General features: G+C 37.4%; 1 protein-coding gene across 2 annotated transcripts; it reads right to left on the minus strand.

Annotated features, from left to right (window-relative positions):
• Positions 1-73,013: 73,013 nt before the first annotated feature.
• Positions 73,014-215,537, minus strand: PRR16 (proline rich 16). Of its 2 annotated transcripts, none has more exons than XR_011147672.1 (3): positions 215,302-215,537; positions 120,411-121,305; positions 73,014-75,979 (listed from the first exon to the last, which is right to left on the minus strand). XR_011147672.1 is itself a non-coding variant. In XM_069001251.1 (3 exons), the coding sequence occupies exons 1-2, from the start codon at positions 215,461-215,463 to the stop codon at positions 120,547-120,549; spliced, it is 921 nt and encodes a 306-aa protein (XP_068857352.1). In that variant the 5' UTR covers positions 215,464-215,537; the 3' UTR covers positions 73,014-75,979; position 120,546. The 2 variants fall into 2 exon arrangements, 1 of the variants encoding a protein (XP_068857352.1); XM_069001251.1 differs by having other exon boundaries at positions 120,546-121,305.
• Between the last annotated feature and the right edge of the window lie 72,821 nt (positions 215,538-288,358).

Consider the following 288,358-nt stretch of genomic DNA (forward strand, 5'->3'; position numbering starts at 1 on the left):
TAAGAAAATTTAACTGCAGGTTATTTATCACACTGTAAGAGCTGTAGGTCCTTTTATCAGTCCAAAGATTTCTCTCATATCAGTTGTATGAAAAAGAGGGTTACTCAAAGAAACCCCCAAAAGTTGGCTATTAGAGTTTTTCTTTAGGAGAAAGTGATCTGTAATGAAATCAGTTTTGTTAGCTTACTGATGAATTAGTATTTCTTGTAAAAGATTTAATTTTTTACCTATTATTAAAATTCAAGAAATAGAATTCTCTGCTGCCGTGTTCCAACTGCATGATCGGTTAGCAAAGCATGGTTTTACCATCTACCTTCTTTGCTGACTAAGGTCAGCACTATAGGTTAGAATCTGAAGTTTATTTCCTAAGCTGCAGAGAAAAGTGGCAGACAAGGCCATTTTAAGCATATACTCCACTGCTCACATTGTAGTCTGGGCTAAGAAAGCACTTCTCAAAACAGCTTATATCTTAATAATAGCATATCATCTGAAGCATTGGAGGTGAAAATAAATACCAGAGACATTAACTATTAATTCACAGAAAATTCCATTTGTTGTATTTTCTGACCATACTAGTTTAGCTTTGTTATTTTCTTCCCCCCATTATCCCAGTAAGAGAACAGCATATCTTCAGGGTGGAACAGACTTTTCTTGGTGAGGCAAACCAAACAACACCTTCCCTTAACACTTCCCAGACTTTCCCCATTTCCATACCACGGTCCCTTTGTTCATTACCTTTTTTTTCCCTCTCCACTACAGGACAAGGAATAAGTTCCAGGTCCTTCAAGAGTGTAATTATTTGAAACCTTAATGACAGAGGAAAAAAATTTCTACCTCCACCACAGTACTTTACAACTCTTACCTATGTCTAGAGTTTCATTGTTATGAGAAGTTATGCACAGAAATCACTCACATTGCAGAGTGATTGTAGTTATGTGTTAGAAACTTAAAAATGCTTAAGAAGGAATGAAGAATGCAGATTCACAAATTAAAACAATGATTTAATATATGTTGTTGTGCACAATATAATAATGATGGTATAGTAATATATATGATAATAGTATATAATATAATAAAAAGAGCAGAACAGTTGAAGGAAGATACTTAATATTTCACACAAATGTCACAGTTTGGGAGGGGTCGGGGTTGGTTTTCTGGCTTTTGGGGTCTGTGTGTGTGTGTGTGTTTGGTATGGGCTGATTGGTTGGTTGGGTTTTTTTGTCCAGAATCTAATCAAAACAAAGCAATCTCTATTCTAGGAGATCGATGATTTTTCATGCTGTTCTCTGTAATTTTTCTGGGGCAGAAATTATTAATGACAAAAAAAGCTCTAGGAACATCTCAACAAGGGTGGGAATGAAAAAGTGTGGCGTCATTCTGCTCTCAATAACTAAAAACCTATGATGTTTTCAAAGCCATCTTTGATAACAGAAGTACAAAAGAAAAAAAAAAAGGACTGTCTAATACACAGAAACCCTGAGTAATTCATTTTACTAAAAATATGGAACACACAAGGTTATTGTCTCATGCAATTTTACATAAGAAAATTTAACTGCAGGTTATTTATCACACTGTAAGAGCTGTAGGTCCTTTTATCAGTCCAAAGATTTCTCTCATATCAGTTGTATGATAAAGAAGGTTACTCAATAGCTTCTCTTTTCAATAGCTTGAGATAACTAGTAAGACCCTGTACAGGAAAAAAATTGCACAACTTGCAAGTTTACACTGGGATTTTAGTTTAACATTACATTATCTTAAGAACAGCAAAATCTTCACTTTTTATCTCTACAGTTATTGATTTGTGTTTAGTCAAGAGTCTCAGCAGCAAGCAAAGAGAACCAAAATAAATAAGAGAATGTTTTTTACAGTATTAATACAATATAGAATTTTTGTAAGCAATGAAGATGTCTAGCAAAGGTTTCTCTCTGAGGGAGCTAGGGGTGTTTAGCCTGGTTGAAAAAGCACTCAGGGGGGACCTTTCTTCTCCCTACAACTACCTGAAAGGGGGTTGTAGCCCGCAGGTGCGTGTCAGTCTCTCCTTCTAGGGAGCAGAGGAAGTGACTTCAAGTTTTACCAGGGCAGGTTTAGTTTAGACAACAGGAAAAAATTCTGCACCCCAAAGGTAGTCAAGCACTGGAGCAAGATGCTCCCACTTGCTTCACCACAGGGAAGTGGTGGTGTCACCATCCCTGGAAATAGTCAAAAACCTGTGGATGTGGCTTATGGGGATACGTTTTAGCAGTGAACATGGCAATGGTAGGTTACTGGTTGAAGTCAATGAATTTAGAGCTCTTTTCCAACATTAGTGATTCTATAATTTTATGAAATATCTCTATATCAAGACTGCATTTTAAAATACAAATGTGATGAGGACATACTTTTTCTCTACATTTTTTTTCTCCCAAATTAATGGAAAGGAAATTTTCCTTCCGATATTTCAGAAATGTTAATTTGACAAGCTTTTTAGTGTCAGACCCTAAAACATGGATTATTAGCAAAAATCGGTAAATATCTCAGTACAGATATAACAATTTACATTGTCTGGTTAACTAAATAAAACTGATTGTTATCTAACGATATCTAAATTTACCTTGCTTTACATACCTTTGAGATGTGGCCACCACGTTTTTTTCATTTTGTACAAGAGCAAACTCCTTAAGAAAACCACTGTTTTGTAATGAAACAGAATTAAAGACTAGAATCAGAACCTTAATAATCACAAAACATATCTTGAGAAAAGCCATAAGAGTTAAGAGTAGAATTTGATTTCAATTAATAGCTGTCTTTGAAGTTCTGTTGCCAAAAGAGAAAAGCTATGTAATAACTAACTGGAATTATTCTAGTTAAAAGCCACATGTAAGAAACTGAAAATATGAGAGAGGAAGGTCTGCCACTATTGAAAGCCTATTTTTTAAGCATTAGTCCTAGTGCTCATTCACATTTCTGAAAGGAAACACCCATTTAAATGTTTTGGGTTTTTTCTTCTTAAATTCAGCATATTGTTGGGGTAGGGGGAGTTTAAAAGTTCCAAAAGTTCATTTGTAAACAACTTGAACAAGAACTTACCAAACTCTGCTGTGAACTGCTGGTATTGAAATTATCATAGGTAAATACCACTAATGCACACCCCAGTTGAGGAAATTTCTTCCTCATTACACATGCTGCAGCTCAGTTGGGGAAAATACTTGTCCCCTCTCTCCAACTTTAGCTTAATCACCATTTCAGGTGATGTTTTTGGTGCCAACACTACCCTTGCAATTTCTGACCGCTTCATCAGAAGATTCAGAACTGTATCCCTAAACACAAAAGTAAATAATTAATCAATTTCCAATTAATTAATGAGGAAAATCTCATTGTTATGGCATTAGTTGCAATAAAATTTTAGTATAGAAAACTAAACTTCAAACTGTTAAACATCAGAAAATGTCCTTCCTTTCAGTTCTCCAGCTTTCTTTTTATTTTTTATTATGTAATTATTTCTGCATTTATATAAAAATTTTCAAGATGTTGCCTAACTTAGGATTAGAGCACACACACTATGCAACTTCTTTGCAATGTATTGTAAGGTAGCTCCTCAATGAGTTAAATTTTATTATCTTATTCAAACCTATTTTAAATTTTTTTTTCTAAAACAGTTATTTTTTAATTCTGCTTCATTCAATTGAGATAAAAAATGCAGCTTGCATTTAAGGAGTTCAAGTAATGTCATTTTTACTAGCTTAGACATTTTTGAAGTCATTAAAGTTATTTAAAGTAAGGAACTGGATTCATAATACACATCAGCCTTTTCTCCAGTACTGTCACACATAAGCCAAGACCATTTAAAGACACAACTTTGGATTAAATCTCCTTTGGCTTCAGATCCAGGTGAGAATATTTTACTGGACACATAGCACCTTACTGTGATTTAAATGCAGGAATACCTGGAAATGGAATAAAGCTCTCAAGAAATAGCCTCAAAGAAAATTAATTCTCCCGAAAATCATTTTAAAGCGTCTTTAGAATGTCTGGACAGGTGCAGCTGAAGATGCAAAAGCTATCAAAGGAAACAGGTTATTCCTGTGCCCTCGGCTGGAACCATCAAATTTCACAAAAAGTAATTTTATAAAGAGTAATAATAATGTGAGTTTTAAGTTAAAATAGATTTAACTGATCTCTTCCTTAAGCAGACAGAAATGAAGTGCAAAAGCTAAGGCTAGAACATATAAAACCACAGAAACTGTATATAAATTATGAAGGAGGTTGCCTACTTGTAAGTATTTGCTTCAGTCCCTGCCTATTCAGTTTTTCAGAATTCGTGTGAGGGTAAATGACTCTCTTACATTTTCCTTTGTGTTTCTTTCAATTCACAAGAAGCCAAGATGTCCTCACATACAAAAAATACACTGCCTCAGAGGTTTTCAAAAAAGTATTGCCACTCAGTGTTTAGAATTTTAGAAGAAAAAATTCTTTAGAGAGAAGAATATTGTCTCTGCCATATTCTGTACTATCACTGTATTCACATATTTTACATAGGAAAATAAACAAGGAAAGAAAAGGTCTCATGATTTCTCATAACTTAAAGATCTCTAGTCCAATGTGTTTCTTTCTTGAGTACAGATTAGATACAGTACTCTTACTTGACCTTTTTTGTTTGTTCACTTGTTAATATAATTTAAATAATAAATGGGTTGATCAATTCCTAATATTTTATACTTGTTGATTATTATTGTGATAAAAGTCAATATTAGTCCATAATCAGAGTCAAAAGGGAAGGAATGGTGAGAAGGAAAGTTCTTACCTGCACAGATAAATTCATGAAAAGGCAGCAAATTCAGGACAAATGTACGAGTGGCAATATATATGGAATATATACAGAAAAAATTCAAAGATCTTCAAATGAATTCAATAAGGAATTCAAAGTAGTTGCACATTTTCAGGTAAAAACTCTGTAGGTTTCACAGAGAAAAAAAAAAAAACAAATTTCACATCAAATCTTCCTAAACAACTGTATACTTTGGTGTAATGAAAGCAGAATAAGAGTAGCAAGGGAATAGATTATACCTTTTCATATCCAGAATGTTGATTCACAAATAGTTAATTATTCTTTGAAAATTATTTTTTAAAAATCTATTTTCTTTCTGCTCAGTTTTAGAAAATTTGACAAATACTTCAGTGATCTGCTACTTACATACTTCACTCAGAAAAAAGAATGGAATACATGTAGGTTTTTGAAGATAAGATTGGCTGCTGACATGTAGCTTTAACCACAAGCACAATATTGATGACTTCACAATTTCTTCCATCCTCAGGAAAAGAAAGAGGTTAGAGCTCAGAAGCCTCCTATCTGCAGTCTAGCACAACACCTGGACAGCTTTTGTGGCAGAATTAAGGTTGTAGATAGCCCCACGCTGAAAAAAATCCAATGACAGGCACTCCATTCCATCCCCACCTTGGGGTGATCCAAATCTCAGTCTCTGACCCTTTGAATAAACTTTCTCCACCCTCTTTCTGCCATTGCCACGCTCATCCGAACCTGCATGGAAGTTAGTTAAGGAGCTAAACTAGAAGAAAATTAACCCTATCTAAACCACTGACTCATTCAATACTGGTTTAGCTGCTTATAACATCCTGGTTGAGCACCAGTGGCTGCATAAAGAAAGCACTGGGAATGTGCAGCTCTCTCCAGGGGCAGACAACCCTCCCTTTTGAAGGAACATGAACTTGTACCCTGAGCAAGACAGTTGTTCAGGAGACTGCAACACACGTGGGATCAAAAAAGGAGTTGTACAGTCAAGCCAAAGCCCACACCTCACTGAAATAAGAGAAGATCATGAAAATGGTCAGACACCTTAAATTAGGAGGAAGCAAGTTCTATAACAATTAATCCTTTTTTAATAGGAAGGACTAATCTTTTGAAGTGTGTTTTTAAGTCAGGAAGTTAAAATACACGGCTTAAAAATACACTCTTATTCAAATTTTTTAGGTCTGTATGTAAGCAAATCTTTAACTTTTAAAGACAGTACTACATAACCTTATTTCTTGTGTTTAATGCATGCATCCTTCATAAAGAAGGTGCTATTTCAGAGTATGAATACACCAAAAAAAAGGAGAAAAATGTATAAACCACTGCTGCTCTTCCCCCTTTCCCCATTGCTGTAGTAATACTAAAGTTTTACTTCTCCACTGAACTATTTGAGCTGCCCTACTGCATTTAGAGACTATAATGATTCTACTTCTGAAAATAGTCGTGTCTTAATGAAAGTAAAACTATGACATCTGCCACATGATCTTGCTTATAAGTTCAATTTCAATTTTAAACCTCCCTCACCTTAAGCCAGAACATCTCGAACAAATAAGGTAAAAAATATTAAAAGTGAGGTAACTGCAGTTCCCTCATTTTTTGCTTTTATTGAAAATGAACATATTCAAAATATATGTAAAATATATTAAAAAATACTGTTAAGTCAAACAATAAGAATTTGGTTTTAAGACTGCCCAAGCAAATCTGTTTGATGTACTAATAGGATTAAAGACAGGATATTCATGGTGCTCTGATCTTAACATCCAATAATTTGTTAAACACCTATATCACACAGATTCTAAAAAGTTTAAAATAATTTGTGATAATTTTTACCCAGATGACCGAGGATTTCGTATCAGAATGAGTTTGAGTAATGTTCATTAAGAATAAGGTTGTGAATAAAGTTCAAAATAATGTTTGGCTCTGTTTTCTGCATATAAAAATTTCTGTCAAGGGAGAAAAATTACAAAACACAGATGCATGCTCACACAAACAAAAGCAAAGGAGAAATCTATACCATTGCCAGTTATGTTTCACCTCAATTTCAAGTCACTGCTGATCATGAAAACGACAGCAAGTGTGACAGTGAATGGCAGTACTGTGGAAATGATGAGATGTAAAACAGTCTGTTAAGGGAAGCTTTCTCCCAAAAGTGCTAATTTTACATATTGGGCTTTATTTGTGAAATGACATCCAAATATACACACACACTTCCCTTCCTGTGTCATTTGCATTGCATAAAAGAAGAAGAAAAAGCCACAAGAGAAGTACAGGAGTGAAGGACAAGTGCAGCCTTCCACCATGAAATTTGAAGTTCAACGCAGCACAGAGCAAGGCAGAAAAGATTTTATATGGAGATTTGATGTTCCTCTGGAGTCTGTTCCATTTTACCTCCCTTAAACCCTCTCAACAATATGCTAATGAAGCCAGGGTCCCTGGTTTTGCAAAATATTATTTAAACTGTTTTAAGGAACTCAACATAAAAATCTAAAATGTTTTTCTATCCCACCTGTATCTTTACAGTGTTATATTTCTTATCAATGTTCTAAATGAATTATATATATCTGTGAAGATAAAGAGAGCATATGATTTGAATTATGTCAAATACACTTTGACAGAATAACATAAATCATACATAGAAATAGGTAAAAACTAATAAAAATGATAAAGATATATCTGTCACCAGAAAAAATTAATTCCATCTCAATTCCTCCTCATCATGACAGGGGGCAGAAGGGGAAGGGGAAAAAGCTATTATACAATAAATTACTCAAGATACTTTGGATACAGCAAGAACATATGGAAGAAGCAGATGAGTAGTTGCGACACTTAATTGGTAGCAAGGGAGTTCTGAATTATCTGGTCCCCAAACTATTTCTAAGCTTGTTTGCTCCTGAAATTAGTATAATGAGAGATTAAATTAGGACATAAAGAACCCTGAGAGCAGTTGGTAGAGTGAATAAACTCTATGTCCTTCCCAAATGTTGCTATTACCAGAGTGGCAACTCAAGAGAAACCACGCATCTTAAATCACTGGCAATTTCTATTTTATGGCACAATACAGAGCCCTGAAGTTTCTCTTCATTCAACCTGAAGCTACAGTGTAATTATTAGGACACTTTAAGAAGAATGATAAGCCCATAACCTTTAACCAGGAGCTATCCAAGCTGATCTCTTATATCTACCACTATGTCCTTCCACACCCATACTTAAAATGAGAGACCGAGGCCCTGCTTGGTTCCTTGTTAACAACAGGAGTTACAGACTTGGAGAGGAGATCCATGCTTAGAACAGCAGAGGTGGAAACATCTTCCAGATATTCTTAATCAGTGAGATGGCCAAAAATGAGTAGATTTACAGTGAAATTCTGCTCATCAGCTTAGAGGTCAAAATTCATGCATCTGCCATTCAGCTTGTTCCAAGCTTGGGAAGGTAAAGGTATTATGACTTTGGAACAAAATATGTAAACCCTAGAATCAGTACTGCTGAGTCTGAAAGTTTTCAATTTCAAAGTCTAGGTCATGTTGATAGGATCTTTTTTTCATTCTGAGAAAAATTCTGTATAGAAATAATTCTTATATATAAAAATTACTTTTCCTTGTGGACATATATTACATACTCAGTAGAGTGAGCGTGACCACTGCTTTTTACATGAGACGTGTTTACTTTTTTACAGTTCAATATAAACCCATTTCTTGTACAGCTGTTGCTAATTGCTGTCCTTCTCTTTCACTGAGAGTGGGTTTTCAAGTGTTCTCCAAAGCTCCTTAGAGCTAGAGACCTCCAAAACCAAAAAATTGCATTTGTATTACAGACAAGACTTACACTGCTGGTATGCTAATAGCTTCTCTTATTGTATTTCAGAGTATACCAGCAAGCTCCCAACTAGGTAACATCAAAGCATGATGTTAACATCTACAGAATTCCTCAAGGGAGCTTGACATGGAAGATCTCTTCTGGTTCCTGGGAGATTTTAAGTTATCAAAAAAAAGGAGCACTGCAGCCCAGCTGCTTTCACACTCAGTGCTTGCCCTCATTTAAAATAGTTTATTTATCTATTTAATTCCAACAGAGGAAGAAAACAAACCAAGCCTCTCATCTTCCCTGCTCCTCAATCCCTTAAAATTTCCTGCCATTTCTTACCTTTGTGGCTTGTATTTTGCCTCGATCTTCTTCTCCCTGCTGCGCTCCTCACATCAGACTGCCCCTCTGCAGCACCACCAGCTGCTGCCCCTAAGGCACCAAGCCACAGGCAGCTCACGGTTCCTACCTGTCTGCTGAGGGAGACAGATGGAAAAGGAGGACTCAGGGTGCCTGCTACCTGTTATAGATCACTGACATGGCAGTGGTTTCTGCCTTATTGTGGTGTCCACCCTTTTTTATCGTTTTCTCAACACTTACAATAAAGCAGACATAAATGCAGTGCAAGTCCTCAATTGTATGTGAGTCTTAACTTGTACCTACAAAATTATTACTGGGCTTGAAATCTTCTCCTCTATGTCAGTGTAGCAACGTAGTCTCCAGGTGTTAACACTGGCATGATAGAAAGCTGGCCTAACATTAATGGCTTTATAATATTTTTAGGGCATAACCCCCAGCACAACAAAGGAGACAAAGGAAAAGAAGGGAGGTCAGACAAAACTTTTCAATAACAAGAGGAGGAGAATACCAATGGTAACAGTAGCAAGACTTTACTAGAAATTTGAAAAGAGTGAAGGAAACCATGGGAAACATAAAACGTCTTTAAATTAACTTTGTATTTCAAAATGTTTTGTCGTCTGAATAGTTTGATTACCATTGATTTGTTATCATGAAGTTTAGTCTGAGTACATAGTTGATACATGCTGTTATTGAATCCTGTATCTCTTGTTCATTAATTATTCATTATTATTCTTTAGACCAGTATTGTTTCCCTAGAGGTGCAATAAATAGTCTAAAGCATGCTGTACATATTTCTTCCTCTACTTCATAAACAGTAGCAGTGACCCAAATGAACTGTATTAAGACAGAATTCTCAAAATATCTTCATAATGTAAATAATATTTTCTAAATTGTATCAGCTATAATTATGAAATTGCATCTTTAATTCCAACAATTTTTTTACATGCTGTGTGTAATGTTAACATGTACACCACTAATATTTTTTTCCAGCTTCTTCCAATTCTCTGTCACGCTAGTCTGAAGTATACTCTACTAAATTATAAACCAGCTGATTTTATTCAGACTCACTGTGGTCTTTTGGTATCTTTTATGAGAATAACAGGTATAATAATACCTGAATTCCTAAATATAACAGCAGAACAAGCCAAAACAATATATATTTTACATTTTAAAAATAATTATTTATTTTATAGGTCTCCCTTTTCAGTTTTGGACTAGTTTTTAGTGATCATCCATCATTTTAGTTATCAGCCAAATATTTATTGACTCTGTTCACTTTATAGTACAAAAGCTGGTGGTAGAACCTTCTATTAGGGGCTTGCAAAGTTCCTTTCATCCTCTTTCAAAGTTACTTTCATCAATTTCAGGACACCCACAGGGTGAAAGAAGATTTAGGCTGAGCCTGACACATAGAAAATTAGAGAAAAAGAGCACTTCATAGAATCATAGAATCATGGAGATTGGAAAAGATGTCTAAGATCACCAAATTTTAACCCAGCCACTGCTATGTCCACCACTAAACCATGTTCCTAAGTGCCACATCTACACACTTTTTGCACACACAACACTTCTACAGACGGTGAGTCCACAGTTCCCTGAGTAGCCTGTTTCAATGCTGGACAACCCTTTCAGTGAAGAAATTTTTATTTCATATCCTGTCTAATCCTTCCCTGGTACAACTTGAGGCTGTTTCCCCTCACCCTGTCACTTGTGACCTGGCAGAAAAGTCCTACTCCCACTCAGCTACACCCTCCTTTCCGGTAGTTGTAGAAAGTAACAAGCTCTCCCCTGGGGCTCCTTTTTTCCAGGCTAAACATCCCCAGTTCCCTCAGACACTGAGTTCACTCTTCCTGTGAACAGGACAAAACTGAACACGGTATTTGACGCACAGCCACACTGGTGCCATTGCAGGGGGATTGTCACTGGTGTGGTCCTATGGCCACACTATTGCTGATACAAACCAGTATGCCCTTGGTGTTCTTGGCCACCTGGGCACATGGTGGTCTGTATTTCATCTATATTTTACAGGAAGGACAATAGCATTTCTGTAAAAGTTCTAAAAAAGTTCTTATTATCTGAATACTAAATAAATAAATTCAACAGATTCAAATTTGAGAAAAATATGCTGCTATTTTTAATAGATAAGTTTGAAATTCAGTCAGGTAGGTGAAGAAATCTTTTACCTTTCATCTTCTCCCACCTCTAATTATAAAATTAATAGATAGTGTTTCAAATGACACACGTTTCATGATGAATTCATGCTTCATGTGAAAGAAAAAGATAAAAAGAGCGAAGATGTAACAACTAGACTTTTCTCTCATTGAGAATTCACATGATGATGATTTTGTCCTTTGTCAGTTTTTACATGCTCCCATCACTAAAGGGACAGTAAACACTAAACTTAGCATGAGGAATCTAATGATGCTCCAAGCTCACATACTAACACTTTTGGGGAAAAGAACAACCACATAACATTCCTCTCACTGTCTCTCTTGTCAGCAAACTGCAGTTTGCCCTTTATTTTTACTTCCAGTCTTAGAATTCAAACCTTAAATGTATCTTCAAGTTTACACTTCAGATTTTTTTTTATCTATTCACTCTTTCTTTTATCTAATAAATGCCAAATCCTCTGCTTTGTCTCAGAAAGAGAAACATAAAAGATAAATATCACCTATATTTTTTTTAAGTCTTTATGCCTGAGAAAGCAGATAATAATAGCTTACAGTAAAATGTTTTGGAGAAACAAGGATGAAAAATGAAACAATATCATCTATCAAATGAGGTAACAGAACTCCTTTGTTCCCACATGAGGATTAAATTTTCAAATAGTGCATTTGATGACACAGAAGTTCAAGAAACCATTTTATCTGTAGTCCAACTGGAACTCAATCATCTTAACAGGCCTCAATTAAGATATAAAGCTAGAGTGTTTTATAGATATATATAGATATAGATAGATATGGATATAGATATAGATATAGATATAGATTAGATATAGATTAGATATAGATATAGATGATATAGATATAGATATAGATATAGATATAGATATAGATTAGATATAGATATAGATATAGATATAGATATAGATATAGATATAGATATAGATAGTCAGGAAATGGATGGAAAACTTAATTTTCAAGGTTCTTAAATTAATAAAGGTTTTCATATTTTTCTTAATAGTAGCTTTTGGAGCTATGTTGCCAAGACTGGATAATGATACAATAAGGTGTATAATCAATCAGTCTTAACTAGGGAGAGATTCACAAACTTTTCCCTTGGGAATAGCAATGAATGGAAGGAAATTTCTGCTGATTTGGAAAATTCATCTGGATACAGTTTGTATTGGTTCATATGACAGTTTCACAGATTTTCAGATTTGTAAGCTTTTAGCAATTCTTGGAGTTTGTGATTCAGCTGAAATTTTGCTGGGGAAGATGCCCTAATTACTGGTTTCTGTTTGGGCACTACTTGCTAGCTTCCTGGCTACTTCCACTGTAATAAATCCACCAGCCTTGAAGATTATGATGTTGTTAATTTGTATTTTCTGGAAACTACTCAAAGACCTGGAGAGTTATGAACAGCAGAAGCCATACAATAAGAAATGTTGGTCTGAAGGCTGGAAGTTTTGCACAGTTTGTCCAGTGCAAATGAGGAATTGATTCTACATCACTTGACAATGTTTTTGGGGCAGTCATAATGAGTAATTTGATTCCAGTATCATCACTGGCAGTATCAGATTGAGACAATAGACAGACAAATATACAAAGCTGGACTGGATGTTCTTACTGCATATCAGGAAAGAAAACTAATGTTAAGAAGAAACAATGTTAAAGTTCCTTAGATATTTGCTCTTGGCCAGTATCTGAAATGGAATACTGACAAATTGTATCATGCCCACCCTCTTTCAACTGATAGTTTGGTTGGCTGAGGTATGCTTTTCTCTCTACTGCATGAACCAGAACATGTTTAGAAACTGAGAGACAGCATAATCATATTTTACAGAAATGGCAGAATGTAAACCAGCAGTAATGGTGAGAAGTTCTTTGAGTCAATTTAGTTATAATTTCAATGGGATTTGTTTCCATTCCTTTATGATAGTACCTGACATACCAGTACTTTCGTTTGAGACTCATTCATATCTTATTTCTTTTCTTCAGTGTTGCCCTTCTCATTTTCTGTACTGAATATCTTAATGTGTTTTTCCTTTCCCTCCTGCGGGAAGCACTCTTCAAAGCTTCAACCACCAAATTGAACATTGGACTCACAAGAGAGCTGGGCAGAGCCTGGAGCAACTGAACATGGTCACTCAAGTAGAAGGGAATATACTACAGCGATAGGAATGCCATGCCAGGATTTAGGGTCTACTGATATGGCTAGTGCATTTCTTCTGACAGCCAGTGCCAGTTGCCTGACTTCCTAATTATATAATTAGGGAAATTTTGTTTTGAAATATTTTAGACCTGAGACAAAATATAGAAAGTAAATCATGTCAAACCTATGTACCTCACTTAGTTCTCATATTTTTTGATGCAGCTCAGGCTGTTAGCATGTTAATCTGCCACGGAGGAAGGTATTACCACTACACTTAGGAAATTCAGCAACTGACAAGATTGTGCTCACAAAAAGGAAGCTGAAATAGCAAATGAAGTAATAAAACGTGCAGGAGAGCAGAGCTGATCATGGTCAATGACAGCGATGATTGTTTATCAGAAAATCAAGTCTGGTATTGGTCAGTGCGATTTAGAAGGTAAGATTCAGAGGTGTGTGCACGTGCATGTGTCTGGGCTGCAAATGTCCTAACTAGTGGCAGGCCTCTATCAGCCAACTAGCCAAAATTTTCTTTAAATGGAGACCAAACTGAAGTCTGAAGTAAAACTGATGTGCAGTACTAAAAATAATGGATGAATTTTGAAGAAAGCAGGCAGACCTCCTTCTTGACATGGATGCAGCTTTCAAGCTGGCCTTTAGTGATACTTAACCCTGTGTGCAGAAACTGGAGAAAGGGATCAATTTCACAGTGGTAGGATCCTTTGCTCCTAGAAATAAAATGAAAAGGCATATACCAATACAGCTGAAATTAAAAACAGTAGCTTGTCATCCTATTGCATAGCAGTGCCCTTCTCATTCATCTACTGTGTTCGTAGTCAAGACCTTAGAGATACAATACGTATGAACACATTCACTAGGCAGTTTTCATTCTCACAGGAAATAAACATCTAGCAGTAAAATTCTTGAAAAAAAATTATATTTTTGAAGAAAGTAGTATTGCTGTCTTTCTTAAGGTTTCCATACTAAGAGTGTTTGTCTTTTTATCAGTCTTTCACCCTTACACCATTTCTCCTATAATAGAAGCTATCTTTCTATAGTGTTGGTTTAGTTTGGGTGCTTTTTTTGGGTAGTTACGTTTATCTACTCTTTCTCTTCTCTCTGGAAAATTCACCCAGAAATCAGCCACTCTAATCTCCTCATTCCTCTGGGTTCTGATATGGTAGTCCTGCCTGGGTGTTTAACAGTTCAGAGATGGTGTAGGTGTTCAGCTGTCAGTATGTTACCCTATTTTATTCACAACTAATTATGAAGAGCGTCTTTCTTGCAAATATTGAAGTTATATGTGCATATTATTTTGGATCTAATCTTAAAATCATGACAGTTATTAGACATTAATGGACATTTGATGATATTAGGAAACACTGAGTCAGCTTTCAGTCCTCTCTTCAGGCAACAAAATATGTATTGAAAAAAATCCCTTTGGGAAAAATGAGTTTTCGCATCACTTATTTTATTCAAGTAACTACAAGATAATTTTATAGTCATCTGTACATCAGAACTTTTTCTGGTTGACTAAAGTTATTTTTCTTTAATTTTCCAAAGAAATTATTATTTTGACTTCAGTCAAATAAAAGCTCAAAAACTTATAAAATGAAATGTCTTGAAAGATTAAGTTAAAGAAGTTGAATTCCTTCTGTTCTTTGCCAAAATAGACAATTGTTATTACTTTACTTACTAAATATTGTCATCTTTTGACCTGAGAGATGCTTTCTGGTGTCACACACCAGGAAGTACTAGAGGAGTCTCCTCAATAAAAACACATATGGCAAAAAAAAATTAATAAAAAAAAAAATCAAACCTGAGTTAAGAACAAAACAGGATTAAGAACTTCAAAAACTTGACTGAGGTACATAAGTGGAATATATATAGGAATTATTGAAGTAAGTGATGCAATGAGTTTGCATCCACTCGTGATTTTATATACTTGTAAAGTTTTGGAAAGGAGTAACAGTACAAAAACAGCAGAAGAGTGCTCTGTTGTGGAATATTATAGTAAAACTAATGCATGAAATCGCCTTCGAAGAAGGATAAAGGACTGTGATATTCATACTGTGATGACAAGGATTATCTCCTGAGTAATAGTGCAATCTTGGTAGCTAAGAAAAAGGGAAAACCTTCCCATCTGCACAAAAAGCAGGTGATCTCTTTTGAGGTATATAATTTTAAGAAGCATTACAGTAATATTAGTTTTACGGTCTGAAGATTATATGTGAAAACTACAATATTTATTATGTACAATTAGAATGTCAAACTGTGAAAAATGGGGGTTTTTCCTATATGAATCCTAATTTTGCTTTATAACTATGGTTTACTTATTGCCCTTAAGAAACAAAATTGAAAAAGACTTAAAATACTATTTTTGGAGAATTTAAAACCGATGATTGGATTAAAGAAACCATTTATCTCTTTGTACCAATGTACTTTAAACACTTTGTTTCTGAGGTCTTCAAATAATGGAAATGTCACAAATCCAGATTTGAAGTGAGGACAAAGGAGTAAAGCAAGATAAATGTGCCTGTAAATTTCCCTTTGGCAGACTTGGTTACACTGTTTATTGGGAAAGCGTTTGGGAAGTTGTCGCTTACTCCATTTAGCTTGCTCAATTTTGATGGTACAGGTGGCTGCTCGGTTGTGCTGCAGCCAGATGAAAATGGAGGAATCATTGCATAAGCTTCATGAAGCACAGAAACTAGATGTAATTTTCACTTATGTTACAGAATTTTTTAGCATATTAACTTCACTGATCCTGTTTCTAATGGATTAAAATGTATCAATGCAACATTTAAGTGAAGTTTCTGGATAACAGGGTATGACTTTTATTTTGAAAGGTGTTTTGTAAATAAATCCAACCAACCTTTTAAATCCATTTTTTCACAAAGTATATCAAACTGTACATAAACCTCTCAGGAAATCTAATGTAGTAGATCCTTTTTAATGCTTCACTGCATCATGAAACAGTCATGTAAGAATTTCTCTTGTGCATTACATAACTTATTATAGAGATAAGTTACACAAACCCTCAATGTTCATAACTATGAGAAAGAAGAACCACTCTTCTTGTAAATAATTTAGATTTTTTTTCTATGTTGTAGTTTTTTAATAATTAGAAGCCCCAGAAAACTCAGTATTGGATTTACATATGACTGAAGTTGGCAGCTGTGTGTAACTTTATTCCTCACACAATCCTGAGCATTTTAATAGAATGAGTAAAACTTAGCTTCCTGAGTGAATTCTACATCAGAAATACATAATAACTAGTTCTATCATAGAAGTTGTTTAAGATGATTTTATTTTAAAGCTACTAATTTTACAAAGGAGTTTTATTTATTCCCCAGTCTTGAACAGTGCCTTTTATATATGCTTCCATATTTCTTAAGTATTCAGAGTAAACACTTTCGATATTAGAGTCAAGAAGTATCTCAGCACTCTTCCTAGTCCACATATTGGAAAAAAATTGCAGGAATTATCTGGATTATATTCCTCTTCCTTTCCAGAATCAGATCTCCTTGGTTCATATAGCCTTTGCTTTTCACACAATTATGACTGTTTCCAATGTGGTATATATATTGTGAAAGTAAAATCCTATTAAGCTGATCCCATCAGTCCATTTTATAGGTTTGGGGTTTTTTAGAAGATTTTATAGTTTTGAAAAAGAAAAGTATTTTTTAATTCATAACATTTTTCTCTCAAAATCTGTCTCTCAGGTCTTTAAACTGCTAGAAAGAAAGCAGCAAGTGCCAGTCTTCAAAGCATCTTGGATAGATCTTAATTCTTTGGAGCTAAGGATTTTACTTGCAGTACATTTATTCACCAAGTTATCTTACATGCTGCAGATAAAGCTGAGAAACAACCCAGATGTACTGGCCTCCCAGCAAATAAAATAACTATGGTGATAGACCTTTTTAATAATTAGTAGTGTTTATCTGGATCAAGAAAAAGATATGTTCTAATTCCCTTAATGAGAAAAGCCTTGAAATGTCATCATAGACAGATCAAAGGATAATCTTTGCAGCAGTGATGAGGTGAATCTGTTATACAGATGCTCACCTGTAGCTGCAGGCAAACTGCCCCTTGGCTCTCCAAGATGCTTACAGTAGGAATGGTGGGACAGCAGCACTTGAACCAAGTATCTGAAAACAGCAGGCCAGGCCAAAGATAATTTTGATATTATGTCAAATATTTTGGAAGGTGAGATGAAATACGTGATTTGAGCACAGTCTCCAACTTTTGTTGTTGTTGTTGTTGTTGTTGTTGTTGTTGTTGTTGTTGTTTTGCTTTGCTTTTATTTTTTTGGCTTTGTTTTTGTTTTTCTTTGGACAAGTAGCTTCAGCAATTGTGCAGTCCAAGTTAACCAGAGCTATTTATATAGATGAGGATGGTAGTACTGCACATTTAGTAGAGTGACTTCAACGTCACTCTTCAAAATTTTTACATAACCTGATATGATTTTTAAGTTGCCCAAGTTGTCCTCCTTTCCTCCCAAAGAGCCACAATGTAAAATTTGAGTACTGGTAAATACTTCCTAGGAGCTTCTTCCAAAAAAAAATTAGGTTAATTATTTGAGATTTTTGAATTTTGGGGAAGAATTTCTTTTCTTAGAGCGTGTTTCTTTAGTGAATATTTTGGCAAATATCTAAGGTAATTTTGAAATGACAAGTCACAAAGGGAGCCATGAAACATATGATTCTTATGCCTTTGTACCACATGCATTTCTAGTACTTCCACACTTGAAAGATTATTTTAGGTCATACTGTATAAAAGGGAATTTGTACATGCAGCTTCACAGAGAGGAGGTGTAATAATTTCTCCAAACTACTTCCAAGAGTTTTCCCCCTGGCTTGTATGCATATTTTCAAATTATTTTGTCACAAAAAGTATCAACATGATTCAGCAGTACCGTGTTAAGTTAATATTACTGCTTTCCTTATTTAGTCAGTGGATAAATATCTTCACAAAAAATTTTATTTTTATCCTCCAGGGGCCTGATCTGTTTATTTATATTTTATTACTACTTCTTGTATGTTGAAGTCTTGTAGTGGAGAGAGAATTTATGGAAGTTTCCCTAATTGATGCCTAAAGTACTTCCAAAGGGATCTAAAAAGGTCTGAGGAGCCTTTACTAAAAGACAGAAATTAAATTATAATTTCTGAAATGTAGTATCTTAACAATTTTCAATCATTATTTTTGGGGAAGAACAAAGTTCATGATAGTATGCTTGTGAGGGTAAACACAAAAAAGTCTGGCAATAGGCCACAATAGCAAAGATTTAATTCTACTTTTTTTTTATGTTTAAGCTTCTATGCTCCCTCTCTGAGAATCTTCAAGAAAATAAACCATAGTCTCACACCATGGGCAAAAAATGGAATTTCCCTTTGGGCAGAAAATATGATTAAGAACTCTTTGAGGAAAATGTGATGAATCTCATATCTTGTATTTACTGGCAATATACATATTTTCTTGACAGATGAAATATTTTCCTTTATATCATTGTGTGAACCTGGCATATAAATTGGTTAAATGTTTGTTCAATTTTTTTCTAAGCCATTTGTAGTACCTGCTCAAATACAGTGGTTTTAATAGTATTATATGTGTCATAGAGAAACAGATAGAGATGAATTATTTGCCAGAAATTAATTTTACAATTAAATTCAGTAAATAAATCGATTCTCAAAACTATTTCTTGTATTGAATTTCTTTGCAAGTGCTTCAGAAAACAATATTTGATTAAAAAACTTGACTTATATTCTTCTGTTACTTGCTTGGGTAACATTTCTGTAGCACATATTTTGGAATTTTATATTCAGTTCAGTAGTCTTACTTATAACTCCATTTCAAAGTTTTTGCGAGAAATAGGGGCTTATGTACACAGCATATACCTGCAGGTGTCTAAATTAATCCTTTTTAATTCCTACAAATTATTTGATTCCTGTAATGACCATTAAAATCAAAGACATTGTGCTCCAGCAACCTCCAGGAAAACTAACAACAGTGTAGAAGAAAACATTAGGAATTCAAGCCTTTTATTAAATATCAAAAAGTGTAGGGAACTGTTAAAAATAAGTTTAAGTTGTCTTGACCAGAACTTGGTATAATTTATAAAAAATTAAAATAATGACCTTAAAATAATTTTGTAGTTACTTGAATTTTGTAACATCTTGAACTTCTGTTACAGAAACTGTCTACCATTGTTTCTTACTCACTCAGATGACTCTCTGGCATACAGGCTTTCCAGAATGAAAATTTCAGATACATAATTTCTATTAGTAGTTAGCAAGTGAACTGTCCAATGAGAAAATAAAAATTACCTCACCTAGGAACAGTGTGCAACCTTTAATTACATAATTCTATCCCTTTAAGAGAGGAACATCATTTGCAATAATTTACTACAAGTGACACAGTTTGATACCACAAGTTACATTTTACAGTAATTTACTAAGTTAAAATTGACATGTTGTGAAATGTTACATCATCATGCACAAGACACAAAGAGGGACCATGCACTCCATAACTTCAATCATAAAATAAAGGAAAAGTAGATTGCGCAGATTGGAGAAATCAATGAAAGTTTGTAAAGCTTTGCACATGAGGATGCATTTATTTCAAATATTAAAGTAGCAGATGGGAAAATTATTTTTCTTTATGTATCAGATATGTGTTGGGATATAATTACAAAGTGACAAAAAGTAGTGTGAGCTTCATAGAGTTAATAGAGGAAGAAGATGAGTATACAAAGTTAAAGAATAATATTGTGGTGGTTTCAGTAGTCAATTTTATTCTAAGGTGCAAATCTGGTTAAGGAGCTTAAACACAAAAAATAGACTTTATATATTATCAGGATGTCTTATTATTTAAAAAAAAATAAAAAAGAAGCCAGAAAAATTAAATCCTTTAAATAATACTCACTAGACAGAAGGAAATATATCTAATAAAAGGTAATAGAGAGTAAATGATCATCATTTTTATGAGCAAAAATAAAACAAAATAAAAGCAAACCTGAAAATGCCATTAAAAACCTAGAATCTGTAGCCCCATCTATTGGCGGATCTGAGAACGTTTCTTATAAAAATGCAATACCCACATACAGCTAAGATAAAAGAAAATAAGAAAGAAAACGGATATTTGGATGTTGGTGGATGATGAACCACACTAGTACTATTCACCCCTCACTGCCTCGTTGGAGGCTTCATTGGGAGTTGAAGAGAACTGCTTAATCTCTGCACTTGAAGAGAAGAAATAAATGATGTTGGTGTTGAATTCAGACTAAATAGTCCTGCATGGAGTAGGAGAAAGTTAAGTCCACATTCGTAATAGCTGACCTCCTAATAGGAACAATAGAAGAAAAGACCAGGATCAGGAACGAGTAGGGAAGTTCTAAAGATTTGGAAAGGAATTGAACTTAATATGCAGTGTAGGGTCTAGTGACAGTAATCATATATGTGCACTCTTCTTGGTTTCACCTAGACAGATGTTTGTCCTGGCAAGATAGAGCAAGTTACTAATTTAAAATAAATCAGAACATAAACTGGTCACTAGAGGTAATAAAACACTGCAGGAGGGGGAAATAAAAGGTGGAATACACTAACATTTTGCTTGTATAGCATTCAGTCTTCATTCTGTGTGCTGGTTTTGACAGTATGCATGATCCTGTGTTTCCTGTTAAGCATCTCTCAAATCATGTTACCTTTTGAGGTTTGTTCAGTACCTTCTAGAATCAAATCAACTGCATTAAGCCAAAGTCTGTTTGGAGGTGTTGGCATTCTGACAGGTTGTTCACTGAGATTCACATGCTTCAGTGACACTGAGAAAGTAGCTTGACCTGCCATTCTTTCTACTTCTTTTTTAAGACCTTTTTCCGGTTTGGCCAAATTTAGAAATACATCCTCTGAGAGAAGGCAGGTCACCACCCCTCCCCCACCAGGTTTGGGAAAAAAAAAAATCTTCCTCGAAGGAAAGTGAAGGAGATAGAACTATTTATTTAACAAACACACGGGAAAGGAAAATAATGCTAAATAATAAAATCTTCTGCTGTAGAGGAAAAACCTGGGAAAGAATTAAAGTCCTCCCTTTGGTCTCCTCAGAGCTGGGGCTTGGCCCAGGGCCAGGCCCTCTGTGCTTGGTGGAAAGTCCTCCTGATGTGTTCAGATATTGAAGCAGTCCAGCGGAAAAGGGAAAAATCTGAAATTCCAGGGAAGGAAAACAAAAGTCCAACTCTCAGTCTCCCTTTGGAGAAAAAGTAACTGAAAACCTGGCTGAAAGCTGGCTGGAAAGCAGCAAGCCAGGTGCTTCCTCACTCTCCTACCGCAGTTGAAAAAAAATCTCTATCTCTGTGTGACCTTGAACAAACTGCAAACTGCTTTGAAGAAGTTTTGCTCAAGTTTTCCTCCCCTCTCTCAGACTCAGTTTAAAGGCACAGAAAGGCAGTGATATGAGATACACATCATAAAGTCACCCCAAGACGGACATTGAATTTCATTTCAAAATATATGATGGAATACAAAACAAACCACAAAACTTCAAACCAGGAAGTCTCTCTTTTTTTACAGGAATATCAGCTGAGATACCCGCGTGCAAGTCTCTGGTCCAATTAATATTAAATTATTACATAAAAAATGGAAGAGTATCCAGAACAGAACAGCATTAATAAAATAGACTGAGTAATTCAGCCCAAAATACCATCTAATCTGATGATTACAGTCCTCTTCCTGTGTGTGTGGACAGAGATGAGGGATAAATACAAGTCTCCTGTACCTTAGGCAGATGTCTAAACCCATAGGCAACTCCTTCTCTTTGAACATTGTTCTGATGAATAGCAAAACTTGGCTGGCCATTTCCCTTTCCTGTTTACTTCTTTTCTTCCTAGGTTTGCGTTTGTTAAAATTTTTTCACTAGAAATAATGTGTTTTATTCAGAATAATTAAAAATTTCACTTTCATAAAGAAGGAATTCTTAAAATTATTCTTTTTTCCTTAAGAGAAATAGAGATGGATTCATGAGAGCTTGGACAGAAAAAGTCTTTCCTCCACTCCAAATTTTTCAGTTCAGCCCTGAATTTTTTCACTGGTCATTCAAAGAAGCTCTCTCAAAATCATCTGAGTCACTAAACATTGCCTACATAGGATGGTAGGAAAGAACTATGCAGCAAGCAAGTCCACAAAACTGATGAGTCCTCTAGTCAGAACAGCCCTTTCTAGAATGTATTGTGAACAGTAGTTGCTTTTAATTCTCTTACCAGTCTCTGATATTACCACCACAAGTGTCACCCTAAATCCTTTCACCTTGCTGCTGCAAAAATGTAAAAACCATTTGTTTTGGCCTTTGTTCTTCTTCTCCTTACTTGAAGCAGTACTGCATAAAAATGAAAATAAAAACGCTTAATTAGGGTCCAAACGTTCATATTTTGTTATGACATTTAAAATTACTATTAATATACTTTCCTCCTTCAAGAAAAACTAACATTTTTAAATATGAATATCTAACTGACCAGAACAATGAAGAACAATAAATAGAAAGAAAATGTCACATGTGAAAAATGTCACACCTGCTGGCAAAATTTATTCAGAATCACATTTTTTTTAGAAAAAATGAGAATGAGTAAGTCTAATGGCAGTAATGATAGCCTGATTATATGAACTTCCACAAGTGAAATCAAAAAAATAGAGGTAAAAACTTACAGAGTAGTAACCAAACACCTATATACAGAATGATTTCTATTTTCAAGATTTATCCTATGGAATTTCATTATTATGTAAGTTCTCAAGACAATAACAAACAAAAATATGTATAAGGAATAATCATGTGCACACAGGGATTACAGTGTACATTCTGAGTAGAAGTACTGGAATTAAAGAAAAATACCTTGAATACAGTACAAATGCTATGACATTTTATACACTGATAAAAATTGACAGAATAAGACATTACTTAATATATTTAAAGAAATCCTATTTAAAATATGATTTGTAAGGATAAATTTTAAAACACAACCAATTTTCTTCCCCCCCCCCCCCCCCCCCCCCCCCCCCCCATTTTATCAACGCAACCCCCAGATCTTTAATACTTTTCTGGAGATAAAGTAAGGATCAAGAATAAAATGATAAATGGGTAAGTGGCAAGTCAGATATCACTAACTGCAATTACTGTCACAATACTATGACTTTTTGCACTTAAGTCTTCTTGTCCCTAATTAACCTGTATCCAAAAATTGAATGACATTGTTCCAGTGTACAAAAGGAGTTAGTTTGCTTCAAACAAACAAGACACTTTAAAAGCATACCTCAAAGTAAAAAAAAAAAAAAAGAAAAAAAAATCATGAGAAACCTCTGTATAGTTAGTTCTGCTAGCCAAAAAAACCTCTTTATCTCAGAGAAATAGTGAACTTGAAAATTTAGAAAATATTCTTGAATAATATAATGAAACCTAAACAGAGTTATTTACAGCCAAAACATTCTTCTACTACATGATAGCAAAACTTTTTTGCAAAAATCCTAAAGGAAAAAGATTTGGGTTTTTTTTCTATCTGACAGAACAGAGTTCTCTTCAAAAACTGATTAACCTGAGCTGGTACATAAGTAAGCGTACGTACAGGCTGGAAGGAAAAAAACGAAGTTATAGGGTGATCATTTCCAAAGTGCAGCAACTTGCGATCCGAAAGATTCCTATTCCTCCCAGTTTACAAAATACCACCTTTTTTTCAGCACAAATATTTCCATGCTCTTTTAGGGTTCTCCAGCACAAATAGGGAAAGAAAAGAGATGTGGAAGATCTCTAGGATGCTCTTTCAGGTAAACCTTAGAAATATTTATTTGCTATGTGAAATACAAAAGAATTTATTTTGTGACAGATACCAGATCATGTCTTAGGTGTTTATAAAGAATAATTCTAGAATATAGAATTTGACAGAACATAGAATTTGTCATTAGACAGAACATAGAATTTGGAGTCTTTTTTCAAGAGAAAAATCATAAAAACCAGCTTGCCTTATTATTTTCTTACTTTTCTTCTCCTACTGAAAGAATGTCCAATTCCAGAGCCACAGACATCGGCCTTGTGATCTGTCATCCCAGAATTCTCAAAATCTTCCTTTTTAGGCTCCGAGATGCGACTCTGATGCCACATTAGAGATTCACAAGGACTGCACAACTGCATTTCTGACTCCTTCAGTTTATTCTTTATATGTTTATATGAAGTTTATATGTTTATATGTTTTTATAAAACGAAAGTTTTATGTGTGGGTTGTTGATTTTTTTTAATGTTTAAATGGACATCTCCCAAAAGCCATAATGTTCTTGTACAGGGATAGAAAATCTTTTCTCCCATATTATAAAACTTTGCAAATTTCTTCATTTTGTCTGCTATGTGACTTGCACACCTTCAGCCATCTAGAAGACATGAACAGTATCTTCAGATACTGACCTAGAAGTCTTCAGGACAGTGTATTCTTTCAGGGTGTAGGAGAAAGCCTGAAGAAGATGCATCTTTTGTCTAGGAAGACAGATCAGCTCGGAGCTTCCAATTTCTTTTTATTTTAAAGATATCTGACTGCTCAAGATAGAATAAACATGTATGTGTAGTCTAATGTAATGTGCAATGTAAATGGTAATCCTTAAATGTTAAGCACTCTTTCAGTAATTCTGAATCCCTGCATCTCTAGATGTCTCCCATGCCTTTCAAGAGGCTTTCTTTTTCATTTTCCACTTAGATCGTCCTTCCTTATTAATATCAGTAAATGTTTCAACTTTGGGATTTTTAGCTATTTAACTTATTTTCCACTCATAATTTTAGACATAGAACTGTTTACAAATTAGCCCTTAATAAGATTTCAAGCACTACAGAGCAATATAAGTCTTCTCTAAAAAAGCTACCCATTGTACAAAAATTTTGGTTTTAGACAGGTAAAGCGCTGTTTATCATGCCCTATGCTTAAGTTTGAAAAACAGCTTTAGGTACTAGTAAGTTAATAATTCTGACACTTGTAACTCTTTTCAGAAACAGTAAAAGAAATCCACTTTGAATATTATCTATTGTACATAATATTCCAGTTAATTTATTTGCTCTGAAGAAAAGAAGCCACTGTAACTGTTCCACTGAGCACCCATTAAAAATGTGAGAGCAAACACAAATATCCAAAAGTTTCAGATTTTATAATGTCTTAATTGGCTGGGAAATCTTGTAGAATAACTAATATAGGTATGATCAACCAAATGAAAATATATAACCTCAGTAAATAACATTATACGATTAAACCTTCTCAGTAAGTGAAACTTCTGTTCAAGAATTTTTCTTGAAAATTTAAATTAAGAAATAATTTTTTCCAGGCATATATATTTTATTTTGGATTTTTTTTTCACTTAAGATGTGAATTTTTCAATTGAAATTGTGGAAGATGGAGGAAATTTTCATTTTCTTTCCTCTCTCATTGACCATTCTTTCTTCTGCTTGATCTCCCACTGATTTAAATAGAATAGCACTTGGTTAAAAAAAGTGATTTGTTTACTTTTATGTACCCCTTAAAAAGTTACAGCCAATAAATAATGGTTATATTGACACAAAAAAGGGAATGCTTACAGAGGACAAATCTTAAATATGTGAGTTGATCTCCTGCAACAATGGAAACAATGCATATATGAGACCAAAAAATTTCAAATAAACACGCTATTTTGTGATTCAGCTCATAAGAAGATCTGTATGACTTGCTTCCTCAAAACCATTTAAATATAGCAAAATATAAGCTTAAAGAATGACTCTAATATGAACTGAAGTTCTTTTTTAGCACTTAGAATTATTTCTTACTACTTTTTCACTTTGTATGTTTTTTGTTTAATAGAGAATGCATTAAATAACCACTCCCTGGAAATTTGGATAAAGGCTTTTATCATGAATTGTGCTTGGCAATGACCAGGGATAATGTGTTTATGTGTGTCTGGAGAGATCATCCAGTACTTCATGGTATAGTGTCTACTTATTTCATTCTATAAATTATTTAAACCATTTTATCCAGTAATTTCTGTATGCACTGATTCATTACACTCTTAAATTGCATTATTTCATGGCTGATAATTGTTTTTATTAGGTGTTGCTTGCATATTTTGAAATTACATGCTTTTTCCCTCTCAGAGACATAGCAGTTTGTAGTAATAGAATGCTTAAGTGAAAAAACTCCCAAAGGAAAAACATCGACATTGAACTAAATCTGTTCACAGAAGGAACAGTTTCAAGCTCTTGTTTTAAGAAGCCTAGATTGAGATTATTGATAGTATATCTCTAGGTCATAATCTCAAAATATGGAGTTGCAATGCAAAGAGTTAGAATCCCAGGAACAAATTATATTCAGGGAAGATTTCTTTCCTTCTTTCAAAGTTTACGAACGTGATATAAACTATCTATACTATAATAATATTTTTTAAAAAGCCTATCATGCAAATGTTGCATTACAATGGTGGCAATTTGTGAATGGAAGTCTGGTTACAACTTTAGACTGTGTCCCGAGCCTGTTCTTTGTTCCATCAAGTCATCCAAGATACTCATCCTCTCCAAGAAAACCCTCTAAATTTAAATCAGAGCCTCACCAAACCCTCCCTAACATGCTGGTTTCCTAGCTCTCAGGCTCGGTAATGAGTGAATTGCTTTTCCAGGACGCAGTTACATGGAAAAATCCTCCACATCCAATGTGCCAAAGTTGTTAGGACTGTAAAGAAATCCACTTGCAAATACACAAACCAGAAATTCCTAAATACATGCTTATCAAAGAACTCCTAAAATGTTACCTCAAGAGAAATAATGGATATATCAAAATTTAATACTTCCCAAAGTTATAATATGCCAAACATTCATATTTTAGTCATAAAATACTGAGACACTCTGACTAATATTTACATTTTAAAAGCATATTAATTGATTCTAAATTTGGACTGAATGTCAAAATAAATAAATACTAAAATGTTGAATAAATAATCCAAGGCAGAATCTCTTCCACTTCAGTTTAGTATCACTTCTACAATCATGACACATTAATAGTCATGACCCAGACACACTAATAGTCAGGGTTTTTTGTGGATTTTCTGAATAAAAAAAAAGTGCTTGACTAGGTGACTGACACCAAGAAAACAGATTTTTGGTTTTAATTGATTCTTAGTATACATTAGTCTTCTATAATTTTGTGCTGGTTTGAATTTGCCTGGATGCCTGGTGCCTACCAAAGGTGAACAAACCCTCCCCTTGCCGGTGGACAGGTGAGAGAAAGTATAACATAATGCTCATGGGCTGAGATAAAGACAGGGAGAAATCACTCACCAGTTAATGTCATGGGCAAAACAGACCCAACTTGTGGAAATTAATTGAATTTCAATCAAATCAGAACAGGATAATGAGAAAACAAATCTTAAAAGCACTTCCTCTCAACCCCTCCCTCCTTCCTGGGCTCAACTTTATAACAATTAATATTACTGAGTTTAAATGAAGAAACAGACATAACTCAGACCCACACTACTGGATTATCCCTTATGGCCATATCTTCTTTTTGAAGAAGTGCTGTGAAAAAACAATTGTGCTATCTCAGGCTAAGAGAAAACAGCATAACAACCTTGCTCAGATCTCTGTGCCTGCTTCTCCCCTGACACTGAACTTTTCTGTAGGTACATCTGTCATGGTTTAAACCAGGCCAGCAACCAAGCCCCACACAGCTGCTCACTCACGTACTCCCAGTGGGATGGGAAAAGAACAAAAAGAGTAAAGAGTAAAAGTGAGAAAAGTTGCGTGTCATCATATACACAACGCTCAGCAGTAATGAAAACATCCCTGGGTTATCAACACTGTTTCCAGTACAAATCCAGAACACAGCCCCATAAAGACTGCTGTGATGAAAGTCAACTCTAACCCAACTAAGACCACCACAACATGCTAATATCCTTTTTGGATAAATGGATAGTAACTTCTAAGATCCTGCCAAAAGCCTGAATTCTATGACATTTTTGAAGCCAGATCATAAAGAAGAAAGAGCAGATTTATAAACTGATTAACACAGATGGGTTTTGTTGGATGTTTTGATTTTGCTAGCTGTTTTGACTTTTCTATTGCAGTGCAGGTTGAATTGCTCCATGACAAGTGGTGGGATGGTGCTTCCACCCCTTGGACAGCAAGTTCAAGGTGTATCAGAAACCACTCCATGTAAAAGCAAAGAATGGCTTGCACTCAGCTGTCAAAGGAATTTGGAAAAATACGTAGACAGCATCAATTGCAGCATAGGAATTGGCAGACTTCCTGTTAGAGCTCTGGCATATGTGGTACAACAGCACTTAGCCATGGCATGACTTCAGTGAGGCCACAATAGTCCACCGTTAACCTCAGCCTCCACCAGAATTTTTCACTGGCCATATGGGACTACTAAAGGGTGAGCAAGTCCTGCTGATCATTTTGGCACTCCAGCTAGTGAATGAAGTCATGACAGGAATGAGGAAGTCCTGGACAGTGTGACATTGCCACTGGTGCATGATTGTGGTGGCAATTGACACCTGCTGTTCTTTAATTCACAGCATGGCTGCCACAGAGGGATTTTCCAAGAAGTAAGGGAAGATAGACAGCTATTCAATCTTCTCTGTACTGTCGGTGGCTATACCAAACACTCATTGACAACTTGGATCTTTGAAGTACTCTTTCCTGCAGTAGTCTATGCCAGGGATACATGGAATCCGGATTGTATCTGTGTATACTGTTCATCTGTGCCTAACAAAACCTTTTGTTTCTGTGCATGTCATATGCACAGAGCCCACACAGTTTCATATTTCCACTCATGCCTTTCCTCCTCCTGCTCAAAGACAGAAACCCTGTATTCCCATTCATAGCCACTGTCCAACCCTTGCACTGCCAGACCAGAGGTCTCTTCACCAGAATCTTCAGTAATTTTTTTCTGCATCTGGGACGTCAGTGATTGCTTTTCTATGTCTCAACAGCAAAATTAAACTGATGGGTTTCTTGAGTGGCCCCTTCTTAGCAGATGTCTACCCCCTGAATTTTTGTACACAGGCTTCCAGGTTAAAGGTGTGTATGTCATCCTACTTCCTCAAGTTCTCCAGCTGGTCCTACAGGAAGAACAAGAGAGTGCCATGCAGCATGTGTCTGGGACTCACTTTCTCTCTCACCAGGGCTCCATAGGGAAGCCCTGACAGCCAAGATTCTATCCCAGGGCAAAAGAAAGGAGAGAGCTTTTTTTCAAGGTTTCAGAACCAAGAAGATGCCCTTTCCATAGGCAGTGTATCCAAATATGGGCAATACTGTTTTTAAATGGTTTGGTAGCTGGTACACTTTGGACTATCTTCCTCCACATGACATGTGCACACACTGTCAGATGGATCTTTGGAGACCTTGTTTTCATCTACGTCATTGTAGGAGACTTTCAGCACCACTAATTTTCTCACATACTGGATGTTTCTTCCAGTTATAGTCCACTTCTCTTGGTAATTCACAAGGTTTTCATTGAATGTGTATCTTGCCTTAATGCTTTACAAGAGCAGCCTCCATAGACTGCAAATGGTTGCCTCTTTTTTATTGTCTCTGTCAATACCACAGTCCCCAGGAAAGGACATAAATTACATGGATCCATCAATCTCCATGTCTGCTGCTTCTTTTTCACTATTTGCATGACTACTGTAGTTCAGGTTTGGATCCCTGTATCAGCTGGTGTGTTCTTAGTTGTAGTTTGGATCATTGTCTCAGTCAAGGCACCCTCAGAGGTAGTTTGGGTCTCTATCTTAACCACCCACTGCAATAATACTAAACAAAGCTCGACAGACATGGACAAAACCTTAAAGCGATGCTTGAAGCTGCTGAGTTTTTTTGGGGTAGGCAAGATACCCTTCTACCATGCAGGGCATAAATTCACAGAGATTATTTGCTTGTTTAGATAACATATCCCAGTCTTTGTGAGGTGATAACTGCCTGAAACATCCACCCAAATACTTCCACACACCCTGCTGCACAGCAACCAACTTCATAATAGCATGTTTTGCTTTCATCTCTCCCCAAAACTGTGCCCTCTTACACCAGGATGACACTAGATTCGGGAACCTCACAATAAGCTGACACTGTTAATAATATTAAACAGCTCATCTGAAAGTGATCAAGGGCCTCAGGAGCCTGAACATCAAAAACCCACATCAATCCTGAATAAGGAGAAGGAGATGTGCTCTCATCATGCTCACAACAAAGCTATCCCAGCACAGTCAGGCATAACTGCCAGGGCAAAGCACATAGACATGATTTCTACTAGCATGTCTCCAAGCTCATCAAAATAAAGAGCTGAGCAGTGCAGCAATTAAACCGTGACCCTCACGCAAACCTGCCAATTAATAACTATCATATTTACAAATTCACAACTGCCTCACATTGAGTGCCAGGAAAGGACTGTGGTTGACCTTGGCAGGCCACCAGGTGTCCACCAAGAAAATCCCTAACTCCCCTTCATAAGCAGGACATGGGGGAGAAAATAAGATGAAAAAACACATGGATTGCAATGAGGTCAGTTTATGAGAAAAAGCAAAGGATGTGCATGGAAAGAAAGCAAATTAGCAAGGTTTACTCTCTATTTCCATAGCTGGTGATGTCCAGCCTGGGAAGCAGGGCTCCAACACATGTAGCAATTGCTTCTGAAGACAATCACCTTAATTAGAAATTACTCCCTCTCCCCTTGTCTCTTGTCCCTTCTTTCCAACCTCAACACCATACGGTGTGGAATATTCTTTTGGTGCCCTCCAAGCCTCTTTCCCACATCTAGCCTTTGTGCAATTGCAACAGACAGAATGGATGCTGTGCAAGCACAGCTCAGTAGTTGCCAAAACACCAGTGTGTCATTCACAGTATTCTTGCTGCAAATACAGATGATAGTACTATAAAGTCTGCTAAGGGTAAAGTTAACTCCATCCCAGAGAGATTCAATAAACTTTTTAAACTTGGGGCTCCTATGAGTTGACAGTTTTTCAGATAAACTTCACATCGATCTGCTTTTAGAAAAATACTTTCTTTTTGTTTTTCAATTAAGTCTTCTTTACCATAAACGTGCGTATGCCAGTAGTGTGATTAATGTTTTTACCTCAATATAATTAAAGTAGCCTTAATAGCAACATAGCAGCAACTACAGCCAGCTGTTACCTGATATCTTTATAATAGCTAATGAAATTTCTCACCAACATGAATTTTACAGCAGCATTACATATTTCACCTGCTTTTCCAATGAGTTTCATTTACTTACTCTCACATCAGGGAAATTACTAGCTAACTAGACTGAGATTTTAGACATTTTTCTTTCTTTTTTTTGTCGAATCATAGCTATCTGTCCATGCAAAAATGAAGATTTCCAAGCTTTCATCTGTAATTTTCTGCTTTTCTTTCCACATTGACATAGCAGCCACGTTTTAATGCAATTTTATTATTTTTAAATGTAATTAATTGTTGTGTAACATCAAATATGCATTTTCTATTCTGTATATATATATATGTATATCACTCATTCTTTGCCCATCCTCATTTTAAGCAACATTCCACTCCCAGATGGGTGAACCAGTAATCTTTCTGTGTTGCTATAACTGTCAGTATACAATTGCATATAGTAAGTCCTTGTTAGGTAGAATACAGAAACTCTTAGCATTTTAATAATTATTTCCTATTGCTGTAGGAAATATACAATATGGGGTTTTTTAGATGAACTTTCTTGTAACAGTAAGGCTCTCTTAAATTGGTAAAGAAATAATAATTAATTAATTTTCCATTCAATCAATTTTCCAATTAGCAGGATGTTTTAAATAAAGCACTTGACATTGCTGCCACTCACTTGAATGCACACATATTTGATGTCCTTCGCTGTTAAAATTATCAACACAGTTATATGTAACTTCCTAACATATCAGCTGGATTGGTACTGTCTTCAGTCATTCTTTCCAAACAGAGACATGAAAAGATATCTGATACACAAGATAAGAAATCAGCTTTTAAAATTGTTGATTATACCACATTTATTCTCAATTATAAGAACCCCTGATGCCTCTTGTTATCTTACTGAAACTCCAGGCATTAGACAGAAACAAGAAAATAAGATGTTCTCGTAAAATCCCTTACCACTTTAGCTTGGTAGGTTTGCAGCAACCTAAGCAGATACACCACTGGAGGTTTGCACTTTTGTGTATGCATATGTACACTTCACTGTACACATACACACACACATCTGCACGAAACATTGATTTAACTCCTGCTTTATTACTAGTCGGAATTCTCTTCCTCCCTTCATCTCTGAGGATGCCGATTCTCATATAGTAATGAATTCCAGTGTTCTACAAAACCAAATCCTTATTATGACTTAAGTTGTGCCATAAACTTTGTCCATATTTGATGCTTTATTCTTTTTGCTGACAAAAATAGCTGTGATAAAATCAGGTGTATTTTTTACTTCCACTATGCCCTTAAATAAAATTTTTTTAAGTGTCTCATAATGTGTGTCTTTAATGGTGTTTGCTCTAACCAATGAAGACTTCTTGGATACCTCAAGAGAGTTTAATGTCCTTACTGTGCAGAGAAAAACACACCAGTGTTTTGGGGAGTATACTTTGCCAAGACCTTTTTTCTGATCACATAGTGACCACTGACACTTAGTGATCTTACTAGTATGATTGAAATAAGGGAACAGACAAGAAAAAGTTTTCAATTACTGTAACCCATAATTACTTGTTGGCATTGATACTGACACTTAATTAAAAGGAACAAAAGCACTGAAAAGAATATGCTTTGAATATATTTTAATAATGGAAGGAAAACAAAGGCTTTAGGTAGGTTTGGGTCTGTCAACTCAGAGATTTGTCATTTCAAAATGCTATCTGAAAGAGATAGGAAAGGTTCCATTCTTAATGACTTCCAATACAGCAAGTCAGTAGCAGCAGTACTAACAACTGTATTCATAATGCGAGTCTCAATTCAGAAGAACCTTGTAACACTGACTGAAAGAGGATGCCAATTTCAGTCTTACCATAGCCCATTATGACATGGGGTAGCACTGAGCCAGATCTGCTCTTTTGTGCCTTCTGAAAAAAACCAAAAAAGAATGAAAGAAACCACACAAAGCACCCCTAACACCCAAAGACAAAAAAGCAAAACAAGCCCCTGACCCCCAAATTAACCTTACATGCCTCCCAAAAAAGAAAAAATAAACAAACAAAACCCCCCCCAAAAAAACCTCCATTTTGTTTTATTTCAAAGTATGAAATAATCAAAAACTATGAATTTTCTCTGTAAGTCCAACAAGTATTGAAGCAGTCTGGAGCTGTGATTTTCACAGGAAGTAGTATATCAGAGAGCAGCTGAGGGAGGTTTAGGTTAAGAGCTAGCAGTACTATAACGATTTTAAAAACAGGCTTCTGAATATCAGTAGGGTTGCACAGCTGAAACTAACACTCCAGCTCTGTCACTTTCTTGTAATAACTTCTTGTAATTGCTTCTTGCAAGTAATAACTTGCTGGTTTTAAATCTAAAGCCTGACAAAATCAATGGTTAATCAAATGGTTAAGATAAATGTTACTTCCATTTACTCCTGTTCTACACTTAATAGATCCTTCATTTTAATATATTGCTTCAAAATTTCAATTACTACAATATGTTTCAATTACTACAATATGTTTCAGTTACTACAGTATCAATCTTATAACAAAGTTCATGGACTCTAAAATCCTGATTTCCAGTATGATTTGTCTTTCAATACAATCCAATCACTGCCCAGCTTAAATAAATAACCAATAAATTAAATAAATAAATAATAATGGAACCAAGAGGTACAAAAAGGAGGAGGTTTATGGACAAGATATATGTGGCACAGATATAGATAACTTCCCTCCATTTCAACTGTTGAAATGCAACCTAATGCTCAGTTAATGTATTCTAGACAGCACACAGACCCTGTTAAGGTAAAATGATTTCTCTTAACATAGAGGCAGTAAGACAAGCAGAAAATAATAGAAAACTATAAAATACATTGGTGACTTTATTCTGTCAAAAAATAATTAAAAATAAATGAATAGTATAAAATATTACATTTCCTTCCAAATGTAATTTTGGAGTTATTGTGAAGTTCATGGTGCCTATGTCAATACCTGCAACTGCTTGTTCTGATAAACACAAATTAGCTATAAAATCTTCTCCTTAATAAGAAGAATGACATACTTTTATAAAAGCATTGTCATCTTTTTTCATTTGTTTCTTCTTTTGTAAGTACATGGGAGATGAACAATATTTAGATTAACCACTGCTGGAGCAGGCAGTATTTCCATGATGACAGAGAATGTCCTATGTTTAATGTATATTAATTTCCTTCCTGCAATATTCCGTACTGGTAATTTGGACAGCAAATTTCAGTTTAATCTTCTAGCTGAAGGTTTTCTTTTTACACTTTCCTTTGCACTTCCTCATAAATGCAAATGACTAAGGGACAATGCAAAACACCATTTTATAGCTGGAGTGAAGGATAGATCCTTCTGCTATTTATTTAATAGCAGAGCCAAACTGAAAAAATAAGGGACAGTGGTTTTGAGCTTAATAGTGAGTATTGTTTTACTTGAAATAATACCGAGTTTACCAATCCATACACTTGATGTTTTCATTGATTGAGAGTTTCAGCTAGTCCTACTCTTGAAACTTTCTGAAAAAACACCCTTTGTCATTATTTTCAGTTAAGTAAAAGACATAAAATCATCACAAAGTTTAAGAGAGAGGCTCAGTGAAAAATTAATGTTTATATCTGTACAATGGATTCTAGGGGGCATAGTCTGTTGATTCTTATAAACAATGCCCTTTCTAAAAAAACCCCAACCAGACAAACCAAAACCAACAACAACAACAACAACAAAAAAAAAACACACACAAAAAAAAAAAAAAAAAAAAAAAAACAACAAAAAAAAAAACTAAAACCCTCACAAGACCAATGGAAACTCTCTACAAACTCCAGATAAGATCTTTCCATTACTACCCATGATAAGAAGTGTGTAATTTTTTAAGGGTTCACATTTGAACTTCATCTGTGATATAAGTTAGTACACTAACTGACTCTCTAGTGATTCAGCCTATGTTACGCCTTCATCACATTCTGCTCCTTACCAGACAGTCTGTTGCTATTTATACTGAATAAGGGGAGGTGCATTTGTGGCAGGTGTTCTTCAGCTAACAGCTAAAGTGGCTGAAAAGAAACCTTGTAATAAAGCAAATCAAGTAAAACTTATAATAAAATAAAATTTTACTTTAAATCCATTTTACTTTAAATTGGTAGAGCTAGAGTTTTAGGATGAAAGGAGTTGATTCATGGAATAGTTGATTTATTTTTCAAGAAGAAGAAATGACAGTTGTTTTTCAATATTTCTCAAGCAGCACACCACTCTTTGAAGTTTGTGATTTTGAGATTGTACTTTATATTGATTATAATAAAGGAATAATAGAGAAAGATCATCTGGCTCATAAAACTGAAATCTTCACCATGTAGCACCCACAGATAATAGAATTATAAAATCATAAGAATGCTCCTTGATTCTTTTGGATGTCACCTAGCCCAAAGTCCCACCTGAAGACTAACAGCCAATGGCAGATCAAATAAGACATGGTTTTGTCAAGATGAGTATTTATAACTTTCAATAATGGTCCTGCACTGCCCTATCCCTGTTAGGACGTTGTCCATAAATTTCCATTTGCATTTGGATTTGTCTTGGGGTGACTTTATGATGTGTATCTCATATCGCTGCCCTATGCCCAGAAATTAATTTTTGTGCCTTTCTATGCCTTTAAACTGAGCCTGAGAGGGGGGAAGAAAAACTGTGTTAGAAGCTTAACAGAACAAGGAGCCTGGGCCCCCGGCGGGGGAGAGAGAAACAGTCCAAACCAATATGGTTGATAAAGCAAACTCCACAAACTCCGTTTATTAGCAGTCCAAAGGCACTTATATAGTATACCAGCTTGTTAGCTCCTAAGTGGCTCAAAGCTTATCAAAACACATTTCTATTTCTATGTAATTGGACTTACATTGGCAAGCTTCCATAGTCTTGTTATGATCAAAAGAATTCAGTGCTCATCTCCCTCGTTCACTCCTGGATAGTACAGCTGCAAGTTTTCACTCCCTCTCTGTTTCTCAGGCCTGCTTGTTATCTTTCACACAGGGACTTTCCCATGGAAAATTTTCTCACACACGAGCCTAAAACTTTCAGGCCTATTGCTTGCACAGTTCTTTTATTGATCCCAATAATTCTATTTCCCAACAAAACTGAGCAAAACTTTTTCAAAGCAGTTTGCAGCTTGTTCAAGGTCACACAGAGATAGAGACTACTTTCAACTGAGGGAGGAGAGTGAGAGGGAAGGGAAGCACCCGGCTTGGTTTTCTTTCCAGCCAGCTTTCGGCAGTTTTTTTTCCTCAGCTCCTTTTCCTCCTGAGACTTGAACTTTTGTTTTGCTGGGACTTCATTTTTTCCCTTTTCTCTTTGCTGAACAGTTTCAGCATCAGGATACATTGGGAGGAATTTCCACCGAGGCCTTGGCCCTGGAGGTGGGCCCACCACCTTGTCCCAGCTCCAAGGAGGGAGAGAGATCTACAGAAGGACTCTGAATTTTCCCCCAGGTTTCTCTCAGCAGAGCGGGAGGTTTTATCATTTAGTATTATTATCCTTTTCCTGTGTGTTTGTTAAATAAATAGTTTTTATCTCTTTCACTTTCCTTAGAGGAAAATTTATTTTTTCCGGAACCTGGTGAGGGAGGCGTGGTTATAGCCTGCCTTCTCTCAGAGGATGTATTTCTAAATTTAGCCAAACCTGAACAGGATTCTAACCAGTCAAGTAATAACTGAGTTAATAATGACCCTTTGACCCTAGTGGCCAGTTACATTCCAACCTAACAACAGCCTATTCTTCCAGCTTCTGTTTTCTCAGTTTTCCAATGAGAAGGCCATGAAAGATGTTGTCAAAAGCTTGACTAAGATTATGGTACCTACTGTCCTCCTGCCTATGTAAGCAGTCAGAGAACAGAACCAGGCTGGTCAAACATGGTTCTTTGTAAAGCCTTGGTGACTGTTCAGGATTACATTCTTGTCTTTTGTGTGACTGAAAAAAAATTGCAAGGCAGTGTACACTGTAATCTCCCTGTGGTCTGAGAAGCTCACGGCTTCCAGGTGGTTGATTCCTGCTTTGGTTGCTTGTCATTGCCTTAAGTAAGTGTATTCAAGTTATTTTTTCAAAGAGAAGGCTCAGGACAATGCCATTTTTCAAGCTGATTACAGAGGATATTTAATCAGACATTGTATAAGGGAAAGGAAGATTATTTGCAGACAGGAAAAAAATCAGAATTTCTAGTACACAGAGACTGCTCACTCATAAAATATCTTTAAGGACTTTTTTCTATTTAAATTAAAAACATTGAAATTATGCCAGCTGAGAAAAAATGCTTGTGAGTGCCAATACTGACTCCTATGTTAATCTTAATTACTCACCAGGTAATGAGATTTTAAAAATAAATCTCTCACCACCTTACAGAAATTTATGCTGAAGCTCTGTGTACAGAGTGGGTGAGGCATTGGTTTTCAGCATGTCACTCCACAAAGTAAGAAAAGTATTGGGACATTCACAGGTAAGCCAGAGGTTATTTATCCCTTCTGATAAGGCACAGCTGGCTCAACTATGCAGGCATGAGAAACAGTGGTTACTTCTTAGAAAGGGTGATAAACCAACCCATGAATTGCCGCCAGACTCATTTCTGGGGCCCTCTGCCAGAGGACTGTGCATGCTCCATTGTGTTGCAACAGACAGCATTAAGCTCTTCCCACAGCTTCAAAGAGGAGGGAGGATCCCTCTTCACAAGGTGCCACATGGAGAGGACAAGGGGAAATGGGTATAAGGTGAAGTGGGAGAGGTTTCATACTGACAGAAAAAAAGTGGGGATTTTTTTAGTGTGAGAGCATTTATTCACTGCAACAACCTCCTCTGGGACATGGTCAAGTCCCTGTTCCTGAAGATTTTCAAGATGCAATAAAAGAGGGTGGTAGATATTTTCGTATAGGTTCCCTTTCCCAAAAAGGCCTGGGCTGGAAGATCTTTTGAGGTCCCTTCCCACCTGGGATGTTCTGTGATTCTATGAACAAATATCAGAAAGTACTTAGACTTCCAGACATGAATTAAGTGCCACAATCCCTTTTTTTTTTTTTTTTTTAAGTTCAAAAACAGTTAAAACCACATGCTCCACAAGCAGAACTATTAGGTTCTGTGCTTATCAAGCAATTAGCATAGTGAGAATTAATCCTGCAATGTGTCAAGCAACCCAAGTAACAAGACTGTTGAAAGAAAAAATGTGATTTCTAACCTTGTAAATATTCTTTTTTATATAAATGTTTTTATATTCTGCAAGTCATATCATATAAATCCTTTACTATCTGATGATGCATGCAAGTGAAGGCAAACAAGTCTATCAAAAAATTCCACAGTTGCCTTTTTAAATGTATTAATTAAAAGAGAATTATAAGCAGTCTAAGTGAAAATGCCTGCATGGTTTCAAGGAACTAAAAAATTAGTTCCAAATTTGAATGAGCTCCAACTTCCTAATCAGCAGGCCTGCTTCAGTGTTGTGTTTAATTTTAAACATAACAGTGAACAGCTCAAGCTTGACATGGATATAGCAAGTTTCCCTGGCTTCTGTGAACAGAGGATAAAGTTAGACACAAGGTCAATGCAAACAGTTCCATTCTGAGGTGAGAGGAAAGTTGCAAGGAAGACATAACCATCCATATTATTTTTCTTTTATGTGCGTGTCTGTTTGTGTGTGTTTGTAGTTCTGGTCTTCAAATTTTTATTACATGTAGGAAATATTTGGTAAGGATAGGGTCCATTAAAAAATAACTAGTTGAGTCTCCTTGAACTCAAGAATAGTATCTGAAATCTTGATGTGATTCCCCCTTTATCTGTCACCTACTAAAACTAATTAAAAATTGTTGAGTGCTCATGTCTAAAAAAAAAATATTATTTATCTTCATTATCTCTGTCACCTGTTAAGGAGAAATAATTGAATGCATGTAAAAAGATAGTGAATTGCTCCACAAACTATTCATTACAGGCTTATGTAGTATACCTTGACATGTGACCTATTTTGTGAACCATGCCTTGCCCCTTAACAGCTAGAGCTGTTGTTGGAAAAAGAAGGAACTCACAAATTGATTAGAGACTTACCACTTGCTTTAATAAAAATGTAATAACATTTACATGGGGTTTCAGTATTCATATTGAAACATAGCCAGTGTTTAACTCTGACATAATTTCTTCTGCTTCACTGCTGACCTTCTTCTTACTTCCCCATCATGGTGGTCTAAACCTACCAGGGATAATTTTCTGTGAATTCAACATTGTTTTATTTTTGTTCCTTTATCATTTTCCTAGTTTTTCCTCTCATTTTATCTATACATTCATAGGCTTCCATTTTCTATCTCAAGTTTCTATGACTATTTTTATTCATGTAATACTAACACTCTTTCTATGTTTCTGTTTGATGGTTTCAGGAACCAGGAAAGGATTTCCCTTCACTCAGAAAAATCTTATCCACTTCATAAACGGGTAAAAGGATTTTCCTCTATAGTCACAATAGTAGAAATAGATAATTTTGCTTCCTTGTCTTTTACTGACAGGATATATGTAAATGTATAATATGAAGAACTCATTCCTGGTGTTAAAAATACTGTTTCTCAGAGTGGTAATGATGTGGGTGTTTATAAGGATAATGTTTAATGGGAAGCACACAACTTCTAAAACAGAATGGGACAAAATTCTCAAATATCTTCTACATGAAACTACTCCACAGCTATTATAAAGAAATTCAGTTTCAAAAAGATTGCAGAGCAAAATTGGTAAACCGTACTACTCTAGTTAGAAATACATTTTTGAGGAGTGTAATAATGGGTAGTTTCACTGAATAATAACAGTTCTTGCTTTCCACAGATTTTTTTTATGAGAAGAAGAAAGACAAAATAGCTATCTCAAGCTAAATCTGGTTTAAATTTTATGACTTTATTAACATCACTGCTATAAAATGTTATTTTATGTACCATTATATATATATATATTATATATAACCACATTTGGAACCCAAATAAAATTCTTTTAGTTGCTTAAATGAATAGGTTATTCACACTTATTAATTTCAGAATTATTTTCATATATTTGTGAAGAAATATATTATATACTGACCTAGAAAAATACATGTTATTCATTCCAGAGAAATTTTAAACCACTTTCACTACTTCTTATTCAGTGATTGCGGAATCCAGAATAACCATACCTCATTTTTCACTGTGCTTGTGCTTTTGCAGGATTCACATTCAGACAAAGGCAGCTCAGTAACTCTTCTTTATCATTATTTTTTATTGATAAACATTAAAGATAAAGGTTATTCAGCAGGTGTAACGCATCAGATAAAATTCAGTGTGTTCTATAAGAGTGATTCAGTCAACTTAAATGGGTTTTGGATTAAGTTTTATTTACTTGTCATCATGATACAGACACCACATCTGCCTAATATCAAAAGAACCCTTATTATTAATGCTGTCCACTACCGACTAATCATTGATTGGTGTGGCACAGGACACAGCTAGAGAGTGAAAGTGGTATCTGTTTCACATAAAACTAGTGAGCTACAACTCCCCCCTGCCATATTTAAGCAAAAAAGCCACCCTATTTCTACAGTAAAATTGCTAACTTTGCAAAGCATGATGCTACTGGAAAACACACAAGAAAGCAAATAAATAAATAAATGGAGAAAATTAAATATGGGCTTTTAAAAATTGTTTAAAGGTCCAAAATTGTGGTTTTGGGGGAAAACTAATGGAATAAAAATTGGCACACAGTATTGTCCCTTACTGCTCTGTGTCAGCCATAGCAACTATTGTCCCTTCCATCAGCCATTTCTCTATTTGCCAATGCAGATTTATTTTTTGACTTTTTCTTAACAGGAAAAGGTGCTTGCAATTGATGCAAGCTGACCAAAGATGTCAGACAGCATAGAGTATCCACATTTTCATAAAAATTCATGACCTTTTAAACTGCAAAATTACTCTTCACAATTCCTTTTTACATAATATAATCTCAAAGCAGAATAAGGTGAAGGAAATAATATCTCCAGGCAGACAAGTCTTTATACTGTTTGTTAGCTCAAATCTCATGAGAGAACATATTATATTCTAATGGTCATGCAAATTAAGTTAGTGTCATCATCATTTTTACAGAGAGATAAGTTAACAGCTACATCCATGTTCTAACTGCTCTCCTGCCTTCTTTTCATTGTCTTTGAATCCCAAATATACATTGATGCATGCGTGTTTCATACTTAGATACATCTCTTACAAAATAAAATCTTAGCTTCTCTCTACAGAAAAGTGTTCTGAAAAGGAAGATCCATGTCAGTGCAAATTTCCAGTCACAGATTTAACATTTCAGTGTGGTCTCATGTATGCCTGAAGCACAATAAAATCAAATTGTGTCACTTCTGCTTTTTAGATATCTCCTCTCAAAAAGCTGCAGGCATGAGGTTTCTATAGCATAATCAGTTCTTAACACCCTTGAAAGTTCTTTGTTTAGCTACCATCAAGGCAATTGCACAGCCAACAGCCAGGTCCTTACTAAGCATCTTGAACACTCAGTACAGTTGATAACAGAAGGCCTGCTAGCTAACCCAGAGTTTGTACTCCTTTCCTCTCTGTGAACTCCCCAGCGATGTTAAGAGTCTGAACCATTGATCAGTACACAAAAGGAAGAAAATGCAAATAAAACTAAATCAAATCAAATCTTGATACGTTGCATTAATTTGTTGTTGATAATTATGCAGATTCACACTTGCTCTTTATCTTGGACAGAAGAAATAGAAAGTTGTTGCTTTTACAGGCTTTTTGTTCAACCTTGTTAATGAAACTTAGGAACAGCCTGCTTGAGTTTTTTTTTAGCATACATTTCATCAGTATTTTTTTTTTTTATTAGCTCCAGCTGCACATTTCTTACCAAGACAAGAAGGGAAGAAAGCATCTGATATAACTGGTTGTAGGAAGAAGTTTTGGATGATTAGACACAGGTGATATTCAACATACAGTATGCTTTAAAATAATAAATATTAAGTCCTCTTACTCTGTGCTCTTCTTGTGCAATGATTTTTAGAGCAGAACTTGCACTTTAAATAATAAGGTTTGTGTGCATAAATCCTGAATTTCTTTGAAATGTGCCTCTAAGGAACCACTGGCCTTTCCGACATTGCTCTGCAAGTGTAAAAGACTAAAGTCAGCCTGAGGGCCTCTCTGCATAAACAGTTTTTATTCAGCCTCTGGGATAGTGGAATGGAATAGATGTTTTACTAAAATGCAAAGAGCATTGGCCCAGTTCACTCTACTTCAGTTTGTAGACACTAATTTAGCTGAACCAATTGACGTTGTGAGTCTTGATCTCCCCTATTTATTTCACTTAGTGTGTTTTCCCCTGAAGTGTCTTAAAATGGGCACACTGGAGCTGTTTCCTACGAGAGGATAAACATGGCCAGACTAATCACAACACAGACATCACCAAAGCTCTGCCCTCACCCAGCAGCTGAGACGTCTGCACTGTGCTGTGACCAGCTGTAAGAATCATGCCTTTTCACCTTCTCTGCTCAAGCCTGTCCACACCCTATGTCCACTGAAATGCATTACAACTGCACCTTATTCAGTCAGGTACCTAAGCCCCAGCAAAATCACATAGTGATAAGAGGAAAATTAATGGTTTTTTTCTATTGTACTTATTTGCCTATGTTTTCTCTTTAGTCTCATTACTATGGCCACTGGTAATAAGCAACACAAATTGCACATAATGAGGTTCTTTTCACTTTTTAATTTTTACTTTTACTTACATTAACATTAGAGTTTTCCTGTCTCCTTTAAAGCTAACAAAACTCTGTTCTGAATTCTACTGTCTCTGGCCTGGTGAGTGAACTGTGATGTGCCAATTGTTATTTTGCTAGATAAATAGCACTGTGGAGAGCTGAACATTTTACAACCTTAGTTTACAAACTTTATCTCATTATTACTATAATGCAATCTCACACTGAAGCGAGGGGGATTTCTTCTGTCTGTTCCACAGTCTTCCACAGTCTGAGAAATGAGCCCTTTTTCCTTATCAAAAAAGATGAACATCCAGAAAACTGTGGGCTACCTTTCAGGAGATTAAGCAAAGATTCTGAACAAATGTGTTAAATCTACTGAAACTATGTTCTCTTCCCTTACATAAAAAGCTAAATCACAATAAATGGACTGGAATACACTAGATTTTCTCTTAGGAAGTTCTTCTTCTTTACTGACCCTGAAAATACAAGCAGCTACTTTCCTTCCTATCTCCATAAAACAGAATGTGTAAAAATACACACAGCTGTTATATTTTGAGTCAAGTCTTTGCCAATTTATTTATGTGAGTTTCTGGCTTGTGTGAGAGGGCAAGAAGACTAAAGGGCAGAAAGCAGATTGCTTACTAAACTCAATATATGTCTCATACTGATGACCAGCATATAAAATTCTCCAATTGCTTGAGTTATTTTTGGATGAGAGAATTTGACACCCAAAATACTTTTGACAGTTCACAGTCAGGGATAGCTACGAGTATTAAATATTTTTGTGCAACTTCTATGGTTTCATCAGACCTTGCCTTATAGTGTAATACTTTTGTAGATATGTTTAGATTTTATTGAGTCACACAATTCACTTTCATTATTTCAGTGAAAATTAGGCATAACTGAAGATTTGAGCCTCTGGGCCTTAATATTTCCTCCCCCTTCTTTTAATATTTCTTTCTTTTTGGGGGCATACACCTAAAATTATATGCCTTTTTGTCATACAAGGTCATGAAGAGTCCATCAGACTGTGAATTTAATATATTTCAGCTATTCACAGATAATCAGATAATGGAGAAGGAAAAATCAAGATATGCCCTTGTAAGGAAAGCAGATCAAATGTGTGCAGGAGTCTTCATATGCCATACACAAGACAAGTATGTGTGTGTGTGAGAAAGAGAAGGGAAATAGGCCAAAAGAGCAGGGTTGGGCTACTTGTTCTCAACCAAAATTGTTATGACCATGTAATATGACTCATCTTTTGCTCTATATTTGGTCGAAGAGCACTTCATGTTTAAATTTTTTCTCCTTAATTTACCTGTTTTACATGCCAATTTCCTTGGGATAAATGCTTGGGAGATCATTTTCATGCAGATATCAAGGCTGGTTTCTCAGCTTGTTTTAATTTTACTCCAGGATTTGAATTTATCTTTATCTTGCTGATGCTACTATTAGAGTTAGCTGAGTTCATTGTGCTGCTGTGTGTGTATGGCTTTAAAAGACATTTTAAACCAAAATTTATTTACCTTTGCATTTTGTTCAGACAGACTTTAGAGAGAAGAGAATGTTACTCTTGACCAACTCAGAAAACACTCCTAATGGTCTGACTTCTTTCAGATTTATGTTGTTTAAAGCCAATGACATGTTCCTAAATCTGAATTAATTTACAAACATACACAATTTAATCCATTGCTTTTGGAATGTTTTAGTATATCTAAAGAAGATGAGATATCACACAAGTCACTTATACACTTGAGCTCTTCTGTGTAAAGTCCAAAATCAGCACTATTATTTATTTAAGTGTCATCACTGAAAGCTTCTTGTAACTTTTTCACTTTCCTTGCACAAAGAGAATTCAATGTTAGCAAAGATGAAATTACTACACACATCATAATTTTTGTTTACTTGGATAAGACTGTCCCATGTGGGTACATTAACGGGTTGTGAAAATGAATGTGTTTTCCTCAGATACAGCTTATGAAATTTTACTAACCTTAGTAACATCATTTTGGGAGTTAGGAGGCCACACCATATTCTCAATCACCATTTCACCTCATGATATCTAGATAAACAGTTTAAGAGGGTTTGTTGATTTGGGGAGTGTCTTTTTGGATATATTGGCTGAGATCACTGTTATGTAACAATAGATTTTGTAAATGACTCCATTAAAAAATGTTTTAGACCCAAATTTAGCAGACACATCATGAATAATGTGCTTCACAGTGCTTGTAGTTCTACAGACAGACATGACAGTGCTGGGATTAAAGACAACTTTGCTTAGATATCATGAGGTTCTACAGTAATATTTACCCCAAGATGACAAAAAAACCAGGAGTTTCAGAGGTTGCAATGTTTCCATGTGACAGGGAAGAGACATTTTTCTAGAACTAACTCTGCTATTCAGGATTGCTTGTTTGTTTGTTTTCCCCATGGTGTGTTTTTGGCCTGTTCTTTTGTGGGAGCTGCTCCTCCTTACTTGTTAGAAAGTAATTTTAGTTATTATTTTTTATTTTAGTTTTCATATAATTTACTCAGTCATGAGGGAAATAGGCTTTGCTTTTTAATCTATTATTCTGACTGCACAAAGTATTTGATCCCCTATAAAATTTGTTATGGCCAGAAAACATGATAAGTGAGGATAAAGACTAAAGCCAGAATGCTGAGTGTCACAGATTTGATTGAAACAGCTTAATCCCCTTGCAGAGCATTAACAGAGATGTTAAAGAAACCTGGATGCAGAAAGCTGTTTCAATGAAATCTGTAGACATTTCTGTGCTGAGCAGACTTTTAAATAAAAAGGAAAACAACAAAAAGAAAACAAAACCAAATAACCACCCTCAAAGAAATAGCAGAAAGGAGAATCAGAGGAAGAAGTTCAGAAAAGTTTTAGTATACAAAAGGGAACACAGCTTTCTGGGCCAGTAGAATCAGTCTCCTGATACGGAGTTCATATATATAGTGTACTTAATAAATGTTATCCATTATCTTGCTATACTAGAACACAGTCTCAGGCTGTTCAGGCTTTTTTATATATTGATCCCTTAGGTTTTAACATTTTTATTTTTCAAACCCTGTACTGCTTAGTATGTAACTCTGAAACTTCATATAGCCTGTTAGCTACTGTTCTCTCTTGATGATTAGACATAATAAACCTTCTCTAGGTCTGCACTTCAAGGACACCTTGTTGTCCCAGGCCCCAAAATGTATAAACTAAAGCCTTTGACAGGGAAAGCAAACTTGGGGTAATTACATCACTACCTGAGATTGTAATTGGAAAATTAACCCTGATATGCAAATGGACCAAACTTATAAAAGTGTGAAAAACCAGTGACCCAGCGTGCATCTTGGGTGGAGCCCCTCGGAGGCTTTTGACTGTCCAAGATGCACTTTTGAAGGCCCATCAAATAAATACCTGCTTTTATTCTCTTATTCTTGTCTGGCCTCTGTCTTCAGGTAGCCATTTCAAGGCATCACATAATTTTCTTTTAATCTGAATTCTTATAGTATGTAGTCAATAAGAGGGAAATGGATTCTCTGAAGGTAGTCTGAAGACAAAATTCGATAAAATTTTTGAGAAACATGAAGCCAAAGGACCTCAATGTAAGTTAAATGCTAGATTAAAATTCATCATTACAGTTCTATATTTCTTAATAAGAAATTGCCACTGTTTAACCTGCTTTAATGTGAAAATGGGAATGACTTCATGCATAGAAATTTACCGCCAAATTGAAAGAAGTGAAGAGAAGATTTCTAGGCATGAGAAAAGTTCACTTAAAGAATATTTAAGATACTTATCTCTCATCATGAAAGCAAGAGATTGTCAACACACTTAGAACCAAATACCTCAGGAATGACATGTAATATAGTTCAGAAATGAACAGTCAGAGCTACAAGAAACTTGTACACAAAAACCAATTCTGAAAGATAAGACTACTAAGATAATACTCCAAAGTTAAAATATGCAAAAAATTCAAGGGCAAGTTGAATTTTATCTCAGCTTCTAGAGTATATATACATATATAACATACACTGCAACAATCTTTGCAATTGAACCTTTTTTTTTTAATTCTGATTATCTGTGTTTTTCTTGATCTCAAATATTGAACAAATTAAGTCAATCAGTAATACATTTTAGAATAATTGTTTGGCTTGGCTTGGCTAATGAGCTGCAAGCTTAGTTATTCACAAAGCTCAAAGAAACACACTTGGTCAATGACTCGGCTCCAAGAATTGTTTTTAGTTTGGCAGAATGCAGTTTTCTACAGTGGAGTAGCTCTCCATTCCCCGTGTGGGATGACAAGTTATTTTTGTTTCTAGGAAAACTGAATACACAGTTGACTTCAGGATTACTAACCCTAGGAAAAAATTTCTTATACCTCTGCTTTTTCACCCACAAGCAAAACACACCTGTGCAACTCTGTTAAAAAGTCTTGCATATTTAAGCAGGTAAGGCAAAATCAGGTATATTCCCCAAAGTCTTAAAATTGGAGGTATGTCTTCAACACCAACTTCAGCTTGTGGTCCACATATTGTTTTTTCAGGTTGCAAAACCCACCAAATTTGCTATTCCTTCAATTTCTTGAATGTTGCTCCTAAAAAAAGTATGCGAGGCTCTCTTTCACATGTGGGATTTTCCACAAACGAAGCCGCCTAAAATTCACGGCTTTGGTTGCTCTGTAGTATCACATACCAATTAATAAGGGCAAACAATTTATGTGGGCATGTGGTTTCCTGTTTTTTATCTGCCTGGAGTTTTTTCAGTCACTTATAGTACTGGACTGTGCTTCCCCTCTCACCACAAAAAATGAAGACGGAGGCAAGCTTATGAAAAAGATTACATGCACAATATCCCAGAACTTTAGAGACCTGCTGATATCATCCCCTTGAAGTCACCTTTCCAAAACACCATGGCAGTGTTTTACAAGTCCCTGCCCGTGGTAACAAGTCATGAAGAAAGGCAAATCTGGTGGTGCCTACAATCCAGATAACACCAGGAGAGTCCAACAGCTGTTGGGCAACTGCTTGTACATTACAAGTCTCACTTTCAGCTGAGGGAAGTTTTATTCTCCTGTGGTAAGTCCTGGCTGTGTGCCACCCTCCTAGGGTAGGCAGGGTCCCATGGGGATGGGATGGTGGACTGCAGGTGGTGGCACCAAGTGTGACCTGTGTCCTGGCAAACAACAAACTGGGAATGTGCTGGGACCCAGCTGGGATTATCCCACTGCTGCTCGCCAGCCTGCACTGCCCACAGCATCGCTCACCGTGCACTTGGCAATTCCTGTTCACCTCTGTCAGGCACAAACAACCAATGCCTGTCTTTCAAAAGTAAAGTACTCCTGAATCATAAGTGAAAAAACATATTCAGAGCTTTAGAATAAATTCTATGTTATTTTCTAGACACTACTAGGTGAATATGGGTTAGTTCAATGAGGAAACCTAAGCTGGGGTCTTAGGAAATCTTAGTAACCCATTGCTCAGCTGTTGCTGTGGTTTTTTTTGCAAGTCTACTTGGTGTTATAACAGCAAGTTTTATCGTATTTTACTCTTTTTTTTTTCCCCCCAAAGCTTTGCAAAACTTCTAACACAAGCTCTTCTGTCAGTTCAGCAGTTATCTTCTTAAAAAATGAATCAGTCTTTGATTTATTTAATATTAATCTAAACCTGTGTTGTAGTCAGAAGTTGTGTAAACCTTCAACGGATTTATTCATAATATATGCTCAGACACATTTTACCATCACTTCAGACTAAATATTAATGTTTTAAATAATATCAAGGTATAAAATGGTTGAAAAGCTAACATAAGGAAAGCACTGACAAGGATTTGCTAGGACAGCAGTATGTTAAATAAATAAAGAACAAAGTGTGTGAGAGAAGAATTATGTGCCACAATATCAGCAGGGAAAGAAGAGAAAACTAATTCAGTGCTGACATAAGTGGAGGACAAAAACTGATGATAAATGCCACCAAAAATATGAGAACACAGCTAGTTTTCACCAGAAGAAAGCTGGCAGGCTCTCCAGTGATTTGGGGCTGTCATGGGAGGCGACAGCCTCTGTTACTCTTGTGATCACACAGTGAGCTAAAAATCCCAGCCCAACAGTGAATATTCCATTTTCTTTCTTGCTTTCCAAGTCAGTTTTCTGTTCTTTTGACCTGAATCAAATTACTATGTGATCAGATAAGTACCATGGAGAGGGTGAGGTAAGGTTGTCATGTAGGAGAGAAGGAAACAGGATTGCATCCCTCAGTGGAGAAGAGCTGTTAATTTAGCCCAGTCATTTTATGGAAATATAGCCTTGGGATTTGTTCCCCAAACATCTTCAGAGAAGAGCCAAGCTTCTTCTGCCATGCCTAGAACAAGAAAGGGCAGAATTTGCACAAATATTTGTGGGTTTGAATTGTAGAGGTTGCAGAATTTTATATCCTGCAGTTCTCTTCTCTTGATAGTGGCAAAACAGATTTCTGACTACAACCAGTGACAGAAAAATGGAGAACTAGCTACAGTACAGTTTTCTATTAGCATTTTTGCCCTTTAAGTGTAACATAGCCATCTGTTTTGTGTTTGTATTTGCTGCCAAAGACTGCCACAATAAAAATTACCTCTGTCAATTTTAAAGATTGCATAAATATTATCAATTCTTTTGTTCATTACCATAGTACTCACTAGGACCTGGGCAAAACGATTCTGAATATTTTAACAATAGATTGGCACCTGAAACCAGAAACTTGTATGTTAGTTGGATATAGGCACTGATCTCTAAAGAGGCATCTTCTAGTTTCAGTCTTTACAAACTCCAGGGCTCTTCCTGGCCCAGTTTTCTTAAGGCGTTCCCAGAATACCCTTAGCTAGTAAGTCACACAGTTTGTGTTTAACACAAAAAAAATCCCTCAAATCCAACAATGTCTTTGACTGGAGCACAGATCTGGGTCAGAGATGTAAGAGGGCTTCTGCTGACTGCTGTGAGCAGGGGCCAAGCTGCTAGAGGGACAAAGAGAAAACCCTCACAAAACCTGGAAAAGTGGAAAGCTTGTGAAGCAAGGAAAACTTGAGAGCTGAACAGGAAATTATTTTTGTTTAACTTTCCAAGATTTATTTAAAATATTTTGTAGAACAATAATAAACTATTTGGTTTTTTTCCAATTGTAGACCATTATTTTTCAATGTTATATTGCAGTATTGGTTGTTACATGATAATAGTTACTTCATTTGAACGAGACAACCCTTCCCGTACATCTTAGTTTCCTTCTTGTAAATTTTTAAGTATTGAAATAGAATTTAAAGGGGGTCTATTCCCAATTTGATTAGTTAAAAGCATGAAGCAGCCTCTACTGAAATCATTACTATTTTCACAAACATTTTTGGTAAGTAGCCATTTTTAAACAATTTATAAGTGTAAAAGCTGGCAAATTCTGAACTTGAACTTCTTTTTCCTAAGCTTTCTAAGAAGACAAATATTGTCTTTCATTAATTTCTGTCACAATTTGTAAACTTGGTAATTTCTTAAGAATGGCACATTGCATTAATACCTTCAAATACTGCACAAAATGAGAATCCTACTCAGAACTAAGAAATGCATGTCTTCATGGTAAAAAATTTACATGAGAATTTCGTATGCAGCTATTGAAAATGTTTGGTTTTATGTTTTGGAACATTGCTCTTCTCCCCTAGTTCATTCTTTTCCCCCAAGTACCTTAATCTGCTTGAAATGGTGTCAGTAAAAAAGTCTGCCATGTGTTACCAAATTTCATTCCTAATAACCCAACAGAACTGTTGATCCTGGGTGTGTCTCCACCTAAAATGAAGGATGATCTTTCCGAGACTGTCCATCCAGATTTCAGAGTACACTTCTTTGTGTGTGATTGATCTGTTTTTCCATTTCTTCTTGAGAAGACAATCTATAAGCCTTCTCCAGAAGTATCCTCACTGGGGTCTCTGGATTGTTTTAACCTGAATTTTAGCTGTAATACATTGCAGTCCCCAGGAAAGCTCTCTGATTTTTCTAAAAGTTTTCCCTGAAAATGCTGCTGATGACAGTTGGACTGTGGAGACAGAGTGATAATTTTTTGCAAAATAAAAAGTGTATCAGCCAAAAGGTGCACACTCCTCTGAGAAGAGATTTTAAACAAGTGAGTTTTACATGTAAACCGTCTTACCTATGCTTGCTGCTTTATCCAATATTTTTTAGGCAAACATGCATTGGTATTTATGCCCTTGACTATTTTGCAAGCCAAGTGAAGAACCGTTTGCTGTATGTTCAGTGCTTGATCTTGCAGAACCTCAAACCAGCAAGTCCACACTGATAAAAGCAATGCCATGACAGGTCAGATCTAGAGTCAGGAAATGCACATTAACTCAAGAATTACAACTAATAATCTCCAGTTCTCAACAGTGCTCCAGAACTATAACATCTCTGCACCATATCTGGACCTAACCTAGATTACACCTGAAAGCCCAGTGCTTCTGCTTTATTTTGCCATAGACTTTCCAGTGATGCCTTTTCCTGGTCTTAAAATCAAAAGTCATACACGGTTAGAAGGGGAAAAGGGATTTTACCTTGGTATTTATTTTAAGGATCCTTAGGTGCACACGTCCAGGTCATATGCATCGAGATGCACCCCACCGAGTGCGTGTGTGTGTGTGCCCCCCCAACATCGAGTATAACATTATAGGTTTTACTAATTAGCAAATCTATCAAAAATTCCCCAATGAGAGGCTCAGTTGAGCCCCCCTCCCCAAGGAACCTTCCCCTGGATGGTTCTATCTTGGTTTACAGAATGAGTTCTGGAGAGGACCTTGGGGTCTGGGGCACACTGATCTCTAGCTACGAAGCTTCTAAAATGTTTAGTCTCTTAGCTTGACAAACAAGCCCAAGAATGTAGGCAAAAAGCACTAGGAATACAGAAGTTGTAAAAAGGTATAACAGGGGTATAAAAGAAAAGGCAAAAAATCTTCATGGCATCACCAGACTAGGGTTAGGATGGATGAAGTCCACACCCCAGACATGTCTATGCTGCCATAATGCCATCAGTTTCTCTAGGTTTCACAAATCTTCCTCTATCTTAGGTTAGAGGACCGTTTCTGTTCAGTTAAGTGTCATCTCTTCATTTTTCCCATCCAGTGCCTGTGTATGTCCTTTAATGACCAACTGAATAGAAAATAACCCACCAAAATAAATATGCACATAGAAGCACGCATCATGTTCATTAAACTAAAACTGATAGTCTCCTCACTGTCATCACACAAAGTCACGATTTTCATCCTGATGCCTTCCCGTTGATTAAATTCATTCATATTTGTGGTAAAGAGCCAACAACTTTTAAGGACTCAGAGGCAATATTTTTTTCCCATTTTTTCCACCTCTCTCACTGAGGGAAGCTGATGCAGATGACAGAAATTGCCACAGAGTACCATATAACAGAATGTGTTTCTCATTTGAAATACAGCATCATGATGGCCTCCTAAGGCAGCAGCATTCTTTGTGGGTACTGGTACATACAGATTTGCTGGTTGTGGCTGTACAGGACAGGCAGTCCTTAGCAAGCCGAAGCTCAGCTGCATTTGGTGAGCTCAAACTCTGTTTAAAACTGTGAAGAAATGCACCTCTGAGCTTATATTGTACTACTTGTACTGCTGGGAGTGACACTTTACAATGTATGGTTTTCTTCTGGCACTTCTATTTCACGCAGCAAAATTTTATTTTCTCTCAGACCACCGCAAGATACAAAGAATTAATTTCAGATGCTGAGTTAGTTCAATAACTTTGATCAAAGGTTTTCCAGTTAAACTTTGGCAGCAAATTCACTCAGGCACAAGTTTCCTTTAGAAAGAGCACTATTGCCATTGAATTTTATACTAAGCAGTGTGACTCTGAATTTGACATGTGGGAGACATTTCTGATATCTGACACAGTTTGCTAGAGCTGCAAAGACTTTGAGGTGGCAAAGGGTTCCTCAATACACGAGTATTACAACATTGTGATTACATGCCTTCAAATACTTAATGCAACATAAAGATGTGACATGACAGCATTCATCATCCTACTTTTTCTCTCCCCACTTGGAGCTAATCTGACACTGGTTGCAACTGGAGATCTAGGGGCTGTATGACCCTGTTTGTTTGGTCAGAATGGTTTTTTATGCCTAACACATTTCTATCACTTATGTGAAAAGCTGTTGCAGAATGTGATGTATCTCATTTTGCTGCACTGCTGTAGTTCAGCTGTGATCCACAGAGTATTGCCCATTTTCTTAGGGATTATGTGTCTATCTATCAATCAGATAAATGTAGCCTGAAAGTCCAAATTGTGTTCATAATGAATAGTCCTGCTAGAGAAAAATAGATTAAATTGTGCCCTAAGTTACACAAAAACCTACCAGTTTATCTCTGTGGTCCTCAGTGCTACTCCAATATAATTTAGGATAATTTGGGGCATGCTACTTCATACATTTCAATATCTCTGTATGGTTCTCAAGTCACTGTTTACAAATGTTCATTACATTAAAATATACTTCAGATAAAGGAAAATTACCATATAAATAACTTCCAGTCCTCATCCATGTTCATGTTTCCTACCCATCTAGGCTTTTTCTTATGACATTTTTATACAAGAAATAATAGAAAACTTAAATATATTTATTGTTATTTTTATGTGAACTGATTTTATGAAACTTGGCTAAAGTAATAGAAATAGGTAATGAAATGGGCTAGTAAGGACATCCTAACTGAAGTGAATTCATTTCCATCTTGTAGGAACCCAGAGTGCAGAGAATAAGTCTCTGCCTGTTTTGAAGGGTTTTTACCCCCCTGAACAACACAGCTTTTGGCCTTTGTCCACGAGAAAATTTGCCTAGCCTATGGGAAGAATTTGAATCTACAATGGTGTGAATTAGGTGATAGAATACTATGTGAGATTATCACAGGGTGAAAAATTTAGAGTTTTTAGGTCTATTTGCATAGTAAATAGATAAAAGCAAAAACCACCAAAATGGAGGATTGTTGTTCTCCAAACCTTCTTCTTCTTCTTCTTCTTCTTCTACTACTCCATATTCTGCAGTAGAAGTAGTTTGGGATGAGTGGATAAAGAATTCCGCAGTTCCTGTCTACGTGATTTAGGAACTTGTTGGACATTGGTAAAAAAGTGAAAATATTTTGCGTTTTAAGCTTTCATTGGGTAATTTACCTTTAAAAAGGCTGTGAAATCTTGGTAAGTTGTCTTCTTGCTGCATTCTCTGCTCTGTGCTATGTCTCTTAGATAAGAATTAATAAACACCTCTCTGGAGACTGAGAAGCATGAAGTCCCATTCGCTTCCTTTTTTCTCCTGGCAAAAATCTGAACATCCACCCCATCAGGAAAGACAACAATTGATAAAGAGGGCAGTGTTGCATCTGAGAACTGCAGTGTTTTGAGATGGCAGTTTAAGAAGTGTACAATAGTATCACATAATTTTAACAATTGTTCCCTTAAGAGACAAAAGAATTTGACTTGCATGCCATTATTTTCTCTGCTTGCTCTTAATGTGGAAACTGTAGTGACATCAATGAATTAAAAGAGGTGAGATAAGGTAATTAACTAAAAATGTGGCATAGGTTAATTTGAATTGACAAAAACATACCGGTATTCTTCCAGTTTAATTTCCTCTGGTATGGTGCATTTGAACCACAGTCAAACTGCAAACTTCAAAATTTGGCATGCCAAGAAACAGGTTGACTCCTAGACAGAGAAACCAGCAAAGAGTAGTTTCCAAAGGATGCCTGCCTTTTAATCCTTACCCCCACCTCCTTCCCCACCTGCCTATCAAGGTGGCTGCAGCACTTACTGTCTATCTCTATGGACCTTGGAAACTTCAGTCATTGGGCCCTTTGTCTTAAGTCAGATATGGCTGGTTATGGCCAAGATTTCCAAAAATGAGACACAGAAGCAGATAACACAATTCCATAGGCCTTGTTTCCTCAGGGAGCTAGGCAGGAAACCAAGTGAAGAACATGAAGTTAAATGAAAATAAAACAACCTGTGGAATCTTAAAATCCATATGAGCGAGCTGATGCAGTAAAGACAGGCTTTGAACAATAGGTGAAGAATTTGAACACCATATGTGTTTTTCTCTCCAGATTTCAATAAAAACCTGAAACCTATACTCATCTAAACCTACACAGATTAGCATGTCAGGGCCAGACCTGTGTTTTTCTAAATTACTGCTAGCTGCTTTTTAATCTGTTGTGATTTAGACAGAGATTTAACAGATGGGTTGGATTTTTTCTGAGCTGTCATGGCTGGCTGCTACACTGAAAACAACCCAAAACCTGAAATAAACACACCTGGATTAAAAAGGTCAACCACAAATTAAAATAATCTGAACTAATGCCTGTTCTGCTTGGTTTGCTGAAAAGCATAAAAATTCTGGGAATGAAGTACCTTTATTAGGTTACAAAGTCAGGACCAGCTACCAGATTCACTATGAGAGTATCCTGATGTCCAGTTTTTCTTTCTGTGCCCTCTCCCTTACTGTGCCACATCCCATTCCCTCCTGGCATCTATCATATCATCTAGTATAAAAAGAGAGTTATTCTGAGCTCTCAATAGGATGACTAACTTCATTTAATGGATTTACAGGCAATGTGCTTGGTGCAAAATCACAGCAGATACGACTACATCACTTTTACTTCAACCCTGGTAAACATTTAATTCCATAGTTTTAAGTTGTATTAACACACAGAATAGTCTCAAAAGCAATATTCCTCACTGAAATATACTTAGTCATAAATAAGGAAGAAAACCCCCTCTTTCTAGCACTTAACATTATTTTAAAACCTATGGTATCATTATAAGGTTCACTCTCCATTTTAATAGAAAGAACCAAAACAGCTAAATTTGAATATTTTGGTTCAATTTCCTTATAAATGGATGAAGTTGTAATTCATCCCTGACTGGAAGCACAAAGACATTGGGGAAAACTGAATTTACATGCTGCATTCCAACTCCTTGCCATAAGGAACAACTTCAGATACTTGAATTTTGGGATAACACTGCTCCAGGAGACAGTGACCACACAGAATCCAAAGAAGAAAAAACTATTACACTGAAAATGTGCTGTGACAGTGCTCAGTGTCTGAAAGGCTGCAGTCATATGGAATATTGCCAGCTAAGCTCTTGCATGTTGACTTAAAAATAAAAAGCATAACAACTTGCAGAACTAAAATTGGGGTACAAAAGTTCCTTGCTCTCAAGAATAATAGTTGATGCTATATCTGGCTAAACCTTTACTTTAACTACAGGATTAGAAGTCAATGAGAACTCTTTCCAAAGCATACTCATAACTTGACCAAAATGGTGTGTATTGGGATGAAACATTCATCCTTTTCAGCCAGTCTCATGGCTATTCCACAGTCAATCAGGTGATTTATTTCTTTAAGTATTTCATCAGCAACCTCTTTTGAACCTTCTGTACTCAGTGAGAAGAGAAGCATTTTAAACATTTTAATCTTGGTAAAATAGACCATTTCATAAAGAACACAACAAAATGGATGTGTCTAACCTAAGAATTTAAGAGAGTAAAAAATTCTTCTGGTGTAAAAATGGAAGTGATGAACTGCAAAGTGTTTTTTTTGACAATTCACACCCCAAAAGGGAGCCTGCTCGATGGACCATCTATTCACGCCTTCAAAATGACTAAGTAATTTTTAGCAGGAGAAAGGAATATTAAGCAAGTTTGCTATGTTGTTTAAGCTATCTTAAGAGGTGGTGGAGTAGCTGAAGACCAGGAATAATGCCAGCATCTTTTAATGAGATAAAATTGCACAGACCACCAGAAAATACGGATCACAAGTTTGAGATGATACTTGAGAAACAGCAAACTGTTTGAAACAAGACTGAAACACACAACTTCCATGTTCTCCCACCACAGCAACCATCTCTGCCTGTTTTCTCTCTTTTCTTCTTACACTGGTATAACAAATTGTCTTGGCTGCACACTGAGTTGATAGATTTTATTATGGCTCTATTGTATACTCACTGCAAAGTCACCAATACATTTTGCTTTCAGTTTGATTCTCTGTAGAGGGAAATAATATTACAGACCTATTAATAACATGTTAGGGAAATTAAGGGTTCAAAGTCAAAGAAACGGTAACCACTGTTATTACACCAAAAGATTTATGTAAGAACACAATGGGGTTTTAGAATGAAATAAACACTTTTTTATAAAAGGATAATGATGTCCTAGGTTTGTGGAGTAGTGCATTTTAAAAATAACTGGTAACTGCATGTAAAATAAGTTCAGTATTAATGTCAATGTCAGATTGTTTAAAAACACTCTTAAAAAAAAAAAAAAGAAAGGAAAAGAAAAGAAAAGAAAAGAAAAACACCTTTTAAACAGTCTGTAAGGCATATATTCGACTAGACAAGAGGTGCATGAGCCTTTCAGAGATCTCTGGATATAGCTATTTATGACATACAGGGAGCCAGTACAGATCCTTGTATGAATAGGTCTTTTCTTACCTACTTTATTCAGCATAGGAGCAAGATGTTTTGGTATCCACTGTCTTCAAAATATCACTGACATTCAAGTCAATGAAGAAATTTTGATTAAAGGTTTTTTGCATTCTGTAGCCTAAAAGAAAATGCCTGAGATGTATCCTGTTGAGAATTGTTGAAGCCCCTTGTAATAACTTGGCAAAATAGAATATCCATGCCTTTAACATGAAATTGGTGCATTATTTGGGGCTCTAGGGGACTCCTGCTTCAAAATCTAATGACCGTGGAAATGTCACTGATCCAAAAAAATAAAAGTTCTTTTCTCTCACATTCAATCTATACATGGTTTTCTATCTGTTCCTTACTGCCAGAATTTATCAGTTTTAAAAAAAAGGTAAAACTGGAGTGATTTTGAAAATCTTCCAGAGACAAAACAGAGTCAGAAGACAGCCAAACTTCATTCAAGGCCAGACAGACAAGAACCCCTTTCTACACAGGCTCATTAAATTCCCATCCTGACTCAAGTGCCCAGATATGTAGCAGGTATACTACATGCTGTTACTTTGCACTTAGTATGTAGCTGCTCTCTCGATGAATATAGGCAAAATGCACTCTTGATTAAACTTCAGCAATAACCCAGGACTCAAATTTTATTGCTTTGAAAGCTTTTTTTACCCAACAGGACCTGGAAAAATAAAAGACCCTTTTTTTACAAAGAAGTGTTTACATAGACTCAAAAGGAGTGGAGGAAAATAATTATTTTCTTGGTGGGTAATTTGTAAATAGGTAAATTTGTAAATATGTAAAAGGTCTGAAATCTCATAAGAGAGTAGATTCATAAAATAACTGATATAAACTGTTATGTACTTTACGTTTGTCAAAACATACACCAGAAAAGTGTCTCGGTATTTTAGTCCAATTCCAATATGACTTAATAAAATTAATCTTGATAAAATTAGTCACCCAATATTTTCATGTGCTGAGAATTTATTTTTATGGTAGACCCACAAGCTCTAGATCTGTAATAATTTCTGACTTACAAAGAGGATCTGATGCTCAAGACTACAGCCTTTCATAAATTTTAAACTGCTACCAGTAAACCCAAATGTATATCCTTTCTTGGAGTGATGAACTACTTGGTGCTGCTATACTGCTGAAAAGCTTTTGTGTGCATTTGGGCCAGCTGGAGTTAAATTACTTTTACAGTTGTGATAAAATATTGAGCACTTTTTAAAGAATAAAGTAAAGTAAGATTAAATGGTATAAATACAACTGAGATAAAGTCAGAGGATTTTTCTTTGACCCACTATTTCCTTATTCTCCTTTTATAACCTGGTACCCAAGATGCATAGTTTATCTTATTTAAGCTTCTATAATTAAGACAGATGGAGTCAGTTCTTCCTGAATGCCATCTCCTGTGTTGCAGGATGGTTTAAAATGCTCTTGTGTTTTTTTTCTTTTAGCTGGTAGTTTGGGTTTTAGTTTGGGGTTTGTTTGTTTTGGGGGGTTTGTGTGGGGTTTTTTTCTTTGTTTGGTGGGTTTTTTTTTTTTGTTTTTTTGCAGGTTGAGAAAATAGTAGTGATCAGTCCTACACTTGCAAAAACAGTGATGTTGATTGTTATTCCTCCAATAATCCACTCTCATCTCACATGTAAAAATACAGCTTTAGACTTACATTACAAGAATAGAAAATCACAATAATAATAATAATATCTAACACCTAGCTGTCACTGTAGGAAAGCTGGACATGAGAAAGTAAATAGTAATTATTTATTCCCAAAAAATAATAGCACAACTGTACCACAGACTCACAGAATCACAGAATCACCAGGTTGGAAGAGACCTCTAAGATCATCAAGTCCAACCCATGCCCTAACACCTCAACTAAACCATGGCAATGAGTGCCACATCCAATCTTTTTTAAACACATCCAGAGATGGTGACTCCACCACCTCCCTGGGTAGACCATTCCAGTACTTTATCATTCTTTCCATGAAAAACTTTTTCCTAATATCCAACCTATACCTTCCTTGATGCAGCTTGAGACAGTGTCCTCTCGTTCTGTCAGTTGCTGCCTGGTGGAAGAGACCAACCCCCACCTGTCTACAGCCTCCTTTCAGGAACTTGTAGAGAGTGATTAGGTCACCTCTGAGTCTCCTTTTCTCCAGGCGAAACAATCCCAGCTCCCTCAGTCGTTCCTCATAGGGCTTGTGTTCCAAGCCCCTCACCAGCCTTGTTGCCCTTCTCTGGACACATTCAAGTGTCTCAACGTCCTTTCTAAACGGAGGGGCCCAGAACTGGACACAGCACTCGAGGTGTGGCCTCACCAGTGCCGAGTATGGGGGAAGAATGACCTCCCTGCTCCTGCTGGCCACACTATTCTTAATACAGGCCAGGATGCCATTGGCCTTCATGGCCACCAGGGCACACTGCTGGCTCATGTTCAGGCTGCTGTTGACCAGTACCCCCAGGTCCCTTTCCTCCTGGGCACTGTCCAGCCACACCACCCCCAGCCTATAACGTTGCAGGGGATTATTGTGGCCAAAAGGCAGGACTCGGCACTTGGACTTATTAAACTTCATCCTATTGGACTCTGCCCGTCCATCCAACCATTCCAGGTCTCTCTGCAGAGCTCTCCTACTTTCCAACAGATCGACACATGCTCCCAGCTTAGTGTCATCTGCAGATTTGCTAATGAAAGACGCAATACCCTCATCCATGTCATCAATAAATATTGAACAGAACTGGGCCCAGCACAGATCCCTGAGGGACACCACCAGTGACTGGCTGCCAACTGGATGCAGCACTGTTCACCAGCACTCTCTGGGCCCGGCCATCCAGCCAGTTCTTAACCCAGCAAAGAGTGCTCCTGTCCAAGCCATGTGCTGCCAGCTTTTCCAGGAATATGCTGTGGGAGACAGTGTCAAAGGCCTTGCTGAAGTCCAAATAGACAACATCCACAGCCTTTCCTGCATCCACCAGGCAGGTCACCTGGTCAGAGAAGGAGATCAGATTGGTCAAACATGACCTATTCCTCCTAAACCCATGCTGGCTGGGTCTGATCCCCCAGCCGTCCTGTAAGTGCTGCGTCACGGCACTCAATATAAACTGCTCCATTACCTTGCCAGATACCGAGGTCAGACTGACTGGCCTGTAATTAGGAGGATCTTCCTTCCTACCTTTCTTGTGAATGGGTGTCACACTGGCCAGCTTCCAGACATCTGGAACCTCACCAGTGAGTCAAGACTGTTGGTAAATGATGGAGAGTGGCTTCACAAGCTCATCTGCCAGCTCCCTCATCACCCTGGGATGGATCCCCTCTGGTCCCAAATATTCAATATTCATATTCAAATAAGAAATTTAATACATTTTGCTTTCAATATGATTGTAGCCCTACTGGGTTGAAATGAGCAATGTGGTTCCTATATGGTACATGCAGTGTGAAAACAGGTATGAATACTTAGGCCCAATACCAAAATAGATTGAGCAAAAACCACCAATATAGGAAAAGAACTCAAGCTTGTAAATAAATACTGGGGTCTTAAAGAGCTCTTCATTTAGAAATAAATGTGATGGTGTTATCAGGTATTTTTTTCTGGTGGAACTGAGATTCAAGAAAAATTCTGTTTGTTCAAACAGGCTTGCCTTCTCCCTCTGCCTTTTAATTAGCATCCTAATTGAAATTTATTACTTTAATTACTTTTCCCACTTGTCCATACACCAGTGCTGGCAAAGACAGTCTTCGTATTCTGTTTCTGCGTGCTGTTACTGCTCTTCCATTTAGGTTCTTTTATATACACTCCTGTGTGCATTAAGTTAAAGCCTTTATATCCAGACTATTTGAAGCCATGAACTTTTTAATTTTTTACTTCATTTTATCCTGCATTCCCCCATTAAGATATATATTATTTCTCAGACTCAACCAGAGAGTTTTCTCTCTATGACTGTGGAAGATCCTAGTTACTATATATGTCATTTTCAATAATGTCCTTATATTTATCTTTCTGAAATACTGTTAAATAATTTGCCTTTGCCTAGAGCTTAGTTTCTCCCAAATGATTTATGGGTTTCTCTGAGGTTCCTAGATTCCAGTATATAAGACATAAGAAAATATGCTCTGGACAAAGTGGATGTAGACTTAGAGGCTCAAGACGTCTTCTTATATGGAATACAAAAAGAGGAAGCCTATTTGTGTATTTGAACTTTTTTACCTTTTTATTAGCCTCTGATAAGTTACTAAAGGTGCTACTAAAGGTATGTCCTTTCTGTCGGCATAATTGCTAGCTGTCAGACAATTAAACTTTCTGAAATTATTTTTTTGCCTCTAAGTGCATGCAACTATGATCTTTAGCAAGACATTGTTTTCATTGCAGTAATTATGACAGCTAACTTCAATTGTCAAGGGCAAATTATTTTTTCCTTCCCTTCCCTTCCCTTCCCTTCCCTTCCCTTCCCTTCCCTTCCCTTCCCTTCCCTTCCCTTCCCTTCCCTTCCCTTCCCTTCCCTTCCCTTCCCTTCCCTTCCCTTCCCTTCCCTTCCCTTCCCTTCCCTTCCCTTCCCTTCCCTTCCCTTCCCTTCCCTTCCCTTCCCTTCCCTTCCCTTCCCTTCCCTTCCCTTCCCTTCCCTTCCCTTCCCTTCCCTTCCCTTCCCTTCCCTTCCCTTCCCTTCCCTTCCCTTCCCTTCCCTTCCCTTCCCTTCCCTTCCCTTCCCTTCCCTTCCCTTCCCTTCCCTTCCCTTCCCTTCCCTTCCCTTCCCTTCCCTTCCCTTCCCTTCCCTTCCCTTCCCTTCCCTCCCTTGTTCTCAGTCTCTGTGCTTGCTTGGGTTGTCAGACACTGTACTTCACATGAGATAAGCATATTGCCATTTATGGTGAAAGTAAAATTTTCTTTATGTGTTCAAAAAATAAATTTTCATTCATTCATAAATAAATTTGTCTCATTTTTCACCTACAGCATTTCAGCAGTGCTTTAGCAGTGCTAAAAAAAAAAAAAATCTTCTTTCTGAGTGGTTAGCTTTTTGTATTTGCTCACTAATCACATTTATCCAAAAGCCACCCTAATCAAAGAAATAACTATTATGGATTCCAAAGAGTAAATAGCCAGGGATCCAGTGCTTCACAGTTAGACTGAAACTCTCAATTCTAACTGTCAGTAAACATATTCTGTCTTCAGATGATCATGATTTATATAAGCACTCTCTGAGAAGTGTTTATTTCTGGAAATGCAGTTTCATGAACCCTCAGAAAAACCCTCAGCATCATTTCTATATTGGATATTGGAAATAGACAAAAAATTGTTATATGTATTCTAACGGAAATTAATCCTACTTTTTGTACTCTACAATATTATTGATTCATTAATGTTGCCTCAGGAATACTCTTTACCACAGTATGTATCATGTCTAATATTTGACTCCAATACTTGTTGTCATTCCATTCTTCAGCAAGATATTAAATAAAATGAATTGCCCTTGGCACAATGACAATGAAGATAAATGTCAAAACTGCTTCATCCAAAACTAAATGAAAAGCATCTAAGCTTGCAAGCTCAGTGTGTGCAATCTTTGTGGCAGTAAATAATTTATTACCTAAAAATTTCAAAAATCAGAATTTTAATTTTGTGCAACTTCTCTCCAACACAATATATGTTCCTATAAATATTGATCTATATAAAAAAATAAAAAGTACCAGTGTAACAAAAACTTGCAGTATGCTACCTTGGTTGAGCAAAAAAATCTTATTTTGGTTTGAAAAGGCAAATTATACTAAAAAATAGACAAACGCAAAAAAGACACAAGGTTTGATTAATACCAAAACAAAAAAAAAAACAGGCGAGTATTTAAGTGGATGAATCTAAATGTCACACACATTAGCTGCTGCAAGTGTTCTTGGTATCCAAAAACTTCATGTTTCAGCAAAAATAAAATATTTTCAAAATATTCATTCATTCATTTCAAAATTAGAAGAGCTGACACCAGAATAAATAGTAGTGTAAAAAAAATATATATATATATAATATTTAGATCCCTAATATGTAACATTTAAAACCTGATAATAATAACAAAAAAACCCACAACACCTCCCTGTGGTAAACTTATTGTTTCTATGAAGATGAAGCACTACATGAAAACCCAGCAGGAAGAAGAGAAGGTGATGACTGCAATCTTTATCCTTCTGTATCTCTGTAGTAAGTACACGTTTATCAGATACGTGAGTCCAGCAGGTAGAAGAACAGAATGTATTACCTCGGCAGTTCAAGCATTTGAAAATCCCTATGTTCTTCCTTTTTGTTTTGCCTGGAGTCCTAATCCTTCTGTCCACAGAGACATCAATAAATTGCAATTCCTGTTTCAATCAAAACTAAAATATCATCCCTCAAGGATTATACTGATGCCCATTTCCTATTAATGGGAGCCTGAAAAAATTTTGAAGATATCTTTTAGCTTAGAAATGTTCATGTTTAAATTACATATTCCGAGTAAATGCATCTGCCCATGTGTCTGCTTTGTCAGTATGATCCCCCCAAAAGAAAAATATACTGGTTGCTAGGGTAGGTTCTAAAAAGAAGACCTAGTAAATATTAATGCAGGCAAGTAGATATGATAACCCAGTAATACTTGTTCAAATTTTAAAAATATGAAAAGCTAGGAAGCTGTTATCTTCTATTTACTTAGGTAAACTTTTCTTTCTAGTATCAGTGTGGTTCCTGATTACAGCAAATGCAACAAGACCAAAAAATTGGTTTTTCCTCGATGTGTTACAAAACTGCTGGTAAAAAGCAGTGTTTCTGTTACCTTTAAAGTTTATGCACCATAAATATAGCCCTAAATTACTGAATTTTTGTAAGTATGACCATGTTTGGTCAAAACTTATCTCAATGATCTGGAATAAAGAAGGATTCATCTTAAGTAGCTTTAGTTAAAGTTAAGTGTCTCATCTAAATCAGCTTCCCATCTGCTCATGCTTCATGCCAGTGGAAGGATGTATATCCAGAAGATAACCATTTCTTACATAATAGATCTCAAACAATGTGAAAGAAATATTATTTGTTCTCAGCTCTTTTCCCACCCACACTTAACTGAGATCCTCACAGGAAAAAGCAATCCTAACTCTTTTTTAATTCAGGAGCTATTCTGCAAGTAGCCAAACACATATTAATGACTCAATCTGCCATTGACTAGGAAAAAACAATAGTGGCAAGGAATTTTAATTTAAGTAAATCTTTTAGCATTATACTATCAACAGAAAGCAGAAATAAAGTGAGAATAAATAATCTTTATACCAGTGGCAGGACATACATATTTTCACCATGCTAAGTATCCAGATTAATGGAAGTCAAGTCCCATGCAATTTAACTTTTTTCTGCCCTTCATACTGATTTTGTCCACACAGAAAATAATCTACTTTCATATGCATATGGGTTAAGCACAAATTAATTAAAAGCAAATTCAGATAACATATTAAAAGAATTTCTATGCTTGCTTGCATCACAGACTATCTTGGTCTCAAAGCTTCATTCAGCGTAACAGGAAATATTCAATGTTTGCAAATTTCAAATTTTTTTGAGCCTTTTTGCAGTAACTGGATCAACACTTTTATACACTTAAAAACTCCGACAACCAATTATTTCCTGCTGAGTCATCCAGCTGTTTCAGGTAGCCTCTTCGACACTATTCATAGGTATCATAATCAGCAGGACACAGGTCTCTGAAGATCTGACTAGTACATCACAAGTGTAACTTTCACATTTATTCTTGGGATCTCACTCAGCTTCTTTTGCTGTGTTCCTTGCTCCCAGTTGATTACTAAGCTAGTAATACTCAAATTCCCAGTTTCATGTCCCATTGGACAACTTCTCTCCCATTTATAGAAAGGTTACCTAAGTCATGCTCCTGCCTCTGTGCTTGAAAACAAATAATAAATCTTTCTGGTTACTTGTATGCATCAAGACCTCTAAAGATGAAGACTGTGAGACATACGGCATTTACTCCTTGTCCTCTTCAGTTCCACAGCACTGCTGCTTCCAGTAGAACTGATTGTCATCACAAGACTGCTCCACAACCCTGCTGAGGGAAGATAGGTGGCACAGAAGAAGCAGAGATGTGTGTTATGTGAAGGAAATTCCTGACTGAGGAGAAATCTAGTGTGAAACCAATGAGGTGTCTGTAGAGACCCTCCAGGTCTAGGTTCAAGAGGATGCAACATGGATGATGTGATGGAGATCTGTTACAGCTTGCCTAAGATGACATCTCTGAAGTAGACAATAAGAGGACTCCCTTGATCAAAGCCCTTAGTACATATGAGGGATTTTGATCACATGGACATCTACTGAACAGGTAATACAAACCTTAGGCATAGTGGAAGGGTCTTCAGAGCCCTGCTTATGAATTTCTAATGTGAACTTAGGGGCCACACAGGGAAATACTCTGTTTGACCAGCTGCTCAACAAGGAAAAAACCCTTGTGATCAGGAGAAGATGAGACCATGATTTGGAGAAAGGCAAAGAAGGTATGAAATGAACTTGTACTCTCGACTTCAGGACAGCAGATTTTAACTTATTTAGAATATTGCTGGATTAATGCCCTTGGATCCTCCTACAAGGAGCATCCAGAATAGCTACCTGACTTTTAAAGAAAAATTATTTGGAGCTCAGGAGAAAAGCACCCCTTCGTGCAGGTAGACCAGGAATTTCAATCAAAGGCCGGAACCACTACGCAGAGAATTTAAATGCTAGAATTCATACACAAAGTGAAAACAAGGACAGAACTCAAAGGAAAACGATAAAAGTATTGCTCATGCTGTTAAGAATAAAAAGACCAAAACCTGACGACAGCTAAAATTAGTTAGGGACATAAATGTATCAAGAAGAGTTCTTAAAAGTATGCTAATATCAGAAGGAAATTCACAGAAAACAGATACTGCTGAATGGGAGAGCCAGTTGACTGATAGATTATACAGAAAGGGCTGAATTATTTAATTCAATTCATTTATGACATTTTCACCTCAGTCTTGGCAGTTAAAGCCTACTTTTTAAATTCTGCACATATCAGTCTTGTTTTGGAAGCAGGCGTACAAGAGACCAAGAAGGCTGGGACAACTTAAAAATGTTGAACTTAAGTACAGGATGCCAGATCAAACTGGCTTCAAGGTGTTGAAGGTGCTGACTGAAGTGAATGCAAGGCTACTATCATCTATTAAAAACCAGTAATCAAGAAAGGTCCCAAACAAAGGGAAAAAGGCAAATATTATGTTTGTATTAAAAAGGAAAGGAGATCAAGAGAACTATAAAAAAAGCAGCCTCGCCTTTTACACTGGAAAGTTCATAAACAGCATTCATTTGGAATTAATTTCCGAACACACATGGAAAATCAGGCAATTAGGAGCAATACACACAGACTTACCAGAAGTAAATCATGCTCTACCAGTCTCAGTGACTTCCATGATGAAACATGGGATCAGTACTGGCGTCCCTTCATCAGGGACCTGGATTATGACGTGGAATGCAAACCTGACAAATTTCTGGATGATGTTAAGAGGAGTGGCTGACATAATGAATGACAAAAATTCAGTTTGGTAGGATCTGGCCAAGTTTATGGATTTTCCCTAGAGAAGCCTCATTATGCTTAAGAGGCAGAAGGGCAGAAGAAGCTCTGCACCTAGGGTAGAGTAGGTGTGGATGACGGAGAGTCACTGGATGAGCTGCAAGGACCCAGGTTGAAAGGACTCGAGGGTGATGGCTGACCACAAGGCCAACAATGTGCTCTTGTCCTGAGCTGGATGAACTGTGCAGAACCTGCAGCAGAGGCCATAAGGGCCCTAAAGAACATGACTGACATGGGGAGGTTGAGTGAGATGAGATGTTTTTAGCCCTGCAAAGTTAAAGCTAAGGACCATATTGGAAGAAGCCAAGATAAACTCCTTGCAGCAGAAGCAAACAATATGAAAGGGATTACAGAAGGGACAGTGGCCTTGAACAGCAAGCTGGATAGATCAGGTTGTATGTATGGAAAAATGTTTTCATGATAGAATACCAGGATATCCATAGAAACTGTGGATGCACCATCAGAGAAGGTTACGAAGTCAAAGCTTTGGTTGATCACCTCTAAAGTGAAACCAGAACAGATTTTAACCAGAAAGACGTCCTAACCAGCAATTTTAAGCATTGCTTAGATTAATCTACCCTAACTGCAAAAGTTTGAAGGCAAAATTATGGTATATATTTTACCATTTATGAATGCATATTCTGCAGGCATCAGTTCCAGGAACCTAATGCTCAGTGTGACCTCTCCTTTTTCATGTCACAATTTAGATCTTTTAGCTATGTCTTATAATGCATTTTCAGTTCATTTGTGACTGCATCTTTCCAAAACAAAACTGAATTTGCTTACTTTTTTGGTTTTATTTTTATAAAGATCTCCCTTTTGCTACTCTACCTTTTCTCATTGTTTGCTCTCTTCTTTGCATACAATAAAAAAAGGAAGAAATTTTAAATCCTAATTAAAGACTTGTTTATGTGTGAGGTAGGGTCCTCTACAATGTCAGAAAAGTGAAAATTTTGCAAAGTAGAAAAAGACTAGGGATTTCATTTAGTTCAATTCATTCCACTCAAAACATCACATTGTTAGTTCAAATAGAACAAAGCCATAACTAGGCAGATGGAAATATTTCTCATCCATTTTCAAGATATTCTAAATTAACTTTTTAGAAAACTGTTTAAACAGCCAATAGCAAAGATGGTGTCTTTAGTTAGCTTTTGCACACAAATACCAAGCATTTACTTTTACATAAGATAAAATCAGTACAAGTTACTGAATTCAAATAAGTCTGTTAACACAAGACCATCCTGCAATATCTCCTTCTCAGTAAAGAGGGCATATGATCAACAGAAACAAATTCCCAGCAGATTAATTAAGTTAGTTTTATAATATCACAGTGACAACTGCAGTTTGAAAACAGAGGAATAGCTAAGCAGAGGTCTCTTTTAGCAATATGAAAGCAGAGAGCATTATAGAGAAACTGGTGAAAAAGCAAGCATTTGTTCTAAAAGTAGGTAGATGAAAAACAATTTTAAAACCAAATGTATTGTCCTATTTCATCAATGCTACCACAACTGTAACAGTGATACTCAGATATAATAAGTAATAAATATTTTGCTCACTGATTTATTATAAATAGAAATTTACTCACTTTTGCAGCTACAACAACTTAAAAACATTTTTCTCTAGGAAAAAGATCTTATTATACAATTATTTTCCCACAATCTATTTATTGCTATTGCAAAATCTGTTTAAATGGAAACAAATAATAGGCTCAATCAAATAAATTCCGTTGCCTTCCACATTACATATAGATTTTGGTTCATTTATAACCTTAGATGGTCTAGCAATTTAGTTTTCAAAAGTTTTAAATTCTATTGACTAGGTCTTCTAGTAATACATTCTAGGTATCAATCTTTCTAACAAAATAAAGTGTCAAAGTCTCCAATATAAATAATGTGTTTGTCATATGCCCAATTGCTGTCAGTTTGGTGGAAGTGTGTAAAAACTCTCCAGTAATTCAAATGTAGGTAATTCAAAGGGAGCTTTGCCAATCAACATGGGGCTCAGATTCTCAAATTCTAAGCTTCTCATACTGATTATGCAGATGGTTTCCACTCCCAACTTGCAATGCAACCATATTTATTGGTAAAGGATATTTACTCCAGTGATAAAGTTAAGGAAACAAATAAACAGACACATAAGCTTATTTTAAAGAAATACGTAATCAGTGTTAGTCAAAAAATTGCAGGTTTTTTTAATTGGGGATGTTTTACTTGCTGAAACATTAATCTCTCACTTGACATTAGTCTTCTTAATTACTACACAGGCCTATTTAAATCTCAGTAGCTAAACCTCAATGTAACAAGTTACTGAACTAATACATTGGTGAATTTTTAATAATGACATAACTTCCAGAACATCATCCCTTACCTGTCATGGATTTTTTTTTTTCTGCTTTCCATATGAAAATTCTTGGCTGATTTTGCTAATTTGCTTGTGCCTCTATAAAGTACACAGTACACATTGCAAAAGCAGAATTTTCTGCCCACTGGTTTCAGTTTATGTAAGTGGAATACCTGGGCTACAAAAGCAGCTGACAGTGATCCAGAACACATATGTAAAAATTCATCTTCATGACACTCACCCTGACACCAATGGATCTTCACTGAGGCAAAATCAGGATCACTTAATTTCACAACTCTCAATTACTATTTTTGCTTTTCTTCTCACAGCCTCTAAGTCCCATTCAGTGGGACTTTCAGCATATGCAATGTGTTGAGTGAAAAGAGTTCCATAGCTTCCCTCTATACTGCTTAAATAAACACTTTTGTGTTATTTTTGAGCTTCCCAGTAGCTAGCTTGGTTTGACATTCCCTACCTCTGCACACTTGATGCCATTCATGATCTTGTCACCTACTTCTCTTTCACACCTGTGTTGAGCAGAAGAATCATTGCCTGCTGTCACTTCACTGACAAATCTAATTGTACCATTTAATTTTTCTACGTTTTCATTCATTTCATTCATTCTCTGACGCTTTTTCAGGTTTTTTTTTGTTTGTTTGTTTTCCAGTCATGGAACTGGATATAGTATTTAAAAAGTTAAATATAATGGCTTACTGCATATCTATTGATTGGCACAATGATGGATTTAATGTTCTCTTATTTTCTCTGCTGCTTTCCTAATAATTGTTAGCTGCGTACTTGCATTTTTTCTGACCTCCTAAGCACAAGACCAAAATTTTCATAGAAAGATTTAACTGCTAAATATAATGCTAAGTGGAATATGTAAAAAATAAAAGTGCTTTCATATCAGTTTACATTTCTCTTCACTAAATTTAATTTTAAATTTTAATAACCAGTCATTCAGGCCACTCCTATTTAACACCTTTAATAACTTAGTATGATCATCAAATTTACCAAATAATGATACACTACGTTTCCAGCATATTCACATGTTCAAATATATTTTGAGACACATGGACCCCAGTATATGTCCCATAGAACTTCACTCTTGGGCTCTGTAACCCTGTGAAAACTGACCAAAAAATTAGTATCTTCTCCAATATTTTACAATCTTTTATGAATGCAGGAACTTTCCTCTTAGCCAGATGCAGTTTCCTCTGTTTTCTCTTAGCCATCTGTGCACTTTCCTGCAGTGTTTGGTAATATTGACACTGTTAGATGCATTCTAGTTCTTTCTAAAAAGGTATTTATTATGGTTTGAACCGTTTTACCCAGTACCGATTTAATGGCCTAACTCTTGCAATCTAAAACTGGCAACATAGTTGCCATAATCTCACATCTCAAAAGCTATCAAAATAGCTTTAAAGAACACATCACAGGTACTATTGGGCTATTCCATCCTGAGTATCTTTAAAAAACTTAGGTGTACATCCCTTCATTTTGTTTTGTACCACCTCAAACTGAAAAAGCATGACTTCATATGAGCTCCCCCACAAAAATTAATGTGTGAGAATCTACAAAAGTCCTTCTACAGCACAAGCAGAATTAAAGCGTTACAATTTTGTTCCTATAGCTTCTTCTAAGTGCTTCTATTTTCCTTGATTATCTTCCAGCAGTACAGTCTCCCACACTTGCCTCTGCTCTTTTGTAGAAACAGAATTTGTTAATTCTTGTTTCTTTCAACTATTTCAGTTGAGAAATCTCTTAAGTATCTTGGAATTATTTTGATTAACCTTGATGTGGGTTTGCTGTTTGTTTTAATTTACATTTAGTCTTAAGAAGCTTACAGTCCTCACATTTTCTTTAAAAATCTCCATCAATCTGAAGGATGTCTTGCCCTCAGTAGCCTGAAACCCTGCTGATTAGCCATGTGGTTTCCCTTTTACCCTTTCTCAAGCCTTTCTAGCTAAGCAGAATATATTTGTTCTCTGCCTTCAATAATACCTTAAATAGTCTCTGTGCCATCTGCCATGACTTGACCCTCTTAGTGACCCTCTTAGTATTCCTTCCAGATTCTCCTGAAGCTCTTGTTTATAATTGTCCTTTCTGAAGTTCACCCCAGCTGTGGGGAGATTTCATGGCTTCTTGGCAGCCCCACAAGGATATTGAATCTAGAGAGAGAAGTAATTTGAACAACATCCACCTGGCTTTTGCTTCCTCTCTCATGGCATCTTTTAACTGTCCAGTCCACGAAAATTACTAATTTAGTCTCAGCAGTCCTCTAAGGAATCTGACTGCAAAGTATGTGTCGCTCTGTTCAATCTAATTTTCTCTGTAAGATCCAGTCTCAGTAACAGCTTCCTGCCTTCAGGGGAGCTCCAGGGCAGAGGGATGGCTGTCCTTCATCCACCCCTCCTTAGACAATATCCGACCACTATCTTGCGGTCAGGTTTTATTAACAGCATCATTGCCTTGCTATGTACCCAGCACATCACTGATCAGAGAAAAAAAAATCTGTCCCTTGGGGATATTCACGACATGTGACACTTGGGGCAACCATATCAGGAGAGGGACATTTTAATAAGATCCTGGTAATCACCAGGTTTTTGTAATCCTTTTCTTCCACTCCACAAAAGAGCTATTTTAAAATACCCCTATTTTCCTCATGAATGATGGTAATCCTTGTCTTTTAAAAATTCAAGTGCTGAAATCACATCTTGTAGACACGTCCAGAACTGTCAGCATTTTGTTTCACACAACCTCACCATTTCAAGCCTATTGGCCGCTTCAGGTGGCTTTTCAGATGCCAGCTAATGAAACAATGCAGTATTACTCTAAAACTATTTCTGCAGGCACTTCTTAAATGCATGACACATAAACCTACAAAAGGAGGCATCCATTGCTGTAAGTTGAAAAAATTCTGCTGGTCCTGTCAGTATGCTTGGATGAACATAATGGAAATAACACAGTTTTTTTGCTGTTTAATGAGATAATCTAATTGTCTCCTCTGGTTTTAAACTACAAAAAAGCATTTCAGGGCTAATTATTTGCCAACAATTTCTGAAATTGTGTGTTGAAATGCTGTGTCATGGGAGTTTCTGCACAATACACAGATATCATCTCAATTTATATCCAATATTGAACACTTATCTAAAGATTTAATTTAAATCTACAAAAATCAAGCAACGTGGATTTCTCCCAGTGACACTGGTAGTAAAATAAGGCATGGTACATGACACTGAATGAGTGTGAACACACACTGAAATTTACTTTCCAGCATGAAGTCCCAGTAAAGCAAAGGTGCAAATAACAGCATGTGATTGATGAGAACTAGGGTTTGCAGTGTTATCTTCCAATTACATTTGTCACTTAAATTAGACCAACATGTTGGTATATGTTCATCATTTTTGCATTGCACACACTATATAAAACCACTCCTGGGACCAAGTAATTATTTTTCATATGTCATATATTTTTCTGAAGAAAACTGTGCATTGTTTCAGGTGGGTATTGTGCAACAAAATTTTTACACACAAGCTGATTTAGAACTCAGCATAGCAGAAAAGTATTTGCAAGTAGTAACAATTAATTCCACTGGATTTTTATTGGGCTATTTTCAGATACAGATGAATGCATTTTGTTCACAAAAATAAGAGCTTTTCCAAGTATTATTATTAGACAATAATTAAAGTGTTCAAATTATCATTCTGAAATTTTCTTATTGTTTCAATAATGTTGTTCCTTCCTTAAACAACTGAACGCTTCTCTCAAAGAACAAGCTCTCCAATTTTAAAATACAGATTATCCAAAAAGGGAGGAAAACCAAGCCAGTGCCTGTTGTGTGTCCAAACAAGTTATTCTAATGACACAGAAATGACATCACAGCAAGAACACTATAAGCCAAAAGCTAAATTGTGTGTGAACAAAACACAGCCATCATTCTTTAACAAATACAAAGTTTTCATTTATCCATTGCACCAAAGGAAATTGACCACTAACTTTCATGAAAAGAGTCAAATCATAAGATCATCGCTATTTTTACCAAATGAGGGAATCTAACATAAACTTATTTAATTTTCTGATTTCCTGACAAACTTCAAAAGCTGTTTATGGCTTCAGAGTCACAAGCAAAGAATGAGCTCAGGTCTTTCACCAAAAAATACAGTAACATGAGCATCTTTTGCAGTAACAGGACTTGTGGCACTTACTTCAGCAGAGCTGGCATTTCATTCATGAGCAGGTAAGGGTGCCATGCGTGCACACACACACGAACATACACGCATAACACTTGTTAGCACATTAGAGCAGAACAACAAATTTTTAGGATATCTGCCCTTCACAAAGTTAACCCACAGAATTTTTTTATTAATTTTTGTTGTTGAAATGTATTTTTTCTGTTAGTGAGCACTTAAACGGTTCCATAAAGCAATAATCTGAAAGAAAAGCCTACTCAACTTTATAAATCAGATACATATAACTGGATTTAAGATGAATGATTTAAGTGAAGTGGGAACCAAATGCATTAGTTTTCTCTTAAAATTACACATAGGCTAATGGACTAAGAGAAAAAAGGAAAAAAATATTTTTATTTAAAACAGCTCTAGCATTGAAATGTTCAATAACTCTACAACAAAACACTGCATTAGATGGATAACAATGACTGTTCTTAACTGTAAACTGTAGATTGTTCCAAGAAACAACCTATTATTCTGTAGCTTTTCAAATTAGAGAAACAGTATCAAATTCAAGACCTTGTCAGTATGCCAAAACAAACAAAACACCAAACATAAACCTTAGCACACACGCACCCCAGAAAAACCCAACCCCCCAAATGACTAAACCAGTTTTTGAGCAAAATGAGACAGCTGGCAAAAGGTCTCTGTATAATTTGGGAAACCACCATTATTTGACTACATTCATTTCATTCTTAAACATCCAAATTTTCACTTACTAAAACTTACTGATAATAAAAACCCTATCCCATTATATATTTAAATTCATCCTGTGGATATTAAAATAAACTATGTTCTGAAATTAAGAGTTAAAATACCTCCTTTTGTTTTCCATACATATTTGCCTATATAAATATACTTCATCATTTTACAAATTACAGTATTTATATTAAAGCTTTCATTCAGCAAATCATTACAGCTTAACAAAGAACAAACAATTCCTGTGTTTTGGTTCTGTCTTTAAATCACTTTTGGAGATAATGAAAACCAGCCAAAATGAGTGACTGCAAATAATACAAACAACACATTTATTTAGAAAAATAAACTGAAAATGTTGCTTGTCTGTTAGATTTCTCCATGAAGTATAGACAAATGGCTAGAAAAATTTTATGTCAAGTACATATTACAAATGACTTCTTTAGCAGTAACTGGGACTAAATGTCAATGTTCAATAGGAACATTTTTTGATGTATAATTCAATAGACTAAATTTCTCAGTTGCTAATATGATAAAAAAAATGGATGCTATTAAAAAAGATTGTATCCCCTTTTTAAATACACCTTATCATGTTTCTGCTTTTTCATATATATACATATGTATATATGTATGTATATGCATGTATTTATTTCATCCTAAGAAAGGACCACAGTCCTTTCTGTGAAGAGATCCCCATAGTGAAAGAGAGCATAACTGTCTTTCTTCAGTTCTAACTTTTTAATTCCTTTTGGAGCCCTGGCAAAGTATAGCTTGTTATGGTCAAAAATCTCCTGGGGCCATCTGTGCAAATGGTGGCACACATCATTACCCTGAATGGAAGTGACAGTGCAAATACTAGAAGTGCATCGAGATGCAATCTCTAAGAGCGGAACTTCCTCAAAGTTGGGTGGAGGACAGGAGACAGCATCCTTTTAAGTGAGTGAACTTCACTTATGCCCTGTTCCTGTATGGCTTTGAATATATACAAGGGATGACAGAGGTGTTCTTCCCCACAGACAGTAACATTCCTCTGTTACAACAAATGTATTCATTTTCTGAAATTACGTGAGTGCTTTGTTTCTCCTTTTGGCTACATTTTGAAGTATTTGTTGATGCTGGCTGTACCCATAAAAAACTCATTTGGTACTCTGGTTGGTCAGCACAGAACTCAGGTGTCAGGCTTGGAGACAGCAGTTTCTGCAACGGGGCAAGACAGTTAGTTCTCTTATCCTTCTTTCCCACTGAGTGGAATTTAAGGCTGTGGCTTTTGCCAGGACCCAGCTTGTAGCTGCCAGATCTGAGAAAGATGATTCAATGCAGATTACACTAGTGATCAGTTGTGCTCTGACTTGAAGGGTTTTTCCATTCTTCACTAAGGGTCAGGTTCCTGGTTACTTCTCAGATCTGGTCTGCAAGAAGTCGCAATGATGGATCTGATATGCGAATTAATTGACGTGCCTCCAAATACAGACATTCCTTCAAGCCTGAAGGTGCTGTTAAAAAGAAAAGAAAGGTAAAGTTATAAAAGTGTTACTTTAAATAGACAAGTTAATAAACAAAACATAACTTTGAATTATCATCCCATTTTCCATGTAAGCAGGAGTTCAAAAAACAATGTTATTTTGAAACTTGATCTTTTATAGTTGCGCTTTATTATGTATACAAGCCTTGGTTCTATGCCTGGGTAAATGGGTTAGCTTCAATGGTGTCTTTGAAATCACATTATTTACACCCCCTGTGAAATCTGGACTCTAATACTTGTTCATAAATTAAATAGAATCTGAAGTCAGCAGAAGTTCCCCACCTGACAAGTTTTCTAGTCACTAAAATACTATATAAAATTCTGATTTGGATCTTTCACGTGCCTTTTTGTGAAACTGTTTCAATTTGTATGAAACACTAATAATGCTGCAATCTAATGCTGAGGCTCACTGACTTACTGAGTTTTCCTAACTTTATTTATAAGGCAAGATAAAGCAGCAGCATCAAAAAAAGAGATCTTAGAATACTTACCTGGTAGCTGGGACAATAATTTGGGTTAAAGGATTAAATTCACACCTCCTGAGGAAAAGAATAACAACTTCCTCATCCAGTTTTGGTGGTTTACACCCAGAGGTACATACTTCAAGGAAGAGGAAGATCACTTCTTTGCCATTAGTTTTGTGAATCTAGACCCTCATTCACATTTCCTCTTATTTCTTATGGACTTGAACGATTTAAGCTGATAAAGACTGCCAAGGGGTAGGACGGAATTTCACTGTCAGACAAAAAAAAAGGAATCTGAATTTGATGTAATGTAAGCCTTTTAGTTTCTTTCCCCCACTACTCAATGAGAAAAGATAAAATATTAAGGGAAACTTATTTAACACTCAGAATTGTTACAGTGACCCAGTGTAACCCAATTGTCTCACAAACATGGTATAACAAATCTGTGATACCACTGGCTTAGCAGGCAGTTTTTTTCCTAGTCAGTTATTCAGGGTTTGACTCACATTGTTAATGAAAAAGAAGAGTGTTCTAAACATCTGTTAGCAGCTTATTTTTAAACTGAAGACAATCTTCATATCACTAAAAACACACAACACTTTCTCAACTGTCACGGTTTCAAGCCTCAATTACATTTGGGCTAATGATTCCTGTATGTTATTACCTCATAAAAACCACCAAAAAAAGACAGTATTACTCTTGAATGCAGCTTAATTCTCAGGAACAGGATGAACGTGGTACAACCAACATAACCTTTAAAAGTAATAATGATAATAATACGAAAGAGATAACACAAATAGTATTTGTTGTCAGAAAACAGTTGTTCCTCAAATTTAGATTCTGAATACAGTAAAACACAATGCTGAGCACTGTAGACATGAAGAGGAGTATGCTTTTTTTCTTTTCCTCTAGGTTGCAATTCATAAACATAGACAATATCATGCTGTTGTGGTTTAATCCCAGTCAGCAACTACATAACATGCAGTTGCTCCATCACCCCCCCACACACAGCAGGTGGGGGAGGAGAACTGGGGAAAAAAGGGAAAAACCTGAATAAAATTAAAATATTACAATAGTAATAATGCTGATAACAAAACCAATTGTAATAAAAGTGAGACTACAAATAAAAAGAGAGAAATAAAGCCCACGAAGACAAGTGACACCCAATTCAACTGCTCACCACCTGCTGACTGACGTCCAGCCTGTCCACAAGACAAATCAGCAGCTCCCACCCAACTCCCCCCAGTTTATTGCACATGAGTTTATGGTATGGAATATCCCTTTAGCCAGACTGGGCCATCTCTCCTGGTTTTGCGCCCTCGTGGCTTCTTATGGGCTTCCTCACTGGCAAAGCAGAGGAAGCTGAAAAGTCCCCAGCTTAGGGTAAGCACCACCCAGCAACACCTGAAACACCACTGTGTTAATCAACATTATTCTCATACCAAATCCAAAACAATACTAGGAAGAAAATTAACTCCATCCCAACCAAACCCAGGATGATTGCTTACAAAACCAGGAAGTGATTTATTGAGTATACCTGAATTTCTCCAGCATCTCTGTCATTGAGTTGTCAACCCACACAATTCAATTCATTCCAAGTCATACAACCATGTGACATCCACTCTCATTTCACCAACATTCTATCAAGGAAGAAATGACTGCTTATTTTTCTTTACAAGACCTGTGCTAAGGAGCAAAGTCTATGAAAATATTTTGCACCTTTCTACATTAATAACAAATTTGTTCAAATTAAAAATTATGGTTAAACTTGCTAAGTGGAAAATTCATTAGGTAACAACGCCTGCATTAAAAAAACAGCTGTTCCTCTTGCTACCTCCTCCAAAAATCCATAATAGCAAACCATTATTGTACACATGAAGAAGTGAGCAAAAAGAGAAAAAAGGCCAGCCACTGAAAAAAAAAAGTGCCTACTAATTGCAGATTCCTATCCTGAACTGTCTAGCTTTTAATCCTATGGTCTGTACTATTTTTGATAGCAAGGCTGTACATTCATATCTCTATATTTAATTCATCATTATAAAATCACTGTGTTACACCATACCTTGCCAATAACCTCATAGTAAACAACCCCTGACCTTATTAGTCATTATTATGGAGCTAGAGCTCAGACAATTTGCAGGAGACCACTTTGTTCACTCACATCCCTTCTCCTTTTCAGTACTTTGGCAGCATCAGCATGACATTCTCTTCCTTCTACAGCACCAGTATTAAGTCCCAAAAGCCAGAGAATCAATGCTGCTGTTCTCCCCATTCCAAACCAGATAACTACTCTTCTGTAATAAAAAATAATTTTACTTCTCTGCATGTATTACCTGAAAACCATCTATGTCCTTCTGCTTTGTTCTGTTTGTCACAGTCTTCTTAAAAACTGAGAGTGAATCTATCCCATCTACAACAACATCCTCCTTCTCATCATGGCCATGACCATACTGTCTCTGGACAAATTGCTACGCAGAACCCTGTGGGTGGAAAATGTTAAGGGAAAAGGCTACTGAGGGAAGCACCCTTTCAGCCTCAGACCTATGAAATGGCTACCCTCATTCTCAGATACAGAGAAACCACTGCATTTATTGGTCTTTATTTAAAGACCAATAAATGCAGTGGCATGACTGGAAGACACCAAGAAAATTATAGAGAAGACATCATCGACTTTGAACTGGTATGTGCAATGATGATGCCAATGGTCACAGAAAAGAATACTTTTAGTGAGGGTTTCTATACTGGGCCTAGTGCCCTTTATCAAGAAAAAATGAGAAAACAACTAGGAAATGCACTTCATGATCAAGTGAGAAAGGGAGATTTACAGGATTTATACTAAGCCATGTAATTTACACATCATTTTAAGACTCTGGTAAAAGCACCTAAAAGACTAGCCTAAATAAAAGCTTCATTATTTGGGCTATTTTAGCCCAGACAATGTAATTTGGACATTACCTGCCTTAAGTCAGAGCAGATCCCAAGATATTAGTTGTATTCACAGATTTAGGAGTACAACAAAAGTTCTTACAGAAAAAAAAATTACAAAAAATCATATAGTAATAAGTCTCCCTAAACACAGTGCAGATATCTTCTAGATATTATTTAAATACTAATGGCATCTGTTAAGCTGTCTGTTGTAAAAATTACTTACTTATTCCTGAAAGATACAGAAACATTTAGATCCAGACATAGACTATTTTATTTATATTATCTTAAAATTTTTGCTCTTTTGGATAAGAATATTTACTATACTAATTCCCTCAACAGAAGAATTACTAAAAGTAAAGGGAATGCTTCTCTAAAGTTTTGGGGATTTTTGTTGGTTTCTATTGTCCAAGAAATCCCCACCATGATACCTGTTGAGACATCTTTTTCTGTAAAAACTAAAACCCTTAAATCTAAACAACACAGGATGTTAACAAATCCACTACCACACTTTGTAATTATTCCTATTCTTTACCTCAGAAGCTTCAGAAAACTTATTTACATGTGATTACCCATCCTACTGTTTCAATCCATAAATAATTTATTTTCCAGCAAGCAAACAAGAAATCCTAGTTGCTTATGGGAAGTTTATCTTTCAAAGCTTCGGAAGAGATTGCAAATAGCATAAAAAATGAAAATATTTACACATTACAAATTAAATGTACACATTTTCCTTTTCTTCTTTACACACTACAATCCATTTATGCATTGACAGCATGTATTAACTTCTACAATGGTATTCTTGTGATCTCACTAGCCTCTCCTAGCAACACTTCCTCAATGAGATAATAAAGTTCTTTGTCATGCTAGTTTTGCTATCTCCAGAGCTTTCCTCATACACAGTTCTATAAAGATAATCCTGAATAGGAACCCATAAATTATGTCAGACAGTATATGATAAAAATATCTACTAAATACAGTTATCCAACTGAACTCAAACTGCTTAAGTAGTCTGTTTGTAGATGCTTACTATCTTTGTCTGCTGGCACAACAAAATTTAGATCACCAGAACACAGGCTCTGAGAGCTACTGCAATTTTTTATAGCGAGACGCACGCAATCAATGTCAGATGCAATGTGCTTATCAATATATAAAACTCATAAAAACTCCTGTTTATTACTTATGAACTACTGGCCAAATTAATCTGGTGCTTGTCCCAGTCAGGTCCCAGACAGTTCAGATTTGAGAGAAGTAATTTGTAGGACTTACAACATGCAATCAACCCTTTTATTTTTTGGGTTTTTTTTGTTTGATTCCACTAGTTTCCAATATAGCTGATATCTAAGCAACCAAAGTTACCAGGTGACAGGTACCAGGTATCTTGACATCATAGGAGTCAATAGCTTACATTAGGGGTTGCCATGATGAATGCAAAAAATGTCAAAACTCCAACTAAAAAAATGCTAGGAGAGAAAAGAATGGCACTGGAAAAAGTCCTAATGATGTATCCTGGGAGCACCTAGCAGTTTTGTTCACTGATCAGAAGCACCACACCTCTTTAAAGAAGCACACATAGATTTTGAGTAGTATGTACAGGAGGCACAGAAAGCATATATAAACTAGCATTTTTAAAATTCCTCAGACATACTTTTGGCAGTGACAATACCTTTCTGCCTACCACTTTCAAATTTTAGAAACATTTTTATCAGGTCATTTTTCTGGACATTCATTTGATTTGCCTTTTTGGTCCCTTAGGTGTTGGAAAACTGTTTTGGTGAAAACGTAACACATATTTTTAAGATAGAATTGGTTATGCCAAGTGTGAATACAGTCCTGGGAAGATTATTTATTTTCTCATGATTTTTTTGATATATTATGCTACACCTTTCATGACAAAAGTACTCACAAATATTTCTGGGAGGGTGCTTTTATTCATTTTGTCTCTCAGATACATGTTTACCAGCTCCCCAAAAATTATTTTCTCAAAAAATCATCTTGTACTTAACTAACGTGCAGAGAAAAAGAAAGAAATTATCAAGAAGATGAAATCAGCTTTCTCTTTGTACTAGAGTATAAAATTTGATCTATGCATTTCATTTCAAAGTAAGAAGCTATAGCTTGTCCCAATATTCTTTTGCAGACAGACTTCCAGGCTTCTGATGTAGACTTGCTTAAAAAGCAAGTTAAAATACACATAAATGCTTGCTTATAAATTTTTGTAATAGAATATATATGCAGATATGTAAATATAAACATTTATATGTATATTTATGCATTATTTATGTATAAATATGTATTTGTATACATAGAAGGCACATATAGATATATTAATTCTCTCTTTCTTCCACTCCTTTGGGCTAGATGCAGGACAGATCTTGGGCAATATCCAGGAGACTGCAACCAGTTAGCTTGCAAGGCCACATCCACAGCCACGCCTCAAGGGGCCACTTCAGTCGTATCAACAGCAGTGACCCATGTGAGAATTAGACTGAGTGGGTCTCTCTCTGCAGAAGCAGTCACACTGCAGCTTAGTTTCATCCCTAGAAGCTATGTCCTAATGATAATATGGAAATTAATGTGAACTGACAAACACTTTAATGTCTGGGGGTGGCTCTTCAACAGGAGATATCAATTGTTTAGCTATAAGTTCATTTAATATGAAAAGTACTTGAGCTTTACCTTATGAGGGGGTTACTGAAATAATTTGTGCCATGTGCTCAGTAGACAATAATCAAACCATAAAGCCAGTCTTGCATATGAGGCACTTCACTCTATAAAAGAAAATTTGCCTGCATTTCTGATTTGGCTGCAGGTTTTTTTTTTTTGGTTTTTTTTGTTTTTTTTTTTTTGAGATCCAAGCAATAATTTTAATCAATATGTTACAAGTTAGCATTTTATTTCACTCTGTCCTTTTCAAGTTCTATAGATTTCTGCTTATTTTCAGAAGTAAATACTCTGAAATATTGAACCTACAAGTCAAAACACTACAAAACAAAAAATAAGAGTTTTGATGCTTGTTGAGGTTTGGCTACACTTGTGAAATAAATAAACCCTACATTGCTAGTGGTGAACAAGAACTTGTTTATTCAGTGTCCTTCCCTGAGTATGCAGGGATGCAGATGAATGTCTACCTAAACCTGCAGCATACTGCTGCTTTCCCAAATTAAGGCTGGGTATCTGAGATGCTCCAAGCGAATCTCCTATGGTCCACGGAACACACCAATTCATTCTCACTGCATTTATTTTATATAAGAGCTATCTAATATGGGATACTATTTTCATCTTTCTGCCCTTATTTTTGCCCTCCTTTTCATGCTGAGTCAAAGCAGATTTCCTTAATTAGTCTGAATGCATATCTGTGTCAACTAGAGGTAGAAAAAAGATCAGTAAAAGAAAACGATGCAAAAGACAGCTAAGTCCGTAATGTATGCATCATTTTAATTTGAATGATTAGTGAAATATAGCTGGTAACACACTTGGGGAGTTGGTTACAAAGTTAGTCTATCTAGTTTAACATGTGCAATATCAGAGGAAGTAAACATTGAAACAAAAACATCAAGGATGAAGTAGGTTTGCATTTGCAATTACTACCAAACTATGTCACATCCAGTATCTAGTGCTGGGGAGTTTTTTATCAGTTCTGCACCTATTACCTCTTTAATTAATCTGAGTACCTTGCCATCATTGCCTTCCAGTTCTTGGCAGAAAGTAAGAAAGATGGAAGGTCTGACATGCGAGAGAAGACACCAGCACCCCATACCCCATGTAAGTCAGTATTTTTCTGTAAAAATTCAGTTTTCCTGTGGCTTACTTTTAAAACAGTCAATTCCTGGAGCTGACTATGTAACAGAAAACAGAATGATAATATGAATCTCTGTGAACCTAGACTCAATGAATAAAATTAAATTACTTTGGTATACAGCATAATCTACATGACAAAGGAAAAAACCTTTTATCAGTCAATGAAAGCGACATTAGAATCATTACAACTGAAAGTTCACACAGAATAGTTAAGTGCTTTAAAGGACTTGCATCTGCTATTATTTAAAAACTTTTACATTTCAATTTTTATATTTTAGAGGTTTTTGTATAATTACATGTCTTAAAGTGACCTGTGAATGGTTTGAAAATCATTCTCCCCAGAGTACATCTTCCAGCTGACAGGTGTAACCTTTTCTCTTTCATAGCCTGAAGGATAGAGGATAAGTGAGCTGGCAGCCCTCCATCTCCTTACTTTTTAAAAAAATAACTATATGGGTGAAAAGAGACATGTAGGAGACAATGTAACTATCAATATTTCTGCCCTTTTTTTTGACATTTACTGATCTTTCATCTGTTTCAAATTACTCAAATGATCCAGCAGCCTTGTAGGATTAGGGCTACTTTGTGAGCCAAAAGAACTTTAAAAACATCAGAAAAAGTCCATAAATTCTTTGATGCAGTTTTTCTGCAGTTTTCCTGTTGAGGGATGAAATAATTTGTGATTCTAGCTAAACACTCGCTGTTCATTACCATGTGCTTTACAGGGTTTACTTTTTCCTTTATCATTTGGAACAAATATTTTTCCACAGAAGAAAAAGTATTAATTTCACTGACAGTAGATATATGGAGATTACTGAAATTACATTATCCTGTTCTCCCTAAACATGCCAATGTGACTAAAGGCTCGCAATGATTCATTATTATTACTACTCATTATTATTCTGGTTAGTCAAAATACTGAAATTCAGTTCTTTTCTTTAAAAGGGGTTTCTGTGATATTGCTGGACACTGGGACCTTCTGTCTTTGTTGTTAGGAATTTTTAGCTACTAGAAATTATTGAGCAGCTCACAGCTGAATCTTGGACAGAAATCTCTAAATGCAGTTGAGGCCCTGAGGCCAGTGGATAGAGTTTACTACAAGTCCTCATGCTGCAACAGTCTATTGGAAGACTTCCCACCCACCAAACACAGTCCCTTTCCAGCACAAGGCAGAATAGAAAGGGTTCCATCAACTGCTTGAGCCTTTCTGCACTGTGAAAGGAGAAAACTAAAGCTTCTACACATTAATTTACCAAGACTTAACAAGTTACTTTCTCGAGCTCCCAAGGAAATCATGGTGTCAGGAAGAAACTGAATAGAAAATACAACAGAGACTGAATATATTTTCAGATTGGAAGGTGAAAAAAGATCAGGAAATTATTTGATGTCTTTGTATGCATTGTACTTTCAGCAACAATGAAAGAAATCAACCTGGCACGACATTTACATTGAAGACATTTGAAAGTCTCCTTATGGAAAGCCCTGTATATTTTCCTGGAACGTTAACCTTGGAAAAAGCTCTAATTTTTGATTACTCTACTAGAACATATGTGCTTTCAGGATTAGAAAAATAAATACAGGACTTTATAACTTTTGCAAATACACAATGATTCAGTGCAAACTTTCCCTTTAAGGGGTCAACTTCTGTTTCAACAGCTCTTGCAAATACCTCTATACAAAACAAGAGATGGTCCTGTGCATCTCTCTTAAAATGTACTGATTAGCTTTCTTACCCACCACTCCAAACACAAAAAACATATGCAACAGACATCAAAAAGGCAGAAATAGCAGTTCATCAGAAATACCAGTATTTATATTCTTCTTAGGCATTCAGAATTATGCCTTTTAATTTATTTTGAATAATCCTAGAAATGAGCTTCCAGAACTCCGTTATGTAGGTGTGATATAACACTGTTATATGTGTTACACATCACATGACAGGAGCAAAAGAGGAATGAAGGACTGCTGAATCCATAATTTGGACAATTCCCACTGTTCCAGTCATAATGCACTCTGTTTTGTTTTGGTTGTGGGTTTGGTTTTTCGGATTTTTTGTTAGTTTTTGTCTGTGTGTGTGTGAGTGTGTGTGTGTGTGTGTGTGTGTGTGTGTGTGTGTGTTTGTGTGCATGCACAAAGAACTGTGGTTTGGACAGCACAATGGAGAGGGGAAGTATTTACTAGAAATTCTTACCTGAATAAAATAGTAATGGAAAATAAAATGGCTTGGGGTTTCTCCTGCAAGCTCAAGAAGAGAATGTGTAGCTTTGGCCTGATGAAACCTTCTTCTACAATTAATATTGAAAAATATATTATTCCTCACTATCACTTCCCCTTTCTAAAGTTATCTAAGCATCTCTTAATGATTAATGTCTAAAAGAGCATTTAAGTAAGAGCAATAAAGTATCTTTTAAGTGAAGAAAACTGGAGCGGTTGCTTTTATGTCCAATCCTTGTATTTTTTAACCACAAATATGTCCTGGATAATAACCTGATTCATCTGTATCAATAACTGGAATGATATAGTTACTGCTTGCAAAGAAATCCTGAACTTTTTAAATATGTTCCTTAGATTAAAAAAAAAAGGCAACAATTTGTAAGCATCACTGAAACTAAAGACGCTAAATTTACTTTCGTAAACTGTTTTACCTGTGCCATAGTGGTTTTTCAGTAAGAAAACAAGGAAACAGAAAAACAGGAAGAAACATAAGAAGCTCTTAGCACGTGAGCACTTATCAAAACAGTAATTCAGAAGTCAGCTGAAAGCTCAGTGATGATGTAACAAAATCTTCATGTACCATATCAAAACTGCAAAATATATAATGGACAAATGACAAGCTGACAGCTCACTTCTGAAAAGCCTTTTTCCACACCACCACCAGACTCCATTTTGAGTGAAGTCTTACCACTCCTCCCACCAACACAGAGTGTGTGCTGAACAGTAAATTGCTAGATACATCCTTCTGAAATCTTCTATTAAAAGTCTCAGGGTAACTGTGAAGTTATTTTACTTTGAGAACCAAACTTTAGACTATTTTAGGGGATGTCTCAACTTACTCCAGGAGAGAATGGTTGAAAAGACACTCAGCTGCCTTTGTTGCTGCAATGAGTGTCAGGTAACTCCACTCATCCACAAGAGAATATAGCTTTACTTAAAGGGTTGGGGGAGAGAAGTTAAAAAGTCAGAAGACTTCACCTCCTCTGTAGCTTGTGAGAAGTCAGCTTCTGGTGTGGGACCTGAGCAGGAAGGACATGAAGACAGAACATGGTGAGGTTTTTGCTAGTTGCTTATGGTTGTTGAGAAAGCAGGAAAGCTGGCACACGGCATGACCTGGTTGGTGATCACATTTCCATAAGCAGCAGCTCAGGGTCTGAAGGAGACCTGATGGGGAAACTGTGGGTAATGGGGAGGCTTTAGAGGTGATGCCCTGAATGAGTGCCCTTGGCAGTGCATAGGTAATGGTTGGAAACACTGAAGACAGTCTGTTTGTGGAGGTTGCAAAAGAGAAATTCACTCCATCCTTCAGGCACAGGATACAGTAGATGAAAAATAGGATACTCTGTCCTTTCAGCATGATACTTACATTGCTTTTCCAAAATCCAACCATCATCTCAGTTCCCTCTCTTCTTTCACAGCACCTTTCTTTACCAAAATCCCAGAGAAGCCATGAGCAGCTGAAGCCATACCGCTACATACAGAAACACAGAGCATGCTTCAGACACAGGGAAGCTGTGAGTTCAAAATGCCTCAGGCAGAGGAAGCAAGTCAATTTGGACTTCTCTTATCTCTAGCAACAGAGGGCAAAAGAAAGGCATTCTATAACAACCACCTCCTTCTCCAGCAATTTGTAAACCTAGCACATCTGTCCCATGCTTTATTTATGAGTGAATGAAAAACAATTGGATTTGTGTCAGATAGAATATCTAAATGCTGAAAGGAATGACAGATTTCAGTTTTTCATTCTGGCCATACAAATGCACAGTCCATGTTTACTTCCACTGTGAGTCAAAATTCACTGGCTTTCCTTAGAGTTATAACTAAAAGGATGAATACAAACAAACCCTTTGGCCCTGCTGGCTTACATTACATGGAACAATGCCACCTCAGATGGTGAAAATATTGGAAAACTAGAACTACCATTTTTTCTTTTTCTTTCTGACTTTTTGACCTCTTTTTCTTTGGATTCTAAGACCAGTACTGTGTTAACTATATTTCTCATGTTTCTAATTTCAAGAGAAATATTGCTGTAGAGCTACAGATAGCAACCAAAAACCTGAACCTTCTATCTTGCCTGTGGGCTGAAGTCAAATTATACACTAGTCAAAAAAGGGAATTACATGGTATGCAAGGATTTTCTACAGCAGAGATTAGAGGTGAATAATTCTTTCCATGTATTATTCTCCTTCCTTTACCCCAAAAATAGCTCCCATAAATAAGAAAGTTCAAAAACTGCAAACTGTTTAAGAGTTAGCTGAGCACTCTACTAACTGATAAGGATGCATCAGAAGTAGCTAAAATGAATATTGTGCTTTAGAAGTTTTAATTCAAATATAAGTCTTCTGCTGTTCAGATAGTAATTCTTTTATAAATATGTGTACAGAAGCAATTGGTAATAATTTTGTTTTTATTGCAGCAGTCCAATAGTAGCAGTACAAAAACTAAGTTGGATGATAGTATCTCAGATAATTATTTTTCCCTTTAAAAAGTAGGCAATCAGAAAAAAAGTAACATAAAGCTTTTGCAGAAGGATCATTATGCTCTTGATCTTGATCAAGACAGTACCAGAAAGTTCTCTCAGAAAGCCACAACATTAAACAGATAAACCCCCTTTGTTTAATAGAATTTTGAAACAAGGGCCTGTTAACTGAGACGGAATTAGAAGGAAAATCCAAGGAGGTTATTTATGTTTTCTGTGTTCAGTAAAATGGAATTCCTATTGTTGATTCCTATAACAATCTGCATGCTAATGATGGTTAATAAAATTTAAATTTCTTATATAATTTTCCAGCAATTACAAAAACTATGTTTAAAAGTCCCCTAAGGTGACATATTCTTAGCAAATTTAATATCTGGCTTATATTCAGAAATTACACTTATTCATAAAAATATTGGATACCTTTCAGTACTTAAAAAAATGCATGGGTACTTAAAACTAATTTTAAAAATCATCTGAAGTAATCATTGCTTGATTTAATGCTTTTACAATTGATTTTTTTATTTCATTCCTTCTGTCACACCTTATCAGTGATAAATTGATGGGTTTTGATGGAAGATATGGAAGTAAAATTTGTATTAACTGTATCATGCTGAATCATTTATGCTCCATGTGATATAGTGCAGATTTATTTCCACCTTTCAAATCAGCCTGTAACACAGCAACTACATGAAAGGACACTGCACCTCACTTTGGGTTGTTCCACTCTCTTCACTGTGGTGATGCCTAAGAATAGGTGGACACCTCCCCACCTACATAAGCCCTACACCTGGGCTGACAGTACAGCCTGGACCACAGGTGAGAGATCTGCAACAGCAAGAAACTAATCTACAAGAGCTGCAGACATAGCCCCACGGCAGAGATAGGGATGACTGGTACTGCCTCTTTGCAGCCCCCCAGACTGTGTCTGCACCACCACCACCACTGGGTGCAGACACAACAGCTGGCTGGGCATGGTGTTCCTGCCCCAACATCCTCTTGTATGCCAACTGCCTGGCAAGTCTCTACTGTGAGGGCAGGCTCACAGCCAAGGTGCATGAATTCAGTATGATACATGCTTTTACTTGGGAAAATCACCATCCGAAAAATTCACAGACTTGACAGTGAGTAGTGGTTTTATTAGCAGTCATTTTATTTCTTCTGGTATTTACTGGAATACTACTATCAAGGCATTGTCTAATACAGGTGGAACTTGCTTCTTGAAAAAATGCAAATGTCCTCTCTGTGGAAATGTACACTCATAGCCTTGAAACCTTCTCAACACATTGACCCTTACTGCTACTGTTACACGACTGCTTTGAGTGACTAGAAGACACTGCAGTATTTCTGACCTTTTCCTAAAGGGTGACACTGGTATAAAACATTCATGTACAAATGGGCCTATCTGTCTAATCTCTCTGGACTTTAATACTTCCATAGGCATTTATGATCCTAATATTCTAATTCTTAGTCTAAACTTAGGTATTTTTCTCTTCATTGACATATCATACATATGAACTTGTCACACATGAAGGAGGCAATAACCTCAGAATGGACTGTTCCAGTTATTCAAACTTATGTAAATTTAGGTAATGTTAAAAGTATACTGAATTTCTCCCAACAAATGGAAATTTTTCTTTTTATTTTGCTAGACATCCAAGTCTAGTGGTCTTTCTTCAATTTTTCAACCACACAAACTGTGCTTTCTGCATGGCTGCCCAGCCCTTTGCTCTGGCACTCTTCAAAGCCCATTGATTGTTCTCACAAAGCTCCAGTGAGGAGGGCATGCTCCCTGCCTATCACATGCATGCACCTTCTTCCTACAAGTTTACATCACTAATGACTTAAAAAATTAAAACATTCACCAGTTACACAGCCCAAAATTCACCTCTATTTTCTGTCATAGTTTCTTCTTTGTTATGAATTCTCATGGATCTTTGGAAAAGTCATTGAGACTATCATCTAGCTTCTTCCTGCAGCTCCTGAGGAATTCCTCAGCCAATGCTGATCCTATGTGGGGTCAGCAGCTGATTTTCACTGAGAAACATGCTTTATTTAAGCATGTAAGATCTATTAGAAAACACTATGCTGAAAACACTATGGTTTTCTACAGCACAAGCATTACAATACAATGAATTTACAGTGTTTTTCACGGCTCAGTGCTAACTCAAAGGAAAAATAGATTCGTGGAAGAAATTTAATTAAAACAGTTAAAAATAGTTTGTTTTCCTCTTTGATAAATTACATGCCCTGCTTCAATTTAAATAATGAAAAGAAAAAGAGATATTGCTAGTAACATTCCTATAGAATATGGAATTTATATATGTATTTCACATTTAAAACAAACACACCTATAAAAATACATTGAAATAGTATTTCCAAGTCTCACTGGGTTTTTTTCCCTGTTTCTTTTCTAAAATACAAGGTTAATTAGCAGTAACAATGCAATTTGGCCCTGGTGTCAGATCTCACAGCATTAATTATTACAGAAAATACATAAAACAGTGTTACTCAAATCCTAATGCACAGGAGAGTTATTCATTAATTTTAAGAAGGTTTTAGCAAGGAATCCTAGGTTGAACATAAAAACTAAGATGAGATTTTAATGTCTCTACATCATTAACTACTTTAAGGTGTATTTCAAACTCATAAAGCTATCCCATTTCATACCCACTGTAGAAATCACACAGCGGGCCAGAACTTTCTAAATAACTTATTTAATAATTTATTTATAGGATATCTAAATGCAAATAACTCCAAAGGATTGAAAAGCGTGAATATCTAACCCAGTTAGATTAGTTAGGAAATGCTCGCACTATTTAAAATTTCAATGTTTTAAACTTACTTTCTATAGCTTTATCTAGCCTACAGAGATTAATAGTAACATTTCAGAGTACTATTAAGGAGTATATTTTCTTCATCCTCCACTTAATTTCAATAAAACCTGTTGAATGCACAGCTAATCATTGCATTGATACATTTTAAAGGTGATATGAAGATAATGTAAGACTCTTCAAAGCAATTAGTAAAATTATTATGTTTGCTTAAGTCATCTACCTGGATTGAGTGCCAACAAAAGCCATTAGTCACCTTAAACTTTCTGGTAACCATATTTCTGTCTAGACACCATGCTTTTTACTGATGAGATTCCTGTAAAACACAAATTTCAACAAGCTGAAGTGCAACCAACATATCTGAAGATAAGATTTTGTAGATCACACAAGATTTGTACTACCAGAAAGAATACATGAGCATACTAACATGTTTGTAGTTATCTTTAAATTTTATCATTTGTGACCATCAGTACAGAGACTGCAAAAAAAAAAAAAAAAAGTTTGTCTTTGTGTTTGACCTTAATCATTCACATTTTCATAACAGGAATTTTCTTAACAGATAACTTTATTTATTTATTTAAGCCTTATTATCCAATTTTCATCATAACCACAGGGCTGAAATTGGTTTGTACTTATCCCAAATACCTGCATTTTATACAGCTGGTGACATAATAGACCATAACTCTGAAAGATGTTCTGGGCTACAAACCACACATTTCTGTCTTCATTAGAGACACACTGGTGGCAGATAACATGTCACTTTTAACTAGCTCACACCTGAAAATGAATACTTCATTTTAAACTATTTTCTCAGTAACTGAAATTCTACAAGTTTTTCCTCTAACAGACTTTTCCATAAGAACTCAGAAATGTGGACTATCTGAAGTTCATTTCTTTTCTAGAATTAATTTCCTCCTGTGACCAGACTTGCTCTTAAATTCATCATCATTAACACTCCAAACCACCAGTAATACCATTTTCTACCTGACCCATCTGGTTCCAAGGGAAGGAAAACCTGTGCGCTATTCCCATCCCTATTGGTGATCCTGCAATGAGAAAAACGTTAAATCATTTATGTGTGAACAGCCATTCACTGTTTTTCCAACAATCCCACATAGCGCGTAAAGGCAAAAAAAAATATCCTACAGCTTATTCTGAAGGAAACTACAAGATAAGCTTCTTGTTCAGGATGTGAGTACAGTCTGAGAGGTTTCTGGGCCCCACAGAGTTGAGTGAAGCCATGAAGATGTTGCACAGTATTTTCATGGTGATTTCTAATACAAACTATTTCACAGCAAAATTCCCTGTTGAACTCGCCAACACAGCCTGTGGAGAGAAATCTCAGATACCCTTTAGACTTTAAGAGCACTCACCAGAGATATGAGCTGCAGAACCAGCCCCAGCAGTACCCATTTATCCCATCTTGGAGGACCTTCTGGGAGAAGACTGAATTTGTCAAGATTATATACCCTCATTTGACTGTGACATCAGCTGAAGGAAGTGATGCTTCTCTGAGCACCATCTTCCCCAAAACTCAGCATTCAGTTCCACTGAGCCAGGACAGCAACGAATAAAAGACAAATGAGGTGACCACACTAGAACTATTACTGTTAACTCATACACATGCTATTAGAATTGTAGCTTGCAATATCACTATCAAGGAACAAGCAGAATGCCCTCCACAGCAAAGTGAAAAGCTTGCACACTCAAAAGCATGCAACAAAGCTGCATTTTGTGGAGTTGGGGAAATGGTAACTGTTGGGAAACTAAAATATAACGGAAGACGAAGAAAAAGCCTGCTTGGGCCAAACTGTATTTTGATTTGCATCATAAGTCTCTAGGACAGAATTTAATCTGATTGTACTTATAAAAATAAAGGTGTAAACCAAGCAAGACAATTTTCATAGAATATGAAGTTCATATGTAGAAAAAGAGTTCTCATGGGAGAATATTTCTTAAGAAACACTGTTACACATACTAAACTAAAATTCCTAAGACACAAGATAATATATGGAAAGAAAATATTGTATTTATCATGATTTTTACTTTGCTTTTATAGGTAGGTATCATCAGCCAACTGAAAGTATGATCTTTATTCTGTATATTCCATGCAAAGCATTTCAACTAGACTATTCCAAATATTCAAGAAATTACTTCCAGTAATACTGAACAGCAAGAAACATTGCCCTGTCAGAGTGAAACATGGCAAAACAAAAAAAGGAAATAATTCATTTCGGTTTTGTTCCTAAACATATGTGAAGTATGCCAAAAGTTCTTAGATTTCAGGTAGTGATGTGGTGCAAACCTACTAATTTACCTCAGAAGGCTCATTTCAAGTTCACCTAGATGTAAGATGCCACAAGTACACCTGATAACACAGCTGCCCAGGAAAAAACCCACAAATACAAAATTGTAACTTACTATCTTGAAAAGTCTGTTTTTAGTGACTACTGAATACTAGAGTTTTTACTTATTTATTTATTTTACTCAATAAAAGCTGTAGTTTACAACCTAAGGTGTTTTGGGTTTTGTAGATAGGCAAAAGACATTTGCGGGGCTGAGTCACTTTGCTTTGCTGAAATTCACAGTTGGCTGGGATTCAGAAACATGCATTCTTGCTCATAATTTCTCTGTGAACATAGATTTTCATAGTAAAAACTGACCAGATCAAATCCACCTGAAGTGCTTGCCCTTTTTTTTCTTCTGTAATCCATCTAGAGAAGGCACATAGAAGAGAGAGGAAAGGGAGAGAGTTGAGAGATGAAAGTAGATTTTAAATGTTAAGATATCCTTCTAGTAGTGAGAAAAGCAATGTTTCTTTCCCTCCTGTGATTGGATTTTAACCTGTCTTCTGTTTAGAAGGAAACCATGATTTCAAATTACTCTGAGTATGAGATTTTCCCCCATTGCTTTTGCTGAAACTGTGCAACTTTTGCAGAGAATAATGCACAAGGTATTGAGAAAGAGACAGCATGACTGCAGTTAATTACTCACTATAGGCAGTGGGAGGATTCTGATGAAAAAGGATTATAAACAAACAAAATTTTTATACCAACACAGACTTGTTCCCTCCTCATTTCTATACTAATACTGGGCTATCCAAAAGGATTTTGACAGCTACCCTAGGGCAGTAAGCAGAGACATTATAAGCAAAATTGCTTTCTCAGGACCTGGAATGGGATTCAGTTTTCAGGTGGATTTGCCAGCATACTTCTTAAGCAGAATATGCTTCAGACACAAAAAAGGCTTTCAATTTTTAATGTTAGGTTTCAGTAGAGCCCCTAGACTACAGTAACATTTGAAAAAGGTAATTTGGGTCTTCTGGATCACAATGAAAATTATTTTGAACAGGTCTTCCCTTGATCAGAACGTACCTCAAGGCCTCCTCTACACTCAGCATTATTTGGTGGCTTCCTAAAAGACAACAACCCTCAAAAAATCTTTGCTTTGCTTTTTTTTTTTTTTTTTTAGTGTCTTTTTCTTGAAGTCTGCCAGTGCAACAATGCTAAATGTTCTCTCTCTGTTCACAAACTTTCATTCCACACGGCCAAACATCTTGCTCTGCAGCACCCTTTGCTCTGCTCCCAGGAGGCAAAATCTGCCCTCGTTACCTGCTGTACCTGCAGTACCTACACAGTGCCCAAAATCTAAAATGAATGAAAGGACAGACAGAGCAGTTATACCAGTTGTCACACAGACACATACAATGTCCGAACACAGTCACTGCAATTTACCTCATGAAACTAAACAGCAAAAAACAGTAGTCTCATCATGGAGTCAAGTCCAAGTCATCCATATCATTGACTCCACAGTTTGTATTCTTCTTGACTGCTTCAACTGGTAATTTCCTGAGTATTTGCAAGACACAAGTAGTACTGGTATTTCATGTAAATGCCTTTTTGTTATATAGCAATATAAGAAAGCAAGTAGTATTTCCCAGGATCCACTGATGACTAATAAGTAACTAGCTAGCTAACTAGTTATCATAACTACTGCTATAGCTATTATAAATATTTTAACTATATGTAATCATTATTATCACTAACTATATAGCTAGCCAGCTACACAGGAGCAACAGAAAAGGCTGGATAATGTTTTCTTCAGGTGCTTCTCTGGATAAATTTTCCGGGTAACTGAATGCCTGAAGAGAGAATCCAGATTAGGGAAGCAATCTAGATTAGGTTTGATGTCAATCAAGTTACCGCAGTAAGAGACTTGGGAAGCAATTGAGTGCTCTGATTCCACATAATTTCCACCTATTTGCATTCATCTCTACATGTAAAGTGCCTGAGCTGCTGTCCATAGTAATTTAACCACCACCATTCCCAACCTTTCATCTAGCCTGAACATTTTATGAGCTAGCTATGGGATTATTTTATGCAGTCATGATTTTCTCTCTCTGCAAGGCAAATGAGAGTGCAAAGTAAATGAATACTTTCATGAAAAACTATTCTACAAGATCTGCTGTTATTTCAGAAATTGCAATAATTTTCATCTCTCGGAAGAACAAACTGCATCATGGGTTGCTTTATCACAGGTGATATTCAAGACAACAATGCCTGACAGTGCTACTGGAATATAGTGGTAATATTTGCAAAGCAATTCTAAGTGTGAAGCACTTTGGAGAAATGTTGCATTGCTATTGAGAAAAATGGACTCAGAGATGACTAACAGTAATGTAACTCTATCTGTTCTGAAAGTTTCCAATTGAGGCAGAGGCAAAACTCAGGCTTGGGTTTTTTTCTTCTTCTTCTTTTTTTTTTTGTAATGGACACAACATCCTGCTCCAACCTTTTGTACTAATATGACAAAGTTATCCTCTACGTAACTTTTGTCAGTAAATTCAAAAAAGGAAATATATCTTTTAGGCAAAAAACGAAACCCAGATAAAAGCATCCTTTTTTGATCAAGTTATTTTCCACATGGCACTTGTCTCTCAAAGACCACCACATCCAGTCACTAACTCTGCATACTACTAAATTAATTCAGTGGGCCAGAGCACCTTCGGACAGTACACTGACAATATCAATGAATATTGGAGCAACAGAAGACACATTCTTGTGTTCAGGACTGGAAAGACAGGCATGATTGTGCTTAAAGGCATTATTGAGCGATAACTCTAGGAAGGGAGTGAGTGTTAAATTATAATACTGCTAACAGTGTCATTAACTAAAACCAATGAAAATTCTAAATGGCTTTATTCTCAGCTCCAGCTATAAACAACAGTGACATATGGTGCTAATGACACAGCAACACAGCGTTTTCATTGAGTTCACAATGCAACACAATTAAGAATGTATGCAGCGGGGGAAAGACTGAATCAACTGCGGAAAGCGCTCAGCGAACAGCCTGAATGGACAGACTCACATACTTACAGCAGATATCCCTTAAGCTGGAGAAAAATGTTGCTAAACATGACTTCAGACAATACTCAGTGTTAACACAGTAAGACTGAAACACAGTTTGCAAATTTATGAGGACAATTCAGACTCATAGAAACATACACTTCATGTTCTTGCCACTTTTCAACTAATTCAAGAAAATTAAGACCAAACCATCCAGAACCACTGCATACATGAAAGAATTCTAATATAGCTTTCTCCAGCTTGCTAAGTCTGAAATAGCCCATGGCATACACATGCATTAAAACCTACCTTTCACAGTACATTAACCTCTGAGCAAAACCAGTTTTAATACATGGTTTAGAAAATACATAGTAATAATCTCAAACATATCTTCTGGAGAGAATTTCACAATTAAACTACACATTATTATTAATATCTGTCCATTAGTGAAGCTCCACATGTTGAGGGATGCTGAAGTAGGCAGCAACTTTCTAAGCCAATTTTTATGAGATCATTTGCTGTCTCCCACAGTATATTCCTGGAAAAGCTGGCAGCACATGGCTTGGACAGGAGCACTCTTTGCTGGGTTAAGAACTGGCTGGATGGCCGGGCCCAGAGAGTGCTGGTGAACAGTGCTGCATCCAGTTGGCAGCCAGTCACTGGTGGTGTCCCTCAGGGATCTGTGCTGGGCCCAGTTCTGTTCAATATTTATTGATGACATGGATGAGGGTATTGCATCTTTCATTAGCAAATCTGCAGATGACACTAAGCTGGGAGCATGTGTCGATCTGTTGGAAAGTAGGAGAGCTCTGCAGAGAGACCTGGAATGGTTGGATGGACGGGCAGAGTCCAATAGGATGAAGTTTAATAAGTCCAAGTGCCGAGTCCTGCCTTTTGGCCACAATAATCCCCTGCAACGTTATAGGCTGGGGGTGGTGTGGCTGGACAGTGCCCAGGCGGAAAGGGACCTGGGGGTACTGGTCGACAGCAGCCTGAACATGAGCCAGCAGTGTGCCTTGGTGGCCATGAAGGCCAATGGCATCCTGGCCTGTATCATGTGGCCAGCAGAAGCAGGGAGGTCATTCTTCCCCCATACTCGGCACTGGTGAGGCCACACCTCGAGTGCTGTGTCCAGTTCTGGGCCCCTCCGTTTAGAAAGGACGTTGAGACACTTGAATGTGTCCAGAGAAGGGCAACAAGGCTGGTGAGGGGCTTGGAACACAAGCCCTGTGAGGAAAGACTGAGGGAGCTGGGATTGTTTCGCCTGGAGAAAAGGAGACTCAGAGGTGACCTAATCACTCTCTACAAGTTCCTGAAAGGAGGCTGTAGACAGGTGGGGGTTGGTCTCTTCCACCAGGCAGCAACTGACAGAATGAGAGGACACTGTCTCAAGCTGCATCAAGGAAGGTATAGGTTGGATATAAGGAAAAAGTTTTTCATGGAAAGAATGATAAAGTACTGGAATGGTCTACCCAGGGAGGTGGTGGAGTCACCATCTCTGGATGTGTTTAAAAAAAGATTGGATGTGGCACTCATTGCCATGGTTTAGTTGAGGTGTTAGGGCATGGGTTGGACTCGATGATCTTAGAGGTCTCTTCCAACCTGGTGATTCTGTGATTCTGTGAGTCTGTGATTTTAGTTACCTCCAACCAGCTCATTGAGATTAAAAAAACCAGAGAAAAACAGAAACTGGAAGGAATAGGTGGAGTCCAATGCATATCAGAGCAGACTTTACAGTTAGTCCAGGTTGCTTTAGGCCTTGTCCCAAAGAAATTTGAATCTTTCCAGGGACTCTGCATGTTTCTACGGCATGCTGAGCCTCTGCCTTCAGACCTTTAACATGAGAAATGTTCATAAATAACTCTGTTTTCTAATGCTTGAATGCATAACTGTTCAAAATTCTCATATTCTGGGAGTGTTCAAGGCTGGGTTAAATGGGGCTTCAAGCAATCGGGTCTAATGGAAGTTAAATTTTTCAGGTATATAGGAATTTCATCTATAAAATGAAAATATCTAAGAAATAACCAGTCTGTATTAGGATGCAATACCAGTTAGATGGTATCTCCTTCCCTGTTCTTTTAATATTATAGGAAAATATATTAAAAAAAAAAAAAAAAACCAAAACAACAAACCCAAACCCAGACAAAATCCTAACAAATAAATATAACAATTACCATAATAAAATATACATAACAACTATGAATATCAAGAATAAATTCCACTGACTGAAGTCAATTTTTAGTATCCAGAATAGTACAATTACATCTCTTCATGAACACTACATTGCTCATTGGAGAATTGCATATCCTAAAAGAGTATTGTCCAGAACAGCATATATGAATCACTGCAAATTCACTTTGCAAGAAAAGTATTTTTATAAAGCAATATAATGAAGTTTATGGATTTATCAAAAATCACTTCATCTTCCCAGGTGGGCTGGAATGAATGGTTCTCTTTATTAGCTTTTGTTCTCTTTATTAGCACTTTATTAGCTTATCCTTGGGATTAATCCTAGAAATTTCTGTGGTGCGAATCTTGATCACTACAAATCCATGTGTACTCCTGGAAAGTGACAGTCTGCCTTAATTCCAGAGGATAATCTATTACAGACTTGTCACAGAACGTTTTGTCAGGAAAAAGCAGCAGGGCACCTTATGCACCTGCTGCCAAAGGCCAGACCTGGGGAAGAGCTCTCCACCACTTCCCAGGGACTGTGGTGGAACACAGATGTGAAGCACCTTTCTGTGATTCTTTGAGATGCTTGCAAATTTCCATGTTTCAAACTTAGGAACTATGCTGCAGGGTTGAAAAATTTTCTGTAAAGTGGAAGATCTGATTTCGTCTGCCAGCACTGTCTAGGAAGTCTCTCTGTTTAAAGAGACAAAGAGTTGAAATTTTATTAGGCAGATTTCAAACATGACGTCTCAAGTATTTTGAAACATCCGTCACTTGAATATAGCTAGTTTCAAGAAATACTTAATTATTACTTAATTCATTTAAAATCTTACTACCGTGTTCCTCAACTACACGATTATGCCCTCTTTTCCTAACTACTACATAAGCTGTGTCAGACAGACCCTATAATATGAATGCCTCCATTTTCAAATGGTAACCAAATGTAATAACAGTTCTTAAGAAACTATGTTTTTATAACTGCTCATAGAGCCAAGATTTCTGTAACAAAGAGAGCAAAAAACCCTTTTTGTTCTCCTGTGAATTAACCCTTTTAAAGAAATTAACATTTTCATTTTCTTTTAAAGAAGCCAGTTTCTTTTTTAATTTTTGTGAGTGTACACCTAAATTATGTCATTTGTCTTCACCTCAACTTTAGAAATGTAATTTTGCATTATCTTGCCCAACTCAATGTGAAATTCTACTTAACAACAGCATTTCACATAAATTTTAATATTTAGTAGAACTCACTGTTTTTCCAGAGATGGTGGTTTTATGTGAAAACTTTAACATTTCAGAAAAAACAGGCATTAAAATATACTTAAAAGCAATACCCTTTTAAATTTAAAATATTCCAGGTGAATAACTGAAAGGACATGTCCAAACTTGAAGAAAACTGCAGTAATTAATGTTCCAGAGCTCAGAGAAACTTTTTCATTGTAGTACAAGGCAGCTAGGGAACACTTACACTGTGGGAAATTCAAATAATGATTTCAAAGTTGTAATGGACCAAACCCACTATTTGTATAAATGGTTATACTTACCCTGCTGAAATTTGTCTATTTCTGCAGGTGCTGAATTTGGCTACAGATCTAGAATCACAGATCTAGGCTACAGATCTAGATCTAGATCTAGATCTAGGCTCCACAGCCATAGAGTATTCAACATAGAAAAAACAACAAGCTGAAACCTACTGCAGACTCTATAGGGCTTTCAGAATTAAACAGTCACTGACTTTTTTTGAAGTGCAATGTGTGATTACAGAACAGAGCGGCATAACTATTCGTGGCTTCAAACCTTCAGCAACATTTATAGCAGAGCACAGTGAATATGAAATATTATTGTGTCACAGATGAGCACATGCATTTCAAGTTGAAAATACTAGAAAATTGAATTACCTTTTTATCTGATTCGTGGTGGATCAATTGCTATTCACTTTGTTGGACATTTAACTGAAGCATGAAATATTTTGGTAAAAATGCGTGAAACTATGGATTCATTTATCAGCCTACAAATTGGTCCAATACTTTTACAGATTGCTACATAACAAATTCCAGCAAAACAAAATAACTCCCCTTCAGCCAATTAAATGAAATGCAACAAAAACAATAACAACAACAATAACAAAGCCTAACATGCAAAACACCAAACCAAATAATAATATTGCGTTTGTAGTATTTTCAGTTGTTTTATCATTAGGTTTCAACTACATCTAAAATATAGAAGGTGTCACTCCCTATGAGTATTTGCACTACACAGTCATAAATCCAAAGTACAAAAGGAAACACTAATACTTCATATTCTTCTCTTTCAAGAGGTAATTTTTTTGGAAACAAATAAAGCAATGAATAGTATCCCAAGAATAAATTTCCAGGAAAAAAGTGTTTCTTTCTGGTAAAAATTATTATCTTTGAACCAAACTATGGTTAACGGAATGTGCTTATAGTAAATGAAATTTGTTACATACCGTCCAAATGTATCGTAAATAATTTTATGTAGAAAATGCCCTGAATTTTTAAAAGTGCTGATTGAAAAGATAAAATTAATGGATATGCAATTTTAAGCAATCAAACCATAAAGGGATAGAATAACAATGGAAAATGAACAAAGTCTTTGGGGCCTTCAAAAGTTTCATAGGTGGGAAGGAGCAGGTGAGAACCACCTCCCTAAGGTGAATGGGACCTGTTTTCTTCAGTTATCACCAAAAATAGAATAGCGGAGTTGATGCACACTCATCTGGAATTTTTGGCTTTATTTCCTCTAACAGAGGAAAAAGCAGCAGACTTTTATTCCCAGTATATTCATAGTTTTGTAAGATTCAAGTCATACATCCTGCTTCACTAAATGTTCCAGTGATCAAAAATGCAATTTTCCTTGTCTAATGAAAATCAGAAATATAAGTTCAGCTAAATTACATTTTTGGTTGTCCGGTTGTCTGGTTTAGCACTTAGATCAGTCCTGGAACTGGTTTTCAGTGTGAGTCTAAACAGCAAAGCAGGCAAGTAGATCCAGTTGAGTTCATATAATGTTCTCCTTCTATTAAAGAGTTATTTGAACCACCATGGAATTGTCCAGGTTTCATTTTACCAGGTATTTTTACTCCTAACTTATACACAGATCTGTCACTATATATGAACCTCAGAATCCATATAACATTTTTATATAACTGGTCACTGCCACTGCAAAGAATCCTTGAATCAATGCCTCAAGCTGAAGTTTCTGTCTCTACACTAGATATCTGACTTTTTTTGAGTGCTTATCTTTGTGCTAAATCATTACAGTGTGGTTTAAATGGCAAAAGACTTGGATACAGCACGCATTGTTTTAAGTCTAATCAGAAACATTATCAGGGAAAAATCACTTCATGAGTTCTTGCTATAGGCAGTTGGGTACATGGCCTCAAGTATATCTGATGGCCATCTGATGACCTCTGTTAGTATCAGTATTAGATACATTATTTATTTCAGCCACAAGTGCTCCCTAGAAGTTATCCCGTAGCACGTCTCCCAGCACCGGAGGCTTGCTCTGCCTCAGTACACTGTGTAAGTTGTTAGCTTCACTGAGGTTCTGTGAGAACAGTCTCTTTCAATCTGGAGTTATGGAAAGCAGCTATAAAATTACTTCCATAATCTTAAAAACCTGGCACATGCTGAATGAAGGATTTCAAGTGCTGTGAAATGGACCCTCATCAACCTCACAAGCTTCAACAAGGCCAAGGGCAGGGGGTGTTCTGCACCTGCGCTGGGGCAACCCCCGGCACAAACACAGGCTGCGGGGTGAATGGATTGAGAACAGCTCTGCCAAGAGATATCTGGGGTGCTGGTGGATGAGAGGTTATACAGGTGCTGCCCAGAAAGCCAAAGGTATCGTGGGCTGTACCCAAAGCATTATGGTCAGCAGGGTGAGGGAGGGGATCCTGCCCCTCTGCTCTTCTCTGGTGAAAGCCCACCTGTAGAGCTGTGTCCGGCTCTGGGGCCCCAGCACAGGAAGGACATGAACCTGTTGGAGCGAGTCTGGAGGAGGGACACAAAAGCTGTTAGAGGGCTGGAGCACCTCTCCTGTGAAGGAAGGCTGAGAGATTAGAGATTGTTCAGCCTGGACAAAAAAGTGAAGGGAGACTTTATTGCAGCATTTGAATACTTTAAAGGGGGCTTACAAAAAACAAATGGGGACAGACTTTTTAGTAGGGCCGGTAGTTATAGGACAAGAAGTAGTGGTTTTAACTAAAGGAGCATACATTCAGGCTAGATATAAGGAATTTTTTCTTATGATGAGGGTAGTGAAAAAATGGAACAGATTTCTCTGAGAGATTATAGATTCTCTATCCCTGGAAACATTCCATGTCAGTTTGGACAAATAGATGTAGCTGAATTCACCCCTGCTCAAAGCAGGGGGTTGGAATCAATGATCTTTAAAGGTTCCTTCTAGCCCAAACCATTCTATGGTTTCATAATTTGATTGGTACACACTGCAAAATTTTAAGAGACAGATAAAGCATGTTTCAATACTGCCATTTTATATCTTGACATGGTAGTGAGTAAAAAAATAAATGTTAGGCACATTAGACAACACCTGCACAGATCGTTTTTAACTAAAGCAGTAAGTAAGATATGTCAATCTCTCCCTCACTTCCCCTTCTTCTTGTCCCTTTGTGTTTTTCATCTACTGCCTTGCCCAGTAGCTACTTCATAAATGCATGATTCTAAAAATTCTTTCTGACATCTGTTTCCAATTCATCTTTGTTCATGCCCTTTTCAAGCTCCATATCCTATCATCAGTACATTGGGCCCAATTCACCCCTGATGCAATAACCTAGCCACTGGCTCTAGGGATGGTTTTGGTCTTGTCTATTCAGAGGGTTAATTTCTGTCTAAGCCGTTTAAAATGATATTTCAATACAATTCCCTTTTAACTGTCATGTTCTATAAGATGCATCTGTACTTCTGTAGTTTCCATTTACTCCCAGGACCACTTCTACGTCTTTTATAAAATGTTATCTACTTCATGCTGCACTTCTTTTATTTGAAATCCCAGCAATGCTCTTAGCTTTCCTGTGGTTATGTTAGTCATAAAAGTTCAAAAGAAAACTTCCTGTTTAGTCAAAGGACTTCCAGGCATTATGAGAAATAAAAAAAAAAAAAAAAAAAAAAAAAATAGCACACACACGAAGATATCGAACTAAAGCAAATGTTCCCTGCCCATTCCTTGCATATTCAACAGAAAACCAGCAAATGTTAAATATTTTATCATTTTGTGTCATGTGCCTTTCAAGAAAGAAATTTTGTGAAGAGGTGAAGAAGGTCACTTAGAGATTACCTATAAACCTAACCTAAGGTGGTATGTCACAGCGATGATGAAGTAAGAATATTTTCTGGGTTGTTCTTACATTCTTCTTTCATTCTTTTTTCTTCACCTCTACTTCACCCTCTGCATTCTACTTCAGTGTGTCCGTTCCCTTCACTGCCTCTTAATCCTGCTTATCCATCTTCTCCGAAGTTCTCCCCTTTTCAGCCCTGCGTGGCATGGCTTTGACAATGGCATTTGGCCATGCAATGCTGTTTCTGTGCTGTAAATTAAGGTTTGGGCCTTTGGAGGGGGGAGTAGATAATAATTCCTACTGTTCTCTGTAGTACTTGCTGCAATCAGCAGCCCCTTAACAAATGTAACCCTCAACAATGCCCCAGGTTCCAACATCTGATGCTTAATAACCTTTGACAGGTACTAAAGGGACTCAAATCATAACTGCCCAATAAAATTTTATGTCTTAAAAAGGGCAAGAAATATGAGCATAAGCTTGCAGTTGTTTGCTATAACACTGTTATGTACAGATATGCACACAGAGAAATGCTTATAAATGTTTTTAAATTTTTCATGTTTGAAACAGTAGCAAGCTCCTCTATTCAAGTTGGAGCTTTGGCTTTTAAAAATAAATTATTAAAGCATCATTCCAAAATTATGTGCCCAGAAGGAAGTTTCGTATTTTGAAAGCTGGATCAGAGGAACATTTTTTTTAGTTTTTCCACCATTCTATTAGCAACACTAAAATATTTGCTTCCATATAAATATGGGCATGCCATAATAACTGAGGGAAATAAAATAGTTTTAAAATTTTAACACTACGCCAAAATACTTGCTACTTAATGTGTTGAAAAAGCTTCTAATGCAAAATGAATGTGGCACCTGTACAGTTTGGACAGCCAAAAAACTCTCTGACAGTAAGCAAAATCAATGAAAAGTGAGTATGTAAAATTTCTGAGTTTTAATACCTCAAATCACTTTAAGCTCTTAGGTTTGGAAACGCATTAATAATGAGAAATGACCAAAACACTTCTCCAAAGGAAGGAGGCCAAACAAACTTTTCAGTGTTGTGCACCACAAGAAACAGATGGTGGAAAACAAGTTACCACAATAAATTGGACCCATACCAAGAAAATAGTGAGTAAAGTGAACCACTAAATCCCGTGTCCCTGTGTCACATGAGCTGTTCACCCAATAGATGCATTTCTCTCCCTTTCAGTTCTTCCTTCTGAAATAAGTCAGGGAAAATGTCTTCTAATCATCCTTTCCCTGCACTCTTCACCATCTCTTCACAATTCACTGCTGCTTGACTTTTGGTGGATCCAATTTGCCCAGGAATGAATTCTTCTGAGTTTGTGATGTAATCTACTACCCGTCTTCACAAAAACAAAGCTTTGACAAAGATTAAGTCTACAATAACAATACAACTCTGTTCATAAATATAAGTTGTACTGTAGTATGTGCTCCATCCAATAGCAACTACATTCGATTGCAACCAAAAATCACATATTCTGTTTGCTTATATTCAGTGCAATTTGTACGGTTCCTCTGAAGATATATAAACCTCACCTCAGAACCCTTATTTAGAAAAAGAAGAGGCAGCTGTAGTTCTGAAAAGCCTTTGTTACAGTATCACAAATAAGAGATTATACAGCATTATAATTTCATAAACAAACAATACATATACTGAAAGTTTTCTGAAAAACTAGTTCCTGTGCTGCGATCCTTCTATTTAGTCCTTTCAACATAAAATAAATTGAAACTGTTCTTTCAACACAGAGTAAAATAAATGTGAAATTGAAACGTGAAGAAAATTCCCTTGATTTTGTTCATGTAATGCATTATGAAAACAGACTACAGCATGTGCCACTGCATTCCAGCTTCATGCTGTGGATACATTTGAGAGCTTGGGCCTTGAGAAGAAAAGCCAGGCAGTGGAAGTAGGTCAGCCCCTTCCAATTTCCATGTTGCACCAAGCCTTAAAGTGGGCATCAGGCTCACATTAACTGGGAGTGCCCCTTTTTGCCATCACACAAGCACCTAAGCAAATCTGTGTGGGAAGAAATGCTGCATATGCATTGCACTCCAGCTGCTGTGACTTTGACCTGGGTCAGGCTTGGGCAACAGATCAACTCCACCGAGGTAGTGCCAGGCATGTGAGCATGAGTCACTTGGTGGGTTGACCTTAGCTGGCCACCAGGTGCCCACCAAGTCACTCTACTGCTCCCATCCTCAACTGGATTGGGGGAAAAAATATAACAAAATGCTAATGGCATAAGTAGATAAGGACAGGGACATCCTTCATCTGTCATCATCACATGCAAAACAGATTAGACTTGAAAAATTTGATCTACTGCCAGTCAAAATGGAAAAATGGGAAATAAGGAAATTATGTTATCACAGACGTGCACCAACATTGTTGATAGCTCAGCTTTAGTCAGCAGCAGATCCATCTTTGAGGAAATGGCTTTGTCTGACATGGGGACAGCTACTGGCATCTTGTCACAGATGTGACCCCCACAGCCCCCACACCAAACAAACCTTTGCCACATAAACTGAACATATGTGGTTACCCAGCCTATCTAAATTTGCAAATTTCCTAGTCCAACTCTGAACCAAAAATTACAAATCACTATCTGGAAAAAACAAAGAGTACATTAGTGTCCTTAACCTGTCTCTTATTTCCATGCACCAGTTTCTACAAAATGAAAATGTAGGACATGTAGGTCATAGCTGACTGTGTGGTCTTATCAACACAACTTTTCCACCACACAGCAAAGACTCACAGGGTAAATTAGAGAACATACAAATCATAGAATCCCAGAATGGTTTGTGTTGTAAACTACCTTAAAGATCATGTACTTTTAATTCCCCTGTCATGGGTAGGGACATCTCCCACTAGACCAGGTTGCTCAGAGCCCCATCCAACTTGATCTTGAACACTTGTGAAAATGGGTCTTCCACAACTTCTCTGGGAAACCTGTTCCAGTGCCTCAGCAACCTCACAGTTGAATTGCTTCCTAATATCTGATTTAAACCTACAGTCTGTCTGAAGCCATTCCCTTTTGTCTTGTAATAAGTCTTTCTCCAGCTTTCTTATCGGCTCTCTTCAGGTACTGGAAGGCTGCAGTTAGGTCACCTCAAAGCCTGCTCTTCTCCAAGCTGAACAATCCCAATTCTCTCAGTCTTTCCTCTTAGAAGAGGTGCTCCATCCTAATAATCACCTTGGCAGCCCTGTTCTGGATTTACTCCAACAGGTCAATTCCTGTGCTGGAGATCCCAGAGCTGGACAAAGCACTCCAGGTGGAGTCTCACCAGAGCAGAGCAGAGGGGCAGAATCCCTTCCTTCCCCTGCTGCCCACGCTCCTTTGGATGCAGCCCAGGACATGTTTGGCTTTCTGGCTGTGAGTGCACATGGCTGGGTCATCTCCAGCCTCTCATCCACCAGCACCCCCAAATCCTTCTCAGCATGGCTGCTCTCAATCTCTTCATCCCCCAGGCCTGGATTGATACCGAGGGTGTCTGAACCCAGGTGCAGCACCTTGCACTTGGCCTTTTCAAATCTCATGAAGGTCCCACAGACACACTTCTGGAGCTTGTCCAGGTCCCTCTGGATGGCATCTGGTCTTCAGGAGTGTCACTGCACCGCTCAGCTTGGTGTCAACTGCAAATTTGCTGAGGGTGCACTCAATCCTTTTGTCTATGTCATTAATAAAGGTATTAAATAACACTGGTCCCAGTACAGGCCCCGAGTGGCCCCACTTGCCACTGATGTCCACTGGGACTCTGAGCCACTAACCACAACCCTCTAGATGTGACCATCCAACCAAATCCTTGTTCATCTAACAGTCCATACATTGAATCCAACTCTCTCTTCAGTTTAGAGAGGAATGTTGGAGGGGACTGTGTCGAAGGCCTTACTGAAGTCCAGATAAATGACATCTGTAGCCCTTCTCTTACCCACTGATGTAGTCACTCCATCACACAAGGCCACCAGGCTGGTCAGGCAGGACTCACCCTTGGTGAAGTCGTGCTGGCTGTCTCAAATCACCTCCCTGGCCTCCATGTGCCTTGGCAGAACTTCTAGGAGATTCTGTCCCATGATCTTCCCAGGCACAGAGGTGAGACTGACAGGTTGGTAGTTCCAAAGGTCCTCCTTTATACCCTCATTAGTGATGGTTACAGCAATCATTTCTGCTGTCACCTGGGACTTCCCCTGACTGCTATGAATTTTTGAGTATTACGGAGAGTAGCTTGACAACTACATCAGACAATTCCCACAGGACTCTGGAATGCATCTCATTGGATCACATAGATTTATTTATGTTTAGGTTCCTCAGGTGGTCATGAACCTGATCCTCACTTAGAGTGGGAGGGACTTTGTTCCCCCAGTCCCCATCCTTCTGTCCATCCAGTCGAGATTTGTGGGAAGAGATGTTGTAAGTGAAGACAAAAGTAAAAAAGTTGCTGAGTATCTCAGCCTTTTCCTCATGAAGGTCTGACGTACAGTTCATAGCTTTTCCAATCAATATAGATGAAGCAGAGTGATACAAGTTTGTCTTATCAAACAATTTCCTGTTAAACAGAAAGCTAATACCATAGCTTTCTGCTCTTAGTAATTTAAAATACATACCTTTCCTCCTAGACTCTTATGGCACTATGATAAAGCTCCCTGCTTTGTATTTCTGACATTTAAAGCTTCCACTCATAGATCAAATTTTCCTTGAAAACACACCACAATGCACAGGTGCTGAAAGGTCATGAAATATTCATTTAAACACAATTTAAAAGATTCATTGCAAGTCTGAGAGACAAATAATTAATGTCCTGCATGCATGGTTAATGAGTGATAGCGAAAGAAAATTGTTAAAAGACATACTAGTATATATATACAAATGCTTTCCTAATAGTTTTCCTGCCTCAGTCTGTGAATTCAGACAAGATCAACAGTGAAGTTTGTTACACTGGCAGTCCTCTTTCTATAAATCAAATGAGTCAATTTATTTACAACCTTATTTCTTATCCCCCTAGCCTTAAAAGAAATGACTGAAGGTCATGCCTTATAACAGCTGGAGCTGAGTACTAAAAGAAAGAAGTGGATGAAAATAAGCAGTGTATGTAAAAAAATGCATTAGTACTAGAAAATTTAAATGTTAAGCTTTAGGTTTATAAGTATTTACTGTTCTGCTGCAACATTTTCCTTGTTTGATTCTTCTTCTGCCTAAGTAATACAATTGAGGCTTTAAAAGCTGTTTCCCTCTTGGAGACTTACTCTCAAGTGTGAGTGTGAACAGAATTAACCTCGGATTATACCAAATTATAAACTACTTGGAACAAAGTCCTTCATTTTCTGTACTTTTGCATTGAACACTGGCATAATTGGCCTGCATATCACTTTGACAAGATCAAACCTAAATGACAACAAACCAAAATAGATGCATTTTAAGACCTCTAACAAGACAAAGTCAATGTTAGCTGCTGGCTTTCAGATGTAGACACTTCTTATTTTCTAAAATTATTTTCTCATCTCTTCTGGCCACTAAGACATGATATCCTTTTCACGTGAATAAATAACAATTTACTCAACATATTGCAACAAAAGATTTTGCTAATTAGAACAATGTGTTGTACTATCATAAAATGAGAACTATTTCGGTACTTTAGCTCTTTTGCAAGTTTTGCCAAAACCCAAGTTTAAATTGTTCTCAAATAGCTGGTCTCCAAGCAGTGTCCAACAACAAGCCTGCAAGTTAGACATGATCTTAAAATAATACTCGTGTACTTAAAAATCAAGTCATGACAGGGAAAAAAATCATCAGTCTCTAAAGTACTCAGGATCATATTCAGTTGTAAATACAGATTTCAATTATATAAATTACGAAGTATATATTATCATAGCTGTATTTTCTCATTTCTTCAGGAGGTGTGATTACTGAAAGTGTTAAAGACATCTACCATAAAGTGATACACTTTATCAGTAACATATTATGACTGAGCTTACAAAATTATTTTAAATACATTCATAATAAATCGGAACATATTACGAAAAAGTATTTTGGATTATGCAAACAAATGCACTATGAAAATCTGGCCTGTTGGCTTACCCAAGCTTGAGACTCAGTGTTATGAATCAGTCACTAGGTCAATGCAATACAAACACATGACATTGTACCTAAGGTGTTGGAGGAGTCTTACAATTTCTTTTTGTAAACCATGAACTCTTTTTTTCAAAATTCATGGGAGCACTGAATCTTTATCAGATTAGTCTCTTTTGTAGCCTGTTCAGTAATTATTGATATAAATTCCACTGAATTTACTGTTCTGTTGATTGTTACTTTCATTTTTTTCTATGTCAGTTTTTCACTAACTAGTTCCTCAGAAGGTGAAAATATGAGCATTACTAATGTATTTTAAAATGCTAAAACATGCTGTGTTATAGATCACAAAGAAATAAAATTTTTACTATCTTTTTTCTTTCATTTTTTTTTTTCCAGTTGGTTGGTTTCTGTGGGTTTTTGGTTTGGTTTTTTTTTCTTGAAGGAACACAAAATGGAAGACTAAAAAGAGAAAAGAAAAATTAGAATACACAACTTCCATGTCATACTTGCCAGGACAAAAATAAAAAAATCCCTCAACAAGTCCTTGGCAGAAAAAAAGCTTGATTACTATCTTAATGCAAATGAGAGTGGTGTTTTTCCTGTCGCTAAAAATTCATTTGTGTTTCATTCATATCTCCAAGGATTATGCTTTAGAAAATAAACATCCATCAGAAGCTCTTTTTTATGTATTTCTTACTTTACTGATATTATGACAACTTGCTGCAGAAATATATTATAAATGTTTTAGACGTAGGATGTTAGATCTCCTTATTTCTTATGAAAAGATCTATTTTACTAGAAGGATTAATTAAATCACATCATAACACAACTCAAAATCTTATTTTCATTATATTTTGTACTTAGTTATTTTGGTGAAGCCCAACAACCTATTTGATAGGTATCCAGGTGTGCATATATGAAAACATTTCTCCTGCATTCTTTTCACGCGTTGTAGACACAAGTCAGGTCAAGGGAAAAACCCACATCTCTGTGACAAGATTGATTCTTTTTCCACTCTCCTCTTTCACAGTCTGACTGACTGACCAATTTTGGAGACAAACATTTTTTTCAGACAGCCTGGGCCATTCGACTGGTTCACTGCTGCACTGCAAAAAAGTTTGTAATTGACTAATTGTAGAGATGACACAGGAATGATCAGCAGAGGTGGGTTAGGATGTTATTCCCAGAACCAGTGCAGTCCCATCAGCACTGGAATTTTAATTTGTCTATGACTACATCTACTGACTGATCATGAGACTGATACCTGCACAGCTGACAAGCGCTCTGGCTGCCAAAGGATTTGTCATTATAGTTGATCTAGACTGTGCTGTTCTGCTGTAGATTTTCCACACAGATATAGAAAGATGGTTTGTTCTGAAATCGTAATTCTAGACTGCAGAGAAGCACTTCCATATATATTCATAAAAGCCATCCAGCACATTCATTTTAAGTCACCATAGAAGTAGAAGCAATTCATTAACACTCTGAACAATTTGTACTGATTTGTGCCTGTCTACAAAAAATAGAGTTTGACATTTTAATTTTTTCGTTGCTTCTGGCATGCTTAACTGATTCTTTTCATCTCTCTTCTCTGTCAAGTACAAAACTGCACCTGCTGGCTACATCAGAAAAGTGTATTTTTTGTCTGTCTTTTAATGAAAGGTGTATCAGTTCTTTTAATGGCTAACAGTGAGCTTTAGAGTAAATTACTTTGCCATCCTGCTTATGACTGTAGTATTTTTCTTAGTGTGTCTCCTTTTTAGAGAAATGCATTATGAATTCAAAGACTTCATACTGGATTACTGACTACTTTTCCAAAATAAGTTCTTCTCACTGTGAAGAATTTTAATCTTATTTCTAGTCTGATTATTAATTCAGACAACAATACCTTTGGTTTTTTACTACATTAATGGGTCCTCTGCTGTCAGAAACATTATTTCCACTGAATTAATGAATAAGCATCCCTCTCAACATTAAATTATTTTTGTTAAAGCAAGTAATATCCAGAAAATTTTAACTTTCAGTATGAAATTACCTTACTTTTACTTTTTCTGAATTTGTAATTTGCACTACCTTTTTCTGAAGATCAATTATAAGGAAAAGATATCTTCCAGTAACAGCTCACTAGATCTTGGCACTCTTTGACACTGCTTGTGGGGGGTTGACTGTGGCTGGATGAAAGCCCATTAAAGGTGCTCTATCACTCCCTCTCCTCAGCTGGACAAGGTAGAGAAAATATAAAAAAAGGCTCATGAGTTGAATTAGGGAAAGGAAGAGACCCATCTCCAATTACCATCACAGGTAAAACAGACTGGATTTGAAGAAATTAATTTATTACCAATCAAATATGGGTAGGAAAAAAATAAAAACTAAATCTTAAATCACCTTCTCCTACCCCTCCCTTCTTCCTGGGTTCAACTTCACTCCTGATTTCTCTACCTCCTCCCTGTCGGTGCAGCAGAAGAGTAAATGGAGGTTGTGGTCTGTTCCTCTGCTGCTCCTTCCTCATGCTCTTACCCGGCTCCAGCACAGGGTCATTCCCATGACACACAGTCCTCCATGAAGTTCTCAGAGCCCCATCCAAATAGATCTTGAGCCCTTCTAGGGATGGAGAATCTATAATCTCTCCAGGAAACCTGTTGCAGTGTTTCATCATCCTCTTCATAACTCATTTCTTCCTTATACCTTGTCTGAATCTACAGTCCTTTGGTTTAAAATCATTACTCCCTGTCCTATCACTACAGATCCTACTATAAAGTCTGTCTCTATCTTTCCTACAGGGCCCCTTTATATATTGAAAGGCCACAGTAAGGTCTTCCTGAAGCCTTCTCTTCTCCAGGCTAAACAACCCAGACTCCATCAGCCTTTCCTTGTAGGAGAGGCTCACCCCTCTGCTCAATTTTGAGGACCCTCTCTGGACCTGCTCCAATAGGTCCATGTCTTTTTTGTACTGAGGACTCCAGAGGCAGAAGCAGTAGTCCAGATGGGGTCTCATCAGAGCAGAGCAGAGGAGGAGAATCACCTTCCTTAACCTGCAGGTCACACTTTTGATGTGCTCAGGGTACAGCTGGCTTTCTGGGCTGTGTACACACATCACCAGCTCATGTCCAAACTCTTATCCTCCAGTACCCATTAATTCCTAAGCAGGGCAGCTCTTGATCTGCTTATCCCCAGTCTGTATGGACACTGGGGGTTGACCTGACCCAGGCACAGCACCTTGCACTTGGCTTTATTGAACCTCATGAGTTTCCCATGCACCCACTTCTGAAACTTGTGCACCCCTCTGGATGGCATCCTGTCCTTCAGGAGTGTCACTGCACCACTCAGCTTGGTGTCATCTGCAAACCTGCTGAGGGTGCATTCAACCCCTTCATCTGTGTCATTAATGAAGATGTTAAATGACATTGATGCCTGTACAGACCCTTGAGGGCACCACTTGCCACTGGTCTTCATCTGTCCATCAAGCCATTGATCACTTCCCTCTTATTTGGATGTGACCATCTAAATAACTCCTACTCCACTGAATTGTCTATCCATATTTCTCCAATTTAGAAAGAATGTTGGATGTTGGAGACAACTGTGTCAAATGCCCTACAGCAGTCAGATAGATAATGTCTGCAGCCCTTCCCCTGCCCACTGGTGTACTCTCTGCATTGGAGAAGATCACTAGGTTGGTCAGCCATACTGGTCATCTAGAGTCACCTCCCTGGCCCCCATGTGCCTTAGCACAGATTCTAGGAGGATCTGTCCCATGACCTTCCCAGGCACAGAGGTGAGCATGGCAGGTTGGTAGCTCCCGGGCTTCTCCTTTCCATCCTTTTTCAAGATGGCTTGGTTCAATGTTTCCCTTTTTCTTGTCACGTGGGACTTCCCCTGACTGCCATGACTTTTTGAGTATCAAGGAGAGTGGCTTGACAACTACATCAGACAATTCCCTCAGGACTCTGGGATGCATTTCATAGGGTCCCACAGACTTATGTACATTCAGGTTCCTCAGGTGGTCATGGACCTGATCCTCATTTAGAGTGAGAGTGACTTTGCTTCCCCAGTCCCCAGCCTGCTATCCATCCACTTGAGAGGTGTGGGAAGAGAGGTAACCATTGATTGAAGCGAAAAAGTTTAGTATCTCAGCCTTCTCCTTGTGTGCTGTTATCAGTTTGCCAGTCTGTGTTCATCAGGGGCTGTACACTTTCTTTGGCCTTCCTTTTTTGTCTGATAAACCTGCTGAAGCCCTTCTTACTCTTTGCATCCTTTGCCAAGTTCAGCTCCCCCTGCACCTTGGTCTTCCGGGCCTCATCCCTAAACAACCAGGTAACATCTCCCTAAAATCTTCCCAGGATACCTGTCCCTGCTTCCATTATCTGTGCATTTCCTTCTTTCCCTTTTGTTTAACCAGCAGGTTTTGATTCATTCATGCCCACCTCTTGCTCTGCTTTCCTGATTTCTTAAACATGGGGATGGAGAGCTCCTATGCTCCATGGATGTATCTGCCAGTCCTGTTCTGCTCCCTTGTCCCAGTTTCCCGGTTTTTAGTTGCCCATTGACTAACTTCTCAAAGAGCTGAAATTTTGCTTTCCTAAAATTCAAGGTGCTGACTTCATTCTTCTCCTGACCTGTTGGTACTGAATCCCCTCCCAACATGCCTCACCTTCACAGGTGTCCTTATACAACTGGTATGAGGCCCTGGAACCTAGGGAAGTGAGAATGAAGATTCTTCTGGGATGGAGGGGCTGCCTATGGCAGGGCAGCCTACCCCTACACCATGACTTCCTCAATTAAACAAAAAAGAAGGGTAGTAGTCACTGGTAACTCCCTTTTGAGAGGAATGGAGGGCCCAGTATGCTGACCAGACCCAACCCACATGGAGGTGTTGCCTCCCTGAGGTCCACATAAAACACAGCACCAAGAAACATGCCAGCCTGGTATGGCCCACTGATTATCAGCCTCTGTTGGCTTTTCAGATAGGCAGCAATGAAATCCCATCAAGAAGGCTGCAGAGTGAAGAAGGACCTCAGGGCCTTGGGACAACTGGTCAAGAGATCTGGAGTACAAGCTGTACTTTGTCGTACCAGTTGCAGGGAATGATGGGGTAAGAAACAGGAAAATCATGCAGAATAATACCTGGCTTAGAGACTGGTGTGACCAGCAGGATTTTGGGGTTTTTGATCACAGGTCAGTTTTCACAACACCAAGCCTACTGGCAACAAACAGGGAGAAAGGATCTTAGCTCAGGAGTTACCAGGACTTGCTGAGAGAACTTTAAACTCAATTTGAAGGGGTACAAGGATATAGACAATGTAATTTTTAGCTCCAGTATACAATCATCACTGTATTTGCAAAAAAGGAAAACCAAAATATTCTGTAGGCGTTAGAGATTCATACAAAGAAACACTATCATAATGTTCTGGTTTTCACATCCAAGAAGAAGACCAACGCATACTAGTAACTTTTACTTAGGAAAATCAATGTTGAACTGGAAAGGAAATAATCGCTTCTAGGAGAATTTCTGTCACTGACTGGCTTTTTTCTTGCCTCTTAATATGACTTGAGGTTAAGTTTAAAGTAATGCTAAGAACCCTATGTAAAGGAAAACAAGCTCTCAAATTGATGTTGTTATCATCATGTAAGCACCACTGAGGGATACCCTTAAACACATCTGTTTAAAGTTCTTTTCATAATTTGCCTATTATTTTCCCTTCTTATGTAATTTTTTCCCACTATTGCTTGCAAGATTGCATAAGAAGTTAGTCAAAAGATCGGACAAACAACATCCAGGGGCAGATCTGATATCAGAAAATTCTTACAAAAACATAATTTCTTTTCATGAATATAATTTACAAACAACAATGAGGTAGATTGTGCTAAGTTCCTTAAAGAATCCTAGTATACGTATCCAATATTTCAGGAATTAAAGAAAAAACCTCTTCTCTTGAGGAGAAGATACAGCAATTCCTGGACCTTTGCTATTTATCTTTCCCAAGCAAGGCAGCAGAACAATTCTGGTTTTATTCATTCCTTGAAGCACTGCTGTTGGCTGGATATCAGGTGCAATTAATGTTCTACTTTTTTCTCACCTATCTATAAACACCATTTTCACGTGACAAAAGATACATAGTCCTGCAATAACAAACCCAGTCCTCTACAGTGTGAAAAGTTCTAGCCCATCTTCATCATACCTCCATGAGGGATTCTCATCTTATTTTTATAACCTGAGAGGAGAATGATTGCCTCAAAATAGGAAACTCTTCCTTCAAAATTTCTAAAGACTTAGCATTACAAAAGACTAGGCAACCTAAATACAGACATGGTACCACCTGCTTCACCATTGAAACAATGCAACCCAGTTGATGAACACAGTGCAGGTGTGATTTCTTAACAAAACTCTCCCATCATGTAGCAGAAACATTGCCATACATGAAAAAATGTGAGAGTACAGAGAACAGGAGAGATTTGCACAGCTTGATTCGAGCACAGGCCTCTCTCCTGCAGCATGGTCAGGTCCATTTATCCCAGCAGCTCCAGTCTCAGCTAACAAGAGAGCTCTTTGACCAGTATGAGTTAGAGACATGTCAAATCATTTAAGATCAGAAATGAAAGTTAGCTTGCTCATGGTCCCCAAAGCTATCCCAAGATGGATTACTACAGACAACTTCCCAAAATTATAACTGATGGAGAAATTTGCTCTGTTGGACTATTCACCACCATAGAACAAGCAACTGAGATAAAATCCCTGCTACTTTTTTCTGACTAAAAACCATGAACATGTAACTGGTACCAAAGATGGGGCTGTATTGCAGTTTGCATGCACTGCTCTGTAGGACACTGAGCCAGCAACACCAGCACTGCTGCTGCTTCAGCTGCGGTCTGTGCTAATACAGATACAGAAATTTTGGGCTGCAGCATGTAAATATTTCATGAGATATATCACAAACTTCCCTACAAAATACAATGTGTTTATATAACAGGTGCCATGTATTTTTTCAGATTGAGTACTCTAGAGATTGTGCTTAGCAAGGTTTGCCATAGACATTTATTCATGTGCCTTTGTGCATACTTCGTTTGCAAGACCTTTCTGTACCTGTCAGCATTATGCTTTCAATCTTATTACTGGTTTGAGCAGTGGAAAGGTATTTTGCTTCTACACACACATAGAGCCTCTAAAAAAGCATGGCTCACAGCATATATAAAAGCAGAGTATGAGAAATGCTGCCTCTGCAAAAATATGTGCCCAATATTCATGCCTCCTTTAAGACTACATTAGACAAGTGCCACAGCAACCATAGTATGATTTTATATCCACATGTAAAATTACTGTTCGTGGCATCACTGAAAGGAAAGCCATAAATAGAACATGGAAAGAAAGAGATATGAGCAAACATACATACACAAATCTCCCTGGTAATTAAAAAATTCATATTGCGCTCTGATTCAAAACCAATAAGCAAGTTATCTGAAGAAAGCTAAGAGCTACAAGAGCTCTAGTGTACTTATTTCGTGTCACATTTTAAATAAAATATTGATTTAATATTACAGACATTGATGAGAATTTGGAATTTTTTCTTGTTTTTGAGAAAAATAGATGATGTGATGAAAGGTGTAACAATTTGAGAAGACAAGAGAGAAGGAAGAACTGTGACTTTTATTGGGTGGTAGAAAAATCCATGATCTTTTTGAAGATTCCTACCCCATGTCCTTCAAAAGGATTGTTATTGAATTTTACTCTCCTAGTTTTCCTTTCTTACAATGCATTCATGTGTTAGCCTTTTTAATGAATGCCATTATTATAAATTAAGTCATTTCATTGCTTATTTTAATTTTCTTAAGCTTGTCCCCTTCGTTAAGTTGATAGAAACCACCTTCTCCTATTTGCACTTGAGAAGTCTAGATCTGGATAGTACAGATATTAAAATACCTTACAGGAATCAAAGCCGGACAGCAGACTGAAGTGATGGCAAACACTAATTAAAACTCTGAGTACTGTTACTGGACTTTCATTTTCTTCAGGTATTAACATCTTTGCAAAACACTAAATGTAATCTCAGAGAGTATTACATTTACATTTACAAAGGCAGACAACTCCCGTCCAGTTCTGGTTAGTTTATGGGGTTTTCCTCAGTAAACTGTGAAGCATACTGTTTTGTAGGTGTTCAAAAGTGCTTCATAGAGTTTACATTCCTAATATAAATGTAGAAAATACTGCTGGCTGAATTCAATATTGCATTTGTTGTTATGCCATTTCTATTAGCAGTTTCCATACAGATCTGTGAAATTGAAAGTTAATTGTTTCCCATGTTTTGCAATTTTACCTGTTTTAACCTTAATTTTATTCTGACATGTTATTAACGTGAAACTATTACACTGATAAAAATACCTTACAAGAGGACACAGGCCAGAGACGTTCTCATTAAAACATAACTGATACAATGTTTGTACTATGATTTAACAGAGACTCTGGAACATGCCGTATTAAAGAAAGCCTGGGTCATCAAACTTTGCAGAAAAACAATGTTTTTCCATCACATTTTGAAACTGCATTTCTGAAAGACAGCATTGCTTTTGAAAAGATGCATCTTTTCACAGCACAGCCATATCATATGAAGATATTCAGGAGGCGTGGGGAAAGAGAAAACACTTCTGAAGGACAAGACAAAGTACAAGATTCAAGATGTTGGGTACCAAAACTGAACACTAACTGCTGAAACTTGGATGCTGCTTAAGCTTTCCAGAGCTGAGAACTGTAACAAAACTCGAATTTACATGTATATCAGTGCACATCCACTGAGTACAGCATCCAGTTTGGAGGTGCTAACATGTTCATTAGACTCTGACAAGCCCAGAGGAGAAATGCTGTGCTCTGCTATCAGAGGTGAGATCATACAGAAAAATTAAACCAAGTGAGGTAACACATATGCACCAGACCATAACCCCCTAAAATGACTCAGTGTTATTTTCTTTACTATTTTATATGCAATATTTGATTTGCATTATTTCTCGTACACAGTAGCTTGTCCAAGAATGAAAAAAATACTGAACTAGTTTATAACAGGTGTATGATCTCTATAGTAGTGATAAAGTAAGGACAGCAGGAGTTTTTTTTAAAAGAAAAACCCGCAGCTATGCAATGTGGATACATCCACACATTGTTCCAGTGATTTTAAATGTAATTTTCAATGCATGAGCAAGGGAGGTGCTGTGTAGTCCCAGCATATGAGCAGAATCCTCCTGCCAAAAGCCTCATTTGGGCAGCAAAGATCTCACACAGGTGCAGGAGTTACTGCCTCCTGCTGTGAGTGCCTGGACTTACTGCGCTTGGCAACACCTCTCGTGGGATTAAGTACAGTCAAACAATACCAAATGTAAAGTGCATCATGAAAAACACATGGGAAGCATGAGGAGAAAGCATGATTAAGAATTTAGGATGCTTTCCTTTCTTTGCTTTTTATGCAGGGAATACTTCATGAAGCTTTAGACCTTAAATGTGTATTTGCACAAAACAAAATCTTTGCTTACTGCAAAGGTTTGCAAACAGTAATCATCTGATGGGACTTCTGTTATGATTATTCTTATTATTTCAGTTTAAATACTCTAATATGTATACAGGGAAACATATGTATCTGTTTAACATCTATTACTAGATGTAAATAGAAATTAAAATTTAAAATCTGTTTTGTCTGGCTTTGTCTGTTTTGCCATAAAGTACCTTTTATATTTCAGCTGAAATAAGCATACTTTTTAAATATAATATTTGCTGTTGGCCGTTGAGATTAATTTGGCACAAGTATTGTAAATAACAGATTTATTATCAGATTTTCTTCACTGATTGGATGTTTTCTAAACTCTAAGTCCCTGCAATTCTCTTTGTGAGAATAAAAGGATGTTCTTTCATAAAATAATTAAAAATACTGAGAACTTTTTTTCAACTAGTAAGAATATTAATTGGGTTCACCATCAAAATGTGATAACATGTAAAATATCTTGTTTTGCATGTTAATGCTCCATAATTGCACAGAGCTTTTCAACTTCAAAGCTCTTTACATGAATTAAGTGGATGTCCCTGGAGGCCTTAAGATACATTTTCTTTGCCTTCAAAAAGAAGATTTGCACCAGACAAAAGCTTTGTGTAAAACACAGGACAGGGCTTTGTTTTTTCCGTCTACTTACATTACGCAGTGAGATAAAATATTACCACCCTTTTGCAGACAGAGAAATGGGGCGGGGGGGGGGGAACTTAATGGGACCATTCCTGCTCATCTTAAAACTCTGTACTTTACCTTGGTAGTGATGCACTGAGCAAGTGAGAAACAAAATGCAACTCAGTTTTCCAGAGCCACGCCAACATACATTTCAATTATTTCTTTACTTCCCCACCAAAGACCAAGCTGCTGAAAGGCCAGTGATTACCTCCTTCTGCACCACCCCACACATAATGAGTTTGCTCAAGCACTCATGAAGAGAAAAAAGCATTTGCTAGAATTCAGTCAAAGGCTTTAATCTGGTACTCCGCTTCATCAAAAGACATTTGAAAAGTCCCAAAAGCCAGGAGAAATGGTTATTCTCTTTCGTCAGATAGACTGAAATCTATCACAAATCACTATGCATTATTTTCACATTGAGCTTTCTTTTCATTGTCTTTTAAACCATGCTACAAAAAAGAAACTGCTACAGATGTTTACAACCTATGTGCTAAAGAGTGAGTATTTTTTCAGCACCCTTTGCCATAATGGTTTTTTTGGTGAGTACAAATAAGATCAACAAGTATTCCTCTTTGTACTTACCATGTGATTTTTATGCCACTTCACTGGACACAGGGTGTAATACATTGGGTCTTTTTATTGCTCAAGTAGAAAGTGCTCATTACCTATTTATGTTTATATATAGGAAAAAACAAAGAGTTATTACAAGGGGCATACTTCACACTGTTGTAGTGGTTGATTTCCTCAAGATGGTCTTCTGGGGTTTTGGCGCGGTTTGTGGAGGCACAGTTGCAGGTCTCGGAGGAGGAAAGCTATTACTGGGACTTATCCCCAACCCTCCATTTTCCAGAAGAAATGGAGGCAACGGAGGTGGTGGAGGTGGCAGAGGAGGGCACTGGTGTGGCAGCTTTCCTGCAACCCGGGGGGACTCACTGTGCAAGTGCACCTCCCTGTTTTTAATGTTATACCGAACGTCACAGTCGGGGCAGTAGCCGTGGTACTGCACTTTTTCACTGAACCGTACCCGCTCCCTTGCTCCCGGCTGGGGACACCGCTCTTTCTCAGGTCTGTGCATCAGAGGCTGCATCACGACTTTCTCCAAATTACTGTTCGGTATACAGCACATATCTCCATTTGGGATGCGGCCGGGCCCAGCAGGCAGGCCCCCGTTCCGCAGCAGGGTGCCATTAGTCTTGACGGGGTTGGCCAAAGGAGGCAGCCTCGGAGGCTCATCACATTTGACAGGCGTCAGTCGAGGCGGAGGAGGGGGCGGGTTTGGCTTCCGCAGCACGGTGAGGATGGCGGAGGGGTGCGCAGGCGGCTTGATGAGGGGCGCGTTGCCCCGCACCTTGACCTTCTCCAAGCTGGAGGCTGTTGTGCTGCTGGAGCTGCTGTTCAGTGTGTCTGTTTTGGAACTGTCTGTCATCTCATCCTCCAGCTGCAGATCACAAGTCAGCGTGTCAATCTGGTCAACCACCTGCACAACAGCCAGAGTGAGAACAGTGAGAAATGCATACCTCAGAGAAGGCACAGAAAAACAAAACCATTCTCCACTATCAGTTTGTCCTCTCCAGAACTGAAGCATCTAATTTTTTTGACCATTATTTCCTTTTTCTTGTCAACGTAACAAAATAATCAGAATAAAAATGACAACAATAATTATGATAGGAATGGCTAGTTTGCTAGCTCATCACCTGAATACAAGAGAAATATAACTTGAAACAGTCTAGAATGAAATTCCCTTTCTTCCCCTCCAGGGTTTACTCGGTAATATCATTTTAACTGAAGTGTAATTCTTCAATATTACACTTTGCCTTCCATTTCAGGAGGAGACAAAACTGTTCAACTTTAGCTTCTACATGACAGCTTCTGAACCCAAAACTTCTGCACAGTATCTTTTAGCTCTGGCCTTTCAAACACTCTAGATTTAAATACGCATTTTCTGTATAGGTGATTTTATATACCTAGAATCAAAGTTTGATACACACTTTTCTGACAATTTTTTAACATTTTTTAACATTTAAAAGAGACTCTGAGAAACAAATTCTCTCTTGCATTATATCCCCTTATGAATATTTTCCATAAGATCTGAAATCCTCCAAAACAATACTGAAACAGCATTTGCTGGAAGAGGAAAAGTTGCTTGGTTTTCAGTTACAAGTATTTAAGAACTCATGCACTTTCTTTGAAGTTTTCCTCTACCTCCCAGAATTCTGTTTTTAGATTCTACATTGTTAGAGCTTTTCTAGTCTTTAAGACTACTTTTTCTACTGATTTTTTAAAGGACATGAAACCAATAATGCCTTTACTTGGTAGAGAAAGTTTTTCATAAGACAATTAAAAGCCCTTCCTGAAAACTGCATTTAACTCAGTACCCAGCTGAACATTAGTTATAAGCTACACATAACTACAACAGATACTACGGGAAGTAGCACTAGCACACATTTACAAACTGATCTCTGTCCTTTACAGCCTCGCAGGATGTACATAAAGTAATCAGTAGATGAAATGTTGCTCAACTAACTTTGGTGCATGAATAAAAAACCTGTGCTACTGCTTGGAGCCCTTATGGGAGACCCGTGATGTCGTGGAGGGGACACCCCAGTACATCTGAAATTAAACTAGATGTTGCCATTGTGCCACAGAAACTTTAATTTCTACTTCTTGCTTTCAATAATTTGGTGCTGATACTACTGATTTCAAACTAAGACTATTTTTAGGCATATGAGCCATATATTAACTGCAAAAAAAGTGAGTCACTATCGAAGGCAGTGACTATTTAGTCAAACCAGTCACTCACTTATGTGTCCAGTAGTAAAAGACAAATAATAAAAGCAAAACTACTATAAAATGAAAAAGCACTCCAGCTTTCACTGCTCATACAGTAAGCTGAGTTGCATAATACAAAATTCATAAAAATTCATATGCAGCAATTCACTTTAATGCTTTCCTTCTCCTAAAACCAGCAAACATGCAAATAAGCATCATTCAGAGGGCTTTCAAGAATCTCTGAAAAAACTTTACTTTTTCTCCAAAAGGCCAAAAAACTGACTCATTTATTCAGTGTTCAAAGCCCAGCATCATATTGCATTTAAATTTCTATTTTGATTTTTCTCCAAAAAAAGAAGAAAAAACCATTCTCCTAAAAGACAAACATCAAATCCCCCAAATAATAAGGATTTAAAATACTATTCTAGAAGTTGAAATGTACAGTTGAACTGCGGTAACTGTCAGATCCCACACATCCCCTCCAGGGTACAGCATATAAGAACTCTTGAAAATTTCAGAGTAAGGGTAGGCAAACCCCATCTGTACCAAAATTCATTGCAAGAATGACAGTTTACAGGTGAAAGAACTCTCGTTTTCACCTTTCATTACATAAGCAAACTAAGGCAGAGCGAACTTCTCAGAAGGAAATAGAAACAAGAAAAAGACAGTCAAGTTCTGGACAGTAAGCCTGAAATTTAAGCCCTCTGCAAGCTTAGTATGGATTTGTGTATATATTAGGGTCTGCCTGTATGTATCTAAATACTACTGCATCCTATCATCTTTTATTATACTGTAACAGTTATAGAATGGATTGATGCAGCATAAACCAAAGAAATTCCTTGGCAGGCAAAGAAATAGAATAATTATGCATTGAAGAGCAAAAATTTTCTCAGGAGTAACAGGAAAGTCTGTTATGAACTGCCCTTCAAGTTAATGACTACAGAGTTTATCTCATGCCTTCTGGGCAAATGTGTAGTAGACATCAAAATTTTTTTTGTCACTTTTGCATTTGTAAAACATAAATCCAGCGTGAAATGGCTCTGACACGACAACACAGTTTATCTGTCCAGATTCATTTCCACCACAAGTTGTGATTCTGTGTAGTGTTCTTTTCTTTTGCTTTTTCGTCCCAGAAGGTAAAATTCAAATAAGATGAAAAAGCAACATGAGAACCCGTGACTAACCCAGTGAAACTGTTGTAGTTAAAAAGAAGAAAAGCATGTTGAGAAAAAAAACAGCCCCTGTTTCACAATGCATCTTCTGTATGAGAGAGAATATTAATTTAAAAAAAAAAAAAAAAAGAAAACTGCTCTAGTTGTGCAGCAATGTGTCCATTTTTTCAGTTCTGGAATAAAACAGGACTTGATTCACATATACAAAGATTGGGGATACATAATTTTATAGCCTGAGGAGCTCCTTAGCCATTAACTGGATTTGAGCTCTGCAGAGATGCCTACTTCTACCCTGCTAGCAATATCCTGAGGCTTCAAGCGCTGTAGAATCCAGTGTGACACCCCTGAATAAACCAGGACATCAGTTTATTCTTATCCCCTGTCTGGGTTGGTACTGGAAACAATATTAGGTGCCCAGTGGGGATAGAGCTGTATTTCTCTACCAAAATCCAAGATTACACCCTTATCAACATGCATTTGGACTCAGAAATTCTGTGCTGCAACTAATAGTATGGAGAATTTATCAGTACTATCAAGTTCAGGCAAAAAGGACAAAAATACTATTCAATCTCAATTAAAACCCAGGAAAAAAAACCAGAAAACCCCAAAAAACCCACAGAAGTTGCAAACAATTTGCAATGCAAAGATATCTTACAGTTAACCCGATCCTCAATGTTACCAAACTCTTATATAAAATTGCTCAAAAATACAGAGCTAGCATAAAGTACTGCTTTTCCACTGAGGCCAAACTGCAGTGCCTGTTTAAAGGAACTTCAGAATCTAGTCCAAGAAAAAGTCTTGCAATTATCAAAAGCAGCCTATGCTGACCTAATATTTCCATTGTTTGAGCTGTACTTGTAAGTTTTGTCTAGTTTTTACCTCCTCTGTTGAAGGCCTTTTGTGGGCAAATGTCCCAACTTGATTATACCAATAATGAAAACTCCATATTTCTCACTGGATGCCAGGATCTCATTCCAAGAATCTAACTTTGTAATCATAAGACTAAAATATGACATAGAAATTAACATGTACGTGTACTTCTTACTTGTATCCCTAAACTTCTCTGAAAAGCATCTCTACAATTAATCACACTTTCTTTCACTCTTTCTTTGTGTGATTGTCTTATACACATCCTAAAGTACATCTATGGAGAGTTCTGCTGTCTCCTTACAATAAATGTTTCACCAGGTTTGTTTTTCTTCCTCTTTAAAGCCAAGAAGGTACCAATGTTTAGTGAATATATAATCCCTTGGCTGCCCTCAATCCACCACAGATAATTCTTGAGCTTTTTTTGCAACCCTTAAATAAAGAAGCAAATTGCTTTTCAGGAAGGAAATTATCATCCACTTAAAGGCACTTGCACAGTTTTTTATGTTTTTCAAAGTTTCACACGAATTTATAAATTATATATATATGGGTTTTTTTTAAATTACTTGCTTCTCTACAGGCTAGTAGCTCTCAAAAAAGCTGCATGAACAGAATGGAACTGTTACAGTGTGGATACTGCAACACGCGTATTTTGCCAAGGAACCGAGGCAATCCCGGGACCCGAGGGTCCTTGCCCGCGCAGGGAACACAAAACAACCAATGGGGAACGAGGCTGACCAGGGGCAGGGAAACCCCGTGTCTCCCCCCAGGGCCCCTCTCCCAGGACCACATGGCAGGGGGGAAATGACCCCGACATGGAACTTAGGTGATATTACTTCTGAGGTGGAGTAGGTACAATTCATATACTGCTCTTTAGTACTACACCATAGCAGTGTGCAGCTATGAAATTTAACAGTTTGCTGGATAGTTATGGCTAGATGCTGAATTTGATTTTAAATCAACCAAAATCAAATCATGTCGTGAGACTAGTTCTTACTTTGAACTAAAGAAATTAGTGGTGAAATGAACAAAATTAGGTGAAAAAATAAATGGAATGTCACAATTTCTTTATTTCTAAAGCAATTCCAAAAACTTGGAAAGTTTGACATAGACAAATACTGCACTTTATGTGCAAAAATTAACTACCTGATGAGCCACGGGAATAAATATGTAATTAAGAATAAAAGAGCAATCAGCTCTACCATAAAGAGGCTGCTCTTGCCTCTAAGTAAAGAACTGGGAAATATGCTATATCAGTAGCTCTAATATCTCATAATTGCATCTCTAATCCTACAAGAAATTGTTCACTAGTTATAATTAGTATTGGAATCTTCTAGACAAGTTGTCAAACTATTTACATTCACCTCACTTTAGCTTATTATTTCCTGTACAGTTATTAGTCCTTTGTTGCCAAAAATGAGTGTTCAGTATATACAGGGAACATGAGATTAGCTCAGCTGGTCAGATCATGCTGTTAATAATGCCACGGTTTGATCCCTGCATGAGCCATCCACTTAAGAGTTGGCTTTGACGATCCTTGTGGGTCCCTTCCAATGCAGAATATTCTGTGATTAGTTCTGTCATATCTAAGGACACAAATGAAGCTTCTTCCTTACCAAGTGCCTGTAAATCCCGAATTACCCCAGAGCTAAAACCAAATGAAACAGAGGTCCCTGTTCACAGTGAGAGAGACAACATCTCCCTTTACAGTTTAAGCTGCAAAACAGAATAAGAAACTTTTCTCAGGTGCTTATATTCCAGCTTCAGTCAATCCATGGCTGTATCTTTTGTATTTTGCCACAGAAAACTTCTCTACAGTGCCACCTGTCCCCTTCCCTGTCCCCAATCCCCAGAGAATACAGCTTCCAAGTCAAGAAGAAACAGAACCAAAATTAGACTAGAAACAAGTCTGTAAAGTTGTGTAAGCTAAAAAATTGCCAAAAGAAAGCAAAAGAAAAGCTATAGTAGGAGAGACAAGTGGTCTACTTAGTACAGTATTGTGAAAAATTACAAAAAGCAGGTGCTCAGGCAAGAACACAAGAAAAGTCACACAGAAATATTTGTGTAGAACCTCATCCCACTCTCAAACAATTTCTAACTCAGTAACTTTTTGGCAGACTTTGTATTAAGCAGATCTTGACATACTTATATACCGTGAACATGACTGTATCTGCTTGAACCTGCATAAGCTTTTGGCATCTGCAATATCCTGCAGTTTTCCACCTTCGTTACAGGGATTTTTCACCTACACCTCTTTCTGCTTGAGATGAAAAACAGATGCTTTTATAGAAAAAGTGCTAAATGAACTTGCATTATACTCAAACTGCAGCTGCTTTGTGAAAACTGCAGCTATGGAAGCCTTGCAATTGGGTTGTGGGTAGGTTTTTCTGTTTGTTTTTACAATGTACCCATCAGTATCTTCATAAATAAAGGTGTATTAATAAATAAAATTGCTTGTGCTAAAATACTGTAACAAAGCACTGGAGTTTAATTCAATATTTGAGTAAATACGAACTTCCCTGCAGATTAGTTCAGCTTGCTCTTAGAGTAGTATCTCAGCAGCTCAGTCACTCACCCTGCAGCAGCAGCAAAGGGCAAGGCTGGTGCCAAGCCTGTCAATGTTAGGGCATCTAAGAGATCAACTCCATCCTAAGCAAAGTTACACACATGAAGATGTTGCTGCCACCACAAAGTTTTGGCTAAAGAATACATTAGGAACTTCAACAAACTAGTATTATGCTTGAAACTAACACAGAGTCCCAGAATGGCCCAGGTTGGACAGGGTCTCAAAGATCATCTAATTCCAACCCCCATGCCATGAGCAGAAATGCCTTCCACTAGATCTGTCTGCTGAAAGCCACATCCAACCTGGCCTTGAACACTTCCAGGAAGTAGACACCCCCAGCTTCCCTGGGCAGCCTGTTACAGTGCCTCACCACCCTCACAGTAATGAATTTCTTCCTGAGATCTAATCTAAACCTACGCTCTTTCAGTTTGAAGACATTCCTCTTGTTCTGTCACTACATGCCTTTGCAAAAAGTCTCTCTCCATCTCTCTTCAGGTACTGGAAGGCTGCAATGAAGTCACCCCTGAGCATTCTCTTCTCGAGGCTGAACAATTCCAATTCTCTCAACCTTTGCTCACAGGAGAGGTGCTCTGTCCCTCTGATCATCTCAGTGGCCTTCCTCTAGACTTGCTCCAGCAGGTCAACATCCCTTCTGTGCTGGGAACCCCAGAGCTGGTATGCAGTACATTCCATCTTAGTCTCTGTACATAAATGAAATTAAAAATGCCTAATTTTCAATGACAGACATTACTCAACTGTTGCCTTACATTTTGAAGCAGACTGAGCACCAAGTTAGGCTGGAAATAAACATGTAAATGAAAATTTAAGACTGTGTTGGGCTCTTGAGAATCTAACAAGGCCATGAAAGCTCAGCATCATCATTCTCAATTAGCAGTTCAGGGAAAGCAAACTGGGAAGCCCACATTCAAAATCTTTTTTTAAAAAAGACTTTTTCTTCCATGAAGGGATTAAAAAAAAAAAAAAAGAAATTACAGCAAGCTGCTCCCCATGTTCCCCTTTAAGAACTCAACATAGCCATGGCAATTCCCCTGTGAACCCTTTTGGATGAAGTCTGATAGGGATGCTGTTTGGAAGATCAGAGAGACACATGAAGGCAGATATGTAGCACGTATTCATAGCATGATGATGTATAGTACAATTACAGTTCTTGTCACACACAGAAGAATCCTGATAAAATTATGATAAACTAACAGAAGCCCTGAGAAAATAAAGTAACAAACAAGTAAAAAAATCCTTCTGAGAAAAACAAGTTCAAATAATATTAGTAACAAAAAATAACTGTTCTAAAATATTCATTGAAACAAGTCAGCATTCCTTATTAATGGCAACAGAATTTTACACTTGCAGTGAGATACTGGAAATGAGTGATGTGAAATACATCATCTCATATTTGGCAATGTAGGAAAATAAATTATTTCACTAAAAAGAAAGGAGATTAAATCTGATTTGTCATATCTAAAGACACAGAATGATGACACACATCTTAACTCAGGCAAAATGAAATGATTTCACACGTAGCTTGTTACCCAGGCTGAAAGACGAACTGCAACTCAGGCTCAACGCTGCGCAAGTACAGCAAATCAGTCCGTGGACTTGAAATAGCAAGTACAATGCATGCCACTATGGGCAGCAGTGTTAACCAGCTAACCAATTTAACGCAGTGCTACCCTGGAACCCATTTCAAAAACAGATTCCGAGAGCAGCAAGTGAATCTGGTACAGCTTGTCCTGAACACTGAAAAAATTCTCACCACTAGAAAAAAAAGGGGCTTTTAAGTATTAAAGAAATTACTGAAGACTGCATAATAAAATACAAGGAAAATTTGATTTCACAACTCAGAAAGAAAACTGGAACTTAATGGAAAATCAGCAATTTTTCCTTTACTATTAGACTGATGTCAATTATATTCCTTTCTTTTTCCTAATCTTCAAATTTAGGTTTGACACTGTAGATGCAGCCTGTACGACTATTAAGAAGAATATCCAAGTTCTTCATTATTTGAATTTTGTACAGTTTTGCCTAAATCTGAGAAATTATAAATTTTGGAAGCAAAGACTGCAGACTATTTTATCTTCATGCTATTAATAAGAAAAAAAAAGGATGAAGCTGGGCATGTCAAATATGCATTTGATAAGTAATTCTGCATACAATTCTTTTAAATCCATTGGCACAAAAGAAGGAAATTTAAAAGACAAATTGCTAATCAGAGTTCAGTGCTTAAATACACATATAAATAACAGTAAAATTTCTTCCCTGTAGAAAACTCTGGAGAATCAATATAAAATCCTTGTTTACATGTTTCAGTAATATTCCCTCCAGCTTACTTCTGCTTTTCTTTCTCAGAACATGCAACAAAATTGAAAATGGCTGCATGCCGACAAAAACCAAGGAATGCTTAATCTACGCATTCTCATTATTTCTACTGTTTTCTGAGTAAATGTTGTAAACCAGCTGTAAATGCAATACCATAAAATCTCAGAGATTTTAGTCCCTACATAACAATCTTTGATATAAACACTCATTCATGATGACTACAAATACAGTGATTTGCCTAATTAGAAACCATATTAATTTAAATGAATGCTAAATAATTGTCCAAGCTCTTAACTATTAAGGTGAACAGAATGTAGAAGTTCCTAAAAGTATGTACATCCCCAAATAATTAATGCTTACCATGGAGACTGCGGAGATCAGAAGTTCCTTTGTAGGATTAGAAAAAATCACATATTTGCATAAATACTTTCCTAGGTACAGTTTTCAAATACATTACTAACAGGTATAGTAAGAAAAAAAAAAAGCCCTTGTAATATTATAGCTCTGAAAAATAATTTTAAATATTTAGCATACCCAAAAGAATTTGCTGAGAAACTGATAAACAATTCTATTGCAATTCTTTTGTTAACTGTAGTCTTAAGCACTGGGTGTATTTCTCTGATTTTAAATAAACTGTCTCACTACGCAGACTATTAATCAGCATCCTTCCTTTTCCTCTGACCCTGTAAAAGAGACTCCAGAAAAAAATGTCTGACATCCTTTTGTACTAAAACTAAAACGACATTCTCCAAGAACAGCCAATATATCCTTTTTGAGACCGTATGTTAGGCTTTTGGATTTTTTGATTTAAAGGATTTTATTAGTAAAATACTAATATCTAGATGGCCTCTGTATTTTAGTATTTCAGCTGTAATTTAGGTTAGAGCTCCAAAGTCACATTTAAGCCCAAATGAAATGTGCAACAAACTTATATTAATCTGGGAACACTAATTCCTGTTGGACACTTATTAAAATACAGTTTCAACATAGCTGAACAGAACTACAGGATTTAACTTAGTAGACACTTTTAACCAGTCATTTTGGCTTCAAAACATGACCCTAAATTGCATTTCATTAAGTTTTATTTTAGTTTAAATATTGAGAAAATACCATATTTAAAGCAAACTTTAGATGAAGTGACAGCATTCTCTGCTTTTTACATTCAAAAAATTGAAAGCCTGCAATAGGCTTTTTTTTTTCAGACATACCTACAATACTCTTTCTGCTGATAAGTCCTGTCTTTGAAAGAGGTTCTGTTTATGCAATAGGTTGAACTATCTGCCTGGATAAAAATAATGTTATAGATAATGATGATTATTATTAGAAAGTTTGCAGTTTTTTCAGCTGGGAGGTCTTAAATGCACAAACTCCCATCATCCCCTTGCCCTCCTGGTGAGCTGCACCTAACACCTGGAAGTAGGAGGACTATAGACGTTGTTCCAAGAATGAGAGAGCGCAGAATATTTTGCAATAGTGACCCTACTGAAGGCTCCTTGGAACTCAATTTGACCTTTTCCATCTCAATGTACTGGGCAGAATGCATCACAGGAGATAGCCCATGGTGAGCTTACACCACTAATAAATAAAAGTAATGAATCAGCAAACTCTGTTAAGAGAGAAAGTAATTGCTATGAACCATAAAGGTTTAAAATGCCTTTTAATTATCCGTAGCTCCAAGTTAAATGGCCTCTGCTCGCACTTCATCATAACATACTTAAAGAATTTAAATAAAATAATGTTTTATCTTAATATTTAAGAATACAATTTTTTCAGATTCCTTTCAGTAAAATGCTTCATGGGCACATGAGAAATATATACATAAATAGAGTTCTGTCTCATTTTTGGTTCTGTATATAAAACTTTTGTCTGTTTCTTAGACATCTAAATCTGAGCCCTTCAAGTGATTAGTGGACTAACGTACTTCAGACAGTGAATAAAAGCAAACTGTAGCTAAGTATTTTTAATAAATAATATAATTAAATGATTTAACAATAATTATATATTCATATTAACATAATAGGATCATTGTCAAGACAGCTGTTTAACAAAATTCAAAACAAACAGTGTAATGTTACATGTTTATATAATATAGATGTCACTTATTTTACAGTTAAAGCTGAATTTAATCAAAGTCACTTATTTTAGAGTTCAAAGAAAGCCGTCTATCTGCCTTCCAATCCAAAAAGAAATTAACAAATATCATAAATTAAGGATGCATGAGGAGCAAAGGTGAAGGAGCAGAGTTCACAGCTAATGATTGCAATGAGATACATCCTCCACCCACCTCAAAAAAAACCCCAAAAACAAAAACAAAAAAAACCAGGAAATCGCTAGCTCAGGTATTTCCAGCACTTTTGAAGAAGATAATTATTTCAATGTGCCAAAATACAATACTGTGGATGTTTTTTCAAGCAAAGACTATTAAATTTTTGTCCTTATAAGACCATTAGCTCATGTTTTTGGCAGAAGTAGCTGCTGCTCCAGTTCTGTTTCTGGTTGCAGATCAGCTAGCTAATAACACAAGAAAACAGAAAGTTTTCTTTCTTTTGCACAATCTGCAAAGCAGCTGGGCCTGTTATGCCTGTAATGCACTTACATTCCCAGCACTACTGAACTATTAAAAGAGAATTTGGCCATCCCAGAAGGTACATGGTGTTGTACTCAGCACCACAATACCGTGTTTTTACTGCTTGTGGTTCAGTCCCTCTTCTGTGTATTCAGTTCAGATGCTTCTGCATCTGGGACACAAGTTCCCCTTGGATGTAGCTAGTTTTGCTATTTTTAATGCAAAAGAGAGGCATGACTTACAGAAGTATTAATGAAAGGCTGAAGGTGAAATTCTGAAGAGGTCTGTTCTCCTCAGTCAATAATCGCCTTACAGAAGTAAACTGCAGTAATAAGATACGTTGTGGATTTCCAAACAGATTTGCAAGACACAGTGGGGTGAGCAGGGTGGGGAAGAACTGCCTGCCTCAGTCATGAAAGGTAACAAACTGCAGTCTAAATTCAGTATAACTGCCACAAATTTCCAACCAAAGATAAAGTCAAAACAAATCACTCCATTAAATGACTTGTTGATGCTTAGCCTTTGAAGCTTGGTTTTGCTTTTTGGCTTTCCTACAAAGCATTGGCAGCTGACTTAGCATCTTATTAAAAAAGATACGGAATATTTCTTTTAAATGTATATTTTACAATAATTATTTCTATAGTGATTTTGACAATATAAGGAAAATCTGATGCAAACCTCAAGAGAAGAGGAACAAAATAGCTTTCTATATTTGCTGGACCTTCCTTTCACAATGTCTTCTGGAGTTTACAAGACATGAATACTTTTTTTCCTTCCTCTCTGTTTCCCTCTCTCCCCCTCTCCCTCTCTCTCTCTCCCTCCCTTCTCTTTCCTCCCTCTCTCTTCTCCCCTCCGACCCCCCAATATATCAGACGTTCTGCTCAGGTAAATTACACAATGCCTCAAGTACTAAACCATTTCTTTGCCACCCACATTACTGATCCACTTTGAAGAGCCCTCACATCTAGTCCTTATAATCCTCAATCCCTTTCTTATAACTGTAGTACTTGTGGCAGCAGAAATGAAATATTTTGTACCCATTATTTTGAAGTGGTCCTTAGATGCAAAGATGTAAATAGTGGAATTTTTCCAGTGCAGCTGGCAGGATGCACAGAGAAGCACTAGAAAGACAGATCAAGTGCCCCCTTCTGCTGCTATCCTATGGAGGTCATCTCGGCTGGCTTTGATTCAAATTAAAATGCAGTTCAACCATTCAAAAGAACATGGTTGGTGAGAAGAGATGTTAAGCACAAGAGACCTCTGGTGTATGCATTTAAAGTTTACCATGAATGCCATCATATATATTATTTAAAATGTTTTCAGATAGCATTGAACAAATAATTGTGTAATTTTCTGGGCTGTTAGTGAAAATTATATAGGTAAGCTTTATAGTCATAACTCATATTTTAATACTGAGACCTAGAGCTGATATTTTCATTTCTGGGAAAGCAAATATAAGTTGCAAGTGTAGACACTTGGGGTTCAGACCCATGAAATGGACCTGCATACCAAGGTAAAAAGCACATCTTTCTAACACAAGAAAGTGCTGCAAAACATGTGAAAAATATAATCTGTGTTTGTAAAATAAAGCAATCCTAATATGTCTACAGAAATATAACTATTGCAAATTATTTTAAAGTTTCAAATTAACATTATTAAAAATACTATGGACTTGCGCTTAATTTTTTAAAGGCATAAGAAATGTTTTGACTAGGTTCAGTCAAAAGAACTGTATTTACTTAAGTTCTGTAAGTTCTGAGGCATCAGGCAGTTCAGTTTGAAAAGAGAGAACTCTTTATACACAGGTAGGTAGGTTGCATCTTCCTGGTAGGAATTAAAGACATTTCTTTTGGGCTAGATGTAACATACTGTAGATGATAATTAGGGGATATGGAAAATTTAACATTAAATTCAATCCTGTGAGTTCTGAGGGAAGTGGTAGATGAAATCGCTAAGCCCCTATCCATCATACTTGAAAAATCATGGCAGTCATGTGAAGCTCCTGATGACTGGAAAAAGGGAACTATAAGCCACATTTTTAAAGAGGCAGGTGGATGGTATGTATAGAACAGACATTCGTACCTCTATACCAGGAAAGATTATGAAGCAGATTCTCCTGGAAACCGTGCTAAGTTACATGGAACACAAAGAGGTGATTGGAAAGAGCCAGCATGGCTTTACGGAGGGGAAGTCATGCCTGGTGACCTTCTGTGACGGAGCTACAGCACTGGAGTATAAGAGCAGAGCAATTAACATTGCCCACCTGTACTTACGCAAAGCTTTGGACACTGTTTCACATGGTATCCTTCCCTCTAAATTGCAGAGACACAGATTTGATGGTTGGACCACTTGGAGGATCAACAATTGGCTGGACAGCTGTGTGGAAGGAGTTGTGGTAAACAGCTCCTGGTCCACATGGTGACCAGTGGTGTCCCTCGGGGTCGGTACTGGGGCCGATACAGTTCAACACCTTTGTCAGTGACAGGGACAGTGGCATCAAGAGCTCCCTCAGCAAGCTCCCTGATGATGCCAGGCTGTGTGGGGCAGGTGCCATGCTGGAGGGAAGGGATGTCAGCCAGACAGACCGTGGACAGGCTTGAAAAGTGGGACTGTGTGAACATCAAGAAGCTCAACAAAGTACAAGTGCAAGGTCCTACACCTGGGTGATGGCAATCCCAGACAGGGTGGGCGGAGAAGTGATTGAGAGCAGCCCTGTGGGGAAAGGCTTGGGGGTGATGGTTGATGGAAAACTCAACATGGGCCAGCAGTGTGTGCTCACAGCCCAGAAAGCCAAACATGTCCTGGGCTGCACCCAAAGCAGCGTGGGCAGCAGGGCGAGGGAGGGAATTCTGCCCCTCTGCTCTGCTCTGCTCTGCTCTGGTGAGACCCCACCTGCTGTGTCCAGTTCTGGTGTCCCCAACATAAGGAGGACATGGAACTGTTGGAGAAAGTCCAGAGAACAGACATGAAGTCAATGAAGGGACTGAAGCACATCCCCTACGAAGCCCGGCTGAGAGAGTTGGGGCTGTTCAGCCTGGAGAAGGGAAGGTTGCATGGAGACCTCATGGCAACCTTGCAGTACCGCAGGGGCCTGCAGGGAAGCTGGAGAGGGACTCTTGACCAAGAACTGTAGTGACAGGATAAGGAGTAGTGGGTACAGATGGAAAGAGAGCAGGTTTAACTTAGATGTTAGGAAGAAATTCTTCACTGTGAAGGTACTGAAGCCTGGAACACATTGCCGTCCCGGGAAATTGTGGAATGCCTCATCTGTGGTCATGTTCAAGGCCAGGTTTGATGTGGCTTTGAGCAACCTTGTCTAGTGGGAGATGTCCCTGCCATGACAGGGGAGTTGGAACTAGATGATCTTTAAGGTCTCTTCCAACCAAACTATTCTCTGATTCTATAAATAAGATTTATATTCTAGAGATATAATTCTGTACATCTAAATTACTACCAGCTAATACTTTATTGGTACAACATTTAGTACTACATACTAAATACTGCTATTTAATATCTGTGGACTGTGACTGTGACACACACCAACTACCTTCTTAACCAAAAGCACAAAGGAAAATGTCAGGAGATAAAAACCTCAGCCCTAATTTATAAGCAAGGATCATAGTTATTTGGACTATTCCTAACATCTATTCAGTTAAAACAAAAGCAGCTCTGCAAAATACCACCAAATTTGTTAAGTGTTCAGATTTTCATCACCTGTCTCTTTTATATGCATTTTTATGCAAGTGCTGTTGTATGCATATATGCACTATTATATTCTATTTTACACCTGCTATCAAATATTTGTAATATATCCAGGTAACCTGGTGACCACTGCACTTTGTTTTTTTCTTTCCTCTGAGTTAGTAAAATCCAAGGGCTGAATTACATTGTTAGCCTAACAGTCACAATAGTGGCCTTTTTGCACTGATAAAACCACTACCAAAAAAAATGGGTCCACTGATGGACCTCCTCATCCCCATGCTTACAGCAGGTAGTTTTTTTGCTCTTGATACCTTCTAAAGTATTTTTAAGATCAAATATTTTGTCCTCACCCAGGTAAAGAAGTGTAAAAAACAACATGATGATACTGCAAAACCAAAGCCATTAAGTCCTTGGAACATGGTCCCATGCATTCAGAGGTACTGCAGAAGTAGAAATAATACATTTTTTTAAACAGAAGAATATAATCACAATTGCTTTGAATGTAGTTGTAACCTATTCACATACTCCACAGGTTATCTTAAAGGAGATCACAGAAAATAGGAGTCTGCCCAATTTCCAGCTTGGCTACTGATGTAACTGCTGTGTTAACTCAGGAAATGAGCTCTTATCTTTATGTGGCACCGTTTTTCTCTTTACTATTTATTTCTCATCCATTTACATTCTATGTTCTGGAACAAGGGTTACATTTCTCATATGCAACCCTCCTTGCAAAACGTGTGCTACTTTTTATGATTATTCTGCTTCAGTACTGCAGAGCGGAATCTTTTTGGCTAATCTTGTTGGCTAATAGGTTCTCTCTACAGTAGGATAAATAAAACACTTACTTTCAAGTACCAATGTAGATGTTCTAAAATTCAAACACTCTTTTCATGGACATGGACACTGGAACATTCATTTAAAAAAAAAAAAAAAGACAACAGCCAACAACAAAACAGAACACTCAAAATTCCCTATTAGCAACATATTGGGGAGTTATTCTTTAGATTACATCTGTTGTAAGATATTGCAGAAATTACATGTTCTCAAGAGCCAGGTGTAACAGGTTATATAAGACTAAGTCTCCATGGCAATTCTGAACATGTCAAACCATTCATGACCACTAAGGGATGCTCTCACAGACACTGATGAGTACAGCCAGCACTACGTGGGTCTTAGACCTTGCTCGCATTCAAACATTACTCATATGTGACTAAGAAGTGATTGAAACCACTTGACTGAGAACCCAAACTTCAAGAAGAAAGAAGGTTTTTGTTTGTTTTGGTTTTTTTTTTTAAGAAATCCAAAATAGATATACACGTTAATTGAAAGATTAAATATTCCCCTGCGTAAGAGTTGTAGTTCACACAGGAATAGAGTTTATAAAACCTCTTACAGAAGATGGATATGGATAAGGGTGAGAAGAAGTTACATGAAGTGACAGCAAACCAGCAGAGGAACCAGTCTTAGCAGTTGAGCCATATCATCTTTGGTGCTGAAAGACAAAGTTTTTTGATCAATTTTGAGAAAAATTTTAGGCTTCAGCTTTCACAGGATTACCCATGTCAAAATCACCATACTTTGAGGGAAGAAGACAGCAAAGTATCAGGCTGCAGAAGTCTCCATCCCCACACTTTTTATATTTTCTATTGATCTCCCAGGTTTCTTCTGTTTCATTAGTGTTTAGTTTGGTTGTTCCAGTTTCCATTCTGTACAAGTCAGTAATACAGCAGGTTAATGAAGGGATACACAGCTGGTGTCAAATTCAGTCAGACTTTCTGAAGGTACTATTTCTCTATACACACCTTGCTTTCCATTTACAGAGTCACCTAAATTACACACTAGGAATTCTCTAGCCCTGCTTGTTTCTAGATCTCAGCAATCTGTGATATGATATGGATATTCTGGTATCCAGAACTGTTAAGAAACTAAGAATAATGAAAACAAAAAATATCTATTGATATAAAACTGCCCACAAACTCTCCATCAACTAAGCTTTTCTTTACATGTTAACCAACACAATCTCATCCATCTAAGCATGCACAGCTCTTCTCAGATATCATCATTCAGTTTCTGGTTCTGCATTTCAAGATGTGGTGAGACCCATATGTTCACTGGTTACAGAGCACACAGATGATGCAGTTCTAATTTAATTAGCTGGGTTTAATGCATTACAGAAAACACGACTTTTTCCAACAGAGGACTATCAGAATTTGTATTGAGCATTTTTTCCAGTGAACAAAAATAAACACCAGTATGGTGTCTCAGTGACTAGCAGAAACAATTATATGCTACACAAATACGCATTCATTTCAAAGCAGAAAAGTTTTTATTTAAAAACCCCATATGTTGAATCCATATACACAAACAGTCACAGCAGAAAGGTAATGAAGCAAATTAAGCATTAAAATTGCTCAGCTTATTCATGAGATTGCATTGTCAGGGCTGCCTTATGCACAGGTACATAAAGAATTCAAAACTTCCAGCACCTCTGAGATACAAAAATATAAATCCCAGAACCAGAAAAATGTAATGTACCACACACAGGTAGTCATGGTAGCATTAAATAAGCAAGAAGTATAAGACAGAGAATTTAGGTTTGGGGTTTTTTTTTTTTGTTTGTTTGTTTGCTTTTGTTTTGTTTTGTTTTGTTTTGTTTTGTTTTGTTTAAAAAATATGAAATAATAAAAGTGATTGTGGTATGTAGCAAAGATTTTACTTCTACTGAGGCAGAAAATATTCAGGACTTCCAGAAGCTTAGCAAGGACAAAACACCTTTATATTCAGATTATCTAGTTGCAGATGATAAGATTCCAATTAGAATAAATGGAGTTAATAGGCAGAACAGAGTCCTGACATCTAAAAGATTGAATCTTTAAAGCATTACAACTGTAGTATGATTTTTTTAAAAAAGTACACCCACATTTCAGGTAATGAAATAAAGCTTTAGTTATCTTCTTAATTAAATCAACCTATTTCTACTCACTGACATCAGATTCTGATTCTGCAGATGAAACTAGGTTTCTTTCTACCAGTAAGAATAATTTGAAAGGGTGGCACTGTTATCTCAAAAAAGAGAAAGAGAATAAAGAATGCATCATGATGATATAAAGGAAGCAATAAAAAGGGGAATCCATGGGCCAAGACATTGTACAGACACAGACCATGTTCATTCATGCTAACAGCTTTTACTGATGGAGTGAAAGAGAGAACTGCAGAGCATAAGAATCTGTATTTTTCTTCACTGGACTGTAGTAAAGATTGAATCCTAATTAGGAACAAATTCACTAATACAGTTCTTTACATTGCTATTAACAGCTAGACTTATCTTCAATCCTTCTCTGTAAGGGTAGAGTTTAATTAAGAGAATTCATGAACCTACAAATAAATAATTCCAGGCTGTGGAAATTAATCTTCCAAAGAATACATATTTAGGAGTCTGTAATTATTTGTGGTGTCCATAATAAACCAGGAGATTTTATTGAAAACTATACATTAGAGTTAAACTGAAAAAAACCCCTAAATCTAGACAATGAAATGCATCTCACTTTCTGATTAACATTTGCTTACAAGAAGAAGCAAGCAGTAACATCTCTGTAAGCCTGGCTGATGGCTGGAACAAAGCACTCTAGCTTCCAAACACACAAGATCTTTACTAAGTAAGAAAAAAAAAAGAAAAAAGGAAAAGGATTTTAGGTCTTATTTCCTTCCAACCTTCTGACCAGTTCAACTCTTATCATATATCTGCTTCCTTCTCTCAGTAAAATGAAAACTTTGAAAGAAAAACAAAATCAGATTGGCTCATCCAAATTCTTTACTAAAACCAGACATTCCAACTTCTCACTTTGTGCATTCTACCAAAAAAAAGGGTGAAAATTAATTCTTGTGATCTCCGATGTCAGGGGAGAAATAATTTCTTTTCATCATTGAAAATGAACACATAGCTGTCTTTAATCCATGAGCTATGAAAAGTTTTGATCAAAGAAGCAACATTCAATGAAAATAAAATTAAATTCTATTTTCTGTTGACTCACATTGCCTTCTCAAATATTTTGAAATCTATTATATGCAAATTATGCAGCTATTCATTACACTGCCCACTTCTATGACATTATTTTTAATCCTCCACCTTGTTTTGATTAAACACGTGATCAAAATTGAACACAGTTTTCACAATTTTAGTATCTGACATTTCAGACACCTATTTGCTTTTCAAATCTTTCATTGTTATCTTTTGCCAAACAACTTTCCTGCAGTCATGGGTTCAGTAAAAAATGTTTAACATTTGAGCCAAAGCAAAAGCAAAACCATGTTAGTTCAAAGCATAACTGACATTTACATTGGCCAACTTTTAAAGCAGCCATGGCTTTACTGAATAATAATCACGTTATTAATAGGCACTAATAAAAGAAAATTAATGCTTTTTCCATTAAGCTCCTGTTCTGGTCACTAGCACAAACTACTACATTCATATTCTTGAAATCTGAACAGGGGGATTTGCTAATTGCTATTGTTGCCAAGACATCAATATTCCAGATTGCTGCAGTAACTGCACTGACAATATTAAACCAGCCACTAAACCTTTCATATAAAATAGCACCATGCATGTGCAACATCCAAGTAGCAATTAAAATGTAAGAACCATTCAGATTCCTCAAACCTTAGCAATCATTAGCAGCACCCAACTCTAAAAAGAAAGAGAAACATGCTGTTCCAGGCTCCAAAGCCACACAAGTCTTAATCTCCAAAGTAGTGAGTGTATCACTAAATGACAGATCATATCTTTGCTGTTCCAAGAGACAGTAAGATAATAAGCAAGAATGCATCTTTTCATGGGAAAGAGTAACATACCTCCTTCTCTTGTATGTCTGATACCTAGAAACTCTGAAATTGAAGGGAGAAAACCCCCTACAGTGATTACAGCCATATGAAAATAACACTACTATACAAATCATCCAATTTTCAATATATCCATATACTCTCTTTCGCACTTTTGCAAGTACAATACTAACAAGATGATAGAAGGAAGACTTTGAAGAGTAAAACTTCTACAAGACATGTTAATCTTTTAATTTAACTTAAAAACTCTCCTGAGGATGTTAGGAATCCATTACTGTTAGAAATGGAAAAAAAACCTCTTCATCATCTGAATGTAAAGAGGCTGTGAAACATCCCGTGAATCCCTTGCAGAATGAAACCCCACCTTAGCTTACTCACCACTCCTGTACCAGCACCATTTGCAGCTGCCAGGTACCACAATGACCTTTGCATGTGCATCAGCACTCCCCACAGGGCTGCCCACCCTGCAGCCCACATTGTATCAGGCACTGTGTTTCAGACCAGCTATAAAGTTTTGCTGGCCTAAAGACCTGAGGACAAGTCTTACTCTTCTGACAGCAAAGCCACGGATCAGCACTATGTCAATAAACGGAAGCTCTTGTTGCCTTGTGGTCTCGGCTGCACGAATGCACAGCTGTGCCTGTGGAAAAGCCTTCTCCAGAGGCCTGTGACAAAGGCAAGAGAGACTTAGAAAAGTCTTTCCTGATCAAGAAGGCAGAAGACTTCGCTGTAGCTTTGGAGCTACTTCAGACATCAAAAGTCATTTACATGAACTTTAAAGCAAGTAGGCAAAATCTCCAGTCTCCAGGGTTCCTGCTGGATCAGCAATGCTTGCACACTTCCCCCCCACCCCCACCCACACCCAAGCCTGGAATTCCCAGCTCTGGACATAATCCTGCATTTTCTGTTAGTTCTCCTGAGATACCTGTGAGACGAATCTGGCATCCCTTATCAATGGGTACTCTACTGAAATTTCCCTGGACATAATCCTGCATTTTCTGTTAGTTCTCCTGAGATACCTGTGAGACGAATCTGGCATCCCTTATCAACGGGTACTCTACTGAAATTTCCCTTGTACCACTGGTCTATCAGTTTTGGAGACAGAACAGTCAATAAAAAGCTACTTTGTCCCTTACATTGCCATAGATCGTGACCAGGATTGGTTCTGAGAGAGGATTCTGTGAACATGGTTTTTACTAACTTCTAAATCTTAAACTGTAGAAAAGAATTTGTCTGTACTGAAGGACAGAACTGGCTATTTAAGCACATGAAAAATTCTAAAAATACAGTCAGTGCTGAAAAATAAGTATTCTCCTAATCTGATTTTTTGAATGCCCTAAAAATGACATTGTATCAAAAGATAGCTGTGTATTTCTCATAAATATAAACAGTTTATTGTGTTTGACAGACAAAATAACCACTTACTTTTCTGAAGAGTAGAGTACATGTTTTTTCATTATCTGGGCTTATTTGGTTTGAATACAACAAGGTTTCTGATTTGTCTTAGTCTGCACTTACACTAAATACTATTTCTGGAAAGATGCTGGTGTTTTTTTACTGACTAAATGAACTTCAGAAACAAATCCTTACCTCCCCAGCCACAAAAATCTCTTGCTTGCAATTACTTGTAGTTCTTCCTGCTGCTGCGTAACATTGTTTTTTTTTAATTTTATGCCAACTTTAATGAGACAATGAAGTGTTGGGAGTGATACTATGTTACAGAAAGCAACCTAGTAAATAAATTTTAGTGAGAATTTCTGTAGATGGAAAAGAGGAGTCTAGAAAGTTGGCTGGGCTATGTAAAAGGTTTTGTGAAACATATTACTTGGACTATTTTTATTCACCTTCAAGAGATGAGTAACTGCCCAAGCAGAAGCCACAGAATTATGTAAGTTCACACACCAGTGAAAATACTACATTTGTCAAAGTAAGTATTTGACTAGGTGCTTTTCTTAGAGCATGAGAGAAAAATGATCAACACAATTTTGTGCTTCTACTCCTAGAAATGCTGGCCTAGTACGATATTAGAAAGTATGATCTGGGTTTATTTCCCTGCAACACTTCTTATGTACCAGAAAAGATTTATGTAAAAAGACTAAAGGGTACCCAGAACAGTCATTACTATTTCCTTTGAGAAGATACAGCTAAACACAAGTTAACTTTTTAATATATTTCATTGGTCAAATGGCATTTGTGAGGTGACTGAAAATTAAAATAATTATCCAGCAACATTCACAGGACAATTAGGGTGCTGACACAAAGCTCAAAGCCCATTTCATAATAAAGACGCCATGTTTCAGGAAGTGATGCCTGGCTGTGGCCAGGGATATTGCAGAAAGCCGGGAATTTTAACTGCTTTTAAGTTCAACAGAAGTAGGAATAAGCCATTTAGAGTATTTCATCCCACTGAATATACCGCTTCATCTCAAAAACATTAATCTGTACAATATTTGTCCTGGGCATGACAAATGCACTTTGTCATAGAACAGGACTATTTTTCAATTTATACACATATTATATCCAGTATATTATGAACACTGACACAAACAGACTCATATATAAACACAAGTATTCAGCTGATTTCATGCAATTACATGCAAAATAATAGTCTATAGAACCACAAAATGCTTAACTATGACAATCAACAAAGAATGAGCCATAAGGAAAAATTTAGCTGGTGCTAGTGGGTGGGGAACACATGGTCTCCCAGAAATTAGTTTGTCACTAATGAAAAATAAAATAAACACTCTTTTTTAAAGATGCACACTCTTCTCACGGTATGGTATATATATACATAATGTTCTCAATGGGGCAGCATATTGGATCATTTGAGATCACCTAACTGTTTTCAGAAATTACAAGCTTCTGAGAAGTTTTTAAATTATTAACGCACCAAATAGATCTAAGAAACTGCATAAATAAGGCACTCAAGGTCTGATTCCCAGATCTCATCTGTAAGGACCCGGGCAGCTAATAAGCCAGTACCATTAGGCCAAGGAAAGAGCCTGCAGGTATGGTGAGAACAAGGCAGTGAGGAGAACAATGTAGTGGTTGAAGCAGCAGCTGCTCCAGGGAGAACTTCTAGGCCTTCTACCTGTATCACCTGCAAAGGTTCCCCATGCATACACTGAGGCAGACACCGTCATAAACTTAATTAGACAACAGAAAATAATTTTTAAAAAAAAAATCCCATTGTGCCTTTCAATTTTTAACAGCAAGGGAGCAAGCAAGGTGGAAGGAATCAGGTACTGGGGATCGATGAGAGTAATGTGGAAAGTCCCAGCCCAGGAAACAGGAAAATTGGAATGGCAGTCTCCTGCTCTGGAGAAGAACTAAAAAAATTAAAAAGCTTTTTTTTCCTTTCCCTCTGTGCATCTTATCCCACAGAAAATAATAAAAGTGTATGCAGTGATCTCAGTCATGGGAAAAGCTTGTAAAAGCACAGCAGTTTGGGACATTTGAAAAATACGCTTGACAAAGCATTGCCAAGATCTTATGCAGTAAAATTTTATGCAGGCTCATCACAAACTACTTAATAAGCCTGATTTCCATAGTTGGGGCCAGAGCTCTGTGTTGACTACTATATGACTACTTTTATAGTAACAGCATAAATTACTGCAATTCTGTGCTTAGATCTGTATGCTGAATTCACAAAGAGGCATTTATTAATTCATTAATACTTGTGATTATAAATGACCTATTTACTCATAAAAGTTTATGAAAAGAAAAATCCAATGAGCTCACCACTAGAAATAATAAGAATATCAGTACATAAATTTTCCTTTAAACATCCAACCTACAAACCCAGAAGAAAATTCCTTTGCTGCTCAAATCAATGGTAGAGAAAGACAATCATACTAATCTTTTACTTACTCTCGGTGTTCTTTATTGCCACTTTCCAGCTAAAATGACAGCCTGCAACACCAATTTCTTAGAAAATAGCTAAGGTTTACACTTAGACAGACCTCCACACAAAAGTGCTTAGTGTATTGTGGCAGGTTTTCCTGGCAGAAACTTGCTGAGCAGGGCATCATTCCTCATGTCTCCTCTTCTTTTACATGTTACCCCCTGTAAATATTCAACAATGCCCGGAATCTTTGTGGAACAGATATAGAAAAAGATAATTAAAACTTCAACAATTGTTATGTGATACAAAGCACCACACTGCTTCTATTTTCAGTAAGATATAAAAATCAGAATCAGAGGAACACCCCCAACCCCTTTTTGTTTTGAGATGAATAGGCTCACACTCACAATTGCTATATTCCAAATAAATGCTAACCTTACATGTTACAAAGAGTATGAAACTCCCTGAGTACTTCAGTACAACTGCACCAAGCTGAAATGCATGTTTACCCTTTTTCTCCTTTCCCTTCTTGTCCCTCGTCTGTCACTGAAGAGAAGATGTTAGAAATTCAGTTAGGAAGGGTCCCAGCACAGGGTAATCAAATCTACAAACCAAGTGAGCTAACAAGATACACAGTTTAGCTCCAACAAGAGTTTAGCTACTGACAGCAGGAGGCCAGTGAATGTAGCCAAAATATGCTGTATTTGGACCAGTGTCCTCAATTCTGGTCTCTCATCCCAAAGATGACACAGTGAAACTAGAAAAGGTAGCTAGAAGGGTAACTGAAATGGCTTTTGTACCGGAAAGAAAAATAAAATACCCGAGATAGACGAAATTTCTTCAGCTTGCAAAAGCGACAGCAGAAGGAAGATTTAATCAAATCACAAACTGCTATTCACCAACACCTTAGCATGAGCAACTAATCTTTTTCTTATTCACCACTACCAAGGAAAAGATTAGTCACTTGCTCTTATAATGCAAAATGTAAGAATTAAATGAAACTATTAAGATGTAATAGGATTACTATACAATAACAGCATCACTAAAATTCTTGTCTTAGCTAAAATCAGCCATTCTTTTATATTTCCTACACTCCTTCATTTCAGAAAATCCTTTAAGAAAGTTGAACTATAACTTGAATGCTTCCAATGGATTATATGTTCTCCTCCCAGTTAAGTTTTTCTTGGAGGGAGGAGGGGTTGGAGAAATACACAAAGTCCTAGGATTTAACGTAAATGTTAGCTGTCCAGCCATGCACCATCCGCTGACTCCTTCACCCAAAAAGGCAAAACCATGACTTACTGAAAAAAAGCTGTGTGAATAAATGTTAAAAACATGAAACAGGAAAGACTAATGAAAAGAGAAGAGTGAACATGGCTTCAGATAATTGCACTGTCAAGCAGTGAGACAATGTTTGGACACTTACTGATTTTACTGATGTGTCCAGCAACCTCTGTCAACCACTCCCCTTGAGTACATGCAGCCTAGAACTAATGTCCATCAGGAAAAATGAAGAACATTTTTAACTATATATTTCAGATGTAAAAATTGCTACAATCAGCCCATTGTGATAAAGCTATGCACCAGTTCATCATCAGTTCATCTGCAATACCAGCACATTCAGGAAAACATGTTATTTTTTAAAAAAAAAGGCATTCACATCTAAGAAGAGCACTACTTAAAGTAGATTTGCTTTATTTATTGTAACATTCACTCATGTAAATTCAGTCCCATCTTAAGGGAATACAATTATTCCAGGCTAACACACAGAAATTAACATATGCTTTTATTTTTCACACATTTTCAATTGGCTACCTTCAGAATAAGTGAATTCCTAGCACAAAACATACTAATTTTCTTGCTTTTTTTTTATTTAATAGAAAGGAGGAAATGGAAATAATAAAACAATAATAAAATACTCAATAAACATAAACTTGATGAGTCGTAAGTTCATGCCATTAAGATATAAAGTCACTGTAAGCATCAAGTACATTTAATTTTCTGTCTCACGTCTCTTCTACATGTTTGCTGAGCAGGCAATAATTTCCTAGACTCCATCTTACAGCTGGTGAGCTTCAAGCTACCCTTTCCACAGAACAAGTCATATAAACAAAATTTCTGTACTTCTTCCACTTCCACTTTATGCAGCAAAGGGGAAGAATTGTGTTACTCCCTCGACTTTATTTATGTACCTTTGGTGAGCAATCTTCATTGCCATTTCCTTTTACCCTGAATTCTCATCTGCTAAGTCTAAAGATTCTTTTTCCAATTATGGACTATGGCTTTCCTTGCCTAACTTGCTCTGAATTCTTAAATGCTTTGAACACCAGATTTTAAGAAAAAAATTATTCATCTCTATTTTAAATGTCATAATTGAGTAACACTATCTCCTGGGAAACGTCTCCATTAAAGGAAGACAAGGGTGCCTTGGTCCTAAGGTACAGGAACTATCCCTACAGATGATTCAAATTGAAGGCATTCATATAAAAACAGTTCAGATTTTAACTATGAAGTCCCTCTGACTCTCATTTTGGGGAAACTTTAAAATATTGCATTTTGGTGCTTTTTGAACATGTACTTTCCTTCACATTTGGAAAATATATAAAGAGTGTTACTGATACCCTAACAGTACCTGAAAGCAAATACCACAATAGCTTGGAATAGATGGAAATAGATGGAAAGAAAAACAGCAGTGAATACACTTGGAGGCTGATATGTTGGCCATTGGGGTCTGCTGTTGGAAAAACATGACATTTTCAATAATATGAATACCACTAAAGTATTCAAACAAATGGAACAGATAACTTCAAACAGTACAAGCTTTGCTTAGATGGACTGACTAAATTAATAAGCATCTGACTTCTATTCACATCATGTTGATTGTAAGATAACAAATGTGATGTCTGCACGACTCAAACCTCCCAAGAAAGAGCTGGTCTTTTCCTATTGTCCTACTTTGCCTGAAGCACTGCTTTCCTTATGTTGTTGTATAAGGCAAAATTTCTTAACTTTTTTGTTCAATATTTTTAAAGGAATGTATTTGGGCTCAGGTTTCCAAAACAATACTGACTGGAAAATAGGCTAAAGAGTCTCTCAGGAGTGCAGAATCTTCTCAGAAGCAGGCTGTGCATTCAGAAATGTGGATATCCACATATAGGATAATTAGCATTAACAGTCGTGCAAAAATGGGTAGTTGGAATTTTGGTTATATTAACCACTACAGCTGAGCTACAAAAGCCAAGACTTCTTAGCTTACATTGGAATCAACAATCTTTATATGCCATTGTAAAATTACCCAATTAATTTCTCATGAATGGAAAAAAATGCCCCATGAATCTCTTTACTGGAAAGGCATTCCTAATTTAAAAATTTCTAATGATGTTAGTGAGCACGTATTCTTATAAATGGGAGCTGATAGCAATTATCATCCTTGATATGATTTATTATTTGGCATTATGTATTTGTTGACCTCCTCAGAGAGGTCAGTTATTCCAGTTTCTGAAATTAAAGGCATCAATTTCTCATCAAATAACATTAAAGAACTTTAATTTTTCCTCATAGCTGCAGGCTACCCTACCAAATGGATTTAGAGAGAGTAGAACCTAATTTCAGTCAGATGCCACAGGAGAAGAGGCTTTAATATATATTCAGTTTATTTACTATTTGCTGATGTTTAATTCTACGTGAATGGGAAAGCTTATTTTCAAGCCATAGTAGATCTCCCCTCAGCTCATAGCCACAGCACTTCTGTACCATGGTGGAATAAGCAACATTTGCTCTTTGTTACCCACCTGAGAAAGGAGTCTAAATTCAGAAACCTTCTTGGACTGTACAGTAGCCAACATTGTGACTAAACAGTGTTTCTAGTTGCACAGAAGAAGAGTAAAATCTAGGAGGTGACATCTGTGAAATTTCAGTTCAAGTCAGAAAACCGAGAATCACCGCATCTAAAAAATTCCACATACTGACAAATTGAGAAAGTTTTGAAATCAAACAAGTTGACAAATTTTACAAAGATGCATTCACAATTATTGTTTATGAAAAAAACAAAAAGTTAAACAGGTAGTCAAAGAACAAGTGGATGTGAGAACACTTGAAATTTCCTGTACAGGGTCCTGAACATATCCTTAACATTTCTTCAAATTCATGTGAAATACCAGCATCAGTATCAGCCTCCAAGGAGGCAAGGACAGCAGGGAAGTTGCAGCATGTCTGTGCTGGTGAACCACTCATGCCACAGAGGAGCTCAGCAATCTGGAAAATATCAGAGCAGAGAAGAAAGAGGCTGTGTCTCCTCCAAGCCCTCGTGGCTTCACGGGCCTCAGCCTCTGGAGGTACCAAAGGAAGAGGAGGCAAAGTCCAACATTATCTAAGTGGGAGTCCCATGTGGAAAGGGGCTGGAAGCACATGACTTTTGGTGGCTAAATGACTGGAAAGGAGCTTTGTAGAGAAGGACTTGTTGCGAGTTTTGTTGGACACCACACTGACTATGACCAAGCAGTGTGCCCTTACAGCAAAGACAGTCAGGAGCCTCCTGGGAGCTGATCATTCCCCTCCACTCAGCACTGAGGAGCCACAGCTAGAGCCCAAGGCACAGTGCTGGGCTCCCAGTATGAGACAGTCTTGCTGTGAGTTTTTGGTTTTTTTTGCTTAACTGTAAATGATTTCTAAAGAATTCACACCAATATGGCAGGAGATGGTACCTTGTTTAATAGTAACTTGGCAAATGTTGAGATTCTAAGTGTTTCAGCTGTAAGAAGAGATTGTTAAAAATAATTCTGTTAAATGTTTTGTTGTTTTAAATCAAATTCTAATATTATGATTAACAATAACTGTTTGAGAAGCAAGGCTGGTAGGATTTGGGCCTCCCATGTAAGTTTTGATTTGAGGTACTGTGCTGTAATTCTGCTAGAAGCAAGATGTCCCATGGCATTACATGCACATGCTTCCTACACAGACATTGCAGAAGGGTTGAAGTGACCTAGATCCAGTGCCACTGCACACATGATCCTAACCAGCTCTGATACTCACAAGAGGAGAGGTCAGTCAAGCTGGCAGGGGACAAGCCTGGGTTTCATTTATATGATTGTGAGAAGAGACAGAGTGACCAGCAGAGAGGCTGGAGAGGCTATGGCATGGATGACTGAGTCCTGGCTGCAGAAGCAAATCAGACAATTACGGTATTATGGGAGTAGCTTACTCTCGGAATAACTGAGAGGAAAACAGTGACAACATTTTATACAAATAGACAATATCTGAAGGATTTTTAATTTCATAACAAAAATGGATGACTCTCACCTAACTGCATGCAAATGTCACATTTCTAGACATTCACTCTCAGCTGCTGTTGGGACAAAGCCTTAACTAGCACAGCAGTTACATATCAATGTAGAAAGCATCAAATTTGGATAAAATTTGGGTGGGTTACTAAATTGGATGATGATGCCCTCATTGACAGATCACCATAACAAGAGCCCTACTCTTTTCTCTACTTATCACACCCTCAAGATTCAAAAGGTGTTTGAAGTTAAACTGAAAGGCATCTTTGAAATGTTGAAGAACTCAGCATCCAAAGGCAGTCAAAAATCTAGTCATTCTTCAACCAACCAGAAGTGAGGACTTATTCTGATAGACTGGAAGGAGCTTTTTTGTTTTTGCGGGCTTACATTGCCTAGGAAGTTTTTGATCTTGAACTATACATTTCCTGGACCTAAACCTAATTCTAAAACCTAGTTCCAGTTAAGACCACCGTGCAGAACCCAAAAGACAATCAAGACCAGTGGGGTTCAGAAATATGAGAAGGGATCTATATTGTGTCATGGACACAAATCTGACTCTGACATTTTTTCCACCTCATGAATGAAGTGAAAAAAACCAACAACCATTTCTGACATTAGTGCTGTTTCATTTAGCTGAATGACAAGACACTGTACACATCCACTGGAGATGAGACTTGATGTCTCTTTTTTTAATTTTACTTATTTGCCTTCTGTGGTGTGGCATAGATGTGTAATGGAATCTCTAAGTATAATGAAGCATTAATATGAAGGCCATAAATTATCTTTTTTTCCTGTAGACTGAAAGACCATGTATGTGTTAAGAATTAAAAAGGAAAAAAAATACAAGTGTAGGCTCACATTTCAAGATGATTAAAACATTTCCTTCAACTGTGCTCTTGTACTGCTATTCTTCAATACAAACACATTAATTCAATATTGAAGTTTAAGTCCTTACCACTACTTTTCCTCATGCATGGGAACTCCTGCACGTCTGGAATATATCCACAAATTTTTAACACATGACCCATATCCTCATTAGTAGATAACATAAAAATATTTTCAGACATACTCTCTTGCTTTGAGTATGATTTAATTTTTTCCTTGAAAGTATTCAACTGGATTCCCATGGTACCTTTTTTTTTTTTAAAGAGTATCTTAATAACCCTAACTGAAAATAAGTAGCTATAGAAAAAAATCCCTTTCAGAGCTACTGGGCCATTTTAATAAAAAAAATCTTACTAACTTTTTTTCTTAAAACAAAAGGAGAGGAAAATGGATTCTACAGTGTAATTAAAAAGCCTTTCTATGGCTACTTGTTCAAGGAAAAAAAATTAAAAGGCTCTATGAATCACAGAACTAATAACCACTTTTAGTCACTAAATATAGAATAGGTACTGCAATTAGAAGTTGTCCACATACCTTTGTTAAAGATCCTCACAGATCAATTAAACTTATCAGTTAAAATAAATTATAAAGAAACTAAATTCTAATGTAAAATTACTACTTGAGGTTGATTACAACAATCCCTAGATTTTTTTTTACTCGAATGAGTGCATTTTTAAAAACCTGTAAGTATGCCCTGCTTTCTAGGCCCCCAGAAAGCTGTCTCATCATCTTTGCTGTGAAATTTCTTACACTTCATTGGGATTGTTCTCCTTGCAATTTGCCTGTTGTTCCTGATCTTTTTGTTATGCGTGTCTGGGAGGAGTCCAATTCCACTTTCTTCACAATCTCCCATTAGGTAGCAGAAAATGCTCACTAGGCATCCTGTGACCTCCTTAAGCATCCTCTGCGGAATGAAGGAGCACAGTTCTCCCTGTCCCCTCCTCACACTCCAGGCAATCACCTGGAAAGCTGTCTGGGCTCTGTCCAGTTTGTCAATGTCTTTCTTATATTGGGGCACCAAAATCAGACACAGGCAGACCAGCTGTGCTCCAACACACACACTCTGCAGCGCTACTAACCACTCTAGTTTGAACACCTTTTGAAAAATCAGTTTCCTTTCAGATAGCTGGTTATGATTGGAACACAGCACTAACCCTAAAAAATTGTTAAAACTGATGTATATTACCATGAGTAATTTTATAGAGTTAGAGAGGAGACTGGGAATGATGCCAGAACTTGATTTCGAGAAAAATAAATCATGTATATAAAGGAGTGATAAATACAAAGCCTCTTCCTCAAGCAAGCCTGACAAACTGAATTTATCAAAGTAGCATTTGTCAAGGAAAAAAAGAAGAACAAGAGCAAACACCAAGTGCAGGAGAACCAATGTGATTTACAGAGGCAGTCAGCTTTAGCCTCCCTCAGGTACAAGAGCCGTGATTGCAAGAGAAGAATTCCCTTGGCTTCAAATTGCTTTCGGAAGCAGAGACCTCAGAAACTGCTGCTGACTGAACAGAAGACCTTTAGGCATATTATGAAGCCAAAAAGCATTTCAGATGCTCAGCAGCTTTCATGGGTTTACTAGATATTGTTTGTAACATGTCTGGCCAGAATTTGAGATACAATTCGAATGCTGCACAACTAAACAACTCCATAGCTTTGAGCACAATACCACGATACAGGTGCAGATTACGTGACACTGTCAGAAATACTGCAGATTGGAAAGACACAAAGTTCACCCACACAACAAATAATCTCAAGAGCAAAGTATTAATTTTCTCTGCACAGATAAAACAACCCAAAGCAGTAACCTAACAGCATCAGAGTCACAGAAGGATTTCACAAAGAGAAATTCCTGGATAGTAATCATCAGCACACTGATCACAATTTTTAATAATCTTATTTGATTATGTTTCATTTTTCTAAAGTGTTTCTTGGGTTCTGCTTGTTTGTTTTTTCATTTATCTTTTTACATTAGTTTCTGGGTTCAGTACATTCTTGAGATTTTCAAAAACTAAACTATTAATGATTCATATCAATAATGTATTGAGTACCTTTAAAAAACCTTGCTGATACACTGGTTCATGTTCTATAACTTATAGTAAAACTTCTTTGCCTGAGAAGTTGATACTTATTACTGGAATTTCAAAGAATAGTTTTATACTGTCATAGAGAAAGCCTTTCTAACTGAATGGCAATATCCATCTGTTCTTTTTGCACTTAAGAAAACTATTTGAGGATAGAAATAAATCTCTTATTTCAAGAAATCTAGATTTGTTAGGTTCAGAAAGAGTTGGAAATTTTTACTTGCTTACTGTTTATCATTTATAATTTTAAACAATCTACATTGTTGACATTAAAAAACAGTGTCAGTGGAAAAGTCTTTTCCTTACACTTTAAATACGAATGCATGCAAGCTACTGACAGGTCCTCCATGTGTGAATTCTGTGATTTTTCAAAAAAAATAAAAGCCGTCTTTCTCCTTCCCATTTTTATGCCTGCATCTTTCCTTTTCATACATTTAATATTTACATATTAAGAAAAACCCAAACCCTATTACTGTTCATGGTGCAAATAATACATAGTTTTGAATAAACACACTTCAGAATGCCACCGAGATTTAGTCAGAACTTATTTTTTCCTGATTGTCAGACACATTTTATAAGATCTCTAGGCACTTATATTCCCAGGAAAAAAAAGGCAGTTTGAAACACAGCATATGGTTCTCAGACAGATTCTATTAATACAGCTTCACAGGATGTTGGTGCGTACACACAATTGGGTAATCTCAATATGAAAAAGAATGCAGCAGGTCAGCAACAAAAATTTCTGTGTTCAAAATAAGAATTTTTGCATATGCAACTCAAGTAAATACCACAGTATAAAGTAACTGCCAGTGGGGTAGAATACACAATTCTGAAATTTCAACTAAGATCTACTTCTTCCCTTACTGTTTTCAACAGAAATATTCTCTATCCCTTCTTTTGTCAGTCTCTCATAAAAGGTCAGGTTTTCCCATGCAAACGTGCTTCTCTGTTTCAGTGTCTGCCATCCTGAAAAGCACAATCTCCATTTTCAGCCAAAATGTGAAATGCAGAATTTTCAAGGTTATTAGCCTTCCAAAACTCTTTGGCTTTTAATAGCAACTAAAATACTATCCCATTTTAGCCTTTGATAGCTTCCCTTGGTAGATGCAGATTTTCAGACAGGTAGTTTATGACTGCCTTGGCAACTTCGGGATTTGTCATTTCTGATTTATCATTTTCTGCCATTCCCAACTTATTAATAGTGAGATACTCAAGAAAAAAAGACTTGTGTCATAAACATTTAAAACCTATAAGGGAGACTTGAAATTTATTTCAGTAATATTGAGGGATCTGATATTTCCACTGAATTCTCTTAAACTTCAATCCAGCAATCCCTGGTTTGGAGAACTCTCACAGTTAAGCCTACCACTCAGAACAGTCAGTACACAATGGTACTTGAGTTTTAATTATGTTTAAAGATCTTTGGGGAAATTGCTGCACATATTCCCAGATCTCACAGCATTTAAATAGGCATTTTTATGTAATATCTGGTGTCCAAAGATTTAAAACCAAGTTCTGTCACCCTTTTCTTAAACTTTGTAAAATTAAGGACAGAAAATGTTAAGAGAATACAGGAGTTCCTGAGGAAGGCTAATAGCTATCAGTCTTTAACTTCAGAAGCAGGATTTGGTCTTAGAGCAAAATGTTTCTTTATCACCTGAACTAGAAAAGGAACCATTAAATGCTATTACTGTCTGCTTTCTGTGAAATAAATTGCATATTTATAGCCAGCATCTCAGAAACCTAATTTATCTAATCACATACAAAATGTTAGCTTCAGTATTGTTCTGCCTTTTTTGAAAACATTCCCCAGTATTGTTCCCATATTAATATTTTAAATGTTTATAAATAACGTAAACCCTTCTAAAATAAATAGGCTGCATTCTGTTTCCTGTTTTTTACTGAAGAAAACCATGAGTCAAAACAGAAAAACACTTAACACTGGTGTCTCAAGAGCACTAAGAATTCAGAACAAAGGAGTTCAGCCTGTAGAAGCTCATGATGAATCACCTGCAAGACTTTCACTATTCATACCATTGGTATAGGACAATCAAGAGACTTTAGGCTTTCCTCCACCAGCAGAACAATTATGGAGAACCATACTACTGTTTGTTTTCTATATTGAAAGTTTCATATCCCTACTCGAAGTCCTGTGCCCACATAAAAGAATCCATGTATTTGGAGAAAAGAGGACATTTACGTAACTGTCATGTACAATTGTCTAATTTTTCTGGGGAGACAAACAAGAGCCAATTCACAGGCCATCAGCTGACCTAAAGAGTACAGACACATCAAAACTCAGAGTTCTGCATTAGACTTTTTCAGATATGAGAGGTGTGAGTTTTATTTTTAAGTGGTACCAACTGTCTTGTCAAAGTACATCTGCCCCATTTACACTTGGGCTAAAATGTGACTCCTCTAGAGCAGTCTGGTTAGCTGAGTCTCATCCGTAGGTAAAGAAGAACCACATGGCACACTCTTCCTTCATCCCCTAGACCATGGTGATAAGCTCTTTCCTACTATATCTGTTATCTGGTCCACTGTTGCACAGTAAATACAGGTTTAATGTAGTACTGAACACAAAGTTATGCTATAGTTACAAAGCTTCTCCCAGCCCAGACATGCCTTATTTTACTGAAAGCATGGTTTCACTCAAAAGCTTTCAGAGAATGAAGATTTTAACAATATGTCTTATGTGCTCTTGTACTCTATCTTTAAATGGTTGTACTCATTTGGGAAAGAAAATTTGGGTCTCCAATTACAACAACAACAGCAACAAAAAAGATACAGTAGGAGGAAAATAATTCACAACTCCTGAATATTGCAGATGGTGAAAGAAGATTTAGCTTTCACCACAGATGTAGAAACCCTGGTAATGAAGGACAGGTAGGAAAAAACCCCAACATCCTCAAAGCCTGTAATCAGCATCATGAAAACAAATCTATTGCTTGAGAAAGTGGCAACTTTGAGAATAAACATGCATATAAAAAAGGGAAATGGTATTCTGCGGAGTACTGGTTTTATTCCTGTTCTCTGAAGTTCAGGGATCCTTAAAATAAAGGTGTTTTTCCTATTTTATACCAAGCAAACAGCATAAGAAGCATGAAAGATTTCCCAGCTACTTAACAGAAGTTTCCTGCTCATTCCTGTACCACCTCTAATCTCATCATTCCATGGCCTCTGGTTCTTCTTTTTCACAGAGTTATAGCAGCATCTATACATTCCAGTATATAAAGAGAAATTAAGCGTACAATTATACAAGACACACTTAAGATTATTTTCACTATGGACCTATTAATTTAATTTGGTTCAACAAACTTGTGACAAGAGTGCAGCTAAAAATAAGTTACAAAACACATGAGAAAGATTGAGATGCTGCAAATCACCATGAATGAAGATATACACATAAACCCATCAATAATGCTTTTAGTCCCTGTAGGGTACCAAAAAGATAGGGCTACTTAGAATTAGAAAATGCAAGGCTAATGTGAGTAGGACACTTCACAGTGTGCCTGTTTGACACTACAAAGCTTCCACTGTTCCATCTCAATACAGTAAAAAAGACTCATACTGCAGGACATAATTCTTCTGAAAATCCTAGAAACACTGACCACGTAGCAAACTCATCAACAGGGCATGAAAAACTTCTGGTCTGGACCCATTTCCTCCAAAGAACAGGGCCCAGAATGATCACATTTGAATTCACTTGCAGTTTCAGGCAAAGTAAAGCGTAAAACCAAAGAAATCCCCTTAAATTCTAACATTAGAGTTCAATTATAAGAATGGAAACAGCATGACAAAACAGTATGGAAATGCAATAACCACCTATGTTTCTGCACCAATAAGACTCCCAGATTTCTCCTATCTCAGGTCCAGCAGACATGGACCTGTCACCATACACCTGGTTTTGTTCACATACTACTACGAGCTTTTTTCTGAGCCTTGTCCTAAAGCAAGCTTGAAAGCTAGTTACATACTCCCCATGCCTTGCTGTCCCATCCTCGAGCATTTCCAGCCTCTCTGTGTTTAGTTTCCTACTCTTTTGTCTTGGTGCATTCCCTTAGAGCCAATATTAATAACACTTTTTAGATCTACTTCTTTTTATATGAAATGTGGCGGGTGATGCTTCCTGTTTTATAAAAACATAACTTTGATGATGTGTATCTGTTCTGTCTTTGAAGCTGTGTTACAAGCTGGAAAAGGGCACAGTTTTTGAGCCCTTCTCTTATTACCCTACCTCCACCAGGCCTTTAATTGCTTCACAGTTGGCTTTCATACTCATTTAAAAGCGCTCCTGACTGCTACGAATTCTTTAAGACTGTTATACAACAAATTACTCATCGTATGAAATATGCATTGCATATGCTTTGTATTGTCACTCCATAGCCTTGTGACTACAGTATCACCATTGCTACTAATACATGTCCTAATGACTCTCAAAGGCCTCAGGACATGTAAGGCTTTGTCTGAGGGTATCTTGGCTTGCACAGAGACTTGTTTTTGCTGGTTTAGCTACAAAAGCCTAGATGCTTATTGTCTACTTGGATTCAACTTTAATTATCACATGGCATAACCATAATTTTTATATAGTTGGTAGTGACAAGCAATTAGACTGCATAGAATTAAATATTTATGACCCTGTCACAATGATGTCATCTGCATTAAATAAAAAAAACCAGCATGGTGTGGCAATGGCAGCCTCAAAAGTGGGGAAATGGGATGAAGCGCAAAGGAGTACAAGCACTGTATCACAAGAGTGGGGTGGAGGATTACAGTGGCAATCCCATAGCTATAAGCAATCCTCTTGCCATCAGCTGAAGTCATTAAAAACCTGGCATCTAGAAAAAGCATTTTTCTTAGGGACAGCAAAGGGAGCAAAGGCCAGCTATCCAACATACAGAAAACCCACCTCATCTATCAAATTCTGATAGACAAATAAAAATGATCCTGGTGTAAAGTGTGGTGCGAGCCCACCTCAGACTTCAATGGGAAAAAGGAGACACCAGCAACATCACACATTCCTTGGCAAAGAGGAGGAAGAAACACGCACTATGACTGTCCTGGCACATGGTATGTGCATGCTGACAGCTTGCTTATACCAATACCACCCACCCAAAACTACAGCTGATCACCTCAGGGACCACTCACCCAGTGGAGACAGAAGTTGAATGTAACACCAAGGAAAAGGCAGACAGGAGGAAGGGTGCCTATAAGAACTGTAACAATATTGTTAAAAAAAAAGTACGTTGATTGTGCTGACCTGCCACAGACCTCAAACTCCATTTCTCCCACTGCACTGCAGACTGAGTTTTGTTGATTTTGAATGGACTAACTGCTAAAACAACTGTTTATACAGATTTTGTGTGCAGTCAGTCTCTTGATATCTGGTTCCAAAATCTTTAAACTGGAGAAAAACTGTTTCTGAAAGATGTAAATTTGTCAGGCTTTAAATAAAACTGGCACTGGTAAGGTAGCTCATAAAATTTAATCAGAATTCAGTTTCCCAATTGCAAGGACTGAGGCAGACACACTACTGCTCTTAGACAATCTTGCTAAAACTCTCCCCAAGCTGTTGCATTGTGTGGGGAAGAGGGCCTTTTTGAAAATTAACTTTGAGGCTGTCGGTCACAATATTAAATGCTAGCTTGTCAACACCAAGTTTAAGGCTATATTTTGTAAAGGTTTTTACTCATCATCTGCCAGCTGCACAGCTAAGGAAGAGGCCCTTTGCCAGCCAGGAACTACTCTGCAGTTACAATCTAAAAGTAAGTGTGATCCTTCAGAAAGGAAAAGATTATGCAAAAAATGGCACACTGGGACTGGGATAATTTCCTATTCAAAATACATCTAAAAGATAGCAGAGCAAACCCTTGCCAGAAAAGGTAGCAAGACTTACCCTTTCATTACTCCATAAGACATAAAATAATGACTAGCAAACAAAGGATTTGTGCAGAATGGCTACTACCCAGCCAAAGCCTACACAACCATACAAAATGGGCACTCCAACGAGCAACCAACAATTCAGTCCCATCAACAGATTAGATTGTGGAAGCAGTAATACCAAGGGACTATCTGAGGACATGTATTCCACCAAAACTGAATCCAAAGGTGTTTGGAAACACAGAAAAACAATTAACAGGTGCAGTAGGGTCCGTCTCCCTCCCCATGCAAATCTGGCAGGGACTGCACATTTTGAACACTGATTTCCATCTGTGCATGTCTCTAAAAACTGGTGAAGAGTTTACAGATAATACTGGCCTATGCACAAAGCAAGCAACCTTACCTTCAGTATACTACTAAAGGCAGCCTAAGGCAACTTCCTCTTTAAGAAGCAAAGAATAGTCTTAGTGAAAAGGCAGCAAATATCCTCTGGAGAGTCAAAATAGGTCACCTTCTTCCCTATGTACATCTTAGGCAGTATTCAGAGAGGTTCTTGGGCAAGACTACTGCAACTACAAATAATGTCTGTGAAGATGAGCAACATGACCACTGCCAGTCTTGAAATAAGGTATATGAAATCAGGCAGGGGCTAAAATATGGTGCAATATGCACTATCCATCAGCACGGCTGCAGGAGAACAGGAATGTGCAGGAATGCATGTCACAACAGAGAGATGAAGAGGTGAGGCGGCAGCAGCAGCAGCTTGTCACCAAAAGCAGAACAACCTGTTCATGAGAAATTCCAGAATTCATGGGGACATAAACACTGCTTAAAAATACACTCCTCCTCAGCATCAGGGAGAACTGAAGCTAAACATTCATTAAGAAGCTTGACAAAACTGCACTTAAGATTAAGGAAAATGAAAAATCCCATCATCTCTCCCTCAGGGTATTCTTCCTTGCAGTTACTGCTGCAACGGCAGCTCACATGGATATACCAAATCCAGCTTAAAATTGCTAATAAGGTCTCCACAGTAACACAGAGCTCAGCCTTGCAAATCATCTCCATGGATAATAAATTGGTTATATAAAACCGGGGTGGGTTTTGCACCTGGTATGCTCTCTGTGCTGATACGGCGATGCCGCTTGCAGAAGCTAGTGCAAGCCACAGAGCTTTTTAGACACTTACTAGAATAAAAACAGGAGAATTTAGTAGATGGTCACATTTAAAACTATAAGGAAACAACTTGTCAATGTATTTTTGTGTGACTTTGGTTTGGATTTTTTGGGGTGATGCCATGCAGATCTGCTGTCCTGTGAAACTGGTGAGGCTGCAAATATGAGCAAATAGGAGAGAATTGGAGTCTTGCCCCACTGTGTTTTCCCACTGCTTGCAGATTGTATCAGAAATCAATTCAAGATTGGTGTATGTCTCCAAGTAATTCACACTGCTGTTTCCAGCTAAAACTTCTTTCCTCTGTATCATAAAAGCAGTAACCAGATGGTGCCAATACGGCAGCCTCACATGTTGCCAGACCATCCATATCCTGCTGCCCCGCCCACATCCTGGGAATTTGCACGCTCTCCTAACCTTCCTCTTATGCTCTGAGACCCCACACATCAGAAACCACTGCCTTGCCCCAGCCAGGAGCTTCAGCTCCATATGGAGGATAAGGTCACAGGGAAAGCAAGAAAGTATAATGCTTCACTGCCCTAGAAGCTTTGCTGCACTAGGGCCAAAAGATGCCCTTTTCCAGATCCAGACATGCTTTAACTGTGATGCCTCTCTCATTGTGTCATTTGCTTAACATACAAGCTTCTCACATGGGCCAGCACATCAGTAGGAAAAAGGAGGAATGCTGTACCTTGGATAGCCATCTAAATCTATTATTAATAAACAATAATGTTTTTATACTTTATACAGTCACAGAGCCTCTTGTTAAAAAAAACAAAAACAAAAACAAAACAAAAAAAAAACCAAACAAAAAACAAAACAAAACAAAACAAAAAAAACCTAATATGTATGCAACAAGCAACTTAATAATCATTGCAAAATCACTTTAGGACATAGTATTTTACAAATAAGAACTGCAACAGTTATACCAGAAATATTTAAAAAAGACTGGTTTAGCTACACTCAGAATAGTGTGTGTGATACACACGCACAAAAACAGGTACCCCTTTAAAGAAAGTACATACCTGAGTAAGCAGAGGGTCACAGAGACCATGTATAACTTTATAAGGAAAATCTACTTGTGAGATGTAATTTTTTTTAAACAGAAGAGCAGTATTTCTTGCCTAGCAAAAGCAGTACAATTTGCTTCAAACACCCATGAGATTAATTCAGTCTTCCATAACTTCTTAAGGAAATTTATATTAAGAACTATTACCCCTCATGCCTCATTCTTTCAGTTATGGCTATTTTTTTTTTTTTAAAGATAATGCAAGGAAACCTGCAGCAAAAGAACTGAGATTTGAAAGCATTGTACAGCCACAGCTTGTCAATTAACTGGTCTTTCAGAAACCATTAATCTGAAATTATTTTAACACTCACATTTAACATTTACATGGACTACCATGATTTTGGGGGACCTCTCCCCAAATATTACTTATTTAATACATGACAAGTTGACTCCACTGCAGGTAAGTACAAATTAAGTATGAAATTAATCTTTCTAATGGAACTTTGGAGAATATATAAAAAAAAAGTACGAAATCAATGTCCAAAATGTGCCTTGTTACATGTACTATTTTTTTTTTTTTTGCAATAAGCAGGCTTGCTTATTATTTTACAGTATAAACAGTACTTAATTAACCTGCAAGGATTCTCTGTTAAAAATAATGTTTGGTTTCAGAGCTGAATGAAATTTGTAATTTTCCCTTTTTCTGAAATTAAAATTGTGAAAATTTTTAAGTCCATCTCAGAAAAATTACAATTTCTTCTAGTTTCTTGGAAACTAATTTACACATTTTTTTGTAAGACTATCAAGCCATTTTATTTCAACAGTTCCAACATGAGACAGAGCATAGGCACGACACTGAAACATCAGAGCCAGACTTCTTAACTGCCTGGCTGAGTCTAGGAACTCTTAAGTTTAATTGTAGGTATTTTGGCCTGATCCTAACAGTCCACAGGTTACCAAAGCAAACCACTACAGCAGAAGTTACCACAGAGCTTTCACTCTTGACATCAAGTTGCAAAAAGTGCTGGTGCCAGTTTGCACTCTGTGTTAAAATAACTTCTGAACCATTATGTATCAATCTGGACACAAGGGCACTAGCTGCACAGAAGAGTACTTCCCATCTGGAGAGCCTGAGGTCTACTTCTGCAGTTATGTTCTCAGCTTGCAGGTGAAACAGTCGCATATGAAGTATTTTAACAGCCAGCTGGATCCTTACTTAAGAATATTGATTAGCCATGATACATCAGACCTGTGAAGCTGAATACAAACCTAAGCAAGCAGGCGCATCCATTATGTCTCTAAGGTGTAAGGACTCTGAGGTTTTTGATGCCTGGCCTGTAATTTCTGGGTCTGGTTTAGGTTTTGGTGGGTTTGGTTTTTTTTTTTTACATTTTTGATAAAAAACACCAGGAGTTTCACCTTCAAAAAATTCTCATCATGAACTGAAGTGACAAAATAAGGGATATAATGGCTGGCTTGGTAACTAGCAGTTGCTGCCAAAAATGGTGGACAGCTATATATAATTCAAAATTTATTTCTGCCGAGAAAAGCCTGACCCCTAGGTCCTGCTTCTCATGAATCTTAGCTTATTCTTTCTTAACTAGTAATAAATAATATAGCAAAATACAGTTGTCTACGGCACTTTGTTGTATTTTCTTTTGTTACCCTGCTGTAAAGTTGCGACTACAGACAGGCAGGCAGAAGCAAAGAAGTGTGAATAAATAGGAAGCCAAGTAACATGAAAGAACGGAGAACTGTTCTTCCTAGCAGAAGCAAGTGAATCACAAACCACTGGAAGATGTAGGTATGCACTAACGGCATAACCTTTTAATAACCATTTTGAAAACCTGTGATGCAAGATCACTAGAGAAAGATGAAAAGAATACCTACCTTTTAAAGTTTACACAGCAGGAAATACTCCCTGTAAATTCCCTGTAAATCCAAGGAACTACAGAAAACCCCTCCATTCCAAAAAACTACCAGAAGAAACAGTCAAACTGACTACTTGTAAACATAGACAAAGCAAAAGGGAGATAAATAATAGCCAACACTGGCTATTCTGGTCAAGAACAAATCATGTCAAAAAAAATCTAATTTCCTTCCGTGACAGGGCACCAAGTATAAAGGATGGGAAAGACACAAGGATGCAATAACCTGTGGTTTTCTCCTCATGTGTCCTCCTCTAAGTTTGTTACGAAAACACAGTCTGCAATAGGTACAGGTAAGTTTTATAATTCCCCTGCCCCCAATCCTGTGTGTCTACTTGAGACTAGACCAATCAAGGAACAAACCAATAAACTTTTTATTAACCAAGGAAAAGGGAGATTAGGATGTGTCAGAAAAAAGGAAAATCTAGATAACATCTATTGCATGACACTGTCACATGCCTTGCAAATACATTGCGCTGCAGAATTTAGGCATGATTTTTTCCTGCACAATGCATCAAGGTTAAAAATACCCACATGATATTGATGCTGTAAGCCCCTGAGTTATGCAAATGCACTTCTCCCCATTTTTCTAGGTAGGCCTCCAATTTCAGATACTGGACCCCAAAGTAAGATGGATAAGATGTGAAGGCTTCTCCATGTTAGAAATAATGCCACAATCAGTGTCTTACAAAATCCTTCTCAGTCACCCCTGCCACTCCACAAGCTGAAGGGTACGACAACCCTGAACACCAGAGAAACCTGAGACAATGATCCTGGCACCCTGCCCCCAATCCCAAAGCCTGCTGACAAAGGAAAACTTGCTGCAGGCATTCACAGACCCCAAACCATCTTGTACAGGCATCCCTCTACACAACTAGCAAAACTCACTGGAACACAGCACCAAAACACCACCTGAAAATGGGTCATTATCACACCAGAAAAACAGACCAAATCAGACAGTTCAGGTATGGGGCTTAGGTCTGCTGCAATCCTGCAATTTAAGGAACAAGGTAGAGAAAAGGAGACTATCCTTTTTTAGATATACAGGCATTGGCCATTTAGTTGTTTTGCAGAAGACGATTAGAATTTAAATCACGAGCTTGGGATGTGATCTGAAATAGTTAAGATGCAAGCCACCTATTTGCTGCTTCTAGATAAGAATATAATCAGCTGGACAAATACAGGATGAGGAAGAACCAGATCAGAAGAAAGGACTTTGGACCCACAGTTAATCATATATTAGTCATCAAAGCAGATTTTCACAAAACAAAACAAACAAAAAGCCAAACAAAAAAGCAAAAACCTAAGACAAAAAAAACCCTAAAAAACCAAACATCCCAAAACCAAGAACACCCAAAACTCTCTCAAATCCTCATTATATCAGAAAGAGGCTACGAAAAAAAAAAAAGTGAAAAAGTGTCTCCACAATATCTCTAACTTTCCAAGCGTCTCTAACAATCCCAAAGAATTCAAAGCTCCAGAAACACACCCTGGATTAAACAATGCCTATAAACTGCTTGTCATCTGTTCCTGAACTAATGAAGCTTCACCTTCATAAGAACTTCTCTCTTTAAAAAAATATTTACCTCAGAAATTATAAAACATTGAAATTGACGGGATATTTAGCAAAAAGATAAAAACCTATTTAATACAGAAAAAAAAAGGAATTAACAAAATTATGCAGTAATATGGGCTCTCCTTATCTATGAAAAGTATGTATGATTTTTTTATTATTATTTCTATTTCCACAGTATGATAGAAAAGATCCATTTGGCAATCTGCAGATGTTTACAGGAACAGTAACTTCAACTACCTTACAGCCTAATCAACTTTTAGGTACAACAAGCTTCCATGAATGCTTAAAGATACTACAGTATTAAATAATAAGAAAAGGGTTTTGCATATAGCCATGCTATATGAAATATTTTTCTCTGCTTTATATTCAGTATTTCTGGTACATAATAAGTCATATTAAGTAAAATAGTTCCCTAGGATACTGTGATATTCTGTCTTTTGCTGAGCTAACCCTACCCTGGCAGACAGATTAAAGTGCTAAAACAATTTCTGTACTAATCCTTGGAAATTCTTGTTTCCTGAAAAACACCTCACAGACAGTTGAATCCTGTGGCAAACTTCAAGCCAAGAGCAATATTAACATTTTCTCTTATCTGACTTGGCTAAGTGCAGATTTGCATTGTCTATATGTGGAGGGCTTCAGAAAATTCACTGAAAAAAAAATGAAAAACTATTCAGGAGAGTCTTGGCTAAATTCAGAGATGTAAGAGATGGAGCACCAGATGTGAAGCAGGGTAGATGGGTAGAAGAGCTTACTTAGAGGGTCACAGGATGTATAGAATCACAGCAGGACAGCTAAAGAGTTCACAATAAAAGACATGTATGTGCTACATAAATAACACTAAAATAAAACCTATTGATTTGGCTGACACTAAGTTGAAAGAGAAGGGGACAGGAGGCCTCCCTTTGAGCATGGGGGTGCCATGAGCTGCTGCATAGCTGGCATACCTCTCCAGTGTAAAAAACACTTCCTGAGTCATAATATGTTTGGACAACAGTTTAGCAGACACAGAGAAAAAATTTTGCCACCAGGTAGCCTCACACACAACACAATGACTGTGCCCTGTCCAACCTCCTGTGCAGGAAGGAATTTGATGCCAGAATTAACATATACCAGCAACAGGTCTGTGTCATGGGTTCTGCATCCCAGAAATCAAAGTGACATCTGAAACTTTCTGTTCTTGATGCTGGTGTTGTGCTCACTGATTCTAGAGGAAGCAGAGCAGAGTTTCTCTCCATGCCTGTCCCAAATCAAGAACATGAAAAGAGAGAACCTGAGCTCTTGTAGATAAGACATCAATTTTACTTTGCTATTTGCATCAACCATAATTTTGTATTAGTAAAAGAAGTGAATGAATGGAAAAGTACATCATCACGTCAGCATCTCACAAACAGAACACTTTCCTGGCAAGTCTGTCTGCCCAGCCTTCACAATTACATTAGCAGAACTCTGCATTTTCAAAGCCAGGAAAGACTGATATCCTTAAAAAAATCTATATAACTTCTGAAAGTGTTAGAGGGAGCAAGGATTATTCCCCAAGCAGAGGCACAGCTATCAAACTTAAAACTAAAATCATTTTTAAAATAAAAACTTCTATTTTCTAGATGATTTAACTTCAATACAATCAGTAAGTACATGCTGTCTCAATAACTGTGTAAAGTGGTGTACTATTCTTCACTTACACATCTTCTTGATTTGTGAACTTTCTTAATTAACAAAATGAGAAAAGCACGTGGAAACTTAACGATAAAAAGTGACTTGAACCTTTCATAGACTGCTAACAGCTCTCACCCCTCTGCCACATAAATCTGCTCAGAAAATCTTTTCAAACATCAGTGAAAACTAAAACAGCTACAGGTTGAGAGGGGTCTGATGCCTTAGGTTTTAACTTTTACATTTTTAAAATTCTGTACTGCTTGGTGTGTGACTCTGAAGTTTCTTGTAGCCTGTTAATTTCTGCTCTCTCATGCTAGGTAGACATAACAAAGCCTCTGTGGCCCTGCTTTCCAAGGACACTAAGACTGATCTAGGCCAGAAGTATAAACCAAAGAGCCCCTAAAGCGTGTGGGGGGGCGGGGGGGGGAGGAGGGTAAGCTGAGGGAAAACTGAAGCTTTAATTGGAGAATTAACCCTGCTATGCAAATGAACCAAACCCATAAAAGGGTGAAGAACTCGTGACCTGGGGTCCATCTAGGGGTCCATTTTTGAGAATAGCTTCAGGCTCCCCAGGGTGTACCTTTGAAGGCCTTTCAAATAAATACCTCTTTACCTCTTTAATCCTTTACTCCTGTTTCTAGGAGGCCTCTCAAGGCATCAGTCAAAATGAAGAATCTCTTTCTTCATCTTTCTGGTGTGTCTGTCTGTATACTACACATTATGTTAAAAAGACTTAAGAACAGCTACAGCTAATGATCATCTAACATGGCAAGAAGGAAAGAAAATTTTGTATTCGTCTTAGGAAAGAAATATGGCACTTCTGCCACAGCAGAAAAAGATTCAAAAGTGGAATGAGTGTCAGAATAGGACCTTATTCAGAAAGTCTCTTGCATTCCATTAGCTCTGAAAGGTGCATGACTGACAGATCCAGAAACAATATTGTATTTCTACCCAATACAAGTTTGACACAGACAGAAGATATGCCCCAGAAATTTCAATGCCTATGTACTTCACTCCTGACTTACAGAGAGGCCAATTCAGACTTTAATCTTAAATTCTTTGTTATCTTTATTAAAACTGTCAAGAGGGGAACAAATTTGTTCCAAAAAGGAAAAAATACTCAGATGCAGCCACCTGACCACAATAAATCAAACAAAAATCATTAGGCTATTTTACCAAACCACAGCATAACAATTTCCAATCAGTATAAATCTAGGTATCATCCAAACTACCCATTCTTTATATTGAATGATAAGTTGCTAAGCCCCATAAAATTGCAATCTCTACCTCACCAGCTTCTTTATGTTTTTCTGCTGCTTGTGTTTCTTCTTTTCTTTTCTACAGCTCTCTTTCCTACCAGTCTTGCATATACCCAGCACAGTACACTGGAAAACAGAAAAAGGAATCAGAACATTGGAGAAAAAATTTTCCAAAGCTGCTGACAGATGTCCCTGCAAGGAAAACTGGAGTGAATAAAGCCACTGTACACCAAAGGTGTGGAGAGAGTAATCTGCTTAAAGCGCAGCAAAGAGGACTCATTACGAAACTTTTGTAACAGTAAGGGCGGTGGAACACTGAACCAGATCAACTAGAATTTCTTTTAGCCTATAAAATTCATAGAAGACATTATTTTGATCCACTCTTAGAGCATAGAAAGGGGAAAGGATCATCTCCTTCCCTTTTGAATTCAGAATTGGAAAACTAAATTATTTAATTACTTTGGGAGAATGTATCTGAGAAAGTCTGTTTAGTGTAGCAATTTTTTTTTTTCTAAATGAGAAAGTTTACAATTTTGGATCTTACTACTTGAGCTATGCCTTCTAAGACTTTGTGCATTTGTATATGTACTGTAAATGCTGTAACAAGTGTATCTCGAACACATTTAGTTTTGGTAAACACAGTTTGATACTGATAAATACGCAGACTAGAATTATCTTAAAGGTACTACAACTAAGAACTAAGAAAAAGAAGGAACTAACAGATACTTTGTCTCTAACAATATAAAAAGAAATGCTTTGTCATCTTTGTGATCCTTAAACATCAACAGACATGCAACTCAATATATAATTATATTTCACTATCACGTATGCCCACTTGAGCCAAAATTCTCAAGCTTTCCTCAGTTTTACTCTTTCAGGCACTAAAGCATAAAAGATACAACAGACTGGGTAAATAGTTTCAATCTCATCTATTTGTAGCATTGGACTAGTGCAGATTAGTCTCAACCAATTTCTCCTGTACTTCTGCAGACCAGAACAGGACACGTATCTCCCGATCTACCAATTTTCCACCAGTTTTCTCCCTCGCAATATTTCCAATGAAACTACCCCATCTGGGGGTTTTGCACTGAATGTTGATCAGCACCCAACAGCCAGCTGGCTCCCCATCCACCAGTACTATGTGGCTTCCAGATCCATGGCTGAAGGAGAGGGGTCACTTCATCAAACAATGGCAGAAACATCTCATCAGAAGCTGATCAGGTACCTATGCTAAGAATTTGTACATCGAGTATGAGCATAAGCAATCAGCATTGAAAATATCTGCAATAACTGAGAGACAACACCAAAATGGAGGCTAAAGCCTGCTGCAGTTTCCCTTGGCTGCAGCCTTTCCACTCTTTCCTCTTTTTGCTGTGTTCCAAAATAAATCCTCCCACCAGCAGAAAGCAATTATCACTGTTATTTTTAGACACCACCTCCCATACACTTCCTGACATTTCCTATAACAAAGTGATGCCTCTGCTGTATGTGAAAGAAAGAACTCACACTAGGAAGGAGCTGGACATCCAACCTGCAGCCAGGAGGCAAGATCAAAACCCACACAGCACCAAGAGCACTTTCTCCTGACGAGTTCAGCCCTGTCCCATCTGCTGACTGTTGCAATCCCAAGTTAAATGTACCTGCATCTCCTGAATTGTTACACAAGGAGCTTAGGTACTCAGGTCTGTGGTTTCCTGCTTGTAGCAGCTTCCTGTCTACTCTGTGCAGCATTGCAGAGCACAGAGGTCCTGAGGCTCCTTCCAGACACACAAATGCTGCTTCTTCACAGAACATGAAAAGCTGAGATCAAGACTTACACTTCAGGAGCTGCCAGAGGAACACAAATAAATAGTTTCAAGACCTCAAAGAGCATCCATGGTACATGGGGGTCTTTACGTCTCTGTTATCTTTAGTGGCTGTATCTTTACTCATTGATTTTGCATCTGTACCACATCTGCAAAGATGTGCTCACAATGCTTACACACAGAGGCAGAACATCTTGAGGGACAATGAAACATGAAAAATTTAAGTTTTCATTTTAACAAGTCACAAACAGTGAAATGTGTTTAGATAGACATACCACCAAATACAAAACACATCAGTCAAATTTCTTAAAAAAACCTGAGAAGTTCATGGCCAGCACCAAATTCATAGTTAAAATTAAATGAGCTGCCTTTTCAAAGTTTGTGAAGCAATTTTTCCCTTTCCATCATTGGTCAGACTCTCTACAAGTGGTCTTTAAACAGAATCAGGTTAATCAAAAGATTAATTAAAAGCACCCAAGAACAATAAAAGCAAATCATGACATGATGCATAGAGAAACAAAAATTAGTGCCCATATATCTCTCACCTCCTTCTTACATGAAATTGATATTCTCAAATAATCTCTTTTTAAAGATAGAAATCAAACACTAAGCATCTTTCCTCTTCCAAATAATATTTTCTATCTGCAAAAACCAGAAGCCTAAATTATACATGTTTTTCCTGTAAACTTTAGTACAACAGAATTTGACTCTTCCTGGTTATTGTCAATTTGAGCAAAACATTGAACATTTTTAATTGATCATCTTTAAACTTTATTTAATACAGACCACTAGGACACCCATAGCTGTTTAGGGGGTTACTGATCAGGGACAGTTTGCTCAATCAGATTGAAGTGGGACAATGACAGGCAGCAGTTTTCACTCCTGTGCTAGAGACAAACCCCACCCAGCTCAAGCAAGAAATTTTTCTCCTCAGCTTACTTCGCTTTCTAGCCAAGCTTCCTTCAGCTCTTGCAATACTTCATACCAGTGCAGCAGGAAGAGTAAGTATGTCTGTGGTATTATATATAACTAACCTGAGCATCTCTAGATGCATGCATGCACTACCTGCATTATTTTTTTCCTAGCTGTTTCACTTCTAGAACTAGGAAGGGTCAGCAAATACCTTCACACTGACATTCTCCTTTTCCTTTAATATTTATTCTTCACAATTTATGTTCTTGAGTACTCTGTATTCATTTCAATGACCAGGCATTACAAGGAAAATTAAGGTTTTCACAAGAAATTAAACCTCAGAGAAAAATGGCAGGAGAGCATGAGATTCCTTTGGAAATAGCAATACATTTTAATAAAGTGATAAGTAATACCAAGTGACAGAAGAAACACTTCTATTTCACTTGTTGCAAAATTATAATTTCAAATATGAAGCAGACGGCCTGAATTTCCAGCACAGATTTGATTTACCAACATACTGGCCAAAGAATAGTTTGGGTTGAAAGGGATCTCCTAGTTTCAATCCACCTGCCATGGGCAGGGACATCTTTCCTTAGACCAGGTTGCTCAGAGCCCCATCCAAACTGGCCCTGAACACTTCCTGGAATGGGGCATCCACAGTTTCTCTGGGCAGCCTGTGCCAGTGCCTCACCACCCTCACAGTAAAGAATTTCTTCCTAAATTCCAATCTGAACCTCCTCTCTTTCACTGTAAAACCATCCCCACCTTGTCCCTTGTCCTGTCAATACATGCTCTTGTAAGAAGCTTCTCTCCATCTTTCTTGTACCTCCTCCAGAAAAGGCAAGGCCACAATTAGGTCACTCTAAAGCCTTCTCTTCTCCATGTTGAACAACCCTAATTCTTTCAGCCTTTTCTCATGGAAGAGGTGCTCCATCCCTCTGATCATCTTGGTGGCCTCCTTTGGACTTGCTCCAATAGGTCCATGTCCTTCTTGTGCTGGGGACCCCAGAGCTGAACAGCATCACTTCTCTTGACATGCTGGCCACACTGCTTTGGATGCAAGTGACATCTCTAAGGACAAAATCAAAACTAAACAGAATGCTAGAAAAAAAGACATTAAAAAAAAAAAAGAAAGAAAGACCAAAACACACCAAACCAACCAACCCAACACAGAAAACAACAAAACGTATTTCTAACTTGCTGATGCAATTTATGGTTTACACTAGTATCACCTCCTCCATGTCATGACTATTTCTGACTGCCCTTTGTTGGTGTCCTATTTTAGCATCTGTTCACAGAACTATTTGCCCCAGTTCTCAAACCCATGCCAGATGCCTGTGACCACCTGATGGAGCTGCAGTTAGCTGATTCTCTGCTGGGGACGCGACATTGGCCTGGGTTTGGCCAGCAACTCGCATATTGCATTTACCCATATTGCATTCCTGTATGGGAAAAGGGACCTGAAGTGAGCAACTACTCCCGTAATTTTGTAAGATCTTTTCAATGCTGCTATTTATAACAGCTTGTTCTGATAAACAGAAAGGGCAGTTCTCAATTTTAACAGAAAACTGCAGTCTATACCTGCAGTAAAAACCAAAAACTTACACACACCTTGTCATATTTCTCCCATATAATCTTTTCTAGTTTCATATTAAAATTTTCACACGATACCAAATTCTCTCTCAATTTCTAGTTAGGTTGCTTAGAAAAATCCGATAATTGTTCTACAAATACCTGGTAATTTACTATAATTTCAACATGAATTTTTCATGGGAGTGATCTGAAACAGCTCTGAAAAGGTATGAAACACAGATCAAATCACCACATATATCAGTTTCATATATCAGTATATCAGATTAGAAGATGTATCTAAGTTTCTAACTAGCTGAAGTATCAGACTAGACATTTTGACTGCTAACCACAGTTCAACATTCATAGTTCATTAGTAAAATACAATGCACAAATTTATTTTTGAAAAACACTGAACCTTCCACATAGGTATATCTATAGCTGAGAAGAAATTATCTCAGCTTTTTGCAATGAACATGTTGTTCCAGCAGCTGAGTTCCTATAAGTGGTCTCCCAAATGAAATACAGTTCTTAAAATATAGCAAGCACATGGCCTGGTTGTGATATCAGTGTATCATTTTTAAATTTCAAATTACTTTCAGCCAGAAAAAGCATAAAATCACTCTTAATTTCCACATTTTTTTTTTTTTTTAAAAACTCTATTCTTTGATTTGCAGGCTCTTAGGAACAGGAGTAAGAGATTGGTAGAATTAAATAAATTGATTGGTTTCACTGTTATGCCTTCTGCACTTGTACTAAAAGCCAGAATTGCCTTGAGAAAGCAGCAATTAAAAAAAATCTATATTAAGCTCATGGAAATCAATTAAAGGTGCAAAGACAAAACGTGATGACATTTCTTTAAATGCTCACTGCACTTATTCACTGACAAATCCAAACTCCTTATTCTCACTCTCACTTTGATCTTTTCTTATAAGAGCAGTTCATGCTTTAGCCATTCTAAAACAACAATTTTACACATTTTATGAGGAATTCAAGTTTTCAAAAACAAATCCAGAGGTTCTGTTTGGCTGGTGTTTGGCTGGCTTTTTTTTTAAAATACCTACATCATTAATCCTAAATGCTATCAACAGTTAGTCATCTCTCAAAAGAAAATTGCCCATTATTCAGCCAATCAGAGCAATAGTTTCACTCCACTGGTATATTTGCTCTCAATAAATACAAAATAACATTCACCACCTCTGTTCCCTTTAGGTGGTTCTCAAGAGGAATTGCACCCTTCAAGCATTTTTGATCTTATATATCATTTATATTGACTTTCAATCAGCTCTCCCTGAATTTGGAAAGATCTGTCCACCCTTTGTCCACATGTGCTAGAGCAGCTGCAACAGCTGTCATTATCAGCAGGTTTGCAGAGCAAAATCCTACCTCCAACTCATCATTTATATCAAACAGCTTCCTACTTTCCCATAACTAGTGAATATATATCACAGAGGTTTAGTCAAAACCTCCTACTAGGCCTCCTCTAAATCTTTGTGTCTACTATAACAAAATAGTTCTCAGGCTTTGTCATCTGTGACGGATATTCTTCATATTTCAGTCAAGAAGTTTCTTCTTTCATAAAGACCACAAAACTTTGCTTGATGTGATGATAAGCTAATAAATTGAATTTTAATCAATCCATCTGATTTTATTTTTGAGTGTTTCTTTTTTTCCTTTAAACTGCCCAAGAAACTCAACAACTTCAACACCTAAAAAACCCCATTCTCTAAAGCTACAGGGGTTACAAATACTAACATAAATTCAATTAACTTTCACTCTAGCCTCTCTTAATTTCATTGTGTTTAGGTACTGCAACTGTTTCAGTACCTAAACTGGTGTTTGCCAGTTATTTCTGTCAGTCCATTAGTCAATACAAAAGCATTATTTCTTGAAAAATAAAATCCATGCCTTAATAGACCATATACGTCTATTTAATGGTTGCAAAATACACCAGAGATTATTTATCTGTGGGGTCTTTACTTACAGAGTCTTTGCTTTTGACAATATTTTTTTCAATTATCCTGTAAAACTTTTTATCCTAAGGATGCAAAAGATATACTTAATAGAAACTGACAAAATTAAATCTTTCAGTAGACCACTAACACGATGGTTCAACTAAGTGCCTTCATACCAATTAGCACAAGATCTTATGAACTCTTAAACCACGGATTACTGGCATAATGGACTACACCAGCTTGTGTCAATTCCTACTTATGTTACTTTAATCAGGATTACCAGCACAGGAAAAGCATCAGACCTCCAAAATGCCTGTATTCTGTAAATGAAACATTTTCATAAATGCTAATACTATACTGTGTATTTGCATTACATTTTATGCATCACTGCCCCCCTCCAAACTGCATATAAATGATCCATGTGAACACTATTGTCATAAATATGCACGCTAAATAATTTAAACATACAATATGGTGTTTTGTTTTTACTTACAGCAGTCACAAATATGAGAGCTACCTGAAAATTACTCGAGACTAGCCTTCTACTATTTACACAGAAAAATTTAGGTATCTTTTGCTACATAAAAAGTACTTCACTACCCAGTTTAAATTTCATAATTAAGTTTAAAAATATGGATTTATTGAAATGGAATTGACTATGACAATGGAACCATAACTAGATTATTAACATCTAACTCAGCTCTGCATTGCCTTTGAACAATTACAAGCATACCAGACACATCAATACACATTTAAATACTGCTTTTTCCACCATATCTGGCTATGCTAACAGAAGATGAGACAGGTGACTATGTTGCATACAAAATTATATTAAAGTATATATTTGTGTGCCTTCTTTAAAGTAACAGTAAAATTCTGAAAAATGCCCTGCTGTGATCTCAATAAAAGAAACAAAAAAAAGGTCATTTGAGAGGGTGGTTATGGCAGCCAAAATGTAGAAAGATCCTCTGCATGCTAAATTATTCAAAATTTCAATTTTACCTCTGGAAACTAAATCAAAACTAGTGATCCAGACATCACTCTGAAGTATCTCAAGAGAAGTAAAATGAAAACATTAGAATTTGACAATACTGCATTCCAATTTTTCATGTCTTGCACTTCAGGTAAATCCAACTTCAGCAAGGGTTCTCTTATCTGTTTATTTAATGACTCTAAAAAACTGTAAACATTGGAAATCTCACATGAGTATTGAGTATTATTATTCTCCTAAAAAGAGAGAAAAGGTAGTCAGCTTCCATCAGAATAAACACCCCAACAATTGGAATGTATTAGTATTTGATATTCCCAGGAAAGATCTTAATATGCAGACAAGCATAAAAGTGTAAAATTAACAACAAAGACATCCAAGGCTACCTTAGTATTTTTACTGACAGGTTTTGAAGCAGAGAAATGACATTTCAAGCACTGGAACAGGCTGCCCAGGGAGGTAGTGCAGACAATATCCCTGGGAGTGTTCAAGAAATGAAAGGACATGGCACTCAGTGCTACACTTAGCTGACGAGGTGGTGTTCGGTCAAAGGTCGGACTTGATGATCTTGGAAACAGCAACTTCTTAACTTGCTCTTATGGATCTCATAGTTGACCAAAATATTTTATTGACCCACTCTTGGAACCAGACAGAATTTTTAAAAAGTGTGTTTGGCCCATTGGCAGGTCTGGCTCTGTATCAGATCTGTGCCACTGCACAGCACAGTCCAGTTTGGGGCCTGTCACCAACAGGAAACGGATAAATGACAGTAAGCTCAGTGGAGGGACACAAACACAGTTGTGGCCTGAGCATTTCCCTGTGAGCAGAGGCTGGAGGACCAGGGCTGGTTCAGCCTGAAGAGGGGGGCAGCTCATGGGGCACCAAACAGCTGCTTCCAGTGCCATGAGGGACTGTCAGGGAGCTGAACTCAGCAGGGCGCGGCAGGAGGGTGAGGGACAGGTGAGACTGGGACCAGCGTTAAGGAAACATTCTCTCTGAAGGACAAATGAGTGGTGGCTCAGGCTGCTTGGTGCTGTGCAGGCTCCCTCCCTCCCTCCCTGAGCCCCCTGGTCTGCTCCTTGCTGCAAGGACAGCACTGGCACCCAGCCCCCTCTGAGCTCCCTGCCCATGGGTTACCCCACGACCCTGCAGCCAGAGGCAGCCGTGGGTCTGCAGGTGAGACACAGAGGCCCTTGGGCACAGCCAGAGGCTGCAGCAAGGAGAGACAGCACCCAGAGAGGCTTCACAGACTTCACAGGTTTTAAAAACATGCAAGAGCCCAGAAGTGGATTCCCTGACAAGTCTAGCAAGTAGGCTAATGTACAATGTGTAGATCAACACCGGCATAATGGTCAAAAACTGTGGTTGTGCGTTCAGTGTTGTTAAAATATACCAAAAAGATTTAATGTTTGTAACAGTACCGTTCCGCAGTGCATTGCACATGCCACGCTTGATCATATTTTACCTGATACTCTGCTCTCAGACACAGGTTTGTAAGAACATTGAACAGAAGAGAAAAATACTGCTTTTAGAGCACCTCCACTTTTTAGGATACCGCACAGTCCTCCATTTATGACATGAATGATAGAAACTATGATACTCATAGCTGTTTTAGACTTCAGCAACTAGTCATACGGGAGGACCAAATAAATAAATCAATTCAATAAATAAAATACTGAAAATAAAATACCTGTCTATAAACTACTTCTCAGTGACCCACTGATGCAGACCAGAAATAGGTAAGTAATTTTGTTCCATAGTAATTTCACTTCTTGGTATAAGAGAGGAAAAAGGAGCCTTTCATTTTCATAAGCATTCACAATTTGCATGTTTCACCCAAATCCTGATCAGTATTTTCTTTATTTGTAATCTCCACTTTCATATAGCAAATTTCACTGCACACTAGCCATTCTAATGGCTCTCTATCTTACATGGCCCTCTTAGTGCCTTGTTCTTTTCCACTTTGAAAAGCAACCTAAAATTGGACACTGTGTTCCAAATGAGTAATTTCTAAAATATCACTTTCACATTTAGGGTTTCAAACCTCCTCTTAACACATTTAAGAACCCTACTTGCACTGTCAACTCCTGTTGCTAGATGTAGTTAATGCTTAGATCAAGCTGTGATGTTTTCATTGAAAGAAACAGTAACCCTCTAAGTACTGCAATTATTTAATGAGTATCAGAGGATGATGCATGCATTTAAGTGGATGTCAAGGCAGAAAAAAACACTCTTGCTGAATGTCTTAGATTTATTAGGTCCATTTAATAATAGCTTGGTTTTGGTGATATAAATACTGCATTTTCATTATTGTTGCCAGACTGTATTTTTCAATAACAGTATAGGCCAAATAGACAACTGTCAAGAATTGGGATGTGACAAGCTAGGACTGCCTGTAAGAAAACCTTTCCCCAGGAGGACACAGAAGTATCAGCACATGCTGTCCAGGGACTGTGGATCCTCAGGATGAAGCCTCAGAAAGTCTGGTCTGACCCTCTGGCTGACTCCACTGTGAGCAGCTCCTTGCACCAGACACGTCCCAACCTCCCAGCCTCCTTCCCCAATGAAGTAGTCCTGTATTTGCGACTTCTGTTCCAGTGCTGGCAAGAGGAAGAAGCTGCCCTTAAATCTTCTCATGCCTTGAGCAATAGGAGGAACAACCAATGCCAAAGACTTCCCTTACAGACAATGGATTTCCTCCAGATACCATAATGTCCAGACATTTTTGGTTTTACCTATTTTAATAAAATCATCACTATGACATTGAAGGACCATTGCAGTTTATAAAACAGCATGCCACCTCTAAAATTATGATCCATCTGTTTTAAATTAAAAGAAAAAAAAAAGTCAGATACTTTTTATTATTACATGAAGAGTTTGTCTAGGTTGAAGGCTTTTTCTATGGTACACAAGTTAGCTTTATGACTAACTAGAGTTTCCACTGCTTCAGAAATCTCTGCACAGCACTCCATTTTGCAATACAACACCACGCTAATGTCAAGACCTGACTCTATGCTACTGGTCTCCTCAAATCAGCTTTACTTACAAGCACTTCAGATCACATCTAGATGTCACAACATGCTTCAAAAAAAAAATCTTACAATGCTATTGACTGGCTCTTGAGATAATTTATAGAAAAGTCTTTGTAGAGGTGTGGAAAAGGAAAACAACCCATGCAAATCTAAAGGGGATTCTACAAAAAAGACTGATCTATTTTCATCAAGTACTACACCAAAAATATCTTCAGAGGGGCTGTTGGCTAGATGAAAGTCATCAAGTATTAAAAAGAACAGAATACAGCAGTTAGAAAGGAAACATACAAGTCATTTGAATTATGATTACCCCTGGCATGATGTTAATTAATTATCATAGAAATACCAGTGTAACATTTAGGGGTTTTATGTAAACATCAGCTTTCAAAGTGCATGTCTTTCTTCCTGTATTTGCAGCAAACCTTCTACTTTTAACACCATTTTTTATACTTCTTGAACTCAGGTTTTTCTAAAGGTCAAAATTCTCTGTTTTCAAATATAAATAGAGTTTATATTACACTTTGAGGAGCTGAAAAAGTAAGGGATTAGCACTGGTGTACTCTTAATTCTCAAAACATGAGTTGCAAATACATTTTTTTGTATCCAGGTAAAGCCCAGACAAGCTAACAGTGACATCCTCCCTTTCACTTAAACCAAAACAAGTATTTTAAAAATTCTGTCATTCTTGTTAACTGTTTGTTTAGCTGGCTGATTGGTTTTGTTTGTTTGACTTTTTTAAACAAGAGCAAAGCAAGTGACAGAGCAAGAACTTCATCTTCTCTTCTGAGACATTGGCATGACCTTGCACGACAGAAATGCCATGACTAATTCAACTCGGAGAAGATGAAGGTTTATAGTCAGGCAATGAGTTCTCACACTAGTGAGAATTAGTACCTTTTTTCTATTTTAATTACTTTGTGTTAACATTTTGAACCTCACATTCTGGTATCCAACCCATAAGGTGCATATATGTAATCTCCTTTTCCTGGTGGGTTTTAGGTACTTCACTAGTGCACAGTCAACTAAGTTTTATGCCGTATTATAAATAACAATAAATTATTTGCAGGAGTTCCTTTCTGAAAAATCAAGAAAACTAACAAGCTGCGGAAATACAACTACTTCAGGCAGAACTTAGCACTTCACACGTAATATATTCAAGTGACATGATATAAAGATTTTACCAGAATAAATGTTATGTAGATGATTTTATACAAACCTAAAATGTGTCAGTGACTAGCACAAGCCAAGCATCTAATCGGAGTGTTTTTCATGTAACATCTCTGAGACAAAGTCTTGTAGAACTGTACCAATTGATTTATAAGTCAATACCATGTCTACATATATGGAGTAATTATACTAATATGAAGTAATTACACTATATATTCCACACACATTATCTTCTGTTCACCAAGGCTTTATGATTAATATTCTCAGTTTTATGATTATCTTTAAGTAAAAAGTGCAATCCACACTTTGCTGTATTTAGATTAAATATGTAAAGTGATTAATGATAGAATTTAGGAACTGTACTACTAGAGAAAATTAGGAATGCCTGTTCTGCGAGCTGCAGCTGTAAGTCTATCTGCTATGCTTGATGGAGTAACTGCTGTGCTACCATGGAATCACAGCTGTCCCAGAAGCACACATGTTTGCAAGTGGGCAGCAACTTCTTTTTTCCCCACTGATAGTCCACCTTTATAGATATATAGATATAGATATATAAAATGGAAGCCATTAAATTAATAAAGTCTCTCTAACATGTGATACCTGATTTGCTCTTCAATAAACTGTGAGGGAATACATTAATGTCCTCTAAACTGATTCTTGTCCTGGCAAAGGTATCATTTAGAGGAGTTAAAATTACATGGTATCTATTTTAAGAACTGTTTCAGCAAATCACAATCAAAACATTGGGTAAAGTAGGTGATCTAAATCCTGTATTTTTCAGGCACGACTGACATGACCCACTTTCTGTCCCTAAATCAATCTCATGCTCAAGCTGTGGCCTGGGTAACCCATTCAGATATCTGCCTCAGCATACCAGAAAAGGTATAAAGGGAACCCCCTTGAGGAAACAACCTGTCTTCGTTTAAATCTGTGTTTGACAAGTGATGTGAGGGTTAAAGGAAAACAGAGTATAAACAAGAAAGTCACTAGCAAAATCAGCATCTGCTGAAGACAAGGAGTAATAAAGCTACAAAATACTATAACTGTACATTTTCAATTCCTTTGTCTCCTGCCATTGCTAAGTGCGATAATGCTCAAAATGTAAATTGAAACAGCAAACTAATTCTCAGGAAGATAAATTAAAAGGAAAAAAAGTATTGTGGAAAGATAATACAGGTAGGTGTGAAATTGCCCACATAGCATGTTCGTATTTCATTTTCTTTTGCCACAAAGAGTAGGCCTGGGCCAAGCATCATACCTAAATAGCTTTGCCTGGATTAGGGGACACAGCCACCTGATGCATCATTTTTTCAACACCTATCTATATTAGAAGGAGGACAGCTTTCAGTCTCAGTGAACTGTGCTGTACCACAGTACAGAGAATGCAAGATATGGTTATCTTGTACCAAACACTGCAATATTTTGCTTAAAGCTGCAGTGTCAAAGAAATCCAACCAACAGACCTGCTATATCTTCTTTGGAAAATTCCCAGAAGGCTCAGAAGCAAGCAAACAAGATGTGCTAAGTAGTGCAGCATCCCCTAACTATACCTACCTTGGCATGGTCTTGGTTTGACCTCGTTCCTGTGGCACTCACCTCACAGGTACCATGTCCTAAGAGACTAAGCTTTCCCGAGTCTCTAGTGACACCTGAGACAACCTTGAAACATAGGCAAGGTAAAAATAAAAGTATTAAAGCTATGTAGCTATACACAGTATAAATGTAAGTATAAAAATTATATAAAAGTATAAGTAAAATTTTTCCATGGGGTTTGACAAGGACTAGACAATTGCAGAAATGCCTGGTTTAGGCAGAAAGCTCTGATCTCCCTCTGTAATTTTTTTTGTTCATTGAAGGGCTTGAAAATTCTCATGGGTTAAGGCTGTGGAAGCTGTGTCAGGAATCCAGCCATCTGCACATATTGGAATGTGGATCAATTTTTCCAGAAACTTCCTCATTTTCCTTTCTTTTTATTTTATTTTAAGATAAAAAGAAAAAAACAAAACCAGAGCTCTTCATCAGAGAGCAGGACTATGAGGTCTGAAGTATTTAATCTGAGCTTAAACTTAAATAAAAAAGCCCACATAAAAGGATTTTTAAATAATTTTCATATCAACAAAATGACACATCATGGAGCAATTCTGTTTTGTCAGCTTTGAGTATAATATATGTAATCTAATTTTAGATTTGCAACAGAGTGGGTCTTTTCACTTCAAGAGGCATTCACATCTTTGAAAGCAAATTAAGTTACGCTTGTTTGCCAAGCTTCCCACTGCCTTGCCCTATGAAAAACAAATGGGACTGTATACTTCACCATAAAGGCTAGATATTCATCTTTTCACACAAACAATGGTTTTGTTTATAGATCTTTTCCAAAGAATATAATATGCCAAAACATAAAATGTAAGAAATAGTAATGAAATTAATTCACAAATTCACCTGCTGAGGAAGAACAGTAGTATGTACTGGAATATATCTGTAAGATTTGATCTGAAAATCTGTAAGATTTATGGGTTTCAAACAAGCCCTGAACATAATTAAAATTATTTTGTAAATCACAGGATGGGTAAGGTTGGAAGGGATAACAGTGGCTCATCTGTTCCAAGCTCCCTGTTGAAGCAGGGCCACCACCATGGCTTTAAACTCAAATTAATTCATATTCCGACAGTTTACTAATCTGCACAAGACTTCCTCCACCAAAATGTTAATTACCCAGTGCTGAAATTGTTAGAAATGATGATTTAATAAGCTACCAGGTTTGACAGCCCTACTGTACTCCTTGCCAAATAATTAGGATGTACCAAATTTCACCTAATTTACTTCATTTACAAGATATAAAACTGAAATTGTGGAGCATTTTTAAGGAAATAGTCTTTCAGAATAGAATTTTAAAATAAGGAACAAAGAATGACAAAGAAAACTTCTGTATTCTAAATATTTGTGAAATTTAGATCATATTGACCCATATTTGAACAATTTATGTATTCACTGCACAGGTGAAGTCCTGCAAACTTAAAAGTCTTTTAAGTCTTTTTATTTTTCATGGCCAACAAAGAGAACTGTGAAAGGAACAAGTCAAAGGTTATTTTAACCTAGGTTCCCTAGTTTTATGCCATTTGAAGTCTAATTAAGGTAAAAAGGATTTTCTGAAGTGAGAAGAGCAAGTTTATCTTATTTATTAAAAAAAACCCAAACCAAACCAGGTTTTATTAAGTAAGATGAAAATTACTAAGATGTAAAGGCAACTTACTGGAAGTCATGTCATATTTCCAAAACCTTAAAAAAAATTACCCCAGAACAAAGCCAGTCTCCAGGCATTCAGGCATTAAAATACTTTTTTTTTTGCCTATGTATCCTTGGTCAAAGAGGCCAGAACACCCCTAAGATGCTTATTAACCTAAGAAAAAATAATTCTCCAAAATTACTACTAACATTTCTATCTCAGAAATAACCACTAATATCATAAAATATTAAAATCATATAAGATTAAAAGAGAGGAAGGGAAATCACACTTAGTAACTTTGAGAAACACTGAACATCTGAAAGATGCATCCATTTTACTCAGTATGAAACTAAAGGTAGTCAGAATCCCTATCATAAGGTCAGTTGAAGGAATGAAGAAATAAAAACTGTGTTCAGAAAACAAATCCTTTTTAATTATGGCTGAGATCCTTTCCATCCCTAACCTTCTAAATCAAGCACTGAACATCTGCAGTACACTGTGAAGAGATTAAACAGTAAAACATGCATCTGTTGCACAGACAGAAGTCCTTCAGTTTCTATCTGCTAACCTGCCTCTAATCGTATTTCTGAATGATCAATATATGCCTAAACAAATTTTCCTTCTCCACCATGCTGGTCACACATTCTCTTTAACATATGAATTATAAAATCAGGAATTACAAAGATTCCAGATGATGTCATGCTACTTCATTTACTAAAAGAACCTGAAAAAACCTCCACATACCACACCACCTAAATCAGCACTCCATGAGTAGTAACACAGTGTACTAGTCCTTGCTGAGGAGAACACTGGGAATTCCAGGCAAACCACAAGCTTTGTGAAAAACAGCAGAGTTGGTTGACTCTCCAAAGTGCTCTGGCTGCCACAGAGAGCAAATGGAAAGCTAAGCAGAACCTACTTTTGTGAGTGTTTTGTAACATCTGGAGTATTTCTGCCAAAACCACTTACCCTACGAAGATGCAAAACTGTAGTGCTTCCAGTTGCATTGACAATAGTGGATGCAAATCAGGAGACCCAAAAACCTGCCAGAAATTCCACACAGAAAGCCTCCTACGAAATTCCCAGCAGATTGGGTATGTCATCACACCCTTTCCAGGTGAACAAACTGTACCAGGGCTGTTGAAGAGCACTGCCAAGCCAGGCAGGTAAGAGGCTGAGGACAGCCTCAGGAACACCACCCTGACCCAACACCATCATCTCTCATAGCTGACAACGTCCCTATGAATGGAGCAACTGAATTCCTGGAAAAAAACTTAATACTGTTTCTATGAACATCAGGCTATGCTGATGTTCATCAGTTAAGCTTAGACAACACATATGAAATGCAAAAGCAGCACACTGTACAGCTGCCTGCCTCGGCAAGTCCCACCCAAGGAGGACAGTAAAACAGCCAGGATTCATATTCAGTGCTCTGTGGAAGACAGCAGTTTTGCCTTTGTGGATTACACCAACAATTCCAAACAGATTCCTTTTTCTCCTCCTCTGAAATAACAGTTTCTTTAGGCCTCATTATTTACCGTTTATGCTGCAAGTTTGGAAATCTTGCCCTGGAGGGCTAAAGACATTTGCATTAGGATCTCTGCCTCAAGATAAATGTTTTTAATTATCACAATAATTTCGACTTTTTTTGAGTACCAGAGAACTAGAGAATTTTTCAGACTTCCATTTTAAATGTACTTAAGTGAAATTTAGCACAGAAAAAAAAAAATTACACTACAAAAGGAAAAGGGAACTTGATGATCACCAGTAGGTTCCCATAATCTTGTTACAGGAACATGCAACTGATTGGACTAAACCACTTCAACATACCAGAGATGGACTCATCAACCCTATAAAGAAAAGATCATAGAATCACAGCTACTCAGCACTGTCACATTAAAAAAACCCCAAGCTGCAGTCAATAAATTGCTTAGGAGCTTCCAAGAGATCTTACACTTTCCAAATTGCCCAACTGGTAGGCAGTGATGAAATAAGGAAGGGATGAGCCTAAGATGGCTATTTAAATGAATAAGCCAGATAGCTTCTATGAGTATTTATCTACAGTGTCTGGAAATAAATTATATACTTGCAGATTCCTAAACTGAGCTTTCAAACACCACTTATTACAACATAAAAATTGTCAATCTGCTCCAGCAAGCTGAAAAGTATTTCCTGAACACACATTTCTTATCCATTTCAAGGAAAATGGGAGGAAGGGTAATTGAAGAAACAAGATGCCATTCATACGATAAGATATATAAAGTCTAGACAAGGAAAGGGAGGCTTACCTCTGCCAAAACACTTGGACAAGTAAAACCACTAAGGTTGTTTTCAAAGCTGTGTTTGTATTTCAGTCATGTTCTTCCATATCCCCTTTCTTTTTCTATCCCTGCCTCAAGCTAGATGAAGCCCTTGGGGGGCAGGGAGGGGTGGGAAAAAGCATTTCCCACACACATATTCTGCACAGAGACAAAATGTGAGAAAGAGCAATCAAAATATTTGAAAAAGTAAGTATTTCTAGGTGACACATTTTTACAGGTTCATTGTTTTTAATAGGGTTCTTAGTGATATTTGTCTTCAAGAGTCACTGGCTTGACATGTTGGTGATGCTTATTTCACAGAGCCAAATTAAGCTGGCTACAGCCATTCTGAGAAGTCACAAAGAGCTCACAAAGGAACATGTTCATAAGGGCAAAAAGTAACTGCCTGAAATTTCTGAGCTGCCAACTACAAAACAGGAACACAGCCAAAATAAAACATCTTCCAGCTGCAAAAAAAAATCCCCCAACAAATGTCTACTACAATGCTGGAAATACAAATGCTGGGAGACTCAATAAAAAAATTAACCAACATTACATCAGAAAACAATTTGTTTCATCTTCCCAATGCAAATTCAATAACAACTTATACCTAAATTTGAGCTGGGTACCTTTCCCACGTCATTTACAGAACACTGACTAATTGTTAGCCCAAATGCATTCTGTTTTATTTATATAGTTCAGTAAGATTTCTAGAGCTGACATACAGCATTTGCAATACATAAGTAAAAGGACCCATCTGTACTATCAGTCTGAGTTTTATCCTTAATAACTCTGAGTCTATTGAAAGTTTCAAGGCAATTATTAACCAATGATACACTAGAACTCCTTAAAAATTAGTAGGCAGATGGCAGATTTCACTAACAAAAGATATACACAGAGAACAAGAAGAACATCCATTGAAAGAGGCAACTTTTAAAATTTTCCCAATGACTCACATGTTTTTGAGTATATTAAGTCACTTTGAATTAATTCAGAAAGGATTATCAAACAGTATCAAGCCAATTTCTCTTAATTCCCTTATCTAGAAAATAACATGTATAAATTCCACCACAGAAAGGAAACGGAACTGAAAAATATTTCTAATGCAGGATCTTTTGCTAAACTATGTCTTAAGCTTCCTACTGTTCTTCCCCTGTAATTGAATAGCAACTAAGAAATATTATATGATTATAGACTTTACAGTAAAATATATAATTAGAAGATGCTATTGAGTGGTACATCGTAAAATTAATTTTTCTCTTTAGATTGATGCTAGTAAGGTTCAAGCACATGAATCTTTAAAACCACAAAGAAACCCAAAACAAGAGAAAATTTCACTTCCAATACTCACATTTCTCAGAATCCAATGCCAACAAAAGTTAATACAATGACATAATGATTGAGACTGGACCTCTGTAAGTCATCTGGACTAAAAACCCCCCTCATTTGTCCTCTGTGCCCATTGGCTCTCTGAAGGAAAAGAAACTTTATGCATTCAACTGCATGATGCACAAAATACGCCCAACATATAAATGTGCTTTACTGAATTCATGCTGCACGTCTTTAGGTCTTCTTTCCAGCAGTTTTCTGATAGACTTGGACTCACGTCTCTGCTCATACTCTCTCTCCCGTCCTGAACTGAAGGTGGCTGGCTAAAATAATGTAGCACTCATTTTGAAGTTAAGCTGTTACATATCAGCTTCCCATTAGTGGTCCCTTGCACTAGAATCCTACCTTATGTGTGTGACATAAATGGCAGAAAGCCAGCAAAGATGATATTGAATATTTGGGACCTGGGCACAGGCTATGTTTTGAAACATAAAAACAGATGTGATAGGTTGTCACTGACTAAATGTTCTCTCATTAAACACTCAGAGGCCTTGAAATAACTTCAAAAATGCTTCAGGTTATTTTTCGGTATAACTACCATTCAGACAAACTCTTACCGAGTTAAATACAGAATTCAATTCATTACAGACACCAGTTAACAATGCTTTAATCACTGTCTTCTTATCTTGCCATACAAGAGCTTAGCAGTACAACTTCAATAAAATGATTATGCTCCTCAGTATAGTCACATCATTAAATATGTAAAAAATTACTAAACACTTCTATTTAACTGTCAAGAATATTCTGATTTGTGCTTCATTATTGACTTCTACAAAGTTTTTTTTAGTTGAAGAACAACAGCCATAAAAACAGAAACTTACAAAATTAATTATAAAAAATATAATAAAAATTGATTGCTAATAAACAATCTTGAAAGATTAGGCTATTGAAAATAAATGTTTTCAACCTTCCAACTACGGAGAGTGATCACTAAAAATGCAACAACATTTAAAATCTACGACCTCCACAGTTATTTAGCTCATTATTAGCTTTCTTCCTCTATAAAGAGTTTAATGCCTGCCCCCTCCCCCCCCACCCCCAAAGAAAAAGAACGAAAGCAATATCCTTTATTTTTTTTCCTTTGTCTGATTGGTAGAAAACAGCTTCCAAATCCAGGATCTGATTTAAAAGTTTACTACCTGACAAATTTCTATTAGCTAGCCATTTTTCCTTTATGTGGAAAGAGTACAAGAGGAGAAGAGAGAAGCCATGTTTAAAAGCATGCATTTTTCTTGCTCTGCCCTTAGAACTTCTTTTCTCGGCATCAGCTTCCAGGAACTCACTTTTGTTTTCTCAGCTTTTTTTCATGTTGTGATAAGTCATATCAGGCTGCATCAGTCATGCAGCAAATACACTGAAATGCTGAAAAACACTTTTCCCCTCACAGCCATACTTACAGCAGTAAAGAATTTAAAAGGAGTTTCACAGGAAAAATCACGCCTGCATGGTCTAGAAAAAAAAAGGTACAGCATTAATGGCGAATTTAAACACTACATTAATTCTGGTTATTCACTGGAGCTAGGCATAATTCATTTTTGATGCTTGTTCAAGAACAAAATTACAGTCTGTCTTTTTGGTTTTATTTTGGTTTTTTGAAGGCATTGGATAAAGAGGAGATGCCTCCAAACTAATCTGCATAAGGCAAAAGTAATAGATTTGAGCAACAGATCTGTGCATATACACAAGTAAACCTAGAAGACGTACAGTACATCACATACTTTAATATATCTCTTCCACTATCTGAAGAAATGGAAAAAAAAATCAAATATACAACTAACATACAAGATATTTTTAAACTTGGATAACAAAGACCAAAAAACAACAGCCTTCATATAGGCAAGATATCAACGGCATGTTAGAAGAGTCTTACAAAATTATGATCTATAAAACAGTCTTCCTGAAAGAGACACTGCATACAACCTAACACATATCTGTACAATTCAGGGGCTCATGAATTTCACCTCCAGAAACCTTAAATGATGCAGAACTCACTCCTGTGACATGTGATGAACACAGCTGGATGTTCTCTTGCCCCATCTGACAATTTCCTCCAAAGACCACTGCTTTAAAACTCTTAATATGATTCTGACAGAAGCCGTTTTCCCTCAGGAAAACTCTTCACAGCATGTTGGAATTATTTATTGGCAAGGCAGGGGGGCTTCTAAAATCAGTGACTAAAAGACCTGAGGTGTGGCACTACGCCAGAAGAGGAACTGGTAAGATTAATGCAAAAATGTGCTATTTGCTCCAACACATGGGATATCTTTACCTTAGAATAAGGGGCTGAAATAAAGCCCACCCAACCAACTATTTAAATTCAAAAAGCCTCCAGAATCCATACCAATAGCTTAAAAGAGAGGGGGTTTGAACAGTGCATTCGTATATGCACTTCCAGTTCTCCATATCCCTCAGGTCTTCACCGCAAAGGCACTACTGCACTGATGACATCTAGAGATCTTGAAATCCTTGGCATTCACCCACCATGAAAATGGTGTCAGGAATAACACTTGACACATTTGAGATCAAGGGTTGGAGATTTTAAGAAAACCAGACAAACAGAAATCACAGACCATGTTATTGCTTGTAAACTTGGGGAATCTGAGAGTGCAAAAACACAGTAAAGGAGCTGCAGTGTTTAGGGATGACATTATTTGCAAAAACAGAGCTGGGCCAGATTTCAGAAAGAAAACTTCTATTGTTTATGGTCTTGTGTGGGTAAACAGTGGGGAAAAAAGAAAGAGTCAGTGATGTCTTCTGTCCCTATGATTTCTGGCTTCACTAGAGAAGGCAATAATTAATTGGGAGTAGGTTAAGTGATCAGTAGCATTTCTAGCATCAGCTCTTGCTGTGCCACAATCACTTGTTCCAAGAGAGAGGTTCTGCAGCCACTAAGAAATACTGGCTTCCATTCCTCAAGACAGAGTGATTGCTGACGGAGAAAAGGCAGCAGTACAACAAGTTATTCTATGATCTGTAACATCTGTGTTTTGTGCTGGGCACACTTACTCAAACACCTGGCTGAACAGTTTTCATAACCACTACAGGCCAAAAAATACTGTTATGATCTCACTGTAGAAGTCTTACAGCAATTGTAAAGATTATTGCAACATCCTTTTCCCAGGCCTTGAGAAAGATAAAGTTGCCTCAGCCAGAACTATCCACAACATTGCAGGGAAGATAGCTAACCTAAAAAGTCTTTTTGAAAGCATTTCCTCTCTACTGGATCACATTTTCAAGCATTACCTGCTTTGTTTTCCCTTCCCCATCCTCCACTGTGAGCTCTCACTCAGCCTTGCAGCAGGAACAGCAATAGTAGCATATCCATGATTATCCCACAGTGTTAAATTTTCAAATGAAAATTTATGACCTTTCTCCAGTGATATCCCACAGAGGTAGGCTGGATATATCTGCAGAAAACCATCATCTTCCTTTTATCTCCTCCTACAAAATACGCAAAAAGCCAGAGCTGAACTAATCATATTGATTAATACTGTTTTTCTGTGCTTCCAGTTAATACTCACCCATTGATTTTTGTCTTATTGTCACGCCGCAAACCAGACAGGACATTCTTCTACAGTATCTGGTGAATATGGTCCTGATATATAACCAAGTAATAGAAACTATTTTGCACCACAAACTACTTGTGGAAGCAACCTGTGGATTCCTTTCCCTTCATCACCCAACTACTGTGTGAGCCTATTCCACGTTCCAGCCTCAGGTATTTTATTCTAAGCAGCAAGGTAAATACACGCACAAAACCCAAGAAGCCTGGTGGCAAGCTCTGGCTGTCCCTGAAGCAAAATTAGACAGCTGTGTACAGACTCTTGGCTGCTGTTTTCACTTTTGCCTTTTCCTCAGAACATAAAAAGGCCAAGTCCCTTTCACTTTACTGTCCTAATCCTACCCAGGGCCTGGAATAACTCAGTATTTCAGATCTGTCCCTTAAGGACATACTGTAGCATGCACTTGCTCACAAGATAAACGCATTCAATTAATAAAAAAAATGGTGTACTTGTTCAACATAAAATACTTTGTGTATTCTTCTCAAGTGAAGGGATTCAAGGAGTCACACGTAATGGTTTATAACTGCCATTTCTTGTCTATTTCTGAATTTTATACATTGTACTCTTCTGACTTTGCTTCTAGCTGTAAGGTCTCCTCACCTCTAATGCTCCAGGTGCTTGTGCCTTACAATGCTGATATTAGGGAGCTCTAAAATCAGTCAATTATCAATCAAATTTTGGTCACAAAATAATTTAAAAATCACTTTTTTTGGGAAAAAAAAAAGTGCAACACGACTGACTTAATATAACCCCCTTGCCTCCCAGGTGTCAGTGTTTTTCTTATAAGGACTGAATCTGATGCTGTTCAGGATGCTGACTTTAACAGCCTATTATTATCAGACCTATTAAAATAGTAGTTTTGTACTAATAACCACAGTCTTCTGTCTCTGGAGAACAGATTACATTTCAGGCAAGTCAGAATAAGCTTCCTGCCCTAAGAAAGTCTCTTAGTTCCCAGCCTGATGCCATCACAATGCACTGTCAGTTCAGTACTCTTACTGAGTGGCACAAGTGCAAACTGCTTCTGCAAGGAAACCTGAACTGGCCCTCTAAAGCTGCAACAAAGCGTTTGTCCAAACCTGCTCCTCACCTACAGCAACCTAAACCCAAATGTCCTCCTGAACTTGAAACTAGAATACCACTGAAGATGTCTAATTCACTGTGAATTAAAACGTCAAAGCTTTGTTAACATGTTAATAAAAAAAAAATTATAATTCTATTAAATTTCAAAGAAGAAAGTATTTATGGAAAAATTACCATGGGTGCTTTAACACTAATATCACTGAAGGAGATAGGGGAAAGAAAATCTTGAATCACACCAAAAAGAAACCTGCCAGGTATCATCCCAGCAGGCTGAGCACACATCAAATTTGCATTATTCAGCTACTCACCTAGCAGACTTTCCATTAGTCAGCAAATGCAAAGATCTTAGAGCCTTCACATTGTTTTGAATTAGATCAACAGTATCAACTGTAGCAAAGAAACTGTAATGCAAAGAAGCATCTCATTGATAAGACATGATTCCAGTTTTTGGGGTTTTTTTGCACATAAAGAGGGAATCCTTAAATAAAAAAAATTACAACCTTTACCTGTTCCAGAGTCATCAGTGTAATTTACAGTCTAGAACAGTTTCATGTTTCCTAATTATGACAAGAACTTGCACCACATCTTGCCTTCAGTGTCGGGGTTTCTTACTAACCAGAGGTACCCTAGATTCTGTTGTACATTCGATTGACCCTCTGTGCTGGGTGCAGCTGCCCAGGTGCTGGCAGGTGAACTGCAGGATGCCCCTGTGAGCAGACTCTGTGCCAGCACAGCTGGCGCAGCCAGCTCCAATGGACCCACCACAGTGTACAGCTGAGCTCGGCAGACAAGATCATAGAATCATCATTTGTCAAAAGAAACCTTTAAAGCTCAGCTAGTGCAACTCCCCTACAATGATCAGACACACCTTAAACTAGAACAGGTTGTTCAAAGCCTCGTCATACCTAACCCTCAATGTTTACAGAGATGCGGCATCTACCACCTCTCTGAAAAATATGCACCAGTGTTTAACCATCCTCATTGTATAAAACTCCTTCCTTATATCTAGCCAAAATTGACCTTCTGTAGTTTAAAACCATTACCCCTTGTCCTATCACTACAGGTCCTGCCGAAAAGAGGTGTTCAGTGTGCTGGAGCTGAGATTTCCCTGCAGCCCATGACAAAGACCATGGTGAGGCAGTTGTCACCCGCAGCCTGTGGAGGTCCACGGCGGAGCAGAGCCCCATCTGCAGCATTTGGAGGATAAGCCATCCTCCAGGTGGATAAGCCCTGAAGGAAGCTTCAACCCACAGCAAACCCATGCCAGAGCAGGGTCCAGGCAGGAGCTGCAGCCTGTAGCCCACACAGGAGCAGGTTTTCTGGCAGAACCTTGGCCCATGGGGGACCCTTGCTGGAGCAGTCTGTTTCTGACAGTCTGCATCCCATGATGAGGACCCAAGATGGAGCACGGGAAGAGCATGAGGAGATAGAAGAAGGGACCACAAACTAGGAATTGACTACAACCCCCATTACCCATCCCCCTGCACCTCCTGGCGGGGGGGGATATAGAACAGTTGGGAGTGAGCTGAGTTTGGGAAGGGAGGGGTATGGGAGAGGTGTTTTAGGTTTTCCCTTTGTTTCTCACAATCCTACTCTATATTTTTAATTGGAAATAAATTAAATTAATTTCCCCGAGTCTGTTTTGCCTGTGATGGTAATTGCTGAGTGACCTCCCTGCTCTCATCTTGACCCACAAGCTTTTCCTTCTTATTGTCTCTCCTGTCCTGGTGAAGAAGGAGGGTGATAGAGCAGCTAGCAACCACCCAAGATCAACCCCCCAAAGCTTGTTTCCTTTCTCAGTCAAGTAGATTTGCTGTCATCAGAACAAAGTAAGAATAAAGTAACAAATCCCCAGAAAATAATTTTTATAGCATTCTTAGCATTTTAACTTTTATAGAATACATTATTATGTTTTTGAAGGGAAAATATTTCACAAGGCCTGAAACAAATTAATTTCAGTATTGGTTTAAAATTGAACTGTCATTAAAAAAATCAGAAATCTCTACAGCCACTGCGATTCTCTTATCTCAGGCAAGAGCCAAAAAAGTCTAAATATACAACCTAAATCATCCAGACTGTTAAACAGCCACTAGAGACAAACTATTTAGCACCTAATTAGATAAAATTAGGAAGACTAAATCCAATTAAGGGTCTTTTAAAGAACAGTCCATAAGTGGCTATCTCTTCACAAAATTTGTAGTTATCATCAAAGCCAGAGAAACACAGATTTTGAACCATCAAAGATGACTTCTCACTGCAAAATAATTACACATTTTTAATTCTCTTCCAAAATTCCTTGAAATTATAATTTTTTAAAAGATGCAGCAGATTTATACCTAATAAATTTACACGGATAAAGAAAAGGAGAATGTAGTCTCTATTAGCAGAAACCCAGTCAATTCTAGCACTACTGTTAGGATTTCCTTAGACTTGGCATCAGCTGTTTAGGCTTTCCTCTGCTGGTGGGTTCTAAGAAATCAGTCACAGATTTAGAAAACTATGTCAATTATGGAAACATACTCACTGTCCTTACTTCGATTTTACCTACAGGCTTAAAATTCCATGTGGGACAAACCCCAGCATTTTACTACTGTAAGAAATCCTTCCTGCTAAGAACTATTAGCTGATTCATATCTTCATTGGAATTAAGAATGAACCGCCTTTGAATTCAGCTTCAAATTAATGACAAACTCATGTCTGAAACAGTAATGGCTTTGGTACAGAATTAAGGCCCTTCTGCGTGTCCAGGGTTTCTCAAAGTAGAAGGGAATCCTACTTCCAAACACACACCACAAAATCTGTTGTATATTACTGTCAAATCAACATCTAAAGTCTTACACAAGAAATTACACAGCAAATTTCCTCATGTACCCCTGTTTCATACATAGACTGCAGGAGAAGGGGCAGAACAGTGGCATCATCAGCTCTGATAATGTACAGAGGGAGGGCTCTAATGAGGTCCATGATTTGAGTGCCTGGAACTGAAAGGAGTGCCTTAGACTACATACAGCTGTGGCCACTGGTCACACAGTCAGGATTTTGTTCTGATGAATAAACTTCTACATGTATCAGCATTCTGCAATACTCTATTAAGGAATTACAAGTTACGAGAAGACCACTGATGAGTATGATACTGTTATTATTCCCTGTGCTAGCCATTTAGCCCAACACCCAGATATTAATGAGAGTTCTGGATTAAGTTGCTATAAGATGTAGAGTGATTTATGAGGAGTATCATTCTTCATCCCCAGTTTTCCTTGGATTTCTTGTATCTTTCTGTTTTGATAGGTGTTTATGCTTTCCTGCTCCATGTCTATGTCTGGCTGATCTTGGAAAATGGAACTTTTTAGATTTAAACATTTTCCCAACAGTCCTGGTTATTCAAATCATGTCTTTGAAGCATCTGTAGTTGTTTCTACCACTAGGAGATGAGGGAAACAGTCAACTTACTTACACCCAAAGCCAACAGCAACTTCACCCAGATATTTCAGCCATCCTCCGTGTATTCCAACTATTAAAAACATCTCCTTTCTCTATAACCCATTTCTCTCCATGCTCTTCCTACTCCCTCCCATCTATTCATTTGACTGCCTGTGTAAATAACTAACCTACAAGACTAAAAAATACTTGAACCTGATTAAAATACTGTCATTCTGAAAAAGAGTTCAGAAAGGGAAACAAACTTTGTAACTTGCAGTTTTATTTATTTTATTGAATTTCAGGGGAACAACAGTATTTTTCATCTTGATCAAAACCATAAGCAGCTGCAGTTTTAAAAACCTTGAAATGCGCAAATGAATGCCATATGAAGTACTGTAAGCAAGGCTTGTGATACTGACTATTCAATCATTACGTTGCAAGGACAGTGAAAAAAAAGATGGTTTGGAAGAGAAAGGTGATTATGGAAGGAGGAGAAGTGATTTTTGTTTGTTTTGATGAGGTCCTTTTGTAATTATAAGCATATAGAAAGGGATAAAGAAGCAGTGGGGAACAATTAATGCAAATCAACTAGCTCTAGAGAAGAGAATGAATATACACTATATTATAAACACATCATCCTGATAATACACACAAACACTAAGAGAACTTTTTAATGAATCTCTAAGCAAACACTGCTTCAACCTTGCTAACATCAAAATTATTGTTTAAATTACAACATAAGTTTCTTACTCTGTGATCGTGATTTCATATCATGATGTGATTTACAATTTAAGGTGTATAGGTTGGAATTATTGCATATAATAACATTAAGAACAAAATCCTTATGATTAATACTTCAGCTGTAAACACTAGCTCTCCTCTAATCTTTCTGGTTGGGTAATTATTCTGGTAACAATAAAAAGAAAAAAAAAAAAACCCTAGAAAATATTTTGTCCAAATTCTGGTAATATTTCAAATAGTCAGACTTGTCGGAGGTGTATTTGAGAGCCAAATGAAGGACAAGAGTTAATGTAAGATGCACACACACCTGTGTGAACCCTGCATCAATCATCACTGAGGGGATGGATTGGGGCACACTGTCCCTACCTGCCCACAGACCTTCAAAACACTCTTGCTTTTACATACATCTTTTATCTTAATGGTGTTCTGGTAAACTACTGGAACTTGACCAGTAAAAATCTTAATATCATTTTAAATTTCTAAGTGTTGTCCTTCAAGAAGCCTCCTAAGGCTGAAGACCTGATCACAGAATCACAGAATCAACTAGGCTGGAAAAGGCCTCTGAGATAACCAAGTCCAACCCATGACCTAACACCACCTTGTCAACCAGGCCACTGAATGCCACATCCAGGCTTTTCTTAAACACCTCCAGGGACAGTGACTTCACCACCTCCCTGGGCAGCCCATTCCAATTCCCCATCACCTTTCCAGTGAAGAAATTTTTCCTAATGTCCAACATAAATCTCCCCTGGTGCAGCTTAAAGACTGTGTCTTCTTGTCCTGTATCTGACTGCCTGGGAGAAGAGACTGACTCCCACCTGGCTGCACCCTCCTTTCAGGCAGTTGTACAGAGTGATAAGGCCTCCCCCAAGTCTCCTTTTCTCCAGGCTAAACACCCCCAGCTCCCTCAGCTGCTCCTCATAAACTTGTGGTCCAGACCCTTCCCCAGCTCCATTGCCCTTCTCTGGACACACTCCAGCACCTCAATATCCTTTCTGAATCGGGAGGCCCAGAACTGGACACAGGACTCAAGGTGGCCTCACCAGTGTCGAGTACAGGGAAAGAATCACTTCCCTGCTCCTGCTGGCCACACAATTCCTAATACAGGCCAGGATGCCGTTGGCCTTCTTGGCCACCTGGGCACGCTGCTGGCTCATGTTCAGTCTGCTGCCAACCAGTACCCCTATGTCCCTTTCTGCCTGGGCACTGTCCAGTCACTCTGTCCCCAGCCTGTAGCGCTGGAGCTGGCACTTAGTCTCATTGAACCTCATATTGCTGGATTCAGCCCAGTGATCCAGCCTGTCCAGGTCCCCCTGCAGAGCCCTCCTACCCTCCAATAGATCAACACTTTCCTCCAGCTTGGTGTCACCTGCAAATCTGCTGATGGCAGACTCATGCAGATCTCCTCATCCAGATCACCAATAAAGATACTAAACAGGACTGGGCACAACACTGACACACTACTCATGGGGAATGCTGAAGCCACACTGGGGTTTGCAGCCAAAATCACAAATGTTTAGCCTCTTTACCATAGAAAAGGCATGACATACTGGTTTATGAAAATTATGAAAGATAAGTCGTACACCAAAATCCCAATGAACTGTGACAAACTCGTTAACAGAAGTGTGATGTAAGATAATACCAATACTGTTTCACTCCAACTACGATGACACACTCACCTCTTGACATGGTTTAATGCTTAGCATCTTACATGTATCTTGTATTTCTGAGACCATTCCTGCAATGATTTCTTCTTTTTATTTTGAGCACAACACAAATACATAATGAGAGAATGAGCCATAGAAAGGAACCAGACACTGGCAAATTTAGCGCATTAAATCCTAGCACTCCTCTGTATTTATTCCTCATGGTTGTGAAGCTTTGCTTCGAAAGCTCTGGGTAGAGTGGAAAGACCTATAGATGTGGCTGTTATGTAATGCACTGTGTAAAAACACAGTGCATTTGAACAAGACGAAACAATGTCTTAATGTCTTATTTGTACAAACTCTCTGTTTGAAGACTTTGAAACTCTTGTGATATGAAGGATTGGGTTCTAAATGGTATCATTTAAAAGGCAGACAGGGATGATATAAAGATATAGAATACAATCTTGCATGTGCTGTAATGCTACCATTTATCTGCAAGACAGATCTGATGGATGCTGTAAGAGCAAAGTTTCAAGCTCCTGGAAGGAAAAAAATTGCAATAATTATCCATAAAAGCTTAGTGGAAATTTTTCTTCCATTGGTTCTATTAAAAAGTAATTAGCACCTGTGCAACTGCCAAAAATTGGCAATTAACATTGCTACATAGGAGAACACTGGCACTTCATCTGGTTAGTGGTCTCAAGGAAACCTCTAATGCACTATTGCTATCTGTCTATCTATCTATCTTAGGCTCTTACATGGCTCCTATTACTATAATATATAGGCATTTAACAATCTTCACTGCAGTTATTTTTACAACACCCTGGCGAGGTCATGAAATACAGTCAAACCAAGTGCACAGATGTGGAGCTGAGTTTAGGCTATAATGTTATACAGGATTTAATTTACAAAATCCTTTTTCAGAAGGTATTTCCAGGTGCACTATACTTGCAATAAAATACACAGCTAGGTCAACCAAGGAAAACTTATTAACTTCAGGGTTTAATTTCAAATTTAAAATCACATTCAGATAGCAATATAGTTTTCAAGAGAAGAATTAACTGAAGCTCTAGTTTAAAGCCAGAGCCAGGGCTTGTCTTGGATGTTTGCTGTAAGAACAATTCCTACTTCCCACTGAATTTAAAACTAATTCTCATTCAGCGAATGAAGCTGCAAAGATGGTCTTCCTAGCCTCTGAAGAGATGCACATGTGATGAAAGAACATCAACAATTGAGCAAGAAAATTGAAAAATGTGCTCTGAACATGGCAGACCTTGAATACTGTCATAGTGATCATCTAGAAGAGTCACTAAAGGGGTCAGTTTGAAAGGTCTAGTTTGAAAGGAATGTTTAAAAGAAACCAAACAGATTAGAAAGAGTATTGTATGTACACTGCTGAAAGAACAGCCAGCAGTACATGTATATCAAAGCTGTGCTAAACTTTGCTTTGCTAAAAAACCCTAACCTAAAAACACAAAAGTTACATAAAAGTCAACAAAATATCAATGTAATCTGTTTCTCAGTTTCAACTGCTGACTTAGGCATAATTTTAGCTATATGTAAGCTAGCAATTTGTCACCTCTAAATATAACAAAAACTTAGGAAGAAAATCCCTCTTTTGCCGATATTTCCAAACTGTGAAGAGGCTTGCAACATATGTGAAACAAAATACATCACTCACTTCTGGTTTATGCTGCAACACAGTTCAAGACTGAAAACCAATTTAGAGCAGTAGCTAAATAGTGTTTTTCCTAATGGTGTATTACACAGAAGCTGCACTGCCTTTATAGGAAGAAATAAAATGCTGATATTATCCAGTGAAAGAAATAAGGGACTACCAGAGATAAAAAGAGGAAAATACTCATATCTTCATTTTTAGTGTTCTTTTACTACATAAAAAGTACACTGCATGGAAACAAATGTACTGTGGAAATTGTAACACAGAGTGTCTTAAATAGTTCACCTATAGAAAGAATTTTTTTTTTCCAATATGCTTTGTTTTTCCAAGGATTCCAATTTACAGTTTTAAAAACCATCTACCCTAGTTGCTTGATGGCTTTGCTTAATTAAAATTCTAGTAAAAGAGTGTAGCCAGTCTGTTTTCACAGTACACACTATAACGATACACAAGCAAATTGCACTTTTTCTTTTAACTTTTCTTCAGAAAGGGACCAAGATCATCCATAATGACGGAATAAAAGATTCTCTTCAAGTTTCATAGTCTGATTAAAGGTGATTACTGATGTAGTTAACAAGGTAAAACAAGTGCACATTTCATCAAGAACATGATGCATTTTTAATGAAAATAATTTAGATTATCTTTGAGAAATAAGATAAAACAGGACAAATTTAAACAAGGAGATTTATATAGGAGTGTAGGAGAAAAAATTATATATCAGTAGGAAAAAATGTTGATTTAATAATACTATGCAATTCAGATAATTTAAAATTTATGTCTACAGTTACTTTATTCAATCATAATTGAAGATATTTCTATAGCCTGATTATATTCCTCAGATCCTGAAATACTTTTACAGTAGCTACCTGCTTATACCTGACATCTTTGAGACCAGTGAGTATTACACGAGCACTACAAGATACTTCTTCAAAACAGGTTCTGAGAACACAGAATAATGAAAACAGAATCATGGAATGGTATGGGTTGGAAGGGACTTGAGAGGTCATCTAGGTCCAACACCCGTGCCATAGGGGCACCTTCCATTACACCAGATTGTTCAAAAAAGAAAACTGAAATCTCCTTCCCAAAATACAGTCAGCTTTTTGGTGGTATTCTCTCCTTTAATGAATACTGATTTCAACAGCACTTCAGCTGAGAACACCTAAGAGATAGACAAACTATTACACTTCTTCATAATTCTGATAGCTAATTTCAGCTAGCTGTGGATTTTTGCATAAACCATCTCAGAAATTACCATTATCATTAGCCTTATTTCAGTCAGGGATTTGGCTTTCAATATGGATGATTCAGTTTTCCTGGACCACTTAATTAATCAAACTTTGCATGCCTTTAGTGTCCTTTTAACTGGAGTCTAAACCTTAAAAATTAGGGCATAAATTAGGATAAATAGGCAAAAATTGCCCCTAGAATTTTAGCTGGAGCTCCTGGCACACATATTTGTGGTCCAGATGTAGATTGCACAGTAGTTTCAACCTAAGACCAGTGTGACTGAGTCAAGCTGGCCTGAGACCAATATCTTTTCTTAAGAGAGCAATATCTTTTCTTTAGAGAGCTCTGAATTATTGTGTTGGAAGATACAAAAGCAACAGAGACTTAAAAAAAATCCCCAAGAGCTGGCAGGGGAAAGATCCAGCAGCCAATTCAATAAATTAATTTCAAAACCACACTGATTCTACCCCTCCCTCTGTCACACAGCTTGGTAATACCACAGGAAATTACTGACATCAAAATTGTACCTACCATGCAGATGTGTGTTTCTTATTTTCTGACCTGAAATAGTCATATCTGATTTGTCAAAGATAAACCTATTTCAGCTGAAGTAAGGAGATCCATAAAGTCCTTAATACACTGAAAAATGAGGTGTTTACTGTTTTATATTTGCCACCCTCCAGTCTTGTATCTGTGAACTGGAGATAAAACCCCCTCACCTCATAAATGTATTATGAAAATAAATTCATTAAACATTTATGAGACTTTCCAGCACCACAGAGACACTTATCACAGAAAAGGCCAATAGAAAATGAATTCTTTATTCAGAAAAGCTCAGAATGTCATGCTATGTATAAGGCAGGGCTATCACACCAAATAATTATAGTAGCATAGTATCACACAGCTAATTACTAAGCATGAACCATCACAAAATACACTGAGCAAGGCAGTCTTACATAAAACAGCTATGGGAATGCAACTGAAAACTCTGTCAAAACAAATTAAGAAACCATTTTAAGAATACATACCATAAGTTTATGTTGCATCTCCTAGTTTAAAATGCAAATCAAAATAGGGGAAAATACCTACTCCATCATTTGGCACCATGATGACAGCTGTGTCATGTAGATCATTATAAGACGACTGGTACACAACGAAACAAGAGAACTGACAGTCATGATACGAGGGATCTGAAAGCCTGAGGGACCTTTTACTAGAGGGTTTCACCTACTTATAGATTAAGGTGCAAGACAGTCTAGGATACTGTCAGTCTTCTAATTCAGCACTCTGAAGAAAAGGGACTTTAGTACGTGGATTCTGCTAAAAACTCTCAAACTTCCAGTCAAACTTCTCGTCTTCCCAGAGCCATCTAACATGCACATCTCTGATCACAACTTTATTGTTGATACTATTGGTATCTCATTTACAGTCATTTTTCCACCCCTCTCTGACAACTTTTCCTTATGCAAAGGTAAATTGTACATGCAATTTAGGAGCATCACAACCTCTTAACCCCAGTTTATCCTTAAGCTCCTCCTTTCTTTGGAGGTATGCGTCTCTCCACCAAGTTAGCTCAGCATAGTAGCATGGCTTACTCAGGAGAGGAGGGGAAAAAAAAGAAGAATCTTGTTACAGCAGCTCAGAGGGAACATTTACATCCCCTGGTCATGTCAGACAGGCTTCTGTGATCAAAAAACTATACTTTAGCAAAGGCTAGACTTCTTTGCTACAGTACAGAAAGGAAGCAGCAGGGGGCTGGGGGTGGGGGGAAGCTTTCAAGCATAAAGATGACAAGCATGATCAAAACTATGACGTTTTCCCAGGCTTACTGCTCTGAAGTAGATCAGCTATTTCGTTTAAAAGAAAAGGTTTTTTCTAAAAAATCATAACAGCATGATGCAGAACTCAGTATTGAAAAATTCTGTCTGAACTCTTCGACCTTAACAAAATAACTGAAGGTGGTATTTTATAATGGGGAACACCTGGCAGCTAGTGGTGTGTTACACTTTCGGCAACATTACGTTTGTCTGCAAAGAAAAATTAAATTTACGAAACCAAGTAAACTCTTCAGAATGGCATTTTAGGCATTTGTAAATGTACCCAGCCATTCTGGACCATGCTCCTTTGACAATGAATATACAGCATGCTATAGCAAATTGGTCCTTCTGACACCATTTTACTTCACAGATGGAGTAGATTCGTACCAACATGCAAAGACAAATTCTTAAGGTTAGTCTCTCACAGAAGAACACCACTTAAATTGCTGTATTCAACTACTATTACTCTTACTTTTAATTGGGTATGCTGACAACATTTTCCAGAGCCTGAAAAAAGGGCCAGAAGACTGGAGAGAGGGGAGAGGGGGGAAAGATTACTAGATAGGAGACTCTAGTCCCAACAGGGTGTTACTCACTGGCCATGGTTTCACACCAGATGAAACCTAACCCTCCAGGAAGACAGGAAACTTTGTGAAAGTTCACCGCCCTGATGAGAAAATTAAGGTGTTGCCACAACACAAAACAGGCCAGGACACCTAATGCTAGTTAATTAGAAGCATTACTTTGTCTTAGAGCAAGGACAGAATTTAAGTCTTGTCAACAGCCTTTGTTTACTCTGAGATGGAGAGAGAAAGGAGAGGGAGAAGAAAAAAAGGCATTTTGAAATATGCTTTTGGAAAATAACTGTGGTCTGAGAAAACATTGAGAGAAAATTTAGAACCATAATATATACTTTCTTAACGATGCAATATGCAAAAATGTGATGTTTGAATATCCGAACAGCAAAAACTAACAAAAGAATCCCAAAAGAAATAGAAATATAAGTCTATAAAAAATAGTAGATGATTATCAATGTGGAAAAGTCGAAGTGGGCATACTCCTTCATGAAAATAAGAGTGGCAATTTATGGTTATGAAGAGAAAGTTTCTACAGCAGGTGGGAAAAAAATAAAATTAGGAATAACACGGATAAAGAATAGTGAGGATAAACTCCAGTGAAAATCTTTCTGAGGTTGTATTCCTGACATTTCAGATTTCCTTGCCAGACCACACAGATATTGCTCAGATTCTGAAAACCAATACCAGTTTCCTTCCCTTTTTTCTTGCCTTTTTCAACTCACCTCCTTGAAGGCTCAACTTCTCTAATATAAATTATGGAGCAGTAATTTAGTAACACTACACTGTTGTAACAATTGCTTCACAAAAATGCTTCATAAGGATAAGTCTTTGAACCTAGTCCGCAGAATCTACTTCATTGTCCAGGAAAGTACTCATTCACTGGTACTGGCATTTCTCAACTCCAAATATGTCCATCAACACTTGCAACATTACTACTGCTAATGGTAATACACAAGTATTTCTGAGGGTGAAAGGACACAAATCCTTCTCAATTAGTCACTGCTTCAATAAAAGATTATACACTTGCAGACCATTTCAGACCCCATAAAAAGAGCAATCATAGAAGCCCTGGCACATGATAACATGATAGTAGATTAACGCAGCTGGACTGAAATAAATAAATAATTTTAAAACCCTAAACTTAAAGAGGTCTTGCATTTTAAAAACACAGCTATCAACAGGAGCCATTAAACAGGACTGGCCCCATCACTGAGCCCTCGGGAACTCCACTGGTGACTGGCCACCAGTAACTCCAATCACCACCACTCTCTGAGCCCAGCCAACCAGCCAGTTTTTTACCCAGCAATTAGTACACCCACTGCACTCCCAGAGAGGCTTTTTTCTCCAGGAAAAATGCTGTGGGTGACAGTGTCAAAGGCTTTACTAAAGTCTAGGTAGAAGGGGATCCTGAAGAACAGAGATGCTTTTCTACGCATTTAGAGAATACCCTCTCCGTAATTTTGTCTGCTCTCATCTTCAGTGCATAAAAACTCATATTCTTTACATTGTATAGCAGCAAAATGTTCTACAATTTAAGTATGTACTGCCTGAAAAGCCAACTCCAGGTGGATTGCTGATTATCGTTAACTTGTTTTCTAGATAAGCAGCAGCAGTAGACTTGGGTCATGAAGAAACAGTAATGAAATTCCTCAACCAGGCTCTGGCTGCTATCATACAATATATGTTTATTAATTACCCTGTCACAAAAGTTGCAAATGCTCTCAGTAAATTTGCTGATGCAGCAGAGCTAATAGACAACACGCAAGGCATGAAGTAAATCTCTCAGATACTTACAAGTAGGATAAAATTCCTCTTGTGCATTATCACAGCCATGAGGACAAACTAAGTATCTTTGTGCTACAGACTGGAAGTTCAGTAATTCATAGAGCTCTTTGCAGAGGGGTCATGATGGAATGGCTGCCAGCAGGCAATTTCTCACCAAATAGGAATGAAACTTCAGAAAGTAGCAAAATACAGTTCCAGCAAAGTTCTGATTAGATCTCACCTACAGTATGGTACACATTTCTGTGAAGAACAACTCAATCAAAATAGAGCTAGAAAAGCTCTGTTTCATCAACTGGAAAGAGCCTACCAAATAAATAATAAAAAAATATTCTTTACTAATGTACCGACATACATGTATAAACAAAGAACTATTTGAGTTACCAGAGCTGAGTGGCATCATTAGCAAAAAGAAACTGCAACCATCTTGATATTGCTATTTATTTGTCATTATTTATTTGTTTGCCCAATAGAATTTTTGGCCTAGATTAAACAGTTTTCACCCACAAAAACATTGTACTACACTTCCTGTCTGTATCAAATGACAATCTGCAGTAAGAAGCATGTGAAAACTCAAAGAATATCTCCTTCATTGGAAGAAAACCTTAGAAGACATATACACCTGCTAGAGCACTACATCAGAAGAATTCAAAATGCTGATGTCTTGTCCTCTAGCCACACAGGCGACTGAAGTCTAATACTACATTCTTCAAGGAAGAATGCTACAGAAGTGTTGCAAGTCTATAGTTACTGTATGAAAAGCAAGGAAATAATTTAATCTGTTCAAAATAGACATTTAATTAAGATAAAATCCACTTGACCAAGACCTAGTTGCAGTGTAACAGCATTGATGTAACAGATAACTTTGTTTCACTATGTACAAGAAATCAGGCATTTAAGGAAGACAGATCATATCTGTAATTCACAGTGACAAAAGTGATGCCTCACTCTTGATTAGTAGATTGAGAAATAACAGATGAACATGGCAAAACTACTTTGCCTGTACAAAACAAGCAGTTATTAAACGAAAACTTGCTTTTTAGAAAATTAAGGAACAACAATTTTCCAAAATCCCCCTGGAATTCCCTGTCTTCTAAAAGGTTGTGATAAAAAAAACCAAAAGCCATTTGAAAAGCTGTCACATAACACCAGGACACCAGTCCTAAAACATGAGATGTCACTGTCAGAAGTTGTGAAACCTAAACAAAAGTACATTTCACATTCAGTAAACGATTCACAAGATCTACGAGATCTTCCTTTGTTCATAATAGATTATTATTAACTACACTTGACTCCATAATACATCAAGCATCAAGTCAAGGTTATTTACATTTTCCCAAAGAAAGAATAAATCCAGAGGGTTATTTATTAACTTTTTCTCCTAGTACCTTGTTTTACGCCCTTGATTGACTAATACCTGTTGAAAATACAAACTCAGAAACAATTTATATTCTAAGGCAGATATAAATTTATAGAAGACTACCAGATTATGGGAAAAATAATTGACTAGGTAAGTTTAATATTTTGTTGAAACTATCATAAAGTAGCTCCTGTTTCTAAGATGATGTACACTGAAGAAACTCTGACTTTGATAGAACTCATTTATTTTTTTTTAATTCGTAATAAACTTGAAGTAAATATTCATGATGCCTGCCAAGTGCTCATCTCCTAGAAACAGTATACAGCAGTCATTCACTGAAATACAGTCAATTTTTTTCTATGAGGATCATATCTCTCATACTTGCTATCTTGCAATAAACAGTCAGAAAAGATTCATTATTTAACAGAAGGTTTTAAAACTACCTTTAAGAACTTTCAAAGTTTAGAAGACATTTCTACAGATTTTTTAAAGGGCATTTCCATAAGTTACCTGACATTAAATGTAAAATTTCTAAGTATGTCTAGCTTTAATCAATCTTAGACTACAATTCTTTTGTATGCAATGAACTTAAGGCTTAAATAAAAGAATGGGAACTTCATCACTGCAATTAATACACATTACTGTCTATATAAGTACTGGGGTTCTAATTTCACCTAAAATTACGTATGTGAATCCGAGACATCAACTTCTCACACAAACATGTGCATCAAATGTCCTGAATGACTGGAACTCCTTAAAGACAGCAGCGAGGATAATACAAGATGGCATAGCCGATCAAAGCTGTATCACATCAGCAAACATTCTGTTTGCTAAGATTTAAGACATTTAAACAAAATAATTAAGCCAACTGTTTGTATATGATTTATTACAATTCAAGCATTCATTTTTTATGATTCTTTTTTTTAGTAGAAAGAATCAAATAATCACCAACTGAAAAACAAGCACATGCAAATCAATTGTCAACAGGGAACAAGAAAAAATAATGATCATAACCTCCTCCTCCTTTTGTTTAAGCATAAACATCCCAGACTGGTCAAACACCAGTTTTCTCTAAGTCTTTCAGGTTCACCATACCACCTGTACTTTGATTTCAAGGAACAGAAAGTTACTACTTCAGCAGAGGTAGATATACTTGTATAGTTTTCTAGTCTTAATAAGTTATCCAAACACTGTGCTCATACACAGGTTATTTCTTTATCCAAATGCCATAGTTTTACTGACCCTTCAAACAGGCCACAGAATTACCTATAAGCAATGAAAGCCAAGTAAGCCTAGACTTTACCACCCTAGATATCACAGATAAAACTCCTTAGCACTACCAGAGACCACCTGCTATGATGAACTTACCTCATTCAAAACATCTCTGCAATCATCAGTAAAAACACGGAGAGAATAAAGTACAGTTCAGTTGGTAACCAAAACTCATTTATTTAAGAGAACAGTTATGTAGTATTTTGAGAAAAGATAAAGCAAATTTTAGAAAACAATGTTAACTTAATCTATAATGGGTAGCTTTTTCTTGAAATACCAACCAGTTAACTTGAATGCAAGCAGCAGCTTTCAGTTTCTATCTACACAACATTAGAAACTGAGCTAAAATAAAGTTACTAACAATGAGCCCACACACAAGAATCTCCTAGTGGCATGCAGAAGATCCATCAGGAGAACAACTGAGGTTCTGAGATAAATGGCAGAGACATCTGAAATTTTTAAGACTTGTCTTGAAGCTCTGATGTTGACTTTCATGCGTCAACTTTCAAGAATGGAGACAAGAACTCTCGTGTTTAAGAACACAGATGACATCTGTGTCTGACATCTGATAGCTCCTAGCAGTGAGGTAAATAAAGCTACACCAACACCTGAAACTCTTACGAGGGAAAAGAGGAAAAGGGCTAGGAAAAGAAAACAAAGAGCATCCGAGAAATGGAGGGATTACTATGAGATTAGCATAGTGAAAATGAAAGCGAAAATTAAGCAGACAGGCAAAATTAACCTGAATTGTTCACAAAGTTAATTTGAATAATTACATTGGGTTTGCCTGGACCATTTCATTTGAAGGTGGGGAAAAGTATATATCTTGGTTTAGTGCAGAGACATTATGGGAGTAGCAGCATTCCTGTAAAAGCAGAAGGGGCTGCAGTCCTGCCTTCCAATCATCACTGCCTGATGGGACAGACATACAGGCTCCAGTGGCTGCACTCACTAACACCAGCTCCAAGTACTTGGTGCATGCATCTGCTATATTCATAGAGGGAGCTATACTGCAAATCTGTTGTTTACTATTCTGTCTGAAATTTAGTAAAATACATCTTCAGATCACAGGCAGTGGGAAGTACACAACCACTTACTACTGCAACTTTAATGAAAAAGTACACAATATATTCTTCAGCTAATTTTAAAATTTCAGCTAAAAAAAATGTTTATTGAGGGAAGTAAATGTTTGCAACATAGCATTTTTACTAAATATGCACCTGATTGTTTGAAACTAAATTTGAAATATTGTGCGCAGGTCTGGGCTCCCCAGCACAGGACAGATATGAACACACTGGAGCTAGTCCAGAAAAGGGGTTGGAAGGCGCTGGAGCATATGTTACATACTTAATTAGAAGCAATAAAGGAGGCAACAAGGGGCACAATTAGAAATACAGGAAATTTGACCTAAAAACAAGATCAAAAAAGGGGTGATTCAACACTGAAATAGGTAGTCCAGCAAGGTTGTGGAGCCACCATCCTTAAAGATACTCAAGAACAAGATCCTAAGCAACCTGCTCTAGCTGACTCTTTAATGGGTTGGACAGTTTCTAGGGGCCCTTTTGAATCTCAACCAGTTTGTAATTCTGTATTAAGAAATAAATATATCTTTCCAATTCTTTGTCCAATAACTGCTGAACTTTCAGTCATTAATTTAGCTGAAAATTTCAATGAAAAAGCACACAAAGGAAGAATTACACTTTGTTTTACCACACTCCAGTAAGAAAAACATACTGACCTCGATGTTTCATATTTTCAGATATAATTTTATACAGAAAGGGTATTGTTTCATGGGTATGAACCAAAAAATTATAATTGAGAGGCAAGTCCAAACACTTAATTTCTTAATGCTTTCACCTTGTTAAGTTTATAGAATCTGCATCTTTTTGGCCACATAAGTTGCCTGCTTTAACACAGTAACATTTCCAGTAAAGTATGAAACTTCAGTAGATACCAAACTTTTGAATTTTTTAAACACTTATCTTCTGCAGATAAATTAAAAGCTTAGATCAAGTTTTTGGTATCCCATCAAATTCTTGGAGCCTGCTGCAGCTCGTCTCACCTAATAAACTTAATAAATACATAATAAACTTCTCACACTATTTCCCTAGGCATTAAGTTTTATCTTCTTCTCCTACTTACAAGGCAAACGATTATACTGCAAGTAAGGATGTCTTACTCCAATTCTACCTTGAAGCTCTTCACTCAAAGAAGTGTAAACAGAGACCAAAATACAGAGAAGAATGTAGTACCATCCTGGGCCAAACACTAGAAAAACTACTGTATATTTAAAAAAGAAATAAGGAGAAAAAAAAAAATTTTAAAATTACAGGATTTTTCACATTACTGGGAAATAATCTTCAATAAAATCTGGAAATGATTCAACATCAGTGCTCTCAGTCTTCATAATGCAATGTGGCACATGCTGCATGAAGCAATGGATGGGTTTGCTAACCTTTAAAGACACAAGAACACGCTACAGTTTTTGCAGAACCAGTGACTGATAGTACTACTACTGTTCAGAGGCCATGGCTCCTCACTGCCTCCCATGAGTATTGCAACAATTTCAAACTAAACCAGAATGCCAGCAGCTCAGCCAGCAAGCTCTGTCACGCCAGTCATTCAACACACACGACCTGACAGAGGGAAGCTGTAGGGAGAGATCTGCTGGAGGATTTTCTCAACTCTTCTACAGTGAAAGCAGGGTCTGCTTTTCTTCTTCCCCTGGGTACAGTAATAAATGGCATTTTGAAGCACTGCAGGTCACTGCAGCAAGAATGACCAGTCAATTTTGTATAGAGATGGACAGGAGCTGTAAGTAGGAGGTATGTATAGGCTGCACACCTTCATACCTCAAGACGAGGTAGCATTTTACTCATCAAGAAAACAATGTACATTAACTGCTATTTTCTGTTTCTATTAAAAAAAACAAACAAGCAAACAGCCCAACCAGTAGTAAAGAAAAATAAAGCCCTGTCCACATATAGGTAACTAGGTTAGTGGTACCCTGCACGGATTTCAGACACAGGCTGTGTAAGAAAGAAAGCCCATTTGCAAAATAGACCCCCCCTTAACTCTCTTTGCCTCACAGCAGGAACCTCTACTGAAAAAGGAAAAAGGGGGAAACTGCACGGGATATATATGAGCTTTCCCATGAGGTTACTGAACACGTATTTTTTTCACCATCCTTTCAAAGAACGAGTATAACATTAAGAGAAGACTATGAGGCATCAATATTTTGCAGCTCTGAAAGAAACTAAAACTGGCAGAGAATAGCGATGCTCATTCACAAAGGTATTGTGAAACAGGCACTGTGGGAAAGCACTCTAAGCTCAGCGACAACATTTGCACCTGTCCCACAGCTCTCCCAAGATCAGTACTAATTAGTTGTGCACAACACGTGTAAAACATATGCAGTAATTTGGCTGGAAGTTTTTGTTGACTGGAAGTAGGAAGGCTATTCCAGAACTTTGTCCAAGGTGAGTAATGGGAACAGAAACATTGTATAATTGCCACAAGAAACTGACAAAAATCTTCAAAGCTTCAATGATGCTGTTCAACCAAGTCGTTGGTGTTGCGTAAACACGTGTAGCAGCAACTAACACCTCTAAATTTTGACGTTTTAATAAAAATTATGTAACCCAAAACTAATTTCCATTACTCATACTTAGTTTTGTTCCTTCCAAACAGGAAAAAATCAGACTGCAACAGACTGAAGTTTGTGCCTCACTACTGTTTTCTGTACCACGTTCAGTAGTGAGCAGACTGTGTGAAATTCAAAAACAGTGGTACTGTTTTTATTTGAAAACTGAATTTATATATGCTCTGTTTAGCTCCTGATTGCACAATACACATTACTATCAGAAGCTCAGTATTACATATAAGGAATGAAGTAGCTGACATGAGTTTAAAAATAAAATAGGTAGCACAAATTAGCAGTGTGCTTCCCTCTGTCAAGTATCTTGATATCAATAAGCAACTCTCCATAGGTACACTAGTTATTCTTTCCATGGGGTTACACAATACCCAATTACCAACTCTTGGTAGATTTGTTTACAAATCAGACATGGAGCAACCTCACTCTGCCATGTATCAGCATATAAATGTTTCTGACTACTTTAACTCATGGGGTTTTTTTAAGGTTCACAGCTACCTTTTAGCTCCATTAGTTTAATTGACACTACTAGCATAGGTGTTTTATCTGAGTTCATTGCATGTTTTATTGTCTAGAACTGTATAAATGCTTCACAGACCACAAGAAATAAATGGAAAGAAAAAATATAATTCAGTTATCTGCAGTGACTATTTATGGCCCTCTTTGGACCCCTGGGCAGATCACAATAAAGTTGTTGTGCAGTGCTTGCCTTACATAATGAATCATAATCTGCAGTCAAACATCCAGGTACAATACATGATTGCATCTGGCACAAAGGAATAGGTGCAATAAGAAAGCAGAAAGAAGAAGTCTGCTGCTGGAGAGATTAGCAAGTTTTGGAATGGCAACTTTGCTTTACTCATGCAACACCTTGATCCTGGTACCTGAACTGGATCCCAATCCCAACCACAGCAAAAAAACTTACAAAAAAGCATCAGTCCCTCACACACCTTACTGGCCAGGATCTGCATATGCAGACAGTGTATGCACTGAAGAAAAGACTCCAGAAGGAATACTGTTAAGAGGGCCTGCATCCAGGATCCAGATATGAGTAGGGCATCTGCATTTAATTGGATTTCTAATGGTAGGAACATATATGCATAAAAACCACTTTATTCAACTGCCACTACCTAGCACAAAAGAGTGGCAAGCCCTTGACACCTGAACAGAATCCAAAGAGGACAAGAGGCAAGAATCAGAATGAGAAGAAGGAATGGATTAAAACATTTTGCTATTTTTTTGCCTATCCTTAGGTTTCTAGACAGTACCTCCCATAACTATGCTATAATAAGTCCCCACCTCATCTTCATGCAGCAATATGAACACAAAACATTTTTTATATTGGTGCTTGCACTGCCTGCATACCAGAGATACTGATACATGATTGACTATTACTGCTCCAGTCCTCTTGGTGGACCCAACCCCTCACAGTTTCCGGTTTAAAAGGCAAGAACTTGAAGTACCTTCTACTATCTGGATAGTTACCAGAACACAAAACCAAATGGAATGGAAAACACTGGTGGTTGAAATTGTAATACACTTCTGCAGTCCTGATCCAGAAATTAAAGCCATGGAACACATGGCCACCCTTAAGAGATGACTGGCCTGGTTATGGAATCAGATCATTTATCCTATAATGAACTGTGTCATGGTGTTTTGAGGGAGGGGGATTGGTATCTGCTAGTGTCATCATCACTTTGAATATATTTATTAGTTCATGCCCAAATTTAACAGATCATATCTTAACAGAAAATAAACACATCAGTTAGATGACAGAGGATTATGCACTCATTCTGTCAGCAAGACATTTTCACAGGATTTAAAGCAGAGGAGGTAGATTCAAATGACTGGAAATTCACTGATGCATGTGCGATGCCTATGAGGGCTTCTGTTTCTCCTGCACCTCCATTTTGGAGTACTCTAAACACTGGCAATAGCTACACAACTGCTTCCTTTCGATAAAAGGTTGAATCATATTTAGCCAATTAAAAGCTATGCAAATGTCTCACACATAACTTCCAGGAATTTGTTCTGCAAGATGCATTTTTATTACTACAAAAATTATTTATCAAATTATTTATTTAAGTATTTCCTTAATGAAAACAAGCACAAGACTACAGAAATGTGTAACATTATCATAAAATGCGAAAGCAGGGAAGTCTTAAAAATTATATTATGATTATTAAGATTATATAAATCTCTGTGCCCTGCTGTCCACAAGTGCACATGTACATCCCCTACAATCCCTTCTGAAGTAATCAGAGGGCTACATCATGCCTTTTGCAATAGTTTAATTAGCACACACCTTCTGATTTCTAGTAGTACATTACTTAGGTAACAGACAAATAAGTATCAGCTCCAAAACAAGACATTAACCATCTTTCTAGACAAACTCCAGTGAAAAACATCTTTAATTCAATCCTCTGGAGGAGAACCAAAGTTTAAGGCTCCACTAACTTAATTTTGAAATAGTCTGGACTAAAGGAATAGAAAGTGTTACTCAATTCTCTGGCACCCCTTTGATTTTCCTTTGGAATATTCATCAAGTAACAGTGACTTAATCCATTTCAAATCCATTATTTTCTTTCAACGCAAAAACACATCCTGTTGTTGCCATACACCCACACGATGTTTCTTTTTAGAAAGGAGAAAAAATGGGCCAAGTCTCTCCTAAACTAACTGCACCTTAGGGAAGACTAGCCATACACCAGTTCAGACTCTGGACTCAGCACCACTCCATCCTTCCATGTCTCCCACTCATCCCCCTTCTCCATTCTAAATCTCCTGTGGTTACCTTAGCCTAAGCAGACCAGAACAATAAATAAGGGGGAGAGGGGGGGGGGAAGAAAGGGATGTTGGACTTCTGAGACACAGTAACTCTTAAAATGTACTTGTTTTAGTCCGCATGATTTAGTCATGTGCTTCTAGAGAATATTTATACACTTTGTGGTTTGTCCATCCAGGTTTAACACACCATCCTCTATCCACCCTTCACTTTCCCCCTTTTTAAAAACAACAACAACAAAAAAGTTGAAGAGCTGATTAGAAAAAGGTTCAGAATGAAGGGCAAATGCAAATACATTAATGCAAGTAAAACGTAACAAACTAAATGTAGTAAGACATACAAGTCCTGTACAGCCATGCTACTCACTGTTACAGAGCAGTTCACTTTGAAGCAATGAAATGGTATTTTGACAGTACTTTGACCATGAAATCTTAAAGTAGAAGACTAAAAGATAGATATGCAGTCTATGACAATAACTAAAGTGCTCCATTAAGTATAATCATAATTTATATTTATGGGTAACAAATATGCAGGCATGAAAAGGAAAAAAAGTGGTTTAAAAATTATATAATCACAAATAAATATTACCGTAACATTATATTTTCTATAGCACAACTTAATAATACTGGAACGACACAAAAAAGGGCTAAAAAAACCTTCATGCCCTACCACTGTACCAGAATTGAAAACTTTTTATATAGTAATAAAAAAATGAAATGCTGTTTACAGAATACTACATTACTATATAACAAAAAAAACCAAACCAAAACAAAACAAAATACAAAAGGTTGTAGCACAGCAGCTGGGCTGCAGCAAACATCCTGGGGAAAAAAAAAAGGTAGCAACAACATTTCCAAAAATACGCAATTTGTAGTGAAAGTGGAAAGTGTGAACTCACATCCTCTATTTCATCATTTTGACTAGTCCTACAGTAGGGAACCTAAATGAAGCACAGTTATATTTCTATGTGTAATACACCAAAACTGGCTATAGACTAACTTCCTGTAAGCTTTAACAAAGAGCCTGTCAATGCTTTCTAACACCTACAAACAACTTGTGAAAGAGACTGATTATTAGCTTATAGTATCACCAATTAACTCACTTTCACATAAAAAGTATCAACTGCAGTTATGTGAGGAGTTTTTGTACAGACTTAGCCTATCCTATAAATGCAGATAACTAAAGGTACTCAGATGGCAAACCTTTGCAGACGTTCCAAAATAAATGTCACACAAAGTGTATCTGACACATAATGATAATATTGCAATCAAGCAGAGGTATGTGTATGCAACTTTTATTCGTTGGAGTATCACAGCTACCATCTTTGTAAGTCCTATTTGGTGAAAAGCATTACTTAAAACCTCATCTGTAGTTAGAAACAAGATTTAACTATTCTTTTTATAAAAATACTTTTATTTTCTCAAAATAGGTGCTATTGGCAATCCTTGCACCCTTCAACAGGTACACAGTACTTAACAGAGTTACAGCTCCATTTCTCAAGTTTCTCCATCAAGCAGAGGTAAATCCAGTTCTCTTTTACAGATGCAGTCAACCAGAACAGACAAGTTTTCTCAGATAAAACATGCCACAGTAAATTATGATATATGATCTCCACTTACAACAATCCTGTTTGCTCACTAGAAGAAAGCTAGGACTGATTATGTGCAGGGAACGATTTACATTCATGGGACAGAATACATTACATCCTCTCCAGGTCCTGAAAACATCCCTCTGCAGCAACAGAAGCGCTATTGGTCTTAAAAACGTTGAAAGAGCTTCTCTACAGCAGTGGTTATCTCCACTTCAAAATACCTCAAAAATTAAAAAGCACAGACAGCAGCACATTAAGGAAAAGAGGAATTATAGATATATTATTAAAAAAAAAAAAAAAAAAAAAAAAAAAGAGAAGGAGAAACCTGGAATTGTGGGTGAAAAAAGAGCCTAACAGCTGTGATTAGTGAGCCGTGCGTTTATACATCTTTCAACATTATACAAAGCACTGGGTGAATTTCAGACTGCCTCAGATGGCAAAAGACTGTTGAAAGAAACTTGTTGACAATGTCGTTGAAATAGAAAACTAATATTTGATGGTAAAAACCCGAAGCCTGTTATAAATGTTAAATATAGGATTATAAAACAATACACAGAGATTCTGGATTTGAATTTTGATGCATAATCCAACCATCTGTCGACCAGTTGTGTAGCAAAATCAAGATAACGTGGAAATCTCCAAAAGGACAGCCAAATTCTTTTCGCTCAGCTACTGCATTTCCCTGCTTATGAACATGCCCGCGGTAATCGCACTCTGCCTGCAGATTAACCTAGAGGAGATGACATCCGCCACCGGCAAAAGAGAGATTGCAAAGGCAATCTTGCCAGATAGGACCGATAAACAGGGCGCTCAGCTCCCGGTGAAGCAGGCTGCAGAGGCTGAAGCAGACTTCTCCGCGCCGGTGCTGCCGCGCCGGGCGCGGAGCCTCCGCCACGGGCGGCGGGTGCGCGGGGTCCGGGGCTGCCCAGCCCTCAGCGCCGGGGAGATGCGAGCGGGGCTGCTGCTGGGGGCGAGCACGGCGCTGCACCGCGCAACCGAAAAGTTAAACCCGCTGGAGCCGGGAGCGGGGTCGCTCCCGACTCCTCGCCCACCGCCGGGATGCCGGCGCGGCGCAGCCCGGAACCGGGCAGCGCTGCGGGTCCCGCAGCTCCCCAGAACACCGTCCTCGCCCAGCAGGGACCTCTCAGGAGAGGCTCCCCCCGGGAAAAATAAAACTATAAAAGTCCGAGGGGTGCGCCGAGGTGGGAAGTCCCCGAGCAGAGCCGCCTCAGAGCCGAGGCGACCACGGGCGATCCCGAGGCGCACGGCACCGGGGACACGGGGCTGGAGCCGCGCCCCTCGTCCCGTTCCGGGCCGCCGGGCAGCGCAGCGATGCTCAGCCGCCCGCCCCGGAGCACGGCCGGGAGCTGCCCCGTGCCCAGCGTGGACACCAGTTGCTCGATCCGCGGTGAAGAAGCGGTAAAAGGAGCCTGGGGGCGGCAGCGAAGCCTGGGGGGAGCCGGAACCCGGCCTGCGGGCGGTGGGGCGCTTGCCCCATACGGGGCAGACTGCGGTCCGCCCGCGCAGCCCTTCGTTCTCACCTCCTTAAGTTCCTTGGCGACATCTTTCAGGTCCCCCAGGACTAATTCCAAATCCTCCACGATGATCTTGATCTGCTCCTTCACCTTGGCTTTGGAGCCTGCCGGCGGCTCCTCGGACGGCGACGAGGAGGAGGATGCGGTCCCCTTGGACTGGGCGGACATCCTTCGGGGCAGCCCGGCGCGGCCAGCGGGGCACGCAGGTCAGGCGAGCGCGGCGGCCGCCGGCCGCCCGGCCCCGTCCCTCCGGCTCCCAGAGCTGCCGCAGCCGCTGCCGCCGCCGCCGCCTGCCCGCCCGCGCATCCCGCGCCGGGGGCGCCGAGCCGCGCCGCGCTCCGCCGGGCGGCCGCGCTGTGCAGCTGCCATCGGCTCCCGGAGCGGCGCGGGTGCCCGGCTGCAGCCCGCCGCACGCCGCGCCTGCGCCTCGCCCCGCCCCGGCCCGGCCCGGCCCGGCCCCGGCCCCGGCTCCGGGCGGCCGCGGGGACCAGGGGAGGAGCGCCACCGCCCGCGCTCCTGCGGGGCGGCGGGGGCAGGGAGGCTTCTTCGGGAGAGATGTTCTCCCACCTCCTCGGCGCCCGAAGGGGGCGAGAGCAGTGTGCTCTATCTCCCAGGGGGTGCACTGTGCTGTCTCTCTGGTGGTCCTCGGGAGCGGACGGGTCGCACTAGCTCTGCCGGGGAAAAGATATTTACCCGGCAAAGTAGCCCCCCAAAAAGGAAACACTTTTCGTGGCTTGATCATTGAATAATCCCTATCGAAGCAGACAACAACAGTGCCAGTTTCTGGTGATACAAGTCATTATTGCGGGGTTGTCACTCACACCCCTGTACTGTTAAGTGACCAGTTTGTCTCGTACATGCCTCTCGAGTGTACATGCCTCGGTTTGGACTAAGGAAGCTATGGAAGGACCGTGTTGTGTAAATGCCACCGAATCGCTAAAAGGTACTTACATGTCCCTGCTCAGCAGTATATACTGCAGTGCAAAAAACCAATAATCAGTAGACCCTATTCTAGTTGGGAAGTAAAGGTTGTGTATCACATCATATAGAAGTAAATGAGGCACATGAGCCAGAGCATCTTTCATGAATATTCTATCAGGCTCTTTCTCTGGTATACTGGCCAGTGCCACTTTTGAACACATACTTCCCCTACCGCTCTTCAGAGATCGATCTGTGGAGCAAAATGAAGAGACTGTAAGATATCACTAACCTCTGGTGGTTTTTCATTTTACTGCAAAAAAAGCAGAAAGGAGTTGGTTTAGGTATTTCTATCTCCCACTAGCTATGAACAGCGAGAAGAAGGCATGCAGCCAAGCCCTGCTTTGAGCATCACCCTGCATGGCTGCAGCTGACTTTGATGTTGTAAATGTTTCTGAGAGTTTTGGCAGCCTGAGATGTTTTAACCTAGCTAAAGAGGGACAGGAAAAGCAATCTTGCCCAGAGCAGCGTGTCTGCATGTGGTAAAAATCCCACTTGGTGACGAGCAGTTTGTCTCTGGGAAGATTGTGGGACTGGGATATGAATAATGAGGGCCCGACAGCACCTGTTACTGCCTAGGATAAAGTGTAATTATCTTTCCACATTTTTCTGCTATAAAATTTGGCTGAAATTATATGTTAGTGGGCATAGAGTGTAATTTTTTCCCCAGGTGTCTCAAAGACCTTTCAAACAATTTCAAGGTGGCCATGTTCAAGAAGAGCCCGTCTTTCCTCTCAGCTTTTCTCAAGTCAAATGGGAGATTTCTTTTTCATCTCACCAAGTGAAAGCTCTTCCAACACTGACTTTTAAAAGCATTCCTTCTGGTTATTTTTACTTAACTGTTTCTATATGAGCAACAACATCATATGATTTTTGAGGCTGGCTAAGTAATACAGTCAGAATTTCCAAATTGCAGTCACCACCAAATTAGAAAGAAAGCAACTCACAAGTTGTTGAATAAGTTTTAATTAATGTGTTTGAATTCCTATGAGGCATTATTGTATGAACAGAAAAAATAAACATTAATGGAAAGCTATCAGCGGAATTACCCATGCAGAAAACAGCACACATCCAGTCTATAATTAGACAAAAAAGCCTATTTTGTGCAGAAGGCTACTGTACAACAGTATACATATCTATTCATAACATGGTTTACATAGATAAGGGGTGGTTTCTTACTGTACAAATAATTATCATTGTCACAAAATTGGTACCAGATTTGCTACAGACATTGTAATTTGAGCATTCATTATTAAACATACTTTTCCTGCACAATTGCTACATTTTATAGATTGTGTTGCCATGTCTCACTGCTAAATATTTTTAAGAAAGAAGAATTGATTCCTGTTCTATCTCATCCATTAAAGTAATGACTTTACCCACAACCCTGTGGTTACCCAGTTTCCATAAGCCTGTGACCACCTTTGGAAACTTCCCAGACTTTTAAAGATATAGATCATGCTCACTTTACCAATCCCTCCACTTTTGTAGTGACATTCTTCTAAGAGCTGTGCAGGCTTATACAGTGGCTGATATTTTTTATTCATTCAAGTGTCTAGTGCTTAGCCCTGAAAAATACTGACAGCACTTTCAAGTCCTGAATAAAGTTTATTATCCTCTTGGTCTTTAAAGCAATTTAATGCCTTTAAAAAATGTTCTATACCTTGCCAAACCGTGTCTTAGTTAACTAATAGGTCACTTCCCACAGCAAAGTTATCTATTAGTCATTTTATTTCTCCTTTCTTCCGTCTCTACATAAAATGTTATTTATTAATGTGCTATCAGTTTATTGTTTTTATAGTCTTTCTGTCTATACCTTCACCAAACCCAAACTGGCTAATCAGGCAAGTCTGACCTCTTTAGGGTGCTAAAGAGATGCAGAGGATGCACAAGAAGTCTCCCCAGAAATCTTGGGGGCAAATGTTATCTTGAAAGTAAAAAGCTCAAGATATCAGTGCAGTTCACTGGTTATCCATTAACACTTGAAATCCAGGACCACTTATTCAAGAAAAAAAGAACCCAAAAACACACACACATTAAATGAATACTTAGTGAGGTACCATATCACTGTCAGCTGTGATCTCAGTTATGTTCACAAGCTGAGCAAGGCTTGGTCTGATCAGTAATTGGGAAGGATCTCTCTCACAAAAATCTCTCAAAATGCTGCAAAGTTTGTTTTGGTGATTCAGTAGATGGCACTTTTCCTTCTGGGAAAAAAGTCCTATATCTCAGCCAAGTGTTACAAGTAGAATGAACTGCACTCACACAAAACAGTGATTTTATCATGCTGTTTTATTTATGCTATTTATTTTATATATGGAGTCACTAAGAGTTGGAAGCTATGCAGGAAATCATGAGTAATCATAAAATTTACATGAATCACTGAAATGATTTTGCATGAGAATCAGCCAGACTGGTAATATCAGAAATGTAACTACTTTTAAATTTAGTCACTTGTCTCTTATTAAAAAAAAAAAAAAAAGCCCTAGATGCTTGCCTACTTGGGAGGGCTTCTTTACTACCATAAAACCTTTGTAGTTATTCTTGTATGAGAGTAGAAACCAAAGGAGCCCTTTACAAATTATGTATGTAAAACTGCATCCCAGTTTTGTCCAGATGTAAGTATTTCAGATAGGTTAATTAAAAAAATATTTTGCTGCTGCCTGATGAAGGTATTCTGTTCAGAGTTTGGGCTATTTATCAAAGGCAAAATTTCCATAATGCCTTTTAGGTCAAACAAGATCTGGATTTTCTGATTAATTTTAAACATTGTTAAACTTTGCAAACAAAAGGAAATAATTTACAAGGCAAAAAGATGATGTAGCTGAACTAATAATTTGGTGAATGATAAAATAAAACCTTAATTTATTTTCTATCCCTCTTTAGAAATTGTCCTTAAAGGAAATTTTCCACATACAAGTTAGGGAAGTAGTGAAACAGTAAATCTGTCTTTTTCTTGCCAAATGAAATTGCTTGTAAGAAAGCTTACATCAATTGCCACAGGCTTGCATACTGGACACATACTTTTAAAAATGTTCAATAAAATCTTCAGAATTAATCCTAAATTAGATTAAAACAATGGGCTAAGAGTACAGTGCCACTAACTTGCATTCCACATACTTGTTAAAGACAGCTTTTCATCTTTTATATTTTTCATTCTAAAAAAAGAATAAAATAAAAAGGTACTTCTAAATTAAGTTTGCTCATCTCCAAAATGTATATAGAAAACATAGTGGAAGTCAGGACTGGGGCAGCATCACCCTTTGCACCAATTACTTGTCCTACTTCTCCACCCTTTTTGTCCTTGATATTGATTCAAAATCATACATACCATATATATAACATGAAAGTCATATCATGCTTTCTGTCAATCCACAGATAATTCTCATAAAGATTTATATATTAGTAAACATGGTTCAGGATTGATTATTTGTAAAGCAGAACTCTAGGCACGGAGCCAAGAAGCTGAACACACACCTCAAACTATCTTATTCTCCTTTAGAAGTTAAAGTAGAGCAGAGTTTTACAGAAGCCAAACTTATTTTCTTTGCATGTTGTTTGTAATGTGTAAAATGAGGATGGCAAGAAAAGTTACTTTTCTTATCTGGCAAATCCTTTGTTGAGAGATGTTGTGAAAAGAAAGAGCGGTTATTTTCTCCTAACTTAAAAACATATGTGCACTAATTTCTCTATTAAATATGAATAAAATGTATCCTGTGCATCACTTATATTCAATTACTTCAATCTGCTCAGGATGGAGTGTCACATTTATTAACACTGTTTAAAGAAAAATCTATATTCATGTCTCTGTATTGAATGCCAATGCACAAGATTTACTACAGCTTCATGGGGAAGTAAGTGCTGGAAGATAAACATGTTGAAATTAACTCCATTTTTGAATCCTTTCTGTTCTATCAGTCTTCCTTGGTGAGCTGTAAACAATCATAGCATATAAACCCATTCTGCATCTGGAATATTCCCCAGGCACTAAATTGCAGTGGGCTTTTTTTCCCATAAAATTTTACCTACAGGTATTTCTCTAAAAATGTCAAAAGCTCTGAAAAGTGTTCAAGAGAAAGAATTTAAACTATTTATTTTCTCCAAACTAATCCCTGAGTAGGTAGATAAAGAAATGGAGCATCTTATTGAAAAATGAGTACTAACTATGTCTGTGATTTGTTTTAATTCAATAAAGGTACAGTTTTCAGTGTAAAATTCAACCACGTACTGCCTATGGATTTAGTAAGGATAATAAAACCAAATTCAGTAAAAATACAAGTATCTAGAGGTGATTTGAACTTTGTCAAAATTACATGAATTTTGTGAGTTTTGTCCATCCATATTATACTATGACTTCTAACATAATGTAAATAATTCTCTGTGGAATGCTTTGACTCAAAAAAGATCCACTGTATAGGCAAGCATTAAAAAATCTATTCATTCAATGTGGGAGAATAAGAAAACTGAACTTTATGAATGCAGAGCCTTGAAAGATGCACAAATGTATTTGCTCTCACAGTAAGTATTCAGTTCACTGTCCACTGCTTTGGTGGAAAGAATTAACAGAAATGGTTGTCTTAATTCAAATTAATAGAATATTAAAGGAAAAAAATTATGAAATGGGTCAGGCAAGGAAAAACACACTTATAACATGCTTATTGCATCTCTCCTGCTAATATCTATCAAAATGCTTTTAAAGTGCAGGAATGGAGGGAGGTAGAGAATATTTTTTTCTCTCTTGAATACGTTCTGCATAATTGCTTGGAAAGAATGTAAGTTTCCTTTCCTTTTCAAAATATAAAGTATAGTGGCAAACAAAGTGGTAAAATTGAAAGGAGAAGGTTGGCTGAATATGTTTCTGCAGTAATCCTCAAGCAATAGTTTATATTAGTAATTTTTAACATTTGTTTTTCAAACTCAGCTATAGGAGGCTATATACTTAAGTTTACCAAGATTACTTTCCTGTTTACTGGTTAACTGTCAGCTAACAAATTGGTGCTTTTTTTCCCCTAAGGAGCTGTTGGTTGGTGTCAGATGCAAAGTATTTCCTGTGGAGGAATATCCTTTTACTGCTGGCATTCACTTCAGTAGTACGTTATTGCAAACATCTGGAGCTTAGCAGAAAAACACTGTCTGGATTATTTCCTAAAGCACCTCAATAAGAATAGTCTGAGCTAGAGAAAGGCCAGATTAAATGAGTAACCCAAACACAGAAAATTACTAGAGTACAGCAGGAAGAACAAAGGTTAAAAAAATGCAATTCTTTAACCTGCAGGTCTACAGTGGATTTATAGAGCCTTTATCTCAAAGCCCCCTCCAGCTACTGTAATTAAAAAAACCTACTCCTTCTGTGTCGTACAGCATACAGCAAAGGTGAACATTCACACATTCAAGGCTTTACTTTTAGATTGATGAATTATCTATTGACAGACAGTAAATCTCTGCCACTTCATCCTCTATTCCCCAGATTCAAATTATGTTAAAAGCCATGGTGCAAACAAAGAGAAAGAAGCCAGAAGCTTAAATGGGAAGGATCCATTACTCACTGAAGAACATTGGGCTGGATTGTGCGAGTGCCAAGTAGTCCCTTGAAGTACTGACTGTTCTCCAAGTTAAGGCACAAGAAAACGCTGGTTCTGTCCATGCCTTGTTGCACTGGACCTATAACACTGCAGACCCAAGTAGCCAGAGGCACCAGTTAGAATCTTCCAAATTATAGAAAAATATTTCCATATTCCCTTTCTAAATTCAGATAATTATGATTTTTATTCAGTTTGCTGAATGTCATCTGTTACTCATATAGACATTAATGCTTTTACACTACAATTTATTTTTACTGTTATTACTTTAAACTATATGTTATATGAAACAATCTCCTTGTGAATTTCTACCATCAATTTACCTGGAATCTGTTACATCATGTCTTCTAGTCTCTCAGGACCTATGACCTATCTTCAAAATGTCAGTTGCACAATGACACATTCAGGTTTCTCATTTAATGCTTCTCTGAGAAGTGATGCCAGGTATTTTCAAAGAAGTAATCTTTTCAGTGGCTATCCTAATGCCTAATTGACCAATCTAATTCAAACAAAGTGACATTCTTGTTTACCTCAGCCTTGAATTTTTCTGGAGAATTTGAGATTCTCTGCAGCTGTGCTGGGAAAACTCACAGCTCCCCTTCTCCCTAGGTAAGAACTATTGCTAAGAAAAATCTTCAGAATAAAGGGCCTGCCATTTGCTTCCTTGATAATTACCACCAGTACCTTGTTAGCTAGTGATTTAGAACAAGAAGCTCTAGATCCTGTGCATTATGGATTATAATCTTATTTGACAGGTAGAGAAAATACAAATCAGTGAAAACACAAGAAAACCAACATGTGAACAACTTTTTCAGGTATTTGATTATCTATTTGCATTCAAGACAATGGAATAGTTTCTGATATTTGTAGCAAGGAAAAAGCAGCAGCATCCAGGTGGCAGCCAAAGGCAGTTCTATCATACTTTTTTTTTTTTTTAAACATGATGTAATATTGCAAAATGTAGGAAGAGAATACAGATCAGAATGATTCTTTCCATTCAAATATAGGCACTTTTTTTCAAAAACCAAGCCTAGTAACTTGGTTAATAGTAACCACTTGCTTAGTAGGTAACATGTAGAGAGAGAAAAACAGGCTATTTCAACTTTCAGAAAAGTCCCAATAATTAAATTTATAACTCACATGCTTGAGCTTTATTTCCTGAAGGTCTGACCTGTAGTCTATGAGCCTGGTTTAAAGAGGGAATCAGTTTGGACTAAACATCAGTAAAATTGTTTTATGACAGTTCTTCAGTATGTCCAATCTTATCTTTTAGCAGAAATATTCAACTCCCATGAAAGTCAGGTCACAAGAATACTCTGTCTTAAATTCCCTAGAATGTGCTCTGGTTCTATGACAGTGTCATTTGCTTCTGTGGTAATTCAATACCAGACCCAGGATTAAAGGGACCTTATGTCTAACCCAGTACACATACACTTCTGTTCCTGAGGTCTCAAATTATACAGTCACTCAAAATTATATTGCTGAATACTTCTATCTAACTATTAAGTATACCTAAATTAATTTTGCTACAGGTGTAAAGTACCATATGTAGTAATTTGTCATATAAATCTCTCCTATATTGATTTTTTAGCATAGAAAAATGTTAAATATAATTAGCATTGAATATTATTGCCTTAGAAGATGTTGTGTAGAATAACTTTATTTTGAAAATAAATTTTAAAAGTATAGCGCAGTGAATGAAAAGAAATTTCCACATAAAATTTACAGTCTGAAAGGTGGTGAAAATCCTGTGTTTATGCCTTATTTTGTGTAGCAACAGCAAACTTAGGCTTCTCTGGTATCCAGATTAGTAAAGCAAGAACAGCCTGAATTTTCTTTCACCCTTGCTATCACTCAATCTCTTAATATTTGAAGATAGCGTTTTGAAGTTTTTTACACCAAATCGGATTTCATCTAGAGATAAAATGGTAAAGATCAGAAGGCTTAATATAAATATGCTCATTTGTGCCTCTCTGATAATTTCTATTATATTTTCTGCACTTGCAAAATAATGCATCAGTAGTGTGCTTGACAAACCCAGAAAGGCCCATTTAACTTAATTTACCTTTGTCAATATGACTTCAACCTTGTCAGTATTTGAATGAAAAAAACAATCAAACAAACAACAAAGAAAGAGCTACAAAGGCAAGTTCTTAAAACTCTGCTCAATTTTGCAAATTGTTTGAAGTTGTTGATTAAAGTTTCCATAAATTTTTTATAGCACTGACCTTCTGCTTCAGAAGTTACTTAAACTAGAGGCACTGGAAGCAAATACAATCCTAAACCTGTGTCATCTGATAAAATGGACAATCAAGCCAAGAGTTAGTCAGTTTACAGCTAGTTTGGTCTTCCTCAACCTACTACAGAGACCATCTCTTCTTTCTCTGTGAAGTTCAAAGGAATTTTTTACTTTGACAGATACTAGAATCTATATTTCCATTCCTAAATTTTCATGCTGCTATGCCTTCTCTGAAATGCACACATGAACCCAAGTTTTACAGAAATTGCTGGGCTAATATTTTGTATTTATGATTTTGGGATCCAAACATTTTGCTACTGCACAAAGCAAGTCATCTAAGTACAAAGAGAGATTTCTTCTAAAAAGATTGCATTCATCTGCTCAGTCCAATTGGTGTAGGAGCCAAGGACCTGAGGTCTCAAGGTCCATCAGGTGAAGCAGATTTTTAGGAGTGTGCTTAGATACTGCTCTGTTCTCACAGGATACCCCAAGCCAAGGCAGAAATCCTTTTATTGTTCTGCAGGCTGCATAAGGGAATAATTCATCTATGCAATTTCAATCAGTAGAGTGAGAAACAGAAACTTGTAACTTTTGCCTTGCTTAAGATTTTTGATGCTCACTTCTGTTTTCTGCAACAGGAAGGATGTAATTATTGTGCGTGTTTATTGAAGAAGTGAGGAAAAAATGCGTTCCCATTCCCACAATCCTCTCCAGTGATCATTTATTCTGAAGTGTTTAAATTTTTATCAAGCCTCAGCTTTTATATGATGATGCCTTTTGAAGCTGGTAGGTCTGTTGTTATGGAGCAGGAGTTTATTATAGCTGAAATGTTTTTTGCATGTCATAGACTCTAAATCTTTGCACTCACCAAGCTAAGGAGTAAAAGATGAGTATAAACTGTACAATAAAAAGAGGTAAATGTAAAATATCATCTCTTTGATTTGACATCACCTTTGACAGGACTTTATACATGTACAGACACAAAGAAAAGAATTTCAAATCAAGGTGCAAAAAACCTCTGTGCAGAATTAACTGCTATGGCTTTCTTATGTATCATTTGGATTAAGGTGACTCAGCTTTGTTTTTATGCAGCACTGCCAAATCAAAGCCAAATCAAGCATTAGAAGTCTTGGTAATAGTTTCTTTTATTTTCTTACAAAAGGTAAGTATGATAACCATGAGAGAGTTTTAAGTTCTTATATTTACAATTGCTTTAATTAGTACTTGTTAAAATATATTCACTATCATAACTGTGTTTTAACCCATGGACTACTTCCTGTTGCTGTGGCAATTAAACACTAGAGGAGGGATTAGACACAGGGCTTTGAAATCCTAGCAAGAAATTCTGATATATGCGATCAAACTCCCACAAGCTCTGAACATCTATTTAACTGGTGCTTAAAAATCGTCAACTGGCATTTCTAGTTTCAAGACAACTCAAAAACCCCTCCGTCTATTGAAAAGTGCCCTATGGACTTGGGAATAGGCCTTGTCACACAAAAGCCGTGTACTGGATCTTCTGAAATAAAGAGGATCAACTCCAGAACTCAAGAGAGGCCAAAGGCAGCCTGAGGCCACCTGAGACAAGAAGGGACATAGTCTGCTGTGGCTGAGTGTATGCTGGCCCCAGCAGGCGTGCTGGACTTGCAGGCAGAACTTGAGCACCTTGTGAAGTAGGTACTTAATGACACAGATTCGACCTTCTGGAGCAATGTCTCTGGGCTTCCTTAAAAATGGATGCTTAGGTTCCTAGCTTTTCCAAGTACTGATATTTGAGAGACCGCTCACTCACATTGGGGTCACACCTGGCAAATACTCTGCGTGGAAATGAGTGAAAATGAATATTGACATTTTTGTTTTCCCTTAGCTTCAGTGGTTGAAATTTCTGAAATCCAGGATTTAAAATTTGCAAGTTATACAAAAGCTCAGACACTGTTTTGCATGAACACATCATCAATAGGACAAAACTAACCTGTTGCTTCATGGCCTACTCCAACTAACATTCTCTGTTAGTGGGTGAACAGTCTAGCACTTTGTGAATTTGCCTTTTAAAGACCTGGCCACTTTTACATTACTGTGAGGAGGAAACATCCTTTAGAAATCATTATATCCTTGAAACTTTAAAATAAGTAACAAAGCTTTATGAAACTAAATATAAAGTCTGTATTTTTGTCAGTTGTCAAGTAATTTGGGTACTACTGCAACACCCTGATAGGTTCAAAAGTTGAGAAGAATAGTCACTAAATGTGAGAAGTCTGTCAGACCAACCAGTATCTTAAATATTTGGTTGGTTGACTTTCTCAGTGAGAAGAATCATATGAGGCCTTAAGCAAATAGACAACATTGATTCACTTTTTGCTAACAAGATACTTCCATTCTTATTTTTCTGCTTCCATTTAATGCAAAGCAGTTGACTTGAGGAGAAAAAGCATTGCCTCTGTTGCATGGCACAGTGGGATACTTGAAACTTTTCAGTATCCTGGCATGTAATTCCTTGGAAGATGTCCAAAGTACTTGTGTTTTATTCCAGCTGGCATGTAACATACTCCTTCCACTGTCAAGACCTGAAAAGGTTTACTCAAAAAGTGTATAAAATTTTGTTGCATCAGAAACACAGTTACTTTTTTTTTTTTTTTAGCTGTAATGACAGTATTTCTGTCTCCCAAAATTGTTTTGTTCTTTGGGATTTGTTCCTTTTGACCTCATTCTGATGGAATTTTAAATACTTAAGGAGAATAATAAATCTTGAGGTTGTGCGTGTCCATATTGTAATAATTTTGAGAGATTTTTTGTGCATTATCTTCAGTTGAGATGAGGTAATAAATCAAGAAAAAAATAACGATTCATTATACATATAAATTCTAATCTACTCTAAAAGTTGAATTCATACAACTACAAAGACAAAGTTATAATCTTGAACAGCTTTATTGAATAAAAGCATGTGCTTTAGGTCAAAATTGCTTGCTATCGATGAATGTGTTACATCAAATATTGAATAATATACAGAACGGACTTTTGACAATGAGAAGCAGGTCATTGCCCTACTCTTGAGGCTATAAGATACTACTGTTATCTTCTCCTTATGACCTTATGAGTCTTCTCTGTGAAAATCTGAAGAGCCCCCCCTGCAATGTAGAGTGACTTCTGGACTCCATTCCACAATTCATAGACCTTGGAGTTGATGTTACAAAGGGTACTCGGATGAGAACAGATCAAGGATGTCTTTGGAATTATTTTTGATGAAGCAAAGTTATCTTAAAGTCTGTAGAGGTGAAATTCCATTAAGATATTAAAATATATTGCCTTCTGGCTGTCATGCACAGATCAAGTTTCAGTCTGCTGTTAGATTTTCAGGGAACTGTTAAGTATACTTAATGTGCATTGAGTAGAAAGATGTGTATTATAAAAAGGCAGAATTTAGGATATTCTTGAATTACTAGTGGTTCCTAACTTTTCTAAGGACACTCTTGTTTTCAACAAAAGCAAGAATATATATTTTTCCTTAAGAAGATGTATTTATCCTTTTCAAAATACTGCTTTTTTCTACCCTCTGACAAATCTTTGACAGGTAAAGCTGGTGTCTGTGTTTTTTAAATTTTTCAGGAAAATAATATAGGATTTTGTTAGTAAAGACATGATGTTGCAAGCTAAAAAGCTGTCTTTTTTCACCTCGGGGGACAGAGATAAAGCGGCAGTAAATGACAGCAGCCAGGGAGTGTGCTTGCAACCCAGATGAGAAGATCTGAAGGTGGGTGCTGGACCCTTATTCTGTTTCTGAGAATAAAGTTGCATGAAAGTCCCGGGGTGATCTGCCAGGACACTTCAGCACTTGGGCTCTGTGAGTGCTGAGAAGGGGAAGGAATGAAACTCTGTTGTCTGACAGAGTAGCTTTGGAAAAGAAAATACTTCTCTTTCTGGAGTTGCAAATGATAGGACTTGGATCACTTTAAAATATGAATATATAGCAAACACAATCATTCAGTTTTTTTCCTGTCACTAATGTCCTCCATTTATTACCATACTGGTTTTGAAATAATAATTTTGCTGTTCTGTTTGTATCATACAAAATTAGATTGATTTCAGCAGGGAATTTGACAACATAGCCGATGTATAACTCCTTTAAAACCCAGGAAGAAATTGAAAGACCTGGTATCTAATCTAAGACCTGCCCCAGAAGGAGACCAGGTATTCTCAGGCAGGACATTTCTAATGACAGTAACTTCTTCTATCTCTGCCTGAATGAAAGTGGGATAAGAATCTTGCATGTATGCCTTTTTTTCTAAAGTTGTTGAGATTTTGAATTCCTATTTGAGAGAAGTGCAGCTTAGAGCAAATCACTGAATTTATAGCAAGTAGAGATGAATACTAAAAACCTCCCAGTTTAGCAAGTGAACTGCTGAGAACCAGCCTCATGAATGCCTAGCTATGCCTAAAGAAAGAACAGGGAGCTTGAACACTGAACTCAAACCAGCCATTTCTACAGCAGATTAATGAGCCTGCCTTTAATTTCTGCCATGCTGAGGTTAAATCTTTTTTGCAGACCTTCTCCTAGTCTTTCACTCCATATTTAAACAAGTTTTGTTTAGATTTATGTCTAGAATCTTGATTTCAGAAAACGATATCATCAAACACCGTGCTTACAGAAACAAAATATTTACTACGAAGATCTAAAGAGATATCTAAAATTTAAAGTGTTCAATTTAAAACATGATTTAAAAAGTAATACTGAAAGCATTAGTAGTTCTTTACAGTAATACCTAAATAACTGTGTCATGCCATAAATCCTAAATAAATAAATATTTTTAATTATTGAATTAGTAAGGCAAGGTCTTTTACATTTGAAAGTTCACAAGATAGCCACTTCCTCAGGTTAAAATATTTTCAGCAGTATTATGTAAAATATTTATGCTAGTTGATTTCAACTTCAACAAACTGTATATATTCCTTGTAAACACCAGCACTATATTTCAATAAACAAGGAATGCATCCTCTTGTCACAAAACAGTGGGCTCCAACAACTCCAGCTTTCCTAAATCACACTTAGAATGATTGAATCCATATAATTTTCACAAAAAAAGCAGTGGAAAATTAATTTAAGAACACATTTAGTTACACATATGTTTGCAATCAAACTGTTGTTTTAAATTATTTAATTAGAACAGTTTGCCATACTTACTGGAAACTAGCATAATAGTAGTGTTGACACCACAAAAGTCAGAGAGGGATTGAAAGGACTGTGAGTGGAAGGAAAAGAGCAAGTGTTTTAAAATTCTCAAGAGTTTTAAATTTCCCAGTTCTAGAAAAAAATAATCCTCAATTCCAGTCACATATCCCTGTGTGTGAACACACATATATGTTTCCTTATGTTGAGAATTGAAAATTTGTTTTTTTCATAGTATTTCATCATCAGTAAACTGTAATTACTAAAACTGGATTGAGCTACGCTACATATCTCACAGTTGTACCACATAGAACAAAAGAAAAACATACAGTAACTGCTTTGCCTCCGTGGGATTTTCTACTTGGAGTTTTAGTTACCAACAGTGTTCCTCAGAAGTCCTTCCAAAACATTATGGAAGGAAGACTGATGGAAACATCATTGCATGACAAACGTCAGTAGTGGTGCTCAACAAAAGTTTCTGGAATTCAAATGCAAGTAATTCACTGTGACTTCTGCTGATGCTCCCAGAGTAGGTTTCTCCTTTCACACAGTTGAATCCAGGCTCTGGCTTCCTCAGTAGCCAGCTCACCTTGTGAGGAATTTTAAAAGTTTGCCAGACATAATTTTATTTCCCCACAAGCTCACTAACTTTTATTCAAATGCATCATCTCATATGTTCCAGTTTCAGGTTTCATAGTATCAGCATTGATATGGCCATACGACAGAGCCCCACTTCTTCAGACACATCCATTTAGATTTAGATAAAAACTGAGGTACTGAACACCTTCTTTGCCTCAGCCTTCAACAGTAAGACTGGTTATCTTCAGGGCAATGAGCCCTCTTAGCTGGTAGATAGGGACTGGGAGCAGACTAGACCGCCTGTTATCCAAGAGGAGGTAGGTAGTGACCTGCTGAGCCATTTAGATACACATAAATCTCTAGGATTGGATACAGATTCTTCCAAAGGTACTGGGGTAGCTGGTGGAAGAGCTCACTAAGCCACCCTCCATTATTTACCATCAGTCCTGGCTCACTCGGGAGGTCCCAGGTGACTGGAGGTTGGAGGTTGGCCAGTGTGACACCCATCCACATGAAGAGTCAGAAGGAGAATCTGGGGAACTACAGACCTGTCAGCCTGACCTCAGTGTCTGTCAAGGTTATGGAGCAGATCTTCTTGATTGTGATCACTCAGCATATACAGGACAGCCAAGGGGCCAGGATCACAGCAAACACAGGTTTAGGAAGGGCGGATCCTGCCTGACCAGCTGTGCTAGTTTGAAAACAAACCAGTGAGAGGCACCAAGTCAGAATAACAATTTAATGGAAATTAAAGAAAAGGAAAAGAAAGTAAAAGAAAACACTGACAGAGTCAAGATGCAACCTGAGTCCCTGTTAGGCAGGGTAGTGGTAGCAGTCTGGTGGAATGGTGGCTGCAATCCTCTGAAGTGGTGATCCTGTAGTAGAAGGGGTCTGCTCTTCCTCAGAAAATCCAGCGGTGGCTGTGTAGCTCCTGTCCTCTGGAAATCCAGTGGAGTCCCTTTGATGCTCAGAGTCCCAGTTATATCCATGATGGGATGCTTGGTTCCTCCCTCTGGGTGGAGCATCTCACAATGGGGTAATGAGTCATGAGGCCAGGTGTTGATTAGGCTCGTTAACAGAAGATAGTCCAGAGGGAGTTATCTCTGAGTCATGCAGCAGGACAATGATGGGCCATTAACAGAAAGATAGTCTGGGGGGAGGAGGCAAGGAGACACTGCCCCACCTGATTTCAACAGCTCATGAGGATGGTAATAGAATACACCTCAACCCAGGACACCAGCCTGGTCTCCTTTTATGGTGACCCATCTGGTGGGTGAGGGGAAGGCTGCGGATGTTGTCTGCTTGGACTTCAGAAAAGCCACGGACACCATTTCCCAATGCGTTCTTCTGGAAAATCTGTCAGCTCAGAGCCTGGACAGGCATAATCTTTGCTGGGTAAGAAACCAGAGAGTGGTGGTGAATGCAGCTACATCCAGTTGATATTTGATCACTGCTGGTGTCTGATAGGAATCACTGTTGGGCCCTGTCCTGTTTAATATATTTATGGACAATAAATAGTATGGATGCGATGATCAAAAGTATCCTCAGTAAGTTCACTGGCAACACTAAGTTGGGTGGGAGTGTTGATCTGCCGGCTAGTGGGAAGGCTCTGCAGAGGAATCTGTACAGACTGGATCAATGGGCTGAGGGCAAATGGATAAGGTTCAATAAGGCAGTGCCAGGTCCTACACTTCAGTCACAACAGCTCCAGTGCTACAGGCTGGGGGTAGTGCTCAACAGTGGGTGAACATGAGCCAGCCATGTGCCCAGGTGGCCCAGAAGGCCAGTGACATCCTGGGTTGTACCAAAAATAGTGTGGCCAGGGCAGTGACCATCCCACTGTACTGGGTACTGGTTAGACCACCTTATCAGTTCAGTTTTGGGCCCCTCACAACATGAAAGACATTGAGGTTCAGGAGCATGTCCAGAGAAGGGAAACAGAGGTGGGGAAGGGTCTGGAACACAGGTCCTTGAGGAGCAGCTGAGGGAGTTGCAGGTGTTTAGCCTGGAGGAAAGGAGACTCAGGGGAGACCTTACTGCTCTGTGCAACTGCCTGAAAGGAGGGGTGGGGATTGGTCTCTTCTTCCAGGAAATGAGCAACACAGGCCTCAAGCTGTTCCAGGGGAGGTTCAGCTTTCCTTCAGCAAATTCATCAGGAGGAATTTCATCATGCAAAGGGTTGTTTAACACTGGAGCCACCCAAGGAGGTGGTGGTGGTTGAGTCCCCATCCCTGGAGGTATTCAAGAAAGAACTGGAAGGTGGTCTAGTTGACAAGGTGGTGATCAGTCAAAGGTTGAATTTAATGGGCTTGGAAGTCTTTTCCAATCTAAATGCTTCTGTCATTCTGTGATTTATATTTTCCATTCTAGCTCTCAGTCCTCTTTTAAAGTAACCCTAGAATACGAATATTATTTGACTAAACTAATGAACAAGAAAAATACATTTATATTTTCCTTGCTCTTACACAGACTGAGGGGATACCTTTCTCTAGGTAATTTTTCAGCAGCCAAAGCTCCCAAGTTTCCAGACCACTCTTAATGTCTTCTGCGAAGACTGATCCCTTCAAACATGCTGTCACAACAGCAGCATCACATGTAAAAGAAGTTCGTGTTTGTTTTCAGAGATCTTTGTGTTCCGCAAAAATGTAACATTATAAACATATTATGGAAGCTTAATCACACACTGAACATGCATCCAAATAATCGAGATACCTCAAAGTGTTTTAAACATCAAGGAACAATACACAGTACCATGTATTAGCGGGGCAGCTCTAAAATACACTGAGACATTTAAGAAAACAAACTGATGTCTCGTGAGGTACTCATATTCACAGAGAAAACTCACTGACATTGCAGAACATGAAAGTTAGAAATATAAGTGTCTTTTAGAATCTCAGTAAATACTTGCGTAGTAGAAATTAATGAAAAATGGAAATTTCTTCCCACCGAAAGTTGTACTATAAAGAAGTACACAACAACTGAAGAGAATTCAAAGCCAGGAGTTTCTTTGTTGTTTTCTTGAACTCTTTCTTTAGTACCAGAAATCAAAAGCAGATTCTGTCCCCCTTTCCCCTTCCAATTTTAGTATCTTTGAAGTAGGTTCACAATCCATTTGTCTTAAGACCTCTTTAATGTCACACCAATTAGTCAGATAGGCAGATTGAGAGCTGGGAGAAAGAAAACACTTGGTTATCACTAAGAATGAAATTCTCCATGCTTTCCTGCCAGACATATTTTCCCTCCTTCCCCTGTAAATGGAAAAAAGAAGAAAAGAAGAAACAAGGAAAAAGTGCAAGCTCTTTTGGGAAAGAGTAGAAATTTACAGAAAATTCCCATTCAAATGCAACTTGCTTCTCTTACAACTCAATGGTGGGAATTTATGTTTTGAAACCTTATATATAGGTTAACATTACCCTCTAACTTTGATTTGATTTATGTTTCTTTCCCCAACTGTAAGAATACAAAACAGTATACAAGAGACAACAATCTAGAGCTACAGGTGTGTCATTAGTAAAATGCACACACTTGAAATGATACAGAAAAAAAGTTAGAAATAACACAGCCGATATCATCATCAGTCTCTCTTATGTCCTCTTTTATCAGAAACTGGAGGTGTCTGCCAGATACTGACTAAAATGTTTGAAATTGTTTTGCTCAGAGTACTCAGAATCAATAGTGAGTTTGAATCACAGATGGAGTGAAATAGAGAGCTCTTGTTTCTGTCTTACTTACATATGTCTTTACTCAAACAGAAATTACAGTTATCATGTCTGTAGTAGGGCTTTTTTTTTCCCATCAACACAGTCTTTAGATTAAATGCTTCTGTGCTGAGATTGTTGTATTCTTCCTCCCTTTCCTCTTCCCTTTAGTCTAAATTTAAAAAAGTCTTCTGAAGTTTACTTTTATTTTTATACCCTCTGGAGAGAGAAGGAATTATATTAAAATTTAAGTGATGGAAAGCACTGGCAAGATTAAATCTGATCTAAAAGGAAGAGGCTCGGGAGAAAAATACTTGCAGCATAAGATAAAAAACCCGAACCTCTCAAAACCAACAGCAAGTTTCAGGATAAAGTTTAATTCTTGTGTTCTCAAAAGCAGCTGTCCTTTAAAGAAACTGCCCATTTTTTTGTCTTTAAGCAATCTATCTGACTCCAAATGAAGCATTTGTTTCTCTGTTTCTTTTTTGAAGTAGAAAACACACGACTCCTGTTCAATTCCTGAGTATGAAAAAGGCAAACAGCAGCAGTCTGTTAGGGAAGAGATGATGTCAAATGGAAACCAGTGGTTATTTTTACTTAAGCCCAAGTAGCAGGGTATCTACAAAATAAGGAAGAAAAATACGGGGGTTTATGTGTTGGCAGGTTGTATAATCTGTCTCCCATTGTTATGTTTCTTAAAACATCTCTCTATGTTGCTGCCAGTGCTCCAAGAAGTGTAGCTAGTTAAACAGATTAACTTTTCCGAGGAAGTATTTATACGCCCAATATGCATTTCAAACTTGTGAATCTTTGGGAGGCCACTAAAGATTATTCCACAAGAAATCTGGTAGAATTAGTGAATAATTGCAGTAATAATGAATGGCTAGAGAATAAACGACTATCCCATGGCCCCAGAATCATAAGCATGTATTGACTGGGCTGGCAAAATTTTAGTCTTTCCAAGTCCAATACTTTCTTTACTTCATGCTGACTAAAGAGACAATATATTAGCAGGCTGTCATTGCACATAAGCTCAGTAAGCTTCAGCAGTGCAATAAAGGCCAGGTCCATTAAACAGAGAGGAGACTTCACTGATATGAAGTATGTTAGTCCCTTCCCCTTCTGTCATATGCACCCTTTGTATTCAGGATTGTTAAAAAGAGGTGGAAAGATGATGTGGTACTCCATGTGTCAGTCTAGCTGAATACTAAACTCATATCGATAAACAGAATTTTTTCTAATTTTGACAAAGATGCCACATGAAAATGCTTAAAGCTGTGGATAGATTCTACAAACCTCAAACACAGGAGAATATTTTAAGTGGTTATAGAATTATATGTTGATCAAGTAATCAGACATCTTTTTTGTTTATTATTGCATGCTATTAGACTTGTTGTCTAGGAATTGGTCTTTGTATACTAGGAAACTTAACTTAAGCCAGAATAATAGTAATTTTAAATGGAAAATGTCAGTGGGGAACCCTTGCTTATAGCATTTTGGGTGGGCTTTTTTGGGGAAAATAGATATTGAAATGTTGAAATTGCAGAGATAGGCCATGGGACTAGATTTCTATATCTTTCCAAAGTTGTCTCTGAAATATCTTTCTGGTTTTTCTTTTTTTTACTTTTTTTTTCTTTTTAATAAGAATATTTGAATATACCATTGGCTTTTAGCCAGGAAGTCCTGCTCCTCTGAGAGAGTGCTTGGGCACCTGTTGCTGAAATGGATTATAAGCTGCAAGTGACTTCTAACTGAATGTGGGAACAGAAGAAGCTCGATTTGTTACGATTATCCGTGGCAAGCTAAAAAACAACTTAGCATCTTAGTAAAGTAAGACTCAAGGCACCAATTAATCTTACTTCAAATAAATATTCTGCAGACAAATGAAGACCTTAGAGTAGACATGTGGTAGTGGACTGCTCCTTGCTTGTGGATGCTCTTTGTTAACTATTTCATTTCCAGAGAGAGCAGGATAAAAATGAAGAGGGTAGGTTTAGAATAAAGAAGCTTTGATGATGCAGTTACAGCTACCTGGTATCGAATCTTCTGGACACACTGGAAAGATATATATTTGTTTGGTGAAGAATGAAATTTAAAAAAATTTTTCTAAGCTTCCAGAAATTATTGGCATTTTACCACACATTGACAGAAAGCAGAAAAAAAGTAAAAGTAAACTATATTTTATTTCTTCTGAAATATTATTTTAAAAATTTTTTTCTAGACATGTTTCAAATTGAGAAATATTTTGCAGGAAGGGTACTTTCCATGTGTAAAGATCCAAACTCCATTGTCACCAAGACTAGTGAAACTTTACATTTAAAAGTGATAAAAATTGTAAGTAGGCTATCATCCATTGTCTTTTTATTTTTGATACATATGCAAAGAGGTCATCGGCCTTCTCCAAACTAAAAGGAAACTTTTTTAAAAGAGAACATCATCTCTGATGCTTCATTTAGCTTGTGCTTTCTGCCTTCCTGGATGGGAAATTTAAGCCTTTAGAACTCACAGAATGGAAAGTGATATGAAAATATGAAATATTACAACTCCAAAATGTTCAAAAAAAGATTTAGCATGGTTATGAATCAGATCCAGCACCTGCTTGCATCACTTGGTGACATATTTCAGTTATATGACTGGGATATTGCAAGCAGCACCATACAGAATACAAATGTTTGTTTGATGGATTGGACAAAACAAACTGCTAGAGGGTAAAAATGTTTTCCCAACCAATAGGCTGATGAAGCCTTTATGTAAACTGCAATACTGTATTAGAGAAAGCATCTGGTACTGCCTTTCAGAAAACATCAGATGATCTCCCATGAATGATTTTTTTTCCTAGTGAAAATTACTGTCTTGATTGAAAATAGTATTTTTCACAGAAACAACACTGGACCCCATTTTGGAGGAAAAAAACAAGTATGCTATGACTATTTCCCTTAAATTATATGAAGGCACTGCCAAGTGGTTAGTAATTGACCATTTAAGAAAAAGGATTCCCCTAACTTGCCCTAAAATATATGATTTTTGGGACAGTCAAATCACCCATGAGAGAAGGCAGATAAAGAAAAATAGATGATGATATATGTTAGTTTCCATCAGGTAAAATGTGGAATTTTTCTTCACATGGCAGTGAAGATATTCAAAGAAAAGCAACGAGATCATATCTCAGCTGTTAGTGATAAGCAGCTCCAGTTCAACCGTACAGATATGACCCAAGACTGGGAACACGCTGTGCTATGTCCTGTGAGTGAAAACATGTCCTGGCACTATCAAAGTTCCTGCACTCCAAGAGATGACATCAATCTTTCAGTACACAGACAAATTGCTTGAATTGAATCCCTTTTTCTAAAGTATTTTGAATGTATTCTGCCTTAAGTATTTCTATGCAAGTGCTGTATTTGCAATAGCACAGTAGGTATTTATCCCAAACCCAAGAGATCTGAACACAGAAAACCAGGGTATCAGAGATATAAAAAAGTCAGCTGTACCTGTATCAGTCAATAATAGAATTACAGTGGTTTTCTTACTTTAGTGTGTATTAGAAGGAACTAACTTGTTTCATTTAATCCCTGGCAGAAGTCAGAAAAATACACTTTATTGTCAACTGTTATATTAAGCAGATGTCTGAGCAGTTGTAATCTAATAAGATCTGTTCCACCCTTTCATGCATCATGTTTAACCTTGCAGAAGTCCACACACTGCAAGTGTATGCTCCAGGCACCTGCTTTGCCCATCCTTACAGTACAGGCCACTGCAACAGGAACAGGACTTGGGGCCAGAAAGCTAATTTCTCCTTTCAGACATTTCAAGTCAGATTTTGAGTAAGCCTCCTGTTCTATGGATCCTACACAAAAACAGTTGAGAAATTTACAGTATCTACATGTTAGATCATGTGAGTGCCTACAGCCTACCACGTTGTTAATGTCCCTTCCACATTGCTAAGAGTGCACAGTGCAGAATTCTGGTCCAGGGCAGAGACCTGCACTGCTGTTTCCTGCCCTGTAACCTTCATCTGTGTCCTGGGAGCCTCTGTTTCTAGGCCACTCACTGAACATGAAATATCTTTTTGCGACAGAACACAACTGCATTGTTAGGCTTTTCAAAATGTATGTAAACCAGCTTTGGCTAAGCCTTAGGATAAAGCACAGGAATATTACAAAGAAAAAAATGGTTTGAAGTATTTTAAGTAGTATCTGTGCCTTCTTTTCCCAGTACAAAAGTCTTTCAAATAATTGTGAGAAGCAAAAAGAGATATTTCTGGCAGTTAAATGTAATTCTTCTACTCTGCATATCAAATTATCACCACTTGAAATTATGTCTTTGAGGGATTTAAGAAGGTATAGATTCTTTATCAATCTGATCACTTTTCTGATTTTTTTTTTTTTTTTTTTTGTATTTCATTTCATCAGAAAATACATTATTAAAATAAGAGCATTGTGCTCTTATGTCAAGGTCACAGGTTTGATCCCGGTACAAGCCATTGACTTAAAGTTGGACTTTGTGATCCTTGGGGGTCCCTTCCAAGTCAGAATATTTTATGATTCTGTGATTCTGTGGTAGTTACTCCAAAAAATATTATCTTCAGAAAAATATGATTCAGTCCATGAAACTATATGAAACTCTTGGTGCTCTGCACAGAATTACACATGACATGATAACCATCTTCCTTCTTTCCTAACCCAAAACTCATTTAGGGTCACCTCAACCGCTGGGGGCAGTTTTGGGTGCCACTATACAAAAAAGACATTGAGTTATTAGAGGGGTGTCCAAAGGAGGGTAGTGAGGATGGTGCAGGGGAGGGAAAGCCATAAAAACGGTGAATGAGGTCACTTGGTCTGCTCAGCCTGGAGAAGAGGAGACTGAGGGGAGACCTCACTGCAGTTACAACTTCCTTGTGAGGGGAAGAGGAGGGGCAGACACTGATCTGTTCTCAGTGGTGACCAATGACAGGACCCAAGGGAATGGCCTGAAGTTGTGTCAGGGAAGGTTTAGATTGGATATTAGAAAAAGGTTCTTCACCCAGAGGGTGGCTGGGCACGGGAACAGGCTCCCCAGGGAAGTGGTCACAGCACCAGCCTGACAGAATTCAAGAAGCATTTGGACAATGCTCTCAGGCACATGGTGTGCCTGTTGTGGCTACCCTGCATAAGACCAGGAGTTGGACTTCCATGATCCTTGTGGGTCCCTTCCAACTCAGGATATTCTATTCTGTGATCAAACAATCCTAATTTTAGATACATGTTTTGCATGTCTACTTGTTTTATCCTCTCGCTTGTGAAACAAAATGGCATTATGAAATATGCCATTTATTTGTCTCTTCAGCTGGAATTTCTATTGCTATTTTACTAGTTAATTTTTGTATTTCTCTGCCTGTTTTACTTTCCTGCTGATCACTGTGAGTATACTTTATTTAAAGAAGTCTTTATAGGTGGTTGAAATATACCCTGTAATTCTACACTCATTCCTTCCTTTTGGTTTTTAAAATTTTTATGACTCCCAGTGTTTTCTGTTTCCAGATTGTTTCTATTACTTAAAAACCTTCTGCTTATTACTTATACTAACTTTTTATATGCTCTAACCACATTGGCCTCTGTTCCCCCATTTCCTGTTTGAGTTTGAAAGGAATGAATTTTTACTATAACATCTACAAAATTATTTCTGTATTTTCCAGTGTTCTAATGGTGACCTCACAGATATCAAAGGATTCAGCAGTAAGACTTGAAACACTTTTTAGTCATCCACAATGTCAAGAATTTGAATAGATTCACTATCATCCTTCCAATTTCTGAAATGTGTCCTTTTTCCACACTTTTTCTCACGCAATAGTGTGGCCACATGTATCTACAGTTAAATGTTACTTAAAGAAATGGAAGGAGGAAAATATTTAGGAAACCAAGCACATGTGCTTTATGTGCTTGCTGCAAGTCCTGGTGGTGGAGTTAGCAGTGGTCTCTGACTCTCTAAAGCAGCTAATTACCAGTGTCTGTTCACTAGCTCCATGTAAATGAAAGCAGAAAAACATCTTTTAGTTTAGTGGTACCCTTTTGATACCTGCTCTAACTGTGTCAGGTTCTGAGATGTAAACCCTCAAAGTAGAAGATGCTATACTTTATGGATCAAAATAATAATGGGTTTAGTTTCCTGATGGAACTTGTCATATATTCAGTATCTCATTCGTTAAAAAGAAAAGCTATGCAAGAAATCTTATGTTATTCGATGTTATTCTTATCAAACTGTTTTTTCTTATGGACGTGTGTTGGGAAAGCTTTTCTGACTGAAGTTAATTTATTGGGGGGCTTTTTGGGTGCTATGGTTCACACATTACTCATTTTTGACATTCATTTAACGGAAGTAACAGCTTTTATTTTGAATTAAAATTTGAGTCACCATTGTTGGGGTATTTTAAAATTCCAGTCAATTATTACCATATCAAGAAAGTATCATCATAGCATCTTGAATGTTTCTTACTTTGTTTTGGTGAATTTTGCTTCAATTCAGTGACCAAAGAATGGCCACTGGTTCCAGGTTGCTATGCCAATATTACACAGAGGGTTTGGAAAATTTAAATCTTCCAGTTCAGTTTACTACTACAACATCAGCAAATAGCTTCAGTCATCCCATGGAGCAGGCACAATCACTGTAAAACATCAGTGTAGACTGGTACAAAAATCTGGAATTCCTGCATTGGTGTTTTGGGAAGGTGATTATGGGTAGAATCATCTCACAGCATTTGATAAGAAAGAGGAGCAAATGCATTTAGACACTTTCCACAGCCACTTTCTGAAGCTCAAAAATAGAAAAACAGAGACATAAATATAAATCTTAACAAAAACACTCTGAGTGCACCCTCCCTACATGAAAACATCACTAATTGTAGGACACAAAAATCAGCGCCTGTCAGATGACAACTCTGAGATACTCTGAAATCATATTCTGAAAGAAGAAACTGCGATGGAAATATAAATTTACATGATGATATACTACAGTCCTGTGTGACAGATGCATTTGCATGATAAAAGCTCAATTATTTTATTAATAAAGTTGTATTTTTAATGAGTAGATGCCCCTGTTCTGATTGCACAGTGACAGAAAGTTTACTGTGTATATGTGATTTCCTTTGTTTGAAATAACAGGTGCAATAATGTCTTTTTTTTTTTGCTTTGGATCAATAGTGTCACAAAACTAAATAATTATGCATTAAATTTTCCATTATTATGAAGAAGTACTCATTATGCATATTCGGACAATAATTTAAACACATCAAATAAGTATGATTATTGTGAGTGTCCTGGACAGTTTTTGGATATGTTTCAGAAGCAAAATTTTATCCCTGTTTCTGAATGAAATTATTCAGATTTAAAATGATGAGGAATTGGAATTCCAGCAATAGTTCAGTGCTTCTCTAGTGGCTGGAACTAGATGGTGTTTAAGGTCCCTTTCAACCCAGATAATTCTATTGGTCTATAATTGTATGATTCAAAGACATCGGTCCTTCCTTCCTTTCTGATAAATAGTAAATCAAAGATGTCAACTGTGAAAATTAAATGGATTATATTCTGATGGCTGATTTAAAAAAGGAAAGAAAGAAAGGGAAACAGAGACCATTTGAGAAAGCAGGTCAGCAACCACCTTAACATGGAAAGAGACAAGCCAAGGAGGTAGAGTTGGAGCACAAAACTGTAGGGCCATAAATACGCAGAGAGAAAAGAATCTTGGAAGAAATACACATATTCCTGTACATTCTTTAAAATGGTACCTGCAGGTATTTTGAGAATAGTACAGAAGCCTCAAATTCATCACTCCATATCATCAGATTAACGTCTTTATTGGTGAGGCTGCTATACTTGCAGCATATGGACTCTACTCCTGTAAGGTGAATGGACTCAACTTCTGTGGAATAAGGCATTATTGTGGAATAAGAACAAGCTTTTTTATACCTAGTTATCAACAACTGGCTGGAACACCTCTGAAGCATTCTCTTTCAGATAGCTTTGGCATATATTCAGGGGAAAAAATGTCATCTGCTTGAAAAAGAAATGTCTTTGTCATTGATTAAAAGGCTTGTAAAACACTATTCCTCAGAGGATGATTCACATGGCAAAAAAAAACTGAGGGATTGAAGAAAAGTTTTTAGTTAGGGGCAGCTTCCTCTTTATCAAAAATCATCTCCCTGTCTCATTAAACTAGTCTGGATTGAATAGCTCAGCAACCCGTTTGGTTCTAAATAACCTCTACTTTTTCATTAAGGGAGCTGTCAGAAGTGACCATAATCCCTAATCTGCAAAAATGCTCTTTAGTCCTCTCCAACTCATCCACATAGTTGGCCAGATTTCTACCCTCCAAAATTACAGCAATAAAACATGTCATTATGAAGAGAGACAAAATTCTCCACATCTGATGCATGAACATCTGCTGTTTGCAACCTAGATGAAAGTCCTCTGGTTTTGGCTCAGTGACAGTGAAGCTGTGCTATCTAGGCCTCCTGTTGTTGGGAGACAAAACTTAGAGGGCTATGTCAATATGTAAACCATCAGCAGGGTTTAGACAGGCAGATTAAACCAAGCAAATAAGGAGAATAAAAAATCCCTTAACCTTCCCATTTTTCCTCAAGTATTACTTCTATTTGTTACTATCAAGCGAGCTTTTAAGATTTCACCCTGGGATAAGTTGCCATGCTGTCATGAACAACATAGTCTTGATATCTGTATGAGAATAAAAAAGAAGATAACAATTTCTTGTTTGTAAAACTTGAATATACATCTTTTTCCCTCATGAAAACAAGAAATCACAAAGTAAAGGCAAAGAATCAACTTTCATATTTTTTTCAGGACTGTTATGTAAATGTGACAGTTAACAGTGAAAAATAGTATACAAATATTAATCAGGCATACAGATTAGTAAAGGGATGTTTCTGTGTGCATGAAGAACTATTTAAAAATTGTATTTTCTCAAAAGAATGTAAGATTGCTTTAATAGGGAATTGAATAAGTGAACTGGAAACATTTTCCTTTAAATTTTTAACCTTTAATGAGGTTTGCTGCCCTCTGTTCTCTATTCAGTGTGCTGGATCACCCTGCTGTTTAAAGAGTCAGAGCACTTACCACTTACTAGACACTTCAGAAGGGGAGCCATAAAATCTATATTACAACTCACGACAGCCACAGTGTTAGCCTTATCCCATGCTAGATATCTGGGAGATGAAGATATAAACCAAAACCCATGAGTACCAGTATTATGCACTTCAAAGGCCAGGCTTGAGTAGCTGTAAGGGAATTGTGCATTACTCTTTGAATAATCACCCAGAAAACTATTTGTTCTAGTAATTAATTTGTATTTTCAAAACTCTTGAGAACTAGAAGATTTGGGCCTTAGAAAACTGTGAAAACATTTCAAGAGTTCAAACTATTATCAGAAGAAATATGAACATATTAGGGTATTTCTCTCTTTTCTCCTCTGTGTTCAAGAACGGTAGATAAGAATGCTTATAAAATCTCTAACCTGTAACTCTAAACTCTGTACATATATTATATCAGGGCTAAATAAATAAATTCCAGATTAAGATAAGTCTTACAGCTATAAGAATCAATCAGGTACTGAAGTTTGCAGTAGGTCTATCTAAGGATTCATCCAGTGGGTTTCATGCCAAGATTTAGTAAAACAAACCAGTGCTCGAATGTGCAGTGTTGAACTACAATAGCTAGACATGAGCAAATGCTACTGATCAGAAAACTCAAGGCTAGATACAGCACCCCACAACTTCCATTTCAGAGCATATTAACATTAGAGCAAAACTTAGCAATTGACAGGATAATTGCATAAGACCAAGTAGGTTGTCTCTTTTTCCTGTTAAGACTCTTAAACCTTAATTCAAAGTTATTTTGCAGATTCTTATGTACCACTCACATTCGATTTCTAGACTCCTTAAAGTTACACTGCCTTCCAGAAAGGGTATCTGGGAGCTGAAATACTTTTCCAATATTCTCAAAGATTGCTTCTTTAAGCTGGGATAGTCACAAGTCTGAAACTTTCATATTGCTTGTGTGCCAGATAAAAGGCTCATCTTGAAACAAACCCAGAAACCTAACTTCAGAGCCCCAAAACTGGGTCATGCTGGACTGCTCTAATGCAAATAGTAACAAACCCCTAGATAAAACCTACCCCAAAATAAACAAAAAAACACTTTAAAAATTTGCTCATCTTCAGGATGATATATACAGAATTTCTGTATTAATTGAAGATGACAAAGGAATGTACTGTACAAGGATGCTCAAAGTGAGTTTTCAAGGGAAAGGGAAGGTTTTTGATCAGCTTGCTGGTACACTACAAGCATTCTATATTCTCTACAAGTGAAAATCTCAGACATGATTGTTTAGCAGATTAGAAACACCTTGTGAGGTAGGAATGTTTTTATCCCACTTTCCAGAGGAGACATGAACCTCTGGCAGCCAGCAGGTACCCAGCCCTGCAGAATCAGAATTGAACATAGCTCAACATTGTTTGTTTGCTGAATAAATGAGAGATAAATTAAACTGTCAAAAATAAAGACAGAAGATAGAAGAAAAGGTTTCATTTGGAGGTTTTGCATACACTTGGAAGAAGAAATTAGGCCCTTAATCATTCCCACCTTCAACTGAGGATGGAAACCACCCCCCTCGCCCCTACACTGCACACAAGTATACGTGACACCTTATAACCTTAGTGTGCAGTAATATAAGAATCTTCTTATATTTCTAAATCATGAGGTAAAAATTTCCTGAAACATGCAACAAAGTATATGACTTTTTCTGTGGTATTGCTGTAGGCTGAGTGAGGTACAAATGACTGGAATCTAGCACACAGAGCAAGGCTACTTTATTTTGTACCATCACGTTTTCAGACACTTGCCTCCAGGCTGCATGGTTCTCTTTTTAGAGCTCTTGTTTTTAACTTGCTGCACACATATTTTTAACCGCATGGTTCTACAAACACAGTTAGATTCTTTGTGCTACAAAATAGTACCCGAGTAGTGTAGTTAGATACATTCTTCCCCTTGCAAATGCTTCAAAATCAAGCCAGAAGTATCAGTAGTATCATGCTTTTGGAACTGAATAATGGAGGGGAAGCCAAATATGGCACCATATTACAGGGGCTGCAATTTTGAATTCATAAATATTCAGGTATTCCTGAACTCTTTGATTTTTTCCTCAGCTGTATCAGTGTAATCTATTAATTTGAAGTGGGACTTAATGTACCTAGTGAAACAGGAGTGATTTATTATTACATGAATCACCTAAAGTGAAAAAAACTCTTTTTCCTCAAAACAGGCAATTATTGGAAAAGAAACTTAATATATTTATATAATAGAAGAAGAAAATGCTCATTCTTACAAAACCAATCTTCACAATAGTCTTTCAAAGGATGCTGTTGATGAAAATATTGTTTGTACTGTGGTAGTAATGCAGAAATTTCAGTTATTGTCTGGAAATTTTATGGTGTTCACCACGAAGTGGTGCTTGGAAGGGATAATTGAATTACTTTTTGCTCTAAGTGTATTTCCAAAGGATGTGTTTGAGCCTGGGAAAAAGTAGAGGTATGCTAGAAAGACGGAATGATAAGAACTGATATTATGAGTAAGGTGAAAGTGAGAGTCCACGAAAATGATAGTTGATGGAAAAATGGAAAGGGAAAATGGGAATTACAGGTTTTGGTGCTGAAAAATTAAAAGAAGCGGATAATGTTAGTGAAATAAGCATAAATTGCAGGGTGAAAATAAAAAGATAAGAAATTACTTCTTGTAGCAGAATTCTGACTCACATAAGCAAAGCCACAGAAAAGGGTGCTGCAAAAACCGACACATAATATGATAAAAGTCTGGAGGAGAGTTTTAGCCATATGGCTACTTGGGAAAGAAATATCCATAACACCCACATCTTAAGTTATTATACTCACAAAAGCATCAGGTTTTTGTGCACATTCCAGATTTGAAAATCTAGAAATTGAAGAAGAATGTCACAACCACATTATACATTTGAGTGATAGGCTGGATGGTAGTACCATCAATGCCAATCAAGAAATAGAGAAAGGGAGAGAGAAAAAAAAAAAAGGGGGGGGGTTTGATTAGACAAGGAGAGAAGAAGAGAAGCTGATCTGCAAGTTGTTGTCATAGAGATACTCACTAAATTCAGGCTTATAGATTAGATCAAATATAAAGAGAAAAATTACAGGAATTGGCTGAAGAACCATTGAATTTCCTTCTGATGCTGCACAGGTAGAGGAACACTGATAAATACTGAAGACGAATTAGTAGATGACAGAGTACTATAAGTTAATAAAGGACAAGGAAGACCACATATAATTTTGGATGAAAATTGAAAGTAGTTTCAAAATTTACCAAAGAGAAACAGTCTTAATAAGAATTGAGACAAAGTAACTGAAAAAAAAAACCACAGGGAGCTAAACTGAAGAAGTTTCCAAGTGCAGATGTGAAACCTGACACAGATATCAGCAAGAGTTTTAAATTAGCTAGTAGATGAAATAGTTAGACTGTTAGACTATTAGACTATTATTGTATATTATTTACACAACACTGATAATGTTATCATTGAGATTTAACTCCTCCCAGAGGAGTTAAAACATACAGGTATCATATAGCATACCAAGTAACAATCACCACTAAAATTATGCCACCATGGTTGAGCACTCAGTTGAAAAACACTCAGTATGACTCTATCCCAGGTGAAATTAATGAATTAAGTGAAAAAATGTAAGGACATAATATCTAGTTTAAATATACATCTGTATTATATGACTTTTTTTTGTAGACTATTATAATCTCTGAACATTTTTAGATATATTCAGTAGGAAAAAATCCAACTAGGTTGAAGGTCACCAATACGAAAAACTGGTACAATGTAAGAGTTATAGCCAGAAGATAATTGTAGTGTAATATGTTTAAATACTCCAGTTTAAAGTCACTGACAGTGATCCCAAATCTAGAAACCTGTCAGTTCCAAAACCTGTGCAGTATTGCCTTAACAATGGTTTTTAATAACCTACCTGAATTAAATGTACACCAGATATTAATTGTCATGTCCCTATACGTTGATGTATCTGAAATACATGGCTTCACATTCAACAGCTGACAAAAAAAAGCCCAGAAAATATTGTGCATCACTGGGAAGGGTATGGAGAACAAGACAGAGAACATAATTTTGCTCTATTAAAGACCTTGATGCACCAACATTTTAAGTACTCTGTGTGGTTCTGATTTCTGCCTCTGAAGAAGGACATTGTGCATTTAGAAATGTACAGAGATAAAAAAACTAAAATCACTTCAGGGTGAAAAAAATGCCTGGTGAGCTGTCACTGAAAATATTTTAATTCTTTATTTAGGCAAAGCATAACCTACTATATGATCAAGGTTTATAAAATCCTGAAAGCAGATAAGGTGAGTGACACCCACCAACTTATACAATAACTAAGGTTCAGTCGTTGAAACTAGAAGGAAATAATTTTAAAACAGTACACAGCCCCTAAGCAAGTTCTGGATTTTGAGTGAAGTTTTCCAAGAGGTATCACCAGATAGAAGCATGCATAAGACAAGCTTATGGAAAATCAGTCCATAAGAGATAAGCAGGGGTGTAACTTCCAACATCCAAAATGCAACATCTGCAGACATTGGCAAAGGCGAGTACCATGGACCACCCAAAAAATGCCCTGCGTTGAGGAGTCCTGCTAAAGGAGCATCTCCCACTGTCACTAGCTAGCTGAATTGCTCTACTTACCCAGAGGGTCATGTCTATAATGTGGAGGTTTTTAATTTAACTAATCACACGTGCAGGTGGTATCACTGCAATCTAAAAACTGACAGAATTTTTGTAGATCTATCTGTGCTTTACAACTCCAATGTCCGTTCTTTCTGACATAGTATCAAAAAGACCCGGACCTAATCCCTTAACATCTCTGATTAACACCAGCATTATCATAACCTGACTCCTATTTTCTGAACTCTCTGTCTTGATTTATGGTTGATTTTGTTTATGGTGGGAGTATGCAAAATGACTTAAGTAGAATAGGCTTGTGCTAAGCTCACCTTCTGTTACAAACCCATTCTACAGCTCTTGCCACACGAAAATTTGACCATGAGCACTACTTAGCAATAGACTGCCACATCATTTCTGATTCCTTTATTGTAGAGTTTCCCTAATTAAAACAAACTGGAAGCAGCCATTCCCAAAAAATTTTGAATCTTCATCAATGATATTCAGATAGGGGTTGTTTTCTCTTGGGTTTTTGCACTTTTTTTTTCACAAGGTATTTCTATCTGACTTAGTTTGGCTTCTTTGCTTTTCCAGCTGAACAGGTGATCACAGTTTTAACACTTGTTTTAAGGAATTTTCTTCTAACATCTATTTATTCCTCCATTTCTTATTGCGGATCATTTTGTCAAGGATGCAATAGATCAGTATTTACAAACTTATTTTCCAGTGATTTAGAAATTATGATGGTCAAGGCTATAAATCAGGCCAAAACCTTCAATGATATTGTACATTTTTATGTTTATCTACACATAAATACATATAATTCGATTTTAAAATTATGTAGAAAAGAAAACATTCCCTCTTGATGCTGTAAGTTGATGCTGAAAATTCTTATGCAGGTATTGGTGGTTGCACTCTACATAAATTAATAGTCAATCATACTTTATTTGGCTCATTTTTTAAAAAAAACACTGTAGACATAAAAAGAAGAAATTAAAGGAACTATTAAGCTGTGATATGAAGTGCTATGGTTTAAAAGGCTTAAAAAATACCTTTGAGTGTTTAAATCTTTTAAATTGCACAGAACATTAAACCACATACAGTACTCTGTCCCTGCTTTTGGTAGTGTGCCTGTGAGAGATTGGCAATTCTCTGCAGAGGTCTGTAGAAATGCAAGAGTAAAAGGAGGAAAGATTTTCAGCTTTCTGAATATCAGAACAAATGCCATCTGGACTAATTTGTGAATCCAGTAACACCAGGTCAATACACAGGGAAATACCTGAGAGGGAGTATGGTTATACAGAGGAAAGCAATTGACCTATCACTAATTCATATGCTTTAGGAGCTCTCTAGTATTTCTTTCAAGATTCTCTTCAGTACATTACACTATGTTTGATCAAGGTGGTGCAAAACATTTGTCTCACTGGAAATAAAGTCACAACTTTAAACAAATAACTTGTCCATTTGTCTTCTGATTTTAGGCAGAGAGTTCAGCGTGCATGGTGCAGTGTGCATTACATCAGCTGTTATGGGACTATATTTTGGATCTGCTCGGATGTTGCTACCATCTTTTTAAAATATCGCTTTTACACAGGCTGTCCTTACTAGTTAGTCCACAGGCTAACTTTCCCAAACAAATTATGAAGCCAAAACTTTTTGGGCCCTAAATAATAGCTGTACTCTTCCTATCTCCATCTGTTGGTTTTGGATATAATGTAATATGTCATGCTTCCAGCAGGTCACATGTGCTTCAACTGTCAATCTGGCCATAGTAAATTTTTCCTGTAGTTCTAGAAATGAACTAATGAAACATCCAATTATATTAGGCCACATACATCCACACGTTTATTTAATATAAATATCTGGTAATTAAAAACAATTCTTGAATGGAAATATTCAGATATTACTTATTGCAACATCAGTTTAGTTTGCCCCTGATTTGTAAAATGCAGTAGTAGCGTAAAGAAGAAAAATAATACTGTTTTAACAATCTGAATAATTCAGATAAAACACAGGCTCTTGCTGGTTAATTTCATATGCCAAGAATGAATCTCAGCTATTTACTAATATGAAACTAGTAAAAGGTACCTCATGTGAAGTGGAAAAGAACATACTTCACAAGAGTTTCTAAAACAGGAATTCCATTAAAAATCTAAATTGCTGCAATACCCAGAGAATGGCTAATGAACTTATGGATCTCACTCTGATTTTATCACTGTTTGTGCTGTAAAGAAATCCTGTTCTTAATTGCCACAAACAAGCTATTGCAATCTGATGTCAGACATTGCAACTGGGATTTCACCCACGTTGCACTACATATAAGCAGCAGTTTATCCAAAGAGAAGTATTGTTGGTAAGACAAAAACAATATTTTTGAAGGTATTTGGAGGTTGTTATGTCTCTGAGCACCTAAACATCTTTAAAAGTCTCTATTTCATAATAATTTATTGCTGTGGAACTGATTGAATTGCTTCTGTGATTCCAATCAGTAATAAAACTTGACAAGGCACCTGGGCAGGCTTTGACTGACAACACAGTTCTTTACTGATTTACCAGGGGGGAAAAAAAGTCTTTTTTGACTGAAAGTTAAAATTATTTCCCAGAATCAATTATGTTGGAAAAATCCTCTGAGATATCAAGTCCAACCTGTGACCTAACACAACTTTGTCAACTAGGCCACTGAGTGCCACATCCAGTCTTTTCTTAAACACCAGCTCCCAGGACAGCCCATTCCAATGTTTAACCATCCTTTCTGTGAAGAAATTCCTTCTAACCTCCAATGTAAATCTCCCCTTGTGCAGCTTGTGATTAAGGACAAGACCAATAGCAATGTTTAGAGATTTCTGGGGGCCTCAGAGGTATACTTTAGGACTTTATTCAAAATGTGGCTGTCTACTAAAATTTCATTTACCAAGTGCCAGGCGGTATGAGGGCCAAAGCTCAGTAAAAATCTGTTTCTGGTCCTCAGGACTATTCCTCTCCAGGAAGAGGACATTGTTGAACTGTGTCAGACTTCTGTCTAATGGCCTCTCCAGCCCACAGAGAACAGCAGGGTGTCAGACTTATCATGCCAATTTATTATTGTCTGTGAATTTGTTTAGGGTGCACTTTGTCTCATCATCCATGCTATTAATGAAGATGCTGAAAAATATTACATTTTTAAAGTTTTACAGAAATACAGAAGAAGAAGATACTGTTGGGACCCAGAAAGCACTAGCAGGCTTCACCAGCCCTGCCAGCCTTCCTGTGGCATCCCTTGCCCCTGGCAGAGAGCACCACCTCAGCATCCACTCCTGGTTCTGTCTGCCCCTGGTCCCAGTGCTACCCCTGCAGGACTGATCTCCAGCTCCCCACAGCCTAGCTCTGCCCAGCCTCAGGCCTGGCAGTCTCTGGCACCCTGTCCCCATGGCACCACTTAGCCTGAACCTGACCTCCACCTATCATCCCATCCATCACTGCCCCCCCCAGCCCTACCCAGCCCTCTCTGACCCAGTCCTAGCCATGCCATTACATTCTCTGGCCCAACCTCACACCATGACTGTGGGACTGCGTTATGGCCTGGGTTCCTGTCTGGACCTGGCCACCACATCCAGGTCTCTTCTGCTGGCCTTGCTCAGGCCCTCACCTCCACGCCCTCCCAGGGAGCACCACCTGCTCCTGCTGCCTCTGAGCAAAACCACGAACTGATTTCACAGGCTCCTTTCTTGATACTGCTAAAAAGGGCAAACTTTTTCTATGTATAATTCATATGTGGGTGATTGCTGCAGCGCTTTCTGCTAGTGCACTCAGCCTATGGAGGGAGACATTCACAATTCAGTAGATGATTTAAATGGTCATAACTCATTCAAACCACAACAAATTACTTCCACTATAGGAATTTTTGAAAAAAATTCATTCTTATGGCAGATTTCCTCTTGCAAGAGTCAGCAATCTTCAGGGGAGTATTCAAAAATAGGTCAGTTTTTTTATATTACATAGATCTTATTGTTTCCCCCCATTTATGCTCAGAATTACAGAATTACTCTGAAAATAGTTAGGCTTTTAAAATACAGTGAAAGGCAAAAAGCGAAAAACAGAAGGAAATATTTAAGAAAGGGTTTAGAGTAGAAATCCATAGACAAGTTCATTTAAAACAGTAATTATTACTCTGCTGTTTTAAAGAGAGTAACATCTCCATGTGGTTGCAACAGGGTTGTTTGATTAGTCTTTTAACTGATACTCTTCCTCCTTCCTGTGTATTTTTTTCATCTCACATGCTTTCCAGAGGTGCTACTATTAAAAATATTATCTGATTATCTATTGTAAAAGACCAATTTTGCATTTTCTTGGTGGCAAAAGACATGAAAGAAGTCCCTGATACTTCACTCTCTCCTGGTAAGACCAATTAGTGGGAATCCAAGGTTCCTAATATGAGAAAGAAAGTCTAGAACAAGGACAACTTACTTTAAGAGGGGGAGCACGTTAGAGAATATTTAAAGAAGCAGGATATTCTTAGGTTCACAGGACTTGATGGGATGCACCCCCAAGTCCTGGGTGAGCTGGTCAGTGTTTTTCATAGGCCACTCCTGAAATACACAAAGGACAAGGATGTTATTGGGAATGGTCAGCTGGGACTTGGAAAGGAGGAATCCCCCTTAACCAACCTTACAAGTTTCTGTGTTGAGTTGACCAGCTCAGTGGATGATGGAGAGCAGCAGAAGTGGTTTACACTGCCACTAGCCACCAACACGTTGAATCTGGCAGTCAGCTTTCAGTCCACCTCACTGTCCACTTATGGGGCTAGAAAAGCAACAAAAGGAAGGCTAAGGAGAATCTTTATCTTTTATTGGATATCAGGGAAAACATAATGACAAAGAAATAGGAAAAAGCTGATGTACTCAATACCTTCTTTGCCCCAGTCTTTAATAGTAAGACCAGTTGTCACCAAGGTACCCAGCCTCTGAGCGGAAAGACAGAGACAGGGAGCAGAATGAAGCCCCCGTAATCCATGAGGGAATGGTGACTGACCTGCTATGCCACTTAGACCACAGAAGATCATGGGATTCACCCAAAAGCACTGGCAGAAGAGCCCACCAAGACACTTTCAGTCATTTATCTGCAGACCTGGTCAACCAGGGAGGTCCTAGGTGACTGAAAGTTGTTAAATCTGACACCCATCTACAAGAATGGTTGGAAGGATGATTCAGGGAATAACAGACCTTCAGCCACTTCAACCTGAGTGCAGGAAAGACCATGGGGCAGAACCTCTTGAGTGCTATCAGGCAAAAAGTACAGGACAATCAGTGGATCATGGTTTCAACAGCATTTCAACATCATTTTCAACAGCATTCTCCTGGAGAAAATGGCTGTCCATGTCATGGCTGGGTACACTTTGGATAAAATAGAGGTTGGATGGCTGGGTCTGGAGAGTGCTGCTGAATGGAGCTAAACTCAGTTAGCAAGTGGGGTTCCCCAGGGCTCAGTATTGGATCCGATCCTGTTTAATATCTTCAGCAGTAACCTGGACAAGGGGATCAAGTGCATCCTCCATAAGTTTGCAGACAACACCCAGTCGGGTGGGAGTGTTCATCTGCTGGGGGATAGAAAGTCTCTGTGGAAGGGTCTGCACACACTGGATCTGTGGGGTGAGGACAACAGCATGAGGTTCAATAAGGCGTCGAGTTCTGCCCTTGGGTCACAAGAACCCCATGCAGCACTACAGGCTGGAGGAGGAGTGGCTTGAGAGCTGCTCAGCAGAAAGGGACTTGGTGGTAGTGGTTGACAGCCAGCTGATATGAGCCAGCAGTGTGTCCAAGTGACCTAAAAACCCAACAGCATCTTGGCTTGTATCAGCAGCAGTGTGGCAAGCAGGATTAATCAGCGATCATTCCCCTGTACTGGGCACTGGTGAGGCTGCCTCTGGAGTGTTGTGTTCAGTTTTGGACTCATTATTTCAGAAAGGACATTGAGGTGCTGGAGTGTGTCCAGAGAAAGGCAATGGTGCTGATGAGGGTCTGAAACATGAGTCTTATGAAGAACAGCTGAAGGAACACAGGTTATTTAGCATCAAAAAAGAAGACTCAGGGAGGACTTCATCACTCTGTACAATTACCTGAAGGGAGGTTGTAATGAGGTGGGTGTTGGTCATTTTTCTCAAGTACCGATTGACAAGGTAAGAGAAAATGTTCTCAAGTTGTTCTAAAGGATGTTTAGATTAGATATTAGGAAAAATTTCTTAACAGAAAGAGTTGTAAAGCAGTGGAACAGACTGCCCACTGAAGGGGTCACCATCTCAAAAAATGTTAAAAAAAAGTGTGGATATGGCTCTTAAAGAAACCATAGTGCTAGGCTCTGATGGTTGGATTTGATGATCTTAGAGGTCTTTTCCAATCTTAATGAGTCCACGACTCTATGATTTGAAGTCCATCTCCTTGCTAAGAACACTGATTTGCAGGAAGCAGCAGAGGGAAACTTTGTCACATTACAGAGAGAAAAAGAGCTACACACCCTTCACTAAGTCATTTGACAAGGGATTCTTCTGAGGATACTCTTGATCTACCATGTTCATCAGTTAGGTTTATACTGAGTTTTATTATAAACCTTGAATTATTTCATAATTAATCTAAGCAACGATAGGAGGAGCATGAGAGCTGACCCACAGCTGCATTAATTATTCCTCCAAGTACAAACACATTTGTTGTGGTGTAAAATCTGAGTGTTTTGCTCAGACTTTTTAGCTGGTAATTAGGGGCAGTGCCCTTTCAAAAAGATGTAACCATTTTCCTAAGCTGTGCTGTAATCACTGCAATAAAGGAAGGCAATATGAAGATTTTTGTCATGAAGAACTAGCTAAAACTCTTACTTTAACAAGGACTGTAATCATGCAATTTCTATTGCATGAGGAGGTGAGCACATTAGAATTCTTCATTCTCACAAGGCTCTGCTACAGAGTCCCCCTTGCAAGTGCCAGGGAGGTTTGTATTTGAAAAAGAAATCCTGTTCATAACCTATGTCTTTGCTTCATTTTGCTGTAGCATTTGATACCATTTCAAACAAAGATGACAAATTATAAAAGTAGGTAATTACATTGTTGCAGAATTCAATAACCAGAATGTCTTTCAGAGCTGAAATATTAAATCCATCTTGATACACAGTGGTGCAAAGCAAATGGCTGAAACCAGCCTTTTTTTGTTATTTTATTAGGATATTTAACAACATTAAAGGACTGAAAGTTTCACTACCTTGCTAAATTTGTTGCCTTTTTTATTACATAATGTTTGTGCTCCAATTCTGTCCTTAATTACATAGGTATTCTTCTACATCTACACTGTTCCCCTGTTGTATAGTGTTGCCTGCACATCTGGTAAACTAATTGAAGGAAATGGTTTTCAGAGCATACGCAGGTCCACCATCCGAATAAGCACTGGTCAAAGAGGTACTGGTAAAATCACTGCATCAAGGAGCAAGAAAAAGCAGATTTGTTCATATAGGAAAAGACTATTAAGTTCAACCATCAAGTTGCACCCCTGTGTTCACCACTAAAGCATATCAAGTGCCACATCCACAGGTTTTTTAAACAATTCCAGGGATGGTTACTCTCTTCTTCCCTGGGCAACCTGTTCCAGTGTCTCTGGACAACTCAATTTTTAATGATTAGTGTGTTTATTGTCAGGCTCATAAACCAGAGGGATCAAGAATATAATTTTGCAATACTTCTTCATAAAGCATAGAAAAATTCACAGTCTTTCCCTCAGAAAAAAAAAAATCACAGTTCTGAAAAAGAAGGACCAAAGTGAATGTGATCTAGTAATGCAACATAGTCTGCAACAACAGCAGGTTTGCAGGACAAATTGAAAAAAGAGTCAAGAGTCAACAATGTCAGTCATTTCCCAAGACTTGGTGGATCTGTCAAAGAACCACAATACAATCCTCTACCTATACCAATTCTTTAACTTCTTATGGTGTGTATAATATGTCACTTTCACCACAGCCTTGTGCTATGGGGAACCAGCTATCAAAATAGAATAAATTTTAGTCTTCAAATCAAACCCCTTCTCTCAAAGAGAGAAGTATATTCAAAAGGATAAAATCTAAGTCTGCATTTCAAATTATACAAGAAGATCCAAGTAAAAAAATAGAAACAAACAAAATAAATGCTGTAATTAGTAATCAAAATTTGGGGGGTTACATAATGTGTAACGTAAACAGTAAATGTTGTGGTTTCATGTTCAATTAAATGCATGGAAGTTCTACTACTTTACTTGTAAGCAAATGAGGTTTGAAGTGCTGTGTAGTTGCATAGGCTTCTGCAATAATAATTTGTCCATTTACTTGTATTCTCTTTGTGTATTTGTTTAGGAAAACCACACTTGAACTGATTTTTTTCTTTTTTTGCATGTGTTCTATGTAATAAGAAGGATTATTTTACATAGATATACTGAATTTCTAAACAATGAAAATAGTATTATTAAATAGTATCACACAAGGGAATCTGGCCCAATTCTGGCAGCCCCAGCACACCCCTATACCAGGGACAATCCCACTACTTAACTTCACCTGTTTTCATTAAGAAGTTGTGCTATAGAGTCTTCTCAAGTGATAAAGAACTGTCAATTTGTCTTTTTTAAATTTAACTCTCTTATATTACTGAAAATAAGGCTAATATCTTGTGGGTCAGTCTTTTGTTTTAAACACAAGTATTGGTGCCCTCATGTATTTATTTAAGTGAGAAGATAATGTGATTTCTGTAAGCTTCAGTCTTCAGTAAACTACATTCATTTCATCTGCATTCTGAGGTACCAATTAGGAATGTTAAATACGTGACAGAAAAAACTTGAACATCACTGAAAAGAAACAGTTTGAAAAGACTGTGAGAACAGAGAAAAAAATTAAGAAAAAATAAAGGAATAAATTCTTTGGCTGATTATTGTTTTCAAATGGCCATAAAGACTTAAAACATAAGTTGCATAGAATGGGCTCCACTGCTTAAATCATGACTGGACTATATTGATCCCATACAGAGAATCAGCTAGGAATCATAAAGAATTCACTGGTAATGTCAGTGTACTTAGAGTATCCTGCAGAGTGTAATTTCGTTATGTGAAGAACAGAAAAGCCAGTGTTAAGGACATATTCTTTTCTACAGAGCTGAAAAATTTCATTTTCACGAACTGCTGGTACATGTGCAGAAGACAAGATTCTTTTGATTCCAGCTACACAGATTCAGAATAAATTAGCTTCCCACTGTGGCCTGTTTCTAGGAATCAATTTTTTTCCCTTGCACATGGATTGGACCAATTTGCTCTCTCTAGGAGCTAGCATTTTCTGTCTCACAGAGAAAGAATCACTGATTTAATAACTTGTCAAAGAAAAAGTAAATTAATTGGAGAAGGCTGCAGGATGACCTTACTTTACTTTGACCTAATCCCCCACTCACTACAAAATTTATTTGAAAGAAGCTATGCTGTCTGATTTTCCAACATGTAAAGAAAGGGCAAAACACTGTCCAAGAGTTTTGGAATTGGTTGGTTGCTGTATCATTCTTGGGTCCTTAGTTGAATCTGACACCTAAGAAACACAGACCCTTGACATTCTTGTTTGGATCCAAATAAGTTGTTCCAGCAACTAAAACCCATGAATTCATGTTGCATATTACATCATTGGTCATGATTTGCCTTCACAATATAGAAGAAACCAAATCAGTTCTGTCGTCCACAGTGATAACCTCCGAAGATGCATCTTCCTGACTGCATGCTACTGTCCACTCTAACTCAGAAATAAACAGAGACAAGATTATGGCAGCAGAAGCAGTAGCTGCATAACCACGGTCATCAGAGGGAAAAACACAAGAATAAATTGTACTAAAAGTGAGAGATGGGAAAGAAATTGAACAATTTAGATTGAATTGAAGGGGCATGTAGAAATGTATAGATTTCCAAGGAGGAAATTCAGAGGGGTCTTAGCAAGAGAACATGAATATATGAATGGTTCTGGAAGTCCTGAGATTGTCAGTTACTAACAACATATGACAGAAGAAATATCCCACTACATATACCCAGTTTTACATCCTATCCTAAGGTAAAAGTGACACAGACAAAATAAGAGAATTATAGGATCATTAAGAGAATTATAAAATCATTAAGGTTGGAAAAGACTTCCAAGATCATCGAGTTCAACCATAGACGAAACACCACCATGTCAACTAAGCCATAGAACTCAATGCCACGTTCCCTTGTTTCTTGACCATTTCCAGGGACAGTGACTTCAACTCCTCCCTGGGCAGTCCATTCTGATATTTGACCACCCTTACAGTGAAGAAATTCTTCCTGTTGTCCAGCCTGAACCTCCCTTGGCACAGCTTGAGCCTGCGTCCTCCTGTCCTGTCACTGGTGCCTGGGAGAAGAGGCCAACCCCCACCTGGCTGCACCCTCCTTTCAGGCACTTGTACAGAGCAGTAAGGTCTCCCCCAAGCCTCCTTTCTTCCAGGCTAAACACCCCCAGCTCCCTCAGCTGCTCCTCATAAGACTTGTGGCCCAGACCCTTTCCCAGCTCCATTGTCCTTCTCTGGACATGCCCTAGCACCTCAATGTCTTTCTTGTCACGAGTGGCCCAAAACAGGACAGAGCACCTGAGATATGGCCCCACCAGTGCCAAGCAAAGGGGAAATGTCACTGCCCTGGTCCTGCTGGCCACACTATTGCTGATACAGGCCAGGGTGCCCTTGGCCTTCTTGGCCACCTGGGCACAGGTGGTTCATGTTCAGCTGCTGTTAACCAGCACCCTTAGGTCATTTTCTGCCTGGAAGCTTTCGTGCTGCCCAGACACTCTGCCCACAGCCTGTAGCACTGCCTGGGGCTGTTGTGACCAAAGTTCAGGACCCTGCATTTTTCCCTGCTGAGCCTCATACTGTTGGCCTAGGCCCATTGATCCAGCCTGTGCAGATCCCTCTGCAGAGCCTTCCTGCCCTCCAGCAGATCAACACTCCTACTGAAACTGGTGTCATCTCCAAACTGCCTGAGGGAGAGCTGGAACCCCTCATCCAGATCACTGATAAAGGTATTAAAGAGGTCTGGCCCCAACACTGAGCCCCCAGGAACACCGCTAGCACCCAGCTGCCAGCTGGATGTAACTCCATTCACCTCCACTGTCCAGCCATCCAGCCAGTTTTTAAGTCAATGAAGAGTGCACCTGTCCAATGAATGTTTGCTAGGCAGATTTTTGGTGTGAATCAAAATGGAAGAATATATTTTACAGTCTTCCTTTTGCTCACAGTTCAGGCTATCATAACTCAGTACCAGAACAGATATGAGGCACTGTAATAATTTACTTTTCACTGCTCAATTTGAATGAAGCAGTGTACCCAGCTTGTGGTCACTGATGTGGAATCAAATCCTATTCTGAATTAAATTGTAAGGCTGAATGCTTTCCTGTGTGCACCCTTTAAAAACCACAGTGAGCCACAATTTTGTTCCATTGGTAATGCAACTGGTATGAACTCTTTGCAAGTGATCAGGGTTCTGGTGAAAAATAAAAAAAAAAACAAAAACAAAAACGAAAAAACTTTGGGGGCAATTCAAGAGAAAAAGAACCAGTTATATTCTGCATTTGCCTAAATATTTACAGAATGTGCCTGCTGTGAAAATATGTGTTTAATGTATTATGTATTCTTTTCTAAAAGCCTCTTCTGGGTATAAAGTGCTTAAAAAAATAATAGTTATTCAAAGCCAAAAGTAAATAGATACAAATAGTGTTCTCAACTTTGCTTCTTTGAGACAATTTCTATAGTCAGATACACTAATACAAGCAAGCCTGAATAAAATTGTCAGGTTTAGTATACTTATTGTGGGTATTTACTCATCGAATTCTTCATAAACCACAGAATTCATCTCCTTAGGTGACTTTGTGTCCTGGGTTGCAGTGTATTCCATTCCCATCCTCATGAGCAGTGGAAATCAGGTGGGGCAGTGTTTCCTTGCCTCCTCCCCCCAGACTATCTTTCTGTTAATGGCCCATCATTGTCCTGCCGCATGACTCAGAGATAACTCCCTCCGGACTATCTTCTGTTAATGAGCCTAATCAACACTTGGCCTCATGACTCATTACCCCATTGTGAGATGCTCCACCCAGAGGGAGGAACCAAGCATTCCATCCAGGATATAATTGGAGATTCTGAACACCAGAGACAACCCTTCCACTGGATTTCCAGAGGGCAGGAGCTATGCTGCCACCATTGGACCTGAGGAAGAGCAGACCCTTTTTTTTTCTACAGGATCACTGCTTCAGGAGGGCTGCAGCCACCATTCTACCAGACTGCTACCACCACACTGATTAACAGGGTGTCAGGTTGTATCTTGACTCTGTCAATTTGAACCAGTGTTTTCTTTTTTCCTTTTCTTTAATTTCCCCATTAAATTGTTATTCTGACTTGGTACCTCCCACTGGTTTGTTTTCAAACTAGTACACTTTGGTTATTAGAAACCAGAGTAAATGGCAAGAATAGAAAGAGCCTGTGGCACTTTTCAAAATTGATCTGTTCAGGCCTTTTTAGAATCTGTAACAATTGACAATGCTCAAAGACTGCATTCAGAACATGACTGAATAACGAGCCATATCTACACAAAATTATCCACTTCTGTTCACATTATTTGTACATCCTTCTTAACGGTAACATCATGGCTGCGCAAGGAGAAGCATGCTGAAGCATGGGGCAAAATATTTCTCTACTTGTGCTATACTTGTCTAGTGACCAGACCTTATCAAATCACTTGATACTCATACTAGACAGAAAAAAATGCTAGAATATTTTTCTTTTCAGAAGCAAGGACAAGTTTGAACTTACACTGATTGTCAGCACTGTTGTATTAAAAAGTGCACCTGGCAGTTAAATGAGTTGGTTTATTCTGACAAGCTGTATGTAAACACAGTACAGAGAGCAGCAGGCATGACATATCCTGAATAGAAAGCAAGGCCTTTACCACCCAAAATGCAGAGACTTAGAAGAATATCAGGATTATATCTTTGAAAATGTTGAAATTTCTCTTTTCCTATGTGAGATCACAGTTTATACAAAATTAACCCCTTCTTATCTGCCAAGGCTTTTTAAACCCTTTTTCGGTGGTTTTATTTGCATTCCTGTAAAGGGAATAAAAGAATTTCAAGGTCTTTCTTTGAGCAACAGGCCAAATTAATTCTAAAAGCCAGTGGCACTTACCAGACAGATTAATCAGAGATGTACTTGGGCTTGTCTTATGTGGCAGGTAAGAAAATAAAAAGCTTTGGAGGTGACAAATAAGCTCTTATTTCAGTAAAAGGTTTTTTCCTTCCTTTAGAATGTAAAAGTGTGTGAACAGACATTAAAATAACCAAACTTTATATACACATAAAGGTAGCAGATCAAAAAAGCCTTATGCAGACATACAGACATATTTCAATATGATTTCCAGTAGCTATTTTATCTTAAAGTCTCAGAATCACGGAACCATCAAAGTTGAAGAAACCTTCAACATCATATCGTTCAACTGTCAGTGCAGAACCTCCACAATCCCTCCTAAAACACATCTCCAAGTGCCATATCCAGACACCTCCTGAAGATTTACAGAGATGGTGACCACCACTTTCCTGGGCAATTTATTCCAAAGGGCAACCTCCCTTTCAGCAAAGTTTTTTTCTGATATGTAATCTTAACATTCCCTGGTGAAACATAAGGTCATTTACCGTCATCCTTTCATTTGAGACATGTGAGAAGAGACTGACCTCCAGCTTGCTACAACCTCCTTTCAGGCAGTTGTAGAGAGCAGTGAGGTTTCCCTCAGTCCTCTTTTTCTCCAGGCTAAACAATTCCAGCTCCCTCAGCAGCTCCTCGCAAGACTCATGTCCAGACAATAGCTCTGTTGCCCTTATCTGGACTTGCTCCAGCACTTCAATGTCCTTTTGAAGTGAGGGACCCAGAAATGAAGACAGGAATTGAGGTGTGGCCTCACCAGTGCCAAGTACAGGGGGGACTATCACTGCCCTGGTCCTGCCGGCTAGTCTAGTCTTGATACAGGCCAGGATGCCACTGGCCTTCTTGGCCACCAGGGCACATGGCTGGCTCATACACAGCTGGCTGTCAACCAGCACCTCCCAGCTTTCTGCTGAGCAGCTCTCAAGCCGCTCTTCCCCCAGCCTACAGCACCACTGTGATCAAAGTGTAGAACCTGGCATCTGGCCTTATTGAACCTCATGAAACCCATGGTCTTGGTCCATCGATTCAGCCTGGCCAGATCCCTCTGTAGAGCCTTCCTGCCCTCAGCAGATCAACACTACCCAACTTAGTGTTGTCTGAGAACCTGCTGAGGGCTTGCTCTATCCCCTTGTTCAGGTTATCAATGAAGATTTTAAACAGGACTGGACCAATACTGGGCCCTGGGGAACCTCACTAGTGACTGGCCTCCAATTAGTTTTAGCTGCATTCACCCCTACCCTCTGGGCCCAGCCATCCAGTCATCTTTTTAACCCATGATAAAGCGCGTCCATTCCCTCCATGTAGTTTCTCCAGGAGGATGCTGTTGAAAATGGTATCAGGAGCTTTACTAGGTAAAGTCTAGGTGGCATAGGATATGTCTAGGTAGGTGTACTAGGATATGTCTAGGTAGACGCATCCACAGCCTTTCTGTCACCCTCAAAGTGTGTCACTTTGCCTTAGAAGAAGATCAGGTTGGTCAAGCAGGACCTGCCTTCCATAACCCATTTTGGAGTCACCTGAGCCCCTGGTTGTCCTACATGTACTGCATGACAGCACTCAGGATAAACTGCTCAGTGACCTCCCCCAGTACTGACATAAGTCTGAAAAGCCTGTAATTCCTTGAATTGTCCTTCTAACCCTTGTAAATGGGCATTACTTTGGTAATTTCGAGTCAACTGGGACTTCTCCAACTAACCAGAACTGCTGGTAAATGATTGAACATTATGTTAAAGTGGGGGAACAAATTCACTGCTTTTTTACATTTCTTTTCAATGGACTAAGTAGGAGAATATTACAGCAATTAAGTTCTCTTTTGACTCTGTATCAATTAAAGGAGAGGTTGAATGTACTGCTTATAAATAAAGGAAAATTTTAAATATATGTAATTAATAAAATAGGTGGGGGTATGTATAGATTACACTCAGAAAACATCGAGTGGTAGAATTTACAATATCAAGCTAATGAAATCTATTTTCTTAGCCTACTTCTACTAACTGTTTAAGCAGTCAAATCTTCCCATATTATTCAGTATGAGCGATTAGTGTTCAGGCTGGGATAAAATGGTGATACTTTGTTTTCTTTGAAGATTATTTTCTAACAAGCAACCTGAAAAAGGCAGAAATGTAAATACATTATATCTGATGAAAACCAGATGTTCCTTCCTATATCAGAAGAGGCATATGCAATATGTGTGGAAATATTCAGAAATGTTTAATTCTACATTGGAACTGACTGACCTGAAAAGCATTGAAAGCAGAAGAGGAAATTGTTGTAAACTACTGTGAAAGCAGATTGAGGAACAGATTTTTATATCCTTTCCTTTATTGTGACAAAGACTCTGAGTTTTGACAGGACCCATCAGTAAGTCTTGGAACCAATACTATATCCAGAAGCTGAGCAGATGAAAAAAAAATATTATCTTTGAAAATTTAAAAAAAAACAAAATTGAAAGCAACATCAAGTGTATTTAGCCTGATATTTATTAATCTGTTTCATTAAAGAGGTTCACAGTTTTTTAATAAAAACTGAATACTGAACCTACTACAATGTTGTACTAACACTAGTATAATAAATGATGAAATAATGACACAGGTCTAAATCCTTGATCTCTGGTTGCTGACTTATGCACTCAGTAACCCACATTCCAAAGGATGTCATTGACTATTTACTCCCAGATAACTTTTAAATTGAGGAAGAGTAGGATCTGACTTTTCTTTTTGTTAAGACCATGATGAGCCATGTGGAATGAAATGAAAACCCTTAGTAGTTGCTAAGAATGAGATTTGTACCATGCTAAATCATTTCACTCAGTATTTCGTAAGAGAAGTTCTCATTATGAGCTTCTTCTGTCTTGTATGTTAGCAAGTAGGCACCTCATGATTCAGAGTCTTTTCCATGTTTTAACCTGGAGAAAAAGTTCCACTGGGATCCTCAGCTTCAGGGCCAATATTGTTGTTTTGGTTCTGTAATAATATACTTTGGGAAGTATCAAAATACAAAAAACCACCAAGAGACAGACAATACTTCTCACTTATTAATTGCTTTCTTGATAGAAACAGGTTTACAAAAACATTATTTCCACAGACTAGTCTTGTTCAGTGTCTACAAAAGGACCAGCTAATTCTGATCCTTCCTGTGGTTTTGTGGATTTCTTTTGAAGAATTTTTTCTTTTTTTGTATATATATGTATTGTATATGAATAGAAATGCTGCACAAGAGCATTATTTTTATTAGCATTTTTAGTCATGCTGTGTGTGCAAAACAGTATTTTTTATTCATTTTATGTTGCCAAAGTTTAATCCTAACTGGTTTGTGCCTTTATTATGTATGTACTAATTGTCAATGCATTGTCAGGGATCAGCAGAAAGAATTTTAGATTAATTTAAAAAGACTCCATGGGAATATTCACTTAACAGTGGTAAAATTCATTTTCAGCTATATTCAGTGTTATCTTAAAAATTACAAAGTAATAAATTTGGAGAGGAAGTAATTCTTATAATTTGTTGGTCTGTTAAATTGGTAATACATTGAGAATCTGACTTGTAAGTGGCTTATTTTATGGTGCAGTGAACTGATGATTCTAGAATTCTTAAAGCTGACCCAGAATTAATCATGTTGAAACAACTGCAGGGTTACAAATCTGACATTGGGAATTAAAATGAAGTATTTTTCTTTACTTGCATTGCTACCATTGGCAAGAGGTCTTACCCGCTTTTTGCTTCTGAACAGATGAATAAGATTTTGGTAGGTCTCCTGTAATCTGCCTTAAAGGGCAATTCTGTACTTCTTTTAAAAAGAAAAGAATGAAGGGAAAGCTGAAATTTTACATATTTTGACTGATCCTAAAGAGATGGACATTTATTTGTCCCCTTATCTTGAATGTGTTCAGTGTTGAGTCTTACTCCTGCCTGAAGCAATGTTTGGTTCATGCATCTGCAAAGGATGGACCTGACCCTTATCTACAACTCCAACAACTTGTTGTGAGACGTGCACTCCAGTGAAAGTAAACTGAACAGGGAAATAGAGTATTTGCATTTTATTGAGATTTGTGAAAAATGAATCTACACTGTGGAAATGTGTTTTGAAAGGATGTTTATAAGGATGTTTTGCAAATGTGTTTGGTTTTTAGGCTTTGCACAAGGAACCTTTGTTGAAGACGAAGAGGGCATCAGATTCTTCTCTCCTTCCCTACTACCCCCAATATCTCTTTCAGGGGTTGCTTGTCTGAAATGCTTGTGACAATTGAGTTTAGCAGTTTAAGGGTCTTTCTCCAGTACAGCAGATGTGCATTTCCTTAGTTTGTTTCTTTGATTTATTTTTATAACTGCTGCTCTATGATGTAAGTGTAATTTAAGTTCTCTAACCCCTTCCGCCTTTAACTGAACTACCAGAATTTCTCTCCATCAGCAGTCACATTCATTCAACAAAAAAAAAGAAACAAAGAAAAAAAAAAGAAAAAAGTAAAAAAAGAAAAAAAAAAGGATAAAGACAAAAAGAAAGCATTTATCCTTAAAATTTTTAATATATTTTAATATTTTTCATCACTCTAGAAATTCTCTCAGAGCACCTAAAAATCTTGGTCCTAACACACCTATGAGTTCAATGATGTTACTATGGAGATGCAAAAATTTTTGACTGTGTGCGCAAGATATTAGTGCAGGCCCTGTAAGGTAAAAAATGTTTGAATTCTTTACTAAGAGTAGCATAAGCATTGACATCAAGACATTTCAGGGCAAATCAACATAAATATTTAACACATAAAAGAAAGCTATTTGTTACTGAGGTGGGAAATTTCGGGCAAGTGACTCTCCAGTTTTGTAGTCTGTATTACCATTATGGATTCGCTGACACTTGTTTAGCACTATTGATTCAAGAATAGAGTTAAATGCTCAAAGTAAAATAAATAAACCAGAAAAATTTAGAACAGGAATACTTAGCTACTGCAGTTCTGTCCAAAGGTGTTGTTGTGCAATTCAGCATATACAAAAAAAAGTACAGAAAAGAAGCCAATTGGGCAATGTACACAGACCTCTGTATTACTGTAATAGGAACTAACACAACCATTCATTCTTCAAAAATGTACCTTTTGGACTGATATAAAATAGTAAATTGCTACTACTTCAGTGCTCCATATTTGTTTCTAGATTTTGTGACACCAACAGTCCTTTTCACAAATACATATATAGTAATGGCAAGTCACACTTTTCGAAAACTTGTGAGGACAGGTTAAACTCACCTGCACTATTATTTTCCAAAGGTATTTTAATTCAAGTATCTAACTTATAGACAGAAAGAAAGCTCATACCATTGAAAAAGTCTGGATCATTTGACACTTAACTGTGTTCTTTTTGGGAAACTTTTTTACTACAAATCTGTTAATATTTGTTCTCAATGAGGGTGGGATTGATTTTGCCATTGCCTATATTTTTTCTGCTGGATTTCATCAAATTATGCTGTGCATACTTTAAAAATTAGCTTTTATTTTCCTTTCTGCCATTTCCAGATTGAATCCACAGATTTGGTCCACACATTCCAGACTCGGAAGAGGCTGGATAGATGGACTGAGGACAATTTCATGAGAATCAACTTGGTCAAGTACTGGTTTCTGCCCTTGGGTCCCAACAGTTCCCCCATGCAGAGGTACAGGCTTGGGGCAGCGGGGCTGGAAAGGGGAAAAGAACCCAGGGTGCTGGTTGACAGCAGCTGAACCTCAGCCTGTGAGTGCTTGGGTGGCCAGGAAAGACAAGGGCAGTGACTGCTGCCTGTACTGGGCACTGGAGAGGCCACACCTCAAATACCATGTTTAGATCTGGGCCCCTCATGGCAGGAAACACATTGAGATGTTGGAGCGAGTCCAGAGAAGGGCAACAGAGCTGAGGAAGGGTCTGGAGCACAAGCCCTGTGAGGAGCTGCTGAGGGAGCTGGGGGTGTTTAGCCTGGAGAAAAGGAGGCTCAGGGGAGACCTTACCACTCTCTACAGCTGCCTGAAAGGAGGATGCAGCCAGGTGGGGATCAGTCTGTTCTCCCAAGCAACAAGTGACAGGACAAGAGTATACTTGGCTACAACTTGGGCAGGGGAGGTTTAGATTGGATGTTTGGAAAAAGTTCTTCACAGAAAGCGTTGCTTAGCATTGGAACAATATCTTGGTTTAAAACAACTTACAAGGTGGAGTTTGTAGCTACTTCCCATTTAGGTTTAACTACTTCCCTTTCACCAATAAGGAGAGGAATGAGAGAAGATGTAAGTGAAAAAAAAACAGTTTACTAAGAAAACAAACCAGCAACAACCAAGATAGCAGTAATAAGCACTAGATGCAAAGGTGCTGAATCCTGTGGACTCCCTTGAACAAAGAAGACAGTATGCCTTGAGCCACTTGGCTCAGCCTTCCCCCTGGAACAAAAAGGGAGGTAGGAGCTTACAAATCCCCCAGCAACCACAGCCAAAAATGGTGTTGTGAAATTTTCTCCCAAACAGTTTAGGATTGTGGAATGCAACTTCTTGGAGACCCTGCCCCAGGCAACCCACTGGACAGCCCAGCAAGAAGCAAGGAAGAGGCTCAACTTGGCTGTTCCCTGGCCCTTAGAGGGAACCCGGCATGCCCCACTTCTTCAAGCCCACAGTGAGACACCCCAGTTCTGCTTCCAGCCCCATATCTGGAAGGGACAGTGACAATCAGGTTGGTGTAGAAAAGATATGGAATACAATTCACTTTTTTGGGGGGGTTACCTAGAGCAAAGAGGCTGCACAGGGAGGTAGTGCAGTCATCATCCCCAGAAGTGTTCAAAAAGCTTGTGGATAGGGCGCTTGAGGACATGGTTTAATGGTGACCGTGGTGGTCGTGCACAGCTCAGCAGACTGACTTGATCATCTTAGAGTTCTTTTCCACCCTTAACCAGTCTATGAAGTCTATGATTAAGTTTGGTTTTTACATCTAGAATAGTCAGTTCACCTTTCTGCAAATCTTACTCATAGTACTCTGAGTTAACAAGTAATTCTAAATTCATCAGCTCCTACCATAACTATCTTGTGCACTGTATTTAGCATTCAGAGAAAATGAGATGGTGATCATGAGAATCATGCAGAATATGTTGATAGCACCTAATAGCACTGAATTCTGAATTGGAATCATAGATTAAAAATACTGTAAATTTTAAAGACCATAAATATAAATAATATAAAATGAAATGTAATTGTAAATATAGATGTAAATGTATATTATAAATATAAAGTATATCTTGGATTTCATGTCCACAATAAACAACTAAGGATGGTCTTGCAATGAAGAAACATGGAAGAAACCACAAACATCCAGGCAGAATGAACAATTCACATGTACAGTTGTACACAGTTCTGCCATCTTTCTGCTTTTCACACCCAAGAACTTGGAAGCCTGCTGGACTAGTAATGAAAGCAAACATAACACCAAAAGAAACACAGAGGCTATTATCCTTGTTCTGATTGCAGGAAAAAAGAGAAAGGAAGGAAAATTTACTAGATACTGTGACGAGCAGGGGAGGATAAAGCAAAACTTTGCAAAAAACAAACAAACAAAAAAAAGGATTGTGATATCAAACTAAAAGGTTATTTACTTCAGATGAGGAGGACACAGTACAAATCCAGAGACAGCTAGAATTTCTATTTTAAGATGTCTTCTAAAAATACCAGTCAAAGGAAAAAAAATTCTGCCAAATTTTTTCTAAATAATTGTCCTACATTTGACATGATGAGTGAGAGGCCATTTAAACTGAAACCTGATAATCTTAATAAATTAGTTATTCTATATACCCTACAATAGTAGAATTTCTTACTCAGTCTACTGTCAGCCTAATACTGGGTATAGAAGATGACACCGTGAACATACACGTGTAGACACATTTTACAGGCCTAAGTTGAAAAATAAAAATATGATTTATTTTACTTTGATAAAATCTTTAGAACTCTTAGTGCTTTAGTTTTAGCCTGATGTTAAGGACTGACATTAAAAGGGCACTTAAAACTCTAAAAGGACTTTAACATAGAGCCTACATAGTGATCTGTGAGTTATGGGTTAAGTCACAAGTAGTCAATAACCTTGCCCTCTGCATTTCAGAGACACTGGCTTCTCAGTCAATGCAGACCAAATACAAAGATCAGATTGTTTGGTTAGTGTCTTTAATGAATCTCTTCCTGATGCTCTGCTAGTTTTGTGTGCTTTGCTGGAAGGTTCTACACTTTCATAATAGGTGAATGCTTTTGGTTCGCTCTTTCCACTTGCAGGCAGATAAAAAAACATAAGGAAATATCCTAGCTGCCACACTGTTATCTATGCATATTTCACAGTGACAGAGGAAGGCAGGAGCCATGGACAAGGAGTCCAAAGAATTTGATTTGGCCTACAAAAAACATGAATTTCAGAAGATGTCTGCACAGTGCAGTGGGCTTTGTGAGCAGTTAACTCTGTAACTGGAAGCAGATTAAACCAGGTCAGCAAAACAATTGGCTCTGCTAAGGAGTTGGAAATATTATTCTAGGCAGATTTCTGCATTAGTATTATTGCAGGCTTTATGGGTTTTGAGATTGTATTTGGATGTAGAAAAAAATAGGAGCTTTTTTTCAGCAAAGCACTCTATGGCACTGTGTAAACTCTGTACTTATTTTTCCTTTCTACAGAAAACAGTGTGACACCTCTTTTCTACTGTATTGTTAGATCGTTGAAAGCTCTTTTCTTATCACTACCAACAATAGCAGGTAGGTATTGACAGTAGGTAGAGCTAATAATAACACTTATGCAACTGTACAGTAGCTATAATTGATCCACAAGTGTTTCAACACTAAAGTTTTTTTGTACAAACATCTGGAAATTTCTGAATGGGTGAGGAAATCAGGAACATGTCACTAATTACCAATTTTGTTGTGCTTACTTTGATATTAAACAAAAATTATTATTGTGACTTGTATGACAAAATTGATTTATATAAAACAAATTACTATTCACAATTGGTTTTCATATCAAAAAGAAAAAAACAGCACATATATGTTTCTATGTATTTGTCCCCTACTGGCTAGGGACTCATGTCTCCGGCCATTCGGACCTGGCACCATCTCTCTAGTTCTTTTCTAGACAATTTGATCATTTATCATGTTGACTGTAGGAAAAAAGTATAGCCCTGGCCAGACTACAGCCTGTAGTGTATGAGACCCACAGGACTGACCTTTTCACTCACTACAACTGCCTGGAAGGAGGTTGTAGCCAGGTGGGGGTCCGCCTCTCCTCCTGGGCAACAAGTGGCAGACAAGAAGACACAGTCTTAATCTTTCCCAGGGGAGGTTTAAATTGCAGATTAGGAAGAATTTCTTTACAGAAAGAGTGATTAGGTACTGTAATGGGCTGCAGGGAGGTGGTGGAGTCGCTGTCTCTGGAGATGTTTAAGGAAAGACTGGATGTGGCACTCAGTGGTCTGGTTGACAGGGTGGTGTATGGTCAGGGTTGGACTTCATGATCTCAGACTTCTCCAACCTCATTGACTCTGTATTCTAAAAATATATAATGTTATATAAATTCTTTTTGGCCTCAAACGTAAGCACACCACTTTAAAGTGTAGTGTTTCTAATATAGTTTCTCCATAAACTTATGAAGTAGTTCTGCTATTCAGAAATATTCCCACAATTCTAGAAAATCAGAGTTCCATTGCAATCACTTAAGCTACAAAACCTAGTTCTTCCAAGTTTTTATCTCTTGTTACTCAAGTAGAAAAATAGAACATAACACTTCCATTTCAAACAGGATAGTAGGCCAGCAATGACAATCTCAAGCATGGGCATAGTTTTGCTATGTGAGAATTTAAACAAAGTTTAAAAAAAAAGAAGAATATTGACTTATCTGCAAGTTTTGGTTGGTATGCATAAAACAGTGCCCTGAATGTTTAATCACAGGAATCTAAAACAAAGGCAGTTGGAGTTTGTATGGGAGAGAACCTACAAAATGTAATTTTTTTTTTCCTGTATTCCAGTCTGGTTGAAAAAAGAAAAAAATACTTCGAGGTCTAAAGATAAGAACTTAGGAAAAATTTGGAAGTTCTCTTGTCATCCTTAAACAACCTCCCGCTAACAATCAGAAGCAGTAAATATAGCAAAACAAGAGCTACAAAACCAGGGCTGCCGAAGCAATTCCCTAGTACTTTCAAGAAATTTTCATAAATTTCCAGGTTTCCAATCAAGAATTCACAAATTCTGAAGGAAAGAATTCCATTGGGCCTGTTTAACTTCTAAATCTCCTCTATCTAGTCTTTTATTCTGCAGTTGCATTCTTGTGCATATCAGCTTTCTGGAACAGCTCTGGCAGAATATTAGAAGAAAGCAAAAAGGAAACTCTTCATGAAGTCTCACTAGAATGGTTGTGGGTTTGGGGGGTTGTTGATTTTTTCGGAGGTTTTGTTTATTTTTTTTAAGCTGGATAGATGGCATTCTCAGTTGGAGGCTCATAACAAAAGGAGGAAAAAACCCATCGAGACAGATTCTTAGCCAAAGCACTCCAATAAGGAAAAGCACCGTCTACCATGACACTCTTACAATCCATTTGCCAAATGAACTTCAACATTAAATTTGGAGTTGTATTGGCCTATGAATTAGCTAAAAATAATGGTAGTTTCATATGAAATCCACAAGTTTTCCAAGCATGTTCTCTGGTTTTAGCCTATGTCCCCTGTGGGGGAGCAAGATATCCAGAAAGTAAAGTGTGCTGCAGCAGCAGTAGGATATTTTGTTACTGTTGTTGGTATGAAAACTAAATAAAAAGAGAGACATTTCTATGCAGAAATTGAATTATTACAGGCAGTTATCATATTTTAAAAACTCCTCTAGTAAACATTTCAGAGATATATATTTGACAAATCACTTTTAATCTTTTCAGACAATTTAATGGCAACTTGAAGGCTGACCTAATCTTCCCTTACAATGGTTGTCTGGGCAACAAACAATTTTTTATGCTTCTTGGCAACAGATCCTTTCACAATAATGTACTAGTGTGAAAGACTAGAAGAGTAAACTAATTAATATCATAAGATATTGATTATTCTCTAGATTAATTTTTCTCAGGATAGAAGTCCGGGATTTGTTGCAGATTTTTTACCTGTTTCTTGTTTTGATTTTTCTCTTTCTTTTCTACCAAGGAGCACAAACAACAAGTTTTAAAAAATCTGTAGGAAAATCCACAATATTTAACTTCCTTTTCAGATACTTGAAGGTCCTAAAGATCTGAATTCTGCTAGTAAAGTTATCTAAGCAACTGCATGTCATTTTGGAGACTGATTGATGATATCACACATAATTACCCAAGACCAAATAGTCTTGATAAAGTATTCAGTGTTCTATATATTTTTCTCCAGGTTATTCTCTAGATCATATCACTCACAAAACTGAAGTGTTGTACCCCTACTTTTCCCACAGCATTATAATTAGGATACCTGTCTAAGATGGAAGAGAAAGACTAAACAAAGCAGGCCTTGTGTCTACTGAAGAACATCAAATCCACTTCTTCCTCTTCTAAGAGACTGTATTTCTTAACCCTTCCTTCCAGAAATGTTGCATTTTGTAAAAATACCTGTGCACTTAGGGGCTGCTACTGGGATGTAGTGGCAATTTTTGTCACTGTTGTCTGACTGTAAGCTTTTTAGTTATTCTTATGCCCTCTCTTTCTTTGGTCTGACTAATATTTCATTATTCACGTTGATTACTCAGTATTATTCCTTGAAGCTCATGAAGCTATAAACGCTTAGGAACCTTAATTAACGGAGGAGCCACAACTGAAATTGAAATCTCTCTCATAGAATACTATATAGTAATTAGAGTCTAGGCAAGTCACCTGGAGCATCAGCCCCTCATGTGTGGGAAGGTGTTAAAAAATTAGGTGAAGAAGCATAGAATAATAGAGCACTAAGTTTAGCATATCCCATTAAACTGATATCTCACTTATTCTGAATACAAATCTCAAGAAGCATGAGGACCCTATACCAATTAAATAATAAATGAAACCAGAGGTGTACTTGAATTAGAAGATTTTTTTCAAACGGTTATATGTTTGATGTATAAATGAAATATAAATGTATCCTGAATTATATCCTGTCCCAACATAGTTTATATTGATATTCAAAACAGCAGGTATGATTAAAAAAAATGAACAAATAACAACAATAACAAAAAACCCAGAAAAATCCCACAAAATAAAAACAAGGGTAATTACAAAACTAGGAATGTAAGATGAAAAATTCAAACTGTATGAAAGTCATGAAAAATATGCAGGGTGTCTGTGGATAAACCTCCAAAGTTCAGTGTTTCAAAACCAATGAATGTATTTTAAGGCAGTAAACAAGAATACTAAAAGTAACAGAAAATGGCAGTTTTGCTGTTAAACTGAATATCTGAATGACTTTTTTGTCATGCTTCTTCTTCTTCTAGTCTTCTTCTACGACTTCTTTGGCTCATCATGTCTCTGGAAGGTACCTGAAGAGGGAGGTAGCACACTCAACCACTGGCAGAGCAGCCAAGAGAACGCCGCTGCCCTCATCTCTGTGACCTAGAAGCAAGGTGCCTTTACATGTCCTTATTAATGGTTGCAGGAAATTGAATGTGCCTGCTATAAATTATATCTACGCCTAGTGATTACTCCTGTGAATAGGGCGGGTTATACACTTTCATTCATATACTGTAGGTGTGCAGTGTGCAGTAACCCACAGCCACTCAACACTGCTATGAACCTTGAGCACAGGTACAGGAAGGAGGCAGGCTCCAATATCACTGTTCACTTTCCCTTGGAGGTCACCACTACAGTGAGTACCTTCCAGCTGTGACTCTCTGGTGTCATGTAGAATTAGATTGTTCACAGGCTTGACCACCATGGGACTAATTATAAATGAGATGACTCATCTTGATCAGCTTCTGTGTAATAAGGATAAAAATAGGGCCACTGGAATTACAGTGATAACAAGCTGATGCAACAACAGCTCTCTGAAATTATTGCATCTGCTAAAATAGCTAAACCCCAACATTTTCTAAGAGGAAGCAAAAATGTCATCTTAACAAAATGGCATGAAAATGAGGTTTTTTTAACTCTTGAATTACAGTAGTTTTCCCAATGGAAATAGTAGGAAACGGCATTTGAGTTCAAAGACAGACCACTCAGCTGTGTAGCTTTAAAGGAGAAATTGCACAATAAGTGGATGTTCATGCACAAGGGTTCTGCATGTCAATTCATGTTTTACACCTTAAATTATAAACAGGTGCTATCATTAGGTACCTATCTTAAAAAGCATTAATAATGAAAGAGAATTTCCTCCTTTTGCTATGCATTTTTGAAGTGAATTGGTTGGTGTTTGGACACAAAAATTTGTTTCCCCTAAAATTACAGCAGAAAAGAAGAAACGGAATTTTCTTTTAAGCTTTCTTTAAGTGGTTTAATAATACGAGAATAGCCTTTAGCTGCTAAAACCTAGGGATGTGGAAACAGGCAGAGTTTTGACTTCATTACCTAACAGGAGAGAATCAGATATATTTTTAAAATGTCTGGAGGGTGAAGAGTTGCTTGCCAGATGCATACGATGTATTTCAAGTCCTGCGTGATCAACTAAGCTCATGTGACCAATTTAGGATCTCCATTTCTGGTTTTTATCATGAGGAATTTCCACAGTAGCCAATTCATTGTGCCTGTAGCCTCTGAATGCCTATATGACCAGAGATAGTTATTTTCAGATTAAAGTATTCTCAGTCTGAGCCACTGGGGCTTGAAGGAAGATTCTTCCATTTGACTGCTAATGCTGTGAAAATGGGAAGTAAATGGGTTGTGGCTGCCTACATTTCCTTGATGAAATCTACTTCTGACTAAAAACTAGATGTAGAAAAAATATTTTCTATAATGTGAATAGAAAAGAAACAAGGGGGAAAACCCTATCAATAAATGAGAGAAAGTTCACATTTTGTAAATTAGAGAATGGCAATTTCTGAAAATCAATTCAGTTAGCCCCTTCTTATTTTTAAGAATGCTCATTTCAATCACTTATAAAAAGTAGCTGAGATATTTTACATTATCACATTTTAATTCTCAAAACATGGTTTCTTATTTTGCTGTTGAGAAAGCTCTGTTTTGTTGGACATTAGAAACATAGAAGACTCATCTGTTCGGAACAATTCAAATAGATTGCTTCCACAGATAGTGTAAAGATAAAGACACTCACAAGTAGAGTCATACTGTCCATTCTGTTTCTGTTTGGATGGGATGATTTCTATCTCTTCCTCCCTCTTTTCCTCTCCTTTTACTCTCTCAATCCTCCCATTGGCTCTGTTACCTTTATAATGATACAGGCAACTAGTCTGAAAGCTTGGTGTCTTTCCATGGATGAAGTAAAATGCAAAAAACTCCTTTTGAGTTCAGCTAAAGTTGTCTGCTCGCTGGAAAATTGAACCAGCTGTTATCTGCGTATGAACAGCAGTCTAGAAACTCTGTGTTGATTTCAAGTGCAAATATTTATAGAATTTGGAAATAGCCACTTTGAGACTATCTAACTAATAAGTGAAAAGGGGCTGGTGCTGGAGAGTCAGAAGCCACTTAGGCGTCTTATGGAATTATCCTCTGCTTCAGGAAAGAAAAGGTGTCAAAGAACTAGTCTAAAGAGAAGCTTTAAATGGATAGCAACAAAATACAAATAGTCCTATATTTTTGTGAAAAATGCATTGTGTTCTTGAGATTATATTTATGTGGCAAAATGTAGCTTGAAACAACATTTTATGGCCATACTGTAAATCATTAGAAGAGGAAAGGTCTCCAAGGAGAAAAAGAACTCTCACACAACAGTGGCACAAACAGAACTGGCCGACATTTTCTGTAGTTTTAGTGAGCATCTGGACCTCATATGTTTATTGTTGAAAATTGCCAAGATCTAAGACTAGAATGTAGGAATGTAGGAGGGGTTTGACTTCTATCAGGAAAGAATAGAACAAATATTAAAGAAAAATAATCAAGCAAAAGCAAAATTGTTCTACATAATTTACAAACATGCTTTATTTTTGCTTGTACAACTGTTCATTGCTCTAACGCAGTCTAACTACTAACACTGAACTCTTAATTATAAGAAAATAAATGTCAGATGTTCTCAAGTATCACCCATCCTCATCAATACTACTGGAAGTTATCATTAGCAGATACTCTAAATAAAGGGAATTATTTTCATTTTGTGGCAAACTGTAAGAATTTTAAATATGGAGATTTATTGTATAAGATTGTCTTGTATCATATAGAAAAATATGGCATAAGGTTAAGTAATATTTCAGTGGAAAAATTATCTTCTTAGAAGAAAACTCCACCAAGGTATAGATTATATGAGCTATAATTATCATCTTCGTTAATGGCCTACATTTACTCTGCCACATCATTTGTGTGGCCATTCAGAAGTTGTAGGCAGCTGTAAACTAAAAACAACTTCATCAAATAATCTAACAAGCAGTAGAGATGGTCCTAAAACAGATCTCAACTTATACACAGAATAAAACCCCCACACCTAAAGATTGCCTTTGCATGCTCTCAGCTGTTTTCTTGCCAGAGTTGTTATTGCAGCACACACAAAAATACAATCATAATCAGGATTATAATTTGTCATCTGAAGTTTGAACCTCGTATTTCTATTTGGTCTCATCTTGATACTGTACATTTAGAAGGAAGAAAGAGCTTGGCAGAAGAAAAAAGTTAACCAAGCAAGCTATCAAAAAAAAACTACAGCACAGAATGCTGATGATATCTTTTGGGTCAATTTCTGAAATATGCCCCTCTTAATAACTTTCTAAAAATGTGGAAAATTAACAGATTGGATTAAAAACTAGGGAAAAAACCCCAAATTTATGGTTGGTTTTGTTTCCACTTTGACACAAGCAGGTGCCTGTGACCTTCTAATAGCACTGTGTACATAAATAGGAAACATCAGTATTGAAATGTCGCATGATTTTTCCGGGTGATCACAGCTGTGGTACTGACAAAGAAGAAGATACAGACAAATAAAGCCAAGCACATAATTCCTAATGTCTTATTTATTCATGTGTGCTTGAGAATGCTCTCATGAGGTAACTGAAAGAGAGGCACATGCATATATTTTCCGGGACACCCTTTTTCCTTATTCTTGCATGCAGCTTTTTGCCAGCAAGTAATTTCATTGATTTCAACAAAAGTGATTTGTAGTTTTAAAAATGCTAACTGAGTTGGATTAATGCAAGTAAGGAATAAATTGAACATGGTCCTTCATATAACCTCACCTTCAGGGGAGAAAAAAGAAAATAAATACTTCTCTATGACAAGAGCTTTTTTGAACATTTCTGTACTGTTTTTCTAATCTGTGGGGAAATTTTTCTAATTTGTGGGGAAAGAGCTATCTTATTCCTGACTTGAAATGTATACACTAAGATTCACAGAATCACAGAATGAGCTGAGTTGGAAGGGACCCACAAGGATCATGGAAGTCCAGTTCCTGGCCCTGCACACAACAGCCCCAGGAATCACACCATGTGTCTGAGAGCATTGTCCAAATGCTCCTTAAGCTCTGTCAGGCTGGTGCTGTGACCAGTTCCCTGGGGAGCCTGTTCCAGTGTCCAGCCACCCTCTGGGTGAAGAACCTTTCCCTAACATCCAGCCTAAACCTCCCCTAACATCCAGTCTAAACAACTTTAGGCCATTTCCTTGGGCCCTGTCACTGGTCACCAGCGAGAAGAAATCAGTGCCTGCCCCTCCTCTTCCCCTCACAAGAAGTTGTAGACGGTGATGAGGTCTCCCCTCAGTCTCCTCCAGGCTGAACAGACCAAGTGACCTCAGCCACTCCTCACACGGCTTCCCCTCAAGGCCCTTCCCCATCCTCGTGCCCTCCTTTGGACACTCTCTAACAGCTCCATGGCTTTTCTGTGTTGTGGCACCCAGACCTGCCCCCAGCACTCGAGGTGAGGCTGCCCCAGTGCAGAGCAGAGCGGGACAATCCCCTCCCTTGCCCGGCTGGTGATGCTGTGCCTGAAGCACCCCAGGACAAGGGTGGCTCTCCTGGCTGCCAGGGCTCTGCTGACTCATGTTTACCTTGTCATTGACCAGGTTAAGTCTGGATCAAAGGATTCATTATAAGTTTTTGATCCCCAAAACAAAGGGACTCATAGGAAAAGAAAAAAAATCAATATTACTATAATGGTGGTGCAAAACAGAATAATCCGCTTTTTACGTCCCTGAACATCTGGAATTCATGTGTTTACTCCTAGGCCAGTAGGAGACCATACACATTATTGTATCCAGTTGTTGGCTTTTTTTTTCCCTCGTGAAACTGATTACTTCTCACACAAAAGAAAGAAACCCAAACAAAATAAAGCAAAACAAAACAAAACGTATTAAGTCCAAATTACATACTTAAAATGGAGCATCTTCTTTGGAAAAGGACAATCCTGATTTAAAGTTTTCAAGTACTTCTGAATTTACTCTCTGCTTCTTTTTTCCTTTCTGCCTTTTTTCATTTCCCCTTGTCCTACCAAGGCTGTTAAAGAGACCCAGCCCAAAATTTATATCCTCAAGCAAATACACACTATCACAGAGGAGCACTGTAAAACTATAATCATCTATGAAGACACAGTGCATACCATTAGGTGTAAGCTGCAGTTCTGAAGACTTTCTCTCCATTGCTGAGGCTTCCAAGGGTAAGGAGGAATCTTTCACAGCTATTTCAGCCATTAGCTGAGAGCTATGTTCCTGTTCCTGTTACTCCTAAAAATAATTACAGTAATTTTTTCATTGTCCCAAAATAAGGGCTCCACAGAAACAGGGGGATGAAAACTGTTCATGTAAGCAGAATATACAACTAAAGGAGCATATTAATGTTACACAGAAGAAGAAACATTCACATATTTTCCAGAAACTGAAAATGCTAATCAGTTTTAGTAATAGCCTTAAGCAAATCGCTTTTAGGGGAAATAAAAAAGTATACTATTAGTTTGGTTATAATTAAATGCTATTTCTAATGATATCTGTGGCAGTTGGAGGCACACATCTAGCAGTGTAAGTATTATTTGAAAACAGTAAGGAATATATAAAGTGTAAAGTATGTTTTGCAAAATTGTTGTAGAAAATGAGGTTGTTTCTTTTATTTGTTTAGAGTCTTCTAGAGAATAATTTGGGTAGAACGTATGGTGTTAGTCTTCATTCACTTTTTCTGCTGTGATTCCACAGAACAGAATTATCTCTGATTAATAATTGTATAAAAGCTAGCTGTTACAGAGTAGACAATTCCCAGTGTTGCAAATGCAAGTGACTGAAGTTGAAACCAAGCCTAGATGAAGAAAATACTGCAGTCAATGCAGTGGAGGATATCAAAGGAGATACGATCACTCTTAGTAGTTTTTACACTGTTTTTATATACCTGTTGGCTCCAGAGAGCTAATAACACTGTGTACTAAACTCTGCACAGCCTAGTGGAACCTGCTGAGACTACTGGGACTGAGTCAGGTGGTAAGAACATACTTTATTTTTAACAATAGAATGTGATCTTATGGCAGGGACCTACCTGTGGTGGGTTGATGCTGGCTGAATGCCAGGCACCCACCAAAGCTGCTTTATCACTACCCTCCACAACTGGACAGGGGAGAGAAAATATAGCAAAAGGTTCATTAGTTGAATAAGGACCTGCAGAGATCCAAATACCCTCATGGGCAAAACAGACTGGAATTAGAGTTATTAACTGATTTTATTACCAACCAAATCAGAGCCGGATAATAACGTGAAAAAAAAATCTTAAAAACACATTCCCCACACCCTCTCACCATCCCAGCTCTACTTCCTCCCCTCTAGCCATGCAAGGAGACAGGGAATGGGGATTACGGTCAGTTTGTTGTTCTTACCCCTGTTCAGGAGAGGAGTCCTTCCCCTGCTCCACTAAGGGGTCCCTCCCATGGGAGACAGTTCTCCATGAGCTTCACCAATTTGAGTCCATCCTGTGGGCAACAGTTCTCCATGAACTGCTACAAGTTGTGTCCCTTTTCCACAGGGTGCAGTCCTTCAGGAAACAGGTTGTTTCAGTGTGGGTCCCCCACAGGGTCACAAGTCCTACCAGGAAGCCTGCTCCAGTGTGGGCTTCTCTCCACAGATACACAGGTCCTACCAGGACCTTGCTCCAGCATGGGATTCTCACAGGTCCACAGTTTCTTTGAGGCACTCACCTGCTCCAGTGTGGGTCTCCTCCCCATGCTGCAGATGGATCTCTGCATCCCTGTTACCTCCACGGCTGCCTCACCATGGGCTGCACCACAGGCTGCAGTGGAATCTCAGCTCCAGCACCTGGATCATCTCCTGCCCCTCCTTCTCCTCTGACCTTGGTGTCTACAGAGTTGTTCTTCTCACATATTCTCACCCCAATCTTCTCTGGCTGCAATTACATCTGCATAATAACCACACTTTTCCTTCTTAAATATGTTACCACAGAGGCTTTATCATCATTCCTGATTGGCCCAGCCTTGGCCAGCAGTGGATCTGTCCCAGAGCTGGCTGGCATTGGCTCTCTCAGACATGGGGGAAGCATCTGGCAGCTTCTCACAGAAGCCACCTCTGTAGCCCCCTGCTACCAAAACCTGCCTGTGCAAACCCAGTACAGAGACTAACATTGGCTGAATATGGGACAGACACTGACATAGTTAAAGAAACAAAAATTAAGGAAAAAGCAAAGCTTTTTCCTTCTTGTGTTGTTATCCAAATCACAGCCATGTCATCCACTTCCTGATTCTTTAATTACAAACTCCATGTCAACAATTTCAAAAGTCAGTCCTGCAGTGTATGTGATCTTTAGCATATACTGAAAATAGGGACTATGCTACAGGTATCCATTCTCCTGCACCAAGCATGGCAACACAGGAGACAAGTAGGTAATTTTTTTTCAGAGACCTGGATGAACTTATTTGATCAACATATCAAAAATATCAAACAGATAAACTTCATGGGAAACTTCAATATCTGACTAAAAGGAAAGTCAGCAACAGGTCAGGTACTTCTGTATATCTTTCAGCAGAAGAAAGAATTTAAATAACCCATTTTTTAATACACACTGGAAGTATTAAATTAATAATTCTCTCTAGCAAAGACAAAAAAATCAGCTGTATCTCATATTCACTTGATGGCATCTTGTTGATCATGTGATACCTCAGCAGCCTAAGCTTAATGACTCAGGAGGATGAATGGAACATAGAGTGGCAGCACTGTCTTTGATCTATTTTGAAGTATTCGTATGGAGACAAAAGATTTTCTGAGGAGCAACCAAATCTAGTCAAATGACTTAAACTATGGCCTTCAACAGCAGAAGATAGAGAGATCAATTTTGCTAAGAAGCCTATGACATTATAAAAAAATGTTTGGAATCCTGCCATTTATAGTGAGCACTGTAAAATCTGTAAAGTTACCCTTTTACAAATGAAAACAAGCAAGCAAACATCCCCCTCCCTGCAACAACTAAAACCAGAAGGAGATTAGCTCAATAATAACATTTCTAAAGAAAAATCACTTCTGAGTTCTCATACTATTTTCTTAACAGAACAACAACCTATGGGATATTACGTCCATGTTTGATACAGACAGTTAGGACAGTGTCCTCACCAATTCTTATCCCATTGCCTTTAGCAAAGAAATGAACAAACAAACAAACAAAATTAGAACTTAATATCATTCTGTCCTCCAGTTATGCTACTCTCAGATAAAGCAAGGAGCTTGATCTGGATACATTTTTTATAATGTGGAAATTGCTTTAACTTAATGAGTTTGAAACCCTCAAGTGTCTTTCCAGAGAACTGTGAGGTGTATGTTAAAAACTTTGCCTTGAAGCTTAAACAGTCACTGATTATTGGCTTTAGTAACCTCATTTGTAAAGGGGTAGAGAGTCATTATGAGCAGTGGAAAAATACTGAAGTGATACATATGCCTCCACCAGGTAAAGTTTAAACAGAAACATATGGTGGGAAGTTATCACATAATTTTGTCACCTTAGTGATACATCAGATGACAGCTGTTTGTACAAGGGCCTGACAAAATGCTCTACCAGATACAGCACATCTTTTGGCTGATTAGCAGGCACAGTTTGGAAAGGGCAAGGCAGAAAACTTCAAACTAAATAAAACATCTATATCATGGCAGTAGTATCTAGTTTGCTATATGGGTGTGAAACATTGCCATATTATTGATATATATAAAGTTTTTAAATGGGTTTCATCTGCGCCATCTGTGTGCCATATTGTGCATGATATAGCAAATACCATTTATAACAATAAAATTTTGAAACAAGCCACTCTTTCAGGAAGTAAAGCAACAATCATCATGGAACAGCTGTGCTAGGCCAACCACACAGCTAGACTGGAAGACACCAAAATGCCACTGCAGATGCTAAGTGGTGAGCCATAGGAATAGATGAGGTACATATGCAGGGATACACAGGAACACAAGCTTGAGCAATAAGACTTTCTAGACAGTAATTAATGTTTACTGTCAACACAGAGGTAACACCAATACACAGTAGTCTGAGTGCGAGTCTTGGTTTGAGAAGATCAATTCACTCAATGCAAGAAAAATACTGTTTCTGAAACAGCAATGAGGTTAGAGGGAAGATGCTCCAGTCTTGGTAGAAGAGACATCTTCTCTTAAATTCCTCCATCAAGGTTTATAGCAAAAACACTATACTCTTCTTTTTCTGTGGCAAGACACTACTTCTCAAAACTAAGTAAATGCTAGTTTACAGGGTTTTAATATCTTATTTCATGTGGTGTCAAAAACACACATCTGAAATGTAACTAACTATTCTTATTCTTATCAAATTCTATGAGAATTAAAATCCCTAAACACATGCTTTGTTTTGGGTACTTAGAGAGCTACAGTCTTAATTTCCATATGGTGCAAGTACTCCATAGTTAGCCACAAGCCTTTTAAAAATAAATTATTGAACAAGCCTTGCAGACTATTAGAGAACAACAGCAATTATCAAACACAAGTCATTTTTCATTTTGGTCTTAAAAGACATATGATGTTTTAATAGAGTCTTTACAAATTACAGGAAGTATACTGTCTCAAAAGGAAGGTATCATTAAGCACAGCCCTTTACGAACTTTATCATGTTCTGTTTGAGCTCATTAGAAAGCAGGCTGTCATGGCAGCTGAAGTCTTTGATCACGTTTTTCTTTTAACAAATTGTGAGCTCCACAGTTTTTTCCTTGTTATATTCTCCTACTAAGAGCCAGATGCCTACATGTTTACAAATCAGTTACATTTAAGTTCATACAGAATATTGTTGATGAAGACAGGCTAAAACTGTTAAAAGAGATTGATGAAGAGAAGCTAAAACTTCTAAGAGAGGCTGAAAATTTAACATGAACTGCTTATGTGAACAAAAAGTATGTTGGTATCATGGAAAAGAAAAATGTCTCATGAAAACAGCCAGCCTAGTATCATAAAGCATCAAGCAATATTTTATACTCTTTGAAGAGAAGGTCCTGGAATCTTAGTAGATGCTATGTTGCTGGGTGATCCAGTCCATTGTAATGAAAAACACCTGGGTAAAGGCTGTCCTCTTCCAGGGCTTGCAAAACAGATATGCGTATGCCTCAAATACAGAAGACTTTAGTAAGTGGGACTAATTTCTTTATCTAGAACTGAACCCCAAATCAAGTCTGAACGTTTACAAATTTAGGTGAGAAGACTTAATAAAGGCTCGGATTCTAATTCCACACCTGGATTTTCTTCTGAAGAAAACTCAATGAATCATATTTTTGTGCATTAATTGGAATTTCCTAGATGACAAGTTTGGGGAGTTGACACCTTTTTAACAGAGGCAAATATATTCCACAAATGATCACATGAAGAAAAATTATTCACTTTCATGTGAATATACTGAACTATATTAAAAAAAAATAAAGATTTGCTCTTTTATAGCAGCCGTAATAATACTAATGAAGCCAGAGACTCTAGAGTATTAAGGGTTCAAGTCCTTCAAAATGGTTCATGTCCTTCAAAACAGTTCATGTTTGTCACTTTGCAACTCACTGTTTTAGAAAGAACACCAAGCAAAGGAAAATGCTGTTATCAATTCTCAAAAACCCCGAAATTAATTTTCATGGCAGAAATGACTGGTAGAGCACTGATGAGGTTACTACTGTATAAGGCTGAATATTCTGGTTTCAAAAGTATTTTACAAGCCCCTTGATATGGAATATAACACCAAAATAACTACTATTGAAGCATGAGTTAATGATTCAAAAGCAAAGGTTTTAGCATAAATCTGGAAATTACTGTAGAGGTCTTAAATTCAGTTGTCTATCCTAATTTTCTGAAGCAGTCTTACAGACTTCTTGTCTTACACAAATTTTTATCTCTTCTGTCTTATAGGAATAGTATCTAAATTACCTCAGGAATATTAGCAAAAAAAATATTCAATCCATTCAAACAAACAATTTGTGTGCTGCATTTTCTTTTGGAAGAACAGTTTTCAAAGAGAACTGTATTGAACCAAAACTGGAAACATGGTTTACCTGTACTCAGACACTGAAGGAGCCCAAGCTTTTCTTACTTATATTACTTAGGAAAATTATTCCTAATTAAAAAAATAAATTAAAATTATTTGCTTGTTTGCTACAGTTTTTACTTGTTACTACACAAGATTTTACTTTGAGACAGCATGTTTTAAACCTCCCAGAATTTCCACAGGTCTTACCTCAGAGGAAGATGACAGACCATCTGTTGGCCCATGTTTCTTTTAAGTTAGTACTACACTTATTGAACAATGTTTTGTTGGACAGCCAAAACATGAACAATATTTTGCTTTCCATCACTGCAGCTTCTTCTACAAGGTACATGTGTCACAAAAGCAAGCCTCTGTCTTCTCAGCTTCTTGTCTTCCTCTCAAGTGGTGTAGATTTTTCTCACCAGTAACTGCAGGTAAAGAAGTGTTACCAATTTCATCCCAAGCAAGTCCAATTTCCAGAACTGAAAACAGGGAACCTGGGGCTCACGTGATGAAATTTAGAGACTCACTACTCCATAATGTTGTACACAAGATATGATTGCCAAAAATCTATTATTTGTTGTCTTCCAGGGTTACTCACACTACTCACATACAAAGCATCCACACTACAAAGAACTTTCAGGAGGTGTTCTGAGAAAAACAGGGTTATCAGTGGCTGGTTTCTGCAGATGGTTTTCCTCCTAGAATCCTGGATGCTGCCATCTTTCAACTACCCAGCTCTTCTGTCCTGTCAGTGCAGAATTTGGAGGATTTAGAGCCCCATCCAATGTCCTTCCTCACCAGCTGGATAAATGGCATCATGCTGTGGCCGGCTTTGAATTAAGTGTGTGATGGCAAGTTTTTGTTAATGTGCTAGCCAGAAGCTAAATGGAAGCAATAGCTGCTGTGCTCAGGCTGCAGCTTGTCTCTCTCCATGGCAGTCATTTGGATAAATGTTCTCTACTTATTCAACAGTTTTATGTTATCTTTCTGCTTTATTTGACATAAATTAAGGATGATGCTTGCAAGCTAGTTGCAGGATCCAAGGAATAAACAAGTGGGCAAGTAGCGCAAGTATGTTTATGTTTTACTGCCTCAGGAAATCAGATTAATTTTCTTTTACCTTGGCTACCATTTTTCCATCATGAACTGTTTCATAAAGTACTTCTCACACCTGCTCAATATTTCTGTATCACTGTATTTCAAAGACTACTGGGGAGAAACATCTTGAGCACAGGAGCCTGAAGGGCTTAAAAGCTTCATGACACTGTTAGTCCACAGCTCCCATTCAATTATTACAAACTTAGGACATATAACCCAGTATATCTGTCTGATTGTTCTGTTTGCCTGAAACCATTACAGATCCATAGCCATATTTAGAGAAAAATATTGTCTTCCTAAGTAATAATTTTCAGTGTGATGCCATCATTTTAGAAGATGACAAATGGAAAACTTTTCTTCATCAGACTAGTGCAAAATAGTTCTGTGATAAGAAACGACAAAAATAGTGTGCAGGCTGCTGTGCTCTAAGAAGAAATATCTGGCTGAAGATCATACTGCTCCTTCACAGTAGCTCTGTTGACATTTTTAACTTTGAATCCAGACAAATCCCATTGCATTTTAAAACATCAGTGGAGATTCAAGAACAAATATAGCCTGTAGCTAGCTCCAGGTTCCCACTGTTTCCAGGCCCCATTCATTATATGATGGTCAGCCAAACATCAAATCTTCTCTTCAGATCTAAAATTTATTAGAATAATACTAAGAGAGATGTTGCAAACATCATTTTAAGTGATTGTTTTCATAAAAGACACGTTCTGCTTTGAACAGATTCTCTTGTTTTTTGCCTGGCTTTCTAAATGGTGAATGCTGCCAGCCTACCTCACGTCTCTGTCTGCTCTTACAGATGATCAATTTTCACACCATGCCCAGTAACATGGGGGTTACGCAGTGGAAAAAGTGCAGCTGAAGATAGCTGTAGCACCAGACTGTAGCTACTAAATAGATACTTGTATCTTTCTCTTTTGGCATGGATATATTTATTCAAAAATTACAAACAAAATTTAACACATTTAACATGGATAAAGCATGCATGAAAATAAATAAATAAATAAATACATACATAAATAAAATCTATGTACTTTTCCAAATGGTATAAAATCTCCTATTATTTTCAATAGGACTGTTTGCATCCATATTATATAGAAGTAAAAAAATAGAGCAACTAATCTTTTTTCTTTATTTTTGTGCATTGCTGTGCAGAACTTAGTAGTACTATTGCAGCAATATCTTGAACCTCTCATTTTGCGTGTACATTTGCTCAGAATAATGGAAAAAACCCAACTTTACTTGCAAGCAGCATATGTGAAAGTTTGATTCTTTACTCATTTTATTTAGAAACAGATGGATAGAAAAAAGAGAACTTATAGAGCACGTGTTTATGCATTAGGTAGACCAAATTTGGAACAGAATAAAAAACAAGAAAGTTTGAAATAATGCCAATTGCATCAACAGGTGGAATTTACATTATAGTATTATATTATTATTCTTCTTCTTTATAAAGCACAGAAACGTACAAAATGTAATATTTTTTCTATTAAAAGTCTTGGTAACAAGGGCAGAATTTGGACATAACAGAGAAGTTTTATTTTCAATGCTATATTAATTTATCTAGTGTCTCTTACTCACAATCTTTGCAAGACTTTCTAAAATGGTTCAATTATATCCAGTCAATTAGTATGCCAGGAATGGCATTTAGTGAGTTAATGTGTGGCTTTCTGAAAACTGGGGAATTAATTATCTCTGTTCAAGTCCTGTTTCTCAGACAACTGGGAATGCCCTCAGTTGTGCCATGCCAAAGAGTTTGTTTTATGCAGCAGAGCTGTCAAGCACAGGCCAAGCACAATCCTGCCCTATGCACGCAGTAGTATTTGCAAGCTAAGTCTCAGATTTTTTAAAGTGAATGTAGTGGAAGATTCAGGTTAAAAGACATTAATTAACATATTATCCAGAAATCTAAAATTTATAGGAAATCTCTTATCTGGACAAAGATCTAGCTTTTAGCTCTGCTTTCAGAAATAAGTTACACTAGAGACCTCAGGAGATTCTTCCAATCTAAATTATTGCGTAGTTTTATGATTGATTGGTAGAAAGCTACTTGGTATGGATTCTGGTGAGATGGAACTTAGGAAGGAGATATTATAGAAAAAGAATTTTACATTCAGCTAGTTGATTACATTCTTATTTTTTTAGTGCCTGCAGGGGTACTTAGTGTACTAGGAAAAAAATAAAAGAAAGCAAACAAAACTTGGAAAATGTGTGTGCTTAAGAGAATGTAACATGTATGCAAAAAGGAACATAATATCCAATTTATTGTCTTTTGTCTGGGAAAGACCAAAAGAATTGTTTGATGATCTAAAGCAAAGGCATAATGAAAAAGGAACACAAAATGAAGGGTGTATGGCATCAAGGAACTTCAATACTTTCGAAAAAAGAGGGAAACAAAATCAGGCAGATGGGTAAAATTCTCATTATTTCTTCAAACCATTCTTCAGTTTTAGGAGAGGCTTTCTAATTGTCAAGATTTTGAGCATCAGGGACTATAAAAATCAAAGACCCTAAAATTCAGTATCAGTCTACATATTATTTGATAAAGGAAACATTAGAAAGCAGTAAAAAGAGCAGAAGCAAAACAAGGTGCTAACATGACTTGCTTTTATTCTTTTCCTTCATCTTTCCTTTCATGAAAATCTTTCCCTTCTTTGCTCAGACCTTCCCTGCAGAATGTGCTCCCCATATGTCTCTTAAATATATGGCATGTAGTGTACATACATGTCTAGTATATGAAGACTAGAGAGGGTCATAACGATTAAAGGAAACTGAAATTAAAACAACATGCAGTAACTTTTCCCTTTACAGATTTCCAAATGGTAGTTTGGGAAAAATGGATCCTTTTTCTGTCAATGAACACCATATTTTATCTTTGGTCTTTAGTTTGATTGTAGAGTAATAGATTAAATTAACATATGGCCTGCAAGGAAATACAAATTTAAATGAAATTCAACTCTTCTCTTTGGCATAAACTTAATTTGGGGCATAATATTTAAAAGTTTCTCAAGGCAACACAATTGAAATATTAGTAAAAATCACTCCAAATTTTAGGATAGCCAGTTAAGGAGAAAAAATAGATTCCCTAAAATTTTAGATTATGGATATGTGTTGAAGTATATCAAGGTACATCATAAATCAAAATAAAACTATTACTGATATCAAATGATCACCACTCAAAAATATTTACATGGCTAGCACAGAAACTGATAACTATGTGAATTGTGCTTTCATGGCAAGGCTTTGGTAGCGCGGAGGACTGCAGGAGTGGCTTCTG

Source organism: Aphelocoma coerulescens, assembly GCF_041296385.1.
Source record: "Aphelocoma coerulescens isolate FSJ_1873_10779 chromosome Z unlocalized genomic scaffold, UR_Acoe_1.0 ChrZ, whole genome shotgun sequence".
Lineage (NCBI taxonomy): Eukaryota > Metazoa > Chordata > Aves > Passeriformes > Corvidae > Aphelocoma > Aphelocoma coerulescens.

What these genes read in the sequence shown, in the direction of transcription:
- PRR16 (XM_069001251.1), bottom strand. Translation starts at nt 215,463, where the DNA reads ATGTCCGCCCAGTCCAAGGGGACCGCATCCTCCTCCTCGTCGCCGTCC. An exon ending in TCGCCAAGGAACTTAAGGAG is followed by an intron (nt 121,306 to 215,301) that starts GTGAGAACGAAG and finishes GCTGTTGTGCAG; the next exon opens with GTGGTTGACCAGATTGACAC.